Genomic DNA, 288,358 nt, shown 5'->3' on the forward strand with positions numbered 1-288,358 from the left:
CCACCTGGGAAGACCACTAAAAGGTCCGATGGACAGAGTCTTGCAAAGTTCTAATGTTTCACCTGACTGCCCAGCGTTTGATGCCGTACAACACCACCACACCTTGCTAGCCAGAGTGGAGGCCAGCAAAAACAAAGCCAAACAACGACAGCTGAGAAACTATGATAAACATAGACGAGACGTGTGTTTCCCACCCCAGTCTCGTGTCTGGGTACGTTCACATCATCTGTCGAAGGCATCTAAGAAGTTCACTGCCAAGCTAGCTTCGAGATGGAAAGGCCCATACCGTGTAGTGCAGCAGTTGGGACCAGTGAACTACTTGGTCTGTTTGGAGGACACTGGGGAAGATGTCAGGACGGTGCATGTTGTTGACCTAAAGCCCTGCTACCCTACGGCAGAAGAGCTGGATCGCAGGCAAAAGCAACAACTGCAGGACCTCTTCGTGGAGGACTCTGATGATGAGGACTTCCCTGGTTTTGTATAGCAGGAACATTAACTTGTCAAAGCCTGCATCCTCTCTGTTTCTACAGGCTTTGTTTTTTCATGGGGGGAGGAGTGTGGCGAAATCCTGCACGGAGCCTTCACCGTGCGCTGCCACTTTAAGAGCGCATGAGCAGTAGAAAGGAGGAAATAAAAGAGCTCGTTCAGCTTTTTGGGGAGGAGCTCTTTTGTGGCGCGACAGTTTTGGTTGTGTGTGTTATGCTGCAGAGTTTGTTTGTTTATCTTCAGCGTATGTGGTTGTACAGTTTTTGGAACAATCCTCGGTGTGATCGCTCGACGACGTGGTTGTTCTCATGTGGGACCGCGACGGTTATGGATCAAAGGGATTAGTAGCAACATTGTTGCGAAGCGTTCAACTACAACCCAACACACCATCGGACAGTCAGACCGTACACCTGCAACCTCAAGACCACAGCTAAGCCCTCTCTTGTTCCCTTTCTCTCTTTCTCTTCCCGCTATGGTCCAGTGCTTTACACTGCAACCGACTCTATTTTCATAAATGCATTGAGGTTTCATTGGAGCTGGACTAGTGTGTATATGAACACCACACATTCATACCCTCTGCACTCCTTCACAACAGAGAATACAAACTCTTGCAAATCCTCTGTGTGATGACTGGGTTCATTCGTTATTGTATGAAGTTGCTGTTTATTTGCTCTGCCATTATTGTTATATGAGGTATGCTTGGTGGGGTTACCAAGAATTGTGGAAGGACTGTGATGTGATGTGGGATCTATAGGGTGTGTATTCTTTTTTCTCTCCGCTGGCTATCTGGTCAACAGGCTACACTCTAGGCAGTCTCTTCTGTTGATGTGTGTGGGTCTGGTAGTGGTACTCTCGCTGTTCTACTATTTTCCTTTGATCCATAACCGTCGCGGTCCCACATGAGAACAACCACGTCGTCGAGCGATCACACCGAGGATTGTTCCAAAAACTGTACAACCACATACGCTGAAGATAAACAACCAAACTCTGCAGCATAACACACACAAACAAAACTGTCGCGCCACAAAAGAGCTCCTCCCCAAAAAGCTGAACGAGCTCTTTTATTTCCTCCTTTCTACTGCTCATGCGCTCTTAAAGTGGCAGCGCACGGTGAAGGCTCCGTGCAGGATTTCGCCACAATACAGTCACTGTGTTGGAGAACTTGAATCAGGATTTGCCAGGGAAGCTGAATGCATTGTTTTCAGAGCTCTTGAGCATACATATTCTAATACACATTTTAATACACATATATTATAATACACATTTTAATACATATATATATATTATAATATACATTTTAATACACATGCATATTCTAATACACATTCCAATACACATACTGTAACGGGTGTCTAGATCTTCCTCCTCCTCAGACGAGGAGAGGAGAGAAGGATCGGAGGACCAAAATGCAGCGGGTTGTGAATACATAATGATTTATTTGAAAGACTAAGACAAACACGAAAAACACTTGGAAAATTACAAAATAACAAAACCGATGTAGACAGACCTAAACCATGAAAACTTACATATAACACGAAGCACGTAGGAACAGGTACAGACTATAACAAACGAACGAACAAACGCTACAGTCCCGTGTGGTGCGCAGACACAGACACGGACGACAATCACCCACAAACAAACAGTGAGAACAACCTACCTTAATATGACTCTCAATCAGAGGAAACGTCAAACACCTGCCTCTAATTGAGAGCCATACCAGGCAACCCAAAACCAACATAGAAACAGAAAACATAGACTGCCCACCCAAAACTCACGCCCTGACCAATAAACACATACCAAACAACAGAAAACAGGTCAGGAACGTGACACATACACGGTTTAATACACATATATATATATTATAATACACATTTTAATACACATACACATTTTAATACATGTATATATGGTATAATATACATTTTAATACACATACACATATTAATACACATAAATAGTATAATTCACATTTTAATACACATACATATAATACACATTTTAATACACATACATATTCTAATACACATTTTAATACACATACATATTCTAATACACATTTTAATACACACACATATTTTCATGCACATTTTAATACACATACATATTCTAATACACATACAGTTGAAGTCGGAAGTTTACATACACTTAGGTTGGAGTCATTAAAACTATTTTTTCAAACACTCCACACATTTCTTGTTAACAAACTATAGTTTTCGCAAGTTGGTTAGAATCAAATAACAGTTTATTGGACGCTTACACAGTTTAGCAGATATTATAGCGGGAGAAGCAACATGCTTATGTTACTAGCTCCTAACAATCCAGTAAAATGTCAAATATTTGTCAACTTGTTGGACATTTTACTGGATTGTTAGGAGCTAGTAACATAAGCATGTTGCTGCCCCCGCTATAATATCTGCTAAACTGTGTAAGAGACCAATACACTTTTATTTGATTTAATAAGCATGCAGAAGTAGAGTTAATATAATTATTATTATTATTTCATTCCTTGCATGTTGGTCTTATGCATGTCATACATGAACATACATGTATGTCTATTCATTGATATAGTTATAATTGATATAAGACTTTAAAAACACCAGCAAATTAGCTCCAATTGATTTTAATATTGGAAATCAGTTCCAAAATATTCCCTCACATTAGAGAAATATACAGTTAGGTTGGAGTCATTAACTCATTTTTCAACCACTCCACAAATGTCTTGTTAACAAACTATAGTTTTGGCAAGTCGGTTAGGACATCTACTTTGTGCATGACACAAGTCATTTTTCCAACAATTGTTTACACACAGATTATTTCACTTATAATTCACTGTATCACAATTCCAGTGGGTCAGAAGTTTACATACACTAAGTTAACTGTGCCTTTAAACAGCATGGAAAAGTCCAGAAAATTATGTCTTGGCTTTAGAAGCTTCTGATAGGCTAATTGACATCAATTGAGTCAATTGGAGGTGTACCTGTGGATGTAGTTCAAGGCCTACCTTCAAACTCAGTGCCTCTTTGCATAACATCATGTGAAAATCAAAAGAAATCAGCAAAGACCTCAGAAAAAAATGTGAAGACCTCCACAAGTCTGGTTCATCCTTGGGAGCAATTTCCAAATGCCCGATGGTACCACGTTCATCTGTACAAAAATAGTATGCAAGTATAAACACCCAGCCGTCATACCGCTCAGGAAGAAGACGTTCAGTCTCTCCTAGAGATGAACGTACTTTGGTGCAAAAAGTGGAGATCAATCTCAGAACAACAGCAAAGGACCTTGTTAAGATGCTGGTGGAAACAGGTACAAAAGTATCTATATCCACAGTAAAATGAGTCCTATATCGACATAACCTGAAAGGCCGCTCAGCAAGGAAGAAGCCACTGCTCCAAAACCGCCATAAAAAAAGCCAGTCTATGGTTTGCAACTGCACATGGGGACAAAGATCGTACTTTTTGGAGAAATGTACTCTGGTCTGATTAAACAAAAATAGAACTGTTCGGCCATAAAGACCATTTTTATGTTTGGAGGAAAAATGGGGAGGCTTGTAAGCCGAAGAACACCATCCCAACAATGAAGCACGGGGGTGGAAGCATCATGTTGTGGGGGTGCTTTGCTGCAGGAGGGACTGGTGCACTTCACAAAATAGATGGCATCATCAGGATTTAAAATTATGTGGATATATTGAAGCAACATCTCAAGACATCAGTCAGGAAGTTAAAGCTTGGTCGCAAATGGGTCTTCCAAATGGACAATGACCCCAAGCATACTTTAGGAAATTTGTGGGCAGAACTGAAAAAGCGTGTGCGAGCAAGGCTACCTGAAACGTTTGACCCAAGTTGAACAAATTAAAGGCAATGCTGCCAAATGCTAATTGAGTGCATGTACACTTCTGACCCACTGGGAAAGTGATGAAAGAAATAAACGCTGAAATAAATAATTCTTTCTAGTATTATTCTGACATTTCACATTCTTAAAATAAAGTGGTGATCCTAACTGACCTAAGATAGGGAATTTTTACGAGGATTAAATGTCAGGAATTGTGAAAAACTGAGTTTAAATGTATTTGGCTAAGGTGTATGTAAACTTCCGACTTCAACTGTACACATTCTAATTTTAAAGCTGCCGTTGAGCATTGTTGACGCTCTTAACAAAAGACTAATTAAGAAATCCCAACAACCACCAAACATATCACAGTATCATTAAATAGGATTTAGTTCAAAGCACTCTGAATATATGTTAATATATGTTAATACTCTACTTACTGTAGAACCAATGGGATATGAGAGTCCAAATGAAGTGTACGATGCAGCTAGAGAAGGATTCTAAGACTATCTGAAAGTACAATAACACTGTCCCGAATAAAAAACAATGGCTGAATCACGTTGGAAAAGGTAGAAGAAGAAACAAGAACAACATTGAGACAACCTGATAGCAAGTGCTGTTTTTATCTCAGCACAACGTTGCACACAATGTTGCGAAAAGTTAACAGCTACAATGCATTGCAAAAGTATTCATACCCTTGGATTTCTTCAAAAAAGAATGTATTACAAATGGGATCGTTCTCCTCTAAATACGCTGCAATGTCAAAGTGGAAGTTTTTTTATTTTTTTTATTAAAACAAATTTGATATCTAAAACATAGTGGTTGTTTAGTCAAGCCTAAATTAGTTCAGGAGTAAAATGTGGCTTAACAAATCATGTAATAAGTTACATGGACTCACTCTGTGTAAAATAATAGGGGTTGACAGATTCATAAAAGCCAATATAGAAGAGCAGTGATTGGTAGATGGGTAACAATATCAAATCAGACATTGAATACCTCTTTAATCCTGGTCAAGTTAATAACTATGCTGTGGATGATGTATTAAACCACCCAGACACGTCAAAGATACAGTCGTCCTCCGGAGCTGATCTGCAGGACAGGAATGAACTGCTCCATGAGGCCATTCGCCACAGCTACAGAGTTCAATGGCTTTGATGGGAGAAAACTGAGGATGGATCAACAACATTGTAGCGACTCCACAATAATGACTTAAAGGACAGCGTGAAAAGAAGAGTACAAATATACTGAATAGAAATATTACAAAACAAGCATCCTGTGTGTAACAAGGCACCTGTCACGATCGTCTATGGGTGAGAGAGTGGACCAAGGCGCAGCGTGTGCAAAATACATCTCTTTTATTTTAGAGAAGGAAAAAACACGTAACGAACACAATTACAAAACGAAACAAAACAACAAACGATCGTGAAGCTAAAGACGTAAGTGCAAACCCAAGCTACAAACGTACAACATAGACAACTACCCACAAAAGCCTACTGCCTATGGCTGCCTTAAATATGGCTCCCAATCAGAGACAATGAATGACAGCTGTCTCTGATTGAGAACCAATCTAGGCAGCCATAGACATAACTAGACAACTACACTCTTCTCTGCCCCATACACATACAACACCCCTAGACACTACAAAACACATACACTCCCCATGTCACACCCTGACCTAACTAAAAAACATAAAGAAAACAAAGAATACTAATGCCAGGGCGTGACAGCACCAAAGTAATACTGAAAAAAAATAAGAAAAGAAAATCACATTTTGGCCTAAATGCAAAGCCTTTTGTTTGTGGCAAATCCTATACAACACATCACTGAGTAACGGTCTCCTTATTTTCAAGTGGATGCATCATGGTATGGGTTTGCTTGACATCGACAAAAACTGGGGAGTTTTTCAGGATAAAATTAAATGGGATGGAGCTAAGCACAGTGGAAATCCTAGAGAAAAACCTGCTTCATCTGCTTTCCAACACACACTGGGAGATGAATTCACCTTTCAGCAGGACAATAACCTACACACAAGGCCAAATAAATCCTGGAGGTGCTTACCAAGCAGACGGTGAATGTTTCTGAGTGGGGAAGTTACAGTTTTGACTTAAATCTGCTTGAAAATCTATGGCAAGATTTGAAAATTGCTGTCTATCCATGATCCCCAACATCTTGAAGGAGCTTGAAGAATGATGAAAAGAGTAAAGGGCTGATACTGCACAGTCCAGGTGTGTAAAGAGCTTAGAGACTTATCCAAGAACACTCACTGCTGTAATCGCTGCCAAAGGTGTTTCTAACATGTATTCACTCAGGGAGCTAAATACTTGTGCAACGACTATATTTTAGTTATTTAATTTCTATTAATCTTTAAAAACAAAATAATAGTACATTTGAATCCCACTTTGCAGCACAATACAATTTGGATACAGTTGAAGTCGGAAGTTTACATACACCTTAGCCAAATACATTTAAACTCAGTTTTTCACAATTCCTGCCATTTAATCCTCGTAAATTTTCCCTGTCTTAAATCAGTTAGGATCACCACTTTATTTTAAGAATGTGAAATGTCAGAATAATAGTAGAGAGCATTATTTCTTTCAGCTTTTATTTCTTTCATCACTTTCCCAGTGGGTCAGAAGTTTACATACACTCAATTAGTATTTGGTAGCATTGCCTTTAAATTGTTTAACATGGGTCAAACGTTTTGGGTAGCCTTCCACAAGCTTCCCACAATAAGTTGGGTGAATTTTGGCCCATTCCTCCTGACAGAGCTTGTGTAACTGAGTCAGGTTTGTAGGCCTCCTTGCTCGCACAAGCTTTTTCAGTTCTGCCCACAAATTTCCTATAGGATTGAGGTCAGGGCTTTGTGATGGCCACTCCAATACTTTGACTTTGTTGTCCTTAAGGTATTTTGCCACAACTTTGGAAGTATGCTTGGGGTCATTGTCCATTTGGAAGACCCATTTGCGACCAAGCTTTAACTTCCTGACGGATGTCTTGAGATGTTGCTTCAATATATCCACATCATTTTACTTCCTCATGATGCCATCTATTTTGTGAAGTGCACCAGTCCCTCCTGCAGCAAAGCACCCCCACAACATGATGCTGCCACCCCCGTGCTTCACGGTTGGGATGGTGTTCTTCGGCTTGCAAGCCTCCCCCTTTTTCCTCCAAACATAACGATGGTCATTATGGCCAAACAGTTCTATTTTTGCTTCATCAGACCAGAGTACACTTCTCCAAAAGTACGATCTTTGTCCCCATGTGCAGTTGCAAACCATAGTCTGTTTTTTTTACGGCGGTTTTGGAGAAGTGGCTTCATCCTTGCTGAGCGGCCTTTCAGGTTATGTCGATATAGGACTTGTTTTACTGTGGATATAGATACTTTTGTACCTGTTTCCTACAGCATCTTAAAAGGTCCTTTGCTGTTGTTCTGGGATTGATCTGCACTTTTCGCACAAAGGACTTTAATCTCTAGGAGATAGAACGTGTCTCCTTCCTGAGCGGTATGATGGCTGCGTGGTCCTATGGTGTTTATACTTGCATACTATTATTTGTACAGATGAATGTGGTACCTTCAGGCATTTGGAAATTGCTCCCATGGATGAACCAGACTTGTGGAGGTCTACAATTTTTTTTCTGAGGTCTTGGCTGATTTCTTTTGATTTTTCCATGATGTCAAGTGAAGAGTCACTGAGTTTGAAGGTAGGCCTTGAACTACATCCACAGGTACACCTCCAATTGACTCAAATGATGTCAATTAGCCTGTCAGAAGATTCCAAAGCCATTAAATAATTTTCTGGAATTTTCCAAGCTGTTTAAAAGCACAGTTATCTTAGTGTATGTAAGCTTCTGACCCACTGAAACTGTGGTATAGTGAATTATAAGTGAAATAATCTGTGTGTAAACAATTGTTGGAAAAATGACTTGTGTCATGCACAAAGTAGATGTCCTAACCGACTTGCCAAAACTATAGTTTGTTAACAAGAAATTTGTGGAGTGGTTGAAAAACTAGTTTTAATGACTCCAACCTTAGTGTATGCAAACTTCTGACTTCAACTGTACATCCAATTGGTATGAATACACAATGTTTCTATGTATGTTGGGCATGTGCTATTTCAATGTCTGCTCAACTCTCCTCTGGCAAACTGTAGTTAGCTCAGTCAGTCAGTCAGATACAGCATCATAAGCTTGGTAGCTAGCCTACAGTAAGTGACGCGCTTAAACATTTATGTCATGGGGAGCCAACCCAACGTACTAATCATTAATAGATGCTGACAGATTAGCTCTAGCAATCCAAATTAGCTCCAGCAGCTACATGACAGATACATATGCTACGATGCTACAAGATAATTGGTGTCTTCATTAACTGTTGACAGGAAGTTACAGAAGCACTATACTGCCTCACAATATGATGTCACTGAGTCAGAGTTGGAAGCAGAAACCGATTACAGGTCCTACCAGACTCTCACTGGCTTGCACTCTCCCTGGCACTCTAACTGGCAGACGTTGCCAACAGCACACAGGATGAGCCCAGACAGGATTGGCTCCGCTGTCATCTGGGATATCCCCCAGCGAGGGGCTGGTATGGCTGGCAGGTGTGGCAGGTCCAACCCCGACAAACTAGCCTTGATGGCTCAGTAGATGAGAGGGCTCCATATTACAGGGGGCACCGGTTTGATGGCTGTTTATCGGCCTTGAAACCGTCATTTCATGTCAAATCATGTAAATTAGGAATATGGCAGTGTCAAAACGTATGGTATTAAAAATGACCAAATAAATTGAGGTCTTGGCCAGAACGGATGTCACTGCGAGCACTACATAGGGAGGTTTTGGCATGATTAACATTAAATTCTATTTAATCATGCAGTACATTTTGTTGAACATGTTTTTTCTCCATGCACCTTCTCATCCAGGAAGACCTCTAACTCGTGGCTGACCACTGGCTGGTTCACCATGGCCATTGCCCTGGAACTCTGTGACAGGGTCAATGTCTATGGCATGGTGGCTCCGGACTTCTGCAGGTGGGTTGGGTTCTGCGAAGTGCTGTCCGACAGGGATTATTACTCCAATTGTACTAATAGATTATTAATTGGCATATAAATTTGCAAAGGTGGGGTATATTACTGGAAACTTTCTAAGTTTACCAGCAAACTACCAGACTTTTGGAAACTTAACATTTTCTATTGCTCTTTTTGGGTACTTAAGACTATCACAGGTGTCTGTTCTTATCTTTGGCCCTCTGTGTGGCCTTATCCTAAAAATAAACCATCAACTTGCATGCTTTTCAACCGTTCGCTGCCCACACCCGCCGGCCCGACTAGCATCACCACCCCAGACGGTTCTGACCTAGAATATGTGGACAACTATAAATACCTAGGTGTCTGGCTAGACTGTAAACTCTCCTTCCAGACTCATATTAAACATCTCCAATCCAAAATCAAATCTAGAATTGGCCTTCATTTTTGCAAAAAAGCCTCCTTCACTCACGCCGCAAAACTTACCCGAGTAAAACTGACTATCCTACCGATCCTCGACTTCGGCGATGTCATCTACAAAATAGCTTCCAACACTCTACTCAGCAAACTGGATGCAGTCTATCACAGTGCCATCTGTTTTGTTACCAAATCACCTTACACCACCCACCACTGCGACCTGTACGCTCTAGTCGGCTGGCCCTCGCTACATGTTCGTCGCCAGACCCACTGGCTCCAGGTCATCTATAAGTCTATGCTAGGTAAAGCTCCGCCCTTATCTCAGTTCACTGGTCACGATAACAACACCCACCCGTAGCACACGTTCCAGCAGGTATATCTCACTGATCATCCCCAAAGCCAACACCTGATTTAGCCGCCTTTCCTTCCAGTTCTCTGCTGCCAGTGACTGGAACGAATTACAAAAATCGCTGAAGCTGGAGACTTATATTTCCCTCATCAACTTTAAACATCAGCTATCTGAGCAGCTAACCGATTGCTGCAGCTGTACATAGTCCATCTGTAAATAGCCCACCCAATCTACCTGCCTCATCCCCATACTGTTTTTATTTACTTTTCTGCTCTTTTGCACACCAGTATCTCTACTTGCACATCATCATCTGCTCATTTATCACTCCAGTGTTAATCTGCTAAATTGTAATTCTTCGCTACTATGGCCTATTTATTGCCTACCTCCTCATGCCTTTTGCACACACTGTATATAGACTTTCTTTTTATCTACTGTGTCATTGACTTGTTTGTTGTGTTATTGGCTTGTTTATTGTTTATTCCATGTTATTCCATGTGTAACTCTGTGTTGTTGTCTGTGTCACACTGCTTTGCTTTATCTTGGCCAGGTCGCAGTTGTAAATGAGAACTTGTTCTCAACTAGCCTACCTGGTTAAATAAAGGTGAAATAAAAAATATAATTTTAACTAATTAAATACCATTGGTGTTTAATATAAGCGTTTCAGCATTAAATATCCTTAATATTTGGGTTACTTATTTTTCTATGTAAATATGTCTTTGTTATTAATGTTTTGGTTCCAAACTGCTGGCAGTTGTGAAAAAAAGTAATTAATTGGAAGAGTTGCAGAGTTTATTGAAAATAATGACATTGTTGATTAGATAGAGTACTTTTTTCATTAATTAGGCTATTTTCTCTTGAACAATATGGTCTATCCACTAGAAACTCATGGACAATATGGACACAGATATAAAAAATGAATACTAAATACAGTATCAGTCAAAGGTTTGGACACACCTACACATTCAAGGGTTTTTCTATATATTTTTTTTACAATTTTCTACATTCAAAGTAGCCACCCTTTGCCTTGATGACAGCTTTGCACACTTTTGGCATTCTCTCAACCAGCTTCATGAGGTAGTCACCTGGAATGCATTTCAATTAACAGGTGTGCCTTGTTAAAAGTAAATTTGTGGAACTTCTTTCCTTCTTAATGCGTTTGAGCCAATCAGTTGTGTTGTGACAAGGTAGGGGTAGTATACAGAAGATTTGGTAAAATACAAAGTTCATATTATGGCAAGAACAGCTCAAATAAGAAAAGAGAAACGACAGTCCATCATTACTTTAAGACATGAAGGTCAGTCTATACGGAACATTTCAAGAACTTTTCAAGAAGTTCCTTCAAGCGCAGTAGCAAAAACCATCAAGCGCTATGATGAAACCGACACAGGAAAGGAAGACCCAGAGTTACCTCTTTTGCAGAGGATAAGTTCATTAGAGTTAACTGCACCTCAGATTGCAGGACAAATGAATGCTTCACGGAGTTCAAGTAACAGATACATCTCAACATCAACTGTTCAAAGGAGACTGTGTGAATCAAGCCTTCATGGTTGAATTGCTGCAAGGAAACCACTATCGAATAACACCAATAATAAGAAAATACTTGCTTGGGCCAAGAAACACGAGCAATGGACATTAGACTGGTGGAAATCTGTCCTTTGGTCTGATGAGTCCAAATTTCTGATTTTCATTTCCAACTGCCGTGTCTTTGTGAAACGCAGAGTAGATGAACGGATTATCTCCACATGTGTTGTTCCCACCGTGAAGCATGGAGGAGGACGTGTGATGGTGTGGGGGTTCTTTGCTGGTGACACTGTCAGTGATTTATTTAGAATTCAAGGCACACTTAACCAGCATGGCTACCACAGCATTCTACAGCAATACGCCATCACAGCTGGTTTGCGCTTAGTGGGACTATCATTTGTTTTTCAACAGGACAATGACCCAAAACACACCTCCAGGCTGTGTAGGGGCTGTTTGACCAAGAAGGAGAGTGATGGATTGCTGCATCAGATGACCTGGCCTCCACAATCACCCGACCTCAACCCAATTGAGATGGTTTGGGATGAGTGGGACCACAGAGTGAAGGAAACGCAGCCAACAAGTGCCCAGCATATGTGGGTACTCCTTCAAGACTGTTGGACAAGCATTCCAGGTGACTACCTCATGAAGCTTGTTGTTAGAATTCCAAGAGTGTGCAAAGCTGTCATCAAGGCAACGTGTGGCTACTTTGAAGAATCTCAAATATAAAATATATTTAGAATAGTTTAACACTTTTTTGGTTACTTCGTGATTCCATGTGTTATTTCATAGTTTTGCTGTCTTCACTATTATTCTACAATGTAGAAAACAGTAAAAATAAAGGAAAACCCTTGAATGAGTAGGTGTCTCCAAATTTTGACTGGTATTGTATATTAATTATTATCATTTTTTGTTATTTGAGCATTAATTACAAAAGTTATGGAACATTCCATAGGTAACTTTTACTACTATTACTATTTTTATAAATGTTTATGTTCTGGCAAGTACAATGTACCTGCTTGTGTCCTGAATATCCTGACTAGAAATGTATTGTTTTACAGGGTCAGCAGTAGTAGTACAGCACCCCTGGAGCAAATTAGGTTTAAGTGCCTTGCTCAAGGGTACAGACAGATTTATCACCTTATCGGCTTGGGTATTCGAACCAGTGACCTTTGGTTACTGGCCCAATGCTGCTAGGCTGTCTGCCGCCTGTAGATTGATGGAGGACTACAGTAGCTTCAGACATTAAGCTGATATCCATAGGCAGGTCCATGGGACCATATCAAATGCCTTTGCTGTTTGAATGATTCATGCTGGCTCAAACACCCCTCTTGAGGCCCGAGTCTACTGAGTGTAGTACTTTCAGGATCATCACAGGGATCATGGGACTAGCTTTGATGAGCACAGGGCTCTCATGGCTAAGAAATATTTTTATGATATCTCTCTCATCTCTCTGTCTTTCTCTCTATCCCTCTCTCTCCCTCCCTTTAACACTCCTCTCCCCATTCTTTCATTCTCTCTCTCTCACGCACTCATGCACACGTTCCCTTTTTCTCTCTTAATCTATCTCTCCATCACTCCCCTGTCCATTCTCACTCTCTGTCTCCAACCTCTTCTGTTTTCTCCCTTCGTATTCCCCTTTCTCCTTCTCTCTTCTCATCCTATTTTCACAGTACTCCCTCTCATCTCTCGGTGCCGTATCATTACTATGAGCCCTCTGGCCCAGACGAATGCTCCCTGTATCTCTCCCACGAGCACAACCAGAGCGGCGGCCACCACCGCTTCATCACGGAGAAAACAGTGTTCGCCAACTGGGCCCAGAAGTATGACATCCACTTCTACCAGCCAGACTGGAGCCCGTCCTCCGCTCTCAATGGAAGCAGCTCACACACACCTGCTCCAGCTGTCTCCTGATACCAGACAGACAGTCAGACTGACAGACAGAAAGGTCCACAGGACCCGTGGCGATCCGTCATTCAGGGCAGGTGGGGAAGAGCCCCACCTGTTTTGAGCCCCACCTGTTTAGCAAAAAAAGGATTTAAAAAAATAGTTTTCCCTGTTTTGCATGTTATTTTGGCATTAATACGTGTCACATATCAGTTTGTAAACAATGTAAAAAAAAAAAAAAAAATCGTTGAGTTAATAAAGCCGCATACAAACTCTCTTTTTTGCTTTCTTGAGTAAGGTAGATCCAAAATTCAGGTGTTTCAGACTAGCTTAGTGCTTTCTCTGGTGGTGGGGCAGCCAGCGGAAAATACAGAGCATAGGGGTTGGTAATGTTCTCTAGTTGCACCGTGATTGGCTCAGTGTTCTGTCACTCATGGGGACACTACGTCACCACAAAATCATCTACAGGTAGAGCTAAAGAATTCAAGCCCCTTAGCTGCTGCCATAGAGTTACATTAGAAGTGCCCATCTAAGAATGCTCAAAGTCATTGGTCACAGATAAAATGACGTCAAATCACGTTACATCTACAGTAGCTTTGATTAGACTGATCATGTCTACATCATACTTTCAAAATCTTAGCTAGCAGTCATCATCATGAATCAAGTCGACAATCTACTGGCAAATCCTTTTCTATCCTTGTCTATTGAAGAGAAATAATGAAGAGAAATTATAGATACAATGTATCTGTGCTCATTGGCCATAAACATTATACACACGTTGGAAATCGCAAATTCAACAATGAGTTGTTTGGAAGGAATCTGTGGCTAACTGCAAGCATTGCAAAGTAATCACTAGCCTGCTATTCCGTGGAGTGGGTGTGTGGTCCAAGTCTGGGTTTAAGGGTCTCTTTTCCAAGCTTGAAATTATAAACATTCAACATTGGCTATCCTGTCAATCCAGCATGACTTCTGCCATGATAAAAACAGCTGGAAACTCAGAACTGGGAAATCTCAGACTTCAGTGAGTTCAAGACAACTGGGAACTCGGGAAAAAACAAGCTCCAGTTTTGAACAGTCATCCGACTTGGAACTTTCTAGAGCTCCGACCTGAAGATCACTGACGTCATCATGATTCAACCTTGTTTTTTTTCTTCAGATTTCCCAGTTGTCTTGAAAGCACCATAAATCCAGAGAATGCCAGACTTTGATGACAAAGTTTGATGGCAAAATTTGCCCAAGTGAGCATAGCACAACAAGGTGAGTCCAAAAATGTATTGTATGCTGCTGCGTAAATTATGTAATATGCCAGGGAGATATGTATACTGTAGCTAAGAAAGTAATACTAAGTGTATGTTGTGTAGTAAACTGTTAGTAATCCATGTGCCTCAACCTAATAATTTGGTAACTTTTCCCCCCATATTTAGCCTTCTGTTCTGACTTGGTGGTGCACATGTAGCCTATAGCCTGTTTTAGAGAAATGTAATCATTGAATATTGTAAAAGCTTTCATTGCCTGCTTATATGCCCCCTTTATTTATCCTATGGTTCTGACTTGGAGTACAGGCAGAATATTGTAAGAACGGCCCATGTTCTAAATTTTGTCGCTGTACATTTCAAAGTGCTGAACAAATAGTTATATTGACTACGTCCATCCTAGCTCCCTCATTAATGTCTTAACCTAAATTACGGATTGCCTCTTATCCGCTCGTTGTCCCCTTATGCCATAGTTTGTACATCTCAATTGTCAGTAGAAACCACATTTGTTTAAGCAAATCAGCCATATCTGCTATGTTTTTTTAAAAGGCAGTAAATGAAGCTGAATTAACTGTTTTGCTGCCAAACAAGGCTCTGTTGATAGCCAGGTGTAGCAGTGGTAAGGTGTTGGGACTCTGCTGTTGGGACAGCTTTATGTAGGCCCAAACAATTTGTGGGCACCGTTTGTAACCATTATAGTGCAATTAATGCATTGTTTAGTGTTGTGTTGTGGCTTTGCTGGCATGCATCAAAAAAGTTTGCCCCACCAAGATGTACATGCTAAAATCGACACTGCCCAGGCACTGGGGAAGACATGGCTGTGTGTTTGGACTCTAACACTCTGATTTTCCCCATCCTCTCCCTGTGTTCCATATGGGAGTCTCTGGAAGAAGTGGAATGGTACAAGCTGCTGCTGGATAAGTAGACTTCAAGGAAGTGGGTAGCTGCTTTCTTAAGAAGTGGGTAGCTGCAAGTAAGATGAAGCCAACAAACATGGCAGCTCTGCTTCTGGCTCCTAAGCAACTTTGCAGTATTTCGTTTTTTTTGTGTGTTATTTCTTACACTATTAGCCCAGAATGTTTTTTGTGTTATTACATACAGCCGGAAATAACTTTTGGATATTAGAGCGGCGGTAACTCACCAGCAATACGACCAGGAATACAACTTTCCCAAATTTAATCCTTTGTTTGCACCCTCCCACGGCAATTTAACATATCCCAGAGGCTGCGCCAAGACGCCACCGGCGGAGAAGACGTATTCGGAGTGGATTTCTAGTCCAACTCAGGAGGCGGGCACACTATCCACTTCTTCTGAGTATATTACTTGCTTATGTTCAGTCTCTGGACAATAAAGTAGACCAGATCAGGGCGAGGATCTCCTTAAAGAGAGACATCTGAGACTGTAACATACTCTGTTTTACTGAATCGTGTCTCTCTGGATATACTGTCCCCGTCCATAGATCCAGCTGGGTTCTCAGTACATTGCGCAGACAGGAATAAAGACCTCTCCGGGAAGAAGAAGGGCAGTGGAGTGTGTTTCATGATTAACTTCTTGCGACTACAGGGGGTGCTGTTCCGAATTAGCATTTTGTCGTCTCCAAATTAAACTGCCTAGTACTCAATTCTTGCTCGTACAATATGCATATTATTAATTCTATTGGAAAGAAAACACTTTCTAGTTTCATACAAAGTTGGAATGATGTCTGTGGGTGACCCAGAACTCTTTCTACAGCGAAATCCATGACAGACAGTGAAAGGTCTGAGAGCGAAGCTCTGGTTTCAGATCAGTTTTTAAGGTCTCTGTCTATCCTATGGAACGACACGAACTGCACCCGCCTTCCCCTGGATGTCAGTAACCAATGAGAAGTGGAATGGGCCTTCTCCGTAGCTCTCAGAGGTTATAAAAGACCAAGGAGTGAGAGTAGCCCCCCTTTCGACGCTCGCCCTTACGCAGGAAGGGACCTCCGGACGCCATTTTCACAGGCTCGGTTATCAACTTGAAATGTATCCGTCTGTAATTTAATTCGATATAGGACTTAGAAACATCATAAGGTAGTTAATTTAAACCGTTTTATAGGAAATTATATCCGTTTAGTGCGATTTTGAGGAATTTCTTTGTTGTGCACTCTGAAACTTTGGACACGTTTTGTGGTCCCGTTCGATCGTTAGTGGATATTTCGAAGGACAGAGGACATCTATCGACCAAAAGACGTTTATAACATAGAAAGGATACATTGCCCAAGAATATGATGGAAGAACAGCTCATAGTAAGCAATATTTAATATGATAAATTGTTGTTCTGTCGAAATATTTTAAACGCATATTTCGCCATTTTGTTTGGTGTAGCTTCACTTGGCGAACCCTGTATTGAAAAGTAAGGATAATTTTACAAATGTAAATCAGCGGTTGCATTAAGAACTAATTTGTCTTTCGATTCCTGTCAACCCTGTATTTTTTAGTCAAGTATATGATTAGCTTTCAATTAAACTAGATCACTCTGATAGATGACGTCAGACATATTGAGGCTTGATTTCCTAGTATTTTTATTGTGTAACCACGGTTTTGTATGGCTAAATATGCACCTTTTCGAACAAACTGTATATGTATGTTGTAAAATGATGTTACAGGAGTGTCATCGGAAGAATTCTGAGAAGGTTAGTGAAAAAATTAATATCTTTTGGCGATGTTGACGTTATAGCGCTCTTTGGCTGGAATCGATGCTCTGGTAACGTTTGCACATGTAGTATGCTAACTTATCGATTTATTGTGTTTTCGCTGAAAAACGCTTAGAAAATCTGAAATATGGTCTGAAATCACAAGAACTGGGTCTTTCCATTGCTATGCTTTGTCTATTTTTATGAAATGTTTTATGATGAGTAAATTGGTCATACACGTTGCTCTATCTAGTAATTCTAGTCGATTTGTGATGGTCGGTGCAATTGTAAACTGTGATTTCTACCTGAAATATGCACTTTTTTCTAACAAAAACTATCCTATACCATGAATATGTTATCAGACTGTCATCTGATGGTTTTTTTTATAGGTTATTGGCTATCAATATCTTAGTTGAGCCGAATTGGTGATAGCACCTGAAGGAGTAAGAAACTGATGGAGTTAGAATAGTGGTGTATTTTGCTAACGTGTTTAGCTAATAGATTTACATATTTTGTCTTCCCTGTAAAACATTTTAAAAATCTGAAATGGTGGCTTTATTCACAAGATCTGTATCTTTCATCTGGTGTCTTGGACTTGTGATTTAATGATATTTAGATGCTACTATCTACTTGTGAAGCTATGCTAGCTATGCTAATCAGTGTGTGGGGGGTGGGGGGTGATCCCGGATACGGGGTTGAGGTTCGGTAAAGGTTAACTACTCATTGTGTGATTGTGTTAACATACAGAAACTCAAGTCCTTTTGTTCACCTGACCTAGGATACCTCACAATCAAATGCCGACCATATTACCTTCCAAGAGGATTCTCTTCGGTTATAGTCACAGCCGTGTATATTCCCCCTCAAGCCGATACTACAACGGCCCACAAGGAACTACACTGGACTTTATGCAAACTCGAAACCACATATCCTGAGGCTGCATTTATTGTAGCTGGGGATTTTAACAAAGCAAATTTGAGGAAAACGCTACTGTAGTTCTATCAACACATTGACTGTAGTACTCGCTCTGGGAAAACACAACCACTGCTATTCTCTCTTCCGGGATGCCTACAAGGCCCTCCCCCGCTCTTCCTTTGGCAAATCAGATCATGACTCCATTTTGCTGCTCCCTTCCTATAGGCAGAAACTCAAACAGGAAGTACCCATGCTCAGGTCTATTCAACGCTGGACTGACCAATCAGAATCCATGCTTCAAGATTGTTTTGATCACGCAGACTGGGATATGTTCCGGGTAGCCTCTGGTAATATCATTGATGTATACATGGACACGGTGACTGAGTTCATCAGGTAGGGCATAAGGGATGTTGTTCCCACTGTGACTATTAAAACCTAGTCAAACCAAAAATCGTGGATAGATGGTTGCATTCGTACTAAACTGAAAGCATGAACCACCGCATTTAACCATGGGAAGGTGACTGGGAATATGGTTGAATACAAAAAGTGTAGTTATTCCCTCCGTAAGGCAATCAAACAAGCGAAACATAGGTACATAGACAAAGTGGAGTCGTAATTCAATGGAACAGACATGAGACGTATGTGGCAGGATCTCAAGGCAATCACGGATTACAAAGGGAAAACCAGCCATATCGCGGACACCGACGTCTTTCTTCAACACAAGATAAACACCTTCTTCGCCTGCTATACGAATAACAGTGCCATCGACGTGTCCCGCTCCCAAGGACTGTGGGTTCTCATTCTCCATGGCCGGCGTGAATAAGACATTTAAGAGTGTTAACCCTAGCCACGTCCTCAGAGCATGCGCAGACCAGCTGGATGGAGTGTTTACGGACATATTCAATCTCTCCCTATCCCAGTCTGTTGTCCCCACATGCTTCAAGATGTCCACCATTGTTCCTGTTCCCAAGAAAGCAAAGGTAACTGAACTAAATGACTATCGCCTCATAGCACTCACTTCTGTCATCACGAAGTGCTTTGAGAGGCTAGTTAAGCATCATATCACCTCTACCTTACCTGACACCCTAGATCCACTTCAATTGGCTTACCGCCCCAATAGATCCACAGATGATGCAATAGCCATTGCACTGCACACTGCCCTATCCCACCTGAACAAGAGGAGTACCTATGTAAGAATGCTGTTCATTGTCTATTGCTCAGCCTTCAACACCATAGTACCCTCCAAGCTCATCAAGCTTGGGACCTGGGTCTGAACCCCCTGTGCAACTGGGTCCTGGACTTCCTGACAGGCCTCCCCCAGGTGGTGAAGGTAGGAAACAACACCTCCACTTCACTGATCCTCAACACAGGGGCCCCACAAGGGTGCGTACTCAGCCCCCTCCTGTACTCCCTGTTCAACCATGACTGCGTGGTTGCACACGTCTCTAACTCAATCATCAAGTTTTCAGACGACACAACCATAGTAGGCCTGATTACCAACAGCGCCTCTTTAACCTCAGGAGGCTGAAGAAATTTGGCTTGGCCCCTAACACCCTTACAAACTTTTACGGATGCACAATTGAGAGCATCTTGTCGGGCTGTATCACCACCTGGTATGGCAACTGCACCACCCTAAACCGCAGGGTGGTGCGGTCTGCACAACGCATCACCGGGGGCACACTGCCTGCCCTCCAGGAAACCTACAGCACTCAATGTCACAGGAAGGCCAAAAAGATCATTAAGGACATCAACCACCCGAGCCACGGCCTGTTCAGCCCACTTTCATCCAGAAGGCGGGGTCAGTACAGGTGCATCAAAGCTGGGGCCGAGAGACTGAAAAACAGCTTCTATCTCAAGGCCATCAGACTGTTAAATAGCCATCACTAGCCGGCTGCCACCCAGTTACTCAACCCTGCACCTTAGAGGCTGCTGGTCGATATACATAGACATGGAATCACTGGTCACTTTAATAATGTTTACATACTGCTGTATTCTATTCTACTGTATTTTTTTTACAAACATTTATCTATACTCGCAATAACATCTGCTAAGTATGTGTGTGTGACCAATAGACTTTTATTTGAATTTGACTTGATTTATGGCAGTGTATACCCATAAGGAAGTGTCTCGAGAATGTGTTAGTACTAGGTTGACAATTTGTGTGGTGTTTCATACCAGAACCATTCATTGGATGTTTCAAAAATAGCATGTTATTGTATATTACCCAACGACTAAAATGTACTGTATGTAAGGATAACATTTATTCATATGAAAATGTTATCTGTTCTATGGCTGCACAGTTTGAACATACTTTTTCTCTGGTTTTCAACGTCTTTTGGAATTGGATGTCACAATTAAAACCTAAAGGCACTTTTTGTATTGTACAAATATGAAAGGTTACTGTATTGTATGCATACATTTGTAGTATATCTCTTCAATATCCTTGTCTAAGGCATTGCAAGAGGCTACACAATTGCTGGGGCTTCTGAAGCAGATGGAGGCTTGAGAGAAGGGCCAAGTAGACCAGCATGGCAGTACTCTAAGCAATGAGTCGTCGTGTTTCTAAAGCCAAACTTTAAAACAAAAAGCCAAAGGCATATTAACAGTACAGAGCATTAATAGTTAATGGATGGTAGAAATGAGCCGATCAAAGTGTTGAGAGCATACTATTCGATCCCAACCCTGCAGGTTGATTCATAGTAAAGGATCCGCAGCATGCTATCTGTCCACTCCTCGTGGGTGAAAGAGCACAGTGCTTGTTTTAGAATTCCACCCAGGCCCTTCCGTGGCTCTCCTGTACCGGCTGCTGCTGAGAGGACATTGGCCTGCTGCCTACTCTGCTGTTCATGTTGCCTCTACACCATGAGAGCCAGTGCTGAGGTGGAATCCCAAAAAGGTTGGGGCCACAAAGACGACCCTTCAGATTTCATGCTATGTGCACCGCGTCCTCCTGAGACCTGGAACATGTGCTCGGCACACCAATGACCATTCCTGGAGTGGAACGGTTGGATTGAAGGGCTTTAAAGGACAAGCTGGGTTTAAACAAGCCTGGTTCTCAATTTGTCCAGTCCCTGTAATCACACTCTCGGGCGACATGGTGATTATGTTTGACCTTACCTGGTCAAATACAGACGATAAACAAAGGTTGGGAAATATGGTGGAAATAAGGTTTTGGGTGATACAAAATACAGTTTGTGATTACAAACGGTATTTACATTCAATTCAGCTTTCTTTGTTCTTGTTGGAAAATGTTAGTATGAGTTTTATAGGACCAAAAGTGCCAAGGTGGTGTATTTGGTTCACAAATAATGAACAGTCTTGTCCTGCATATTTGACTTGGGAATCCTTTCAACAGTGCTGAACTTTCTCCCCTTAGAAAGCCTACAGTTTGTGGACGCGTTACAGTATGTGTCAGGATTTGAAACCTCTTTAAGTTGAGTCGGAGGAGAAACAGCCAATGTTCCATAGTCTGACACTTTAATCTCCTGAGCAGCAATTTCTAGCATGACACAAATCCCCATTACTGACATAGATAAGCTCTGGCGCTAAATTACAGAAATTACAAATGTGGATAGACCCTGGTTGTAGGGGATATGGTTTTAAGATGTTTTGGTGGTGATTCTTAAAAATAACATCATCCTCCAGTGGGACCAAACTGTTTTCTACGATTCAGTATAGGAAAAGATTACATAGCCTACCCACATCCAATACTAAGCCTACCCACATCCAATACTGAGCCTACTCTTGTGGAAAACTAGATCAAAAGATTAACGCAGACACTATTTAATGATATAATAGAAACATCTTTAATCAAGCAGCTGCTGGGGATATCTATCTCTGATTTCACAGGGAAGAACTCAAAGAGTAAATGGTTCCATGTCCCTTATATCGTGAGAGGTGAGAATACAATCATATTATTACACAACAGTTCTATATACCAGTAAGAGTTCCAGAACACAATGGCCTTGTGTTAGTGTAACTGGCTCTGTACCGGTACCTCTCTGCGTTATGTTCTGGTAAGGTGTAGGTGGAAGACAAGGCTCTGGACACAGTTCTGCCGGTTGTCTCTCTTTTAATGACTGAATGGAATAGATACAAATACAAGGCAAAAGTGCATGCTGCCGTTCTGGACTCCCATACAAGTACATTTGCCTCTCCTCATCACACTCTGAGCAAACTGAGTAGTAAAAGCATCAACAAAAAAATACATTGTACAAAATGTACATGTTCATATTTTCAAAAGACTGTACACCAATACACTAATAATTTGCTAATAAGTGCTAAATATTTCTTAGAGAGTGTACTATTGTACCATTGTACCTGAGGCATACTAATGAAGCAACAACGCCATTTTTGACATGAACGGACAGGTAACAAAATGAACGAAAGCTAACTATGCACATTAAACATAAAATACAAAATCGTCACATTTCACAACATACCTTATTGGAATGGATACTGTAATGAAACAGGCAGGGAGCAGGTCTCGAACCCTCAACCTTCTAGCCTGAAGTCCAGCGCGCTATCGACTGTGCCGCAAAAGCATGCTCAAGCGGAAGAGTCGATATCCTGCTTATAAACTCAGGGTCCTTACACAACTCCCTCTTTTCAAAGAGCGCGTCCTCGCGCTAGCTTGCGACTCCATGCCTTATAGGAACGCGCTCACTGGCCAAGCACACACATTGTCGTGGATGCAAGGTCCGATCACTTCTGACACCAATGTAATGAAACAGGCAGGGAGCAGGTCTCAAAACCTCGACCTTCTAGCCCGAAGTCCAGTGCGCTATCGACTGTGCCCCAAAAGCATGCTCCAGCGGCAGAGTCGATATCCGAGCTTATAAACCCAGGGTGTCACAACGTCTGGAGTGGTGGGTGCGGAGTCAAACGCAGGGAGCAGAGGATACTGGGGAAGCCAGAATTTATTTACATTTCCAAAGCTAACGCCCAAAACAACAGGCGAAATAAATACAAAATTGTCCAACCCAACACAGGGCACAAACGGACAGGAACACTACACGCACAACCTGACTAACACAAAAGTCCGTACAAAAACAAGCCGGCCTAACCGGCTTAAATACTCCTGAATCAAAAGCAAAATAAGAGACAGGTGCAACCAATAAGACAAAACAAACAGAAAAGGAAAAGGGGATCGGTGGCAGCTAGTAGACCGGCCACGACGCCCGAACAGGCAGGGGAGCCACCTTCGGTGGGAGTCGTGACACAGGGTCGTTACAATACAAATACAAGGCAAAAGTTAATGCTGCCGTCTGGACTCCCATACAAGTATATTTGCCTGATAAAAGACTGCGCAGAATGCCCGTGAAAGTGACCCTATCCCCCAACAAAGCTAACGGTAGCTGGGCTAGCCTTGTAAAGTTGCACTCGAACATTGTCCCCATTCACATTAATATATATTCCTATAAACAGCAATCCAACACTAAATCAATGACGATATAACCTTTGCTTGTCTCTTCTTGTGCATTTGTGAACATGTGCATTCAAAAGACCGGAGCATACATAACACATACATACCTCTCCTCATCAGGCTCTGAGAAAACTGAGGAGTAAAATAATGGCTCCGTTGATGACATCACAGCATTGACACAATTTCGGAAATAATTACAATAAAATAGTTCACTCTTGAAAGTAATGTAATATATCCCAAAATAACCTTAAAATAATACATTTAAATAATATGAGGGATTTTCGGTGAAATAGACCAAGTATATTTTACACCTGTTACATTAGGATGTAGATATAACAGGACTATGAAAGGCATAACATCACAGTTCAACACAGACCATATGCCTTAAGAAGTTACAACAGCTCACCCTAAATTCTGCCACCACAATTCCCCATTTGTTGCCATGGAAACCATAAGCATCACCATACATGATATCCGTCTTTCGAATGGGACGTTAAACGGGTGTCCTGACTCTATGAGGTCATTAAAGATCCCATGGCACTTATCGTAAGAGTAGGGGTGTTAACCCCGGTGTCCTGGCTAAATTCCCAATCTGGCCCTCAAACCATCACGGTCACCTAATAATCCCCAGTTTACAATTGGCTCATTCATCCCCCTCCTCTCCCCTGTAACTTTTCCCCAGGTCGTTGCTGTAAATGAGAACGTGTTCTCAGTCAACTTACCTGGTAAAATAACGGATAAACGGGAAATTGACATTGACATTTTACACAGAAAGGAGGGGTCTGAATGGAACTACTGAAAGGTAACTTAATAATAATAATCTGGGGAAAAGGGAGGTTCCCTGTGCCCAAGAACATGAAGGTAACCTGCCTAAATAACTACCGACCCATAGCACTCACGTCTGTAGCCATGAAGTGCTTTGAAAGGTTGGTAATGGCTCACATCAACACCATTATCCCAGAAACCCTACAACCACTCCAATTTGCATACTGCCCCAACAGATCCACAGATGATGCAAACTCTATTGCACTCCACACTGCCCTTTCCCCACTTGACAAAAGGAACACATGCGTGAGAATGCTATTCATTGACTACAGCTCAGCATTCAACACCATAGTGCCCTCCAAGCTCATCACTAAGCTAAGGACCCTGAGACTAAATACCTCCCTCCCCCACAGGAGACTGAAAAGATTTGGCATGCGTCCTCAGATCCTCAAAAAGTTATACAGCTGCACCATCGAGAGCATCCTGACTGGTTGCATCACCGTCTGGTATGGCAACTGCTCGGCCTCCGACCACAAGGCACTACAGAGGGTAGTGAGTACGGCCCAGTACATCACTGGGTCCAAGCTTCCTGCCATCCAGGACCTCTATACCAGGTGGTGTCAGAGGAAGGCCTAAAAAATTACCAAGGTCTCCAGCCACCCTAGTCATAGACTGTTCTCTCGGCAAGCGGTACCGGAGCGCCAAGTCTAGGTCCAAAAGGCTTCTTAACAGCTTCTACCCCCAAGCCATAAGACTGTTGGACAGTTAATCAAATGGCTACCTGGACTATTTGTGTTGTCCCCACTCCATCCCCCATTTTTGCGCTGCTGCCATTCTCTGTTTATTATCTATGCATAGTCACTTTACCTCTACCTGCATGTACATATTACCTCAATTATCTCAACTAACCAGTGCCCCCTCACATTGACTCTATACCGGTACCCCCTTTATATAGCCTCGCTACAGTTATTATATTGTTGCTCCTAATTATTATTATTATTTATTTTAAAACGTTTTTTTATAAACTTCAGTTTATTTTAGTAAATACTTTCTTAACACTTTTTTTCTTAAAACTGCATTGTTGGTTAAGCATTTCACTGTAAGGTCTACACCTGTTGTATTCGGCGCATATGACAAATAAAGTTTTATTTTATTTGTCACGCCCTGGCCTTAGTTATCTTTGTTTTCTTTATTATTTTAGTTAGGTCAGGGTGTGACATGGGGGATGTATGTGTTTTTGTCTAGTCTAGGGTGTTTGTATTGTATAGGGGGTTTTGTAGAGTATATGGGGTTGTGTTCCTGTGTCAGTGTTTGTGCCACACGGGACTGTTTTCGTTCGTTTCGTTTGTTAGTTTGTTCCTGTTCATTGCGTTCTTCGTTGTCTGTAAGTTCACATGTTCAGGTCTGTTTACGTCGTTTGTTATTTTGTAGTTGTTCAAGTGTTCTTCGTCTTCGTTTAAAATAAACGAGATTATGTATTCAACCCACGCTGCATTTTGGTCCGATCCTTGCTCCTCCTCAGACGAGGAGGAAAACGAACGTTACATTATTTTATTCATAGGGATCGAGGTCATGTCGATGGCAGTAGGCACTATCATATCCAATAGGGCAATTTGGATCCCCAATAAAGGGTGAAACAGTGGCGAAATCCGCCAGGTCATTCAAGTTTACTTCTGTGGGCATGACCATCTGGGGAGGAGGAGATACTGCTGTTTCACATAATCTCCTCACCAATGTCATCAGGCATGAGAACAGACAGAATGATTGCACAAGGACTCCCACCAGGGTTAGTAGACCTTGCAACATGAGAGTTCCAATGTTCCCCATGCAAACAGATCTCAACCCCAACCGTTATCTAGATTGTTTACAGTGGCTACCACCTACAGTATCTGATAGTTGCAACAGACTCAGAAACCCCATTGGAGGAATCCGGAATGTAAATACAACATTCTGTCCCCATCACCACACATATCCGCTAGGAGAATATCCGAAGCCTATCTATTTTGTAAAACCAATGTATGTGTACCCACAAGTTCAGCAGTTAATTCTTCCAAAGCAGTGGCAGTAGCATTAACCATTCGTTCTACTTCATTGGCTAGTTCTTGAATGGAATCAATCACAGTTGTCATGCCATAATTTGGAATTAGTGCAGAGACATTTTTTTTTGCAGGGCCAACTACAATGGTCCTTCTATACGATTGAAAGAGAGGGGGATTTGGGGGTACTGGGGTAACACGCACAACGGGAACAACATAGGAAGCATAGCAGGACCCTGACCAATTTGTAGGCTGATAATAGTACACTTTCCCCCTACACACATACTGTACATAGTTCCATTTACTGAGGAAGTAGGTTTAGCATACACACTGACATTCTTAAGTTTATAACGTATGCCCAATGACATGTTAGGAGGGAATGTTCCATTTGTCAACAGTAAGGGCAGGGTTATGTTATTGTAGACAGAAAGGTTATACTTACACTGACTTTCCCCCAACTGGAGACCGGTTCCTTTTGCTATATCAAATCAAATTTATTTATATAGCCCTTCGTACATCAGCTAATATCTCGAAGTGCTGTACAGAAACCCAGCCTAAAACCCCAAACAGCAAGCAATGCAGGTGTAGAAGCACGGTGGCTAGGAAAAACTCCCTAGAAAGGCCAAAACCTAGGAAGAAACCTAGAGAGGAACCAGGCTATGAGGGGTGGCCAGTCCTCTTCTGGCTGTGCCGGGTGGAGATTATAACAGAACATGGCCAAGATGTTCAAATGTTCATAAATGACCAGCATGGTCAAATAATAATAATCAAAGTAGTTATCGAGGGTGCAGCAAGTCAGCACCTCAGGAGTAAATGTCAGTTGGCTTTTCATAGCCGATCATTAAGAGTATCTCTACCGCTCCTGCGGTCTCTAGAGAGTTGAAAACAGCACGTCTGGGACAGGTAGCACATCCAGTGGACAGGTCAGGGTTCCATAGCCGCAGGCAGAACAGTTGAAACTGGAACAGCAGCAAGGCCAGGTGGACTGGGAACAGCAAGGAGTCATCATGCCCGGTAGTCCTGACGCATGGTCCTAGGGCTCAGGTCCTCCGAGAGAGAGAAAGAAAGAGAGAAGGAGAGAATTAGAGAGAGCATACTTAAATTCACACAGGACACCGGATAAGACAGGAGAAGTACTCCAGATATAACAAACTGACCCTAGCCCCCCGACACATAAACTACTGCAGCATAAATACTGGAGGCTGAGACAGGAGGGGTCAGGAGACACTGTGGCCCCATCCGATGATACCCCCGGACAGGGCCAAACAGGAAGGATATAACCCCACCCACTTTGCCAAAACACAGCCCCCGCACCACTAGAGGGATACCTTCAACCACCAATTTACAATCCTGAGACAAGGCTGAGTATAGCCCACAAAGATCTCCGCCACGGCACAAACCAAGGGGGGGCGCCAACCCAGACAGGAAGATCACGTCAGTGACTCAACCCTATATAACACGTAACTTGGGGGAGAGTAGGCCAGGGTGATGGGTTGCTTGGGCAGACAGGTGGGATTATTAAAATCAAATCTTCTCATATTAAAAACCTTATTCTCCACCCAATCAAGTTATCTGTCTGTAAGATTACCTGTTTTGGTCCATAAAAATGTTTCATAAGCACAGAGGGGTATTGCTAGTAATGTCATAGTCTCAGCACTGTCTGGTAACACTCCACAACCCCAACCATCTGACGGCATAGTCTCAGCACTGTCTGGTAACAATCCACAACCACAACAATCTGATGTCATAGTCTCAGCACTGTCTGGTAACAATCCACAACCACAACAATCTGATGTCATAGTCTCAGCACTGTCTGGTAACAATCCACAACCACAACAATCTGATGTCATAGTCTCCGCACTGTCTGGTAACAATCCACAACCCCAACAATCTGATGTTATAGTCTCAGCACTGTCTGGTAACAATCCACAACCACAACAATCTGATGTTATAGTCTCCGCACTGTCTGGTAACAATCCACAACCACAACAATCTGATGTCATAGTCTTCGCACTGTCTGGTAACAATCCACAACCACAACAATCTGATGTTATAGTCTCAGCACTGTCTGGTAACAATCCACAACCCCAACAATCTGATACATTCTGTAGTACAGAGACATTACTAGCTAATTGTAAGAAAGTGTTCGACCCCGGGGGAAACCCCCTAATGTTCATGTCCTCTTTTTCTTCTCTTCAGGTAGGCGGGGTCACCAGGGTGCAGATTCAGGTCAGTGTGGTCATCCCCCTGAGGAAACCGGTTCTCGTTGGAGCAGAGAGGTCGGGGAGAGCTTACTAGTACGTTCAGTCGCCTCTTGCTCAAAGTCTGTTACCACCCAGAGGATGCCCACAGCCCCAATGGTTGAGAGTCCCAGGGTAAGCAGAGAGCCCCTACTGGGTTCTAGGAGGTCCCAGGGTACGCAGAGTGCCTCTACTGGGTTCTAGGAGGTCCCAGGATAAGTAGAGAGCCCCTACTGGGTTGTAGCAGGTGCCAGGGTAAGCAGAGTGCCCCTACTGGCCTGTAGGAGGTCCCAGGGTAAGCAGAGAGCCCCTACTGGGTTCTAGGAGGTCCCAGGGTAAGTAGAGAGCCCCTATTGGGTTCTAGGAGGTCCCAGGGTAAGCAGAGAGCCCCTACTGGGTTCTAGGAGGTCCCAGGGTAAGCAGAGAGCCCCTGCTGGGTTGTAGGTGTATAAAGAGTAACATCTTCTTCTGGCTCTGCTACTTGCTTATAGTGGGAGGCGTGGATCCAGGTGTCTTTCCCTAAGCACTTTACCACCGTTAGGGTGGTGAAGGCGATCTGATGTGGTCCTGTCCACCTGGGTTTCAAAGGTTTACTTCTGTCGTGCCTCTTGCTGGAGATCGTGATGGGGACGGTCATCTGGGGGAGTTTGGGCAGCAGAGACCTTTCAGTGAACAGCTCGAATACAGTTAGTCAGAGCTATACAGTACTTCATCATAGTGTCATCCAACAGATGCAGATCTGGGACTGCAGGGTCCCATGGGATGGGCCATCAGTACCTCATGTGGACTGAGGCTAGTTTTCCTGACTGGGTAGAAATGCATTGAAAACAAGGCGATGGGTAGCACATCCATCCAGGTAAATCCTGTTTGAGCACATATTTTTGCCATTTTATTTTTCAGATCTCCATTATTGTGTTCCTCAAGTCCAGAACTTTCCGGGTGAAACGGTACATGCAAATTTCTCTTAACTTGCATCATGTCACAATACACTGTAGTTCTTTCATTATCTTCAAGTTGAAATGTGTCCCCTTATCACTATCTAAACTTTGTGGTATACCGAATCGTGTAACAATGTCTTGTAACAAGCACTTAGCCACAGTCTTTGCTTCCTCATTTGATGTGGGGAAGGCTTCAATACATTTGGAGTAGCTGTCAATCATTACCAACATATCTTTTTTTCTTTTACAGTCAGGCATGTCAACAAAATCAATTTATATATTTATTAAAGGGTCCCAGAGGACTGGTAGGCGAGACAAAGGGGTACTTGCTTTCATGCATTGTGTTCTTGACAAATTAGACCTTGGGCAAAGATTTGTGCAGCGATCGTAGTAAATTTGATTGCATACCATTCTTTTCTACAGCCACTTACCATTCCTTCTTCGGACACATGACTCATACCGTGATTTATTTTTTAAATCTTTATTTAACTAGGCATGTCAGGTAAAAACAAATTCTTATTTACAATGACAGACTAGGAACAGTGGGTTAACTGCCTTATTCAGGGGCAGAACAACAGATTTTTACCTTGTCAGCTCGGGGATTTGATCTTGCAACCTTTCGGTTACTAGTCCAACGCTCTAACCACTAGGCTACCTGCCGCCCCAATGCATCAACAACAAAAAAACACTGCCTGTGAAATAAAAATAAACAAAATCTGAATAACAAATACAATTAGAATTACAACCCTTGATACCTCCATAAGGAAATAATTTTATACCATAAGGGAATTCAATGAACCTTTGTACTTTCTTCAGGGGTAGCCCCCTGTCTCTCTCCTTCTCGCAAGTCATTTTATTTGTTTGCCCTTTAAGGTGCGTCCTTTCTAACCGTGAAGAACCTACTAAACCCAAAGAGAAAAATCCCACACGATAAATCAGACATGGTATTAACACCACTAACAAATATGCATAAGTATAGATGAGGGGGTTGTGTGTGTGTCTGCTGGTGTGTGTGTGGTAAAAATGAAAGGGCAAAAACAAACAAATGGCCAGGCCTTACTTAATTTGGGTGCTCCCGCAGCAACCAAGTACTGCAGAGTTTTACTAACTGCTCTCCCAAGGCACCTGCCTCAGGAAGAATTTACTGCAGAGTACTGAGAGTACTGCAGAGTTTTACTAACTGCTCTCCCAAGGCACCTGCCTCAGGAAGAATTTCAAAGGGAGAGACAGAATCATTGTTAAACTCATCAAAAAACGTGGTAGTGGACCTTGAAGAAAAATAAACATGTACTTAGTTTTCACTAGTCTACATCTTAATCAGTCCTAAAAATGCAATATTCGGTACTACTATGCCTATAGTACCATCCTTCAAATTACTAAGATATTGCATTATTAGAGTGCTATCTGAAAGCCACTAATAACATATTACCATTCGCATACTGTCAACACACATTCAATTTGATAACTGATAGTACCATGAATCTTTCAATTTGACTGTCTTTATCACTGTCTTTCAATGTTACCTACTCACAAATTGGTTTAGAACTTAATCATTGGGAATATCAATAAAAACTCTATCGGGAGTACAATAAGTTGTAGCCTTATGTTTAGTTAACAAGTCTTCACCTAGCAAGTTAAGCGGTTGAGTGGGTGAATACAGAAAATCATGTTCAACATTAATTGGTCCTATTGAACAGGATATGTGTTTGTTTCAAAATGTATTACTGAGGTTTGAGGAAATCCCAAAAGCGTTTATAGTTTTGTTGGTTAGGGGTAGGTAAAGTCCTGTAACTTTACCAAAAGTGGATGTAGTGGCTCCCGTATCTACCAACATCGGAATTTCTTTCCCTTGTATTTTTACCATAATGTTGGGCTATATTGGTCTTGTTTTATCTGTGGGTATTGCTGTATTAAAGATGTTGTTTCCCTGAGGGGCGTCCCTATTCTGATCTGTATCCTCGTCTTTGCGGTTCCAATCTCCTTGGACACTCATTTTTCCAGTGGGTGGGGTTGTGACAAAAGAAACAGCCCTCATTATCTCTATTCCTATTATCCCTACTACTATCCCCTCTGGCTGCTCCGTTGTCACCACCCCAGTCACTCCGCCCGTGCCCACGACCCCTGGAGCGGCCCCCAGGTTGAAAAGCCCCTGCCGTGTAAACCTGCAGCTGAGCTGCCTGTAAACTACAGTACATTTTGGTGGATTTATCCTTAATAATTTCCATCCAATGCTGAGCTAGGATAGTAATTCCAGTATGGTTTTAGCCTGCCAACCTGGAGTAATTTATTTGAGTAGCTCAAAGGCCTTCTTTGGTAACCCACACACATATACTGATACCAGGGGGCAGTTAACTCCCTCTGCATCAGACGCCATTCCAGAGTGCTTGAAAAATAAGTCATTCTGCTAGAGAAACCATGGGCATCTAAACCATCAGTCATAACACTGGATGTCATTTTGGTATAATCTACTCAAGCAGGGTAGCAGTGTAACACTGCTGTTAGGGCTTCTATTTTCACTGGAGGATACCAAACCACTGGTGGTGGGGATTGAGGCTGTGTAGGAGGAGCTGGGGGAGGGGACGGTTTATCGGTACTCTCCGAGGGTTTACCACCCATAATTTCTAATTGTTTTCTTAGTCCCGTATTATTACACCGAATTACTTCAATTTTTGTTTTTTTCTCCGTTTTTTTATTGTTACTTTATCAAAACTCTAGTAAACCATTATATACACCTTTATTACTTAATCTCTCTTTATCCAACGACGTCTCTCAACCGACACAATTCTACCTAACCACTGGTCAATCACTTTCTCTCTATACTCAACCCGTCCTAATACAAACCAAACAATTACAGTCACATGCCTGTAATTACCTTCAACCTTCTCACTTACTTCTACCAACTTCGTTAAACATGCTCAAGCCTTCAATTAATTTCCTCTCATGTGTGCAAATCGGTTATACAGTACATATTGTGCTTGTATTTAATTATATACATATTATGACTAGCATTTAATGTAAATCCGTTTCCTTAGATTTACTCCCTGGATCAATTTCCTTAGATTCCCCCGAACCAGTTTCCTTAGGTTTTACTCCCATTGATCAATGTCAACCCTGGATCAATTTCCTTAGATCCCCTGAACCAGTTTCCTTAGGTTTTACTCCCATTGATCAATGTCAACCCTGGATCAATTTCCTTAGATCCCCTGAACAAATTTCCCTAGGTTCTACACTTGATTGTAGGTCAATTCTGGATCAATTTCTTTAGATCCTACTGTTCACCGGTCAGATTCATTATTATAGGAAAATAGTTTTGCCAAACTGAACCCTAACATTTTGTGGATGAGGAGGACAAGAGATCTTTCACCATTAAGACTTGGCTGGAAAACAGACAGTCCCTCACAGAGATTTTTGAATAAGGTCTCTTAACTCTTACCCCACGACACCAAATGTTGTGGAAAACTCAATCCAAAGATTAAGGCAGACACTATTTAATGATATAATAGAAACATCTTTAATCAAGCAGCTGCAGGGGAGATCTATCTCTGATTTCAAAGGGAAGAACTCAAAGAGTAATAGTTCTGGAACATAATGGCCTTGTGTTAGGGTGCAGACATAACAGGAGTCCATGAAATTCACTATATCACAGTCCAACACAGAATATATTCATTGAGAAGTTACAACAGCTCACCCCAAATTCTTCCACCACACTACCTACATCCAATACTGAGCCTAACCACATCCAATACTGAGCTGACCCACATCCAATACTGAGCCTACCTACATCCAATACTGAGCCTACTGTCGTGTCTTTGACATCATTAAAAGTGAAGACAGTTATTTTATCAAATCAATTCTCTGTAATTATTATGTGATTAAACTAATCATGTAAATGTAATTAATTAGGAAGTCGGGGCACCAAGGAAAATCTTCAGATTACAAAGTTATAATTTTCAGAATATACATTGATCAATTAGTCTTCTATTAATGAATTGTTCTTTAACTCACGTTGGTCTCATTCCAAATGTCGTAAATCATTGGTTATCTGCACGAACCCAGCCTTTACTATAAATCATCCATACACCAATTGGCTTAATAATTTATTTACTAACTAACTAAATAATCACCGAAATGCATAAACAAACAAACAGTAGATATTGTTTACTAACAATGATAGGGAAGATTCTCTAGTGGTCTAAGCTGATATGACGGCTTGGTGGACAAAGGGAAGGGGGTGTGGACTGAGACAGAGCGGGGAAGACAAAATGGATTCATTGCACAGTTTATAATTATATACATTGAAATGTTAATCCTTCACACATGAACGGCCACTCATTCGAGAATAATTGCAAGTACATATTTACGGTGTATGTCATTGTTGTTTTCTCTGTTGGAATCCGGTCCGTCTGCTGGAGAGTTCATCCGAGTCTCTGTCTCTCTTTCTGTTTCCCTGAAGATCAAAGTATTTCGTGGTTAGAATGGATACTTCAGAGTACCATTCAGAAATGTACAGTACTTCGTATCTAAGATTTGCTCTTATTCTGTAGGGATCGATAGTCTCAGAGTTGAATCATTTCCAGCCGTGGAGCCTTGTATGGTTAGGAATTCAATAACTTTTCGCAATCACAGATCACGCTGTGGGTTTGCTTAGTCTTGTTACTCAAACCTGTGCCACCTCAGCTTACACCGAGGTATGCGTAGTCTAAAGAGGATTTCCTGAGGAGGGGGTTTTATTCATAACAATACAAAAGGTGGTTCCATGACGCCAGATCATGTCTGTGCTCACGGGGGCGGGCAATGACTTAGTTAAACTTTAAAGGGAATACAATTCTCTCAAAATTAAAGGTTAACATCACATTGCATCATTTCACAAATAGTTTAATCTTTACTTATTCCTTTTATACAAGAATTAGATGCAAACCCCATAATTGAGAAATGTACACATTCAGAGATTATGTGTGTTTCCTGTCCTTCATGAGGTCACCAAATGAAACACACTTAACATAACTATCCCTTAAGTGTCCACGGACCCTTCCCACCTTCTCACAAGTGGACATATAGTTTCATTTTCCAATTTTGGGGATTTAAGAGTTCGGCCACGTGAAATCTGTGGTCTCTCTCTGCATGAAAAGGGGGAGAGTCTCCGCCAGGAATTTACGACCTGAGATAACAGAACCTGGGTGTAGGAGAGAGTGCGGGAGGGGGAAGCCACAATCTACACCCAGAAAGGGCCACGTCATGACACTACCCACATCCAATACTGAGCCTACCTACATCCAACACTGAGCAGGTGCTGGAGATCAAATCATATCAAATCAAATTATTGTCTCCTTTTAAATGGAAGCTTATGAGGAGTGTTAGGAGATATTACATGTTGGTTTCCCCTGACACATAGTGGCCATTTGTGTCCTTAATCTGATGGGACTGTGGTCTGTGAGTTTGGGAGAAAGTTGAACAGTGACTTTTTACATTTGATTAGATTGTGAGCAGGGACGGACTGGGACCACAATTTTTTTCCTTGAGGCACCCACACCGTCTCATTTTTTCCCTTGAGGCCCCCATGATTATCCAGATAGTTTTTGTGCAAAATACCCAAGTGAGACAGTGTCATGACGTGGCCCTTTCTGGGTATAGATAGTGGCTTACCCCTCTCTCTCACCCAGGTTATGTTATCTCAGGCAATAAATTCCTGGCAGAGACACTCTCCCCCTGGTCATGCAGAGAGAAAGACACAGAGAGAACAAAGGATTTCATGTGGTGTACTCCTAAATCCCCAAAATGGGAATATGAAAGAAAATGTCCACTTGTGAGAAGGTGGGAATTGTCCGTGGACACTTAAGGGACGGGCATGACGAGTGTGTTTCATTTGGTGAACTCAGAGAGGACAGGAACACACACATAACTATATCTCTGAATGTGTACATTTCTCAATTATGGTGATTGCATCTAATTATTGTATCAAATGAATGAGTAAAGATGAAACTATTTGTGAAATGATGTAATGTGATGTTAAACCTCTAATGTGAGAGAATTGTATTCCCTTTAAAGTTTAACTTAGTCATTGGCCCGCCGCTGTGAGCACAGACATGATCAGGCGTCATAGAACCGTCCTTTCTACTGTTACGAATAAAAAACCCTCCTGAGGAAATGCTCTTCAGAACTGAGGTGGCACAGGTTTGAGTTTAGACTAAACAAACCCACAGCGTGAGTTGTGATTGTGAAAAGTTATTGAATTCCTAATCATACCACGTGGAGCCTTGGCTACACGGCTGAAAATGGTTATACTCTGAGACTATTGATACCTACAGAATAAGAGCAAATCTTAGATACTAATTACTAAAAATTATGTAAACCTGGAATGCGAATACCGACAACCGCCGAAACATCTATTATATGTGAACATTTCTGAATGGTACTCTGAAGTATCCATTCTAACCACGAAAGACTTTGATCTTCAGGGAAACAGAGAGAGAGAGAAAGAGACTCAGATGAACTGACTCTCCAGCAGACTGACCGGATTCCAACAGAGATCATGACGACACCTGGGCGTAAATATATATTGATTGCAATTATTCCCGAATGAGTGAGCGTTATGTGCAAAGGATTGGAATTTCAATTAATATAATTATCAACTGTGGGTAGTGACCCCTTTTGTCTTTCCCGCTCTTGCTCAGTCCACACCCTCTTCCCTTTGTCCAACAAGCCATCATATCGGCTAGCCCACTAGGGAATCTTCCCAATCCTTGTTAGTAACATATATCTACTGTTTGTTTGTTTACGCATTTCTGTGATTTTTTTGTTAGTTAGTAAATAAATGATTAAGCCAATTGGTGTATGGATGATTCATAGTAAAGGCTGGGCTCGTGCAGATAACCAACAATTTACGATGTTTGGAATGAGACTAACGTGAGGTAAAGAATAATTAATTAATAAGAAGACTAATTGATCAGATATTAAAATATCTGAAGAGTTATATTCTGAAAATTATAACTTTGTAATCTGAAGATGTAACGCTCGTCGGTAGGATGAGACCAAAGCGTAGCGTGGTACCTATTCACGATTCTTTATTAAATCCGAACTCCAAACAAAACAACAAAAGAACAACGAACGTCACGTTCCGTAGGCTACGCAGAGCTAACAAAAAAACAACATCCCACAACCTATAAATGAAGATAATTCCCTCAGGCCGTTTACCATTGGAAAAAAAGGTAGGTTCCGGTCTACTTAAGTGGGTGTGTCTCCCGTAGACGCTAGAGCTCTGCTACCCGACCCCAGCCCGACAGGCCCCGACATTATATGTACAACGAGTTTCGGCCAGGTAGGGCCAGTTTCTGCCATAGACCGTGTTGTGTTCTCTGTTCATCAACACTAAAGGTATATTTTCAATCACCTAGTCTTTGTAATTTAGCTAGCCTACCGAGTGATGTTGATCTGTTTAGAAATGGCATCATATGTAACCGAATAAAATGTACATTCATATATTTTCCCCATATGGGACAATGTTTCTGCAATTACATTTCAGAAGGATATGCATCCTTTTTTAATTTGTTCCCAAACAACTGGAGTGGAGATTGATACGAACCTTTAGAAATAACAGTGGTTGAAGTGTGCTTCTTAAACCAGCAGATGGAGATGTTGTCCCAACCTTGAGAAAAACTCCCATAGACAGTTTGAAATGCTGGAAGCACCGTACTTGAATTTACACCGACCTGTTTTTCCTCCCTTTTTTGAGTCTTTATTGGGTTTGACCACATGGGAAGGAATCCTTGGAGAAGACAGAGCACATAATGTGGCTTACCACACCAGGGTCATGCTACCGACCATGCTTCATATAGTTATTTCACGAAAATTGCCCCGAGGTCCTGATCCTGCATTGACCACTAATGAACACACAATCTCAATGAATCTTATAATAACTGCAGGCGGGTGTGTCATGCAGTGGCGATTTTATCATGAAAATCTTGGTGGGGCAAATAAAATGTGGGATGCATGCCATCAAAGCCACTATACGACACAACACTAAACAATACATTCATTGCACCATAACGGTGACAAACAGTGCCCACAACCTGTTAGTGCCTACATTTTCATTTTTTATTTTTATTTAACCTTTATTTAACAAGGAGTCACACTGGGAGCCCTGTACACATTAAAATAAAACACATTAAAATAAAAACAGAATATTAAAACAACACACACGTGTATAAAACAATATAATTCAACACAATAAAAAATGTACATTTAATAAAAGCAATCACATTCAACTACATAGAGGTCCTCAATCAATAATGTAAACTGCCTGAGTGACACCAGCACATCTAACTGCAGTGAACTCTGCAGATTGTTCCACAAATTAGTGGGAAAAAAACATAACGCAGACTTTCCCAAATCTGTGAAGACTGGAGGAATCTCTAGTGTTATCCATTCCTGTGAACGGGTTTGGTAACTTATGATTTTTTATCTTAATTAATGATGTTACATATAGAGGGTGTTTCTGTCAGATTGCTTTGTAAATAAATAAAAGAGAATGCAGCTCTCTTCTTACAGAAAGAGAGGTCCATCCCACATTTTTGTAAAGACTACAATGATGAGTCCTAAAATTGCCCCCCGTGATAAAACGTATTGCTGAATGGTAGACTGCGTCCAAGGGTTTTAAAACAGAGGCTGCCGCATGCACGCAATCAATATCCCCAAAATCCAATACAGGGAGAAGACTTGTTTGAACAATCGTTCTCCTATTTTTAATACTAAGGCATGATTTATTTCGATATAAAAAAACAATCTAGGATCAGATTTTTTATATGCGTTACGAAGGACAACTTGTCATCAACCCAGACACTCAGGTTGTGAGGACAGACGCTGGGAGACGAGAAGCAAGTACAGGGAGTGAACATTTAATAAATAACCGACATAAAACAAACAAGAACAGCATCTGGACAGTGAAACATAACGACAATAATGCTGACACGGGGATAAACTGAGAAAAATACAGAAATAGGGAAGGCAATCAACAAAGCAATGGAGTCCAGGTGAGTCCAAAGAAGTGCTGATGCGGGTAATGATGGTGACCGGTGTGCGTAATGATGGGCAGCCTGGCGCCCTTGAGCGCCAGGGAGGGGGAGCGGGAGCAGTCGTGACAGTAACCCTCTAGGGGAGGGGAGTCTAGGGGAGCCACCCTGCGTCCCACCTGGGAAAGCCTGACGGGCCGGACGAGACATGGGAGACGGATGAACCGGCTGATGCGTGGGAGCCCGAAGAGCTGGCTGATGCGTGGGAGCCCGACGAGCCCGCTGAGGCGTGGCAGCACATATATGGGTTTCCATGCTTTTGGAATACTTGCTGATAACAATGTTAAATAAATTTAAAAAATGCAGGCTATCGAGCCAGCAATAAAGGGTGCTGCACACTTAAGCAGACCAGGCTCCAAATTATCAGCCCTTTTGTTTTTGTCTAATGTTAACAAAGCATCCAGGACTTCTTTATCAGTGAATTTCCTAAAAGTAAACTCCTGACCAGCATTTTCAGTATCATTCAATAGATTTTCACCATCTACATCCAAACTACTATTTTCAAGAGCTGGCTTTGAAATACATTCAAATATAAAGCCTGCAGAGATAAAATGGTGACTAAATGCATTAATGATATACATTTTGTCGGTAATAGGGCCAGAATCTAAATACATTTATTGGGGAAGAGAAGAGGAGACACAAACCTACATAAAGTTATCTCAACAGCAGAGTCCCAACACCTTACCACTGCTACACCTGGCTATCAACAGAGCCTTGTCTGGTAGCAAAACAGTTCATTAAGCCTCATTTACTGCCTTAAAGGAGGAAGGTGGCGAGGCAGTCTTTTGTGGGCAAATTTTGTCATCAAACTTTGTCATCAAAATCTGGCATTCTCTGGATTTATGGTGGGAACTCAGAAAAAAACACACAGCCACTCCACTGAATAGCAGGCTAGTGATTGCTTTGCAATGCTTGCAGATAGCCACTGATTCCTTCCAAACCACTCATTGTTGAATTTACAATTTCCAACTTGTTGTGTAATGTTTCTGGCCGATGAGCATCGATACGTTTTATCTATAATTTCTCTTCATTATTTCTCTTCATATGACAAGGATTTGCCAGTAGATTGTCGACTTGATTCATGATAATGACTGCTAGCTAAGATTTTGAAAGTATGATGTTGACATGATCAGTCCAATCAAAGATACTGTAGATATAGCGTGATTTGACGTCATTTTATCTGTGGTCAATGACCTTGAGCCTTCCTGGAAGGGCTCTTCTAATGTAATTCTATGGCAGGACCCAAAGGGCTTAAATGTTTGATGTCTACCCTTCCTACGGACTTAGACTTTGACTGTGACATAGCGTCCCCATGAGCGACAGAACACTGAGCCAATCAAGGCGCAATGCTCCTACTTTCTGCTGGCTTGCCCCACCACCACAGAAAGCACTGAGCTAGGCTGAAACACCTGCATTTTGGAGCTGCCTTACTCAAGAAAACAAAAAAGAGACCATGTTTGTATGCGGTTTTATTAACAACATTGTTGTTTTTTTTACGGTGTTTGCAAACTGATATGTTACAAGTATTAATGCCAAAATAACATGCAAAATAGGCAATAAATATATGTATTTATTTATTTTTGCTAAAATGGTGTCATGTCAAGTGTAGCTCTTTAAACCTATGTGAGTGAGTGTCCTCTCCCAACACTGACAGAAGCAGTGTAGGCTAGGTCCCTGTGCACTGTTTCTGCAATGTCCCTGTAATGTTTCTGCAATGTCCCTGTAATGTTTCTGCAATGTCCCCGTAATATTTCTGCAATGTCCCTGTAATGTTTCTACAAAGTCCCTGTAATGTTTCTACAATATCCTTGTAATGTTTCTGAAATGTCCCTGTAATGTTTCTCGTTACTTATAGCCATGTCCCCTTGACAAAAGATTCAAATCAGCATGTTTGCTTTTCTCCGAGGATCAGTCTGTTCCCTGTTAACGTTTTATAAACTCCCGACTGTCCTGACAGGTTAATGCGCAGTCTCCTGACACGGAGGTGGAACCACTGTGTACTTTGTGTGCTGTCTTCTATGTTTCTGACAGCAGCCGTAGCTTCAAATGACAAATGTTGGAATAGTTAACTAACTTTAAGGTTGGAATAGGTAATCAAAACCAACATCGTTCAAGGTGGCAGCAGAGCATGATACCGGCAGAGAGGGGTAATTTTTGACGACTTTTCTCCATCAATTTATTCTCTGCATAAATATGTAAATAAATGTACCAATCTCATATATCATTCACCTAGCAGTCCTTCACCTGCTCTCTTTTTCAGTCTGATAATGTACTCTGATAGGTTGACATAACCCCATCTGCTAGTCTCATTGACCTAGCTAAGTGCAGCCTGTGATATGAACATTTGCCTCTCTCAGTCTACAAATTACCCCTTTCAAAGCAGTGGCATTATGGGAGAACAGGTGGGGTATTCGGGGTTCCCTGTGCGACAGCGGTAGCCTCTGTAGGCGAAAAAAGTGCCCTGGAGAGCATGGTGAGAGAACACATGATGAGAGGGTTGTGTTAGAGATAGGGATAGAGAGATTATGGCAAAGAGAGGGGAGAGAGGTCCGGGTGGTTTGGATGGGAGTAGAGAGATGGAGGGAGGGGAGGATGGTGATAAAGAGATGAGGAAGGATGAGGAGAGCACGTTGGAGCTGGGGATATGGTGTGAAAAGGGTGATGGGGACAGAGAGGTTTGGAGGGAGGGGAAGCTCAGACTGCCACTGGCGGGAACTCAAGACTCCGTAATAGAGCCAGTAAAAACTGCTCTGATGCAGCCCGTCGAGACATGAGTGGCAAAGAGCTCGCATTACGGGCCATTTCCCAATTTCTCTCAATCCACTACAGTCTCCCAACCAGCTCTGAGTAGTCAGTATATTACAGCAGGCCCATTTGTTGGTTGGTGCAGGGGGAAAGCGAGTGTGATTAGCTTCCCTGTGAAGCTACCATGGCCACTGCTGATCCTGTGTTCTCACCACACAGAGACAGAACGGCCTGCCTAGGCGCTGCTGCACATCATTACTTGCTGTTCACACCAGAGAAGCCCTCAGCTGCATCCCAAATGGCACCCTATTTCCTATATAGTGCACTACTTTTGACCAGAGCCCTATACCTGATCCAAAGTTTGGGCTCTGGTCAAAAGTAGTGCACTATATAGGGAATAGGGTGCCATATGAGACGCAGCCCATGCCTCTCTAAGGTGTCATGTCACTTATTCAGGTGTTATTAAGACTCTGCTGCTGAGGAGGAGGAGGGAATACATCCATCGCCCCACTGCACAGGATGTACAGAAGCTAGACTAGAGACTTGCTTTTGTACCCTGGTGAAAAAGTATTGTTGGTAATTTTACAACTTCTTATGGACTTTTATTACCTGCCGCATGCAGTTCGTCATGAGTCCAATGTCACACTAGTTGTCAACATTGATTTGTGATTAACGCAAAGGGTTTATAAACTATGTCAAAGGGTGTAGGCATTCATTATGTGGAAGAACATGGACCCAAAATTAATTTGTGGTTTCATTATTGACTCATCTCTTCAGTAGGTCCTATAATTGAGTGTAGTCTTGCCCAGGGGTGCAAAGGTGAACAGCAAGGCGCTGAAGTGACGAACTGCCCTTGCTGTCTCCGCCTGGCCGGCTCCCCTCTCTCCACTGGGATTCTCTGCCTCTGACCATATTACGGAGACTGAATCACTGGATTACTGGTGCTCATCCATGCCGTCCCTAGGAGGAGTGCGTCACGTCGTGCCAGGCTTTTTCCCCCGCTATACTCGACTTGAGTGGGTTGAGTCACAGACGTCTTGCGCCCCCTCGGGCCCATGCGGTGAAGGAGATCTTCGTGGGCTATACTCAGCCTTGTCTCAGGATGGTAAGTTGGTGGTTGGAGATATCCCTCTAGTGGTAGGGGGCTGTGCTTTGGCAAAGTGGGTGGGGTTATATCCTGCCTGGTTGGCCCTGTCTGAAAGTACCTAGTCCACCTGGTCATGCTGTGCTGATCCAGTTTCTGCTGATCCAGTTGGGGGTCAGGGTTCTGCTGGAACCCTGACCCCCAACTGTTTTCAACCCTGTCTCTCCCTCTCCCTCTCTCTCTCTCCCTCCCTCTCTCAATTCAATTAAATTTCTATTTAAGGGCTTTATTGGCATGGCAAACATATGTTAACATTGCCAAAGCAAGTGAAGTAGATAATAAACTAAAGTGAAATAAACTATAAAAATTAACAGTAAACATTACACTCACAGAAGTTCCAAAAGAATAAAGACATTTCAAATGTCATATTATGTCTATATACAGTGTTGTAACGATGTACAAATCTCTCTCTACCGCACCTTCTGTCTCCACCTTTGAATACTCGGCTATGAAAAGCCAACTGACATTTACACCTGAGGTGCTGACCTGTTGCACCCTCTACAACCACTGTGATTATTATTATCTGACCCTGCTGGTCATCTATGAACGTTTGAACATCTTGAAGAACAATCTGGCCTTAAATGGCCCTGTACTCTTATAATCTCCACCCGGCACAGCCAGAAGAGGACTGGCCACCCACTCAGAGCCTGGTTCCTCTCTAGGTTTCTTCCTAGGTTCTTCCCTTTCTAGGGTGGTACACAAGGCTTGCAGACAAGTCTTGAACACAAACTGTCCCAGTTAGTGGTGTGCGGGTCAGCTGTTTGTTCACCCGGAACCGCACGCAATCGCTAATAACCCATCTACAACCGCACGACGATATGGGATAAAGTGAAAATCTGAGGAAGGCGCCCGACCCTAACCGTAAATATAGAAAATGTTTCTGTTATAATTTCTGACATTTTGGTAGGCTATTTGTTAGTTAACTTGCACGTTGCCCTAGAATAGGTAGCTAGCTGCTGGGAGGATGTTATGTCATTGGAGGAGTGGGTGAGTGGCCTACTTTTCACCCTCATATTGTTTTTCAGTGGCTACAGCTAGAGGCGCAGGTGTCATTTGGTTAGCTAGAAAGAAATACGAATCGCTTTGCTAGCTAGCTTGTTTGCTAGAGCATGCTGAACTTGAATGACTGTTATCCATGGTGTGATTGTAAATTCACTCTGGCTATCTACTCTGATTTCAGAGCAGTCTAGTCTGAGTGTGCCAGAATGCAGAATACCTGATGAATTTATGAGCGCGCAACACCCACTGAATATGACCGGTGTCAGTAAACATCTTAAAAAACATTTTTTAAATGTTTTCAGCAGCACAGTTAGTCACTAACGCTCTAGATAACATGTAAACATCCTAACCAGCTCTGCTAAGGTGAGTAAAATGGCCAGAGTGATGTGTTCTCTCACTTGTGTCTGGAAGTAGCTAGCAAACTATCCAATTTTAGCCAGTTAGCTTGGGTGCTTGACTGCCGTTGTGAGGAATTCTCGGATCACCCCTACTGCTAGGCCAGAGCGTCCAGAGTCAATAGTGCAGTGTGTGCTCTGAATTTACGAAGAGACATTCTGACAATGCTCTGAATTTAGGAACAACACAGAGCGCACTCTGACACACTGGAGGCAATTTACAACCGCACCCTTAGTTGTCAATCAAATGTATTTTAGCATTGATCGGATTGGTTTGCAGGCAGGGAAGTTCCCATTCAGTTTTCAAAGCGGTGGTTGGAACAAGCATGCATGGGCAGACAAGCTGCAGAAGGATGAGCAGGCATTCCCCATTGTTTATCAGTGCAATTTTGATGGCCAACTAGTAGAAAAGTTTGAGACAGTTTATTTAATGTTCCTGTTACGTTCCCCAGAGAGAGAGAGAGAGAGAGAGAGATTATTAGTATGTTCTGTGTGTGTAAATGGGACGCAGTGTTTTTGTTATTCTGTTTTTGTTCCCAGGAGGGAAGGGGAAGGCACCTTGGAAGTGCTTAGGCAAGAGGCCTGTGGGCATACATATACCTATTGTAACGGCTTTCTTCCTGGGATGAAGGAGAGGACCAAAATGCAGCGCAGTTAGTGTTCAACATGTTTAATTAAACAATAAACGATGAACATTAACAAATAACAAAATAACAAACGTGAAAGCCGAGACAGTCCTATCTGGTGCAGAACACAAACACAGAGACAGGAAACAACCACCCACAATCCCCAACACAAAACAAGCCACCTATATATGATTCTCAATCAAGGACAACGATTGACAGCTGGCTCTGATTGAGAACCATATTAGGCTGAACACAGAAACAGACGAACTAGACACACAACATAGAATACCCACCCCAACTCACGCCCTGACCAACTAAACACATACAAAACAACAGAAAACAGGTCAGGAACGTGACAGAACCCCCCCCCCCCCTCAAGGTGCGAACTCCGGGCGCACCCCTAAAACTCAAGGGGAGGGTCTGGGTGGGCATCTGTCCGCGGTGGCGGCTCCGGCGGTGGACGAGGACACCACTCCACCACTGTCTTTGTCCCCCTCCTTAGCGTCCTTTGAGTGGCGACCCTCGCCCCCGACCATGGTCCAGGAACCTTCACCAAGGCCCCTCCTAAATAGAGGAGACAACTCAGGACCGAGAGGTAGCTCAGGACAGAGAGGTAGCTCAGGACAGAGAAATCGCTCCGGACAGAGAGGTAGCTTAGGACAGAGGGACAACTCTGGACTAATGGCAGCTCCGGACTGAGTGGCAGCTCCGGACTGAGTGGCAGCTCCGGACTGAATGGCAGCTCCGGACTGAATGGCAGCTCCGGACTGAATGGCAGCTCCGGACTGAATGGCAGCTCCGGACTGTAGGGCAGCTCATGACTGGAGGGCAGCTCATGACTGGAGGGCGGCTCATGACTGGAGGGCGGCTCATGACTGGCTGGCGGCTCTGGCAGCTCCTGACTGGCTGGCGGCTCTGGCAGCTCCTGACTGGCTGGCGGCTCTGGCAGCTCCTGACTGGCTGGCGGCTCTGGCAGCTCCTGACTGGCTGGCGGCTCTGGCAGCTCCTGACTGGCTGGCGGCTCTGGCAGCTCCTGACTGGCTGGCGGCTCTGGCAGCTCCTGACTGGCTGGCGGCTCTGGCAGCTCCTGACTGGCTGGCGGCTCTGGCAGCTCCTGACTGGCTGGCGGCTCTAGCGGCTCCTGAGTGACGGACGGCTCTAATGGCTTGGGACAGACGGGCGGCTCTAATGGCTCGTGGCAGACGGATGGCTCAGAAGGCGCTGGGCAGACGGATGGCTCAGACGGCGCTGGACAGACGGATGGCTCAGACGGCGCTGGACAGACGGATGGCTCAGACGGCGCTGGACAGACGGATGGCTCAGACGGCTCTGGGCAGACAGATGGTTCAGACGATGCTGGGCAGACGAGCAGTGCAGGCGGCGTTGGGCAGACGGCCGACTCTGACCTGCTGAGGCGCACAGTAGGCCTGGTGCGTGGTGCCGGAACAGGTGGTACCGGACTGGAGACACGCACCTCAAGGCTAGTGCGGGGAGCAGGAACAGGGCACACTGGACTCTCGATGCGCACTATAGGCCTGGTGCGTGGTACCGGCACTGGTGGTACCGGGCTGAGGGCACGCACCTCAGGGCGAGTGCGGGGAGAAGGAACAGTGCGTACAGGGCTCTGGAGACGCACAGGAGGCTTGGTGCGTGGTGCCGGAACTGGAGGTACTGGGCTGGAGACACGCACCACAGGGAGAGTGCGTGGAGGAGGAACAGGGCTCTGGAGACGCACTGGAAGCCTGGTGCGTGGTGTAGGCACTGGTGGTACTGAGCTGGGGCGGGAAGGTGGCGCCGGATATACCGGACCGTGCAGGCGTACTGGCTCCCTTGAGCACTGAGCCTGCCCAACCTTACCTGGTTGCATGCTCCCCGTAGCCCGTCCAGTGCGGGGAGGTGGAATAACCCGCACTGGGCTGTGTTGGCGAACCGGGGACACCATGCGTAAGGCTGGTGCCATGTACACCGGCCCGAGGAGACGTACTGGAGGCCAGATATGTTGAGCCGGCTTCATGGCACTTGGCTCAATGCTCACTCTAGCCCGGCTAGTGCGGGGAGGTGGAATAACCCGCACCGGGCTATGAACACGTACAGGAGACACCATGCGCTCTACTGCGTAACACGGTGTCTGCCCGTACTCTCGCTCTCCACGGTAAGCCCGGGAAGTTGGCGCAGGTCTCCTACCTGACTTCGCCACACTACCCTTTAGCCCCCCCCCCCCAAGAAATTTTTGGGTGAGCCTCTCGGGCTTCCAGCCGCTCTGCCTTGCTAGCGCCTCATAATGCCGCCTCTCCGCTTTAGATGCCTCCAGCTCCGCTTTGGGGCGGCGACACTCCTCTGGCTCTGCCCAGGGTCCTTCTCCGTCCAGAATCTCCTCCCATGTCCATTCCTCCTTGAACCACTGCTGCTGTCGCTGTTGCCCGTTAACCCGCTGCTTGATCCGGGTTTGGTGGGTGGTTCTGTAACGGCTTTCTTCCTGGGATGAAGGAGAGGACCAAAATGCAGCGCAGTTAGTGTTCAACATGTTTAATTAAACAATAAACGATGAACATTAACAAATAACAAAATAACAAACGTGAAAGCCGAGACAGTCCTATCTGGTGCAGAACACAAACACAGAGACAGGAAACAACCACCCACAATCCCCAACACAAAACAAGCCACCTATATATGATTCTCAATCAGGGACAACGATTGACAGCTGTCTCTGATTGAGAACCATATTAGGCTGAACACAGAAACAGACGAACTAGACACACAACATAGAATACCCACCCCAACTCACGCCCTGACCAACTAAACACATACAAAACAACAGAAAACAGGTCAGGAACGTGACACCTATAGTATATACTATAGATATATTTGCATATAGCCAATCAGAGCTACAGTAGGCCTATCGCTTACCGGTCTGTGTAGACTCCGGTCCTGGACAAGACATTTCTTTATTGGGTTTTATTTACTGCAGTGTCTATTAATTGTCCAAGCGCACGGCTGCTTTCGCACTCTATATTGCTATATAATTTTCACAGATGCCAAATATTCTATGAATTAATGAAAACATACAAATTACCATATCTAAGTGCTGGCTTGTCAGAATATGTAAACAAAAAGGTGTCATATTTTTCCTGAGGGTGCATATGAACAGATTATTTTATATAAGATTTCATGTTGTTAAAATGCTGTCAGTTCCACTTTAAATATTTTGAGTAGTCATTCACCCTCTGTATGGCACACACACAAGCCATGTCTCAATTGTCTCAGGGCTTAAAAATCCTTCTACACTGATTGAAGTGGATTTAACAAGTGACATCAATAAGGAATCATAGCTTTCACCTGGATTCACCTGGTCAGTCTGTCATAGAAAGAGCAGGTGTGCTTTCTTATTTTCCCCTGACCCTACAACCCCTCCCCTTATTAGAATAAACGAATGGACAACAACACTTAGGCTTCTACTTCCAATTTATCCATACTAAACTCAGCAAAAAAAGAAACGTCCTCACTGTCAACTGAGTTTATTTTCAGCAAACGTTTTTTATTTTTATTTATTTTTTTAATTTTATCCCATTTTCTCCCCAATTTTCGTGGTATCCAATCGCTAGTAATTACTATCTTGTCTCATCGCTACAACTCCCGTACGGGCTCGGGAGAGACGAAGGTCGAAAGCCATGCGTCCTCCGAAGCACAACCCAACCAAGCCGCACTGCTTCTTAACACAGCGCGCCTCCAACCCGGAAGCCAGCCGCACCAATGTGTCGGAGGAAACACCGTGTACCTGGCCCCCTTGGTTAGCGCGCACTGCGCCCGGCCCCCCCGCCACAGGAGTCGCTGGAGCGCGATGAGACAAGGATATCCCTACCGGCCAAACCCTCCCTAACCCGGACGACGCTATGCCAATTGTGCGTCGCCCCACGGACCTCCCGGTCGCGGCCGGCTGCGACAGAGCCTGGGCGCGAACCCAGAGACTCTGGTGGCGCAGTTAGCACTGCGATGCAGTGCCCTAGACCACTGCGCCACCCGGGAGGCCCTTATTTTCAGCAAACTTAACGTGTGAATATTTGTATGAACATAACAAGATTTAACAACTGAGACATAAACTGAACAAGTTCCACAGACATGTGGAACTGTATACAGTTCTCTGTATACATCAATGATGTCGCTCTTGCTGCTGGTGAGTCTCTGATCCACCTCTACGCAGACGACACTATTCTGTATTCTTCTGGGCCTTCTTTTGACACTGTGTTAACAACCCTCCAGGCGAGCTTCAATGCCATACAACTCTCCTTCCGTGGCCTCCAATTGCTCTTAAATACAAGTAAAACTAAATGCATGCTCTTCAACCGATCGCTGCCTGCTCCTGCCCGCCTGTCCAACATCACTACTCTGGACGGCTCTGACTTAGAATATGTGGACAACTATAAATACCTAGGTGTCTGGTTAGACTGTAAACTCTCCTTCCAGACTCACATCAAACATCTCCAATCCAAAGTTAAATCTAGAATTGGCTTCCTATTCCGCAACAAAGCATCCTTCACTCATGCTGCCAAACATACCCTTGTAAAACTGACCATCCTACCAATCCTCGACTTCGGTGATGTCATTTACAAAATAGCCTCCAAAACCCTACTCAATAAATTGGATGCAGTCTATCACAGTGCCATCCGTTTTGTCACCAAAGCCCCATATACTACCCACCACTGCGACCTGTACACTCTCGTTGGCTGGCCCTCGCTTCATACTCGTCGCCAAACCCACTGGCTCCAGGTCATCTACAAAACCCTGCTAGGTAAAGTCCCCCCTTATCTCAGCTCGCTGGTCACCATAGCAGCACCTACCTGTAGCACTCGCTCCAGCAGGTATATCTCTCTGGTCACCCCCAAAACCAATTCTTCCTTTGGCCGCCTCTCCTTCCAGTTCTCTGCTGCCAATGACTGGAACGAACTACAAAAATCTCTGAAACTGGAAACACTTATCTCCCTCACTAGCTTTAAGCACCAGCTGTCAGAGCAGCTCATAGATTACTGCACCTGTACATAGCCCATCTATAATTTAGCCCAAACAACTACCTCTTTACCTACTGTATTTATTTATTTATTTTGCTCCTTTGCACCCCATTATTTCTATCTCTACTTTGCACTTTCTTCCACTGCAAACCAACCATTCCAGTGTTTTTTTACTTGCTATATTGTATTTACTTCGCCACCATGGCCTTTTTTATATTTTTATTTATTTATATATATATTTTGTTTGCCTTCACCTCCCTTATCTCACCTCACTTGCTCACATTGTATATAGACTTATTTTTCACTGTATTATTGACTGTATGTTTGTTTTACTCCATGTGTAACTATGTGTTGTTGTATGTGTCGAACTGCTTTGCTTTATCTTGGCCAGGTCGCAATTGTAAATGAGAACGTGTTCTCAATTTGCCTACCTGGTTAAATAAAGGTGAAATAAAAAAAATAAAAAAATGTGACTAACAGAAATGGAATAATGTGTCCCAGAACAAAGGGGGGTCAAAATCAAAAGTAACAGTATCTGGTGTGGCCACCAGCTGCATTAAGTACTGCAGTGCATCTCCTCCTCATAGACTGCAGCAGATTTGCAAGTTCTTGCTGTGAGGTGTTACCCCACTCTTCCACCCACCAAGGCACCTGCAAGTTCCCGGACATTTCTGGGGGGAATGTCCCTAGCCCTCACCCTCCGATCCAACAGGTCCCAGGCGTGCTCAATGGGATTGAGATCCGGGCTCTTCACTGGCCATGGCAGAACACTGACATTCCTGTATTGCAGGAAATCACACACAAAACGAGCAGTATGGCTGGTGGCATTGTCATGCTGGAGGGTCATGTCAGGATGAGCCTACAGGAAGGGTACCACATGAGGGAGGAGGATGTCTTCCCTGTAACGCACAGCGTTGAGATTGCCTGCAATGACAACAAGCTCAGTCCGATGATGCTGTGACACACCGCCCTAGACCATGACGGACCCTCCACCTCCAAAGCAATCTCGCTCCAGAGTACATGCCTCGGTGTAACGCTCATTCCTTTGACGATAAACGCAAATCCTCCACACTGATGGAGGGATTGCGATTTCCTGGTGTAACTCGGGCAGTTGTTGTTGTTGCCATCCGGTACCTGCCCCGGAGGTGTGATGTTCGGATGCACCGATCCTGTGCAGGTGTTGTTACACGTGGTCTTCCACTGTGAGGACGGTCAGCTGTCCGTCCTGTCTCCCTGTAGCGCTGTCTTGGGCGTCTCACAGTACGAACATTGCAATTTATTGCCCTGGCCACATCTGCAGGCCTCATGCCTCCTTGCAGCATGCCTAAAGCATGTTCACGCAGATGAGCAGGGACCCTGGGCATCTTTCTTTTGGTGTTTATCAGAGTCAGTAGAAAGGCATCTTTAACATCCTAACATGCTGACCAGACCGGACACGTCGCGTGCACGAGCGTCGCAAAATAAATGTAGAAATCCATGTTATTCAATTATTGCACCCACACCAACGAGCGTCTGCTCAAAATAGAAGTCATTCCTATTTCTGACGCAGATCGCGCTGAAAGTCCTGCCTCTCCCATCTCCTCATTGGTTTATATAAGCCGGTACCCACGTGCCATCTCCTTATTTGTTATACCCACGTGGGTGATTGAAAGACGAACTTTGTTGCCGGTTGTCATGGTAATACAATGAAAGTTTAGATGAGATCACCATATAAGTTCAAAGATTAAAAAGCCTGGAAGGAGGAGAGATGACTAGAAATGATTCGGTTGGCCGTTTTATGTGTGGATTAATTGTCGGAGTAGAGGTCCTTGTGCATTTCAGGTAAAATAACAACTCAATGTTTATACCCTAGGACAAATTAGCTAGCAACAGCAAGCTAGCTAAATAGGACAAATTAACATTAGCTAGCAAGTGCAAGCTAACTAGCTAAATTGCCATACATGTTTAATGCTTTTCGACCTGTCCCCAAATTAATGTCATTGGTTCAGAGTATGTTTTGATATTTTAACCTGCGTGTCGTGATCGCGTTTGGTGTGGGGGGGCAAAATAAATTTATGCACGATAGCGCACGCTCGCAGCCGGTTTGGGTTCCGTGTAAGTTTTCATAACTGTGACCTTAATTGCCTACCGTCTGTAAGCTGTTAGTGTCTTAATGACCGTTCCACAGGTGCATGTTCATTAATTGTTTATGGTTCATTGAACAAGCATGGGAAACAGTGTTTAAACCCTTTCAAATGAAGATCTGTGAAGTTATTTGGATTTTTACAAATTATCGTTGAAAGACAGGGTCCTGAAAAAGGGATGTTTCTTTTTTTGCTGAGTTTATATACATTTTACGGACACAGTATAGTTTACATTAGTTCACTTTTTTTGGTTTTTTGTCCCGTCCTCAACCCCTCCCATCTATCTCTGAAGATCATCCAGTTTTGATTTCTAATTGCCATATATTTTCCAACTGTGCTGTGATGTTTCACAAAAGTTCTGAACCTATTGACATTTTACGGACACAGTATATTTTACATGAGTTATCTTTAAAATATATATATTTTAAGTCCCACCCTTCAGTTCCCTTCAACCCCTCCCATCTATCTCTGAACACCATCCAGTTTTGATTACTATTTCTATTTACCGCTGGAAATCTGTCCTTTGGTCTGATGAGTCCAAATGTAAAATGTTTGGTTCCAACCACCGTGTCTTTTTGAGACGCAGAGAAAGGTGAACGTATGATCTCCGCATGTATGGTTCCCACCGATGAAGCATGGGGGAGGTGTGATGGTGTGGGGGTGATTTGCTGGTGACACTGTCGATGATGTATTTAGAATTCAAGGCAAACTTAACCAGCATGGCTACCACAGCATTCTCCAGCGATACGCCATCCCATTTGGTTTGCGCTTAGCGCAACTATCATTAGTTTTTCAACAGAACAATGACCCAAAACACACCTCCAGGCTGTGTAAGGGCTATTTGACAAAGAAGGAGAGTGATAGAGTGTTGCATCATGATAATTGAGTGTCCATACAGCTGTGCCATGATATTTGCACTGCTACTGAGTAAACCTACAATTGTTCTCCACTATTCCACCCACTAAACCTCCCCCCATCCCAAATTGGGTTGTCGTCCCAGTGACTGGCAGACCACCTCTGTCCACCTGGATCCCGTGCATGATGGTTGATATTGGCTGTGTCCCCAGTAGTCCCCGTGCATGATGGTTGACATTGGCTGTGTCCCCAGTAGTCCCCGTGGATGATGGTTGACATTGGCTGTGTCCCCAGTAGTCCCCGTGCATGATGGTTGACATTGGCTGTGTCCTCAAATGGCACCATATTCCTCTTTAGATTGCACTGCTTTTGACCTGGACCCTGGTCTACTGGGCATTGGTACTCAACTACTATTTGAAACGGACCGGTCACGCAAATTTCCTAGGTGGCAGAGGTCCAGATGGATATTGTCATGTATGAGCGTAGTAAAGCTAATTTCCTGCAATTCTACACTTTTTGCAATGGGGCAGAGAGAAGTAAACCAAATTGCTGCAATTTTATGTATTTGCAATGTCTAATGTGTGTTCATATGATATAGGTGAAAATCAATGAAGGCCCCCTGGGGTCAAGGCCCCTGGGCACGTAATCCAGTCATGATAACTACAAGATTTAGATCGCTAGATAGCTGGTTAAATTACCTAACATGGGCTATTAGTTGATCAACTGGAAATTTCTGACAGGTTGTAAATAGCTCTAAGTCTGTCAGTGAATGACATAACAAGAGGATAACTGCTCATGCACTACCAAATCTCAAAATTGCACCTTGTGCATTCTACCATTATAACTCTCAACAGCAGTGAATTGAGAGCCCAACTAAGTTCCAGTTGAGTATGGCTGCTATAGAATAGAAATGGGGACCATACACTGAGTTTTCCAAAAATGAAGAACACCTGCTCTTTCAATGACATAGATTCACCAGGTGAATCCAGGTGAAAGCTATGATCCCTTATTGATATCACTTGTTAAATCCAATTCAATCAGTGTAGATGAAGGGGAGGAGACAGGTTAAAGAAGGATTTTTAAGCCTTAAGACAACTGAGACATGGATTGTGTATGTGTGCCATTCAGAGGGTGAATGGGCAAGACAAAATATGTAAGTGCCTTTGGATGGGTTATGGTAGTAGGTGCCAGGCATAGGTAGGGCTGTTGCGGTTTTTATGAAATCATTTTTAAATCATAGCTAAAGTTTTTATTTCTATAGATTCCACGACAGAGTTAGCCTTTACGGCTAGGACCTCAAGTTTGTGTTCTGGATTCTTGTTAAGTAGCAGTTAGCTGCTAGCCATCATGAAAACTGAGCTGGCTAACACTAGCAGTGCTAGCCCACCAGTGTTTTATCCACGGCTGGGCACAAATGTTTTAGGTGTGAGATGATTTCCACACACTTACAAGATGAAGATAAGGTGGAACTGAACAATGGACAGGGATTTGTCTGCCCTAAATGCACCACCATCAAGCAGTTTAGGGAAGAGGTCCTCCGGTTGCAAGCTTGGCTGCGAGAAAGGGATAACCTGCTTTCTAAGTACACCGGCCTTGCTGTTGCCTAGGCAAAGCGAATATCAGTTATAAATGCCGCACATAGCAAAGCTGTCGATGAGTCGGGCGGCGTTGAACTGTACCAATCCAAAGGAAAGATGTTAAGCTCAACTCCACGGCCCCTGGGAGACAGGACACTCACAAGGTTTAGGAGATTGGGGAGGCCGTCTGGACCCCCTTTATCTAGCCGAGAAGATACGACCCAGCTCCAATATTGACACCATCGTCACTCACGTAGGTTTTAACGACGTTAGCTTTAGGCGACCCTCGCTAGCACAAGGAAGAGAATAATTATCTTTGGCCCCCTTCCGTGGTATCGAAGGGTTTCAGAACGTTTCAGCCAACTCGTTGCCGTAAACGAGTACCTGAAGAAACTTTGCCATGACAGCAATGTCTCCTTTTGTGACAACTTTGATTTGCTGTGGGAGCAACCAGCACTTTTTAAAAGATACGGGATTCACCCTAACCGCAGGGGTTCCATGATTATTTCCAGCAACATCGCAAACTGTTTGGAAACTGACAGACAGGGTCTGATAGTGCTTCAGTCTTCCCTGTCATAAGCAATAGAGGATTTGGAAACCATATCAACTTCTGTAGAAATGGCACTACGGTTATTGTGATTAACCTAATTTGTGTTCCTCTAACTCTATACAAACTGTCATATCCTACCATTCTGAGATTGAAGACGGTCAGAAAACCTGGCTGTAATGTTCATAATTTGGTTGTTATTCTATTGGTTACTTCGAGGCAGATACCCCAGGAGCAGAGTGCCCCGCACTCATTGAATAATAATAATTCACTTTTACATTTTTGCGCAATCACTAGTAAAACCTTTCTCGTGAATGAATGCAAGGTTGATTGCATGTTTCTCACTGAAACATGGCTGTCTTCAGACTGTAGTGTTGCTCTTATTGAAGTCTCACCCCTGGACTACAGCTTTCATACTCTATCAGAAAATTGGGAAAAAGAAAAAGGTGGGTGGGCAGCCTCTATTTTTACTATTGCTCTCCGCTGTAAGTATATTTCATTCGGCGACTTTGGGTCTTTTGAGCATCATTGTAACGGCAGTCTATTTCTTCCTCCTCCTCGGACGAGGAGAGGCGAGAAGGATCGGAGGACCAATGTGCAGAGTGGTAAGTTTCCATGATTTTAATATTCACGAAAACAAGACACAATACAAAATAACAAACGAACTAACCGTAACAGTCCCGTGTGGCACAAACACTGACACAGGAAACAAACACCCACAAACCAAACGTGAAACCCAGGCTGCCTAAGTATGATTCTCAATCAGGGACAATGATTAACAGCTGCCTCTGATTGAGAATCAAACCAGGCCGAACACAAAACCCCAACATAGAAAAACACACATAGACAACCCACCCCAACTCACGCCCTGACCATACTAAATAAATACAAAACAAGGGAAATAAGGTCAGAAACGTGACAATCATGTTATACTGTTTAAATGTCAGCCACCAGTGCTGGCTATAACCCTGTATAGGCCACTGAAGCACTGCCCCACTTTTCTTTACTGATCTCTCTGAACTATTGTTGAGAACTATGATAAAATCATTGTGTTGGGTGATTTTAATATTCATGTTGACAAAGAGACAGACTCCAAGGCCATTGAATTTATGAGTCTTTTGAGCTCTATGGACTTTATCCAACATGTTACTGGGCCCACTCATAACCACAGCCATACTCTGTACCTGGTTATACCAAAGGGGGTTCTATTGACATATCCTCTTTTGTTGATGTTGCTTTATCTGATCACCACTATGAATGTTTTACTACCTTGTTACCCATAGTCAGTGTATGAACAATACACATCACCTATTCTCCCTTCCTCTTGTGCTGATTTAGTTAACTTTTATAGCAAATTAAGGGTAACCATTGATGCCATTGCTCCAGTAAGGTTGAAAAAGGTCACATCCAAATGGAGAGCCCCTTGGATGAGTGAAGAAACAAATCGATTAGAGACATTGCAGAAAGGCAGAGCAGAAGTGGATAAAGTCAAAGTTGCAGGTCCATTAAGATATTCTGAGAGAGCAACTTGGCAGTTAGAAATGCCAGACGGGCTAATTTTTCTAACTTGATCACTATTAATCAGAATTATTATGAGAGTGCTCTTCTCGACCATTGATGGCTTGATAAATCGTACCCCCGCAAACCTATGAACTTTCCTCTTCAGCTAAATGTGATGAGTTTGCTGCATATTTCAGAGAAGATAACAAACCTTAGGCTAGGCATCAGTCAAGCAAGACCTGATGAGAAGCTTGATGATATGTGCCCTAGCCTACCATGTAAAGGCATTATGGAGTAATTTTCCCTGGTTGACACAGACATGCTCAGGAAAGTGATCTCACAACTTAAGCCTTCTACCTGTCATCTTCCTCCTATCCCCACCACCTTCTTCAAAACAGATTTTAATAGCATATCTGAAGAAGTGCAGGCTATTGTTGATCACTCCCTATTCACAGGCAATTTCCCCACTGCACTAAACTGCTATGGTGAAACCCCTTCTGAAGAAAAGTAATCTAGATTCTTCAGCTTTTAGTCATTTTTGGCCAATCTCAAACCTTCCATTCTTAAGCACAATTATGGAGAAATTGGTTTTCAAACAGCTAAATTATATTTTAAGTGTCAACTGTATTTAAAAAAATATCCAATCTGATTTTCATGCCCACCACAGCACAGAGGCAGCCATGGTTAAAGTGGTAAATGATCTTAGAGCCAACACAGATGCCAAACTGCTCTCTTTCCTTGTACTCTAGGATTTAAGTGTTGCATTCAACACTGTTGACCATGATGTCCTTCTGCACAGACTGGAGAGGTGGGTTGGCCTCTCCAGTCCAGTTCTAAGTTGGTTTAAGACCTATTTAACTGGTAGAGTTTGTCACCCTTGGTAAACATAACTCAGAGAAAATAGATATCACACATATCACAACTTTTCATTTCTGTGTCACCAGAGGATTTTAGCTCCACAGATAAATTATTAGACTGTATTAGTGATTTAAATACTTGGATGGCTCACAACTGTATTTTTACTGTTTTATTTCTTTACCTACCTATTGTTCACCTAATACCCTTTTTGCACTATTGCTTAGAAAAGTAAGTAAGCATTTCACTGTAAGGTCTACACCTGTTGTATTCAGCGCACGTGACAAATAAACTTTGATTTGATTTGAACTTCTAGCTAAATCAAGAAAAGACTGAGGTACTTGTTATTGGAGACAAAGCACAGAGAGAGAATCTGGCTGCAATAATGGCAATAATGATAAAACACCAGGTAAAAGAATCTAGGTGTCATTTTAGACTCTATAGCTTTTTACCACCTGAGGAACATTGCCAAGGTGCAGCCGTTTCTATCTAAGACAGATACAGAGTCACGGTAATCTCCTCTTATGCACTCTGAACATGCTTTGGCAGTACCCAACTTGCTGATGACCATCAGGTCCTAATGGCCTGGTACTCAGGGCTCTATTGTCCCTCCATCAGGTCCTAATGGCCTGGTACTCAGGGCTCTATTGTCCCACCATCAGGTCCTAATGGCCTGGTACTCAGGGCTCTATTGTCCCTCCATCAGGTCCTAATGGCCTGGTACTCAGGGCTCTATTGTCCCACCATCAGGTCCTAATGGCCTGGTACTCAGGGCTCTATTGTCCCACCATCAGGTCCTAATGGCCTGGTACTCAGGGCTCTATTGTCCCTCTAACCACTCTGACATCAATGCAAATGCAATTGAAAATCACATCAAACACATCATCCAAACAGTATCTGGCTTTTAAAAGTCACCTCACTGTGATCAATTTCAAGAAAGAAGTTCAACAGCAGGTTGAAACTGAGTGTAAAACATGGTCATTGTGGTATTTCGTATTTTTTTGTTGGTATTTTATTAGGATCCCCATTAGCTGTTGCAAACGCAGCGACTACTCTTCCTGGCGCCACAAAAAACATGAAACATAAGACCGAATGACATAATGCAGAACATCAATAGACAAGAACAGCTCAAGGTCAGCTCATGCACACAAACTATCTAGGTCAAATAGGGGAGAGGCGTTGTGCCGCGAGGTGTTGCTTTGTCTATTTTCTGAAACCAGATTTGCTGTTAATTTGAGAAATATGAGATGGAAGGAAATTCCATGCAATAAGGGCTCTATATAATACTGGACTCTTTCTTGAATTTGTTCTGGATTTGGGCACTGTGAAAAGATCCCTGGTGGCATGTCTGGTTGGATAAGTGTGTGTCAGAGCTGTGTGTAAGTTGACAATGCAAACAATTTGGGATTTTCAACACATTCATGTTTCTTATAAAAAGAAGTGATGCAGTCAGTCTCTCCTCAACTCTTAGCCAAGAGAGACTGGCATGCATAATATTTATATCAGCCCTCTGATTACAATTAAGAGCAAAACGTGCCGCTCTGTTCTGGGCCAGCTGTAGCTTAACTAGGTCTTTCCTTGCAGCACAGGACCACACGACTGGACAATAATCAAGATTAGACAAAACTAGACCGATCAGAACTTGCTTTTGGGAGTGTGGTGTCAAAAAAGCAGAGCATCTCTTTTTTAGCCAGACCTCTCCCCCATCTTTACAACCATTGAATCTATATGTTTTGACCATGACAGTTCACAATCTAAGGTAACGCCAAGTAATTTAGTCTCCTCAACTTGGCCAACAGGAACACCACTCATTACCAGATTCAGCTGAGGTCTAGAACTTAAGGAATGATTTGTACCAAATACAATGCTCTTATTTTTAGAGATGTTCAGGACCAGTTTATTACTGGCCACCCATTCCAAAACAGACGGCAACTATTTGTTAAGGGTTTCAGTGACTTCATTAGCTGTGGTTGCTGATGAGTATATGGTTGAATCATCAGCATACATGGACACACATGCTTTGTTTAATGCCAGTGGCAGGTCATTGGTAAAAATAGAAAAGAGTAGAGGGCCTAAATAGCTGCCCTGTGGTACACCACACTTTACATGTTTGACATTAGAGAAGCTTCCATTAAAGAAAACCCTTCGAGTTCTATTAGATAGATAGCTCTGAATCCACGATATGGCAGAGGTTGAAAAGCCAAAAAACACAAGCTCTCTCAACAACAGGTTATGGTCAATAATATCAAAGGCTACACTGAAATCTAACAGTACAGCTCCCACAATCTTCTTATTATCAATTTATTTCAACCAATCATCAGTAATTTGTGTCAGAGCAGTACATGTTGAGTGCCCTTCTCTATAAGCATGCTGAAAGTCTGTTGTTAATTTGTTTACAGAGAAATAGCATTGTATTTGGTCAAACACAATTTTTTCCAACAGTTTGCTAAGACCTGGCAGCGCGCTTATAGGGCTGCTGTTAGAACCAGTAAAGTTCGCTTTACCACTCTTGGGTAGCGGAATTACTTGTGCTTCCCTCCAGACCTGAGGACAAAGCTGTTGTTTCAAAGCCTAACACAATGAAATGGACAGCTCTTTCTTAAGTGATGATGAGTTCAAAACACCCATACACATTTTAGAGCTTATGCTTATGCAAAGAAAGAAAACTGAATTAAAATTAGGATTGTGCTTTTATACAATACAGAGCCTACTGCATATTATGCATTGCAGAAAAACAAAAAACAAACTGATTTAAGATGTCTTTGGTACATAATTGGTCTAACCTATACTCCAAAATTAAACAAATTAGAGTAATCGCCTTGGATTGTGGACTGCAAAGCCAAGGGAAGTAGGGCTGCTGAGGAAGAAATACATTTTTTATTAAAATTTTTCCCCCCACAAAAGTAGCGCACTGGGCCTGTATTAGTGGATATATCCATCTGCATCACCAGCACATATCTGCATCGCCAGCGCAGGCAAAAATATTTGTTGGTTCATTGATTGTGCAGGGAGGCTTACAGTTAGCCTCCAATTATAGCGAATTGAATAGCCTAGTAATAGGACATTTTTTATATTTTCATAATTAAATTGGGTGACACATTACCTTTAGCTATAGAGAATATCTCACCGACGTGTTTACATCTCCTCCTCTCTCTCTCTCTCATTCCTTTCTAGAGCGTGCAGAAGGGCTGTCAACAGTTTAGTGAAATATGTTTTGTTGTTTAAAACGTGTTACTATTGATGTTTCCGAACAGATTTCACTTGGTTTCCCAAACTAAGCACTGGGTAGCTGCAGTAACCGGGTTGGAGAGCCCATGGCATACAGCATTTTGACAGAATATCACCTGTCGCGCAGCGAGAGCATGCTCGTCAAACAGTGGTTGACGCATGGAGTGAAATAAGTGTTAATATATGTATTTCTCAGCTGCTCATATTAAGCACAGCTCCGCTATAAAACCCAAGTAGCCTACCCAGTATCATTTAGAAACTGACTGATGGGAAAGCGCACGGCCTCCATTCGATATTCGAGTGCATACAGATGACATGTATTTTTCCTCAGTTCCTACCCATTTAATAATGGGCCATTCTAAATAGAAACAAATTGTACATTTTAGTGAAGACAAGATTCAGTTGAGAATAGTCTGATGGGTGAAAATATGTTCACTTGATGAGAGAACAGCTGTGCAGCCCGAGGCAAGGAACAGAGCGCAAGCTTTTTTTTGTAGCCTATAGCCTATAGTCGTACCATGCAGCCCATATAGGTTTTCATTTTAAGGTTTGTGCCATTCACAATTTAAGTTGCCAAATAACTCAAAATCTAGCTTATAGGACCTGTTTCAAACAATCACTTTTACGCTCAACATAGCCACTTCATATGCGCATTCGCTCCAGAATGGGCAACACAGTCTCACATTCAATTCGCGCATATATGTACAAAATGTATTTCAGCAGATTTCGTGCGTTTTTGTGCATTTTTGGGGTGTTTTGGGGTGGTTCAATTCGTTTGAAAATACACGAATTTCTGTGCTACTTAATTCGTGCGAAAAGACACAAATTTAATCAGTAGGTGACACACAAGCCGTTGCAACAACCATGTAGACGCGATAATTTGTATTTCATTTTTGTTCTTCTTAATGGCTAATTCAACGTCATGAATATACAGAAATGTTGTCTTTGTTTAACCATGTTTTAAAATGTGTCGTTGTATGCCTATATGTACTGTTTTAGACTTGCTGAACAGAATTTTTGAGAAGACGCACATTTACCGGCGACTTAATTCGTGGGAAATATTGTTTTATTAATGCCAATGCTGTTTTCTGTGCTTGATTTCGCTTAATACTTTGGATACTGGTGCACTTGTAATCAGAACGCCTTTTTGTCATGTAGGCAACCATACACGATTTTCTTCATAACCCATTTCATATTTCGTGGAGCCTAAATTACACCATTTTCTTCATAATGCATGTATTACATGTTAATGTAAAATAATGAATTATGTTGGCTTACACTTATGGCCTTTCCAAGGCCTTTCCATACCTTAAGGGAACATTTTAGCACTCGCCATATGGTTAGTGAGAAACGCCACATTGCAAATGTAAGGTCCCTTACTAGACGTCCTGCAACGTTTCTAAAATTCGCGGACGGCGTCGGGCCGTGCGCGGGGGAGAGATCTTTCAGGAAGTCATCAAACTAAATCTCTCGGACGTTCGGTTTCCGTTTTATAAAAATAACACATTTTGGTCATTTTTCCGCAGTCTAGGAAATTCCCACCAGAGGGAAAATAAATAATATTGCAAATGCACAAGCACATTGCAAATGCATGTGGCCTTTTCTCCTAAACGGAAAATATTTCGAAGACGTAATGGACAGTTGGCCCCGAACAAGATGGCGTCGAGGCCTCAACGCTTTTTGAGTTATGGCCATTTTTCTGGGATTAAAGGTCAAAAACGTAAAGTAGGGTGCTAATTTGACCGCTTCACGTCAAAGTACATAAGCATACGGTGTCAGGAAAAAAAGAACCAGCCATTTATCTATCGTAATTTAAGAGAAATCGTACATTGACAAATTGGTCATGTTCACAAAAAGGAGTTAAAAAAAAAAAAAGTTACAGATCCAGTTGCAGTGTGTTCAGACGAACATTTTTTAAGTGGGTCTCGAAGCTCTGCCACTGCATCGCAGTGCTAGCTGCGCCACCAGAGTCTCTGGGTTCGCGCCCAGGCTCTGCCGCAGCCGGCCGCGACCGGGAGGTCCGTTGGCCTAGCGTCGTCCGGGTTAGGGAGGGTTTGGCCGGTAGGGATATCCTTGTCTCATCGCGCTCCAGCGACTCCTGTGGCGGGCCGGGGGCAGTGCGCGCTAGCCAAGGGGGCCATGTGCACGGTGTTTCCTCCGACACATTGGTGCGGCTGGCTTCCGGGTTGGAGGCGCGCTGTGTTAAGAAGCAGTGCGGCTTGGTTGGGTTGTGCTTCGGAGGACGCGTGGCTTTCGACCTTCGTCTCTCCTGAGCCCATACGGGAGTTGTAGCGATGAGACAAGTTAGTAATTACTAGCGATTGGATACCACGAAGAAAAGGGGATAAAAGGATGGAGTGAAAAAGTACGGTGCTTAAAGACACACAAAGCCTGCAATGGCATTGCCATTATCTCCAGGCCGTGCCGAGTTCAACGAGATGCCCCGCTTGACCGTAGCTAGCTCGGTCTGAGTGCAGCGACAGGGACAAGAAGAAGGACCCAAATTACCCTTTGACCTCAATTTCATAGTTTTTTGCTTTTGGGAGACAGAGAGAGAACCGTTAAGGTTAGAAGCACAATTTGACCTCAGGAACGTTCCTAAGGTCCTCCCGATCTGTGCAAGCCTAACATTGACCGTGTGGCATTAACCCTTAATAGTTAAAAGAAGGTGTTTACATCAAACAGTTTACAATGACATGTCTCCCCATAGGAATACATTGCCTGCTCCCCTAAATTCAACCTGAAGCCTATGTGGGTTAATAATGCCTTATGAACCTGTCTTCGATGACAATCCATCAGGCCACTATGAGGTCTACCTGTGTCGATTCTAAGCTTCCTGGAGCAACCGGAAGTGGTTAAATCACCCTAAAAGTGTTTGCCATACCCAACCTGCAGTTTGAGAGAAATAGTGCATTCAACCCTATGTAAATCAGTGAGTTCTTAACGTATAGACTTAAAACTCAGGATTCTGTAAAAGCCCACTCCAATGAGGATATGTGTTTACTTTCAGCTTCCTGTGCCAACCGGAAGTGCCATAATTGGTGTCAAAAGGGCTGTTTCGAAGGGTTAAAAAAGTCAAATCTTTCCAAAACTTAATATATGTGAATAGGCAACCCTCATGAACTGTAAATCAGTCATTCATCCCATCAGATTTCAAGGAAAAATTTACACACCCACACAGAAAGGATGGAGTGACACACTGAGGGGCTTAGAGGCAGACAGTGCCTGCAATAGTTACTTTTGTTTGAACTTTTAAAGAACCGTCAGACCTAGAGTTCTGAAACTTTACAAACCTGTTCTAGAGCTCAGGTCGATTAAGCACGGTGAGTTATGTGGCTCTAGAAGGTTCTCGGACCGATAAAAAGCCTCGGTGCATTTGCATTGACTTCAATTCATTTTGAGCATTACAAAATGGTGACATTTAGAAAAGTCCCAGAGTTGCAAGACTAGGTGCATTGAAACCGGCTCGGCCCATAGAGACGGACCCCGACATTTCTGTCCGATAGCTCATTCAAGGACCCCGTAGCAAGGCATGGAAAAAAGTGGAATTTCAGCACCAATTAAGGTTTTGCTCGGGCACCGAATGACCTATCGAGCCGAAACTTGGGATTCGAGGTCGCCTCACATAGGGCTAAACATAATGTGAAAACTGGACCCGCAGCTAGAACATAACTACGTATTATTTGTTTTATTATGGTTTAAATGGAAGGCGCTGTGAATTTTGGGCCTGCTCTGAAATATGTGATAGTTGGCTTCTAAACGAGTTGGAAAAAGTGAGTTTGGAGTCAGATGGTATCAGTTTGGTGTCTGAAAATATCTAATTAGCTGATGGACACTGACTTGCTAGTTGACTTTTGTGCATTTGCAATATGTTTCAACAGTGAAAAACCACCAAAATAGCATTCTGAAATCACCACTAAAAATGACATCACCATAGCCGTGCCGAGTTCAACGAGATGCCCCGCTTGACCGTAGCTTGCTCGGTCTGAGCGCAGCGACAGTGACAAGAAGATGACCCTTGACCTACATTGACCTAACTGTTAAGGTTTAGAAGCACAATTTGACCTCAGGAACGTTCCTAAGGTCTCTGTGCAAGCCTAACATTGACCGTGTGGCATTAACCCTTAACAGTTAAAAGAAGGTGTTTACATCAAACAGTTTACAATGACATCTCACCCCATAGGAACACATTGCCTGCACCCCTAAATTCAACCTGAAGGCTATGTGGGTTATGAATGTCTTATGAACCTGTCTTCAATGACAATCCATCAAGCCACTATGAGGTCTACCTGTGTTGATTCTAAGCTTCCTGGAGCAACCGGAAGTGATAAAATCACCCTAAAAGTGTTTTGCCATACCCAACCAGCAGTTTGTGATATATAGTGCATTCAACCCTGTGTAAATCAGTCAGTTCTTAATGTATAGACTTAAAACTCAGGATTCTGTAAAAGCATACCCCGATCAGGATATGTATTTACTTATAGCTTCCTGTGCCAACCGGAAGTGCCTTAAAATGGGGTCATAGGTGCTGTTTCGAAGGTTTAAAAAAGTCAGATCTTTCCAAAACTTTAAATGTGTGAATCGGTCAACCCTCATGAACTGTAAATCAGTAATTTCGCTAAACAGATGTCAAAGAAAAGCTCTCTCACACACACACACACACACACACACACACACACACACACACACACACACACACACACACACACACACACACACACACACACACACACACACACACACACACACACACACAGCAAGGATGGAGTGAAAAAGTATGGTGCTTAAAGACACACAGAGCCTTAAATGCTTTTAGGGGGGATCCAGACTTCCATACCCGCTCTGGGAGCGCTATACTACCGCCCCAAATCAATGGGTGCTGGCCTGAGTGATTTATGGAGGTTTTCAAAAAATATTCTGTTTTTTCTTCTGGAAAATATTTTATGTTTTTTCTTCTCGAGTCAATGGCCTGAGTGATTTATGGAGGTTTTCAAAAAATATTCTAAGTCCAAACTTTTCATGCACCTGGTATTTTTTTGGGGTTACCAGGCGTCATTTTTCAAAACGGTTGAAATTGCTTTTAGGGGGCATCCAGAGTGTCACATGACCGGATGAGGTAACTATTCTTGTTCTTCTTGTAACTTTCCGGTAGGCTAGAAGCTTTCCGGTGTTTTGCTGCTCGACACAGGTCGACGCAGGTATTGCACTTGATTTATCGTTATCGTAACCGTAGGTGCAGCCAAGTGGAAATACGAAAGCTTTCTAGCTATTTCGCACTGACGGTAATTTGAACACAAGAACGTTTCTAGTGAAAAGGTGCTTACACTCAGAGCCATGTATTTACACTCAGCCACCCTAGCCTTATTACGGGTTAACGTTTTGGTAATTTTGGTTGGCCAACAAAATGTAAGACTACAATGACTGCATACGTTTCCCCAAATGTTATACGAAAAAAAAATGTTTTGTTATTGATGGACAATGGCAAGGCTGCCATTGTATTTTCAGTTACATTCTGTTCAATAAAAATGGTTTACACGTTTATTTTTTAAGAAATACATGGAACTACAACCGAATAAAACACCATTAACCATCATGCATTGCTTACATTCATTCTATCCTGAAAAGTCTGTTCAGAAAAAATCGAAAACAGTACATATAGGCATAAAACCACAATGTTTTAATAGGGATTAAATAAAGACAATATATATATAACCTCTTATGGTTAAATGGTTAAAAAAAGACAAAATATCTATATATTCATAACGTAAAATAAATAAATACAGGCGATCGCGTCTATGGTTGTTGCAACGGCTTGTGTGTCGCCTACTGGTTAAATTCGTGTCTTTTCGCACGAATTAAGTAGCACAGAAATTCGTGTATTTTCGCACGAATTAAGTAGCACAGAAATTCGTGTATTTTCAAACGAATTGAACCACCCCAAAAATGCACAAAAACGCACGAAATCTGCTGAAATACATTTTGTACATATATGCGCGAATTGAATGTGAGGCTGGGCTGGAATGGGAAACATATCCTTTCTATAATATTCAGTTCAATTCTATTCTTCTTACTATAAAATCAAATAGTATAATATAATCACATGGGACTTATAAGCATATCTTGTCAGCTAAATGAACAAGCCTATGGCATGGAGCATAGCCAGATAACATATAGTAAGCCGACTCATTCTGTTCTTCTGAAATGCATTTTCTTCATATCATAATGTTTCTTTAGACGTGACTAAAATAAATAATGGATTTAGTGTGATGGTGTATATTAAATTGATTTATACTTTTGTCTTAAATGTAGACATTCCAAAAGCACGCATCAGTGGCCTGTATGCAGCTTTTATGTGTGCAGGACTGGAGATGCTAAACATGTTTATGTTAATTAACGGTCAATTACGGTGAGACCGGCAGGCTTTTGCATGACAATAACAGGCTGACAAAATGTCATGACCGTCACAACCCTAGCCCAGGTTTGTGTCAAGAGCTGCAACACTGCTGTTTTTTTTTACACAGTTTCCTGTGTGTATCAAGAATGGTCCACAATGCAAACGACATCCAGCTAACTTGACAGAACTATGGGAAGCATTGGAGTCAACATGGGCCAGCATCCCTGTGGAATGCTTTCAACACCTTTTGGAGTCCATGCCCCGACAAATTGAGGCTGTTCTGAGGGAAAAAGGGGGATGCAACTCAATATTAGGAAGGCGTTCCTAATGTTTGGTATACTCAGGGTAGATAGGGAATAAATAAGATGTCATTTGGGATGCAGACAAGGCACTCCTGATCATGCCATCTCCATGAATCCATCGCCATCGAGTGACTCTGTGGCAAGACAGGGGTCTGATGAGTGGTATGATATGATAAACCAGACAGGGGTCTGACACATGTTATGATTAAGAGGAACCAGAAAGGGGTCTGATGCGTGTTATGATTAAGAGGAACCAGAAAGGGGTCTGATGCGTGTTATGATATGAACCAGACTGGACAGAGAATCAATACCACCAATAATGACCTCTGTCACGTTCCTGACCTGTTTTCTCTTGTTTTTGTATGTGTTTAGTTGGTCAGGGCGTGAGTTGGGGTGGGCATTCTATGTTATGTGTTTCTATGTTTAGGTCGTTTGTAATTAGCCTTATATGGTTCTCAATCAGGGACAGGTGTTTGACGTTTCCTCTGATTGAGAACCATATAAAGGTAGGCTGTTCACACTGTTTGTTTGTGGGTGGTTGTCTTCCGTGTCTGTGTATGTTGCACCACACGGGACTGTTTCGGTTTGTTCGTTCGTTTGTTGTAGTCTGTACCTGTTCGTGCGTTCTTCGTGTTATATGTAAGTTCTCATAGTTCAGGTCTGTCTACGTTCGTTTGTTATTTTGTAGTTTGTTGAAGTGTTTTCGGTTTTCGTCTTTACTTTAATAAACTTCATTATGTCCACATTCCACGCTGCGCTTTGGTCCAATCCCTACTCCTCCTCTTCGAACGAAGAGGAGAAGGACAACCGTTACAACCTCATTGATTTGGATGCTGGGAGCTCCACGATTGACATCAGGCACAGCATCCCAGACCTCTGAATATGGATTATGAGTTTGTGTGTGGAAAAGGACATTATTCAAAACAGAAATGAGAAGATAATCAATTATGGGACTGTGTTGTTAGGAGACAAAGTATATATTATGCAGTAATCCATGTGACTCATTCCTATTTCATAACTTACAAAGCCAATAAGTACAGAGGAAATTCCTTTGAGCTCACATTTCTCCCCTATTTTGTCATTGAATAAAATGCAATGAAACTGAAAGCTCTACAGCTCTCAAACGCTTCTTGTGTCAGATGCCCTGATTAGTGAGTGAGTGATAGGATCCTCTTAGATGTCTCACTAGTCCCTACTGAATCAGACTAATGACCTGATACTAAACATCCAGTCTAGAATAGAATACCTGTGCAATGTCAACTTTAAAACAAGCAGTAGAGGATCCAAAATGTTTCTCTCACCCTTTCATTCTTAAAAATCAGAGGAGAGAAGAAAAGTTATAAATCAGCTTTGTTTTGCGCATTCATCACAAATTTAGCCAAACTCTGGGGTTCTGAATAAGGTGTTTATGATCTAGTATCAACGTTAAGGAACGCTACCTCTCATTTTGTATTTTACAGGGACACGCAGTGCTGTGCAAAGAAGTGAAGGAACATAAGGGCAGTGTTATTACTCAGAGAATAAGCACCCTGGAATGTAAGGGAGAGAGTTGACTCAATCCCCTCAGGAGCAAGCCAACAGAACACAGAACTCCTGAAGACATGGGTGGTGTCCCAAATGGCACCCTATTCCCTATATAGTGCACTACTTTTGACCAGGTCCTATATGGCTCTTGTCAAAAGTAGTGCACTTTGTAGGTTATAGGGTGCCATTTGAGATGCACAACATGTTCCACAGGTTCACTGAAAACAGTCATTGTTATGACACTTCTTTTGGCATGTGGTAAATCACTGCTATTTGATACATCTGTAAGTTTGTGTTATCAATGCCTCAATTTCTGATGATAAAACATGTAGATAGATCATTTAGATAGAGCAGTATGTACTGTACACTTTGCTGGAACATGTAACAGCAAAACAGGAACAATTAAAGTGTATTATTTCAGAACATATTTAAACAGCGGAATGTTTTATTTTTCAAGAATTTTTTGATCAAAAATATATTGTGAAAGTTTTGGATTCAATGCATAAGTAATAAACACATTTGTTAGGTTGGCACAAAGTTGCCCTTAGTTTACCTTTTGATCCCAAAATATATGGCGACATTCCCCTTACAAGCTGTGAGTGTCATACGGCCACTACTCTCTTTTGTGTGGTAGTGCTACAGAGTTCATGATGCCAAGGACCATATCTCTATGCCAGCCTTGCCAGGGCTGACACAGAGGTCAAACCACTGTGTACTTGAGTGCTTTCTTCAATGTTTCTATAAGCAATAACTTATTTGTAGAACTTAATTCTAGATTGATGTTGCGCTGTTCACAGAGCGCACTGTACACAGAAATATTGGTCGGAACCGGTCCAGAACTGCTCAAGGACTTGAGTGGTTCTGGACTGGTTCCTACCAATATTTCTGTGTACAGCAGGTTCTGCGAACGGCGCAACATCAATTGCTTTACCACTTAAAAGCGCTGGTTGTTCCGATTCATATGCTCTATCGCAAGCACAGCTGTGAGGTTCACAGACACAGGAAATCGAATATTTGATTAAGGAGCAACACGTCACATTTTCTGGCCTATCCAGACAAAGGAATGATTTCCTGTGCCAGTGAACCTCGTAGCAGCCGCTTGCAACAGCGCATATAAAACGGGATAGTCTAGCGCACGTGTCAAACTCATTCCACAGAGGCCGGAGTGTCTTCAGGTTTTCACTCCTCCCTTGTACTTGATTGATGATTAATTAGAAAATAATCTCCTCACCTGGTTGTCTAGGTCTTAGTAAGGAACTCCCCTCACCTGGTTGTCTAGGTCTTAGTAAGAAACTCCCCTCACCTGGTTGTCTAGGTCTTAGTAAGGAACTCCCCTCACCTGGTTGTCTAGGTCTTAGTAAGGAACTCCCCTCACCTGGTTGTCTAGATCTTAGTAAGGAACTCCCCTCACCTGGTTGTCTAGGTCTTAATTGAAAGGAAAAAAACAAAAACCTGCAGATACTAGGCCCTCCTTGGAATGAGTTGGAGGCCCCTGGTCCAGATACTAGGCCCTCCTTGGAATGAGTTGGAGGCCCCTGATCCAGATACTAGGCCCTCCTTGGAATGAGTTGGAGGCCCCTGATCCAGATACTAGGCCCTCCCTGGAATGAGTTGGAGTCCCCAGGTCCAGATAAATGGGCTCCGTAGTTAAAATTGAGTTGAAGGCCCCTGGTCCAGCGGATCCAACAAAAGCTGAAGTTGTAACAAGTCTGCATATATTTCATTGCCGTCTCTCTGTCACTCAGTGGACGTTTGGCAGAGAAGTCTGTCGTCAGTTATATGAAATGGTGTCAACATTTTACTGTCATAAAGTATGATCTTATTTATTTTACAGTTATAAGAAAGGCGCCGGCAGACACTGTCACCCTGTTTCGAGCTACTAGCCAACTTTGCAGTATTTTTTGTTGTTGTTGTGTTATTTCTTACATGATTTGCTCAGAATGTTTTTAGTATCATTACTTAAAATAACTGAAAAAAACTTTTGGACATTAGATCAGCAGTCATTCAACAGAAATTCATCCAGAAATTCGACTTCCTCAACCTGGATCCTTTGTTTGGACTTCCAGAGCCTCTCCCATTCATCCTGAATGCTACACCAAAACATTGCCGCCGGAGAAGAGGGAGGAGCAGTGGGGTTCTATTCAGGCACAGGTGGCGAGCAAACCATCCATCGCTTCAGAGTATATTACTCGCTAACGTTCAGTACCTGGGCAATAAAGTAGACAAGCTCAGGGCGAGAATCTCCTTTCCAAAATTCTATCAACACATCTCCTGTACTACACACAGAGAGAACATGCTTGACAATTGTTACTCTCCCTTTCGGGAAGGCTACAAAGCCCTCGCCTGCCCTCCCTTTGACAAATCAGATCACGGCTCCATCCTGCTCCTCCCTGCCTATAGTCAGAAACTTAATTAGGAAGTACCCGTGGTAAGGACTGCTCAACGTTGTGCTGACCAATCAGAATCTATTGTTCAAGACTGTTTTGATCACGCGGACTGGGCAATATTCCCGGGTCGCCTCTGGTAATAGTTTTGACGTATACACTGACTCCGTGACTGGGTTCATCAGGAAGTGCATAGAATATGTTGTTCCTACTGTGACAATTACAGTACTTATCCAAACCAAAACAGTTGATAGATGGCAGTAGTCACACAAAACTGAAAGCACGAACCACCGCATTTAAATACAGCAAGGTGACTGGGAACATGGATGTGTACAACAGACCAGCTATGATGTCCGTAAGCAATCAAAAAGGCAAAACGACAGTACAGGGACAAAGTGGAGTCGCTATTGCAGACTAGCCAGTTGAGTGTTTACGGACATATTCAATCTCTCCCTATCCAAGTCTGTTGTCCCCACTTGGTTCATGATATCCACCAATGTTCCTATAGCCAAGAAAGCAAAGGTAACTGAACTTAATGACTATCTCCGCATAGCACTCACTTCTGTCATCATGAAGTGCTTTGAGAGGTTAGTTAAGGATCATATCACCTCCACCTTACCTAACACCCTAGACCCATTACCATTTGCATACCGCCCCAACAGATCGACGGATGACGCAATCGCCATTGCACTGCACACTGCCCTATCCCACCTGGACAAGAGGAATACCTATGTAAGAATGCTGTTCATCGAAAGGAATACCTATCTAAGAATGCCGCTCAGCTTTCAACACCATAGTGCCCTCCAAGCTCATCACTAAGCTCAGGGCCCTTGGTCTGAACCCCTCCCTGTGCAACTGGGTGCTAGACTTCCTGACGGACCTACTCAACACAGGTGCCCTACAGGGGTGTATGATAAGCAGCCTTCTGTAATCATCGTTCTCCAACTCAATTTTCAAGTTTGCTGACGACACAACAGTGTTAGGCCTGATTATCAAAAACAATGAGACAGTCTAATGGGAGGAGGTGAGAGCCCTGGCGGAGTGGTGCCAGTAAAACCTCTCCCTCAACATCAACAAAACAAAGGAGCTAATTGTACACAACAGGAAACAGTAGAGAGAACAAGACACCATCCACATCTACGGGGTCGCAGTGAAGAGGGTCAAAAGCTTGAGAGTTCCTCGGGGTGCACATCATTTAGGAGCTGAAATGGTCCCTTCACACTGACAGCGTGGTGAATAAGGTGCAACAACTCTAGGACATCTACAGTACCCTGTGTCACAGGAAGGCCATGAAGATCATCAAGGAGCTCAGCCACCTGAGCTACGGGCTGTTCACCCCGCTATCATCTAGAAGGCTGAGAAAGTACAGATGCATCAAAGCTGGGACAGAGAGACTGATAAACAGCTTCTACTGCATCTTCAGGCCATTAGACTGTTAAACAGTTGTGACGGCCCCTCACTGCTCTGTTTACTGGGTTTCGCTGTGCTTACTTCCTGCATGAGATTGGTGGCCAGAGTAGGAGAGGTGGGCAGAGATGGGCAGAGATGGGAGGGTCGTCAGTGCTGATGGGGCACATCTGTGAAAGCACAGCTGTGGGGGGGGGGGGGTTTGGCAGTGTGTTATGAGCATACTCCGCCCAGATGAGGAACTTGCTCCAGTTGCTGGCCTGAGTGGAGACAAAGCAGCGGAGGAACTTCTCCAGCTCCTGGTTTGCCCGCTCAGTTTGCCCATTCGACTGAGGGTGGAACCCCGAGGAGAGACTCGCCGATGCCCCCCAACAGGGAACTGAAGGCCTTCCAATGCCGTGCTGATGAACTAGGGCCCACGATCTGAGACAATGTCCTGGGGAAGTCAGTGTAGTCGAAAGACATGGATTCGCCGAAGGCAACTTGGGTTACGATGATGAAATGGGCTGCCTTGGAGAACCGATCGGTGACCACCAGGATAGTGAACTGTTAAAACCTGAACCTGTTCAAAAACAGCCCACCTAGCCTGGCGAGCGTTCAACCTCTTGGCTTCTTGAATGAAGACCAAGTTCTTATGGTCCATCCAGATCACGAAAGGATGTGGTGCCCCCTCCAACCAGTGTCTCCACCCCTCAAGAGCCCACTTAACTGCCGGTTGCCTACATCGTAGTTGTGTTCCGCTGGCGATAACCACTTGGAGAGAAAGGCGCATGAGGGCAGTTTCTTGTCCTCCTCGTTCCACTGTGAAAGGACCGTCCCTGCTCTTGTGTCCGAGGCGGCGACCTCCACCACAAACTGGTCTGGGACTTGCGGGTTAGGACTGTGAGAGGCGCTGCCACCGCATCAAAGTTGCGTATAAAACGCCTGTAAAAATTGCTGCAGGATCACAGTACACTTTAAAAATCAACAAACACTAAGTCTCAAACTCACTCAGAAAATGAAAGTACACAGTAAACAATTCAAGCTTCTGCAAAGTACCACATAAAACACACCTCTTTAACAGGGACACAATCATGAAATAATAAGACACCTGAATCCAAAACAAGTCTCTAGGGCGGTCTCTGCCGCCCTCTGGTGCCAAGAGGAACTATGACAGCCTGAGTGTCTTTGAGAGCATCAGATCCGGTTCCAGGCAAAAGCGACATAAGCAGTCGCTTCGGGCCCCCATGTTATTGTTTACTTTTACCCCTTTTACTACCCAATTTCGTGGTATCCAATTGGTAGTTACATTCTTGTCTCATCGCCGCCCTGCTTCATGACACAGTGCTCGCTTAACCCGGAAGCCAGCCGCACCAATGTGTCGGAGGAAACACCATCCAACTGACGACTGAAGCCAGCTTGCAGGCGCCCGGCCCACCACAAGGAGTCGCTAGAGCACTATGAAAGAAGGAAATCCCGGCTGGCCAAACCCTCCCCTATTCCGGACAATGCAGAGCCCATGCGTTGCCTCATGGCTCTCCCAGTCACGGCCGGCTGTGACACAGCCTGGGATCAAACCCGAGGCTTTAGTGACGCCTCAGCACTGCGATGCAGTGACTTAGACCACTGAGCCACTCGGGAGGCGGGCCCCAAATTTTTGGATTGGAAGTTAGTCTAGCCAGCTATCTAAGCCTGTAGTAATCGTGGCCAAATACCGACCAGGCACACAGGGCACGTTCCCAGGGGCCCTGACATCCAGGGATCCACATTGATTTTGTCAGTCATTCTCACTCAGATATCATATTAACATGGCATAAGCCATTGCAAAATGTGTAGAATTGCAGGAAATTGTTTTTTGTACTGCAAAAATGTATCCCCACCCCATGGCAAAATGGGTAGAATTGCATGATGTGTTATAAAATTGCAAAGTCTTCTCTCCGCCCCATAGCAAAAGTGTAGAGCTGCAGAAAACTTGCTTTAAAGGTCCAATCAGGCGTTTTTTAAATCTCAATATCAAGTCATGTCGGGGTAACAATTAAGTACCTTAACTTGATAGTTTTCAATTAAAATTGTCAAAAATAAACAACATATTGCTTCTTAGCAAAGATAAATTTTTCAAGCAAGCTTTTTGCTAGAAATGTCTGGGAGTGGTCTGAATGGGGGGAACTGAAAATAAGCTGTTATTGACAGAGAGGTTTGGAACACTCTTTTTTTTATTGTTCTATGAACTAATTTACCGCATGGTGATGTCACCATGGAAAGCCCACCAAAACGGGCTGAAATTTCAGGTGGTCTTTTCAAACAGCCTACTAAAAGGGCATTATCATCATGTTCACAATTTCACAGTATTATTCCAACCTTATAGTGTGGAAATATATATAAACCACAGGAAATCATGTTTTTGACGGCACTCAGTGTTTAATGGCAAAATGTGCAGAATTGTAGGAAATGTACTTTTCTCTCCATCGTCAAGAGGGGGGCCTTTACAAATGTTTTACCATCAGGTGGGGGCTCCCCAACAAAATCTCACTTAGGGCCCACAAAAGGCTAGAGACGGCCCAGGAGAGCATGGTGAGAGAACGCAATGGTAGGGGAGTGTGATGGCAGAGATGATGGCAGAGACAGGGGAGGGAGGGTGGTTTGGATGGGAGTAGAGAGATGGAGGATGGTGAAAAAGAGATGAGGAACGATGGAGGAGAGCACATTGGAGCTGGGGATAGGACTTGAAAAGGGAGAAAGGTGGTAGATGTTTTTGTGATGGGAAAAAAATTTGTTATTGAGGGAGGGAAGGGTCAGGCTGCCACTGGTGGGAACTCAAGACTCCGTAATGCAGCCAGAAAAACTGGTACAGTCTTTCACCATCAAGCAATTTGTGATTTAAAATGTATCGTGAAAGGGTTTGGTGCCAGTACCAATGCCAGTGAGGAAATACTCAGTGTTGGGATAAACTGTTCCCACGATTACGCCGATGTCATAGATCCCATCAGTCATTATAATGATGCTGATATCAGAGTGTATATCTTCATGATTATGCTAACCTGGGGGATAACATCAATTGTGATTATAGAAGTAGATTAGATTACATGTCTTGCCATTTATCCGTACTGAAATATCTTACTCAAGAAGAAGTACTGTTACTTTAATGAAATTTTACCCAATTAGAAGTAAAATGACTGACTTGGGAAAATGCTCAAATAAGTAGTACTCTGAAAAGCTACTCAATTACAGTAACGAATGTAGTTGTAATTAGCTACTTTACACCTCTGCCATTTTCTCTGGCATGATTTACCTGCTAAAGCTAACTCCTGATTGAAGCCGCCTTCCACATCACAACACTTTCCATAAAAGCCTGGTTGACAAGTGAATGTTGATCATAACCTTTTTTTCTTTTAAACTTGGATAAAAAAATTCAAAAAGCATTCCCGCATCTTAGATATCTTGTTGCAGGAGCATGGGAAACAAAGTGATAACTTCAAAGAAAAGAGAAACTCAATTTAAATAATTTTGCATATAATCGTCATGTCATTCACAGGGCTATATTATCTTGGTAAAGACAGAGTAGGGTCAGCAATTAAAAGTTGGCTAAATCAATTTGCACTCATTACATTGATCTAATCATTACTTTTACAGTTGTAATTAGCAATGTGTGTGGAAATTCTAAAGACGGAATTCATCAGTGCAAACACATTGATCGTGATTGAAGAACTCATTCATTTACAGCCTATTGTGGCGTATTGTTGGCTGTATTGTAGGGGAGTGAGACCCGGCTGGGAAAGAGAATGGTTCTGCTTGTAGGATTCTTATTGGATACTGTGATTACTTTGGTAAAAACTCCAAAGCAGAGACCATTTTGCTATGCCGATTTCAGCTTTGTTGTTCATCGCAAAGCATAATTCATATCAAGTTGTAGCCTATTGCCACAGACACCCAAAATAAGATGCCTACCTGATATTGGTACTGATAGCTACCCCCTATTGGTACTTAATCCCATGAGAAGAAGTGTATTACCTCCTCGCTAACAATAGAGATATCAATGAAGCCAAGGCCATTGTACTAAAAGTGATGTTCTGTGACTTCTGTCTTCTCGTCATTACCCAGAGACACAACAACAAGAGATCTACTGCCACTGACTGGCTGCTTTTCATCCTGAGAGGACATTAATGAAAATGTCCAACTAATGGAAAGTCGAATCAAAGAGGCTGTTGTGGAAATGAAGAGTGTGTCTGTCGACTCTGTCTGCATCGTTTAGCTGAGAATGGTGCCTCTGTTGGGACGCGGTGCCAAAATATCTGAAACCTTTACTTTCATCTCCTTCATCAGAACAGTCTCCTCTCTGATGTTTTGTCACTCTTAGCGTTAAATAAATACGCTTCTGTAATTTTCATTAACAATCGATGGGGGAGTTTCAAAATGTCCCATTGATTAAAGGGTAGGCTGATAAGTATTAACTATCTGTATCACTGAGTAAATATCGAGACGGAAAAAGAAGAAACCTAAGCCCTGTGCACAGCAGTCATATCAAACACTTGGCTTAAAGTAGGCTAAATCCCAAAGGAGCTCTTTGTGAACAATTCTTTTTATTTAGTCACTTCAGCAACAATAAAACCAATTAGAAACAACATCATTTTTAAACAACACCGCCCCAGTCCCACCCCATCCCAAACAAACCTCTGGCAGCCCCCCCCAAACAAACCCCTGGCAGTGACTAGCTTGCTAATCATATACCCTGGGACCGACAGATGGAACGTTCAAAATGAATCTAGATGGGGTTTAAATCAATTACAGAAGTAGTATCTCACATTGACACCACAGGAAACACCTAACTGTGTTTCTGTTGCAATAATTCAACTGAACAACTCAACTCGGTTGCCTCCCAGTTTAAGGGATCCACACATGGCAGTGGTATTGATGCTGTCATTTCAAGCTAGTTTTATACTCTCCTTTCATATGCCTCCCTTTTAATATAACCATTCTAAACTTCCCTTAGTTACTGTCATTCACGCTGTGGGTATATTAAGTCACCCTGTGTACAGATGGAAACTCATAGGGCTCAAGCAGAGGTTTTTCCAAACGGTCTAATGAAGATGAGGGGCGTTTTATAGTTTGTTGAACTCCTTTGTGATAATTTGCTGTGGGTCAAACTGTCTTTGATATAAATAGAGGGACATATCATGTTGCTGCACATTCACAGTGCTGACATCAGAGTCTTTCAGAGCAATCTGTCAATCTGCCAGGTTAACAACATAGCTGATGAGAAACTGAAAAGGTCAAAAAACAAAATGCTCCATCTCCTAAACGATCCACTTCTGTCAGAAGCAGAATTTTGTATTTCTTGTGAATTGAATCTATTGCAGGGAACAGCACTGGCTTCTACACACTCACTGTAACTTCCAGCTTTATACTACCACTATTATCTCAAGATGGAGGTAGTAGAGCATGGTAAGGTTGATAGATCAGAGAATACAAGAAAGGTCACCAATATGGGCTGAGCTCAACTCCACCATATAGTTAGCAGGTGACAAAAACCAAGGACTAGGTTGCCAAAGTTTGGGTACTAAACATCTGATCTGTTTGGAAATCCCAAAATGTCTCTCCATTCATTGTAAACAGCCGATAGTCAAATCACAGCCTAATGCCTAATGCTATGAAATAAACGGAGATCACACTCAAATTGAATATGCGCATCCACACTGAATATACGCATACACACGCCAAAATTCTCACAGACATATAAACACCAGTCACCTGAGGGCTGTTTTGTTTTATCTTTGTCTCAGTCTTAATTCATAGTGAGTATGTAATTTGAGAATAAACACGATATTCTCATCTAGCCAGGTGTGACTCTGTGGAAATCACATTTTCCCACTTGGGTTTCTCATAATTCCTTCATCTAATTGCTTTTGAACTTCTTTTGAAAGTAGCAGCATGTGTTCCATATTCATAACACTGAACGCACCGATTCCGCATGCGTTTCTCTGTTGCTCATTAAGAAAAACAAGATTTCAGTCTTAGGGGGTGTGTCAGTGGCAGATGTGGCAATTACTGATGTTTGTCCCCCATGGGAGACACCAGAGGAGCAAAGCCAGTATCACTTCCTCAAAATAGTCAAGACAAGATAACTCAAAGAAATCTATAATTCATTTTGACATTTTTGCTAAGGTTTTAGTTGTCCAATTCTACATGTAGCTAAGGTGTTTGGTGCAGTATTTCTTAGGTTAAAACATTTGTGATGTGTTGTCTTCTGTAAACAAAGTCCGATCTGCTGCTAGGCAGGTCTGTCTCACTGTGTGTGTGTTCTGCGTTAGGATTGTATAGAGCGCGATCAAAACAGCTGTTTATCCTGTGTTAGTGGACAAGTGAACATTGTCGAAATCACTTACCAAACTCAGATTTGTACGACACTGATTTTGTTACCAATATTTACACTATGTAGTCCATTTTGACTACTATCGATGCCCCTCTACCTTAAGAAGCACTAGCAACTTTAAAGCTGCAATATGTACGTTTTGGGGGGGCCCAACAAAATTTCACATAGAAATGTGAGGTATAGATCTGCCATTCACATTGAAAGCAAGTCAAAGAAGTTGTAGAACTGTTCTATGTGCGCTATTTCTATGCTTCCCATTTTTAAGTTTAGTTTGTGTGTTTTATTTTCCGTTTTGTATACCAGCTTCAAACGGCTGACTTTTGTTTATGAGAAAGATATTTCACAGCAGTTTAGATGGTACATTGATTCTCTACACTATACTTGCATGTTTTGTCACAAACTGAAATTAGGCAAACTATTAGAACTGTATCATCCAGGAAATGGCAGAGCAATTCCTGCATATTGCATCTTTAAATCCTCCATGGAGGTCAAAGCGTGGATCAAGGTGCATCAACCCTGCACACATTGACTAATTCTTAATGCACTTAATGCAAGTCTTAATGTGTTTTATGTCCACTCTTAGAAGAAAGGGTTCTTTGGGGTTCTATATAGAACATTTTGGTTAGTTGGAAGAGATTAAAGAACCCTTACTATGTATTATTAACCGAATGAAGGCAAAGAACATTCTATCCCTACCCCAGAATGTAATGTGGATTTCAGCCAACAAGCCAAACTCTAAAATGACAGCTAACTAACTGCCTTTTCATTTGTTTGAGCTTTTTTGCATTGACATTTATATTCATATTAATGATTTCGCAAATGGATAGCTGTCTCGTCCGACACCACCAGGAGGAGATCGAATTAGTATGTTTTCATATTTTGCAACATTGTTGCCGAGGTCAGAGTGGAAAACAGCAAAGTTCATACAAACCTCTGCTGTTGCAAAGTCAATTCTAGCTAGTTGTCACGCCCTGACCTTAGAGAGCCTTTTTATGTCTCTATTTTGGTTTAGTCAGGGTGTGATTTGGGGTGGGCATTCTATGTTTTTGTTTTCTATGATTTTGTATTTCTATGTTTTGGCCGGGTATGGTTCTCAATCAGGGACAGCTGTCTATCGTTGTCTCTGATTGGGAACCATACTTAGGTAGCCCTTCTCCCTCCTTTCAGTGTGGGAAGTTGACTTTGTTAGTGGCACTTATGCCCTGTAAGCTTCACGGTCATTTTTGTTATTTATTGTTTTGTTGGCGTCATTCTTAATAAAGGGATATGTACGCTCACCACGCTGCACCTTGGTCCTCTTCATTCGACAGCCGTGACACTAGTAGCAAGATGAAATAATGTGTTTAATAAAAGCATACACTCTTAAATAAAAAAAGGGCTACTATATGGAACATTTTGGTCAGTTAAAATGTTATAATTCCACCAGGAATCAATTTTAAACTGTTCTAATTTTAACGGTCCACCAGGAATCAACTGCCATTCCAGCATGAAGACGCAGGAGGACGCTGGTTGCAAACACCCTACCAATAAGCATGTTATTTTAAAATCTATTAAAGGCCCAGTGCAGGTCAAAAACGTAATTGTTCTGTGTTTTATATAATTCCTCGCTATGAAGTTGGAATAATATGGTGAAATTGTGAAAATTATGATAATTCTGTCACGTTCCTGACCTGTTTTCCTTTGTCTTGTATTTATTTAGTTGGTCAGGGCGTGAGTTGGGTGGGTTTGTCTATGTGTGATTTTCTATGTTGGGATTTTGTGTTCGGCCTGGTATGATTCTCAATCAGAGGCAGCTGTCAATCGTTGTCCCTGATTGAGAATCATACTAAGGCAGCCGGGGTTTCACGTGTGTTTTGTGGGTGTTTGTTTCCGTGTTAGTGTTTTCACCACACGGTACTGTATAGGTTTCTGCACTTCGTTTATTTGTTTTGTATTTCAGTGTTCAGGGTTCGTTATAATAAATCATCATGAGCACTAACCACTCCGCATATTGGTCCGATCCTTCTCGCCTCTCCTCGTCCGAGGAGGAGGAAGAATATGACAGCCGTTACAAATTCCCTTTTAGTGTTAGACCTGTTTGAAAAGACTGCCTGACATTTCTGCCTCTTTTGGTGGGATGGAGTATTGGCCTGCCTGGTTACATCACCTGGTGGTAAATAAGTTAATAAGAAAGTTCCAAACCTCTGCCAATAACAGCTAGTTTTCAGTTTTTCCCTCCCCACTCAGGCCACTCCCAGACAGTCCTAGCAACATTCTTGCTTGAGAAATGTCTCTTTGCTAAGAAGCTATTTTTGTTTATTTTTTTAATCATTTTGATTGCTACCAATCATAGTAAGGTACTTAATTGTTACCCAGAAAATATTTTATATTGTGATAATAACAGCTGCATTTGACCTGTAAGGTAAGCAAAGTTGATTATTTAATGCAAATATATTAAACCGTAATCATATGAACTACACGCTAGATAGATAAGGTTGTTTCAGAATCAGCTAACATTAGACACTTTATAAGCTAGCTCTTACAAATACATGTTCATTTTTGAATATGCCAAATAGAGCTATGACATTGGCAATTAGCTAATTGTTTCTTTCAGTAGTTCAGTGTGGAGTCATGAACCGCGGACCCAGAGTAGCCAAGGGAGGGGAGAGGTAGGAATGAGGATCCATGATTGTACGAAAACAGTACTTGAATTCATTACAGGATGCAGGATTACAGGATATATAGCTTTTCTCAGACAGTTGTCTATAGCAGATACATTCAGGATACAAAAACAACAGATGATGGCAAGTCTAAAGCTCATCCCCTCAATAGGGTTTCTACTGCAGCTGAAACTAGGCCTAAATGCTAAACAGCATAACTTACCCCTTCAACTCTTAACAGAACCTAACTCTCCCCTTACTGGGACTAAAGAGAGTCCTGAGCCAACCGTGGCGAGCGTGTGCCAACCGTGTGCTTACCGTGGCGAGCGTCGTACTGGTCTGGCATCGTGTTATGCGGTGGAGCGCACGGTGTCTCCAGTGCGCGTTCACAGCCCGGTGCGCTACATCCCAGCTCCCCGCATCTGCTGGGCTAGGGTGAGCATCCAGCCAGAACGGGTTGTGCCAGCTCTAAGCTCGAGACCTCCAGTGCGCCTCCACGGCCCAGTGTATCCGGTGCCTCTGCCAAGGACAAAGCCTCCTGTATGTCTCCCCAGCCTGGTGTCCTGTTCCTGTCTGCCAAGAACCAAGCCTCCAGTATGTCTCCCCAGCCTGGTGAGTCCTGTGCCTGCTGTCAGAACCAGGCCTCCTGTATGTTTCCCCAGCCTGGTGAGCCCTGTGGCAGCTCCACGTACCAGACTGCCCATACGTCTCCTCACTCCAGTGATGATCCATGGCAAGAAGCCTCCACTGATGATCCATGGCACAAAGCCTCCAGTGATGATCCATGGCAAGAAGCCTCCAGTGATGATCCATGGCAAGAAGCCTCCAGTGATGATCCATGGCAAGAAGCCTCCAGTGATGATCCATGGCACGAAGTCTCCAGTGATGATCCATGGCACGAAGCCTCCAGTGATGATCCATGGCAAGAAGCCTCCAGTGATGATCCATGGCACGAAGCCTCCAGTGATGATCCATGGCACGAAGCCTCCAGTGATCATCCATGGCATGAAGCCTCCAGTGATGATCCATGGCACGAAGCCTCCAGTGATGATCCATGGCAAGAACCCTCCAGTGATGATCCATGGCACAAAGCCTCCAGTGATAATCCATGGCAAGAAGCCTCCAGTGATGATCCATGGCACGAAGCCTCCAGTGATGATCCATGGCAAGAACCCTCCAGTGATGATCCATGGCACGAAGCCTCCAGTGATGATCCATGGCAAGAAGCCTCCAGTGATAATCCATGGCACGAAGCCTCCAGTGATGATCCATGGCACGAAGCCTCCAGTGAGGAGTCATGGCACGAAGCCTCAAACGACGGACTCCAGTCCGGAGCCTCCAGCGAGGGCCTCCAGTCCGGAGCCTCCAGCGACGGTCCCCAGTCCGGAGTCTCCAGCGACGGTCTCCAGTCCGGAGTCTCCAGCGACGGTCTCCAGTCCGGCGCCTCCAGCGACGGTCTCCAGTCCGGAGCCTCCAGCGACGGTCCCCAGTCCGGAGCCTACAGCAACGGTCTCCAGTCCGGAGTCTCCATCGATGGTCTCCAGTCCGGAGCCTCCAGCGACGGTCTCCAGTCCGGGGCCCGCAACGAGGGTCTCCAGTCCGGAGCCTCCAGCGACGGTCTCCAGTCCGGAGCCTCCAGCGACGGTCTCCAGTCCGGAGTCTCCAGCGACGGTCTCCAGTCCGGAGGGGGTCCCCGCACCAGAGGCGCCACCAAAGTGGGGTGAGTATGCACGTTAATGGACTAGTGCATTTTATCCAAACCACACATGTATATACTTTTAAGCATTTTAGATAATAGTAACTTCTTGAAATGCATTTTAAAGACCTTTAAAACTGGTGATGATGCCACTCTAAGCCTGCCTCATGACAAGTCAGATGAGGGGGCTATGTTTCATGAAGCCAAAAGAAGACTGTTGCTGACCTCTGTTGAATGCACGTGATGTGAAGTGGGCTGACTGAAAGGAGCCCAGTGTACTGACTGAAAGGAATGCCTTCAGAAAGTATTCACACCCCTTGACTTTTTCCACATTTTGTTGTTATAGCTTGAATTTAAAATAGATACAGTTTAGATGTTGTGTCACTGGCCTACACATAATACCCCATAATGTCAATGTGGATTTATGTTTTTAGAATTTTTTACAAATGAATTAAAAATGAAATGCTGAAATGTCTTGAGTCAATATGTAACGATCGTCGTAATCCTCCTCCTCGGATGAGGAGGAGAGGCGAGAAGGATCAGACCAATATGCAGAGTGGTTAGTGTTCATATTTAATGAAAATAGACAGAACACTTAACATACAAAAACAACAAACGTGACAAACCGCAAACAGTCCCGTGTGGTACATAGACACGCGATACAACCACCCACAGCCACCACGTGAATCACAGGCTGCCTAAGTATGATTCTCAATCAGGGACAACGATTGACAGCTGTCTCTGATTGAGAATCATACCCGGCCGAACACAAACAACCCAACAAGACAATAACACCTCGACAACCCACCCCAACTCACGCCCTGACCAACTAAATAAACACAAGAAAAAGGAAAAACAGGTCAGGAACGTGACATAACCCCCCCCTTAAGGTGCGAACTCCGGGCGCACCAGCATAAAGTCTAGGGGAGGGTCTGGGTGGGCGTCTGTCCACGGTGGCGGCTCTGGCGCTGGTCGTGGTCCCCACCCCACCATAGTCAAACCCCGCTTCCTTGGCCTCCTCCCAATGACCACCCTCCATGTCAATCCCACTCTACCTAAGGGCAGCACCGGACTGAGGGGCAGCACCGGACTGAGGGGCAGCACCGGACTGAGGGGCGGATCCTGGCTGGCTGGCTCTGGCGGATCCTGGCTGGCTGGCTCTGGCGGATCCTGGCTGGCTGGCTCTGGCGGATCCTGGCTGGCTGGCTCTGGCGGCTCCTGGCTGGCTGGCTCTGGCAGCTCCTGGCTGGCTGGCTCTGGCAGCTCCTGGCTGGCTGGCTCTGGCTGGTCCTGGCTGGACGGCTCTGGCTGGTCCTGGCTGGACGGCTCTGGCTGGTCCTGGCTGGACGGCTCATAACAGACGGACAGCTCTGACGGCTCGGGACAAACGAACAGCTCTGACGGTGCTGTGCAGGCAGACAGTTCATACAGCGCTGGGCAGGCAGACAGCTCAGACACTGGCTGCCTAAGTATGATTCTCAATCAGGGACAACGATTGACAGCTGTCTCTGATTGAGAATCATACCCGGCCGAACACAAACAACCCAACAAGACAATAACACCTCGACAACCCACCCCAACTCACGCCCTGACCAACTAAATAAACACAAGAAAAAGGAAAAACAGGTCAGGAACGTGACACAATAAGTATTCAACCCCTTTATTATGGCAAGCCTAAATACGTTCAGGAGTTGAAATGTGCTGAACAAGTCAAGTAGTAAGTTGCAATAATAGTATTTAACATGATTTTTTAATGACTACCTCATGTCTGTACCCCACACAATTATCTATAAGGTCCCTCAGGTGATCATTGAATTCAACCACAAAGATTCAACCACAAAGACCAGACCACCTAAATTCATACATTAAGCCCCTGGACTGACAGGATGGAAGTTCAATATGTAGCTAGATGTAGAAGGCTAATGTTATCTAGCTAATGTTACCTATGAAAGCAAGTTAGGCTAGCAAGCAAGCATTTTAGCCAGGTAGCTTAGGACAACAAAAACTAAAAGCGTGTACTGTATGACATAGTCATAGACCGTTTTGTCAATATGAAAGAGAAGGATGGCGTTGGCGTAGGGTGAGTCAACATGTTTTTTCTACTTGCACAAACGCATGCACACACACACGCACACAAATCAGAACCATGGTCAGCCACATCATATTTCGCTCACGTTGATTGGACTAAATTGTTCTTTGGTATCTTTTAGTTGTCACTGTATTAGACTAAGCAGAGATGATTTGCTGATGTTGAAATGTTAAAGTTGAAATGATGCTGGAATAGTCGTGGCAGCTCCTGTTTTCTTTGCGACTTGTGGTAACTCTTTATGGTTCTAAGCAGTAGTGTTTTGTAGTCCGAAAATGTCGGAAACATTAACTTTCTTGACCATGCTGTAGGTCATGTAACTGTTTGTTACATGCAATGTGCTTCAGGAATTCACCGGAGAGAGGTTGCTCTCTGTTTTTGTGATGAAACAAAGCTGTGGTTGAATTTATTCTGTCTTCTTATTGTCTCGGATTTAGGCCTATATATCACGGTCGCAAGGCATGCGAACTAACAGGTTATAGAGAAAACAACGTAATTATCACAACACATAGGTTGTAATATGGCATTTTTTTGGGGCTCGGCTTCCCCAGCGACCCACGCACCGATACTGGCAACGATTAGGGAGTTTTTTGGGATAAAAACGGAATAGAGCTAAACACAGGAAAAATCCTAGAGGATTACCGGTTATATCTGCTCTCCAACAGACACTGGGAAACAAATTCACCTTTCAGCAGGACAATAACCTAAAATACAAGGCCAAATATACACTGGAGTTGCTTTCCAAGACACCATTGAATGTTCCTGAGTGGCCTAGTTACAGTTTTTAATTAAATCGTTTTGAAAATCTATGGCTAGACTTGAAAATGGCTGTCTAGCAATGATCAACAACCAACTTGACAGAGCTTGAAGAATTCTCAAAAGAATCATGTGCAAATATTGTACAATCCAAGTGTGCAAATCTCTTAGAAAAACTCAATTAAATTCAGGCTGTAACACAACAAAATGTGGAATAAGTCAAGGGGTATGAATACTTTTTGAAGGCATTGATAGCTATCAAAATGATTTATAATCAATTATTTATAATAAGTCTTGGTGAGTCAATAGCCTAGTTAATCATGAAATGACTTTTAAAACACTATCTACGTTTTGCTCAGTCTGAAAGTAACCCAGCTATCTGAGGCAGAGGATCACTCTTTCAGCTGCTGCATGTAAATTCTTCTTCTACATCATAATAATTATGTCTACCAAGCAGATTAACTGATGCTTATTTCTGAAGATCAACTAATGTTTTTGCTCCTTCGTTTTTTTTTTTTAAGGAAGCAGCCAGGCAAAAATACAGAGTTGGTACTGTAAGAAATTGTATTAGATATTGGTAACTTGTTTTAACAACTTCTCAACATTAGCTATATTTGACACAACATGCACACAACCCCTCTTTCTCTTGGACATATGCTGGTCTCATTAGACGACAACCATCGACACACACACAACTCCCCTCCCCCATGACAATCACAGACACACACAACTCAAGGTTGGAGCACAAGACAAAGGACTGTGGGAAGAGCCAATGGAATGTCGACATCAGGCCCGGACAGGACAACCCACGTCCCAGATCGACCAATCGGAAGGCCAGACGACAAGATCAACCTACTTTGCTAGTTGCATATATAATCTGAATGTACTGTTTAGAGCGCCCTCTTCTCCGACGATTCCATAAGAATCAGACAGAAAGGGGCCGTGCACGCTTTTGCCTGATATCTTTACACTTGAATAAAACGGCCTTATTATACAAATATACACCTCGTCCTATGTCTCCACTTGTTCTCCTGTCTCCAGTAAACGTTTTATCAACAGAAACTTGGTAAGCAGAGGATGGTTAAGACATCTTTGATTTCGGTCCAATAGAAAGTTGATCAGACAGGAGACGCGTGGGAGAAAGATTCCAGAAGGAGAGGTGACCTTTTTTGAAGGAGAATCGCGATTCAACTCACCCAGGAAACTGATCAAAAGAGCTCGAAACTAAAAGGTAAGCAGATGCCTGTTTAATCAAAATCTGTATATTGTATTATAGCCAATATCTAAATTCAATGATCAGGAGTACGGTGGTGAGTGTGAATTGTTGCTAAATTTATGTGGAATTGTTTAGAATCTAAGGCATTGTGTAAAGATATTTGCGAAGTATAAAATCAAGTCGTATTAGTAATCTGGAACTAGTTGAATTGTTCTTCAACTAGGAGTATCGGGGATAAATCTAAGCTTGATGAAATGTGATCTGTTCAAGTCGTATTAGTAATCTGGAACTAGTTGAATTGTTCTTCAACTAGGAGTATCGGGGATAAATCTAAGCTTGATGAAGTGTTGAAATGTAATGTAGTCTGTTCAAGTCGAATTAGTAATCTGGGGTTAGTGGACATGGCACCCCACTAGGAGCATCGGTGATAAATCTAAGCTTGGCGTATTGGGATTCAAGTTGCATTAGTAATCTGGGACTAGTCGAAATATTCTTCAACTAGGAGCATCGGTGATAAATCTAAGCTTGAAATAGGAGTAATGGTATTTAAACCTGAAACTCTCCAAATTAATGTGAGTGATTGAACGTTCCACGAGGCCGATTGCTACTAATTAGCCATATGCTGAGTTGAGGCTGTGTTGAAATGACCGCCGAGTCTACTGTGAAGCAGTTATTTTCTGTTGGGAAGTTGACCTGATTTTTCCCTCTCGTGCTGTTGGTAAGTCCTTTAGGGTTAGAATTAATTTGACAATTATTTTAGAAGCGCTAGAATATACTAGTATATTGTCCCCAAAGGAAATTTCTGAAATGTTTTGGCAAAGTATTTAATTGATCGAAAAAGTTCAAATTAATCGAAAAAGTTAAAAGCAATAATAGCTTTCGAATAAAAGATCCTATAATTGTCATTCCAATTATATCAGGAGCGCTTGAATTCATTAGTATATTGTACCGAAAGGACAGTTCTGAAATATTTTGCCAAAGTATTTAATTAATTGAATAAGCGAAAAGCAATAATCATTTTTGAATAGTAGTACCTAAAATTGTCATTCCAATTATATCAGGAGCGCGTGAATATATTAGTATACTGTTCCAAAGGATATAGCTGAAATATTGTTGGAAAACGGAAAAATAATTTACTGAAGATACGGAAATTACATCGCTGGTTTCGATCAAGTGACGGGCTAAGCGCACCAAAATAGAATAGACCCAGACATAGCTTAACGACAAAATGACCACGACTATCGTCCCCAAACACAAATTCAATGAATACTTAGATCAGAGAATGGAAGACAGAGCAGGGGGGAGAATAGAATATAAAGCCATTAAAAAGATCTGGGAAAAAGTGAGGCTAAAATGGACGCAAGAAGGTTACCTTACTGGTACGGCCCCATCAAAAGGGCAACTCCTCACTATGGAGAAAGAATTAGGGGAAGCAGTAAAAGAAGGGATAGAAAGTGAAATTGAAAAGAATAAGAGTCACTTATTTAAGAAGGAAGGAACAAAGCATAGGGAAAAAGCGGAGGCAGAACTAAAAATAGGCATGTGGGCGATTGAAGAAATGAGGAGAGCACTCCCTTACAGGAAACCTGATACGATGGGGGTGGTCACTGGAGCACCAACTGACACCAAAGAGGGCAGGCCCAACAATAATGACGCCCCACCTACCACCACAGCAGCCCCATCGGCCCCAACCCATCTCAGGGGCACTGTGGGGTTAATGGCACTTCCCCAGGCTCAGTTCAACTCCCATGTGCATCACCACATCACCCAATACAATAAGGATAAGGGAGGGGCTGAAACACAAATCCAGTCCCTACAGGTACAACTTTTGAAACCACAATTGAAAGAGGCCCAGAAAGGAGAGAAACCCAAGAAACAGACGGTGGCTGAAGACCAACAAGAAATCTCACAAATTATTGAAATTGTTTCCCGAATGATACAGCAACAACAACTACCCATCTTCACCCAGCAGGGACCATCTATACACCCACCCCAGGAGCAGCCATTCCAACTGCCGTATGCCTACCCGCTTCAGCCATACCCTTCGTCGGAACCACCTCTACAACCCTACTACCCACTACCACAATCAAACTATTCACCCACATGGGGACAGCCCCAGAGGTACTCTGGATCTTATGGAAGCTGTCGTAATTGTAAACAAGCTGGGCACATGGTGCGACAGTGTCCGCACCCAATAACCCCGGCCCAAAGCCAGTTTCTGGCCAATAGGGGACGAGGATACGCCCCTAGACTAAGAGGGGGAGAGTAGAGTGTTGATGTATCACTCCTCCAAATTGGACCACATCGAAGTAGGACAAACCACATGTTCCAGGTATGTAGCTGCAGTGGCAACAGCTATTGAAAAAACAGCCCATTTGGTAATGTGCCATCCATTGGAAATACACACCCACCATGGGGTTGCAGCATATCTGATGAGCAAAGAATTCACGTTCAGCGCTGAAAGGAAAACGAAAATCCAGAATAAATGCACACAATCACACATCACATTTGTCAACACTGACAAAAACATGGCAGACGCACTCAATGCTGAAGAAGGTCTGCCCCACTCCTGTGCAGAAAGAGCTGCACAAGAACTGAAACTGAGACCTGACCTGGGGAACGAACCACTCACCAACCCGGACCTATGGTTATACACAGATGGATGCTGCTATAGAGGAGAGGAAGGGAACATAGCAGCATACGCAGTGGTGCAGCAGCTCCCGGATAGATCACATGTGACTTTGGAATCTGCCATCATCACACACCTGCATCAGCCCAGTTAGCTGAAATCATAGGGTTGACACAAGCTCTGGAAAGAGCTGAAGGAAAGACTTTAAACATCTACACCGACTCAGCGTATGCTCATGGAGCAGTCCATACTGATGGAACACAATGGGTTAGACGCAACTTCACCATAAAGGACATCAACAACTGAAAAACAGAGTCAGCGAGGGAAATGGTGCAGCTGACAAAGTAGCCAAGAAAGCTGGTGGATACACCCCGAGACAAATGATACTTCAGATCCAACCAGCTCGGACTGAGCTCACAGGGCAACACATAAAAGAACTCCAGTTTTCAGCAGGACACTATGAATACTCAGTATGGGGACAGAAAGGGGCCACCAAAGGACTTGATGAACTGTGGAGATGCCATGATGGCAGACTAGTGGCCCCTGCAAACCTCTGTCCAGAACTAATACGAGAAGCACATAGGCCCACACACGAAGGCAAACTGAAGACTTTACAAAAGGTGTCCCACATCTGGTGGCACCCCCACATGAAAGACATGACAGATTTGTTTTGTGACGAGTGTAGCATTTGTGGTAGCCACAATCCAAAGAAACCATATCAAACGCCCATGGGTTCATACCCAGTCCCAAATGCTTGTTTTCAGGACATCAGCATAGATTACACAGATATGGGGCAAGACAATGTGAAAAATTGAAAAAGGTACCTGTTAGTTATGGTAGACAGGTTCTCTAAATGGGTTGAGGCAATACCAACAGCAAGGGAGGATGCAAAATCGGTCATTAAGTGGCTCCAAACCGAACTCATACCAAGGTATGGAGTTCCAAGGCAAATCCGATCCGACAAACGGGTCCCATTTCAGTAACTAACACCTGAGACAGGTGAAGGAAAGATTGGGTATTGTGCACAAGTTTGGGTTAGTGTACAGGCCACAATCTCATAAGTCTCGTGGAACGCGCCAATCAAATGTATGTGCAGGTTTGAAGTTGATTTGGGTTGAAGTCCTGCCCCTGGCGTTGCTGGCCATGAGAGCCTCTCCAGGTGCAGGCACCCACCTCTCTCCTCATGAGACAATGGCTGGAGGAGTCATGCTTGGTCCACCAAGAGAGGGAGGTCATATGCCCGCCCTTGATGTACAACAAATTGTAATGTCTGATAATTGACGGAACTTTCTGCAGCTCTCTCCACACAGATTCACAAGGTCCAACGGGGAAGCTGACGGGAGATCCGGCACCACTGAAGGTAAAAATTGGTGACTGGGTGGGGTTAAAGTCCACAAGAGAAAGTGGCTAGAACCCAGGTGGACTGGACTGTACGAAGTGAGGGAGGTTACTTCACACTCAGTCCAGGTCAAAGGTAAATCAGGCGCACCTTGGCACCACCTCACACATTGCACTCCAGCCCCAATCCCTTCTAGAACACTGACAGAAGTCAGAGCTGAATTAAACAGCTAAATTCGATTTTAAATTAAGACATTCCTGACTCAGGGGATGCGGCATCAAACTCCGCCTCCCCTGCAAAAAGAAACCTCGCCCAGTTAGAGGGACATTTCTCCCTCCCTGGGCAAGGCTAGGGATATCTGGCCCCTTATTTGTGATATTCCTATTGATATTTGGGGTGTCCCTGGGCACTTTCACATGGTTAATAGAATAACTATAACCGGATCCCCATGGATGTATGTCACGGACACTCTAGTCTAACTAGGTAATAACGGATCAAGAAAAATCAAAAATTTGTAAAACAACAGTTAAAATAAGAAACTAATATGGCTCAAATTGAGAAGGTTGAATAAGAGTGGGTGGAGAGCTGTGCAGAGAATGGACAGAAGATGGCAGTATTGCAGCACTCAACGGTCTCCCAGCCGACGGGGAGCCTGGTTGAATGCTGGTGACATAATTTTGTTTTTGTAGTAAATGTTTAGGATAAGGGTTTCCGTGTTCCCAGAGACAAGATATCTTAAAAGAATACACTCATATTGGAATAGGAGTTTTACTTTCTGAGTTTTATTTAGGTAAGGGACTTTGAGAAGATAAAGGGTTCTTTTGGTATGTCTGGATATGGTATGGAACACGAATGTAGGTGTAACCTTTTGACCTATTTTTCTGTTTTCGTTGCATTTTCCGGTGACTTGATCACTCACGGGGAAATGTAGTGAGAATAATGAATTTGTGTCATTTGGGATACTAGTTTTGAGGTAAATTGATTATAATAGAGTTTATAACTCTTGACCATAAGGTAAGCATTTGTATTGGCCATTAGAAGATAGAGATAGGTTTATTAAGGTTATGTAAGGACTTTAGAGATTGACACTATAAGACATGTTGTTATTTTTAAATCCATGATTTCAGATAAAGTCAAAACAGTGAGACACTTAGTTAATATTGCAAAGGAACACATAGTTGTTATTGACTATTATTAAAAAAAGGCAGACAGAGGGGTCTACCCCGCACTGTTGAGACCTTGAAGGTTTGAAAGCAGAGTGAAGAGGGTGGACCAGGAAATGAGCAAGGTAGGCTGTGAAATAAGATAGGAGAGAAAGGGGTTAACATATATAAGCAGCATAGATACATTTCAAAGTAGATAAGTCACTTGACAGAGAATTGGAAAAGAATAGATATGAATGTACGCCCAAGGGAGAATTGGATATGCGGCAAATAAAAGGGACGTTCCTATAATATGATGTACTCAGTCATTATTTAGAGTAGGTAAGGTTGATACCTGGCCAGAGCCAGGTATCAAACGGGGGAGGGTACATTGTGGTCTAGGAAAGGATGGGGCCTATTGGATAATAAACTTATTTAAAATTAAAAATTTCTAGCTAAAAAAATAGGCATAGAAGTTAAATATATAATCAGAAAAAACAAATGAGAAACTGTTTGCTAACCAAACCTGTATGTCCAAGAGTTTATGCATTGCAGGTGAATTAAGGGAGAAGGTGAATCACTCGACCTGGGGGCATATCGCACTTGGAGGGTGAGACACACTGACACTGCCGAATGATCACAGAGTTAAGGAGAAGAACCGTTGCTAATAGAGCTCGGGGATCAACTCCTTAATGAAGAATCCCTGACCCCGACCTCTCAACACTGTGTACGTTCATAGAAGTGAAAGTGTTGTTTGATCTCTGGCTGATGTGTTCTCTGGGAGAGGGTGGGGTTTTACAGGACTGCTTGTAGTCCTGAGCTGGCTGATTAGGATACGATGGGGATGTTACCATGGCGGTGCTGCCAGAACCACCACCAGTTCCAACGGACCAGGGTTCAGCCGGCCTCCTCCACCACTTCAAGACCAAGTCCCACACCACCACCTAAGCTCTCCAATCCGGTACAGATAATAAATATAAAAGACATCTCAGATAGTGAACATTTGGGGACGGAAACTGGTTATGAGGAAAGGGAGAATATGTGGTTGGCCTACAAAACACTTAATAGAAAGGACTGTGTCGTATGGGGACATGCCTGACCTATTCTGGCTGCACACCCATTTGTCCTAAGTAATGGGGAAGGTTGGATGTGCATATTGGAAAGTTCAAGTCAAATTCAACTCTGTGTAAAACTCTGAGTCTTGTGTTCCCAGAAGTCCCTCCCCAGAAGGTACCGTGGGGAGTTAAGGCACATGGGGGATATAACAGCTGTATCACTGGTACAGGTAGAGGTATAGATTATGGGAGGCTCCCTACTACTACCTGCATCACTAATGCCACTATTAACTAGAGGTGTTGCTGATGTATGGTGGATGTGTGGACCTGCCAGGCGGTTGACCCCATTTTTGAAAGGAAATTGTCGTTGCACATGTGTTTTGGCCAGTTTGATACCACCATTGCCTATTATTGAGGTTATAGCTAATTAACTTCTGGGAGCTGCACATGACACAGAGACTCGGTACCAACCCAGGAGACGGCAGAAACGTGACGCTCCTTGGTCCGAGGGTACAGATAACATTCACACCAACCTGTTGGGGTCCCAATAGGGGTCCCCCACGAATTCCAGACATTAAACAGGAATGATGGCCTGTGGCATCTGATGCCCATCATTGGCCCAGCTATTGTTGATGCTAAAACAAAAGGTCTGGATCATTTATATCTACTATAATTAATGATGATTTGTTAAACACACCCACACAGCACTTACAGGGATGGCTGAACAATTGGATGCTACCTCTAAAACCAGTAGACACAATAGACTAACACTGGACATAAGTTTGGCCAACCAGGGAGGTGTATGTAAAAAGATTGTAGAACAGTGTTGCACGTTTGTTCCTAACAATACTAGTCCGGATGGGAGCATTTCAAAAGCTCTGAGTGGGTTGGCAAGGTTATCAGTGGAGATGGAGGGTCTTGCAGGTGTGGAGGAGAGTGGACTGTTCCCCTGGCTGGGTGGTTGTTTTGGTAAGTACACTGCAATGATGATTACTGGATTTCTGACACTAGTTGTTGTTTTTCATTTCTGTGTTGCCTGTATCATACCTTGTTTGAAGAAGTTTGTTACAGATGTGTAAGGGGCCTCTGGTATGATGCCGTTGCTTGATGCTCCAGTTGGAGAGGCTGATACGAAAACAAGCTTCCGCAGGAGAGTGGGCTGACAGAGGAGGACCCTTGGTTTGCTGTAGATGATGATGTTGAATGAATAAAAAGTGATGTTTGTCCTCCCTATTGTGAAGGTTTGAAGTTCCCGGGTGGCGACGAGCCCACCTGGTACAGGTTGTATAGAGGGATGGACCTGAGGGTTTAACATATTCTCGTTTTTTGGGTTACTGATGTGTGGTTGGCCACTCCAGATGTAGTTATTGGAGTGGTCTCCTTTTTGGTCCTTGCTCATTTACGACTCAACTTACATTGATGCTATTGGTGTCCCTAGGGGGTGCCAGATGAATATAAACTGGTGGACCAAGTGACAGCTGGGTTTGAATCTTCTGTCTGTTGGTGGTGTACAGTTAATAAAAATGTGGACAGAATTAACTATATTCATTTTAATGTCCAGAAACTGGGCAATTGGACTCAACAAGGCTTCGAGGCGGTCCATGGACAATTGGCAGCTACGTCCCTGATGGCATTTCAAAATAGAATCGCGGTTGATATGTTATTGGCTGAACGCGGGGGGGTCTGAGCAATGTTTGGTGAGCAGTGTTGTACTTTCATTCCCAATAACAGCTACGGATGGGAGTCTGACTGTAGCATTAGAGGGACTTCGTGCCCTTAATGGTAAGATGAAACAGCATTCTGGAGTGGACACTTCTATGTGGGACTCATGGATGGATGCCTTTGGTAAATATAAGACGCTGGTTTCCTCTATCCTAGTATCTATTTCCGTTTTTGCGGGCATTCTTGTACTTTGTGGATGCTGTTGCATTCCATGTGCGCGCACGCTTGCTAGTCGTGTTATAACTGCCGCCATAGACCCTAATCAGGAAAGGGCCCAAATGTTTCTATTGCTTGATGATGGGGAAGCTGGACCTGTCTATCTATTTGAGGACTAAGAAACTTTTATGTCACGTCTCTTGTGAGAAGTGAAGAGGGGGAATCAAAATTTGTCTTCTGACAAATTTTATCCCATAGCTTTGTCTTTTTTACTTTTATGTCACGTCTCTTGTGAGACGTGAAGAGGGGGAATAAAAAATTTGTCTTCTGACAAATTTTAACTAGTTTATTCACGTCTATAAGACGTGAAGAGGGGGATTTGTAAGAAATTGTATTAGATATTGGTAACTTGTTTTAACAACTTCTCAACATTAGCTATATTTGACACAACATGCACACAACCCCTCTTTCTCTTGGACATATGCTGGTCTCATTAGACGACAACCATCGACACACACACAACTCCCCTCCCCCATGACAATCACAGACACACACAACTCAAGGTTGGAGCACAAGACAAAGGACTGTGGGAAGAGCCAATGGAATGTCGACATCAGGCCCGGACAGGACAACCCACGTCCCAGATCGACCAATCGGAAGGCCAGACGACAAGATCAACCTACTTTGCTAGTTGCATATATAATCTGAATGTACTGTTTAGAGCGCCCTCTTCTCCGACGATTCCATAAGAATCAGACAGAAAGGGGCCGTGCACGCTTTTGCCTGATATCTTTACACTTGAATAAAACGGCCTTATTATACAAATATACACCTCGTCCTATGTCTCCACTTGTTCTCCTGTCTCCAGTAAACGTTTTATCAACAGTACCGAGATTGACGTGGGCCATCACTCAAACAAAGATGCCTTCATGGCCACCAGTGCATATTTCCAAACTATAATGATAATAAAATCTCAAAACTATGCCGCTATTCTTTTGTCTATTTTTTTTTACTGTTTAATATATTATATTCTTAGCTAGAAATCGTATTATTTATTAGTAGCCATAATTCATAAATTACACCACATATATATATACCTTTAATTAACTAGGCAAGTCAGTTAAGAACAACTTCTTATTTATTAATGTAGGGTTCTATATGGAACCAATTTTGGTTCAGGGGAGAAGAACCCCTAACGTTCTGATCAAAGAACCCTATAAAAGGGTTCTATATAACAGATTATAAACTGGTTTCCAGGTGTTTGATGTATTCTTTCTCAAAATGACAAAACTTCTGCATTCATCAATGTGACAAATCTCAGAGGAGGGCTTTGTGTGGCGCACCACATCTACTGGTGAGGCCGCGCCCCTCTTTACAGAAGTAGCTGAAAGAGCTTGGAGACAGTATGTTATAATGTGTTGTGAAGACGGGTGCGGTGCCAAACTGGAAAATGGTACATCATGTGCGTTATTTGACGGGAACAGAGTCAGATGATCATGGACCACACCGTTACGCTATGGGACATTGTACCTCCGAGAAGCAGCAAAGCAGGAGACGCCAAGATTATGATTTCTTTACCAATTAATTCGTAATTAATTTGATTACTGTTATGAGAACAGTCAAACTTGTTCTCATTAATCCATAATATCCTTGCATCGGTAAATGGTGACATATAATTGCTGAAGACGTTGACAGGTGGGAATTTTCCTTTAATTAATCATGTTTATTTCTGTTTTGTTTTTTTGCATAGTTTCGACCAAAATATCAGTTCTTTATCACAAGTGAAATATTGATACCTCGACTTTAATAACCCCTAAAACAAAGTTTAAAATGTAGGCTAATCACTGACTTCACGTGCGTCATGCGTAAAAATCACTTTTTCCAAAAATAAACGTTCACTCTACATTTATTTTTGTATACAGTGATTTTTACGATTGACGCACGTGAAGTCAGTGATTAACCTACCTTTTAAACTTTGTTTTAGGGGTTACTAACGTCCTGGAGCTAGAAGTAAAAGGGAATTGATGAAAATTGTTTACAAAACTCTGCTCAATCATATATAAAATGTTACTTTTTCAAAGGGTGTCAATCGATTGGTTGAATACTGACCAGGTGCAGTCAACACTGAAACAAGGCAGTGAAGTACAGTACCCTCCATAATTATTGGGAAAGTGAAGCTTTTTTTCTTCTTATGTCTCTAAAAAGTTTGGATTTGAAATCAAACAGTGACTATGAGGTTAACATGCAGAAAGTCAGCTTTCATTTGAGGGCATTTTCATTCATATCAGGTGATCCATTTAGAAATTACAGCACTTTTTATACATAGTCCCCCCATTTTAGGGGAGCAAAACTATTGGGACAAATTCACTTATAAAGTAGTAAAAAGTTAAATATTTGGTCACATATTCCTAACACACAATGACTGCGTCAAGCTTGTGACTCTACACATTTGTTGAATGCATTTGCTGTTGGTTGTGTTTCCAATTATTTTGTGCCCAATAGAAATTAATGGTAAATAATGTATTGTGTCATTTTGGAGTCACTTTTATTGTAAATAAGAATAACATATGCTTCTAAACACTTCTACATTAATGTGGATGCTACCATGATTATGGATAATCCTCAATTCATCTTGAAATATGATGAGTGAGAAAGGTACAGATGCACCATACCCCCAAGACATGATAACTGCTCAACAGTACAATGACAGGGTTAGCATTTGTTAGGGAGTATGATATTTGTGCATATTTGTGCATCTCTCACTCATCATTATTTGCGATTTATCAGGACTATCCGTAATCATGGTAGCATCCACATTAATGTAGAAGTGTTTAGAAACATATTCTATTCTTATGTACAATAAAAGTGACTCCAAAATGACACAATACCTTGCTTGATTTCTCTCAATAAAGTAAACACAATAAATGTATTTTTACGCACCTCACACTTCTACCACTGCAATGATGAAATATTTATTGACTGTTGCACAGTGAGAGCCTGGTACTCCTTGTTCCTTATTTGAATGACCATTTACCGTAGCCCAGTGGTACACTGCACATTTTAAAGGAAAAAATATATATATTTTGTAAGCACTGACTTATAAGTCTGATGCTCTAAAATGTAGACCTACTAGATAAAAGCTCTGTATACGTATTCACCTTGGTCATGACTCAGTTGCTCCGTAAAATCTACGTTTTAAATGTAATTTGTGTTGGAGTGTTGTTTATTAACGTGTCGTGAAGATAAATGTTTTGGGGCTCTGTCAAAGCCATTCAACCATCCTTTCTGTCACATGTTGATCCTCAGACTGGACCAGGACTTGATGATGCCAGGCAATGGGAGTTCCGAGGCGGGATGCAGCAGGACAGCATCAGGCAGCTACTCCAACACCACCTGCGGCCAGACGGAGCTGTCCGTCACCGCCTCCATCATTTCCATGACCGTGGGCATCTTCTCCAACATCCTGGCTCTCTGCATCCTGGTCAAAGCCTACCGCCGCTTTCGCCTCAAGACCAAGGCCTCCTTCCTGCTGTTCGCCAGCGGCCTGGTGGGCACCGATCTCGTGGGCCACCTCATTAACGGCTCCCTGGTGCTATATGTCTATGCTTGTAACAAGGAGTGGGAAGCCTTTGACCCGCACCACATACTGTGCAGTCTCTTCGGGGTGTCCATGGTGTTTTTCGGTCTGAGCCCCCTGCTCCTGGGTAGCCTAATGGCGGTGGAACGCTGCATTGGTGTCACCAGGCCCCTGTTCCACTCCACAGCCCTTGCCGCCCACCACATGAAGAGGCTGCTGGGGCTGACCTGGCTGTTAGCTGCCCTGGTGGCTCTGCTACCTGTGCTGCTGTGGAGGCCCTACAAGGTGCAGCGCTCCCAGAGCTGGTGTTTCTTCCGCATGGAGGGGCCCCGCAACTGGCTGGACGTGGTCCTCCCGCTGATCTTCTCTACACTGGGCCTCCTGGCTCTGCTGGTGTCCATTGTGTGCAACACACTGACCAGCTGCACCCTAGTGCAGTCCAAGCTGCGCTGCCACCGCCAACGTCGCCGCAAGGACACCTCCCACCACTTTGAGATGATCTGCCAGCTCATAACCATCATGCTTGTGTCCTGTGTGTGCTGGGGCCCTTTATTGGTAAGGCATCTTCTTCCCTCCTTTCACTGGGTTGTAGAAGCGCTTATCTCTGGTATGTCTGTTAAGCAGTGATGAAGAACTCACTTTCACCTCATCTCTGCCAACAGTCCTCTGCATTGGTGGAGTCTGCCAAGATTCCCACAGCAAGCAATTTGTTCTTCTACTCGAAATGCTCACAAATCCTTTCAAAAGGAAAGGGAGCTATTTAAACCTTTGTAGAGATGCTCAAGATGTTTAATAGGGCACAGATTTTTGGCCTGTTTGTTATTTTGTGCTTTTGACCCTTGTGTTCACGTTAAGGCAGTTTGTCATTTCACGCCAAGATTTCTGGCATGTAATCTCCTTCTTTTCTCCCAGTACTTTGTGTAGTTACTTTACATCCATTTCAATGACATTTGTTTTTACCAACCCTTTTAAGAGCAAAATATGGTATGCAGCAAAAGTAGAGGGGAAACATTCTCAATCCAGAATTCTTCTCTGTGATGGAACCTCTGACGAGTCTTATTGAAATAAATGGTCCTCCTTTGACAATGTTTTTATTTCTATGTCTGCCATTAATCGTAGACCAGGATTCTTAAAATTAAAAGTGACAGTATAATAACTTAGATTAAGCTGGATCATTAACACGTGATGAGAAGGCTTGTAAGGGAAGGTCAAACAATATAGTTTTTTCTCTGGCAAGACATTTCATTAGACCTACATCAATAAGATGTTTACGGAGCGTTCAAAATGTACACAATGTTACCCGGAGGAAAATGTGGGAGGGTTTCATATTTTCTTTGTCCAGGGAGGGTCATGTATTTTGTAATCGATTAAATGTCAGTTATTTTCAGCATTTTGGAATTTACATATTGAATTCGACTTTGTGTAACTTTGGTGTACTACCCTGCGCTCTCTCTCCCTCTCATTCTCCTCGCTGAGCCTGGCTGGATGGGCATTCCACTTTCAACACTGAAAACTCTGGCATCTTTTTAGAACTCAGACTTTCCTAATTGAAAATCAATAACCTTGTGATTTGATCTTGTTGTTTTTTTTTAGTTCCAGTTCTCTTGGAAGCACCAATGAACAATAACAAGCATGGCATAGCACAATTACACAAGGACCACAGCAAGTGAAAAAAGTTACCTTCACAATAATTGAAGGGTTTCTTTGCAGTCTCTGTCCGCTGAAGACAGTCCAGAAAAGTTCAATTGAATTTTGAAGTTGAAAGGAGATGGTTCTTCAATGCTGCTACTGAATGGGGAGGACAACAGTCCATGTGGATGGCTGGACTATCTGTATGCCTTTATAGCGATATGTTTATCATTTCATAAACTTTTTTTTATTTTTTTATCTGTGTAAATTCATTGGGTAGGCCTATATGCCATTCACTGCAGTATTATTCCTAATAATTCCTCTTTACCTCTTGGAGTCCCAGGAAATGCTAGACTAGAACTACAATAGCCTGTTGTACACTTATTTCAAGCATTTTATTTTCTACGGATCAAGGAGAGATTCCAGCTTGCTCTTGCTTGCTGAATATAAAATACAGAAACCAAAATAACTGGCTGTGATTTTGAAAGGAGAGAAAGAGAAGTCTCGATGGTGTGATTAAAATTCACCATATGAGTAGCCTGCTAATGTACCTTTCTGAACTTTGTAAACTGTCTAAAAAAGATCCACAACTGATCTAAATGGTTGCATTATCAGGCTTAGGCTGTATGCAGTTATTTTGGCATGAAGCATTCAAAACAGGACGTTTGAGCGGTTATTCAAATTAGCCTACATCACTGCAGTTTACAGCACTAGCCAATAAATGTGTAGGTCTACGCACTTGATAACAATAATACATTCCCAATTGCACTGTGTTGTTGTAGCCTAAGGGTGGAATAATGTTGTCTAAAATCCTAGGCCTAATCAATAGTGGAGCTTTGCATGCCCGACTGCTCGGGGACTGCAGAGCACAGCCTGGAGGAACGCACAGATCAGTCATTTCATTATCTGTTAGCCTAACTTATTTTTCATGCACTTTGACAGGTAAATATTTATAGCCTTAATATTTACCTAATGAGTGGCCTAATATCTAGCTAATATTTAGCTTCTTTGGCTACACAACTCTAGCTCCTCTCTTCCAGCTGTTCCCGTGCACAATGTGCCATAGGCTACGGATGCTGTACAGCAGGATGCATTGATCAGTTGATTGACAGGTATAGGCTATTGTAGAACGACAAACTTTCCTCTAGTGTGGATGCTCGCCAACATCAATAATGTATTGTTATAGTTATCGTCCTTAGTGTGGAAGACCCTTAATGCTTAAATTGGTAAATGCCACCCTCTAACGGATGAATGTGGTATGAACTACAGCAGTGGTTCTCAGGGATTTGATAGAAATCACGACTGCAACATTGATAGCCTACTTAAAGTGGAATTTATATTTCAGCTATTTTGTTTTAATGATAATTTTGGAGGGTTACATGTTTTCTTTTTCAAATGCACGGGGAGGGCCAGGTAAAAATATATTATCCTCAGGGGGGACTGCCATCCATTTTCATTTCAGAGAGGTCCGATTACCTCCAGGTATCCCTTAATATAAAAACCGTTCACTCATTTACTGCCCCTCACACATCACTGTGTACACAAACACTATTACACATTCTCAAACGCAATTGAATCATATTCTATTCAGCTATTTCTAGGACAATAAAAGAAAGTGGTAGCTTAAATCAAATCCCTTTTTATAAGTTTCCCTTGATTCAAGAGAGCTGGTTATACTGTAATAACGCAATTTGAAGCGTTGAACAAAGCACAGTAATCAACTAACAACAATTTAAATGGTTCCCTTCAAGTAATTACATTCAGTCTCACATAATGTCCTATGTTTACCGTCCTAGGTTAACGTCATCATACTGAGCACCCAGGTCCAGGGTGAGCGTGCGTTTGCCAGCCTGCTGCTGTCAATCCGCATGGCCACCTGGAACCAGATCCTGGACCCCTGGATCTACATCCTCCTGAGAAAGGCCATCCTCAAGAAGCTCTTCCTGCTGGTGCACAGCTGCTGGAGCACCAAGTCCCACTCCTACTCCAACCCCCTCAACCGCTGGAAGTGCAGCCCAGTGAAAGGCTCTGGGGAGACCAGCGGCACCTCCATCAGCACTAAACCAGAATTCTTCTGTTTGGATGGAAATGTTGGATGCCTACCAGACACAATAATTAAGCCCATCACCTGAACCCCTGGATGGGGCATCTGATCTGAGAGACCCTGGGTCCCAGGTGGAGTGTTTGCAGGCAGCACCTGTAGCACATTGATGTATAGTTGGAGTAAGCGATAAGCTAAGGAACCAGATAAGATTTGTTTTAGGAAGAGCATATGAAGGATCATTCAAAGTATTATAAACTGGGTAGTTCGAGCCCTGAATGCTGATTGGCTGACAGCTGTGGTATATGAGACCGTATACCACGGGTATGACAAAACATTTATTTTTATTGCTCTAATTACGCTGGTAACTAGTTTCTAATAGCAATAAGGCACCTTGAGGGTTTGTGGTATATGGCCAATATATCATGGCTAAGGGCTGTGTCCAGGCACTCCACATTGCATCTTGCCTAAGAACAGCCCTTAGCCATGGTATATTGGCCATATACCACACTTCCTCAGGCCTTATCGCTTAATTGTACACTCGTGAGGTGTACAGACACTGGTAATAGGTGTGTTGGTCATAATTGACAATGACACACAGGACTAAGATGAACCCTGGAGTTAGTTAGCCCCAGTTACTGATATGTCTGTCTAACCTATAACTGACCTTGAAAGGATGAACTCTGCAATCAGCACTACATGTCAATGTTGTCTTCTTGATTCTTCTCTGTGACAGTTATGGCGTATAAACCCAGCTGCTCAGAACTAAAGACATCTGTAGCTCTGGAGTTCCTCACAGCGCTCGAAGATTGTGCAGAATGACAAGACCATTTGATTGTTTTCAGCTCCCCATCAGTCAGTGAGTGAGTGCCAGGCAATCTGAATGATCACCCCAGCAGGTGGTCCTCCGGTAAAATTCATTTTTCTCTTGTTTCACTATCTTCTGGAGTCCCAATATGGCAGTTATGACGTAATTTCCACGTAGATTGATTTGTTTTGGATTCTGAAGAGACTCTTCTGGCTGGCCCGGCTGTTGAAGTTGCTGTTGTGTTTGGCAGATGGTTGGTATATCTCTTTGACCTTCTGCGGTGCTATGGACTGATGAAAAATGAGTTTTTGACACATTTTATATTTATGTGTCTGTCTGTCCATGTTGAGAGTACATTTTGTTCACAAGTTTTCTATATTAAAACATTTTCTGAAGTCATTCTCTCACCATGGGTGTTCAGACTGTTCACCATTTACAGCACAGTAACTCAGTTAAGCTCATCTGATGAGCTGATCACCTCTATCCTTTCAGTGGTTTTAAAATGACTCAGCATGATCATTTTAATTTAACAGTGCTTTCTTATATGATATACTGTGTGTTGAAGTAACATTACTTATCTATGGACTATGTATACAGGTCCTTATAAACCATTTACTAATCATAAATTACATCTTTTTGCATGGCCTCATCTAAAATAAAATGTGAGCTATTTATGCTTTAGAAATACTTTATACATGTTTTGAGTGACCAGTGTAATTTCTAACAAAAAGATGGACATGCCATTGGTAGACATTCCAGCAGTACCTGATGCTCCTTAAGGTCTCAAAATGGCCCCTAGAACATATAAATGGTTAAAGAATAAGGAAATATATTGAAATTTTATTCACAAAAACTGTTGTGAAACAACTGTTACAAAGGGCTTGAGGAAGAGCTGTAATGTGAATGTTCTGCTAATGTTGTGAACCTGGAGAATATGAACTGATCATAAAACATGGAGATGTAGACTACACACAACAGCTGGCCGGACCAGACAGTTGTTCTCTAGTTGATTTTTATTACTTAATTATTACTGATATGTGATTGAGGTAAACGTGTTACATGTATGATTTGCAGGTAGAAATTGTATATATATAAACTTTAAATGTTTCCAGTGCTTCAGTCTTTTAACTGCAGACTATTTTCACACATGGCTTTGTTTGGTGTCACCTCTACTGGACCTTTAAATATAGTAACTCTCTAAACGTAGGGTAGCGTGGGGTAACTAGCTCTCCGGGGCTAGTTTAGTTACTAGTAACTAGTTATCAACTAGCTCTCAGTTATCATATTAAAAACTGCTAACATTTGCCTCCACCTATGGCAAAATTGCAGAATTGCAGGAATTTAACTTTAAAACGTAACTTTGAAAGGGGGGGTGGATGTGGGTACGCATGAGTTCCGTTTTTTTGTGCCCCCACCCCCATCAAAGTTGCCCATCCCTGATCTACACTGATTGAAGTGGATTTAACAGGTGACATCAATAAGGGATCATAGCGTTCACCTTGATTCACCTAGTCAGTCTGTGTCATGGAAAGAGCAGGTGTTCCTAATGTTTTGTACACTCAGTGTATACTAGATTACTAGCATTTACAATGTGGGAGGAAAGGTTAGCAAATGATGATTAAACTATTTATTAAGCCAGTATACATGTTTTATTACGTGGAGTTATTATAATGTAAAGTGCTACTATTTGTTTTACTTCTGAAACAGAACAAAGAGAACTATGTTGTGTCTGTGTCAACCATCATGCCAACAATATGCATGCCAAAGACCTGCAAGAGTGAAAAACGATGATGTATGTAAATTAAAACACATTGATATTGTATTGTTGTATCGTAAGCACATCATTTTAACCTCCATATCTGCTCTTTTCTACTTGAAAAACGATATAGGCTACCACTTCATTTGCGCAATGATCTCCTTCAGTATAAACTAAATTATATTAATTTTTCTACACATTGTCATTGCCATTTATGTGCAAACTGTGAAGGCTTTTGGAGGTGGGCCTAGGCTATGCCGACAGACAGGCAATGAAATTAATTTGCAGTGATGGATAAGTGATGAGGGATATTGTTAATACAGAGACTTGTTAGAAAATAGCTTTGTTATATTGCATTTCAACACACAAAACTTATCAAAATGTTATGTCTGATGCCCCTTTAAATCACTCCCATAAGGTAGGGGGGTTCATGAAGGCTTTATGATACCACCGAAGAAGATATTAGTCATATGATAAGTGATCATTTCTTCCTCATATCCTTCATCTTTTGTTGAGTCATGGCTAAAAGGGTTACAGCTTTTGTCAAATTCTCGAATATTGTGTAATTACGGACTGTTTTGCGGGGCATTTCTTGATGTGGGTGTTCCCTGATATCAGGAAATGCTCATTGATACCTGCATTGGTCAGTTCCGGTGTTATGAGACTGATGGTTTCTCGACACAAATTATTTGTTTACATAGCAGGTTAGGATAACTAACGTGGCAGGTTAGGTAAATTAGCGTGGCAGGTCAGGAGACTGAGGTTAAGATTAGGAAAAGGGTTAGGGTTAGGTTTAGCTTCAATGTTACAGTTGCCAACAATGGCCCGCAGCCATATTTTGTTAGCATGCAATGAGTCGGCCGGGAGGAAAGGGGACAGTGAGAGTTAAAGGATGTGGAAAGGGAGTAGAGTAGGGTCAAAGAGGCAGAGTCAGGAGGGAGAAGGATTTGACCGAAGGGATCCCACTTTAAATGACGTTCAGCTTAATAAGGCTTCATAAAGCCTTCATAAGGCATTCATAAGCACTACATAAATGTGTTACAAAGCATCTATAACCATTATGTCATACTTTATAAAGGGTTCATAAATGTGGCCGTACTGTGTGACATAATCACCATGTCAAATGTGATATAACCCACTATGTCGAACATAATATAAACATGTGCTTTATAAAGGGTGACATGTTGTGCTGAAGAACGGCATACACTCTAAAGTGATGCCATGTTAGTCACATTACACCTAATCTCGTTCCCAGACACTTCCTCCCAAATGTGCGGAAGGTCTGGTGGATAAACGCATCAAACTTGGCCTTCATTAGTTAGGGTTAAGTTTAAAATACAGTTTTAAGTAGATACATTGTGGAAATGTGTGCAATAGCCTGGGGGTGACTTTACACAAAGAAACACCTTGATGAAAGCCCCAAACCTAAAGAAACACTTACCTTGATGAAAGCCCCAAACCTAAAGAAATTGAAAGTGTCTTTCTTCTGGAACCAAGTTACTTGTTCCTCAGTACACAAACACGCACACAACAAAAACGAGCCATACCTTCATAAATCAACAGTACGTTAATAACCTATTTATAACCGATTTATTGACATTTTATGTAGTGTCCTGTAACACTTAGTTTGACGTGAGACACCTTCGGTCATTCATAACACATCCATAAAGACTCTATATCGCATGACACTGTACTTAATTTATGTTCAGACCGCTTGGTCATTTGTAACAGATACATAAACGCCTTGTATCATATGATGCTGTTCTTACTATAAGGTCAGTCAGTCACCTTTGGTCATTCATAACACATACATAAAGGTTTAATGATGTAAACACAAATGTATTATCACTAAAACAAATGAACATTAAAGACATTGTCGTGACTTTACTTTCATTAATCTGATGACTGTTATTTATCTAATCAACTAACTATCTTTAATTGTTACCCGATTAAATTAATCATGTAACAATTTACTCATTAGGAATTTGGTTGTTTAAAGAGTTACCATCTCCCCAATGAAACTCTATAAGGTATATATCTATTTAATCGATAAACAGTCATCTTATTAATCATTAGAGGCGGCAGTGGTTAGAGCATTGGGCCAGTAACCAAAAGGTGGGTGGATCAATCCCAGAGGAGACAAGGTACAGATCTGTCGTTCTGCCCCTGAACAAGGCAGTTAACCCACTGTTCCTCGGCCGTCATTGCAAATAACAATTTGTTCTTAACTGACTTGCCTAGTTAAATAAAGGTTAAATAAAAAAATTGAAATAAATTACAATTTCCTCTTATCATATCATCATTCTGACTAGTCATCTTATTAATCCTTACCTCTTATCATATCATCATTCTGACCAGTCATCTCATTAATCATTACCTCTTATCATATCATCATTCTGGCCAGTCATCTCATTAATCATTACCTCTTATCATATCATCATTCTGACCAGTCATCTCATTAATCATTACCTCTTATCATATCATCATTCTGATTTGTCATCTTATTAATCATTACCTCATATCATATTATCATTCTGATTTGTCATCTTATTAATCATTACCTCATATCATATCATCATTCTGAACAGTCGTAACCTCACGCATCTGCTAAATCCCCAGTCTCACTCATGATTCAGTACTACACAAATTGGTATAATTATTTATTTACTAGCTAACTAAATAATAACACAGAATAAACATAGACCCTTTACATGAGACAAAGGTCCCTAGTGGACTGACAAAATATGGTGGCTTATACACAACGAATGAAGAGTGGTGGGGAGGAGAGAGAGAGAGAGAGAGAGAGAGAGAGAGAGAGAGAGAGAGAGAGAGAGAGAGAGAGAGAGAGAGGAAAAGGGACACTTTTCGTGGATACATTTTAGAACTATTCTCACACTAATCATATACACTGCTCAAAAAAATAAAGGGAACACTTAAACAACACAATGTAACTCCAAGTCAATCACACTTCTGTGAAATCAAACTGTCCACTTAGGAAGCAACACTGATTGACAATAAATTTCACATGCTGTTGTGCAAATGGAATAGACAAAAGGTGGAAATTATAGGCAATTAGCAAGACACCCCCAAAAAAGGATTGATTCTGCAGGTGGTGACCACAGACCACTTCTCAGTTGCTATGCTTCCTGGCTGATGTTTTGGTCACTTTTGAATGCTGGCGGTGCTCTCACTCTAGTGGTAGCATGAGACGGAGTCTACAACCCACACAAGTGGCTCAGGTAGTGCAGTTCATCCAGGATGGCACATCAATGCGAGCTGTGGCAAAAAGGTTTGCTGTGTCTGTCAGCGTAGTGTCCAGAGCATGGAGGCGCTACCAGGAGACAGGCCAGTACATCAGGAGACGTGGAGGAGGCCGTAGGAGGGCAACAACCCAGCAGCAGGACCGCTACCTCCGCCTTTGTGCAAGGAGGTGCACTGCCAGAGCCCTGCAAAATGACCTCCAGCAGGCCACAAATGTGCATGTGTCAGCATATGGTCTCACAAGGGGTCTGAGGATCTCATCTCGGTACCTAATGGCAGTCAGGCTACCTCTGGCGAGCACATGGAGGGCTGTGCGGCCCCACAAAGAAATGCCACCCCACACCATGACTGACCCATCGCCAAACCGGTCATGCTGGACGATGTTGCAGGCAGCAGAATGTTCTCCACGGCGTCTCCAGACTCTGTCACGTCTGTCACATGTGCTCATGTGCTCAGTGTGAACCTGCTTTCATCTGTGAAGAGCACAGGGCGCCAGTGGCGAATTTGCCAATCTTGGTGTTCTCTGGCAAATGCCAAACGTCCTGCACGGTGTTGGGCTGTAAGCACAACCCCCACCTGTGGACGTCGGGCCCTCATACCACCCTCATGGAGTCTGTTTCTGACCGTTTGAGCAGACACATGCACATTTGTGGCCTGCTGGAGGTCATTTTGCAGGGCTCTGGCAGTGCACCTCCTTGCACAAAGGCGGAGGTAGCGGTCCTGCTGCTGGGTTGTTGCCCTCCTACGGCCTCCTCCACGTCTCCTGATGTACTGGCCTGTCTCCTGGTAGCGCCTCCATGCTCTGGACACTACGCTGACAGACACAGCAAACCGTTTTGCCACAGCTCGCATTGATGTGCCATCCTGGATGAACTGCACTACCTGAGCCACTTGTGTGGGTTGTAGACTCCGTCTCATGCTACCACTAGAGTGAGAGCACCGCCAGCATTCAAAAGTGACCAAAACATCAGCCAGGAAGCATAGGAACTGAGAAGTGGTCTGTGGTCACCACCTGCAGAATCACTCCTTTTTTGGGGGTGTCTTGCTAATTGCCTATAATTTCCACCTTTTTTCTATTCCTTTTGCACAACAGCATGTGAAATTTATTGTCAATCAGTGTTGCTTCCTAAGTGGACAGTTTGATTTCACAGAAGTGTGATTGACTTGGAGTTACATTGTGTTGTTTAAGTGTTCCCTTTATTTTTTTGAGCAGTGTATATTGCACACGAACCGCCGCCCGTTTGGAATAAGAAATCATTAATGTATTTACATATGAGTGCCTTTGTTCGGTCGAAACCAGCCCTCCTTAGGAAGATTGTTGGCCTTTCAGTGGCAAGCTGTATGGCTCTGATTGTCTGAAAGGGGTCTCCCCTTTCTCATCTTCCACTGTTGTTCACTCTGAAAGATAGCCAGCCGTGTCAACGGTTCCCATTGGTGATGAGTGTAGTAGGATAGTCTCACTTAGATGAGCTTTTCTCGATATCTGACTCAAGACAGCTAATCAGCTGTTTTAGTGATTGTCTGATGGGAGTTTGTTTTCCCCCTCGTGATGGTATTCAGGATTCGGACCACAATGGACATGAGCTGCAGCTCGCCGTCTCTCTGGTCTAAAGGAAGGTGAGTTTATTTCTTCACCTCGAGTTGAGGTTCAAAGTTCCAACCATTTCAAACATGTAGCTCTCGGCTCACGTTTCCTGGTCTCTGAGATTCAGCATTTAAACCACTTTAGACATGGGCTGCAACTCCCCGTCTTTCCTGGTCTAATGTTAATTTCGTTGGCAATGCTTGTTATGCACTCTCGTCAAAGGTGCATTGTTCCTTCTGTCTGACATGCTCTCGACCTCACTCAGGGCGTGGCTACTTACTTATGCACAGTTTATAGGAGATAGATTCTCTCATACCTCCTAAAATCACATTCATATCTTAACAAAAATACTTTCATAATTGTTTATATTATATGCACAACGTTAAGGATGGAGACTTCATACCTGTAGTGTAAATACTTTTCGAGTTACATTATTTATTTTTCACCAGTTTTAATGACATCACAAAATGAAAACCCATATGACATTAGTTTTCTATAGCTCCCCACTGACCATTCCCCACATTGTTATGTTAGAAATATTGATCCAGTATCCACTTTTGACCGTGTTAGAGTTTAAGAGGGAAAACTGTCTTTGAAACAAAGACATTCCTTTGGTTGATACTAAAGGGGGAGAAAGAGCCTCCCCCCCTTCTCCTGTAATTTACAACAGGGTGTGAACTGTCAAACCGGCCCAGTTCCTCCCCTTTTCTGTGGGGGAAAGAAGGGGTCTGGTTATTGTCAATCATTGCTGAGCTGATCTGACCCAGTGTCACATTTCCTTTTATTTGTTCTTTTATTTATTTTTAATTTTTTTTTTGCATTTTCCAATTAAGAACATTCAAAACAAAAATGAAAAGATATTAGACAAAGTGAAGGTGACAGACAAGCGTAACATTTTTTTTGTTGAAAAAAATGATATATACAAACATACAATAAATAAGTCATAATAAAAAAAAAAGAATAATGAGACATTGGATCATATGGTCACCTGCTGTAGGCTACTGTACATATTATACATGACATGTGAAACAGTATGTGAGGATTATACAGAGATTCAATCAATGTGATGTGAGGGGAGAATCTGCATATAGTCAATAAAAGGTTGCCGAATTCTGTAAAATGTCTCTAACTTATTCCTCAAGCAGTAAGTGATTTTCTCCAGTGGGATACAACTATTAACTTCCGATAGCCACATTGCAACTGGCAGGGGGAATCCGATTTCCATTTCAAGGCAATACATTTCTTGGCAATCGCTAGCAATATTTCTGTTAGCTTTATAGTGTGGCTTTGCCTAAGATTGGAATTAGTAAAGTTACCCAGTAGACAAACCTCCGGGTCTAAAGGGAATGCAACCCCATGATTTGAGGATATGGTATCGCATACCCCCTGCCAGAAACTGTGTAGTTTTGAACACTGCCAAGTGGAATGGAGGAATGTTCCTTCATCTGAGCCACATCTAAAACATAGGGAGGAGATATCAGGGTTGAACTTGTGCAGTCTAGATGGGGTGATATAGAGCTGATGGAGGAAATTAAACTGGATCAGTCTGTATCTGGAGTTCAATGTGGAAGTAACACCATCCCTGCATAGGTCACTCCATAGACCCTCATCAAGATTAATACCCAGATCTTTTCCCCATCTAAGTCGGGGTTTATCTAGCTCAGGCAGTGTTAGTCCTGACATAAGAGCATCGTAAACACGGGAAATGGTCTTGAACAATGGTTGGTCTGCGAAGGCAGAGTTGTTCAATAGGTGACATCTTAGGTAGGTTCCATTGTCCCTTGAGAGTCACCCTAATAAAGTTTCGTAGTTGTAGGTAGCTAAAGAAGTCCTTGTTAGGCAAGTAATATTTCTGTTTCAGCTGATCAAAAGACATAAGAACTCCCTCATAACAATGTTCCAGAAGAGTGATCCCCTTATCAGACCAATGGTCTAAAGTTACTATTCTAGAAAAACATAGGAATCAATCTATTGTTCCATAAAGGGGTTTTAGGGGAAAGAAATCCCTCTCGTCTGAACAGCTCATCCAGTTTGCACCATGCCAGGACAGAATGTATGATTAAAGGGTTGTCTCTGATGGTTTTTATTGATTTTCTGTCCCATTTGTAAAACAGTTCTGCCCCAGTGTCATCATTTACCTCAAACTTTTCAATGTTCAACCATGAGGGAGAGGGACCATTGTCAAACTGAGCCAGAAACCTAGACTGTGCAGCCCAGTAGTATATTCTAAAATTGGGGAGGTTTAAGCCCCCTTGACCATAATCAAGGGTCAGTTTATCCAGGCCAACCCTAGGGGTTTTAACGTGCCAGATAAACCGTCTGGTCAGCTTGTCGAGAGAGGAAAAGAATGCTGCGGGAACAGGGATAGGGAGAGATTGAAACAAATATAGAAATCTGGGAAGGACATTCATTTTAATTACATTGATTCTACCCAGTAGAGTGAGAGGCTAGTCCATCCATTTACACAGGTCACCCTCCACCTTTTGCAACAAGCTGGCCAGATTGAGTTTATAGAGGTTCTTCAGGTTACCATCCACCATTATGCCCAAATATGTGAAGCCCATAGGAGACCATCTAAAAGGAAACTTGTGCTTGATGGTATGGTGGTCAAAGACAGATAATGGTAAGATTTAGCTTTTATCAAAATTGACCTTATATCCAGAGAAAGAACTATAACACTGTAGTAGGTTCTGTAAGTGAGAGAGGGAATGTTCTGGGTTTGTTAGAAATAAGATAAGGTTGTCCGCAAAGAGTTATAACTTATGGGTATGGGGGCCCACCTCAAAGCCATGTATGTCAGTGCACGATCTAATAGCCTCAGCCAACGGTTCGATGGCGAGGGCAAAGAGGTGGGGGCTAATTGGGCAACCTTGTCTGTTCCCCCTATAGAGAGGGAAAGAGGAGAAAGTAATCCCATTGGTAGCAATCCTAGCTTTAGGAGATTTGTAGAGTGATTTTATCAAATTTGCAAACATGGTACCTAAACCAAACTTTTCCAAGACGCGAAAGAGGTATGGCCATTCAACCCTATCAACCCTATCTAGGTTGACCAACAAAGGAAGACATGACTCCAGTCTCTTAGATAGCATTTATTTGTTCAATTTAAAACAATAAAAATACATGAAGTTTCAAAAAGTCCAGCAAAGCATTGAACATTACACAGAGCTGTAAATAGTGTAGCTTGTCCCTGAGCGGAGGAATTGTTCTTGCCTCTCTTTCTACTGGAGGTACTGCATGTTAGTTCCAACCTTAAAAGTAACAACAACAAAAAGTTAGAAGGTCTGTTAGGAGTTGTCTTTGCACACCATCTGGATAAGGGCATTTCTGTGCTGCGTCAGAAACTCTAAATGGGAAGCTGGGAAACTCTATTCAATTTATATTATTATATTCCTCTTTCATTTACAAATCTCATTACGTGACTATGAGACATGGCTGTATCTTGGGGGATTTGTATTTAGCTGAGCCTGCTAGCTAGCTAAATTTAGGCAAGCTAGCAATTGCTGTGAAGTCACCAAAATTATTTGAAATAATAATTTAGGTAGCTATTGTTATCTAACTCAACACTTAACTAGTACAAACTAATTTAAATTACAATAAACTAAGGTTCACTTACTAGCTTTTCGCTGTCCAGTGGCAGCACAAGTGGGGCATTTGATTAGCGAAGTGATCACATGATTAGCGTCTCGAAGGCAACACTAAAAAAGTCTTTCCGGGTCACAGAATTTGTGAAATGTTCAAAATAAAAGTCCCCCACGTAATAGGAAAAAATTGTCAATAACCATTCATGATATATGAAAAACAATTGTCTAAACATTAACAATGATTCATATTTGTTCATATTTAGGTGACATTTGAATAAAATGTGAGTTTAAAACATGTTCCAAGATCAAATAAATGCCCCCAATGCGAATCACTGTATGTGGAATACAGATTGGCATAATGCAAGAACTATTCTGGGTGTCGCTGTAAAAGTATTGTAGGGAATACTCAGTAGAGTCTGTAGAATGTATATATGGTGTCATTTCATAGGGCTCTGAAGAGTACGGAGTGTTGCTAGCCTTTTACTCCACCCATTTAATTGGAGGACGGATCACATCACATGTACACTTACTGCAAAACCGAAAACCCACTAACCAAACACAATTCCAGACAAAATATTCTGAACAAAAATATAAACGCAACATGCAAAAATTTCACCGATTTTACTGTTTACTGTTTTAACAGTTCATATAAGGAAATCAGTCAATTGAAATAAATTAATTCAAATCAAAATCAAATAAAACTTTATTTGTCACATGCGCCGAATACAACAAGTGTAGATCTTACCGTGAAATGCTTACTTACAAGCCCTTAACCAACAGTGCAGTTCAAGAAGAGTTAAGAAAATATTTACAAAATAAACTAAAGTAAAAAATAATAAAAAATAACACAATAAAATAACAATAATGAGGCTATATACAGGGGGTACCGGTACCGAGTCAATGTGCGGGGGTACAGGTTAGTTGAGGTCATTTGTACATGTAGCTAGGGGTGAAGTGACTATGCATAGATAATAAACAGCGAGTAGCAGCAGTGTACAAAACCAATGGGGGGGTGTCAATGTAAATAGTCCGGTGGCCATTTGATCAATTGTTCAACAGTCTTATGGCTTGGGGGTAGAAGCTATTAAGGAGCCTTTTGGTCCTAGATTTGGCACTCCAGTATCGCTTGCCGTGCAGTAGCAGAGAAAACAGTCTATGACTTGGGTGACTGGAGTCTCTGACAATTTTTTGGGCTTTCCTCTGACACTGCCTATTATATACAGTTGAAGTCGGAAGTTTGCATACACCTTAGCCAAATACATTTAAACTTTTTCACAATTCCTGACACATGTTCTATCTATCTTCGTAAAGATTCCCTGTCTTAGGTCATTTAGGATCACCACTTTATTTTAAGAACATGAAATGTCAGAATAATAGTAGAGAGAATGATTTATTTCAGCTTTTATTTCTTTCACCACATTCCCAGTGGGTCAGAAGTTTACATACACTCAATTAGTATTTGGTAGCATTGGCTTTACATTTTTTAACTTGGGTCAAACAATTTAGGTAGCCTTTCACAAGCTTCCTACAATAAGTTGGGTGAATTTTGGCCCACTCCTCCTAACAGAGCTCGTGTAACTGAGGCAGGTTTGTAGGCCTCCTTGCTCGCACACGAGTTTCAGTTCTGCCCACAAATTTTCTATAGGATTGAGGTCAGGGCTTTGTGACTGCCACTCCAATACCTTAAGCCATTTTGCCACAACTTTGGAAGTATGCTTGGGGTCATTGTCCATTTGGAAGACCCATTTGCGACCAAGCTTTAACTTCCTGACTAATGTCTTGAGATGTTGCTTCAATATATCCACATAATTTTCCTCCCTCATGATGCCATCTATTTTGTGAAGTGCACCAGTCCCTCCTGCAGCAAAGCACCCCACAACATGATGCTGCCACCACCGTGCTTCACGGTTGGGATGGTGTTCTCCCCCTTTTTCCCCCAAACATAACGATGGTCATTATGGCCAAACAGTTCTATTTTTGTTTCATCAGACCAGAGGACATTTCTCCAAAAAGTACGATCTTTGTCCCCATGTGCAGTTGCAAACCCTATTCTGGCTTTTTTATGGCCGTTTTGGAGCAGTGGCTTCTTCCTTGCTGAGCGGCCTTTCAGGTTATGTCGATATAGGACTTGTTTTACTGTGGATATAGATAATTTTGTACCTGTTTCCTACAGCATCTTAACAAGGTCCTTTGCTGTTGTTCTGGTATTGATCTGCACTTTTCGCACCAAAGTACGTTCATCTCTAGGAGAGACTGAACGTCTTCTTCCTGAGCGGTATGACGGCTGGGTGTTTATACTTGCATACTATTTTTGTACAGATGAACGTGGTACCATCGGGCGTTTGGAAATTGCTCCCAAGGATGAACCAGACTTGTGGACGTTTACAATTATTTTTCTGAGGTCTTGGCTGATTTCTTTTGATTTTCCCATGATGTCAAGCAAAGGTATGCCTTGAAATACATCCAGCGGTACACCTCCAATTGACTCAAATGATGTCAATTAGCCTATCAGAAGCTTCTAAAGGCATGACATAATTTTCTGGAATTTTCCAAGCTGTTTAAAGGTACAGTCAACTTAGTTTATGTAAACTTCTGACCCACTGGAATTGTGATAAGTGAAATAATCTGTCTGTAAACAATTGCTGGAAAAATGACTTGTGTCATCCACAAAGGTAAATGTCCTAACCGAATTGCCAAAACTATAGTTTGTTAGCAAGAAATTTGTGGGGTGGTTGAAAAACGAGTTTTAATGACTCCAACCTAAGTGTATGTAAACTTCCGACTTCAACTGTAGGTCCTGGATGGCAGGAAGCTTGGCCCGAGTGATGTACTGGGCCGTACGCACTACCCTCTGTAGCGCCTTACGGTCAGATGCCGAGCAGTTGCCATAACAGGCAGTGATGCAACCTGTCAGGATGCTCTCGATGGTGCAGCTGTATAACTTTTTGAGGATCTGTGGACCCATGCCAAATCTTTCCAGTCTTCTGAGGGGTAAAAGGTTTTGTCGTGCCCTCTTCACGACTGTCTTGGTGTGTTTGGACCATGATAGTTCATTGGTGATGTGGACCCTAATCTAATTAGGCCCTAATCTATGGATTTTACATGACTGGGCAGGGGAGCAGCCATGGGTGGGCCTGGGAGGGTATAGGCCCACCCACTTGGGAGCCAGGTTCACCCACTGGGGAGCCAGGACCAGCCAGTCAGACTGATTTTTTCCACACAAAGGGTCTTTATTACAGACAGAAATACTCCTAAATTTCATCAGCTGTCCGGTGGCTGATCTCAGACGATCCCACAGGTGAAGAAGCTGAATGTGGAGGTCCTGGGCTGGCGTGTTATTGCCAAATTCTCTAAAACGACGGAGGTGGCTTGTGGTAGAGAAATTAACATGCCATTGTCTGGCGACAGCTCTGGTGGACAGTCCTGCAATCAGCATGATCCTTTAAAACTTGAGATATCTGTGGCATTGTGTTGTGTGACAACTTCACATTTTAGAGTGGCCTTTTATTGTCCCCAGCACAAGATGCACCTGTGTAATGATCACGCTATTTAATCAGCTTCTTGATATGCCACACCTGTCAGGTGGATGGATTATCTTGGCAAAGGAGAAATGCTCACGAACAGCAATGTAAACAAATTTGTGTACAACATTTGAGAGAAATTAGCTTTTTGTGCATATCGAACTAAACTTAAGCCCCTCTCATGGGTCCAAGATGGCGTAGCAGTGTAGGCGTGTTTTGTTTCGTCCTCTCGTGTACTTTTGTATTTTTCGTATTTTTTGTATATATTTTTTTTTAAATTCTATCTCTTTTCGATTTTTAATTCGATTATACCTTCCGGTAACCTGCCTCACCCAATGTGATACGGATTCTTAACTTTGGAACACATTCAAGAACCTCCAGTAGCTAACCAGCTAATCAGCTACAAGCTATTTAGTCATTCTTAGTCACTGCTAGCGGCTTTTACCTTCTGCACAGACACCAGCCCTGTTCTTAGCCTGGATATTACTCGCCAATCTACCAGCATCGGACTGTCTCTCCACAACAACGCCGGATTCCTGCCGTAATCCCTGAGCCACTACTTCTGATCCTCACAGCTAGCTTGCAGCTAGCTAGCTCGCAGCTAGCTTGCACCCTCCCCTAACGCCACTGCCACGAAGCTAGCACCAGTTAGCAAACAAAATACTACAATACCTCTTTCGCCATCTGGCTTGGATTCTCTGTCGACACGGCGCCCCGCCGCACCACCACGTCTGGTCTGCCGACGAATACTCCATCCGCTGTGCCCTCAACCGGCCTCCCTCTGAGCAGACCACCCCCGGGCTACTAACTTTAAACGCCGCGTGCTAGCGTGGTGACGGCTTCCCTGTTCCATCTACTGCTCCCCCCTGGACACTATGATCACTTGGCTACATAGCTGATGCCTGCTGGACTGTCCATTAATCACGGTACTCCATTCTGTTTATTTGTGTTTATCTGTCGGCCCCAGCCGCGAACTCAGGCTCTGTGTGTAGTTAATCCGACCCTCTCTGCCTAGTCATCGCCATTTTACCTGCTGTTGTTGTGTTAGCTGACTAGCTGCTGTTGTCTCACCTGTTGTTTTAGCTAGCTCTCCCAATCAAGACCTGCGATTACTTTATGCCTTACTATATGTCTCTCTCAAATATCAATATGCCTTGTATACTGTTGTTCGGGTTAGTTATCATTGTTTCAGTTTACAATGGAGCCCGTAGTTCCACTCCTAATACCTCTGATACCTCCTTTGTCCCACCTCCCACACATGCGGTGACCTCACCCATTATAACCAGCATGTCCAGAGATACAACCTCTCTTATCATCACCCAGTGTCTGGGCTTACCTCCGCTGTATCCGCACACCACCATACCCCTGTCTGCACATTATGCCCTGAATATATTCTACCACTCCCATAAATCTGCTCCTTTTATTACTTGTCCCCAACGCTCTAGGCGACCAGTTTTGATAGCCTTTAGCCGCACCCTCATCCTACTACTCCTCTGTTCCTCGGGTGATGTGGAGGTAAACCCAGGCCCTGCATGTCCCCAGGCACCCTCATTTGTTGACTTCTGTGATCGAAAAAGCCTTGGTTTCATGCATGTCAACATCAGAAGCCTCCTCCCTAAGTTTGTTTTACTCACTGCTTTAGCACACTCTGCCAACCCTGATGTCCTTGCCGTGTCTGAATCCTGGCTTAGGAAGGCCACCAAAAATTCTGAGATTTCCATACCCAACTATAACACTTTCCGTCAAGATAGAACTGCCAAAGGGGGAGGAGTTGCAATCTACTGCAGAGATAGCCTGCAAAGTTCTGTCATACTTTCCAGGTCTATGCCCAAACAGTTCGAACTTCTAATTTTAAAAATTAATCTCTCCAGAAATAAGTCTCTCACTGTTGCCGCCTGCTACCGACCCCCCTCAGCTCCCAGCTGTGCCCTGGACACCATCTGTGAATTGATCGCCCCCCATCTAGCTTCAGAGTTTGTTCTGTTAGGTGACCTAAACTGGGATATGCTTAACACCCCGGCAGTCCTACAATCTAAGTTCATCAAGGAACCCACCAGGTACAACCCTAAATCCGTAAACATGGGCACCCTAATAGACATTATCCTGACCAACTTGCCCTCCAAATACACCTCTGCTGTCTTCAATCAGAATCTCAGCGATCACTGCCTCATTGCCTGTATCCGCTACGGGTCTGCGGTCAAACGACCACCCCTCATCACTGTCAAACGCTCCCTAAAACACTTCTGCGAGCAGGCCTTTCTAATCGACCTGGCCCGGGTATCCTGGAAGGTTATTGACCTCATCCCGTCAGTTGAGGATGCCTGGTCATTCTTTAAAAGTAACTTCCTCACCATCTTAAACAAGCATGCTCCGTTCAAAAAATGCAGAACTAAGAACAGATATAGCCCTTGGTTCACTCCAGACCTGACTGCCCTCGACCAGCACAAAAACATCCTGTGGCGAACTGCAATAGCATCGAATAGTCCCCGCGATATGCAACTGTTCAGGGAAGTCAGGAACCAATACACGCAGTCAGTCAGGAAAGCAAAGGCCAGCTTTTTCAAGCAGAAATTTGCATCCTGTAGCTCTAACTCCAAAAAGTTCTGGGACACTGTAAAGTCCATGGAGAACAAGAGCACCTCCTCCCAGCTGCCCACTGCACTGAGGCTAGGTAACACGGTCACCACCGATAAATCCGTGATAATCGAAGACTTCAACAAGCATTTCTCAACAGCTGGCCATGCCTTCCTCCTGGCTACTCCAACCTTGGCCAACAGCTCCGCCCCCCCCGCTGCTACTCGCCCAAGCCTCCCCAGCTTCTCCTTTACCCAAATCCAGATAGCAGATGTTCTGAAAGAGCTGCAAAACCTGGACCCATACAAATCAGCTGGGCTTGACAATCTGGACACTCTATTTCTGAAACTGTCCGCCGCCATTGTCGCACCCCCTATTACCAGCCTGTTCAACCTCTCCTTCGTATCATCTGAGATCCCCAAGGATTGGAAAGCTGCCGCGGTCATCCCCCTCTTCAAAGGGGGAGACACCCTGGACCCAAACTGTTACAGACCTATATCCATCCTGCCCTGCCTATCTAAGGTCTTCGAAAGCCAAGTCAACAAACAGATCACTGACCATCTTGAATCCCACCGTACCTTCTGCACTGTGCAATCCGGTTTCCGAGCCGGTCACGTGTGCACCTCAGCCACGCTCAAGGTACTAAACGATATCATAACCGCCATCGATAAAAGACAGTACTGTGCAGCCGTCTTCATCGACCTGGCCAAGGCTTTCGACTCTGTCAATCACCATATTCTTATCGGCAGACTCAGTAGCCTCGGTTTTTCTAATGACTGCCTTGCCTGGTTCACCAACTACTTTGCAGACAGAGTTCAGTGTGTCAAATCGGAGGGCATGTTGTCCGGTCCTCTGGCAGTCTCTATGGGGGTACCACAGGGTTCAATTCTCGGGCCGACTCTTTTCTCTGTATATATCAATGATGTTGCTCTTGCTGCGGGCGATTCCCTGATCCACCTCTACGCAGACGACACCATTCTGTATACTTCTGGCCCTTCCTTGGACACTGTGCTATCTAACCTCCAAACGAGCTTCAATGCCATACAACACTCCTTCCGTGGCCTCCAACTGCTCTTAAACGCTAGTAAAACCAAATGCATGCTTTTCAACCGTTCGCTGCCTGCACCCGCACGCCCGACTAGCATCACCACCCTGGACGGTTCCGACCTAGAATATGTGGACATCTATAAGTACCTAGGTGTCTGGCTAGACTGCAAACTCTCCTTCCAGACTCATATCAAACATCTCCAATCCAAAATCAAATCTAGAGTCGGCTTTCTATTTCGCAACAAAGCCTCCTTCACTCACGCCGCCAAACTTACCCTAGTAAAACTGACTATCCTACCGATCCTCGACTTCGGCGATGTCATCTACAAAATAGCTTCCAATACTCTACTCAGCAAACTGGATGCAGTTTATCACAGTGCCATCCGTTTTGTTACTAAAGCACCTTATACCACCCACCACTGCGACCTGTATGCTCTAGTCGGCTGGCCCTCGCTACATGTTCGTCGTCAGACCCACTGGCTCCAGGTCATCTATAAGGCTATGCTAGGTAAAGCGCCGCCTTATCTCAGTTCACTGGTCACGATGGCAACACCCACCCGTAGCACGCGCTCCAGCAGGTGTATCTCACTGATCATCCCTAAAGCCAAAACCTAATTTGGCCGCCTTTCCTTCCAGTTCTCTGCTGCCTGCGACTGGAACGAATTGCAAAAATCTCTGAAGTTGGAGACTTTTATCTCCCTCAACAACTTTAACTTCTTTGGGCTGCAAGCCCGAAGCCGGGCACAATATGACAACAGCCACTTCAAGTGCAGGGCGCGAAATTCAAAATATATTTTTGAGAAATATCTAACTTTCACACATTAACAGCATATAGTCCTATACAGCATATGAAAGATAAACATCTTGTGAATCCAGCCAACATGTCCGATTTTTAAAATGTTTTACAGCGAAAACACCACAAATATTTATGTTAGCTCACCACCAAATACAAAAAAGGACAGACATTTTTCACAGCACAGGTAGCATGCACAAAGCCAACCTAACTAACCAAGAACCAACCAAACTAACCAAGAAACAACTTCATCAGATGACAGTCTTATAACATGTTATACAATAAATCTATGTTTTGTTCGAAAAATGTGCATATTTGAGGTATAAATCAGTTTTACATTGCAGCTACCATCACAGCTACCGTCACAAATAGGACCGAAGCAGCCAGAGTAATTACAGACACCAACGTCAAATACCTAAATACTCATCATAAAACATTTCTGAAAAATCGATGGTGTATAGCAAATTAAAGACAAACATCTTGTGAATCCAGCCAATATTTCCGATTTTTTAAGTGTTTTACAGCGAAAACACAATATAGCATTATATTAGCTTACTACAATAGCCTACCACACTACCGCATTCATTCATCAAGGCACGTTAGCGATAGCAATAGGCACGTTAGCGATAGCGAATAAACCAGCAAAAGATATATAATTTTTGACTAACCTTGATAAGCTTCATCAGATGACAGTCCTATAACATCAGGTTATACATACACTTATGTTTTGTTCGAAAATGTGCATATTTAGAGCTGAAATCAGTGGTTATACATCTTTTTCCCAGAATGTGCGGATATTTTTATGGCACTCAACTATTCTGACCAAATAACTATACATAAACGTTACTAAAAAATACATGTTGTATAGGAAATGATAGATACACTAGTTCTTAATGCAATCGCCGTGTTAGAATTCTAAAAATAACTTCATTACGACATCCAGCTTAGGTATAGCGAGAGAGTACCCAAAATCTGGGCGCAAACGACTATTTCACATGTTCGACAGATATATGAAATAGCATCATAAAATGGGTCCTACTTTTGATGATCTTTCATCAGAATGTTGTACAAGGGGTCCTTTGTCGGGAACAATCGTTGTTTGGATTTAGAATGTCCTCTTCTCCAGTCAATTAGCACGGAAAGCTAGCAAAGTGGCGCGAAGCTCTCCTTCCTGAACAAAGGCACACAACGCAACACGCCTAACGTCCAGAAAAAATTTCAATAATCTAATAAAACTATATTGAAAAAACATACTTTACGATGATATTGTCACATGTATCAAATAAAATCAAAGCCGGAGATATTAGTCGTCTATAACGACAGCTGTACAGAAGGCAAAACCAGGTCCCTTCACGCGCTCTCCAGAAAACAGGAAACTGGTGACACGTCATGCAAAGAGCTTTTATTCGACCCCAGATCAAGTTATACACTCCATTTCTTCTCTCACTGCCTGTCGACATCTAGTGGAAGACGTATGAAGTGCATGTATACTGATATATATCAAGGACATTTATAGGCAGGCCCTAGAACAGAGCATCGATTTCAGATTTTCCACTTCCTGTTAGGAAGTTTGCTGCAAAATGAGTTCTGTTTTACTCACAGATATAATTCAAACGGTTTTAGAAACTAGAGAGTGTTTTCTATCCAATAGTAATAATAATATGCATATTGTACGAGCAAGAATTGAGTACGAGGCCGTTTAAATTGGGCACGATTTTCCCCCAAAGTGAAAACAGCGCCCTCTGTCCTCAACAGGTTTTAAAGTAAAACATTTGCCTCCATCCACTTCCTTATGTCTGGAACACATGCTTCTAGGATAGGCAATTTTGGGGCTTCACCATGTTTCATTGACATGTACAGTCAATCAATCAAATGTATTTATGAAGCCCTTTTTACATCAGCTGATGTCACAAAGTGCTGTACAGAAACCCAGCCTAAAACCCCAAACAGCAAGCAATGCAGGTGTAGAAGCACGGTGGCTAGGAAAAACTCCCTAGAAAGGCCAGAACCTAGGAAGAAACCTAGAGGGACCAGGCTATGAGGGCTGTATTTCGTCCGCATAGCAGTAAAAGTTTACATTGTTTCCAAATGATATCACCAAGCGGTAGAATATATAGTGAAAACAAGTGGTCCTAAAATGGAACCTTGAGGAACACCGACACTTACAATTGATTTGTCAGAGGACAAACCCTCCAGAGACAAACTGATATCTTTCCGACAGATGAGATCAAAACCAGGCAAGAACTTGTCCGTGTAACCACTTAGGGTTTCCAATCTCTCCAAAAGAATGTGGTGATCGATGTCAAAAGCAGCACTAAGGTCTAGGACAGTGGTTCTTAACCTAGGACAGTGGTTCTTAACCAGGGGTTCGGTAAGTCAGTCTCAGGGGTTCGGCGGAGGTCAAGACACACATCCGACTCATATGATTCGTGATGACACGCCCCACTTGGCCATAATTGGCTGCAGGTGATCACGCTACATCGCTTGGCCTGTCTGTGCTGCAGGGAATTTGGTGCGCTCAGTAGTCGACTTGTGACTGTCGTGATGGTACGTCTTGTGATTTCTTTCTTAATATTTTAATCCCTTCATACTTACTATGTCGAGCAAAAAAAGAAAGTGGTCGGACGAATATGTACAATATGGATTCACATGTATAACGGAACGTGATGGGAGTCAGCGTCCTAACTGCATGATTTGCAATGCCAAGTTGAGCAATTCTAGTCTAGCACCGGCAAAACTAAGAGAACACTTCCTTAAGCTGCATGGAGATGGAAAATACAAGAACACAACGCTCGCTGAATTCAAGGTGAAGAGAGCCAGATTCGATGAAAAGGCTACTCTGCCTGTTCTCGGCTTTGTACCCATCAACAAACCGATCCTCACAGCATCGTACGAAGTTGCTTACCTGATCGCAAAGCAGGGCAAACCACACACCATTGGTGAAACACTCATAAAACAAGCTGTGTTGAAGATGGCGAATATCATGCTGGGAAAAGAGGCTGAAGTTAAGTTATCCCAAATTCCTCTTTCAAATGACACCATCAGCGACAGAATAGAGGACATGTGCAAAGACATCTTGGCTCAAGTAGTTGCAGATCTGATTTCAAGCCCGGCAAAATTCAGCCTTCTACTCGACGAGACCACAGACGTTTCCAATCTAAGCCAGCTTGCTGTATTCGTGCGCTATGTGAAAGACGACATGATAAAGGAAGATTTTTTATTTTGTAAGCCTCTTACAACAACAACTAAGGCAGCCGATGTGAAGAAACTTGTGGATGACTTCTTCAACGACAACAATCTTTCGTGGGATATGGTTTCTGCAGTTTGTTTGGACGGAGCTCCAGTCATGCTGGGAAGAAAGTCTGGTTTTGGTGCGCTAGTGAAAGCCGATGCACCACACATCATTGTTACGCATTGTATTCTGCACAGGAATGCGTTGGCAACACAAACCTTGCCTCCAAAACTGGCAGAAGTATTAAAAATTGTAGTGGAATGCGTGAACTATGTGCGAACTAGTGCTCTGAGGCACCGAATCTTCAGTGAGCTGTGTAAAGAAATGGGCTCTGAATTCGAGGTACTTCTGTACCATTCTAACGTTCGGTGGTTATCCCGGGGACAGGTGCTGAATCGTGTTTTTGCCGTGCGTGTGGAATTAGCCCTGTTTTTGCAAGAGCACCAACATTGTCATGCAGATTGCTTCAAGAATTCTGAGTTCATTCTCATTTTAGCGTACATGGCTGATATCTTCGCAGCTCTCAATCATCTCAATCAAAAGATGCAGGGCGGTGGAGTCAACATCATCGAAGCGGAGGAAAATCTGAAGGCTTTTCAAAAAAAGCTACCGTTATGGAAACGACGAACAGAGAACGATAACTTCGCAAACTTTCCCCTGCTGGACGATTGTGTAAGTAAGATCGAAGATGTATCTGGAATCGGAGACATTTCTGTACCCGCGGAACTGAAGCAAGCAATTGCCACGCACTTAGATGAGCTTGCAAAGTCTCTCGACGGATACTTCCCTACAAGAGAGTCATATCCAGCATGGGTGAGACAGCCGTTCACATTTAGTGTTGAGACAACAGATGTCAATGATGAATACCTCGATGAAATCATTGAAATTCAGCAGAGCCAGGTTCAACAGCAACTCTTCAGAACAACAACGCTTTCAACGTTTTGGTGTCAACAAATGGTAACGTACCCTGTTATTGCTAAGAAAGCTCTGGAGATTTTCATACCGTTTGTTACAACATATCTTTGCGAGCAATCCTTTTCGAGGACTTTGTTGCGAAAATGACATGAGAGTGGCACTTGCCAAGGTGAAGCCGCGCATTTCTGAACTGGTCTCTGAAAGGCAACAGCAAGAGTCACACTGATTTGCAGTAAATATTCATTATTATGTTTTTGTTTTTGTGTGAAAATCATGTTTTGATGATTTTGTTCTTTGAACACACGGTGTTGATGTTGATGCACGGTTCATTTTGTGCACCAGTAAAATATATACCTATGTTTTGAATTTGAAAAAATCATATTTTATTTTTCCAATTAAGAAGGGTTCGGTGAATGCGCATATGAAACTGGTGGGGTTCAGTACCTCCAACAAGGTTAAGAACCACTGGTCTAGGAGCACGAAGACCGATGCAGAGCCTTGGTCTGACGCCATTAAAAGGTCAATTACCACCTTCACGAGTGCAGTCTCAGTACTATGATGGGGTCTAAAACCAGACTGAAGTGTTTCATATATATTATTTGTCTTCAGGAAGGCAGTGAGTTGTTGCGTAACAGCTTTTTCCCAAAAAATTGAGAGGAATGGGAGATTCGATATAGGCTGATTTTAAAAAATATTTTTTTTTTTTTACATTTTCTGTCAAGGTCTGGCATTTTCTGCCACTTTTAGTGAGTTTGGTACATATCCAGAGGATAGGGGGCCATTTACGCAGACTCCGTCTCAACCTTTAAGTCTTTATTGAAGACTCATCTCTTCAGTAGGTCCTATGATTGAGTGTAGTCTGGCCCAGGAGTGTGAAGGTGAACGGAAAGGCACTGGAGCAACGAACCGCCCTTGCTGTCTCTGCCTGGCCAGTTCCCCTCTCTCCACTGAGATTCTCTGCCTCTAACCCTATTACAGGGGCTGAGTCACTGGCTTACTGGTGCTCTTCCATGCCGTCCCTAGGAGGGGTGTGTCACTTGAGTGGGTTGAGTCACTGACGTGATCTTCCTGTCCGGGTTGGTGCCCCCCCTTGGGTTGTGCCGTGGCGGAGATCTTTGTGGGCTATACTAGGCCTTGGCTCAGGATGGTAAGTTGGTGGTTGAAAATATCCCTCTAGTGATGTGGGGGCTGTGCTTTGGCAAAGTGGGTGGGGTTATATCCTGCCTGTTTGGCCCTGTCCGTGGGTATCGTCGGACGGGGCCACAGTGTCTCCCGACCCTTCCTGTCTCAGCCTCCAGTATTTATGCTGCATTAGTTTACGTGTCGGGGGGCTAGGGTCAGTCTGCTATATCTGGAGTATTTCTCCTGTCTTATCCGGTGTCCTGTGTAAATTTTAGTATGCTCTCTCTAATTCTCTCACTTTCTTTCTCTCTTTCTTTATCTCTCTCGGAGGACCTGAGCCCTAGGACCATGCCTCAGGACAACCTGGCCTGTTGATTCCTTGCTGTCCCCAGTCCACCTGGTCGTGCTGCTGCTCCAGTTTCAACTGTTCTGCCTGCAGCTATGGAACCCTGAACTGTTCACCGGATGTGCTACCTGTCCCAGACCTGCTGTTTTCAACTCTCTAGAGACAGCAGGAGCGGTAGAGATGCTATAAAACGCCTACTGACATTTACTCCTGAGGTGCTGACCTGTTGCACCCTCGACAACCACTGTGATTATTATTATTTGACCCTGCTGGTCATCTATGAACATTTGAACATCTTGGCCATGTTCTGTTATAATCTCCACCCAGCACAGCCAGAAGAGGACTGGCCACCCCTCAGGGCCTGGTCCCTCTCTAGGTTTCTTCCTCGATTCTGGCCTTTCTAGGGAGTTTTTCCTAGCCACTGTGCTTCTACACTTGCATTGCTTGCTGTTTGGGGTTTTAGGCTGGGTTTCTGTACAGCACTTTGTGACATCAGCTGATGTAAGAAGGGCTTCATAAATACATTTGATTGATTTATTATGTTCAACATAGGAGTGCCAAACACCGGAAGTAGCTCTTTCAATAGTTTAGATGGAATAGGATCCAGTATGCAGCTTGAAGGTTTAGAGGCCATGACTATTTTCATGAATGTGTCAAGAGATACAGGATGAAAACACTTAATTGTCTCCATTGATCCTAGGTCCTGGCAGTTCTGTGCAGACTCAGGACAACTGAGCTTTGGAGAGATTCGCAGATTCAAAGAGAAGTCTGTAAAAATGTTTTTTATTTATTTTTTACATTGGATAAAAGTAGAGACTCAGCTAGAAAATGGTACATCATGCAATACAGCTGAGAAACAATAGGAAAGTAATTCTGCTTTGAATGTTGATAAACTTGTAACCTCACTTTTGAGAAAATGGCCTTGGTACACCTACTGGAGAGATCTTCTTTGTCTACACCCATTCAGCATCGTTCACACCCTCTTAAGCTTTAGCCCCACCCATCTCTTTAAACTTCTTCAGGATTGGGGGGTACCCTGCGGGACGGTTGAGCTAACGTAGGCTAATGTGATTAGCATGAGGTTGTAAGTAACAAGAGCATTTCCCAGGACATGTTGGCAGAAAGCTTAAATTCTTGTTCATCTAACTGCACTGTCCAATTTACAGTGGCTATTACAGTGAAATAATACCATGCAATTGTTTGAGGAGATTGCACATTTTTGAACATGAAAAGTTATGAATAAACAAATTAGACACATTTGGGCAGTGTTGATACAACATTTTGAACAGAAATGTAGTGGTTCATTGGATCAGTCTGAAACTTTGCACATATACTGCTGCCATCTAGTGGCCAAAATCTAAATTGCACCTGGGCTGGAATAATACATTATGGCTTTTCTCTTGCATTTCAAAGATGATTATACAAAAACAATACAAAAACAGTTGTTTTTTTCTATGTATTATTTTTTACCAGATTTAATGTGTTATATTCTCCTACATTCCTTTCACATTTCCACAAACATCAAAGTGTTTCCTTTCAAATGGTATCAAGGATATGCACCCAAGCTAACTGGATAACATTGACTAACTTGCTAGCTACTTCCAGGCACAAATGAGAACAGCTCACTGACTGTTTTACTCACCCTAGCAGAGCTGGTTAGGCTGTTTTTATATTATCCACAGCGTTGGTGACTGCTGCTGGCAACAGTTTAATTATGCTTTTTTTGCCAACATTTGCGGACACCGGCCATATTCAACGGGTGTTGCGCGTTCATAAATTCGTCAGTTATTCTGCGCTCTGGCACACTCAGACGAGAGGGCTCTGAAATTGGAGTAGATAGCCAGAGATTTTTTAAAGCCACGTTAGACAGGATTACCTACACATACTGACCAGCTCAAATAAACAGAAGCCTGCCTACATGGGAGACCAATCCGAACTCATCTCTCTCGGCATGTCAAGCCAATTCATTATCTCAGCCAATCATGGCTAGCGGGAAGGTTGCTGTGCTTTTTCTGTGGCTAAACAAACTAGGCTCGTAATTTAACAATTGTATTCATATTTACATGACATACAAATTTGTTATTAAGGCGCATAAAAGTTCACATGTTCCAAAAGGCATTTTTGCCAAAAAACATTTTGTTTTTTACATTCAAATGGCTCTCCTGCGAAGTTGTGGCGTGCGGCATACGCCTTGTTTCCTGAAACGAGTCACAATTTGCTTTCTAATGATCATGATCATTTCGTCGAAGATGTTCATGAATTCATCACTGCTGATGTGAAAGCCATCCTCTCTTGGGAAATGCTGCTTTTTAGTTTTTTGGGGGGATTGTTATTATTCTCCTCAATTAGGTTGGAAAAATAGGATGATCGAGCAGCAGTGAGGGCTCTTCAATATTGCTCGGTACTGTCTTTCCAAGCTAGTTGAAAGACTTCCAGTCTGACCAACTCTCTCATTATCTCTCTCAGAACGATCTTCTTGACCCTAACCAGTCAGGCTTCAAGACAGGTCACTCCACCGAGACTGCTCTTCTCTGTGTCATGGAGGCTCTCCGCACTGCCAAAGCTGACTGTACAAACTCAGTCTCACATCAGAATTAATGTTCATTCATGTTTATCAAACTCTACATTTTGACGTTGTTCCAAATTTCAAATTGTTTAAGGTTAAGTTTAGGCATTAACTATTAAAGGCTGAAAACAAAAATAGAAACAACTTTCTATCGCTGGATTCGAACATGCAACCTTTGGAATAAGAAGCCGATGCTTACGCCTATCCACCTTTCCCGCCCACAATGCCTTAGCAAAACCTACTTGAAAGTAACAGTGCTCACTGTTGCCCCTAGTGGCCGGTTTCCACATCATCTTCCGACATCCTCAGACATGGATGGACGTCGAATACTTACTTGTATCACGGATGACCTGCTTGGACTCTCTCTCCTGTGTATTCCCCAAGATCTATCCACTGCCTTTGACATCGTGAACCATCAGATGCTCCTCTCACCACTGGGTGTCTCAGGCTCTGCACACTCTTGGATTTCATACTACCTGGCAGGCCGCTCCTACAAGGTGACGTGGCGAGGATCTGTTTCTAGGCCCTCTTCTCTTTCTACACCAAGTCACTCAGCTACGTCATATCCTCACATGGTCTCTCCTATCATTGCTATGCGGCTGACACTCAACCACTTCCCCCCCCTTCTGACACCTAGGTGGTGACACACAACTCTGCGTGCCTGGCAGATATCTCAGCTTGGATGTCAGCCCATCAGCTCAAACTCAATCTCGACCAGACAGAGCTGCTCTTCTTCTCGGGGAAGGCCCTGCCTTCTTCAAGACCTCTCCATCACGGTTAAAGACTCCATGATGTCCCCCTCCCAGAATGCAAAGAACCTTGGAGTGACATCAAAGCAGGGACTTGCTCCTGCAGGTTCATGCTCTACAATATCCGTGGAGTACAACCCTACCTCACACAGGAAGCGGCGCAGGTCCTAATCCAGGCACTTGTCATCTCCCGTCTGACCTACTGCAAGTTGATGTTGGTTGGGCACCCTGCTTGCCATCAAACCCCTGCAGCTTATCCAGAATACTGCAGCCCGCCTGGTGTTCAACCTTCCCACGTTCTCCCATGGCAACCCACTCCTCAGCACACTCCACTGGCGTTCAGTCGACGCTTGCATCCACTACAATACCATGTTTTTTTGCCTACAGAGCAACAAGAGAAGCTGCCCCTTCCTACCGTCAGGCAATGATCAAACCCTACACCCCAACCCTAGTACTCCATTCTGCCACCTCTGATCTCTTGGTCCTTCCAACCCTATGGGAGGGCATCTATCAGCTCAGCCCAGTCAAAGCTCTTCTCTGTTCTGGCAACCCAATGGTGGAACCAGCTTCCCCTTGAAGGTAGGACAGCAGAGTCCCTTCCCATCTTCTGAAAAAAATCTGAAATCCTACCTCTTCAAATAGTAAACAAAAACGTGCCTTTCGTAAAGTGATATGGTGTGTGGTCCTCCCACTACAACTCGGACTCCATACAATTTTAGGCTACAGATACATTATTTCATGATTAACTAGGGTGGTGATAAAACTGCACGTTATCTTGATGCTACTTTCCCAAAAATATTGAGGCTTTTATTCTGGTCACATGATGATCGATGCTTGACTGCCGTATGACAAATACAAATATTCTCACTCTCATCCATAATAATATCATGTAGACTTGCCTAACCGCACAACCACCCGCACTCTCTGCCAGCTGTTGGCTAGAGCACATGTGCCTAGAGCAGATTAGGCACATTTGATATTTAAAGCAACAGTTTTTGTGACAAAACTATCAGTAGAGTTGAACATGCAATGAAAACACATTGAACTTTAGATTTTTAGTCGGGACATGAGAACTTAGTGCACACAAAATGTACTTTTTTTGCATGTCATTACATACTGCTTTTTATCTGCAACAAGTCCGTTTGGTGGAAACACACCACTGGCAGGAAAATGTGCATATTTTCTTTATGCAGATTTTTTTTAAATATTTGCATGAAAGTCTTTTGCCAATTGGATGGAAACCTAGCTAGTGACTGAGATATGTGGTTGTCCCAACTATCTATCTAAAGATGAATGCACTAACTGTATGTCGCTCTCTGGATAAGTGTCTGCTAAATGACTAAAATGTAATATGTGGTAGTTTAAGATGAGAATGTAATGCACTGCGAAAGCAAATCCCTTGTCATTTTCCCTTGATTCAAGAGAGCTGGGTATACTGTAATGTGTTTTTGAAGTGTTGAACTAAACACTTATAACAACATTTTCAACGGTTCCCTTCAAGTAATTACATTCAGTCTCACATAATGTCCTATGTTTACCCTCCTGGGTTAACGTCATCATACTGAGCACCCAGGTCCAGGGTGAGCGTGCGTTTGCCCGCCTGCTGCTGGCAGTCCGCATGGGCACCTGGAACCAGATCCTGGACCCCTGGGTCTACATCCTCCTGTGGAAGGCCATCCTCAAGAAGCTCTTCCTGCTAGTGCACAGCTGCTGGAGCACCAAGTCCCACTCCCACCCCCTCAACCGCTGGAAGTGCAGCCCAGTGAAAGGCTCTGGGGAGACCAGCAGCACCTCCATCAGCAGTAAGCCAGACTCCTTCTTCTTGGATGGAAATGTCAGAGGCCTACCAGACACAATATTGTGCTGTACATTCATGAGATGTACAGACACTGGCATGTTAGTCATCATTGACAATGACAAACACTTAATGGCTGGACCCAGATGGACACCTGATGGACACCTATTGATTGCTTCTAGCCAACCTATTAGTACCTTACTACCTAACCTTGAAAGGATGAACTCTGCAATCAGCACTAGATGTCAATGTTGTCTTCTCTGTGACAGTTATGGCTTATAAACCCAGCTGCTCAGAACTAAAGACATCTGTAGCTCTAGAGTCCCTCACAGCCCTTAAAGCATGTGCAGAATGACAAGGCCAATTGATTGTTTTACAGCTCAGTGAGTGATTGAAATATCGCCTCAGCAGGTGTTCCTCTGGTAAAAATTAATTGTTCTGTTGTTTCACTGTTGCTGTTGTGTCTGGCAGATGGTAGGCAGATTAAAAATGTGTTTTTAACACATTTTGGATTCATGTGTCTCTGTCCTAAGTGAGAGTACTTTTTGTCCGATGGTTTTCTGGATTGTTTTTTTTTCCAATTTGGTTTAAGTCATTTTAAATATATCAAGTTCGTTCACCTCCCCCTTATTTTATATTTTACAAAATGTATTGTTTTACTCAAACCACCGTCAGATCGGACTCCCTTGCATATGTTTGACACCCCTGGCCTAGGCTATGCTGCCCTACAAAGGCAAAACTCAATAACTACGCCAACAGCGAAACTGAAATGGCTTGAAATATGTTTTTACTAGCCAGCCAAATGTGTTAGGTAGATAAGTGAAAATGCAATTATTGAGTAATACTTTATGCATATCAACCATGAGCACTGATTTGACTTATGCCCCCTAAAATGCAGATACTGCACTCTGCCTTTTGTATGGTATTAAACACCTATTGTCACGTTCCTGACCGGTTTTCTGTTATTTTGTATGTGTTTGACGGTCAGGGCGTGAGTTTGGGTGGGTAGTCTATGTTATGTTTTTCTATGTTTGTTAAAGGGTGACCTGATATGGTTCTCAATTAGAGGCAGGTGGTTTTCATTTCCTCTGATTGAGAGCCATATTAAGGTAGGTTGTTTCACATTGTTTGTTGTGGGTGGTTGTTTCCTGTGTCAGTGTTTGTCGCGCCACACGGGACTGTCTCGGTTTGTTTGTACGTTCGTTCTTTTGTGTAGTCATTTTCCTGTTCGTGAGTTCTTCGTTGTATGTAAGTTCGCATGTCCAGGTCTGTCTACCTCGTTTGTTATTTTGTTAGTTATTCAAGTATAGTTCGTTTGTCTTGTTCAATAAATTCATTATGTCCTATGACAACGCTGCATTTTGGTCGAATCCCTGCTCCTCCTCTTCGGATGAAGAGGAGGAGGAATTCCGTTACAGAACCACCCACCTCTTATCTTAAAGTTACCAGTTAAATTAAGTGGGTGTAAAATGAGGGTGGTCATTCTAAGGGGGAGACGTAAGCTGGGATTGACTATGGTGGGGTGGGGACCTCGCCCAGAGCCTGAGCCACCACCGTGGTCAGACGCCCACCCAGACCCTCCCCTAGACTTTTGGTGGTGCGTTCGGAGTACGCACCTTGAGGGGGGGGTTATGTCACGTTCCTGACCGGTTTTCTGTTATTTTGTATGTGTTTGACGGTCAGGGCGTGAGTTTGGGTGGGTAGTCTATGTTATGTGTTTCTATGTTGGTTAAAGGGTGACCTGATATGGCTCTCAATTAGAGGCAGGTGGTTTTCATTTCCTCTGATTGAGAGCCATATTAAGGTAGGTGTTTTCACATTGATTGTTGTGGGTGGTTGTCTCCTGTGTCAGTGTCTGTGTATGTTACGCCACACGGGACTGTTTTCGGTTTTGTTTGTTCGTTCGTTTTATGTAGTCATTTTTCCTGTTCATGCGTTCTTCGTGTTTCATGTAAGTTCGTCGTCCAGGTCTGTCTACATCGTTTATTGTTTTGTAATTATTCAAGTGTTCGTCGTGTTTTCTGTTTTGTTTATTAAATATCATGTCTTATCACAACGCTGCGTCTTGGTTCAATCCATGCTCCTCCTCTTCGGATGAAGAGGAAGAGGAAAGCCGTTACACCTATATGGGTAATGCAAAGTGCAGTATCTACAATCTAAATCTGTTTATACAACTTTCTTGTTGTTTTCCTGTTTGATGGAAACAGTTAGAAATCTCAAACTACATGTAATTAAAAGTTTTATGTAGTTACGTTTTCGTATTTTGAATGTTGTATTGTAATAACCCTCAAGTATTTTTTTTGCCATAAGTTGCAGAATGTTTATACTTCAACATTTTACTTTTTGCAGTAACTACAATCTAAATTTGTTTATCCAACTTTTCTGTTTGTTTTTCTGTTTTTCATATGGTCATTTATTTGACTTTGTGGTCATAGGTCAAATCGGTGGTCATCAAATTTTATTTGTCACATACACATGGTTTGCAGATGTTAATGCGAAATGCTTGTGCTTCTAGTTCCAACCATGCGGTAATATCTAACAAGTAATCTAACAATTTCACAACAACTAACTTATACACACAAGTGTAAAGGAATGAATAAGAATATGTACATATAAATATATGGATGAGCAATGGCCGAACGGCAGAGGCAAGATGCAGTAGATGGTATAGAGTTCAGTATATACATATGAGGTGAGTAATGTAGGGTATGTAAACATTATATAGTGGCATTGTTTAAAGTGACTAGTGACACATTTATTACATACAATTTTGAATTATTAAAGTGACGAGAAATTTCAGCCAGTATGTTGGCAGCAGCCACTCAATGTTAGTGATGGCTGTTTAACAGTCTGATGGCCTTGAGATAGAAGCTGTTTTTCAGTCTCTCGGTCCCAGCTTTGATGCACCTGTACTGACCTCGCCTTCTGGATGATAGCGGGGTGAACAGGCAGTAGCTCAGGTGGTTGTTGGCCTTCCTGTGACATCCGGTGGTGTAGGTGTCCTGGAGGGCAGGTAGTTTGCCCACGGTGATGCGTTGTGCAGACCTCACTACCCTCTGGAGAGCCTTGTGGTTGTGGGCGGAGCAGTTGCCGTACCAGGCGGTGATACAGCCCGACAGTATGCTTTCGATTGTGTATCTGTAAAAGTTTGAGTGTTTCTGGTGACAAGCCAAATTTCTTCTGCCTCCTGAGGTTGAAGAGGCGCTGTTGCGCCTTCTTCACCACGCTGTCTGTGTGGGTGGACCATTTCAGTTTGTTCGTGATGTGTACGCTGAAGAACTTAAAACTTTCCACCTTCTCCACTACTGTCCCATCGATTTGGATAGGGGGGTGCTCCCTCTGCTGTTTCCTGAAGTCCACAATCATCTCCTTTGTTTTGTTGATGTTGAGTGTGAGGTTATTTTCCTGACACCACACTCCGAGGGCCCTCACCTCCTCCCTGTAGGCCGTCTCGTCGTTGTTGGTAATCAAGCCTACCACTGTAGTGTTGTCTGCAAACTTGATGAATGAGTTGGAGGCGTGCATGGCCACGCAGTCATGAGTGAACAGGGAGTACAGGAGAGGACTGAGAACGCACAATTGTGGGGCCCCAGTGTTGAAGTTTAACGGGGTGGAGATGTTGTTTCTTACCCTCACCACCTGGGGGCGTCCCATCAAAGTCCAGGACCCAGTTGCACAGGGCGGGGTCGAGACCCAGGGTCTCGAGCTTAATGACGAGTTTGGAGGGTACTATGGTGTTAAATGCTGAGCTGTAGTTGATGAACAGCATTCTTACATAGGTATTCCTCTTGTCCAGATGGGTTAGAGCAGTGTGATTTGCATCGTCTGTGAACCTATTGGGGCGGTAAGCAAATTGGAGTGGGTCTAGGGTGTCAGGTAGGTTGGAGGTGATATGATCCTTGACTAGTCTCTCAAAGCACTTCATGATGACAGAAGTGAGTGCTACGGGGCGATAGTCATTTAGCTCAGTTACCTTAGCTTACTTGGGAACAGGAACAATGGTGGCCCTCTTGAAGCATGTGGGAACATCAGACTGGGATAGGGATTGATTGAATATGTCTGTAAACACACCAGCCAGCTGGTCTGCGCATGCTCTGAGGACGTGGCTAGGGATGCCGTCTGGGCCGGCAGCCTTGCGAGGGTTAACACTTTTAAAAGTTTTACTCACGTTGGCTGCGGTGAAGGAGAGTCCGCAGGTTTTGGTAGCGGGCCGTGTCGGTGGCACTATATTGTCCTCAAAGCGAGCAAAGAAGTTGTTTAGTTTGTCTGGGAGCAAGATTTCGGGGTCCGCGACGGGGCTGGTTTTCTTTTTGTAGTCCGTGATTGACTGTAGACCCTGCCACATACCTCTTGTGCCTGAGCCGTTGAATTGCGACTCTACTTTGCCTCTATACTGACGCTTAGCTTGTTTCATTGCCTTGTGGAGGGAATAGCTACACTGTTTGTATTCGGTCATGTTTCCGGTCTTCTTGCCCTGATTTAAAAGCAGTGGTTTGCGCTTTCAGTTTTGTGCGAATGCTGCCATCAATCCACGGTTTCTGGTTGGGGAAGGTTTTAATTGTCGCCGTGGGTACAACATCACCGATGCACTTGCTAATTAACTTCGCTCACCGAATCAGCGTATACATCAATGTTATTGTTCGACGATATCCAGAACATATCCCATTCCACGTGATCGAAGCAATCTTGATGCTTGGAATCAGATTGGTCGGACCAGCGTTGAGCAGACCTGAGCACGGGAGTTTCCTGTTTTAGTTTCTGTCTATAAGCTGGGAGCAACAAAATGGAGTCGTGGTCAGATTTGCCGAAAGGAGGGTGAGGGAGAGCTTTGTATGCGTCGCGGAAGTTAGAGTAACAAGGTTTCTGAATTTTTCCAGCCCGGGTTGCGTATTTGATATGCAAATAAAATTTAGGGAGCCTTGTTTTCAGATTAGCCTTGTTAAAATCCCCAGCTACAATAGGTGCAGCCTCAGGATATGTGGTTTCCAGTTTACATAGAGTCCAATGAAGTTCTTTCCGGGCCATCGAGGTGTCTGCTTGGGGGGAGGGGTGTACACGACTGTGATTATAATCGAAGAGAATTCTCTTGGTAGATAATGCGGTCGGCATTTGGTTGTAAGAAATTCTAGGTTAGGTGAACAGAAGGACTTGAGGTCCTGTGTGTTGTTATGATTACACCATGACTCGTTAATCATAAGGCATACACTCCTGCCCTTCTTCTTACCAGAGAGATGTTTGTTTCTGTCGGTGCGATGCGTGAAGAAACCAGGTGGCTGTACCGACTCTGATAACGTATCCCGAATGAGCCATGTTTCCGTGAAACAGAGAATGTTACAATCTCTGATGTCTCTCTGGAAGGCAACCGTTGCTCGGATTTCATCTACCTTGTTGTCAAGAGACTGTACATTGGTTAGTAGTATACTCGGGAGCGGTGGGCGATGTGCCCGTCTACGGAGCCTGACCAGAAGATTGCTCCGTCTGCCCAAAGGCATAGTCTCTTGGATTTTGTAGTTAGTGCAAATGTCACACTCCATTTTTCTCTGAAACTGAACTTAATAATTAATAACACGTTGTCACAAGATAAAACAGATACTACAAAGCCTGATTTCAGTCTTTCAGTCTGACCAAAGGTGTATTTACTGCATCTTGCCCTTGTAGGTGTAACAGTATAACTTTAAACCGTCCCCTCGCCCCGACACGGGCGCGAACCAGGGACCTTCTGCACACATCAACAACAGTCACCGACGAAGCGTCGTTACCCATCGCTCCACAAAAGCCACGGCCCTTGCAGAGCAAGGGGCAACACTACATCTAGGTTTCAGAGCAAGTGACGTAACTGATTGAAACGCTACTAGCGCGTACCCGCTAACTAGCTAGCCATTTCACATCCGTTACACTCACCCCCCTTTCAACCTCCTCCTTTTCCGCAGCAACCAGTGATCCGGGTCAACAGCATCAATGTAACAGTATAACTTTAGTACGTCCCCTCGCCCCGACACGGGCGCGAACCAGGGACCCTCTGCACACATCAACAACGGTCGCCCACGAAGCATCGTTACCCAAATGGCTAGCTAGTTAGCGGGTACGCGCTAGTAGCGTTTCAATCAGTTACGTCACTTGCTCTGAAACCTAGATGTAGTGTTGCCCCTTGCTCTGCAAGGGCCGTGGCTTTTGTGGAGCGATGGGTAACGACGCTTTGTCGGTGACTGTTGTTGATGTGTGCAGAAGGTCCCTGGTTCGCGCCCGTGTCGGGGCGAGGGGACGGTTTAAAGTTATACTGTTACATTATAATATCTTTAACAATGTACCTGATAGGAACAGCACAAAATTGCACGTCATGCAATGCACGGCTCACCATCCAACTCTGCACTCACGCACTGTACAAAATATATGAACCCCCCCCACCAGACACAGTAAATTGCTAGCTAGTACTGGCGGGAATTCTTTACAACAAAATGCACAACCAATATTCTCCAAAAAACACTGCATCTTATGTGTGATGTTCGCATAACATTTACAAACAAATTGATATAAATTGTACATTTAAATCATCACTTGGGAGTATAAAAATCACTTTTGAGGTACAGTGCTTTGCAACCAACAACTTACCGCTGGTTTGGTGCTTGTTCACTGGGACGATTCTAACTGAAACATCCTCCCTCGTAAGCAAGCTACGCAAACCAGCCAATAAGATGCCATGTTGAGTAGGTGAAGGCAAGAAAAACTAAAACCAAAAACCCATTGGCTTAACAATAAAGTGGCAAGGGAATCACCAATAAAACCCTGTTACATAGGGCAGTATGGGGAAAGTCTAAAACGAATCATTTGAACTTCCCAACTCTCACGTCACCCCAATGAAGTTGAAAATTGAAACGGTTAAGGTAAGGGTTATTATGGTAAAGAATAGGAATTAAGGTTAGTGTAGGGACATTCCAAGGATTCCAGATAGCACTAACTCTAGGCTCGTAATTTTTATATTTAACTAGGCAAGTATGTTAAGATCAAATTCTTATTTACAATGACAGCCTAACCCAGACAACACTGGGCCAATTGTGCACTGCCCTATGGGACTCGCAATCACAGCCAGTTGTGATAGAGCCTGGAATCAAACCAGGGTCTGTAGTGACACCTCTATCACTGAGATGCAGTGCCTTAGACCACTGTGCCACTCGGGAGCCCATACTAATTTCCAGACTGATTACCGCTGGTGTGTAGCAAGTTTCAAGTTTTATTGGTCGTATGTAGAGGATACACGTGGTATACACCATTCAACAAAATGCTTACTTGCAGTTTCCTTCTCGACAATGCAACAACAATAAGAAATAAAATGTAAAAATAAGAATACGGAAATATAGTAAAATGCTCAATAGAATAGACATTTTAGCAAAAAGGAAAGCACAATATTTACATATGTATCATTGGGTCACAAGTGTTTAAATTGTGCAATAGTAAATAAGAGTGTGTGTGTGTGTGTGTGTGTGTGTGTGTGTGTGTGTGTGTGTGTGTGTGTGTGTGTGTGTGTGTGTGTGTGTGTGTGTGTGTGTGTGTGTGTGTGTGTGTGTGTGTGTGTGTGTGTGTGTGTGTGTGTGTGTGTGTGTGTGTGTGTGTGTGGAGAGAGTCAGTGCAGGTGGCCAGTCTAGTTCAAGTGTCCAGCAGTCTGATGGCTTGTAAATAGAAACTGTCTCTGAGCCTGTTGGTATCAGAACTAACGTTCCGATAGCATCTGCCGACATAAAGGAAGTGAACATCTCATGGCTGGGGTGTGTGGGGTCCTTGATGGTGTCTTGGTTATAGGCTATGGTGGCAGGTGGCAGAAGTTATTAAGTTCAAATTCATTTCCAGTGATGGATAGGTGATGAAGGATATTGTTTATACAGAGACTTCGAATAGTTCTGTTTTATTGCATTTTAACAAAGAAATCTTATCAAAATGTTGTCTCAGACAGTCCCCTTTATACTACTCCTGTGCGGTAGGGGGATTCATAAAGGTTTTATGATACCACGGAAGAAGATATTAGTCATATGGTGAGTTACGTCATTTATCGCTCATAGTCATCCTCCATCTTTCGCTGTCGCATGCTTCCTCGGATATCTTCGGATCAGGTATGGTATATCGTGTTTACGTAAATATGAGAGGTTTTGTGGTCTACAATTACATGTGTGTTTGATAGTTGACCGGGAACGAAGTATTTTAGGCGAAAAGAGGCGTTGACACTTCGTGTGATACCCAGCAAGTCCACTAAATTAGCTTGCTAGCCAGTCTGTCTGGTTAACGTTAGCCTGGCTAGCTAAGGTTAGCTATATCTGGCAATTTGTTTATATTACGTCGGCGACAGACACCATATTTTGTGAAAGGTGTCGCACGTGGATTGAACTAGTTTTCAAATTGCATGTTCTTGTGTTTGCTACTTACTGTTCACCGTAGTTAGTTACACCCCCACCCTCCATGTTAAGTGTGGTTAGCTAACTAGATAAAGGGTTCATAACTTAACATAGTAAGCTAGCTATCCTAGTTAGCAGCAGCTGTGTGGGGTTGTAATCCCGTTAACCTGAGTGGAGCGGTTATCTGACACTGGTCATCTATGGAACACATTGTTTTACTGATAGTTGATTGTTAAGTTGCCAACTCATATTGACTGCCTCCAATTGAAAACAGATAAGTTGTCATGTTTTACTCTAACTCATAACCCCTCATTTTCCCAGGTAACGTTAGCAACATGAACCAAGAAAAATTAGCGAAACTTCAAGCCCAGGTCCGAATAGGAGGAAAGGTAAGAGAATTCTCAATCTTTAGTGATGGTTACTTCCCTTGAAATGGACAGCAACGGTGTGCAGTCGTAATTTCAACAAAAACGCTGCAGTTCTGAACGACCAATTGAAGAATGTGATTATGGAGACAGGAGTGTGCCGATTTCAAATGCTCACACACCCATATTGATCCGGCCACACCCACTGAACAGTAACATATGTACTACTAAGACTATTGAGGGACATGTGCAGCGTTTTGGGGAAAGGTATCGTTCAGTATAAACAGTCACGCAACATAAACGTTTAATGAACTGAACACACCCCTGATTTAGGAACTATGGGCTTCACCACGCAAATTCAAGTCTGAACCTCGACACATCATGTGCCACTGAGTTTTCATTCTCCCCCTGTAATGAAGGACTGATTTAGACATGAGACACCAGGGGTGTGTTCTGTTCAACGTTTGCTACATTGCGTGACGGTTTGTACTGAACGACACATTTCCCCAAAATGTTGTGCACAGTCTTCAACAGCCTTTGAGGTATATTTGCGCCTGGTTGATGAGGTGTGGCCTTTTTTATGGGTGTGACCATTTTAATATCGCAAAACTCGTGCGGCACACCATAGACAATCGCCCTCTGGGCCACCATAATCACGCCGTTCTTCAAATGGTCGTTCAGACGGCCGTTTCTGTAAAATTAAACATTGAACATCGTTCTGTTGTACACCCCCAGCTGAGGGTGCAATTCGTTATGAGGTAGAACAGAAAACAAGCAGTACTCCGGACCTCCAGACTCGGAATTGAATACCCCAGGGCTACAACATGAGACGCACACACGTGCCATTGAAGGATATATAGACACGTGGAGTGTTCAAACACTGTCCTTGCTGAGAACCGCTGTGTTGGCTGTCTTAGTTTATTTTATTTTTTTAATTGCTCTTAATTTTGGAGGCCTTTCGGCCTGGTAAAAATCACCAGATGGAGGTCTGAGGACTGGATACACCCCTGCTGTATTTAACCTCTAAGTATGTTCTTACATCTCCCTGTATTGTTTTTAGGGCTCGGCACGTAGGAAGAAGAAGGTCGTACACAGAACGGCAACAGCCGATGACAAAAAACTTCAGAGTTCGCTAAAGAAATTAGCTGTAAACAACATTGCTGGTATTGAAGAAGTAAGCAACAGCAATCATTTCACATGTCTGCATTTCGTAGATAATGTATTGTAACACACGCATTGCACGTTTCATATATATTTCCTCACTCCTTTGAGACTCCTGTTTCCAGTTTATAGGTTAATTTGAATGAAACGACTGCACTTCTGAAGACTCTTGCATGGGCTACAGTCTTGTATGTCAGTCACTTTGGGCACCAAACTTTGAGTAGAATCTGAAGTAACCGAAACCCCCACCTGCTCTGTCACTAGGTAAACATGATCAAGGATGACGGCACAGTGATCCATTTCAACAACCCCAAAGTGCAGGCGTCTCTGTCGGCCAACACCTTCGCTATCACCGGCCACGCCGAGACCAAACAGCTCACAGAGATGCTCCCGGGCATCCTCAGTCAGCTGGGTGCCGACAGCCTCACCAGCCTGCGTAAACTGGCAGAGCAGTTCCCTCGGCAAGGTGGGTTGGTAGATGCAGTAGGCTAGGGTGTATTTACGAGGAACCAAACGGGTAAAAAAAAACGTTGGGACCTACCTGAATTTGTCCAATAGAAACTCTTGTTTTTGTTAAACTTTTGCTATAGCTTTCTTTGTGTGCACTAATGAATACACCCCTGGCGATTATTCTGCAACCTGAGACCCAAAGAACGTCTTGATGCTTATTGCGTACAATTTCTTATTTTGTTTCAGTGCTCGACAACAAAGCCCCTAAAGCAGAAGATATTGAAGAAGAAGATGATGACGTCCCAGGTAAGGATGATTCTGTTTAAGACTTCAGAGGAAACCTCACATCATTTCAACCTGTAAAACCATCCTTTTGTTTTGCTCTCCCTTTCTCTTCAGACCTGGTGGAGAATTTTGACGAAGCATCAAAGAACGAGGCAAATTGATTGATCTTCCCCTCAAGACCCGATACAAGGACTGGAACTTCAATTAAGAAAGGCAACTTCTCCGGTGTTTTAACTTTTAGCTATGAAGACATATCATTTCAAACACTATCCCGTCAACCGGAGACTTGTGTATTTTGAAATGGCCCACGGATGCAGCCCTTATCAGACTGGCTTGTCCACTTAAACTCCCAACACATTGGTCAACAGTTCAGTACTTTTCACCACATTGTCAGTCTCGATCAGGATTGCGGTGGTCTTTAAATAAAGCTAGTCTTCAGAGTTTTTTTTTTAAAGTTTTTTTTTGTTTATGAAACAAAATAAAGGTGATTAACATTTTGTACATGGTTCTGTTGTCTTTCTAGCTGTTGAAAGGGGATATTTTGTTTTTGGAAACTACAATTTCCACAATGTCTGCCACCCTGGTTCATTATTGTAGTATCAAGATGCATAGCTTTTTTGTCACTATTTAAATCAAATCAGGTGTTGCCTTAAACTCAAGTATTTCATTCAACTCCAGCATCAGGCCGTGCAATGGATATCAGACTGACTTGGATGATAATATCACTGGTCAAAGATAATGGTTATAAAGCCTTTCGTGGTTGTATTTTTAGACAAATGTTTTCTTTCTGAGGTTTCATGTACACATGACTTGTATTATGATCTAAGACTTTAACCACTGGGATAAATACTTTTTAAATGTTTTATCAGGAGTCATTCATTCCTATGTGCAGTAGACACTTGTCTAGAAATGAGAGCAAGATTTTGATGAAATTAAACTGGCTTGTGGTCTACTGTACATTGTGGTCTACTGTACACTGGTTTAGAAAAGGACATATGAGGACATCCTTGAGTTCATTCAAGAAGACCTGCAAAGGGGCAGAAGGAGAGGGGGGGAATAGAGGGAAATCCTCCCTCTGATAGTGAGCAAGACTGTTTTACTTATTTTCTTCGCCACTGTTACAAAATGTTGAAGTTCTTCAGTGCCCGGGACGATGAGAATGAAAGCCTCTTGGGTGCATTGACAGACGGTAAGGTTTTTAATTCTATTGTATAGAGATGCAAGATGTATTTCAATCAGGGGAAATTGTAGCTGATCTGCAATCATGCGTCTTGCCGCTCGCGACACATTCATAGAACGACAGATCGAAGCACAAGTGAGAATATTCGTTCAGCCTATATGAATTACTGGAAAAATACGACTATTTTTGGAAATAGCGTGATAAAGATAATATTGTGTTTAATTACTCTGCAACAATTAATGACGCGAGATGAGCAGCAAATGTCGCATTGCCGTGTTCGCTGGTTGAGAGGGGATTTAAAACAGTTGCACGTATGCTGGATACTGAGTCTCCGTGCCGCAAACGCTCAGTCAGCTGAATAGGTTGGGCCCTATTGTTGTTTAGTAATCGTCAGCATGAATGGAAGGGTTGGGGTGCGATAACGGGGTTGAAGCTGCAATGCAGTTTTACCCCGAAAATAATTCACCAACGCCAATAAAGGCTATGTGAAATTGTGCAATTGAGGCAATAACCAACCGAGGAGAGATCACAGCATATCCCAAAATCAGAATTATGAATCTGATTTTCTTTCTCACCGTAATAACATTTTGGCGCATTTCAGTCGATAGTGAAGTAAAATATTTAAACAATATAGAATTAAATTATTATTGCCTTAATTTGTGTTTTTGTCCATTCATGATCTTGTCATTAGGCCTATAATTATTTGTATACACCTTGATTCATAATGTATAATAACAATGCAGGCTACATAACATCCAATTTTGCCACTGTTGGGGAAGTAGGGGTGCTATATATATATATATTTTTTTTTTCTTCACAAAAGTAGTGCACTGGGCCTTTGCTAGTATTAGCTGACTGATATAGACGTCTATAGTGCTGGCAATTTTTTGTGTGTGTGCAGTAGTTGTATAATTAAGCAATACGGCCGGAGTGGGTGTGGTATATGGCCTATATACCTTGGCTAAGGACTGTTGCAGAGTGCCTGGACACAGCCCTTAGCCGTGGTATATTGGCAATATACCACAAACCCCTGAGGTGCCTTATTTCTATTATAAACTGGTTTCCAACATAATTAGAGCAGTAAAAATACATGTTTTGTCATACCCGTGGTATACGGTCTCATATATAATGGCTGTCAGCCAATCAGCATTCAGGGCTCGAATCACCCATTTTATAATTGAGAACAGTATCTTGTAGGATTCAATAGTTAGAATTCTAAGAGTTGTTGCCTTGTCCCTGATCTGCAATTGTCATTCTAATGGAATCTAGAAAGAACAAAACCCTGTCCTCAAACATTTATATCAAAAGGTTCAAAGTTATGGGCAAAGACACAAAACGTCCACGTCAAATTAAATATTTTTCTTAATCAAATAATGTGGAAAACAACCACTTTTTGTGCAGTACTAATTTACCATCCTTACAAACCACTTAATGTAAGTGTACATTACTGTATTGTACATAGGCTTGTCATCTAGGGTTGTACCTGCAGGCTTTTCATCACCATGAAGGAAAATAATGCACAATGCATTAATTGAGTACATTGAGCCATCAAGTGGTTTGTGATGATGCAATGTGAGGATGTGGCTCAGTTGGTAGTGCATGACGCTTGGGTTGTGGGTTCGATTCCCACAGGGGACCAGTATGAAAATGTCTGCACTACTGTAAGTTGTTCTGGATAAGAGCATCTACGAAAAGGAATGAATAGATCATTTCAGTTTTCACATAGAGTTGCTTTGCAAAGTATTTCAAGAAACTGGAAAACATATCAAGCAAGTATTTTTATATTCCACAAGTATTATCAGATTAACTGTTTTATACAGATACAGATAATTATCAGACTGAAGTTACAAATGCTGGTAAAAACTCAAATACATTGTTTACATTTTTCACAAAAGTAGTGCACTGGGCCCCAACACACACACACGCACCCACCAACCCACCCACCCACCCACCCACCCACACACACACACACACACACACACACACACACACACACACACACACACACACACACACACACACACACACACACACACACACACACACACACACACACACAGAGAATGAGTCAGCTTTACCTGGCTCTCTGGATCTTCCTCCATCCCAAATGGCACCATATTTCCTATATAGTGCACTACTTTATCACAGAGCACTATGGGCTCTGGTTATTACATTTTTTTGATTTAACCTTTATTTAACTCAAATGTTAAATAAAAGTAACATTTATTCAAAAGTAGTGCACTTCATAGGGAATAGGGTCCCATTTGGGACGTAGATATCTCTCTCAAGGACAACAGTGCACTTATGTTGGAGTCAGTGGATAATTTAACCTAGAGCCATATATATATAAATCTGGTTCAACCTATTAGATGCGACAAGATAAATGGCAAATTACCACCTAGGAACACAGCCGGTCGAATCTGGGGTCATGGTCATCGTGTGTGTGTGTGTGTGTGTGTGTGTGTCTGTCTGTCTGTGTGTGTGTGTGTGTGTGCATGCATACAACGAATGCTTTTATGAGTGCGTGTATGCGCTTGTGGACTAAATGTTTTATGTTCCTTATAGCCAGTTTTTTCTCTCGGCGTGAAGCAGAATGTTTTTACCAGGTTCATTTGACGTTTCTCTTCCAATGGTTTTGATCCGCATCCACGTCTTTGTATGAACAGATGAATCAGATGCTCCGTCTCTGATAGATGCTAAGCACCACTGGCTCCACAGACCCTGTATGCTGATGCTCGAAGATGGTGATGTCACAAAGTCAGGACAGCTGGGCTGTGGTCACATCGGATCAGAGTCCCCTGCAAAATCCAAAGTCCATTCAAAGGGGGTCCTGAGCCCGGGGGCGACAAAAGAGGGTCCCATTTCCCAACTAGAGACCCCCGCTCAGAGGCTGATGAGACAGCTGGAGGAGGGGAACTGCACTGTGACAACTCTCTCCACATGGGGAGAGAGGCATTTCGGGAAGGCCTCCACCCCTTTGATGCTCATACCCTCCAAAGCGGCTGTGCCAGAGGTGGAGATGAAGGAGGAGAAGATGAGGCCTCAGCTGCCCTCCTACAAGGAGGACTCTGTGGTTGAGGAGAAGGAGCTGGAAGAGAGTGAACGTAAGCTGCAGGACTCACCCAGTGGCTCAGATGGCATAAGTCCTGACCTGGACGACACGTCTGATCGTCCTGTGGAGGAGCTCTATGAAGGCAGCCATACCCAGGGGCCCAGACTGGGGCTTCAGAACCAGACCAAAGCCAATGGGCTAACTATTGATGAGACTAATGCCAACAGAGCACAGGCAGACAGTGAAGAGGGAGCTGTGGGGGACTGCAGTCCTTCCCCTATGTCTCCGTCAGTGGATCCAGACAATGAGCTACAGGCCGGCCCCGCGGGCATTCTGTCCAGGGAGCGAGGCACTACCCTGGGGGAGGTGGCCCCCGTGTGGGTCCCTGACGCCCATACGCTGGTCTGTATGATGTGTGAAGTCAGGTTCACCTTCACAAAGAGAAGGCACCACTGCCGCGCCTGTGGCAAGGTGAGGGTCTTACACCACTTGGTTGTATTTCAATTAAGAAGGGATTGCATGTTTGTCTATGGTCTCTTGTCCCTGAGAAAGGAGGCTGACTCTGTTAGTGATTGTGTGTGTGTGTGTGCGTGCGTGCGTGCGTGCGTGCGTGCGTGCGTGCGTGCGTGCGTGCGTGCGTGCGTGCGTGTCCCCTACAGGTATTCTGTTCATTGTGCTCCGGTCTGAAGTTCCGACTAACACACCTGGATGGGAAGGAGGGGCGTGTCTGTGTCTCCTGTCACTCAACTCTAGTGAAAAGTGAGTATCAGCTGACAACACTGTTACCATAACACTACAGGCAAAAACAGTGTTTTACACAGTTCATTGGTGCAACATGTAGAAACATGTTCCTGTCAATATTATTGACACTCTCTCTTTTGTTCTTTTCTTCAGGAACCCCTCCCAGGGGGAGAAGGAGGGTGTGGTTTGCTGATGAAATCCTATCCAATGAGAAATCAGACTCTGCTCCTTGTACACCAATCAGAGGCCCCACCTTCTCACCGCTATTATTGAGGAGAAGTATAGCTGCTACAATCAGAAGCGCCACTGGCTCACCACAGACCAGCAGGAGGACACCAATAGCACAGGGGCCGCCCCTGCTCAATGTATGTAACAAAACATTGTCAGACCAGACTCATTTAATGCAATTGATTTGAAATGTACATAAAATATCTGAGGATGTGCTCACATGTAGTGTACTATCAGTCTTTCTGTTGATACCTTTGATATCCATAACCCAAAGTAATCTATAAGCTCTCTCTCTCTTTCCTTCCTCCTCCTTCTCTCCTCTTCCTTGGGGCAGCAGGTAGCCGAGAGCCTCGAGGCTAGAGAAGTGGGTCGTTGCTGGTTCTAATCCCATGTCTGACAGGGGGACATCTGGTTGAGAGTGTCCTAGATGCCATCACCTGCAGTTGTGGCCTTGAGCGAGGCACTTAACCACTAAACTGCTCACTGGTGTGGTACTAGTAGCTGCCCACTGCTCCAGCCACTGTGTGTGTGTGTGTGGTACAACAGAAGACCAATGTCTGTCTTGTATGGATTAATAAAGTATTCTTCTCCCCTCTCCGTATAGCCTCTGCAGGAGGTGTGTGGGCCCTGTGGCTGGGGTACAGCAACCCTGGTCAGTAGCCACATCAGTAGCTCTGCCAACCTCATCCCACTGGATGGCCTCCCTCCCATCCTCACCTCTACTGGAGTCAAAGGAGGTACAACCAGGCTACCAACACTGGAGATGCTAACCGCTAGCTCACTTTAGCTAACCGCTAGCTCACAACCCCTACCCTATGTGGACCGGTGCCTGCTGGTTTTCTGTTATACCTGATAATTAATTGCAGACACCTGGTGTCCCAGGTCTAAATCAGTCCCTAATTAGAGGGGAACAACGAAAAAACGCAGTGGAACTGGACCTGGCTTCGAGGTTGAGTTTGAGGGTCATAGGGTTAGGTAGTCAGCTACAGGATATGCAGAAGGCTAGCTCACTGTACTGGGATTGTCATAGCATTAGGTAGTTAGCTACTGGAGATGCAGAAGGCTAGCTCACTGTACTGGGATTGTCATAGCATTAGGTAGTTAGCTACAGGAGATGCTAATGGCCGGCTAGTTCACTGTGCTGGGATTGTCAAATGGACACTTCTTTTGAATAGTTTCTAAGGATGTCTAGGTCACCGTTTCATCTGTCTCACCAGACTACACAGTGGAGGAAAGGCCCTCTGAGAGGGTTCTCATCCAGGACCTGGAGAGCGGCAGGCCCAACTCCCTGGTCTTTGTCCTCAACGCCAACCTACTGGCCATGGTCAAGCTAGTCAACTGTATGTGACATTTTCTCTCAACATTCAACCTTTTTTCAGTTATTGACACTGTGTGACACCATGTTTTCATCTTAGCTCACTATGGAATAATTCAAATCACATGTGACCTCACATTGAAGCGCTACCTCTCATTGGCTTTCCCCAGATGTAAACAGGAAGTGCTGGTGTGTGACGTCGAAGGGCATGCACGCGGTAGGCCAGGTGGAAGTGGTGGTGCTGCTGCAATGTCTGCCCGAAGAGAAGAGCTTCCCCAAAGACATCTTTAGCCACTTTATACAGCTCTACAGGGACGCCCTCACAGGTGAGACTGGTATTGACGTGGTCTGGCAAGTTAGCTACCATTGATCAGCACTGGATTGAGCTCTGAAGCAGGTCTTGAAAGAGTCCCATTTTCCTTCCATTTGACATTTTAGTAATTTGGCAGATGTTCTTATCCAGAGCGATTTACAATTAGTGCATTCATCTTAAGATAGCTAGGTGAGACAACAACACATCACAATAGTATCAAGTACATTTTCCCTCAACATAGTAGTTATCAACAAAGTCAGTGTTGGGTGCAACCTGAACGTTATTTAAGATACTCTTCAAAGAGGTAGGGTTTCGAAAGATGGGCAGGGACTCCGCTGTCCTGACTTTAGGGGGAAGCTTGTTCCACCATTGGGGTGCCAGGACAGAGATCAGCTTTGACTGGGCTGAGCGGGAGCTTTCGTGCCGTAGGGGTGTGAGGGACCAAGAGACCAGAGGTGGCGGAACGGAGTGCTCGGGTTGGGATGTAGGGTTTTTAAGCCTTGAGACAATTCCCTGTGTGTATCAAGAAAGGTTCTCCACCGAATGGACTTCCAGCCAACTTGACACAACTGTGGGAAGCAATGGAGTCAACATGGGCCAGCATTCCTGTGGAACGCTTTCGACACCTTGTAAAGTCCATACCCGGACAAATTGAGGCTGTTCTGAGGGCAACTCAATATTAGGAAGGTGTTCCTAATGTTTTGTACAGTCATTGATTATCTCTCTTTCCCTCCCTCCATCTCTATTTTTCCCTCCATCTCTCTCTTTCTCTCTCTCGTTCGCTCCCCTTCCCCCCTCTCTCTTTCTTTCTGCAGGCAAGGTACTGAGCCACCTGGGTCTCTCCCAGTTCTCCAGTAGTTTCCTGGGCTGTGAGGAGCATGCAGGGTTCCTCTGGGTGCGCTCCACTCTCCAGTCCCTGCAGGGTCTCCCTATGCCCAACCAGCCCTTTCTCTTTGGCCTGCTGATCCACCGGGCTGAGGTGCCCTGGGCCAAGGCTTTCCCCCTGCGCCTCATGCTCAGATTGGGGGCTGAGTACAGATGTGAGTCAGCGCTCTGGAGGCAGGAGAGAGATGTGTGGCGAGAGAGAGATGTGTGGCGAGAGAGAGATGTGTGGCGAGAGAGAGATGTGTGGCGAGAGAGAGAGAGAGAGAGAGAGAGAGAGAGAGAGAGAGAGAGAGAGAGAGAGAGAGAGAGAGAGAGAGAGAGAGAGAGAGAGAGAGAGAGAGAGAGAGAGAGAGAGAGAGAGAGAGAGAGAGAGAGAGAGACCCATTTAGACCCAACCAAATCAGGAGAAAACAAAAAGATAATTACTTGACACATTGGAAATAATTAACAAAAAAAACTGAGCAAACTAGAATGCTATTTGGCCCTAATCAGAGAGTACATAGTGGCAGAATACCTGACCACTGTGACTGACCCACAATTAAGGAAATATTTGACTATGTACAGACTCAGTGAGCATAGCCGAGAGAGAGAGAGAAAGAGAGAGAGAGAGAGAGTGTGATTGCATGAGAGAGAGTGTGTGAGAGAGAGAGAGAGAGAGAGAGAGAGAGTGAGTGCATGAGAGAGTGCGAGAGAGAGTGAGTGCGTGAGAGAGAGAGTGTGTGAGAGAGAATACGTGTGTGAGTAAGTGCGTGAGAAAGTGTGTGTGCGCCTGCATGCATCAGAGACACAGTGTGCAGCTTTTGACGGCCACGTCCAGTGTCCTCCCATTAAGGCGTTCCTCTCCCTTTCCAGTTTACCCCTGTCCTCTGTACAGCGTGCGCTTCAGGAAGGCTCTGTTTGGGGAAACCGGCCACACCATCATGAGACTACTAGTAGTAAGTAGCTTGCCTCTCATTACACTAACAACAATCAACACCAAGGTTCTGTTCATTAGGGCACACCGTACCAAAATGTTTTACAACGGAAAATGAATGGAGCGTTTCTTACTGGACGAGTTCAGAAAATCCCTCTCTGTTTAGGTCTGTTTTCTTCCATTTGGGGCCTAATGAATCACACATTTTTCCCTCATTGCTTACCAGGACTTCAGGAATTACCGGTACACTCTGCCAGTGGTGCCTGGACTCACTGTAGATCTGGAAGCTCAGAGGACCTGCATTAAAATCCCTACCAACGGCTATGATGAGGTACAGGCAAACCATGAAGCAGCACTTGGTTACGCTTTATAATAACTGTAATGAATACGACGTTATAAATGCATATAAATTATAAAGCACTCCTTTATAAACAACTCTTTCATCAATAGATCAAGGGTTGATATCAATCATGTCTCTCTTTCCACCCTTCCACCTCTCTCTCTCTCTCTCTCTATCTTTCACCTCTCAATTCAATTCAAGGGGTGTTATTGGCATGGGAAACATATGTATACATTGCCAAAGCAAGTGAAATAGATCATCGATAATCTCTCTCTCTTTCTCAGCTGATGAAGGCTTTGAATAAGTCCAATGAGCATGTGCTGGCCATGGGGGCATGCTTCAACGTGGCGGCAGACTCCCACCTCATCTGTGTTCAGGGGGACAATGGCGAATACCAGACCCAGGCCATCAGCATCCACAATCACCCTCGCAAAGGTGGGAGTGCCCCTAGAATCAACAGAGGGCGATGTGGACTAGGGGAAACCGTAATCTCCCATGGGCATGTAATATTTCAAATTGTATATAACTGACTTAATGTTGCTCAACATTAGCAGCAGCTAATGGGGATCCTTAATAAATACAAATACGTATCTGAACAAATTACGCAAGATTTTACTTCTGGGTTGCAGAGATTATTAGGGAGACTGAGACAGAGTCCACTGCCTGTCCTGTAATCAACGAAAACCACCAGTAGAGAAGGAATGCTACACAGGGGCAAGCAGCACATCACCTACAATCAGGGAGAGGGAGGGAGAGATTATGGTACAGAGATTTAATATTGACTGCCAGATAACACCCACAATGTATCTGGCCTTTGACAGCCTAGGGAAAATCGTATGTGTGATTTACAATGTTTTTAAACGCGCTCACTGCAAGAACTGTGCCTTAGCTACCACTTTTTTCACCACTGGAGGGCAATGTGGTGTCATGTGAGAGGGTGAATCATCCCGTGAAAGATACAGGTGGAGAAAGCTTAGTTCTGTCATTATTTTTGGTTAGTCCAACTGTAATATTGAAGGTGTTTATATACTAAACTCAGCTAAAAAATCCAAATAACTTCACAGATCTTCATTGTAAAGGGTTTAAACACTGTTTCCCATGCTTGTTTAATGAAACATAAACAATTAATGAACATTGGTCGTTAAGACACTAACAGCTTACAGACGGTAGGCAATTAAGGTCACAGTTATGAAAACTTAGGACACTAAAGAGGCCTTTCTACTGACTCTGAAAACACCAAAAGAAAGATGCCCAGGGTCCCTGCTCATCTGCATGAACGTGCCTTAGGCATACTGCAAGGAGGCATGAGGACTGGGAAGGGAAATAAATTGCAATGTCCATACTGTGAGACGCCTAAAACAGCGCTACAGGGAGACAGGACGGACAGCTGATCGTCTTTGCAGTGGTAGACCACGTGTAACAACACCTGCACAGGATTGGTACATCCGTACATGATGGGAAAAACAACTGCCCGAGTTGCACCACGAACGTACAATCCCTCCATCAGTGCTCAGACTGTCCACAATAGGCTGAGAGAGGCTGGACTGAGGGCTTGTAGGCCTGTTGTAAGCCAGGTCCTCACCAGACATCACCGGCAACAACGTCGCCTATGGGCACAAACCCACCGTCGCTGGATCAGACAGGACTGGCAAAAAGTGCTCTTCACTAACGAGTCGCGGTTTTGTCACACCAGGGGTGAGGGCCGGATTCACGTTTATCGTCGAAGGAATGAGCGTTACACCGAGGCTTGTACTCTTGAGCGGGATCGATTTGGAGGTGGAGGGTCCGTCATGGTCTACGGCGGTGTGTCACAGCATCATCGGACTGACCTGTTGGATCGGAGGGTGAGGGCTAGGGCCATTCCCCAAAATAAGTCCGGGATCTTGCAGGTGCCTTGGTGGAAGAGTGGGGTAACATCTCACAGCAAGAACTGGCAAATCTGGTGCAGTGCATGAGGAGGAGATGCACTGCAGTACTTAATGCAGCTGCTGGCCACACTAGATACTGTTACTTTTGATTTTGACCCCCTTTGTTCAGGGGACACATTATTCCATTTCTGTTAGTCACATGTCTGTGGAACTTGTTCAGTTTATGTCTCGGTTGTTGAATCTTGTTATGTTCATTCAAATATTTACATGTTAAGTTTGCTGAAAATAAACACAGTTGACAGTGAAAGGACGTTTCTTTTTTTGTTAAGTTTACAAGTCAAGTGGTGATATGTGGTGTTGTGTTTTGTTTCAGTTACTGGTTCCTGCTTTTTTTTGTTCAGTGGAGCCCTTAAAGCAGCATCAGGATATCTGGCCAAATCCAGCATCGTTGAAGGTACTGTCATCCTTGTGTATCTTCATTTAGATCTGGAACATTACCTTACTAATCATATTCAACTATTCACATACAGAAATAGTCTTATTATGACATTACTACTAACTTTCATCCTAAATATGATTTCCTTATTTAGAGTCTCTCAATGTTTGTGTGTATCTGTGTGTCCATGTGCACTCAAGGTGTGTGTGGCTGTATGTATGTGCAGGTGAGTGTGGCTGTATGTATGTGCAGGTGAGTGTGGCTGTATGTATGTGCAGGTGAGTGTGGCTGTATGTATGTGCAGGTGAGTGTGGCTGTATGAGCAGGTGAGTGTGGCTGTATGTATGTGCAGGTGAGTGTGGCTGTATGTATGTGCAGGTGAGTGTGCATGTCCTTGTTGCTGTCTGTGTGTGTTTTACTGTATTGCTGTCCCTCTCTCCAGATGGGCTGATGGTGCAGATCACCGTGGAGACCATGGTGGAGCTTCGCCGGTCGCTACGGGAGATGAAAGACTACAACATCTCCTGTGGGCGGATCGACCAATCAGACAGCCAAGAGCATGTCCAGGTCCAATGGCAAGAGAAAGAATGCACTGTAAACAAGGGGTAATGATTTGGTCATTACATCTGCCCAGATCAGTGTTCCATGGCTAGTTCTGTATCTTATCATTATACTACCTTTAACCTCTCACTAACCCATTGTTGTTTCATCCAGTCTCCAAGTCTGTCTCAGACCTGTGAGCCCCCTGCCCATTAACCATTCTCTATCGATGTAGGCTACTCTTTACCGTTGCCTGCAACTTTGTATTACCGTGTGTGTGTGTGTGTGTGTGTGTGTGTGTGTGTGTTTTTTGCAGGGTTATTAGCCCCATTGATGGCAAGTCCATGGAGTCCATCAGCAGTATCAAGATGTTCCAGAAGTCTGAGTACAAGGCCAATGGAAAGGTCATCCGCTGGACAGAGGTTAACCCCAGCCTTTGGACCAAACAATATCTAGGGAATATCTAGGGCACATCTAACCACTAGTCTTGACTCCTACACAAAGCCTCTTTATTACTGTATTCTCTAAGTGCATTGTTGTCTTGTGTCCTTCAGGTGTTCTCCTTACAGAAGGGGGGTCATCATAAGAGCCAGGGTGACCACCATACAGAACACAGCAGGCTCACAGAGAGACTGGCCCGGGCATTCTGCCTGGCACTGGGCCCACACCTCAAGTTGCTGAAGGAGGATGGTATGGCTAAGCTGGGGCTGCGCGTCACGTTGGACTCCCACCAGGTGAGGGCGCCATTGGCTAGGATGAAGATACTGCACGTAGGTCATTGGCCAATTTAGACCTTTGAGGAAACGTAATCGTTGAAATTGTATATCACGTTATTCCTGCCTGACTTCAATAGTTGTAATATTTCTTGAATGACTAATATGTAAGTGGTTGACCACCTTTTAATATAAAGTTATTCTTTATGTAAATAGTGATCGGATATAGGCCTGCATAATATTACCAAAGCTAGCAGTTGAACCCATAGATGTGTGGTGGTTAACATCGCTTTTCCATGTTCCAGGTGGGGTTTGTGGCCGGCAGTAACGGCCTGCCCCTCCCAGCCCCGTACCTCAACGCCCTGGAAACCGTGCTGATCCCCATCATCCACAGCAGGGGGCGCAAGAGGAGCGAAGAACCCTTAGTCATGGAGCTCATTTTCTATATCCTGGAGAACATTTCCTAGGGGAAAGGGGGTCAAAGTGCACACACTCATCCCCACATCATCCTCTCTCCTGGTTCTCCATTTGTGCTGGTGTGAGTTTGATAGCTTCAAAACAGCATTGGTTGGAGGAGCAAGCTCTTTCATGGGACATAGTAACTCACCTCCAGGATATATGTCTCAGCCAACCTGTAAGAAAGGGTGGCTGGATGGTAAGTGGTCTGACTCACCAAAGCTCACCCTGCCTTGGCCTCAGCAGCAGTAAATATTTCATGGCTTGAGAACAGTACATTTCTGTATATTTTCAATACCCATATTTTGAGAATGTCTTTAAACTCGGGGCTGTATTCAGTTCCAATGGGAAAATGAGAATGACTTGAAATGTTATGTATCAGTAGACCTGTAGCTAACTGAATTACTTCATGTTTAATAACGTTTTAAAATTCAGATGTATTTTAATTCCCCTCGATTACCCCCGAAATACATTACAGTCAACCTAGGATGAATAAACATATTAACACAAAGGACATCATACAAGGATTTGTCAAACATTGTTTGAAATGCTTGTGGAAATCAAAGTATAAAGTTCCATTTTCCGTCAGGATCAGTATCCGAGCAGATGTATGGAGACATTAATGTCCACCTTTATTTACAGTGTCAAGGTCTCACAGAAACGCTTTGAAAGAAGCACCATAATGTTGCTCTGTCATGACAAGCAGGTCATTTACCAACTCATTGAGGTTGTTGGACTTACAGCCTTGTGAAGTAAGAATGGCATTAGCCTCGACACGTCATAGATACTGTAGACATTTCCAGACAGTCATTACCATTAGAGGTTGTGTCGTTGGCATTATTAGGTAATTTACAGTACACATGTCACCAGCTCAAAGTCAAACTCATATACCGGTATTATGTGTTTGCCCTAGTCCAACCCTGAACCAGCCCCCTCCCCCACACAAAGAGCTGTGGGTTGGGTGAACAATGAGGAGTGAGAAAGTTACAGAGGGTAAAATATAACGCCAAGTCATTGAATCTCCCGTTTTTGGAAATGGTGGGCGATTAGCATGTCTTGGGGGTATGATCTTTGACCCTCTGTACCTTTATCACTCATCATTATTCACAATTAATTCAGGATTATTGATAATCATGGTAGCATTATCCATAATCAAGTGTTTAGAAACACATTCTATTCTTATTTACAATAAAAATGACACAATACATTATTTACCATTCCTTTCTATTGGGCACAAAATAATCTGAAACACAATCAAAAACTGCAAATCCATTCAACAAGTTTGTAGAGTCACAAGCTTGATGTGGTCATTGTGTGCTAGGAATATGGGACCAAATACTAAACTTTTGACTACTTTATTTACAATAATCGTTAGAGGTGTCAAATTTGAACCTTACCTTTTTTTTTTTGAAAAAAAGTATTACTTGTTAAACAAAATCTCTTTCTCTTAGTATAAAATAATTTAATTTACCATTTTTTTGTATACAATATAGCTCAGTATTTTTATTATTTATTTTATATAGTCATTATTGCTCATCTTTATCATAGGTGGCAACATCAGTAAAGAGATAACATCAGGACATAACATGTCTCTTCATAAATTGTGTTCCATAGTAAGTTTCCAGTTAAAAAAAAAAAAAAAAACGAAATGTGGGACCCCAACCGCAGAAGTCATTGACCTCGTAATTTCCCCAGCTTTTTGTCCTGAATAAAACTAAAAACGACCAGAAAAGAAACATAACCAAAACATTCTTTGGAATCCACAGTAGTTTGTGCGGGATCTCGTATTCACACGTCTCGGATGTTCTTTTCCGAAGACCCTAGGACTTCTTCATCTTGCCCGCATGGGCACTGCCATTTTCGTTGTGACTGGAACCGTTGCTGGTGCCATTACTGTTACCTTTCTTGTGGTGCTTGCCATTGGCGACCATGGTGGTCCCGTTGGCCTTGCCGTTGAGGCCAGGCTTGGAGTCCTGCTTGGGCAACCGCTTTCCCTTCACGTATGCCTGGTACCAGAAGTTGGAGAAGAGCACGAAGAAGAAGGTACCATACATCCAGATGAGGTGGATGAACAGGGGGACCTGGTAGTCACAGCTGTCCATGAAGTAATACTGGGTGACGTGGAGGGACACCATCACAAACTGAACCTGTTGGTGGAATGAAGAGGAACAATACGCATATGGAGAAGAATGTTCTGAAGTGGCACAGCTCTTGCACTGATCAATAATGGTATTTCAGACTAGTTTATTTACTACTTTAGTATATTGCATCTACAAGTTTAAAAAAAAAACTAGTACAGATCACCTTTTAGAGAAACAACAAAAAAATGCTGTATAAACAGCCACGAAGACCTGGCAAAAGCTTACTACTCATAGTACAAATTTATACTGGAAATGACAATGTCATATACATCCATCCATTCAAACTAACAAAACATACCAGTTGGATGGCGGTCATGTACTTCTTCCACCAGAGGAACTTTTCGAAGCGTGGTCCAGCCGCAGACAGGCCGTAGTAAGAGTACATGATGACGTGGACGATGCAATTCACCATGGCATGGAAAGAGCCTATTCCCCCTGTTGGTAAAACACACAGAACACTTCAAACCAACCCTGCCCATATTCCACTGGATCCACCAACAACATACCTTTGTCTACTGCAAATGGAATTGTCTTCCCACCATTTTACAATACCAAATATTGTGGACTCACCGGGAGCTAAGCTGACGCCCCACCACCAGGTCCAGGGCATGAAAGAGTGGTGGAAGACGTGCAGGAAGGTGATCTGACCATGTTTCTTCCTCAGAACAAAAAACACCTGACCCAACGAGAGAAACATGTCAAATACAACCATGATGACCATAACGTGAACAGGGGGAAAGACTGAGGAGTTGCCAATCTGTAGGAAATAATCTGAAGTCTTACTGTGTCCAAGAGCTCAATGAATTTGGAGAACAAGAATAACCAGGCCACTCGAACCATCTAGTGAGGGAACACAACACACCATGCAAACGTGAGAATTTGGACAAAACAGCCTATTAGTAGTAATCTAAAGATAGTATTGTCACAGTGGATCAGTAGGAATATCCTAACAATGTGCATCTTGTCTTGCATACTTTCTTTCAAAGATGATGCATCTCATGACCATCACGGGGGAGGGGGGGACCATGCGTGAAGCAAAGACTCAAGACTTACTCTAAGGCCTTGGGGGCTATCCGAGTAATCAACTGCGTCACATCTCCATGTGTATGTCGTGGCCCAGCCTGACATCAAGAACTAAAAAGACAAGAGAACAAATTGAGACAAACAGATACTGTAGCTACCGGTAGTCAAACTAGATTGGAAAGAAGCCATACTGTTATTAACATAAGCAAGTGTATATTGACTATATGGGTCATCTTCTACATGCAAATCTCAAATCTTATTTACCTCCATCAATCTAGGCAATGGTTCATTTAGCTAGTGTTCCAATTATCCAACACACTCTGGCCAAGTATGGCAATAACCCATTCAGACAGAGCTGCCACATACCAAACACCAAATACACTGCTAGGGAAAAGACTGGCTCCAAGTCCTGTAGAGATGCCTCTCAAAAGAACCAATCAAGAACCCCGATCTTTGAGAGACAAGAGCTTTGCGTCATAGTGTTTCACCTCATAGACAATAAAGGCGTTCAATGCCACCATGGAGAAGTTGTAAGTGATCATGGCCTCCTTGAGTTGGAAGGGCTTGCGGTTGGCCATGAAGCGAGGCCCAGCAACCAGCACGAAGAAGATGTAGGTCAGCAAGATGGCCGACATGTTCACCGGACTCCCCATGAGTGGGTAACTCCACAGTCGCGGGTCTGAGAAACAAAACATGAGCTGTAAAATATACTACAAAACAGGTTTACCGCTTTCACGGTACACAAAGCAGAGGTATAGTTAAGTAATTAACTAGGCAGAAAAATACCTCACCTGTTCCCTTCAAGAGGTACTCATAAACCCCCATGGCTCTAGCACCAATGTCCTGAAGCATTTTGACTAGCTTCCCCCTCTGGTATCACCACCCAATCACCTGTGGAAAATCAAATGAATTAGTAATGTCGTCATTTTAATGTATTTTGCACCCGCTTTTGCTTTTTATTTACCTGCCGTGATTCTAAATGTGTTGTTTTTATTGTATATGTTTGTTTTTTACTCAGTAGAGCTTTGAGATAACTCTGTAATGAAAAGCGCTATAAAAAAAGACATGTATTATATATAAAAATATAATATGCTACTCCAAATCCCTTACATACTGACTAATATGATATGCTATTGCAGTATCTTTAGGTACTGACTTTACAATATCCTTTACCCAAACATCATTCATGGTATTAAACTGCCTGCATCATATTTAATAATCTAGTCACAGTTGTATTTGGCAAAACCATCAACCCTTACTCGCAAAAACATGACACAGAACATCACTTTATAGCTGGTATTTTATTTGGTTTCATGACATGAAAGAAGGATACAGGAAATGTGCGTGTGCTACAGTTGAGGATCCTTGTTCAGCAACAGTGTGTTCTGGTTCTGAACAAATATCACTGACCCAGCATACCACACTCTGCCCCCACATCCCAGCATGCCTTGCCCCTGTCCCGGCAGACATGGCCTGACAGCAGAGAGGAGGGGCTACAGGGGACAGGCGAGCGTCTCCATCCCACAGCATTCGCCTCAGTTTGGGACTGCCAATTATGGGAACCAGGCCAAAACACAGAACCACAGCAAATCTCTCTCTCTCTGCTCTCCCCAAATGACCCCAGCCGTGAGAGAGGAGGCAAAGGCAATCATCTTTGAAGTTTGAATTTGTTCTAGACCAGTCTCATGAGATCCAGGTGCCGACAGAACTACCCTGACTGAAGAGAGAGCTCAAACAGGCTTATTTACCAACATGTTACGTGGGTGGTGGGACGGTTTAACCTCAAGGTTTATAAAAGAACAATTGGACTGAAGACAGGTGTTCCACAGACTGGCACATTTACCTTAGGGTTATAAGGAAAATTGGACTGAACTCAGCGACCTGCAACTTATATCAACAACTGAACTACAAGTATCAATACTGGTATAAAATCTTCAAACTTCTAATCTCTCGACACATTGGCTGGCTACAATGTGTATACAGCAACATAAAAATGTGTACACAGGGACTGAGCACAGTCTTGACAAAACCTATCCATATCAAATCTCAACTCCATATAGGGCATGTTGTCAATGTTATTGGTCAATAGCTGGGATGTCTGGGTGTGGTAGCATTCTTGCCCCACTATGGAGCAAGAGGGATCCATTGTTCAGAGAAAACCTACACTGAGCTCTCCCTGCCCTAGGAGTAAAGTCTACCCTAAGCTAACACCATCAAAAGGTAATGATCCAGCCTACTGGAATGTACGGGGGGGGGGGGGGGGGGGGGGGGGGGGGCAACAGCAAAAAGTATATAAAAGTGTCTAACACAGAGCAAAAACATCTACCCGTCCTTAGAGCAGGACACACAGTACACAATCAACATGGAATATGTAACAGTGATTATGAACTTGAAGTCAGCAGCCAGACATTTTCAGACCAACAGGGCTTTCTATAAAATGTATGGCCTTTAAATCATATAACCTGCACACATAACTGTATGTAAAGTTAACTGGCATAATCTGTACTTCTCTTGAACTCCGGTAAAGGTCCGGAGTAGTTTACCAGTAACTAGCCACAACTCAAATAAAAAAATACTATAGTATACTATGGTAAAAATACTATAGTATTAATTGTAGTGTTTTTGCAGACTTTACTGTAGTATTCACTAGTGTTTACTGTAGCATTTACAGTTAACTAGTCTAAATACTGTAGTAAAATAAAAATGTAATATATACTATAGTAATTAATGTAGTATACTGTAGTATTTACTGTAATGTCTTGGTTTTGCAGACTATAGTGTTTTTGTTCTATTATCTTTGACATAGAAGAAGTAGAGGCTTTCTCCTTGAGGAAACCTACTAGAGAAATACTAAAGAGAGCTATAATTTTCCATAACCTGTAGGTAGCTACAGGGACTGGGGTCTGAACGGATAATTCAACGCTTCTGCTCTTTTCGGAACACAACATACGGTATGTAGGTTTCTCACTTATGGATGGCACAAATTGTGATATGGGGAGGGGAATGGGCAGGGTCTATGCAAATTAAAAACTGTAGTATTCACTATAGTTAAAAAAGTGTGGTGTTTTTGCTGACACTACTGTAGCATTTAACAGTGGGTGTTTTTTGTGGATAAAACTGTAGTATTTACTACAGCATTCTATAGTAAGTACTACACATGATCGAGGGACACTACAGTGTGTAGTAAATGATTCTACAGTTTACTATAGAATTCTATAGTAAGTACTGTAGTATTCTATAGTAAACGGTAGTATTGTTTCATCTGGGAAGGTATAGCAAATGCACATGTTCGAAGAGGCAAAGGAATGTCCTGTTTGCGATATCTAATCTAGCAGCTAAGATCAACTGCACATTTTGTTCACCTGGAACCTTCAAGGACACTGATAACAACCACACGGCAAGGGGGATATCAGGCTAAACCGCTATTGTCTTGACTCCATGTGTGATTATGAGAACATTCCTGAGAAATCAGAACATGTAGGCCTTTGAACTTAAATGCACATGACATGTCACATTATGGATGCAATAGGTGAAAACCTCAAGGAAAAGCCTGCAACTAAGGCAGAGGTTGGCATTTACTAAACCACAATTCATTATGTGTTCCAAGCAGAAAAGCCGAGCATCATGGGCGCCTACAAGTGATATAGGGCAAAGTTCAATGTATGTAGATTTACAGCGCACCGGCAGGGAGTTTCCTGGTTGTCGAGTGAGTGCTCACCTGTCGGTATGATTCTCATTTCCATGCTAATTTAGACCAGAGACCAAGCATTTCAGAAAGCTCTTACACAAATAGCTGTTGTTCCTTTGGAACCTGAAAACAAGGCGAGTCGGCAGGTGTGCCTCATATCTGTGGTGACAACACACATCTCAGTGCCTCTAACTCAGGCAGATTCAGACATCAATCATCTGTCTTGATCGGAGGAGTAACACTTGCACATTAAGAGATCATGTGAACATTATGACAAATGTTAGATATCTATTGATAGTGATAATCTACTGGTCCTTAGTTTGAGTGTAGCATCGGAGAAGGTTGCGGTGTACCCATGTGAGGAAGATGAGCAAATTTACATTTGAATTTATTTTTTGAGTCCTCTTTGCGCTTTCCACCTGGAAACGAAAATAGAAAAATGTTTTGGCATCTTGCCTAAATTTCTGACTCAAAGACCAAACCTTTAACTAGGCAAGTCAGTTAAGAACAAATTCTTATTTACAATGACGGCCTACCGGGGAACAGTAGGCCTTGTTCAGGGGCAGAACGACAGATTTTTACCTTGACAGCTCAGGGATTCGATCCAGCAACCTTTCAGTTACTTGCCCAACGCTCTAACCACTAGGCTACCTGCTGCCACTACTTTAAGCCTATTCTGCCATGCCCCTCTACTTTGACAAAAATATATTCAACATAACCCCCAAGACAACATTACCTAAAACGCCGTATCTGCTCAAAAGCAAGTGTGTATAACCCTGAACAGACATGTGATTTGTTAAAAATCTCACTGAAGAACTGGATTCTACTGAATGGAATTCACCACCAGAGACCTGAGTATTGCACACAGAGGGGCAGTTTGTATTGCCAATCTTTCTAGTCAAAAACCTGAATGCCTCCGTGTGAGTATGAGAATGTATAGTGTCAGGGGCTCGTCTTGTGGCTAAGAGGGACCTAACCAGACACAGGAGAACACAACACGATTCTTTCAATCCACATCCGAAGGCACCAAAGAAAGAGACAGACCAGTGAGGGGGAAATAAACCTGTACAATAGCCATAGTGGAGATATCCAAAAACATCGGAGAGACCAGAGAAAGCCCATTCTTCTGTCAGAGACCAGAGAAAGCCCATTCTTCTGTCAGAGACCAGAGAAAGCCCATTCTTCTGTCAGAGACCAGAGAAAGCCCATTCTTCTGTCAGAGACTAGAGAAAGCCCATTCTTCTGTCAGAGACCAGAGAAACCCCATTCTTCTGTCAGAGACCAGAGAAACCCCATTCTTCTGTCAGAGACCAGAGAAACCCCATTCTTCTGTCAGAGACCAGAGAAAGCCCATTCTTCTGTCAGAGACCAGAGAAAGCCCATTCTTCTGTCAGAGACCAGAGAAAGCCCATTCTTCTGTCAGAGACCAGAGAAAGCCCATTCTTCTGTCAGAGACCAGAGAAAGCCCATTCTTCTGTCAGAGACCAGAGAAAGCCCATTCTTCTGTCAGAGACCAGAGAAAGCCCATTCTTCTGTCAGAGACCAGAGAAAGCCCATTCTTCTGTCAGAGACCAGAGAAAGCCCATTCTTCTGTCAGAGACCAGAGAAAGCCCATTCTTCTGTCAGAGACCAGAGAAAGCCCATTCTTCTGTCAGAGACCAGAGAAAGCCCATTCTTCTGTCAGAGACCAGAGAAAGCCCATTCTTCTGTCAGAGACCAGAGAAACCCCATTCTTCTGTCAGAGACCAGAGAAACCCCATTCTTCTGTCAGAGACCAGAGAAACCCCATTCTTCTGTCAGAGACCAGAGAAACCCCATTCTTCTGTCAGAGACCAGAGAAACCCCATTCTTCTGTCAGAGACCAGAGAAACCCCATTCTTCTGTCAGAGACCAGAGAAACCCCATTCTTCTGTCAGAGACCAGAGAAACCCCATTCTTCTGTCAGAGACCAGAGAAACCCCATTCTTCTGTCAGAGACCAGAGAAACCCCATTCTTCTGTCAGCGACCAGAGAAACCCCATTCTTCTGTCAGAGACCAGAGAAGGTAGACAGGCCAATAACCTAATGAGTGAGGAATATTCAGGATATTTCTTTTTACCCTTTTGGCTTCTTGTACATTTCTATAAATGTATCTAGACTAAAGCAAACAACCACAACTACAAATAGGGAAATCTCAGTCAGGACATTAATTCCAACCTTTAGCAACACCAAACCATCCAACAGAATCTAGTAGTTCAACTTGACTGAGCGGTACAGCAGCAGAGGACTGTGACACTGTTCATATTTGTTCGATTCACTTTAAAACAATGTGCGATAACAGTAGTCCTTCAGTTCTGATCTGACAGTGCCATCCCTTCAATCTGGCAACCTCACTCTACTGAAATGCCTCAAGTGTCCAGACATACCAATCCCATGAGCTCACTACAAACACTTTTAAACTCCACAGTCACATTGTAACAAAGCATTCTGACTGCTACTGTAAAGACTTCCAGGAGAATTTCCTCATGGTGTTGACTACTAAGTCAGCGATAATCGTTCCACCAGCAGACTGTGGTGGATCACAAGGTGGCACTTCTCATCACCCTGACCAGAGAGTCAAAGTCCAAGCACTACACTAATCAAAGTTTATTTGTCACGTGCACCGAATACAACAGGTGTAGACCTTACAGTGAAATGCTTACTTACTAACCAATAGTGCAAAAAAAAGGTATTAGGTGAACAATAGGTAAGTAAAGAAATAAAACAACAGTAAAAAGACAGGCTATATACAGTAGCGAGGCTATAAAAGTAGCGAGGCTACATACAGACACAGGTTAGTCAGGCTGATTGAGGTAGTATGTACATGTAGATATGGTTAAAGTGACTATGCATATATGATAAACAGAGTAGCAGTAGCGTAAAAAAGGGGTTGGCGGGTGGTGGGTGGCGTGACACAATGCAGATAGCCCGGTTAGCCAATGTGCGGGAGCACTGGTTGGTCGGGCCAATTGAGGTAGTATGTACATGAATGTATAGTTAAAGTGACAGTGCATATATGATAAACAGATAAACACTACCTCAATTCCATGAAAGAAACGCCATATAGGCATAGCTAACTGTAAAACGGACAGACAGATGAAGCCAATTAAATGTAGCCCTTTTTGGTATTCCAGTCCTCTAACCCTGGACTCAACAGGGCTACACAGTTAACAGCCATAAACCAGGAGGGCGGAGACTGTCAGATCACCTCATTCCTCTCCGTTCCAGAATGGAGGGAGTGTATCTTTCCTCAAATCAACCTATCGTGTGATGATCAGCCATCTCGAGACCTTGACCAGATACAATTCTCTGTGACTACACTATTGACATAGAAAACCCAGAACAAAATTGTGACGCTGGTAATAGGTGGGAATAAATCTTGGTTTAGGAATAACTCTTCAAATCGCCGACTAAGTGCCTCTTATGACTTGCAGGGAAGAGTAGCACAGTGGAAAGGTTGGGGGAAATGCATGTGTTATGGGAAGCCTGTCAATTAATCATAGCGATGAAAAAAAGGAGCCTTGTTCAAAGGGTTAGAGTTCATGATGAACAAAACGACAGAGGAGAGGGTTAAAAAACATCCACAGGGAGAGAGGGAGGAGCCAATTAGAAAAAACACAGTGCAGCTTATGTTTAAAGGCCTAATGCAGACGTTTTTATTTCTATATGAATTCATTTCTGGTTAACAATTATGTAACTTACTGTGATTGATTTCAATTACAATGGTCGAAAATAAACAAAAATAGCTTATTAGCAAAGAACAATTTCTCAAGCAAGAATTTTTCTAGGGCTGTCTGGGAGTGGTCTGAGTGGGGTGGGGGGAACTGAAAACTAGCGGTTATTGGCAGAGAGGTTTGAAACTCTTTCTTACTGGTCTATTAACTAAATTTTCTCCATACCAACAAAACAGGCTGAAATGTATTTTCACTTACACTAAAAAAGTGCATAATCATAATTTTCACAGTATTATTCCAACCTCAGTGTGGGAATATATATAAAACACAGCAAAATCACGTTTTTGACTGTACTGTTGGCAGGGTTGCTCTACCTACTGTACGCACACACACTGGGTTTTCAATGTCAAAACAACGTGTGTGTTTACCCCAGCTTGTTAGACACATAATATAGGCGTTCCCTGAAGAGATAACGTAAACACAACACCTAAAACCCACTTAGGGAAACAAACCCAAACCATTGGCTCAACAAGCGTGCCAAAATTAGATAAAGGGGGAGAAGACGTTAGGGTTCGTTTCCTGGTACTCCATCTGGTGCTAAGTGAGCAGACTTACCTCGTCTTTGATGTGGTTTATTTCTTGTTCACCTCAGAGCGGTCCAACACTAAAGAGCACAGCTAGCTTGCTTGCTCCTTTTGGAGAGAAGCGCCAGGATAGCAGTCAAGGGAGAGAGAAAGGGAGTGAAAGAGAGGAGGAAGCAGGAGTGAGTGAGACAGAGAAAACGGATGAAGTGTGACTGGTACTGCTGTCCTCCCCACCCACCGTGACGCACACACACAGTGAATGAATAACTAGTTCAGAAAGAGAGAGCGAGGCAGGCAGAGAGAGAGAGAGGAGGGAGGAGTGTATATGTGTCAGTGTAAATGCAAGCTGGGTGGTTAAGAGAGTGAGAACGAGAGGAAGCTGGCCTTGTATTTCAACCGGCAGTGTGAAAACCTCAAAATAAAGGAAAGGTAGGTAGGTGACCGTTTTGTGACCACAGCCCTGGTCTGACAGGAGTTGCCCCTTCCCCTCTTACCTCCACCCCCCCCCCCCCCCCCCCCCCGCTCTCAAAGCTAAATACAGCAGAGTATGGCATCATCCTGCAGGTTTCTCTCCTAGGGGGTGGGCTGATTATATTATTCTCATACACAGCGGGGAGAAATCAGTGGCGACTCTGTTGTTGTGACACTAGAGTCTCTTTCCCCAGCCAACACCCCGAAAGCAAAGCTAACATCCATTTCACCCTCCATCTGGAAGTCAAGCATTTACAACTCCATAATGACACTTACAAAAACAATCATAGGGGCTTTCCAAAATGTAATTAAAAAAATGTATTGTTCATCAAACAACATGGAATACTTCCTCTGGAGACTGAACACCAAAAAGGAAGAGACCAGTTGGAACATAAAAAGTATAATTCTACGGTTTACTCAAGGCTGGTTGATAAATCTGATAACATAGATAAGGCCATTACGGCTCCTACAGGAAGACAGTGACTTACTGGCAAATATGTAAGTATATTGTACGTTCTGCTTGCTCTCACGCATATGAAATCTGAGTCTGATCTCCCTACCAAGCCCAGTTTTAAAAGGAGGAACAGATATTGAGACAATCTTTAAAGCTATGTAGTTATGACGCTCACTCTCCCTCTAGAACAAACACGTGAAGCACACACACTCACGTCTTGGTGTACATGTCCAGGCCGTACAGAACAGTGGGAGTCAGACACACTCCACCCTTTAGTTGTATATTAACAGGTTAAGTAGCCTACTAACTCCTCTCTACTTTAAGCAAGCTCTCAGATCCTTTGTGATGTAAAACATTTGTCAAACAAGCCACCCCTAATTGAGAGCGATGGACACTCGTCAAGTACTGCTCTAATATTTTATCTAACATCAATCTACTTAAATGAGGTACTTAGTCGTGACTAAAAGTGTGCATCACAACTGGCACCCTAGTCCAATCAACTGTTAATAGTTGTGTAGATGTACTTGTCTGGCCTATTCATTTTTCTGTATCTGTGGACAGAGACGGGTTTACCTGTTGCTCTGTCCCAAGGGATTTGATTAGTTTAGGAGTTCTTAGGATCCGCATTAGCCCGACGCCAACATCTAGTCTTACTGTGGTCCTACATTTTTTTTATAAATGAATATAAGACAAGTGTGTTTTTCATTTCCTTGAATTTGTTTTGGACCTGAAAAGACCCCTGGTGACATGTCTGGGGGGGTAAGTGTGTGTCAGTGCCGTGTGTAAGTTGACTATGCAAAACTATTTGGAATTTCCAACACGTTTCTTAGAAAAACAAAAAGTGAAGCAGTCAGTCTTTCCTCAACTCTTAGCCAAGAGACTTCCTTGCATAGTATTAATATTAGCCCTCTAATTACAAGATGTGCCCGCTCTGTTCTTGGCCAGCTGCAGCTTAAATAGGTCTTTCTTTGCAGCACTCACTTGACCCTATGACTGGACAATAATAAAGATAAGATAAAACTAGAGCCTGCAGGACTTGCTTTGTGGAGTGTGGTGTCAAAAAAGCAGATTCTCTATTATGGACAGGCCTCTCTCCATCTTTACAACCATTGAATCTACACTACATGACCAAAAGTATGTGGACACTGCTCGTCGAACATCTCATTCAAAAATCATGGGCATTAATATGGAGTTGGTTGGTCCCCCCTTTGCTGCTATAACAGCCTCCACTCTTCTGGGAAGGCTTTCCGCTAGTTGTTGGAACATTGCAGAGACTTGCTTCCATTCAGCCACAAGAGCATTAGTGAGGTCGGGCACTGATGTTGGGCAATTAGGCCTGGCTCGCAGTCGGCGTTCAAATTCTTCCCAAAGGTGTTCGATGGGGTTGAGGTCAGGGCTATGTGCAGGCCAGTCAAGTTCTTCCACACCGATCTCGACAAACCATTTCTCTATGGGCCTCGCTTTGTGTAAGGGGGCATTGTCATGCTGAAACAGGAAAGGGCCTTCCGACTTTGGGGTAACAGTTTGGGAAGCAAAGAATCATCTAGAATGTCATTGTATGCTGTAGGGTTAAGATTTCCCTTAACTGGAACTAAGGGGACTAGCCCGAACCATGAAAAACAGCCCCAGACTAATATTCCTCCTCCACCAAACTTTACAGTTGGCACTATGCATTCAGACAGGTAGCGTTCTCCTGGCATCCGCCAAAACCAGATTCGTCCGTTGGACTGCCAGATAGTGAAGCACGATTTATCACTCCAAAGAACACGTTTCCACTACTCCAGAGTCCAATGGAGGCAAGCTTTAAACCACTCCATCCGATGCTTGGCATTGCGCATGATGATCTTAGGCTGTGTGCAGCTGAACGGCCATGGAAACCCATTTCATGAAGTTCCCGACGAACAGTTCTTGTGCTGACATTGCTTCCAGAGGAAGTTTAGAACTCAGTAGTGAGTGTTGCAACCGAGGACAGATGATTTTTATGCGCTACGTGCTTCAGCACTTGGTGATCCCGTTCTATGTGCTTGTGTGGCCTACCACTTCACGGCTGAGCCGTTGTTGCTCCTAGACTTTTCCATTTCACAATAACAGCACTTACAGTTGACTGTGGCAGCTCTAGCAGAGCAGAAATTTTATGAACTTACTTGTTGGAAAAGTGGCATCCTATGACAGTGCCACATTGAAAGTATTCAGACACCTTCCCTTTTCACATTTTGTTACATTACAGCCGTATTCTAAAATTGATTAAAAACGTTTTGTCATCCGTCTACACACAATATCCTCTAATGACAAAGCAAAAACAGGTTTAGAAATGTTTGCAAATGTATTTCAAATAAAAAACTGAAATACCTTATTTACATAAGTATTCAGACCCTTTGCTATGAGACTCGAAATTCTGCTCAGGGACATCCTGTTTCCATTGATCATCCTTGAGATGTTTCTACAACTTGAAGTCCACCTGTGGTCCAATCAATTGAATTTACATGATTTGGAAAAGCACACACACCTGTATATATATAAAGATCCACAGTTGACAGTGCATGTCAGAGCAAAAACCAAGCCATGAGATCGAAGAAATTTTCCATGGAGGTCCGAGACAGGAATGTGTCGAGGCACGGTACTAAAACATTTCTGCAGCATTGAAGGTCCCCAAGAACACAGTGTCCTCCATCATTCTTAAATGGAGAACCTGATGGTCACAGAGCTCCAAAGTTCCTCTGTGGAGATGGGAGAACCTTGCAGAAGGACAACCATCTCTGCAGCACTCCACCAATCAGGCCTTTATGGCAGAGTGGCCAGAAAGAAGCCACTCCTCAGTAAAAGGCACATGACAGCCCGCTTGGAGTTTGCCAAAAGGCACCTAAAGGACTCTCAGACCATGAGAAACAAGATTCTCTGGTCTGATGAAACCAAGATTAGAAACCAAGAACTCTTTGGCCTGAATACCAAGCGTCACATCTGGAGGAAACCTGGCACCATCTCTTCAGTGAAGCATGTTGGTGACAGCATCATGCTGTGGGGATGTTTTTCAGCGGCAGGGACTGGGAGACTAGGTAGGATCGAGGGAAAGATGAACAGAGCAAAGTACAGAGAGCTCATTGATGAAAACCTGCTCAAGAGCGCTCAGGACCTTTAGACTGGGGCGAAGGTTCACCTTCCAACAGGACAACGACCCTAAGCACACAGCCAAGACAACGCTGGAGTGGCCACTCAATGTTCTCGAGTGGCCCAGCCAGTAACCAAACTTGAACCTGTTCGAACATCTCTGGAGAAACCTGAAAATAGCTGTGCAGCGATGCTCCCCATCCAACATGACAGAGCTTGAGAGGATCTGCAGAGAACAATGGGAGAAATTTCCCAAATACAGGTGTGCCAATTTTGTAGCGTCATACCCAAGCAGACTCGAGGCTGTAATCGCTGCCAAAGGTGCTTCAACAAAGTACTGAGTAAAGGGTCTGAATACCTATGTAGATATCAGTTTTCTATTTTTAATACATTTGAAACATTTCTAAAAACCTGTTTTTGCTTTGTGTGTAGCTTGATGAGGGGAAAAAACAATACATTTTAGAATAAGGCTGTAACGTAACAAAATGCGGAAAAGGTCAAGGGGTCAGAATTCTTTCCAAATGCACTGTATGTTTTGACCATGACAGTTTACAATCTAAGGTAACAACAAGTAATTTATTCTCCTCAACTTGATCAACAGCCACACCATTCATTACCAGATTCCACTGAGGTCTAGAACTCAGGGAAACAAATACAGTGCTCTTAGTTTTAGAGACGTTCAGGACCATTTCATTACCAGTGGTGTAAAAGTACCACTTAAGTCGTTTTTTAGGGTATCTGACTTTTACTATTTATATTTTTGACAACTTTAACTCCACTACATTCCTAAAGAAAATAATGTACCTTTTACTCCTTACATTTTCCCCGACACCCAAAAGTACTCGGTACATTTTGAACGCTTAGCAGGACAGGAAAATTGCCTAATTCACACACTTATCAAAAGAACATCCCTGGTCATCCTTACTGCCTCTGATCTGGCAGACTCACTAAACACAAATGCTTAATTTGTAAATTGTCTGACTGTTGAAGTGTGCCCCTGGCTATTCGTACCTGAAAAAAAATATTTTACTACTTAAGTATATTTTACTGGGTGACTTTCACTGGAGTCATTTTCTTTTAAAAAGGTATCTTTACTTTTATGCAAATATGACAATTGGGTACTTTTTCCAATACTGTTTATTACTAGCCACCCATTCCAAAACAGATTGCAACTCTTCGTTAAGGGTTGTAGTGACTTTATTAGCTGTTGTTAGCTCATACTTATATGGTTGAATCATCAGCATACATGGACACACATGCTTTGTTTCAATGCCAGTGGCAGGTCATTGGTAAAAATAGAAAAGAGTAGAGAGCCTAGAGAGCTGTCCTGCAGTACACCACACTTTACATGTTTGACATTAGAGAAGCTTCCATAAAATAAAACCCTCTGAGTTCTATTAGACAGAATGTTCTCTCTGCTACCGCACAGCAAGCGGTACCGGAGCGCCAAGTCTAGGACCAAAAGGCTCCTTAACAGCTTCTACCCCCAAGCCATAAGACTGTTGAACAATTAATCAAATGGACACCCAGACTATTTACATTGGTAGGGGGAGGGGGGGGGTCATTTGTTTTTACACTGCTGCTTTGCTCTGTTTTATCTATGCAGAGTCACTTTAACCCTACCTACATGTACAAATTACCTTGACTAACCTGTACCCCTGCACATTGGCTCAGTACCCCTGTATATAGCCTCGATACTGTATTGTATTACTTTTTACTTTCATTAGTTTGGTAAATATTTTCTTAACTCTTTCTTGAATTGCATTGTTGGTTAAGGGCTTGTAAGTAAGCATTTCACGGTAAGGTCTACTACACCTGTTGTATTCGGTGCATGTGAAAAAGTTTGATTTGATTCCACGATATGGCAGAGGTTGAAAAGCCACACAAGTTCTCAACAACAGGTTATGGTCAATAATATCAAAGGCTACACTGAAATCTAACAGTACAGCTCCCACAATCTTCTTATTATCAATTTATTTTAACCAATCATCAGTCATTTGTGTCAGTGCAGTACATGTTGAGTGCCCTTCTCTCTAAGCATGCTGAAAGTTTGTTGTTCATTTGTTTACAGAGAAATAGCATTGTAATTGGTCAAAAGAAAATTCCAACAGTATACTAAGAGCTGGCAGGTCTGCTGTTAGAACTAGCAAAGGCCGCTTTACCACTCTTGGGTAGCGGAATGACTTTGGCTTCCCTCCAGGCCTGAGGACAAAGACTTTAATTTGGTTTTAAATTATTTACCCACCTGATTCTACTTAACTACTTAATTTAACCAATGCAACTTGGGGTTCACTTATTTTTGCACCTGCACTAATTCCTTTTTAATTTAGTTTTTTTACTACATGCATGATTCTCTACACCAACATATGGTATTGGTAAATATACAGGGAAGCAAACTGGTGAGGGCCCACTGAAACATCTATGCTAAGGGGAAATGCAGGTTGGAGCTAATTAAACAACAAAGAATATGAACTACATGATCAGTCTCGGTGTGTAAAATAAAAAGTGGTTAATATGAACCTCTCTCACAGCTAAAAAATGTAAAGAAAGCAATCCAATGTTATTTGTTGCCTAGACTTTACTGCAAATGACACTCAAGTCTTGAGAAAGAAACAACACACTAATATTGCAGTTAGCCATGAAGGCCTTTATAATAGAACGCTTGTTACCATGACAGCTTTTATAATAGAACGCTTGTTACCACACACACCCTTGGGGGGAGAGTAGAAATACAATGAAACAAACAGGCATTCTATCTTTTCTCTATTATAGTGGCCACTATAATAGATATCGATCAAGTGCACAAGGCTACATGTGTGCAAAAATAACGTTCACTGAGTAAAACATTTCAATAATCCCCACTCACGTGTTATTGTCAAGTTCAACACAACTAAAGCAATCTCTTTGATCTACACTGCACATTTATTACATTGTATACTTTCTGCCTGTGGACATCTGTTCTACAATGTGCCAGCAGAGCATGATAGCCTTTGTTAGCATAATTGATCTCTTTCAGGCAGAGATTACACCTGGCATACCCCATTTTATCCACTGTATTAAAAAGACAGAGGTAAAGTTGGTTTTATATTCACACATTCAGACATTCGCCAAAAGCCATTTTAAAATAGTAAGAATCAATAACTAATTCATTGATTGTCACAGAAACATAATATATGGTGTATTCTATAAATGTCTAGCATACTTTTACAACCTTTGTTTTGAATAAAGAAATCCAGTTATGATTTGATAGACATACATCTTTAAATTGCAATTAAAAGCAATATAAATCAATAACTAATTCACCATTTGTCACAGAATCAAACTAGATATGATTTATTCTATAAATGTCTAGCATACTTTTACAACCTTTGTTTGATTCTGTCATCAGTGAAAACGTTATTGATTTATATAGCTTTAAATGGCATTTGATACAATTGTATGTATTTCTATCAAGTCAAAACTGGAATTGTTCCTCAAAACAAAGGAAACTGCAAATAAGCATTTCGTTGGACGGTGTATACCATGCATACATACGACTAATAAAAACTTGAAACTTGTTTGGTTTCTAGTGAATAGGCCTACGCCCCAGGTTTCTGTGAGTGTGGTTGCGTCATGTGTCTTTATGTGTTCTAATGGTTACACAACAAGTAAGCACATCTCCTGATATTTCCACCCGTATGCTGTACTATGGTGCAACACTACCAAGGCCTTCCCCACTCTCTGAATGGAATGAGCTACAGGCTATGAAATATACAGTAAAATGACCAAGGCAACATGCTGATTTCCTACAAAAGAAGCAGTCCGTTCTGAAATTGAATAAAATGGCTGAGCTATTTACGATATTGCACACCATTTAATCTCAGATGGCACATTAAAGATCCCTTAATGGCCTAATGTCAAAATAAGTCCACGTTCCTCGACTTCTGTTATGTTGATGAAGCTATATGCCTCAACTCCCAGTGGATAAGAAAGGTACCGTCTGAAATTCTGGTATTATTAATACGGTACCCATCTTTCCCATTCTTTTGGGATTGAAGAATTAACCGGTAGTGGATCAATGGATCAGATGGCATACAGTGGGCTTGGGACTCAATCAACATTAGGATATATATATATAAATGTGTGTGTGTGTATATATATATATATATACACATTTGAAGTCAGAAGTTTACATACACTTAGGTTGGAGTCATTAAAACTTGTTTGTCAACAACTCCACACATTTCTTGTTAACAAACTATAGTTTGGCAAGTCGGTTAGAACATCTACTTTATGCATGACACAAGTAATTTTTCCAACAATTGTTTACAGACAGATCATTTCACTGTATCGCAATTCCAGTGGGTCAGAAATGTAATTACACTAAGTTGACTTTACCTGTAAACAGCTTGGAAAATTCCAGAAAATGATGTCATGGCTTTAGAAGCTTCTGATAGGTTAATTGACATAATTTGAGTCAATTTGAGGTGTACCTGTAGATGTATTTCAAGGCCTAACTTCAAATTCAGTGCCTCTTTGCTTGACATCATGGGAAAATCAAAAGAAAACAGCCAAATTGTAGACCTCCACAAGTCTGGTTCATCCTTGGGAGCAATTTCCAAACGCCTGAAGGTACCACATTCATCTGTACAAACAATAGTATGCAAGTATAAACACCATGGGACCATGCAGCCGTCATAACGCTCAGGGAGGAGACGCATTCTGTCTCCTAGAGATGAACATACTCTGGTGCGAAAAGTGCAAAGCAATCCCAGAACAACAGTAAAGGACCTTGTGAAGATGCTGGATGCTGGAAACAGGTACAAAAGTATCTAGAACCACAGTAAAACGAGTCCTATAATCGACAAAACCTGAAAGGCCGCTCAGCAAGGAAGAAGCCACTGCTCCAAAACCGCCATAAAAAAAGCCAGACTACGGTTTGCAACTGCACATGTGGACAAAGATCATACTTTTTGGAGCAATGTCCTCTGGTCTGATGAAACAAAAATAGAACAGTTTGGCCATAATGACCATCGTTATGTTTGGAGGAAAAAGGGGGAGGCTTGCAAGCCGAAGAACACCATCCCAACCGTGAAGCACGGGGGTGGCAGCATCATGTTGTGGGGTTGCTTGGCTGCAGGAGGGACTGGTGCACTTCACAAAATAGATGGCATCATGAGAAAGGAAAATGATGTGGATATATTGAAGCAACATCTCAAGACATCAGTCAGGAAGTTAAAGCTTGGTCGTAAACGGGTCTTCCAAATGGACAATGACCCCAAGCATACTTCCAAAGTTGTGGCAAAATGGCTTAAGGACAACAAAGTCAAGGTATTGGAGTGGCCATCACAAAGCCCTGACCTCAATCCTATAGAAAATGTGTGTTCAGAACTGAAAAAGCATGTGCGAGCAAGGAGGCCTACAAACCTGACTCAGTTACACCAGCCCTGTCAGGAGGAATGGGCCAAAATTCACTCAACTTATTGTGGGAAGCTTGTGGAAGGCTACTTGAAACCTTTGACCCAAGTTAAACAATTTAAAGGCAATGCTACCAAATGAGTGTATGTAAACTTCTGACCCACTGGGAATGTAATGAAAGAAATAAAAGCTGAAAGAAATGATTTTCTCTACTATTATTCTGACATTTCACATTCTTAAAATAAAGTGGGGATCCTAACTGACCTAAGACAGGGAATTTTACTTGGATTAAATGTCAGGAATTGTGAAACTGAGTTTAAATGTATTTGCCCAGCAAAAGCCCCAAAACATCACTGCTCTAGAGGAGATCTGCATGGAGGAATGGGCCAAAATACCAGCAACAGTGTGTGAAAACCTTGTGAAGACTTACAGAAAACGTTTGACCTCTGTCATTGCCAACAAAGGGCATATAACAAAGTATTGAGATAAACTTTTGTTATTGACCAACTACTTATTTTCCACCATAATTTGCAAATAAATTCATTAAAAATCCTACAATGTGATTTTCTGGATTTTCCCCCCTCATTTTGTCTGTCATAGTTGAAGTGTACCTATGATGAAAATTACAGGCCTCTCTCATCTTTTTAAGTGGGAGAACTTGCACAATTGGTGGATGACTAAATACTTTTTTGCCCCACTGTATATGGCATTTCTTTTGTTTGATTTAGGCATATTTGTTTAATTTCGATGGTGGAGGGGGAGGGGCTTCACCATGACGGTTTAACTTTCTAGTCTTTCAGCTCCTAGTAATGGATATTGTAAATCACAAATACCAGTATACTGTTAGGTTATTATTGCACTATCACTCCCCTCTAGTTATATAAATTACATGTATTGACTAATAACAGTGACAGAACGATCTACTTACTATGTTGATGCCAAAAATTGGTGTTTCCAGGCAGGGACAACCTATCATGTCCCAGCACAGTGTCTCCACTGCGAGTCACCAGCTTATTTTAGCCTAACTTCAGCACCAGCCATTTTATTTGACAGGAAAGGGAAGTTGAAGCCAGGATGTGGTTTTATAACACCTCATGGTTCTGTATGAACTCGTTCCATACAAGAGGTTGTTCAGAAAAGTGGAACAAGTTCAATATCACCACTCATTGAAATTAATGTTATATTCTGTTATTTTATGATTGTGCAATGGATCAGAAGCTTGCCTTTGCTCTTTCACCTCTATCTGTTCAAAAGCACATTTGTGTACATAAACAAAATAATAAGCACCCCTTCTTTAACCCTATAGCATACTTCTGCACTAAAAATAACGTACCTTGAAATAAAATATTCACTTTTAAAAAGTACATTTCCATCTCTCATTCACTACTTGAGTAAACCACCAAAATGTTTACTCAATATTGCATTACCTTATCTAACTACTCCATCTATTGAATGAATCTTTGTCATACTACAACCCTAGTGAAAACATCACATATTTGACTACTGGGGGGGACAGACAATCATCCAGCAAGCCAGCTGGATGGCACACTTGCTCTACAGAGAGAAGTGTCAGTCAGTAGTTTTCCAAGGTTGTGTAGGAGTACAGCCCCTGGTGACAGCTCTGTCAGCTTGGTCACCTACCTCAAACTAGGCTATTCCTGGCATTTGCCTTAAGATAATAACCAAGAGGTAGTACTGATTATTACTCCAACAACGTCATCCAAAAACACCATTCCACAATTATTACTGAAGTATTGTCACACCCTGGCCTTAGTTATCTTTGTTTTCTTTATTATTTTGGTTAGGTCAGGGTGTGACATGGGGGATGTAGGCGTTTTTGTCATGTCTAGTGGTTTTGTATGTTTATGGGGTTTTGTCTAGTCTAGGTGTTTGTATGTCTATGGCTGCCTAGATTGGTTCTCAATTAGAGGCAGCTGTTTATCATTGTCTCTGATTGGGAACCATATTTAGGCAGCCATATTCATTGGGTATATGGTGGGTGATTGTCTATGTGTTAGTTGCCTGTGTCTGCACTTTTCATATATAGCTTCACGTTCGTTTTGTTGTTTTGCATTGTTTGTTTAAGTGTTCTTCGTTTCGTTAAATAAATAGAAGAATGTATTCGTATCACGCCGTGCGCCTTGGTCCTTCTCTCTTCATCCAAACGACGAACGTGACAGAATCACCCACAAAAATCGGACCAAGCAGCGTGAAAGGAGGGAACAGCGCTTTATGGAGGAATGGACCCGGGAAAAGGATGAGTGGAGAACAACCTGGGAAGAGATAGACAGGTGGGCGATCGATCCAGAGAAAGTGCCGGAGCCCGCCTGGGATTCGCTGGAGCAGTGCGAGGAGGGTTACAGGATAATGGAGTTGGAGAAAGGAGCACGACGGCGCAGTAGGAAGCCCGAGAGGAAACCCCAAAAATGACTTGGGCGGGGGCACACGGGGAGTGTGGCGAGTTCAGGTAGGAGACCTGCGCCAACTTCCCGTGCTTACCGTGAGGAGCCGAAGATGGAACCAGAGCCAGTCGGGGTGATATTGGAGGTGAGCAACGGGAGTGAAACAGAGACTGTGAAGGATTTAATGGGGAGTTTGGAGGAGAGTGAAATGAGGGAGCTGCTGTGTTGGTGCTTGAGGCACGACATCCACCCGACGGAGCGTGTTCGGGATTTGATGTTACCTGAGTCAGCTCTCCATACTCGTCCTGAGGTGCGTGCTAACCGCCTGGTAATGACAGTGCCAGTCCCACACACCAGGCCTCCTGTGCACCTCCCTAGTCCTGCACCTCCTGTAGCAGCCCCACGTACTAGCTCTCCTGTGGCAGCCCCACGTACTAGCTCTCCAGTGGCAGCCCCATGCAACAGCTCTCCTGTGGCAGCCCCTCGTACCAGTCCTCCAGTGCCGGCGCCACGAACCAGGCCTCCAGTTCCAGCACCCCGCACTCGCCTTGAGGTGCGTGTCCCCAGCCCAGTACCACCAGTGCCAACACCACGCACCAGGCCTCCTGTGCGTCTCCAGAGCCCTGTACGCCCTGTTCCTCCTCCTGTTCCTCCTCCCCGCACTAGCCCTGAGGTGCGTGTCCCCAGTCCAGTACCACCAGTTCCGGCACCACGCACCAGGCCTACTGTGCGTCTCCAGGGTCCAGTACTCCCTGTTACTGCTCCTCGCACTCGCCCTGAGGTGCGTGCCCCAAGCCCGGTACCACCAGTGCCGGCACCACGCACCAGGCTTATAGTGCACCTCGGCAGTCCGGTACATCCTGTTTCTTCTTCCCGCACTCGCCTTGAGGTGCGTGTTCCCAGCCCGGTACCACCAGTTCCGGCACCACGCACTAGGCCTACAGTGCGCCTCGGCAAGCCTGAGCCGCCCGTCTGTCCAGCGCCGCCCGTCTGTCCAGCGCCGCCTGAGCCGCCCGTCTGTCCAGCGCCGCCTGAGCCGCTCGTCTGTCCAGCGCCGCCCGTCTGTCCAGCGCCGCCTGAGCCGCCCGTCTGTCCTAAGCTGCCAGAGCCGCCCGTCTGTACTGAGCTGCCAGAGCCGCCCGTCAGTCAGGAGCCGCCAGAGCCGCCCGTCAGTCAGGAGCCGCCAGTCAGTCAGGAGCCGCCCGTCAGTCAGGAGCCGCCAGAGCCGCCCGCCAGTCAGGAGCCGCCCGCCAGTCAGGAGCCGCCAGAGCCGCCCGCCAGTCATGAGCTGCCCCTCAGTCCAGAGGCGCCCCTCAGTCCAGAGGCGCCCCTCAGTCCAGAGGCGCCCCTCAGTCCAGAGGCGCCCCTCAGTCCAGAGGCGCCCCTCAGTCCAGTGGGGTCATTTAGGAGGCCACCAAAGCGGGGAATGACTATGGTGGAGTGGGGTCCACGTCCCCTACCCGCCCGAGCTGCCGCCGTAAGAAGGCCCACTCGGACCCTCCCCTTCTGTGTCAGGTGTTGCGGTCGGAGTCCGCACCTTTGGGGGGGGGGGGGGGGGGTACTGTCACGCCCTGGCCTTAGTCATCTTTGTTTTCTTTATTATTTTAGTTAGGTCAGGGTGTGACATGGGGGATGTAGGTGTTTTTGTCATGTCTAGGGGTTTTGTCTAGTCTAGGTGTTTGTATGTCTATGGCTGCCTAGATTGGTTCTCAATTAGAGGCAGCTGTTTATCATTGTCTCTGATTGGGAACCATATTTAGGCAGCCATATTCATTGGGTATATGGTGGGTGATTGTCTATGTGTTAGTTGCCTGTGTCTGCACTTTTCATATATAGCGTCACGTTCGTTTTGTAAGTTTGTTTAAGTGTTCTTCGTTTCATTAAATGAAATAATGTATTCGTATCACGCTGCGCCTTGGTCCTTCTCTCTTCCTCCATACGACGAACGTGACAAGTATATATTATCAGAACTGGTTTCAACATAGGATAACATTACCTGCTTCAGTTGACATTTGAAAAAGTGCTCATTACAGAATTATAACTGTTCCAAACAATCAGATCCATATGAAACCTGGCTCGAGGATGTTACTACCCTCTAAAGGTGGGAACAGGGAGGAGGGGTAGAGGGTTTGAGTCACTGGTCAGGATAAATATTTGCAGGTATTTCTCCCTCATCACAACACTAAAACATGTGAATCATTCTTTACAACTGTCAGCATTATAACTTTTGGTATCAAAGTGGGACTGTGTGTAGGGTTGACACACATTCCAAAAACACCTTCCTCTTTTAACTTCTGTATGGGTGGTCACACAAGGTCACCACTTCCCTTCTGATAAATAGAAAGGGAATTTTTAAAACTTATCTCCGCACTTGAAAAAAGGAACTACGCTCTGGGCACAGATGTCAGTTCAACATCAACATTTTGATTTACATTTGGTTGCGTTGTCAACTATTGTGAATTCAATGTGAAATCAATTAAACATTTCACCACGTCATTGGATTTAGGTTAAAAGTTAAGTGAAAAACAAAATGCCCATACGTTGATGATTTTTTCCACATTGATTCAACGTCATATTTCTGATTTTGGGGGTTGAAATGGCCTGGAAAAAACGTTGATTCAACCAGTTTTTGCCCATTGGGTAGTTACTCATTTGCCAGATAATGGGTTCAACTGACACAGGCTTTCTCAATTCATCTTTCCTCAATTCCTCACCTGTTCTATCACATTGGAGGAGGTCCAAGGTCCCTCCCCCCTCACGTGGTTAAAAGGTAACATCCTGAAGTCAGATTTGACATAATAAGCATGAAACACACCTAGAATCTCACTGCCTTTAGACTGCCAATATCTACTTATCACAAGCCGTTCCTTCATTACAAAAGGGTTCTTCGGCTTTCCCCATACGATAACTCTTTTTGGTTCCACGTAGAACTCTTTTTGGTTCCAGGTATAATCCTTATGGGTTCCATGTAAAACCCTATGGAAAGGGTTCTACCTGGAACTGGAACCAAAAGGGTTCTACCTGGAACCAAAAGGTTTCTACCTGGAACCAAAAGGTTTCTTCAAAGGGTTCTCCTATGGGGACAGCCGAAGAACCCTTTTAAGTTATTTTAAGTTAAATTAGATGGCATCTTTTTTTCTAAGCATGTAGAACAAAAGCGGTACCTGCTGCTTGCTGACTCGGTAGCCACGAACCTAGTGATTCTACTTGTAGAATTGCAATGCTTGCCAACAACTTGACATTGAGACAATCAGACAACATTTTTTCCATACATCCCCGGATAAGCCAGTCACACTTCATATGTAATGTAGGCTATGGGATAGGAGCTAGCTAAGTGCACAGACGCAATGCACACAACACTAAATACGTCCTCCAAGCTAGCTAATCACAGCAGCTAGTATTGACATAACTAAATCATAATGGATTAGCTAGTTTCCATGAAACAGCTGCCTGTGTTAGCTGCCGAGTTAGCAAAGGACACTGCACTAGCTAGGTTGTGCTAGCTAGCGAATATGCTAACCTTAACTAGCTTGCTAAACATTTGGCTATGAGCTGGCACTTGCAGTATAGAATTATGGAGAGTGAATAAAATTGTTTCTTCGTCATCTTTCTAGGTAGTTAACTGAGGCCATCTGGCTAGTATACAGGTCGCAGTTTGAAATGAGAACTTGTTCTCAAGTGGCCTACCTGGTTAAATAAAAGTGAAATAAAAATAAAATCAACAAGGGCTTTATACAAAATAGCGCAGCTAGCTTGGAATCAAGACCATAAGCAACACACACAGACATGCAATGCCAAACAACGCTACTGCCACCTTCTGGTTTGGAGTATTTTAACAAGGCTGAGGCGCTGACTGCTTCCAAGGTCTTTGCTGTGTGAACACAAAAGAGATTGACTGCCGACACTCTGTTCAGAGGTGCTAAGTGCTGTCGGCAGGCAAACGTTTGACAATCCTACTGGTGCATCTGAGCTTTTAGTGTAGAGCAGGTCTCACAGACAGTCTTGTATAATCCTGCGCTATGTAGGTTATGCAATGTATGGAATGACAGCATCCATAATGTCTGTGAGGAATGCATTGCCTATTATGAAAATAACTTCCACACACTAATAAGCGCCCCATATCAAATCAATTAATTAATCCATTGAACGCTTATGGTAAACCTAAAATGAGTTGCTCTGGGAAATGATGTTGATGTTCGATCCAGCTGCAGATTTCTTGGCAGTCTGAGGTGACTAAACATTCCACAGAGTACAGTGTACGTGAAAGATGGTCCGCAAAAGTCTTATGGGAAAAAAGTATTCTTTAGTGCCTTCTATCAACTCAATGTGCTGAGGCAAAGTAAGTGATTTCCTTTTAGCGATCACGAGGCTCCTCCTAAGGACACAAGCAAATGCCTTAATCTGATGGGAGAGTAGAGCAATTGGCCAACTCTTAAGAGGAACAAGTTAAGCCATTGTCCTCTCTGTATTAGACCGCTGCTCCTGCGTGGCGCGGCAGTCTAAGGGAGCAGCGGTCTAAGGCAATGCATTTCAGTGCTAGAGGCATCACTATAGATCCTGGTTCAATTCCAGGCTGTATCACAACCGGCCCGTGATTGGGAGTCCCATAGGGCGGAGCACAATTGGCCCTGCGTCATCTGGGTTTGGTTGGCGTAGGCGGTCATTATAAATAAGAATTTCTTCTTAAATGACTTGCCTAGTTAAATACATTAAAAAAATTACTAGATGGCTGAGGGGAAAATGACATGGGAGAAGGAAAGGTAAAGGAGATACCTAGTTAGTTGTACAACTGAATGCATTCTGTGGAAAACAAATTTCAGTTTTTAACCCAACCCCTCTGAATCAGAGGCCTTAAATTGCCTTAAATTGACATCCACTGCCTTGCTCAGGGGCAGAACAACATATTTTTACCTTGTCAGCTCTGGGATTCGATCCAGCAACCTTTCGGACACCAGTCTTTTGCTTGATGGACAATCAAGCAATGAGCAAGAGCATAAAATGATGACCCAAAGCATTCTAATCAGTCCAGTCTGGGTCTTCCTTCCCTATACTGTAGGTTTCACAGACAGAGATTAACCCCAGTCCTAAACTAAAAAGCCTATATTTTATTTTGGGGCTTAAATCGGTGTCCGGGAATCCAGCTGAAAATGTTCTGACACATCTGACGCAATCGCTTTGCGCAATTAGCCTCGAGACAAGGTTATCTCTTTATGCAGCAGCCGTTGACACTCATCGGACGATAGAAACATGATGTATACTGTGTGTAAACAGTGACACCGCTCCATTAAGATCATAATATTTACATTAGCATCAGAAAACAAACAGGGCCAGTCACCTTGAAGCAGTTTCTCACACGCTATTAAAATATTTGGCTATAGTTTCAAACCGTTGCCTCAATGGTTCGAAACATTTACATGTCAAAGAAATAGCCTTGTGATGTGAGAGAGATAACAATCCTCCATAATCAACATACATGGACGTAACCATTAACAATGGAACAAATAATTTATCTACACTACCATTGAAGAGTTGAATACACAGAATAATCATTATTGTTGATAAGCTGATAGCTGGCATCAGTGTGTATTGTGACAGTGATAGTATCCTTCACAAAAACAAAAAGAGAGCAATGGAAAGTGAGAGGAGCCTTCATGGGAAAGTGGAATGCTTTGCAACGGAAGCCCACGGGCAAGTTGGTTTGCCCTGGCACTTACAGGAGCAATGTGTTCAGTTCAGACTGCAGATTCTCCACACTTGGTTGAGTTGATAACCAAACACAATTCAATATCACTAAATATATTTTTTAAATGAGCTTGAAACCCTAGGCCTCTTGTATTGTCAATTTGTTGTTTTACTCTGGGTTGAATTGAAACGATAGCTATTGTTGAATTTGCAAATGCCCAATAGTATTGTCACATTTAATTTGCTCTGTTATTAAACCCAACCTTTGGAATGACTTCAATAGCAGCAGTGAACCTATTTAGGTTTTAAGTGGAGATATCTCAAAAACCCGTCAGTCATTCTCACTATAGCACATTGTTAATAGGCAGTGAGAAATAGCATAGCTAAGTAGGGCTGGGCTTGGTTAAAACCCTGGATGGGAAACTGAAGGGTAGATGTAGATAGATACATTTTCCAGTAGGAAGTGCTGCCCTGCTTATATATTTTTTCCTTCTGGTAAGTGGAGTCAAAGGTCTGACATTGTTTTAAAGGTAAAACTCAACATATATTATACAAGGTTTATCTCTGTTCAAATTTGGTTACCATGATGACGTAATCCTATGCCTGAAATTTTACACTCAAATCAACCGTTTACGTTGATGACTTTTTTCAAACCAATGCATTTCCCACGTAGATTCCACGTCACAATACGTTCACAAATTACGTTGAAACGTTGATTCAAACACTTTGTAGCCAATGCGCGCAGTGATGTTAACAATAAAACGGTCAAAGTTGTAGGAAATAGGGTCTGCATAGCCACATGACGCAGATACAAAAATAAAATGTGTAACTTCACTGACAAAGTTTATCAAGTTAAGTGGTTTTCAAATCCCCTACCATGACTAATCATATGCATGGTAATATAATAGGCGACTACAGTGACATTGTGACAGCCAACAATTAGCATATACTGTAGATTGCCTGCAGCCAAATAGGTTACCTGTTTTACAATAGTTAAACTAGAAAAATAAGTTTAATTCCCAAATGAATTTTATACAGAACAGCAAGTATGCTATAATTAGTGAAATAAAAGTGTTACCCACCTGGAACAAAGTGGTGGAGAGCGTGAGGAGTTAGAAGAAAGAACCGTTAAAACAAGTGGTGTGGTGTGTCCTCCTTCAGGGCTGAGTTCAGTACGAAAAAAGGTAACGCAATGTTCAATTAAACGGAAACGAAGTTTAAAAAAGGGGTTGGGGAACCCTGTTGGGGAACCCTAAATGTCACTCATTTCTTCAAGCCACACCCCGCCACACCCACCAAACGTATTCAGTCTGTTCAAGAACTCTGAAGAACGTTCCGTTCAGCAGACGCCGTTATTAAACGTTCGCTACGTTGCCTCAAACTGAACGCATCCCTCGTAAAAACGATTTTACCGCACTCCCTTTTTTGATGAAACAGGAAAGGGTGGGCGGTTAAAGGAAAAGGTGGAGTCTTTTTTCAGTCGAACTAGTTTAGACCCGTACCAATGTGCATGCTGAGACTGATCAGGACATTGATTGTCTGCCCAAACTGAGAAAATATATATATATTTTTTTTTAACATACACTCAAAAACCTGTTTAATGATCTCCTAAACTAACCCATCACTTATAGGCCACCCAATGTACCATTTATTACACCGCTTTAGGCCTACAGTCCCGTCTGAAAGCTGTGTAATAATGGCTACAATTACACTATTGACATCTTTTGACAGTTGACACCGTAGCCTACTGTAAGGGGTACAATTTAGTTATATCCTAGTGATCCTAATCACTTACAGTTAAAGCTTGGCCTTGCACACATTTTTTATAAATCGAACATGAATTTCATCATTGATTATTGGCAATTACTTATTTTATGTGGGACTTCTTTTTAAGCTCTGGATTTTAAGAGGGACTTCTCTCATTTCTGAGCCCTTGGAAGCAAGATATGTAGCTGATGACATCCTGTGGATGTTATGGATCCCTGCAGGGGGCCTTTCACCTGTAATTCCCTAAACATCTCTTCAATGCAGCTGTGAGATACAGAACTCATCATTTAGTAATATACACTTTGATTAACAATGTTCAACATTATTTGATTTAGTAGAGGTTTATTTTTATTAAATAGGCTGTACACATTTCGCAGATGTTATCGCAGGTGCAGCGAAATGCTTGTTTCTACCTCCAACAATGCGGTAATACCTAACAATACACACAAATGAAGAAGAAAATAAATATATATATGTCCGATCGTGCAGGAATATAAATGTACAGTTGTGTCAAGTTGGCTTTGGGTGGTGGACCATTCTTCATACACACGGAAATGTGTGTGACAGTTCTTGACACAAACCGTGCGCCTGGCACCTACTACCATACCCCGTAGAGACCTGTAGATGGGCATATAGTCCGTATGTATAGTCTGTGGGAGAGCTGTAGTTGTTAGCCAATTAACAGTCTTATGGCCTGGGGATAGAAGCTGTTTAGGAGTCTGTTGGTCTGAGCCTTGATGCACCGGTCCCGCCTGCAGGATGGGAGTGTAGCCGGTTTGGCTACTTTTCTGCGTTGTAGTCTGCTGTATTTGTAACGAACAGGTCTATGGACAGTAGTTGTCTTTTATTTATCTGGATTGGATGGAATACATGCAATGCACTGAATGGTGAGCTTCTCAATGCTGCACACCTAACGCGAGGAAAAGTAATGCAAGCAAGTACCTGCACGAGGGAAGTTACATTACAGACAGCCTGCTAGCATGTAAGTTAACTAACGTTAGCTAGCCTAAAATTGCACCACTTCGTAGAAAACTCTTTCAGCAGAATATTTCATCAGAAACGGTTGGCTAGCAACACAACACTATTGAAATACATTATATCACAATTATATGACGTTTTACTACTTCTAAACATTTATAACATATGCATTTACACATACCTCTCCTCAGTAGAATCAAAACATACTGAGAGGGAACTCCTGCGTCTGACTTGAAGGTACTACAGGCCAGAGCAATATACCACAGAGCAATCGATACACTCACAATCTATGGATATGAAAGCTAATGAAAGGATTTAGGTGAATTACACAAGGCAATATTAAAACTCGTTACAGGAGCATGGAGAACAGTCCAGGTCTCCTGTGGCTCGAGTCAAAAAAAAAAAGTAGATTTGTGACGCTTGATTGTGTATGTTGCACCAGACAATACATTTATGCAAGTCAAAATTGATGGATTTGGTTACATCTTGACAATGAAATAGAAATTATAGCAGGTTGAGGTTTATTGGGATGAATCTTGTCCTGGAAGCAGAGCTGAGCGGTTTGAGAGGAGTGGAAGAGAGGGCCAGGTGGCTTCTTCCCGCCCCTATAGTACAGAAACCTCCTCTGTTGATTTGCAGGTCTTCCATTCACACACACACACACACACACACACACACACACACACACACACACACACACACACACACACACACACACACACACAGAGAGATACAGCAGGGTCCTAGCAGACAAAGTCAGGATGTGACATCACTCACAGGAAGAGAAGCCAAACAACTTTTTTTCAGCTTTTTTTGTCTGCGCTGCTGTGTAGCTGGCTGCTGAGTGAAGTTGGAGCCTCAAGGTCTGTTGGTGGCTGGGAAGGAGAGAGTCTCCATAGGATCCGGAGAGGGACAGATCTGCCTGGATCGTTGTCCAGAGGGAATTAAAGGGGGCTGACCACGGAACTCTCCTTGGCCATCCAAAGACTCCCCACATCATTCCAAGCAATCCACACGGACCCCGGCCAGGTACTGTGGGGAAACTTTTCCCCTTTCTTTTTATCTCTCACGCTCTTTCTCTTTGTTCCATATGACTAGATCTTACTGAATTTGTTCCTATGCATTAGCTACTGTTTTCTCTCTCCCACATACAGTATTTTTGTAGGACCTTGAAAGAGCTATTGTTATTCTCCAGTGTCAGAAGGAAATTCCATGGAAAATCAGTAAAGTATGCAGGGTGCATAGCGGACCTGGTCCACCGTCCCACATACGTAATCAGACATGCACCAGTCTGTAACTGGAGAGGCATGAAGTCACTGAGAAGCAGTGAGGTCATAATCCAAAAAAAAGGAGGCATATCCCCTATCCCTTGGCCTATATAGACATGTATTTTATGTGCACTGTCACTGTTATTAAATGACTCTGAGGTTTACTGCCCATGACTGGTATTCACATTTGTGGGACTGCTATGGATTTAGACTTAGATACCAAAACTAAGGGAGTGTAGTGGCCATCATCAAGTCAGTTACCTATCCAGTTGTGGACCAGCTCCTTCTGTCATATGGTCATTCTCCAAGTGAATACCCAATGCCTCTAATGGAAATGATCCACTAGAGATAATAGATGTGAAGTACTGAGGAAGAGGACGATCCTGTTCACACCACACATACTGTGTAACAAACACCATACAGATGTGGAGGAAGCTGTCCAGAAGAAGAATGACAGTCATACTTTAGGCCTACTGTTCTGAGTAGTGAGAGCTGAAGCTCTTTGTCAAGTTTCTGCTACAGTCTGAGAGCAAAACTACAGTAAAATTACACTAAACCAGGTGGAATTCAACATTTCTTTGTCTCATTCTGGATTACTTTGTACAGTTCAGGCTCAGAGCACACAAATATGCTTGACTTACACTGAGTGGACAAAACATTAGGAACACCTTCATAATATTGAGTTGCATCCCCCTTTGCCCTCAGAACAGCCTCAATTAGTCGGGGCATGGACTACAATGTGTCAAAAGTGATCCACATGGATGCTGGCCCATGTTGACGCAAATGCTTCCCAGTTCCCACATTTGTGTTAAGTTGGCTGGATGTCCTTTGGATGGTGGACTATTCTTGATACACATTGAAAACTGTTGAGTGTGGAAAAACCCAGCAGCGTTGCAGTTCTTGACACACTCAAACCGGTGTGCCTGCCACCTACTACCATACCTTGTTCAAAGGCACTTCAATCTTTTGTCTTTCCCATTCACCCTCTGAATGGCGTACATACACAATCCATGTCTCAATTGTCTCAAGGCTTAAAAATCCTTCTTTAACCGTCTCTTCCCCTTCATCTACTCTGATTGAAGTGGATTTAACAGGTGACATCAATGGCATTATACTTTTCACCTGGATTCACCTGGGCAGTCTATTTCTATGTTCCTAATGTTTTGTACACTCGGTGTATATACTGTAAAAACAGAAACTGGTGCTCAGTTTAACCACACAAGCTGCACAATAACAAACCCAGGAAGTGTTGAGAGCTGCTGTATGAAACGGGACGTGGGACATAAATGCGGATATAGTCACATCACCACCAGACATTGTCATTTAGAATGGATGAAAGGAGCAACAGCAGATTCAAAACTATTCTAGAACATCACACTGTTTGTATTTTATTCAGTATGCCTTTTGAAACCATATCTGTATGACTTCTTGAGAGCTGTGATTTTGGCTTGACTTCTCAGAGCTCTCCGCATGAAACTCCGTCATGGAAACTAACTCAGTAAAGAAAAGTAAACCTTCTAAACCATGGAGCCAAGAAGCTAGATACTCAGTGGGCTACCACTGACCTGCAGTGAACTCCTTCTATAATTCAGAAAGGCAGAGTTTCTGTGTTTTGTTTGAGAGTTCTCCGTAAGATCTGATCCACAGTCAGTTCAGGACTATTAACACACCACACCACTCTTCTCTATGGCGGACATGATTGATACTCTAGGTATTCTGATGACTCATCCTCTAAATTACTCCCCTTACCTTTTTCCTCCCTCCTTTTTAGTCTGCCGTTTGGCCTATCATACTGAGATTCCAATACTGATATTAACCTTAATGATCAACAAGTAATTTAGTGTAATAAACAGGCAGGTCTGGAGGACCCACTTTTCATCCCATTGACCCCCAGATGACCAGATGATGATGACTTTCCCTCTGTGTAACATTGACTGTCTGAAAGGAAAATGTCAAACCCATTCAGGCTGTTTGATCCTTAATCAGCCCAGGACACTGCAAAATGATGTCTCTGAGACTGTTGCAGTATGTATACTGTGTTCCGGTCTGTTCATCCCTACAGCCAGCCGAGCAGCTTTCTCCATAACATCCTCAGTCAATTTGTCCATGTTCCACCTCTGTCAATATTGTATCAAATCACATTTTATTTGTCACGTACACAGTTTACAGCAGGTATAAAAGGTGCAGATCAGGTATCATGTCAATAGTAAAGGTGCTAAACAACTCAAGGTGCTGCATTTGAATTGATTTTCTCCATTGGAGTCATATGGCCAGTTAGAGTAAATGTTTCTGTTGAGCGTGTGGATAGAAGATACGTCTGAATGTCTCACGTACAGATTACTTAAAGAACAGCTGACTTCCCAGTACTACCCAAAATGTCTTAGTGAAGTGCACCATGCCATTAATTCAGTCAAATACCCTTGATTATATCCCTCTGATCGGATTTCAGTATTAGATCATGCTGGAATCAATGAAATTAATTAAATGTTATTTTTGTGTCAAATCACCAGTTGGCAACCCATCCCTTATGGGATTAATTGGCACATAAACAAACATTACAATAATTCACTATGGTAATTAAATTATCATTCTTCTGGTGTTCTCTGCTTTGCGTATCACATTAAGAGTGAAAAAAAAGGTAAAAATCAATACATAATAGTAAATAAGATTATCCAAACTATAATTACATCCCTAGAGCAGTAAAATAATTATTGAGATAAACTTTTGTTATTGACCAAATACTTATTTTCCACCATAATTTGCAAATAAATTCATTACAAATCCTACAATGTGATTTTCTGGATTATTTTTTCTCATTTTGTCTGTCATAGTTGAAGTGTACCTATGATGAAAATTACAGGCCTCTCTCATCTTTTTAAGTGGGAGAACTTGCACAATTGGTGGCTGACTAAATACTTTTTTGCCCCACTGTACATACATAACTTTTGACCACAGCCCTTTATACAGTTGAAGTCGGAAGTTTACATACACTTAGGTTGGAGTCATTAAAACTCGTTTTTCAACCACTCCACAAGTTTATTGTTAACAAACTATAGTTTTGGCAAGTCGGTTAGGACATCTACTTTTTGCATGACACAAGTCATTTTTCCAACAATTATTTACAGACAGATTATTTCACTTATAATTCACTGAATCACAATTCTAGTGGGTCAGACGTTTACATACACTAAGTTGACTGTGCCTTTAAACAGCTTGGAAAATTCCAGAAAATTATGTCATGGCTTTAGAAGCTTCTGATAGGCTAATTGACATAATTTGAGTCAATTGGAGGTGTACCTGTGGATGTATTTCAAGGCCTACCTTCAAACTCAGTGCCTCTTTGCTTGACATCATGGGAAAATTTTAAAAAATCAGCCAAGCCCTCAGAAAAAAATTGTAGACCTCCACAAGTCTGGTTCATCCTTGGGAGCAATTTTCAAACGCCTGAAGGTACCACGTTCATCTGTACAAAAAATAGTACGCAAGTATAAACACCATGGGACCACGCAGCCGTCATGCCGCTCAGGAAGGAGACGCTTTCTGTCTCCTAGAGATGAACATACTTTGGTGCAAAAAGTGCAAATCAATCCCAGAACAACAGCAAAGGACCTTGTGAAGATGCTGGAGATAACAGGTACAAAAGTATCTATATCCACAGTAAAACGAGTCCTATATCGACATAACGTGAAAGGCCGCTCAGCAAGGAAGAAGCCACTGCTCTAAAACCGCCATAAAAAATCCAGACTGTGGTTTGCAACTGCACATGGGGACAAAGATAATTCTTTTTGGAGCAATGTCCTCTGGTCTGATGAAACAAAAATAGAACTGTTTGGCCATAATGACCATCGTTATGTTTGGAGGAAAAAGACGAAGAACACCATCCCAACTGTGAAGCACGGGGGTGGCAGCATCATGTGGTGGGGGTGTTCATCCACAATAAGTTGGGTGAATTTTGGCCCATTCCTCCTGACAGAGCTGGTGTAACTGAGTCAGGTTTGTAGGCCTCCTTGTTCGCACAGACTTTTTCAGTTCTGCCCACACATTTTCTATGGGATTGAGGTCAGGGCTTTGTGATGGCCACTCCAATACCTTGACTGTGTTGTCCTTAAGCCATTTTTCCACAACTATGGAAGTATCCTTGGGGTCATTATCCATTTGGAAGACCCATTTGTTACCAAGCTTTAACTTACTGTCTGATGTCGTGAGATGTTGCTTCAATATATCCACAACTTTCCTACCTCATGATGCCATCTATTTAGTGAAGTGCACCAGTCCCTCCTGCAGGAAAGCACCCCCACAACATGATGCTGCCACCCCTGTATTTCACAGTTGGGATGGTGTTCTTCAGCTTGCAAGCATCCCTCTTTTTCCTCCAAACATAACGATGGTCATTATGGCCAAACAGTTCTATTTTTCTAGTTCTATTCTATTTTTGTTTTATCCAACCAGAGGACATTTCTCCAAAAAGTAAGGCCTTGAAATACATCTTCAGGTACACCTCCAATTGACTCAAATTATGTCAATTAGCCTATCAGAAGCTTCTAAAGCCATGACATAATTTTCTGGAATTTTCCAAGCTGTTTAAAGGCACAGTCAACTTAGTGTATGTACACTTCTGACCCACTGGAATTGTGATACAGTGAATTATAAGTGAAAACATCTGTCTGTAAACAATTGTTAGAAAAATGACAAAATAGATGTCCTAATCGACTTGCCAAAAAGATAGTTTGCCAACAAGAAATTTGTGGAGTGGTTGAAAAATGAGTTTTGATGACTCCAACGTAAGTGTATGTAAACTACTGACTTCAACTGTACATACATACATACATACATACATACATACATACATACATACATACATACATACATACATACATACATACATACATACATACATAAAAGGACCTATTTCAAGGGCCAGATGGTTGTCAGTATTGTAACCTTCAACTTATTTTACATAGCAGCCACCAGAAATGAATGCCGCAAATGGATTCTTGTACACTCCACTGTTGGTTTGTCCTCATATTTGGGGTCATATTTTATATTCAGAGCAGTTCCACAATCACAACATGCTTTGCTTATCAAGTCCTTCAAGCTATTTCCTTTGTAAACAAGCTGACAATACTGTTTATTATTTGCTGATTTAGTTTGCTGATTTCTATCATGTTGCCTAATTTGCAGGCATGATAGTATTGTGGTACTTTGTTTGCAGGCATGATATAATGGGGGTAGAAGCCTTTCTAACTTCTCATGACCTTTCTTGTTGTTTTCTCTATTTTTCAGAGAAATGTCCCTGCATTCCCAACCGTCCCCAATGTAGAGGTCACTGCCCTCAGAACTCCTCAGAGAACACCTTAACCTGAACAAACTTATGTTCGTGAAACCTGTCCAATCACCTCTCAGGAACCCCCTCCCCCCGCCCCACACACACACACACACACACACTGTCCATTAGGCCCACACATCAACATAGAGTCCACCATTAAGACAATGGCGCTCTGTCTCGGACAAGTCTTCAGCAAAGACAAAACGTTCAGGCCTCGGAAGCGCTTCGAGCCTGGGACCCAGCGCTTTGAACTATACAAGAAGGCCCAGGCCTCTCTGAAGTCCGGCCTGGACCTGAGGAAAGTGGTCCAGCTTCCTGAAGGAGAGAACATCAATGACTGGATCGCCGTGCATGTGGTGGACTTCTTCAACCGCATCAACCTAATCTACGGCACGGTCAGCGAGTTCTGCACCGAGCGCACCTGCCCCATCATGTCTGGGGGCCTGCGCTATGAGTACCGGTGGCAGGACGGAGACGACTACAAGAAGCCCACCAAGCTGCCTGCCTTGAAGTACATGAACCTGCTGATGGACTGGATTGAGACCAACATCAACAATGAGGACATCTTCCCCACAAGAGTAGGTGTGTGAGGACCTCATACTAAACCCTGAGGGACTCCTCTGTAGGGGGACTGTCTTTGAAGTTAGAGTTGAATCTATGGGGTGTGTGACCATGGAAGCTACTAGCTATATAATGGTGCTTCAGGGTGCAAAAGTATATTGATGTTCAGGAGACATTCTCAGCTGTAATGGTCCTATAGAAAGTCAATGTACAGAACATTTTACAGCAGTAATTAAAATGAAAGCTCTTTGATGTGGATGATAGTGAATGCATCTGTGATGTTGCATCATACTCCACCTTCTCTGACAATACCTTTAATGTATCTAGAAAGGTTCAAGGATAGGTTAATTATACAATGAGGGTGGCATTTAGAAGAAATTGAATGGGGTACTCTGAGTCTATTGTTCATTGTTAAAGGGTTGTCATCAACCTCTGTTTGGGGAGGGAGATTATCTAATCCAGTGGTTCCCCTTCAAACCTCCAGCTTCGTACCCCCTCTAGCACCAGAGTCAGCCTGCCACACACACACTATACGATACATTTATTAAACATAAGAGTGAGTGTGAGTTTTTGTCACAACCCGGCTCGTGGGAAGTGACTCTTATAGGACCAGGGCACAAATAATAATATTATAATATTCAATAATTTTGCTCTTTATATAACCATCTTACATATAAAACCTTATTGTTCATCGAAAATTGTGAATAACTCACCACAGGTTAATGAGAAAGGTGTGCTTGAAAGGATGCACATAACTCTGCAGTGTTGGGTTGTATTGGGGAGAGTCTCAGTCTTAAATCATTTTCCACACACAGTCTGTGCTTGTATTTAGTTTTCATGCTAGTGAGGGCCGAGAATCCACTCTCACATAGGTACGTGGTTGCAAAGGGCATCAGTGTCTTTACAGCGAGATTTGCCAACGCAGGATACTCTGAGCGCAGCCCAATCCAGAAATCTGGCAGTGGCTTCTGATTCAATTTTCACAGAACTGCTTGTTGCTATTTCGATGAGGCTCTCTTGTTCAGATATTGGTAAGTGGACTGGAAGTAGGGCATAAAAGGGATAACAAATCCAGTTGTTTGTGTTATCCATTTCGGGAAAGTGCCTGTGTAATTGCGCACCCAACTCACTCAGGTGCATCGCTATATCACATTTGACATTGTCTGTAAGCTTGAGTTAATTTGCACACAAAAAATCATACAATGATGGGAAGACCTATCTGTGGTCCTTGTTAATGCAGACAGAGAAGAGCTCCAACTTCTTAATCATATCCTCAATTTTGTCCCGCACATTGAATATAGTTGCGGAGAGTCCCTGTAATCTTAGATTCAGATCATTCAGACGAGAACATCAGCCAGATAGGCCAGTCGTGTGAAAAACTTGTCATCATGCAAGCGGTCAGACAAGTTAAAATGATGGTCAGTAAAGGAAACTTTAAGCTCCTCTCTCAATTAAAAAAACGTGTCAATTACTTTGCCCCTTGATAACCAGTGCACTTCTTTCTGTATGTTGTAAAAGCGTTACATGGTCGCAGCCCATATCATTGCATAGTGCAGAAAATACACGAGAGTTCAGGGGCCTTGCTATATCCCTGTCCCATTAGGCTAGGCTATGCTAGTCAGCTTTTTTGATGAGGATGCTCCCAGATCCGGGATGGGTATGAGGTAAAGGTTAACAAAGTTAACCATTTTCACTGTTGTGTCCAAAACGGCTTTCAAGTTGTCAGGCATTCCCTTGCCAGCAAGAGCCTCTCGGTGGATGCTGCAGTGTACCCAAGTGGCGTCGGGAGCAAATGCTTGTATGCGCGTTACCACTCCACTATGTCTCCCTGTCGTGGCTTTTGCGCCATCAGTACAGATACCAACACATCTTGACCAACAAATTCCATTTGATGTCACAAAGTTGTCCAGTACTTTAAAAATATCCTCTCCTGTTGTCCTGGTTTCCAGTGGTTTGCAGAAAAGGATGTCTTCCTTAATTGACCCCCCATAAACGTAACGGACATATACAAGGAGCTGTGCCAGGCCCACCACGTCTGTTGACTCATCCAGCTGTAAAGCATAGAATTCACTGACTTGTATGCGAAGCAGTAATTGTTTCAAAACATCTCCTGCCATGTCATTGATGCGTCGTGAAACCGTGTTGTTTGATGAAGGCATTGTCTGTATAGTTTTTTGGGCCTTTTCCCCCAGCATTGTCCCAGCAGGAAGAATTAAGTCCTCCACAATAGTATAAGGCTTGCCTGTCCTAGCCACTCAGTAGCTCACCATATAAGGCGCTTATAGACCCTTCTTATTAATGGTATCTGTTGCTTTTATACATGTCTTACTACTCGAAAGTCGTCTTAATTCTTGCTTAAAAAAGTCCTGTGGCTTAATTTTCAAATTGGCATGTTTTGTTTCTAAATGTCTGCGGAAGAGTGAAGGTTTCATCGAGTTGTGAGATAGTACTTTTGCACATATAGGACACTGTGGCTGAGGGAAAGGCACTACTCCCAATATATGTGAACCCCAAATCAATGTAGTTCTCATCATATTTGCGCCTCTTCGATGGTCCAACGTCCCTGTTTGTTGTTCGGTGCTTTTCCGGGTAAGGGGGCAGTAGCTCTACGGCTGCATCAGATTCACAACTGTCAGTGTCCATGCTAGCTGGGCTAACAACAAATGTAGTTACTGATGCTAGCATTGGATGTGCTCGTGGAAGCAGAATAACTTGTGTCATCGACAGGTGCAGGTGTCGTACTGCTGGTAGTAGCAGTACTACCAGTAGAGCTGGTACTGTATGTGTCTCTATGGGCCTTACTTTTTTTAACCATTTATCCATTTCCGAGCAAACTGAATGAGCAGCAGCTACATATGGAACGTTAGTGGAATTCCTGCGAGAGAGCAATGTTAATGTGATTGGATGTTAATTATTTGACTAAGCTACCTGTATTTGACATTGTGTAGTTATTTTGCTGAAAACTAGATGGTTGAATTTTTTTAAATTGGCAGTGAAATGAGGCTACTCAGGCGAGGGGAAAAAAAACTCACCCAAATGTATAGCCCCAAAGGGTTGCACATTTCAGTAACTTTCCCCAGATTCCTCCATCCAGGATTTGAAAATGTGAAGAATTACTATTGTTTAAAAAAAATGTGAATGACATTTTTGTTTGACGTACCCCTGACGGTATTGCGCGTACCCTAGTTTGGGAATACCTGATGTAATGGATACTGATGTCCAGTGTGTGGGTTTAAATGATCTTCAATGGAAACTCATGTGATTTGTGTTTTAATCCTAGTTTAAAAAAAAAAAGCAATTATCGAAAAATAATAGAACATAATTATGGAACATAATGATATTCTGAAAGTTACAAACAGGTTTTCATTCATGCATCCAGGGATGGTCTATAAAAGGAATTTAATGGGGTTGCAAAGGCTCAATGCTTAATTATAAGGTAACTAACTGTCCAGTGTTCCTCCTCATTGACTGCTCTATCCTTCTTGTTGTAGGTGTTCCTTTCCCTAAGAACTTCCAGCAGGTGTGTAAGAAGATTCTGAGCCGTCTTTTCCGGGTCTTTGTGCATGTCTACATCCACCACTTTGACAGCATCTGCAGCATGGGCGCCGAGGCTCACATCAATACCTGTTACAAACACTACTACTACTTCATCTCTGAGTTCAGCCTCATCGAGCACTCAGAACTGGAGCCCCTGGTGAGAGAGGAGGTGTGGTGGTGAGTAGGGTTGCACATTTCGGTAACTTTCCCAAAATTCCCTTTTTTTTTTCTCAAATCCTGGTTGGAAGATTCCTCCATCCAGGATTTCTGGAAAACCAGCAAATTTGGTGAAAGTCACCTGAATTTTGCAACCCTAGGGGTGAGCTTAGGATATTAACTCTGTTACACTTGGATGGGAGGTTTTTATTAATATACGTACAGTGCATTCGGAAAGTATTCAGACCCCTTTTTCCACATTTTGTTACGTTGCAGCCTTATTCTAAAATGGATTACATTTTTATTTTTCCTCATCATTCTACACAAAATACCCCATAATGTCAAAGCAAAAACAGGTTGTAGAAATTTTTGTAAATGTATAAAAAATAAAACACTGAAATATTACATTTACATAAGTATTCATATACTCAGTACTTTGTTGAAACACCTTTGGCAGCGATTACAGCCTCGAGTCTTCTTGGGTATGACGTTAAAAGCTTGGTACACCTTTATTTGGGGAGTTTCTCCCATTCTTCTCTGCAGATCCTCTCAAGCTCTGTCAGGTTGGATGGGGAGTGTCACTGCACAGCTATTTTCAGGTCTCTCCAGAGATGTTCGATCGGGTTCAAGTCCGGGCTCTAGCTAGGCCCCTCAAGGACATTCAGAGACTTGTCCTGCATCCACTCCTGCGTTGTCTTGGCTGTGTGCTTAGTGTCGTTGTCCTGTTGGAAGGTGAACCTTCGCCTTATTCTGAGGTACTGGGTGCTCTGGAGCAGGTTTTCATGACGGATCTCTGTCTGTACTTTGCAACGTTCATCTTTCCCTCGATCCTGACTAGTCTTCCAGTCCCTTCCGCTGAAAAACATCCCCACAGCATGGTGCTGCCACCACCATGTTTCATTGTAGGGATGGTGCCAGGTTTCCTCCAGACATGACACTTGGCATTCAGGCGAAAGAGTTCAATCTTGGTTTCATCAGACCAGAGAATCTTGTTTCTCATGGTCTGAGAGTCCTCTAGGTGCCTTTAGGCAAACTCCAAGCGGGCTGTCATGTGCCTTTTACTGAGGAGTGGATTCCGTCTGGCCACTCTACCATAAAGACCTGATTTGGTTTGGATTGAGTGCTGCAGAGGTGGTGGTCCTTCTGGAAGGTTCTCCCATCCCCACGGAGGATCTCTGGAGCTCTGCCAGAGTGACCATCGGGTTCTTGGTCACCTCCCTGTCCAAGGCCCTTCTCCCCTGATTGCTCAGTTTGGCCGGGCGGCCAGCTCTAGGAAGAGTCTTGGTGGTTCCAAACTACTTCCATTTAAGAGTGATGGAGGCCACTGTGTTCTTGGGGACCTTCAATGCTGCAGAAATATTTTGGTATCCTTTCCCAGATCTGTGCCTCGACACAATCCTGTCTCGGAGCTCTACGACCAACTCCTTCGAGCTCATTGCTTGGTTTTTACTCTGACAAGAACTGTCAACTGTGGGACCTTTATATAGACTGGTGTGTGCCTTTCCCAAGCATGTCCAATCTATAGAATTTACCACAGGTGGACTCCAATCAAGTTGTAGAAACATCTCAATGATGATCAATGGAAACAGGATGCACCTGAGCTCAATTTGGTGTCTCATAGCAAATGGTCTGAATACTTATGTAAAAAAGGTATTTCTTTTTTTTTTCTTTTTTTTTTATACATATGCAAACCTTTCTAAAAACCTGTTTTCACTTTGTCATTATGGGGCTATTTGTGTAGATTGATGAGAGAAAAAAATATTTAATACATTTTAGAATGAGGCTGTAACATAACCAAATGTGGAATAAGGGAAGGTGTCTGAATACTTTCCGAATGCAGTGTAGTGCAGGGGGTGTCTGGATATTCATTTATGAAGGAATATCCTTCACATACTGTAGTGCAGTCATTCAGACTTAGATGGTCTAATTTTGCTGTAGTTCAATGAAGGAGGAGCTTTACTGTCATAAAACAGAAGCAGTGGATTGTCACCGTTATTTCACACCACAAGTGTGTCTGCTCAAACCACAACCTGGGCGATTATACAGAATCACTCTCTGGGCATAGAACATAATGACTAAATCACAGTCTAGTATAAGATAAGTATATAATAGCTGTTTGTCTTTAATTGTTCCCTTTGCCACAGTCATTGGAATTAGTGATGCACTACTTATTTCCCAAATTTGAATCATAAAAGAAAATTGTTAGTCTTTGTAAAAAAAAAAATTTAAAGTCTGGTTTGGTTTATATAACCATTATAAGTGAAATTGCAGTCTAGTCAGCCATACATAAGAATGATGTCACTTTCAAGTTGTTTTCTTTAGTGCAGCACTTCATTACATCTGAACCGATGAAGGTAGGAGCTCTGAGGTATACAATAAAAGTCCTCTGTTATCATCATTATGAAGTACAGATTCTACTTATAAATAACAATGAGACATTATGTCAACAATGCAATATGAGGGGAAATCAACCTTGTTAACATAAGACAGTGTGATGGATTGAGCATTTAGCTTTTCTGCTTTTGGTTGACTATAAGTCATCTGTTTTGCGAGTGGAAACAGCCGAATGAGTTCTCCTCAGATTATGGCTTTAGCCTATCCGTTAGGAAGTGATTTTAGCATCATCATACAGCATGTCAGCATAGGCATGTAGTTCTGTCTGTCACCTCAAATTAACAGGGCAATCTGGGATTGGTACATCCATTTTTGGACTTCATGATAGACAGTGATTCTTGGAGAATATGTCTTACCAAAACAGGGATGAGTGAACGCTTTGTTTTTGTTTTTTTCCAGATGGCCCTTTAATCGTAGGCCTGTTCAATGAGAAAGCTTTGTAATAACCATTCCTATGTCTTGTTTCTGCAGCAAGGTAGGCATATAATGCAATTATTTGTCAATATCATGTTAATCCACCAACTCTACTTTCTCTTCTCTACCCTCAGAGGGCAATGACAGAGAAGATCTGTAACTAAACCACTTGGAAAATGGAGTTTACATCATTTCAGCATTCCCTGTGGCCTTCAAGAGACCCACAGCTTCAATACAACCAAACAGTCAAACTAAAGGAATGGATTTTGAGTGGATTTGAAGAACTAAAGTGTTATCCATCCCAAGCATTACAACGTTTGTTCATAAAGTGACATTTTCAGCCAATAGTCTATATGTTTTATGAAAAAGGACTGTTCTGCTTCCTATAGTGCTGTGACATGATGTAGCACTCCAGTCTTCTGAGCTTTATTGTAATTTTAGTCATTTTTAGTAATAACTATTCTAGCTCTGTTTTATTAAGCATGTATAGTTCTTGACATCATCAACTTTGGACATGTTTGCGGCTTTGAGGTGTTTGAGACATTTTGTAATGGATGGAAGGTCACAACCATAGAGATAGATAGAGGACTCATCTTTATATCTGTGCAATTATAGAGTCTGTGACAGCATGGGCATTGAGGCATGGGCATTGACAGCATGGGCATCTCCATTTTGAAGTAGTACATTTTCTTCTTCGCAATTGGGTGATTCCTCCTGATGACCTGATTGGACATAACTCCAACAGGGCCACCAAGAGGGATCAACCAATGAAGTTGGAAGTCCAGCCCAGTTGACCCCATTAAAATGGTGGAAGCTCTCAATAGAGCTGCCCATGCTAATACGGGCTTTTGGCCACTAGAGGCCTCTATCATTCTCTATGGTCACAACACAAGACCTGTCTCCAGTGTTTTGCATTTTTGTGACAAATATGTGTTGAATGTGTCCTAGCCAGACAACTTGAAAAACATACATTGTGTGATGTGTCCAGGGATGTACAGAATGACAAGTATGGACTCATACTGTGAATTACTGACTTCATTTTAATTTACACAAAACCAGTTTAAACCTTACTCTGTGAGACTGATCTGATGTGTAACTGATTCAATTTCCAAGTATTAAGAGCCTCTTTTACCCTTCCTGGCCTCTCCTGTTGAGTTAATTGTGTTCATTTTTGAGGAAAATTATTCATCTTAAAATACTCATGACTCATTAATATAACTTGCACTACAAATATATTTTATTTAACCTTTATTTAACTTAAATAGGACGCCCTAGACTATAATTTAACCTACCTTGTATATTTTCCATGAATGAGGGTGCTGTCATACACCAGAAATTCCCTATTATGAAATAGGGGAAGTTGTTTTGCAATACCTGACGTCCTAGTGGCTTATTTTTTTCGTCCAATGAATAAACTACAGGACATGCAAGAGGCGGGAGCTCTGCGTTTACCGCCTTACGTCACTAACTGGATTTCACTCTGTTGTCCACCCTGACCCACCGCAAAATCCAGAGGATGACTGAGGCTCTGGAGGAGGATTTCGGCCTATTTGGACACAGACTCCAGGTGAGATAGAATTTTTTTTTATATCATCAGTAATTCAAAACGTCATTAGCAAGACGGATTAGGTGACATAGTAACTAGCCAACTTAAAATAGTTAACTATGTACTGTAGCTAGCTAGCGCAAATGTATTTGCTTTGGCTTTTCATAACAAACTCATCTGATACAATTATTTTCAGAACATCGTTATGACTCTGAGCTGATATATGGTTTGCTAGCTAGCTAGACAACTAATAAGGTCGACCTCTTATAACCTTACGAGTATCTTTACTATAGTTAGCTAGCTAATGTGTGTGATTGCATAGCCTACTTTTGCTGACTGTTTGATTGAACTAACGTTAGCTAACTAGCTGTATTTTTGCCGCCTCCAGTCTGGCACGACCAAGTCGTGGCTGCTTTCACCGTTATATTTGGAGCTGAGCTTTCTAGAATGACTCAATAACTCACCCAATTATCCAGATAGGTTTGACATAGCCTACAGTTAGCAGAATAACACCAACATTACAAAAACAGCTCTGTATATGTGTGTAAGGAAAGGTCAAACCAGTTCTGGAATGTTTGTTCAAGTGAAAACATCTTACATCATCACTGATGGAATTCCTTAGTGTAACTTTGAATACTCTCCCTGTTTCTGCCCCTGCCAACATTATCTTACTTTACTAGCTCGCTACTCGAAAACGTGCTAGCTCTCTGAAATGTTTCATTATTTTTCAGTTGGCAGATATGGTGAGGCAGAGCAGGGTGGCAGAGTTGCAAGCCTTCCAGCACTCTCTCCAGGTAACTCAATATTGCTGTCAGAAATAGCTAGCTAACTAACGTTAGCTATTTTACAAACTTGTCATAGCTTCTGGTTTTGTCACACTTGTTACTTCCCTTAACCTTTCCTGTTGCTCAGATAAGAGTAGCTTCTAGTAGTAACAGACTGCCAGTAATTATGCTTATCTTGAGGTTAAACTGGATATGTTGCATCATTTTCAATGAGTAATACAAATATGCCTATGCTATCACTGGATGTGAAAGTGTGTTTGGGAATATCCAGGGGGAGATAAGGTTTTTGTAAGCTTTCCCCGTTTGTGCTTGCATATCAGTGTACCCTATTTGCAGGCTGCCACAGGGGAAGATAACCATGTTTTAAACCAGGAGCTTGGTTCTAATTATACTGTATTGCTATTTTATCTAGAATATGCCATATTTACATTTTTATATCAGTAGATTTGAATGTAGTTTAGGACTGCACTGGTACTTTAAGAACAAAAGTGACACACTGTGCTTCTTCTTGTTCTTTCTGTCCCTCTCCACCACCTGATCTCTCTGGCTCTGCTCTCACTTTCCCTCCCACTCTCTCTCTCTCTCTGTTACAGAGTAACTCTCTGGCCTTTGGCCCGGTAGGGGACAGCTGTGGGGTACAGCAGAATGTGGTGCCCCCCACTGCCACAGAGGAGAGACAGCGCCTCTCAAAGGGCCCTCCAGGTACTGCACCCCAGGCCTCTGACCAGGGCCATATCAACAAAGCATCTCAGAGTAGCAGTGCTGATCTAGGATCAGTTTTGCCTTTTAGATTATATGGACCGATCTCAGATCAGCACTTCTACTCCGATGCTTTGTGGATACTGACCCAGCTCCACAACCAGCTTCTCACTGTCTGCTTTGCTATCACATTGGCAAATAGAAGTCCTACATGTTAGTCAGTATACACATTGCACACACTACGCTTTAAGCAATCATTTCTTTGCTGTCACATTGGCACATAGTTAATCCATTCAAGGATCTATCAATGTATCACAGTTTTAAACAATCATTCACAATTTAAGAAAACATGTGTTTTTGTTGATTGGCACATAGTCAATAGATGTTAGTCAATATGCACGTTGGAAACACTTTGCGATTCAAGCAATATTTTACAACGTAACTGTGGTTGACGTGAATTAACAGTCGACTTGTTTATACAGAGGTGGAAGCTAGCCAGCCAGTAAGCGTCCCAGACTCAGCCAACCCAATGGAAGCCACCCAGCCAGTAAGCATTCCAAACTCAGCCAAACCAAAGAAGAAGAAAAGGAGGTCAAGAGCAACAGACAGCTTTACAGGAAACTTCAGCGGTAATCATGTTGCACATAAATCAGACAATCATGTCAAATATCCAATCACTCATGTCATTCAAAATCTAGGGTTTTAATAAATGCACCCACACCATAGATACCAGAGACAGGCTTGTGTGCGCTTCTCTTTTCTCCAGACCTGTACAAACTGACAGATGAACTGCTGGGTCAGGGTGCATATGCAAAGGTCCAAGGATGCATCAGTCTTCAGAATGGGAATGAATATGCTGTGAAGGTGAGTCAGATTGGCACATAGTTAATCCATATGAAACGGTTCCCTATTTAGGGCACTACTTTTGACCAGGGTGCGTAGAGGACATATGGGACTTGTGATGAATGTCATACATCACACGCAAAGCTTTTATTGTCATTCCAGGGTGGTTAAAGTATAATTAGTCACTAACTGATGCTGTTTTGAACCCAAACAGTGTTTTCTTTACCCAGTTTGTGGTCCAAACGTTGTCCTATTAAACAGTTAAGCGTTATACCAGTGTGCAGATTAGCTTTTTGTTCTACATTGTCCTCTCTGATCCAGCACCTGGGACATTTTTTTTTGTTGTTGGATGTGCACGTATACCACCCACTAAGCCAAAGATTTTTTATAACTAATCCAAGATAGACCCACAGCCTGCCATTTCCACTTGGAGCAAGTTAATCATAGTGGGCAGAACTAGCAAGGAGGTAGGCAGAGCACAAGCTAATGAGATCCTATTGGTGCGTTCTAGCATGTAGTTGCATATTTCCGTTAGGGAACGCCTGTGAAGTGCGCTTGTGCAATAGCTCAATTTGCCCTTGGACTCCTAGACAACGTAATTTTTAGAAACTTTGGCAAAGGGTAAAGTCTACAAAACTTAGTCCACTCTGTTCCAAACAGATTCTAGTTTTGGGAACAGAAAACTGTATTGAGATCAAATGTTTCAATGATGAGAAAATGTGCAGAACGTCGGCCAAAATCCATCTGATTCCATCTTTTCCCACTGCCGGCCAGTGGGCTTCCTCTCATCAACATATTTTGTTGTGAGTGGAAATGCCAACTGGGTGCTTCAAATGTATACATCAGGCTCATGGTTCTGTGACTAAGCTTTCTTCACTCACTGATACCCGTGTCCATTTTGTTTTGTCTCAGATCATTGAGAAGAACGCGGGGCACAGTCGCAGCCGAGTCTTCCGTGAAGTGGAGACCCTTTACCAGTGCCAGGGCAACAAGTGTGTGCTCTCACTTTACAAAGTTAAAGTTCTGAACGTTAAATGATAACTACAACAACAAAAAATCACCCACTGTGTTCCTATTAACATTTTCAGGAACATTCTGGAACTAATACAGTTTTTTGAAGATGACTCCTGCTTCTACTTGGTGTTTGAGAAGTTGCGTGGAGGTATGTCTTCTTGTTTTTATCATATTATCCCACTTTTGTGAGGGTGACGCTGGGTAATGTTCATTATGCACAAAATGGAAGAAAAAAGTAAACTGGGGAGATACTGCTGTAACTGAACTTGTCCAATAAAAACAATGTTGTTTTCTGTTGCAAAACATGGTGGTGCTTTGTGGCCTAATGAACATGACCCAGGTTACATGAAACTATTAGGTGTTTCTCTGAAAGCTCTCTCTTGAAAGCTCTCCTCTCTCTGCTCCTGAAAGCTCTCCTCTCTCTGCTCCTGAAAGCTCTCCTCTCTCTGCTCCTGAAAGCTCTCCTCTCTCTGCTCCTGAAAGCTCTCCTCTTTACCCATACAGGCTCCATTCTGACTCACATCCAGAACCGTAAGCACTTTGATGAGTTGGAGGCCAGCCGTGTGGTCAGGGACATCTCCAAAGCTCTCCACTTCCTCCACAACAAAGGTAGGACCCCTGCACATGGGGCTGTGCCTGTATAGAATTACAGTGTGATTGTTTCCTCATGAACATTCTCTGTTCTACAGGTATAGCCCACCGGGACCTAAAGCCAGAGAACATCCTGTGTGAGTCTACTGACCAGGTAACCTTTGTTTCCCCTAATGTGCTACGGAACAACAACATATGTTTTCTGTAGAAAATGTCATGTTTGCCAAACAGTTATTGTGGATATAGCTAGTGAATGCCTGCTATTTTTCTCTCCCTCTGCAGGTGTCTCTGGTGAAAATCTGTGACTTTGACTTGGGCAGTGGAGTGAAGCTGAGCAGTGCCTGTATTCCGATCACCACTCCAGAGCTCACCACACCGGTAAATACCACAACCTGAACCTACCACTAACCCTGATATTTGTGTGTCTGTCTGTTCGTCTGACAATGTCTTAATTGTCCCTGAGTGCACATTTTTTACTTTTACTGTAAAGAGTGTTGCGATTTTAAATGCACTTATAAATCAAATTTGATTTGACATATGTCCTCACGGTGTTTGGTTTCCCCGACTCAGTGTGGCTCGGCAGAGTACATGGCTCCAGAGGTGGTGGAGGTGTTCACAGACGAGGCATCGTTCTACGACAAGCGTTGTGACCTCTGGAGCCTGGGGGTCATCCTCTATATTCTGCTCAGTGGCAGCCCCCCCTTCACTGGTCATTGTGGGACTGACTGTGGCTGGGACCGTGGAGAGACCTGCCGCACCTGCCAGGTACACAAGCCATCACCAGTCTTCCTCAAACCCCCAGTTCACCTTAGACATCTACAGCACTTTTTTTTAAATCCGTCTTGAAGGAACACAAACTCTGGACCTTCGAGACCGTTTGTAAAAAAAAATATTTAAAAAATCTGCCATGCATTTATTGGTGTTATAACCATTATAATTCATAAGCACTTATAGTAATTTAGAAACTTTCTGATTCATGTCATAAGTGAATGCCCAAAATATTGCACTATTCATGATTTTCCTTTTTAATATGTTGTGTCCCACCCCTGCAGAAGAATCTGTTTGAGAACATCCAGGATGGCCAGTATGAGTTCCCAGAGAGGGACTGGGCCCACATCTCTGCCCAGGCCAAGGACCTCATCTCCAGGCTGCTGGTGCGGGATGCCACCCTCCGCCTCAGTGCTGCCCAGGTCCTGCAGCACTCCTGGGTGCAGGGGGTGAGTGTCAATTTCCTAACCCTTCTGTCCACTGTGTGGGTGTATGGTCATAACATACCACACCTGGGTTCAAATACATGTCTATTATTTGTTATTGAATACTTATTTTCTGTGTATCTGAGTATTTTCTAATAATGTGGCTCGAATCACCTACTTCTATTGGAAATAGCCTAGTATTTTGAAATAAGTATTTGAAAATACATAATTTCAAATACCGAACAGACCTGGTTCAAATGCATGGGAATTTAATTATTTGTATAAATACTGTGTATTTGAGTATTAAAAAAATAAAAAGACATATGTCGTTGCTAAACAAGTGTTTCCAAATACATTCCAATACTAATTGTGTTTCAAATAAAAAAATATCCAAATTACTTTTGAAATCAATTGAAATACCCTAAACAGTACATGAACCCAGGTCTGTACTTTATGTTGTTCCGGTGGATGTTAATATTCTGAAGTGGCTTTCTTGTCTATTCTACACTGGTCTAAGAAGGCTGAATGTGTGAAAGAGACATCCAAGAAACCAGTGGGCTTGTTTTCACCTCTATATTTCCTCCAAACTATATCTGTGAAGGAAAGGGTACAATTAAAATAAATGGATTCTGTTTTCCTGTTATCTTATTTAAATGTGTTATTTATTTTCCCCTAGAATGCACCAGAGAGAGGTCTCCCAACCCCACACTTCCTCCAAAGGTAATCCACTCAGTGCTCATTTCACAGAATGTGCAGTACATTACAGCTAATTTCTTCTGTTATGACAGACAGGTGGCTAATAAAGTCAGTCGTTGAAGAGACGTTACACTTCAAAATCAAAGTTTGTTTTCCAGACCTCCAAAGTAGCATAATGGACTGAACTTGACATTTTTGAGGCCTGAAAACATCGAACAAAATTAGATTTAGGAGTGTGCCTGACAAATTGAGTGTATGTCTCCTAGAGCTAAACGTGTGATCTATAATTTGATCAATCTCTGACTGATCGTCTGCTCGTTCTCTACAGGAACAGCAGCACCAAAGACCTGACCCAGTTTGCCGCCGACGCCATCGCCTTCAACCGCCAGCTGTCGCAGCATGACGAGGAGCAGGAGGAAGTGGTCACCACCATTGTGACCTCCATGAGGCTCTCGCCCCCCTCCAACTCCCGGCTGGCTCGCAGACGGGCGCAGTCCAACGCTCAGCGCACCACCCGGGACTTCTTGCCTGCTGATGACGACAACCTCGACACTCTTGTCACCTGACCAGCTCATGGTTTAACCCCAGGAAGACCTCGTTTTGGTGCTACTGCAGGCTCGGAGTTCCCTCGCACCTGGTTTATCCTTCTAATATAGTCGTGTGCTTCTAAGATCTCTACAGGGACAGATTCTCTGATTTTAACAATGTCAGCCTCAGAACTGCTGCCAGGCTCTGTGTGCCTTCCCTTCCCCTCTGTTCCCTCCATCCTGGTGCTAGTCTCTCGTCCCCCCTGCTCCTCCTCTCTATGTGGTGTTTACCATGTCACACCATCTGAGATGGACGATAACTGCCATTGGCAGCAGACTCCTGTGTAGCTTCACAGGTTGGTAGCCTCATTGTTCAAGCTCTCATCATGGCCAGTGGTTTTCTTATCATCTAGAAACAGAGAGACAGGAGCACAAAGGGAAGCACTTTTATCCTCTACTAAGCTAACACACACTTAGTCCCAGCTTTGTGTCAGTTGCTGAGTCTGGTTTCAGTGATTAGTTTGGGTTGAGGTAGTTTCCTGCATTTGATAATAACCTCAGTCTATACAGACCGCAATCTCATGTTAAGACGACAGAAATATAGTCACTAGAATCGGTCTAAGCCTGTTCTAGTGATTATTTTTCTATGGTTAAGACTGCTAGTGATGGTTGCTTTATGCTAGCTATACTTAATTGCACGGTTATTTCCATTAGGAATGGATTCTTGATGATGTCCGCATGGGGCATTTAATACACATACAGTACATGTAGCTAGCCTGTCTTATTGTAAAAATACTTTTAATTTTAAAAACCATTTTAATTTACGTTGTGTTGGTCAAGCTGTGAAAAGGTTTTGGCATTATTTATAGAGTTACTGAATGCTGCAAAAGTAGAGCATTACTTTTCAGACACTTAGTAATGCTGTTTTTAGGGCTGGTCATACATAGGCTGTGAGGAGGGTTTCAAAACTTTCCCAAAATGTCCTGGTTTTCCCAGAAATCCCAGTTGTAGGATTTCTGGAACCAGCAGGGAAGAAGCATCCAACCTCAAATCTTTAATGCAGGATTTCTGACCTAACTGGGAATTTTTGGAATGTTTTGAGAATTCTGCAACCCCCGAATTCTGCAACCCAATAATGGCAAGGCAAGCAGACACAGTGACTATGGCCTGGTATTCAGGGAATGGACTCTGTCCTTGATTATCCTAGTAAGCATTCTGGGGCCCTATTATTGACAGATGGGTCGATATTTACAGTATGTTGACCTAGTGTTTGGCCTAGAACTTTTAAGACATTGTGCCTGTGGAAGGTGGGTTACTGAATGGTTTGAGAGTGCATCATTAATTTGAAAAGCATTTTGAAGATGTGAAGCATTTTATTATTTTAATGACCCTGAAATTCCATTTCTTATCTCCTTATCGAAACATCAGCTACCTGGAACACTTCTATACTTTGAAATAGCTCACTCGTCATATGTATTTTGAAATGATTGCTTTTCATCTGTATTTTTATTTCAAACATATTTGAAGTATTGATAAACTATAAGGATTACCTCAGAAACCAGAATTGCACTAGCCTGGTTGCCAGTTTGTTTGTGTTATGTTGTCACTCAATGTCATGCAAAACATGACATTACAAAGAGTTGACATGATGGCACAAACAGATCTGGGGCCAAGCTAGAATTTGTATGATGTCTTTGCACATTTTTTCCAAATGATTACAGGACCATTCTGCCATTGCTTGCTTCAAATGTGTTTAACTTATTTTCACTCATACCACTAATAACCTGAAGCTTTCTTTTTACGTGAATGAATTACTGTTTTGGCTATTCACACTTCACTGAATATTGTTAGAATCCGTTTAAGTGATTTACAAATCTGGAAATGTCTTTTTGTTTTTTAATATTGTGTTGTTTTTTTAAACATCCATAACTTTATTTTTTATATATTCTATTTTCCAGAGGGGATGCCATGATAAAGATTCCTTTCTCCGGCGGAAAGGGAGTTATAGTTTTATATCAGTTTTTTAGGTAATGATTTTATTTGTGTATTGTTGGTTGGTTTGTCAGCTAATGGATCTGAATAAGTATGCCAAAGAAACCATAGAGACTGATAGAAATAACTTGTGATGACTGTGAATGCTAGCATGTCACATTCAGATTTTTAAGAATAAATTGGTCAGACGGCCATTTCAGCCTGTGTAACATATTTGTTAAAATCCACCTAGTTACTGAAATGCTCTTTGCTTACTGAAATGCTCTTTGGTTACTGAAATGATTTGATTTACCTCTACCAGTTTGACTGTTTCACCTCTGTAAGAGCTTGTCATTTTATTAATGTGGGGACACTGATGGAAGTCTGGCACTTATTCCCCTCACCCTTTAACTTCATGTATTACACCCCCCCCATGTAAAACGGCTTGTACCCAATGCCTGGATCTCCCCCGTTTGCCATGGATACTCCATCACTATAGCAACTAAGTGGCCTTCCTAAGTGGGCACGGACTCTCCGTCAGAGAGGGTGCAACACATTAGGGATCTCCCAGTGGCTATGGTAAAGCCCTCTCACTCTCATTAGGGCCTGATGCATGTGGCCACCTGTGTCTCAAATGGCACCCTATAGGCCCTGGTCAAAAGTAGGGCACTACATAGGGAATAGGGTGCCATTTGGGACATGTGCACTAAACTCAAATCAGATGGGATAAGATACATTAATTGGCATAAGCTATGCAGCTAAATACCTTATAACCCATGTGTATGAGGTCTTATGGCAAATGTTCTTACGATGTTGCACATCAATAGCCCCTGTGGTATGCTGTTTTCCCAATAAAACCCATTTCTTTCTTATGAAATTCTTCTTTCTCTGACTTCTAGGCAGAACTCTGACATCATGTAACAAGTTAGGCAGATTGACTGTTCTTCTAGGTTCAGTGCGAGTACATAAACAGAGACTGATTGAATGGGTTTATTTCAGGCCCATCACTCACCAGTTGCCTATTGTAGAGTGTGAATGAAACGGGGACATGGATGATTGTGATTCACCTGACCACACAGTGAAGAGAGGAGTATGGGGGTTGGTCTAGAGCGCCTAAAGGAAGAAGGTAACCGTGAAGATGTACGGACAGACACTGTTATGGTCCCGTGTAGCTCAGTTGGTAGAGCATGGCGCTTGCAACGCCAGGGTTGTGGGTTCAACTCCCACAGGGAGTAGCTTTGGATAAGAGTGTTTAGTAAAATGTTATGCCATCCTCGAGGGGGCATGGAGAGGAGAGGAAGCTGGAGAGGAAGACATCATGAATCATGCTTTGTTGAACTGAATGTTGGGTGGATAGTTCAGAATCATGCTTTGTTGCACTGTATGGGCAGTGGTGGAAAAAGTACCCAATTGTCATACTTGAGTAAAAGTATAGATACCTTAATAGAAAGTTACTCAAGTGAAAGTCACCCAGTAAAATACTACTTGAGTAAAAAAGTAGTATTTGGTTCTAAATATACTGAAGTATCAAAAGTAAATCTAATCGCTAAAATATACTTAAGTATCAAAAGTAAATGTCAAATTCCTTATTTTAAGCAAAGCAGACGGAACCATTTTCTTCTTTTAAACATTTACAGTAAGCCAGGGGTACACTCCAACACTCAGACATCATTTACAAGCGATGCATTTGTGTTTAGTGAATCTGCCAGATCAGAGGTAGCAAGGATGACCACGTTCTCTTGATAAGTGTGTGAATCGGACCATTTTCGTGTCCCACTAAGCATTCAACGTGTAATGAGTACTTTTGGATGTCAGGGAAAATGTATGAAGTAAAAAGTACATTATTTTCTTTAGGAATGTAGTGAAGTAAAAGTTCTCAAAAATAGAAATAGTAAAGTACAGATATCCCAAAAACCTACTAGTACTTTAAAGTATTTTTACTGAAGTACTTTATACCACTGTGTATGGGGTGGGTAGTTCAGAATCATGCTTTGTTGCATTGTGGGTTCAGAACAAAGAGTGGTACAGTTTATCTGGGCTATATGTCTGGATTGTTTTGTAAGCAAGCAATATTTCACAGGGATTCTATCAGAGTTTGATTATATCCAAAGCATTTGCTTAATTGATAATCAAAATGAACAATAACTATCCCCATAATACATATTGGGCTCTTTCAATTCCTGCAAAAAATATAACTTGCTTTCATAATCAATTTCTACAGATATCTCGAATACCTTTTTTTATTTAATTTGTTTAAATATACTTCTCTGTGTTGGTTTGTTCAACCATTAGTCTCGCTGTACTTGTGTGTGTTCATCAGTGAATGACACCCATATGGCGCCCCTAGTGGTTAACCATACACGAAACTCATGAGCGCTCTTCTCTTTTCCTCTATCGTATTCCACCTGCTCGGGTGGGGGAACTCACGAGAGAGAGAGTGTCATGGAAAGTCCACGACTCGATTGAAATGAGAGGCAAACGACGGGAATAGTGTTGTATTTCAAACAAGATTACCTGAACTATGGGACTCATCAAATGTAAGTAAAAGCAATTGCTGTCAGTGACGTATTTGTTTTCACCACCAAAAGAATATTAAATATTTTCTGTTCTGAATGAATGAATTGTCCAATGCCAGTCAGTGATTTTAGAATATACGTTGGTCTTTAAACGACAATTTAAATAAAATAACTTCTGTAATGGTAATTATATTTTTATTGTTTTAATCAGGGTAACCTAATGTGTCAAAATGCTCCAGTTTATTGGCTATGTGTCAGTCTAAGACGTATATTTATGTAGTCTAATACACTTTTAACCATGTAATATAAGACCAATACCTCTTCAGAATGTAAATGATCGGCTGCTTGCTTATCAGAAGCCAGTGTAGTTGTTCATTGTGTACTTAGGAATATATATATGAACAAAAGACAAGAAACTCAGAATTTCTTATTCTCTGTGAAAAAACTGGGCATCAATATGTTGCAGAGCTGAAGATAATAATACCGTTGATTTATCTAGTCTTTGTAGCATTTATTACTCGTCATGTATGCATAATGCATCAGCTTTTCTCCCTCAATGTCAGTTGCCTTTAGACCTGTGTGACAAAGATTTATTTTGTACAAAACTTATTCTATGACAGGAACACATCATCTGACTCCTCATCATCTGACTCTCTCTTCTCTTGTAGGGCAGAGAATACTCAGACCTGTCCTGCATTTGGGCTGGATTATGTTGTCATTAATCAAGACTATTAAATTGTATTTTAGCTGATGCCATAAAATAATTAAGTAATATGCAATCCCCAAAATATCTGAATTAGGCAGTATACAACATAAAGCCTGGAGAGATGGTCCTTCCCGATAAGAGCTCGGGGCCCAAAAAGGTATTCGGGAAACGGCCCCAGAGTCTCCCCTCCCCGGCCCTGTGCTGCGCCTGTGGCCTGTGCATTATGCTGGCGGGCATCAACATCACCCTGGTGGGGGCCTTCGCTTTCAAGTCCTTCATCCCCACCAGCAACCCACCCATCGTCATCGGGCCCCTCCTCCTACTGGTGGCCCTGTCCTTTTTTGGGGCGTGCTGTGTGTGTGGGCGGCGGCCACCAACCCACAATGCCGGGAAGGCCAAGGGGGACAAGAGCTGGGGTCGGACGCGGATAGGGGCCGGCGTCACATTTGAGATGGAGACGAGCGAGCACACGCTGCAGGACACCACTGCTGTGCAGCTCAGTCCCACCAACTCTCAGAGCTCCTCCCACAAGTCTAGTAACTCCGCCCATGGGGATACCCCTGCAGTAGGGGCCTGTGATCTCGCCAGCTCAGAGGCCTATGATATAGATGTGAGACCTGATGACCAGGTCTTGACCTCTGAGGACCAGCTCTTGACCTCTGAAGACCAGCTCTTGACCTCTGAGGACCAGCTCTTGACCTCTGAGGACCAGCTCTTGACCTCTGAAGACCAGCTCTTGACCTCTGAGGACCAGCTCTTGACCTCTGAGGACCAGCTCTTGACCTCTGAGGACTAGGCATTGACTGCTGATATTAAAGATAAGGGGAGCATCCAGATGACGGCACTATACAAGCCTTGCCCAACATAGCATGGCTGTCTACTGGCTATTACATAAACTGGTACTATATATCCTGTGTGACAATGACCTGTGTGTCATTATATATATATATATTGACTTGCCTAGTTAAATAAAGGTTAAATACCCCTCTGGTACTATAAACTGGTACTATATATCCCTCTGGTACTACAAACCGGTACTATATATCCCTCTGGTACTACAAACTGGTACTATATATCCCTCTGGTACTATAAACTGGTACTATATACCCCTCTGGTACTATAAACTGGTACTTTATACTTCTCTGTAGCCACTGGAGTCTCCGGTCAACCTGGAAATTTTCAGGCTCATTGGCAGGAATTAACTAGGCCATCATAAAGGTGATGAACGTAAAAGGTGATGTAATGAATGTTTGAAATACAAAACAAATCAATAAGTGCTACTTTGCCTGTTTTAAATCACTGTTACAGCAGGTATTCAAATGTAACCTCATCCACAGGCAATATTGCTACCGCATATAGGGAGCCGGATGGAGGACGAGATTAATTAATACGTGAACGAGGTGTTGACTAGATTATCTCAGATATTATGAGAGCAAGCTCTGTCAGTCAGTCTCAATGTATTGTAAGTTAAAGGTTGCATCTCAAATGGCACCCTATTCCCTCCATAGTGCACTACTTTTGACAAGGGCCCATAGGGTTTTGGTTAAAAGGAGTGCACTATAAAGGAAAGAGGGTGATATTTGAAATGCAAACAATTTGAGAGAAGATGAAGAAGAGGAGAACTAAGCCTCTGATCTGGTGTAGATTGGTCTCCCTGTCTGGCTGTCGGGCTGAGCTCAGTCATCAATGTTAGAATACTGTTAATCTTGTTGGATGACTCAGATGGTTTACTCAGATCTGGGGACTGGGGGAGAGATGCGGGCTTCATTTACAGCCGCCTTTAGTGAGGATACAGCTCATATGAAGTACAGTTCAAGTCCACATGCATCACTATAAATCATCACTATGTGTCTAATAACTGTGTTTATTTACTGAAAATAACTCAGATCCCGTTGTGACTTCATGACGTGGGCCAAAAGTTCCATCCCACCTGAACAGCCTGAAATTCCAGGCACTTTCAAACAGCGCTTACACACACACACACAAAAAAATATTCATAGTGTTATTTCGACCTCATAATGTGGAAATATTATTTAACTTCACTGCCTCTTTAAAGCATGAAAAACAGTTAACAACAAATAACAAAATTACATGTACTTTCCTTACATGTGACTGCTGTAGCCTGTGACTGCTGTCACTTTCTTTGGCTCTTTGTACCGACTACAAGTGTTGCATTGTAATATTAATGTATAGTACAGCGTAAACATATCTGTCCTTTCTATTTTATTCTTATATGCTAGGATAAAGGAAAGATGTTATGTGTGGATTTTGTCAGTCCACAACAAACGAAATCATGACACGCTGGTTAAAATACCAAAACCAATTGTGATCCAACGATATACATTTGGGGGTATGTCGAAACACACGTTAAACATTCATGGACATTTAGCTAGCTTGCTATTGCTAGCTAATTTGTCCTAGGAGATGAACATTGGGTTGTTATTTTACTTGAAATGCATATGGTCCTTTTTTTTTTTTTTTTTACTGAATCTTTGTAGAAGTCCTAGACCACTAATCATATCATGACTCTGTACTCCTGCTTCCTGTTTACAAGAAGAAGCTAAAATAGGAAGTACCTGTGACTCGCTCCGTAGAGAAATGATCATCAGAATCCGAGGTTATGCTATAGGACTGCTTTGCTAGCACTGATTGAAATATGTTCCGAGACTCCGCCGAAAACATCAACAAGTTAACCACCTCTGTCACCAGCTTCATAAGGAAACTTCATAAGGAAATGCATCACAAACGTTGTCCTTACAGTGAAGGTTCGCTGCTTCCCTAATCAAAAGTAAGACCAAGGAGCTGATTGTGGACTACAGAAAATGGGGGGGGGGGGGGGGGGGGTCTGCAAAGGAGCGCGTCGAGAGCTTCAAGTTCCTCTGTGTCCAAATCACTAAGGATTTAAAATGGTCCATTCACACGCGTACAGTCTTAAAAATTCTGCAGCTGCACCATTGAGAGCATCTTGACTGGCTGCATCAATGCTTGGTATGGCAACAGCAATGCTACAGAGGGTGGTGAGGACAGCCCAGTATATCACTGGGGCCAAGCTCCCTGTCATGCAGGACCTCTATATCAGGCGGTGTGAAAAGAAGGCCCTGAAAATCGTTAAAGTTTCTAACCACCCAAGTCATAGACTGTTCTCTCTGCTTCCGCACGGCAAGCGGTATCGGTGTATCAAGTCTGACACCAACAAGCTCTTGAACAGCTTCTATCCCCAAGCCATAAGACTGCTGAATAGCTAACAGAATGGCTACACGGACTATCTGAGTTGACCCTTCAATTTTTTGTTTTTACTGTCTATGCACACTCACAGGATTCTACATATGCACACACACTGACACTCCAACACACACATAACATGCACACACATTTATACTGACTCTACACACATAACACACACACACACAAATACACACTCACATACAATCAAAATGTACGCTGCTACTACTCTGTTTATCATATATTCTGATGCATAGTCACCTTACCCCTATACATACAGTATCTACCTCTATCACTCCAGTATCCCTGCACGTAAATATGGTATTAGAACTGACCCTGTATATAGCATCTTACTTTCTTGTGTTGTTCTTATTTTTTATTGATGTTATTTTCAGTGCTACGTTGATATTGATTACTGCATTGTTGGGTTTGGAGCTTGGCGAGAAAGACATTTCACTGTACTTGACATTAAAACTTGAAACCTGAATAAACGTATTTAGGAAATGTCAAGGACGGGGAGACATGACTGAAAATGGCAGAGTTATTAAAATGCTAAATTCATATGACCTAAAAATATGCTCTCAGCGCTTCTAGTGTTGATCCACAGATACAAGGCGAAACGTAGTTAGTTTTTAGTTAGTTATCTATGATTAATCTCTCTTCGTTCATCTTTCAAATACCCATTTGGGTTTGTATGCTCCTGAAAACGAATGAGTAGATCGGAGAGGTGGGACTTGCATCGTGTCAAGCGTCTCAAATAGAACCAAGTTATATTTTAGTGCTTGGCTATGCAGACGTTCGTTGATGCGTGTGACCAGTCTGGATGAAATATTTTAATAACGTGTACATTTATTTTGCAACACTCGTTGACGCAACGTGGCTGGTCTGGTTTGGGTGTTACCCTGTAAGCAGTATATGGACAGGGGAAGACAGAAATACGTGCTTTGGTAAGGAAGCCAATATTTGATTTTATAATTTAGGTAAACTATGGCTATAAGATTAAAAAAACATCACGGTGCTGCCGTGATAGACCCTATAAAAAGGATGTTATTTTGAGATATTCTTCTATTTTTCCTTAGCTTATTGTTTTGTCCTGTTACCTTGGACACTGTATACTGTAAAAGGTGTCGTGGCAATTTCCTGTATTCCCAAATGAGTAGAGTTATAAACCACACACCAGTCAGAGTTATACTTAAATTTCATCTTTAATAATATGAGCTTCAAAATCTCCCTTTGACTCTCAGATCAATTCAGTGTCTATAATGAATTCTGAGAGTGCCTACAAAAGAATACCAAGATCTTTTATAGCCAAGATACACCCCTCTCAACTCACATGACGAACCACAGATCTCAGGAACTCTTCACAAAGGGCCTTTTACTTTAGAAAGGAGTATCCCATAGCCAGATAGCATTAGCTATAAATTATCGGTCAGTTTGGTCTCTAAAACGAGGTTCTAATCTCGTTCCTGGTACTTCATAGTACCAAAACATTACCTCATCCATCTGGAATGCTCTTTAGGCTTTATTGGCCAAAGACATCGTAAATCTCCTCTGTCAGTGCTATCTCATAGAGGCCCATCCTCAGTGGAACACACACACACAATAGTCGACAGATTCTATTCTGTCTAATAAAACAACCATTCTAATGCAATACAAAGATTATAATATAATCTTACAAGCACTAAAACATAATCTCGCAATTTTCCACGACAAAGGGACAACTTAGTATCTTCAGCAAAGTAAGGTTCCCTAAGTCATGAAAGCTGATGACTCATTGACTAGCAGTCTTTCACACGGAAATGGTGGCTGTTTCCAAATTGCACCCGATTCCCTATGTAGTGCACTACTTTTGACCAGGGCTCTGGTCAAAAGTAGTGTACTATGTAGGGAATAGGGTGCCATTTGGGATGCAATATGTGACTGCTGTCATTTTCTTTGGCTCTTTGTACCGACTACAAGTGCTGCATTTTAATATTAATGTATAGTACAACGTAAACATATATATGTCCTTTGTATTTTATTCTTTCTATGCTAGGATGAAGAAAAGATGTTGTAAAAGAGGACTATTGTGTCGACTCTTGTGGGTTGAAGAAGGAGACCAAGGTGCAGTGTGGTAGGCGTTCATGATTTTTAATAAAACTGAACAACGCAACAAAATAACAAAGTAGAAAACGAAAGCGAACAGTTCTGTCAGGCAACAAAACAGCTAAAGAGAAAATAACTCCCCACAAAACCCAAACGGAAAATCACAACTTATATATGATCCCCAATCAGAGACAACGATAGACAGCTGCCTCTGATTGGGAACCACACATGGCAAAAACAACAAAGAAATAGAAAACATAGAATCTCCCACCCGAGTCACACCCTGACCTAACCAAACAGAGAATAAATAAGGATCTCTAAGATCAGGGCGTGACAACTATTGACTATTGAAAGTAATGTTCTGTAATGTTTGTGCAATGTTTGTGAAAGTGATATGTATATTTGCAAAAATTAAAATTAAGAACCATTTGATGTGTTCTTCTGAAAAATGTACGTACATAAAGAAAATAATGTTTGCACCCTAAAAAACTGGCTCAGATATGTGGAAAGGTGTACAGGTCAGATATACTGGAGGACAAACATTCTGGGAGTCTAAAGTAGCTAGCCTCGTGCACCAGACTTCCTCCCCGTAGCCTGGGAACGAGGTTAACATGTAGCTTCCACCAGACTTCCTCCCCGTAGCCTGGGAACAAGGTTAACATGTAGCTTACACCAGACTTCCTCCCCGTAGCCTGGGGACGAGGCCAAAGGTCATGAACAGTCAAAAGCATGTTTATCATGAAATTGGATGACATTTGAAGGAAACCAGATGAAAGTATTATTATGACAAAGATGTGAAAAATGACTGTTGCTTCTACATTGATAAAGTTTGAAAATAAAGTTACTGGTCCCCTCCCCCATGTCAAACACTTAGATTGGTTATTAAGAGGACAAGGTTGTCCCCCTATTAACGGGACAAGGCTGTCCCCTTAATAATGAATCCAAGTGTTTGACATGGGGGAGGGGACAAGTAACTTTATGATCAAACTTCATCCCCTTAACTCTCATTTTAATACCTTGTTACCTTACAGAACGCCCTGGTTGGTTTTAATGTGAGCAAGACTAAATACATGTTGTTCTCTAGTTCTCTCCAGAATGTTCCAGATGTACTACATATTTATTCACTGCATGGTTCTCCCATTGATTGGGTTCCCGCCTACAAATATCTGAGCATCTGGATTGACAAAAGACTTCATGTTTAAAAAAAAACATGAGCTAGTTAAAAAGCTAAAAACTAAAAACTTCTGACCCACTGGAATTGTGATACGGTGAATTATAAGTGAAATAATCTGTCTGTAAACAATTGTTGGAAAAATGACTTGTGTCATGCACAAAGTAGATGTCCTAACTGACTTGCCAAAACTATAGTTTGTTAACAAGAAATTTGTGGATTTGTTGAAAAATTAGTTTTAATGACTCCAACCTAAGTGTATGTAAACTTCTGATGTCAACTGTAGATAGCTACTCTACTGGTGCCAACATTTGACTGTAGGGTGTCAGCAAATATAATAAAAAATGTACTCTATTCACCTATGGCAAAGATACTTATATGTTTCCCCTTTCATCTGTGTCTGGTGTTAGAAAGTTACTGGCTAGCTAGGTCTTCAGCCTAGCTAGGGGGGCGGGTCCAAACTCTGACACAGTTGTCAAGTCAATACATCCGCCAGTGCTGCTGTGAACCGTATCATAAGAGACATGCCAAATGGGAGATGTATAAAAAAAATGTATATCATTAATGCAATTTTAATGTTGTTTGAGTTGCTTTGTGTTTCACCAAATTAGCTTGAGATGATTTTACTGAAACACTGCTCACAAGTGGTGGTCGGTGTGGTTTAAGATTAGGTAAGCCAATTTTTTTTAATGAGCATGGCCTTATTTCGATTACCGCATATTGGATGACTGTCATTCATATTCCATTCAACCAGCTCAATGTAACATCGATAGGTTTAGGCTACTACATGATACTCAAAATGTTCCTATGCCCATCACGAGGTTCCTACAACCTAGCCTACGAATTAAAGTTTATAACATAGGTGCACAGATCAAAAGACAACTAGGAGTAATCAAGGTGACAGACAGTAACACATTCAATACCGCCTTGCACTCTCTTGCCTGCATCTAGCTGATCTGGGGTGTAGTCATTAGTCCAAACAGTTGCAAACAAGAGTTTCTATTGAACAAATTCAGGTAGGTTTATCCGCGTTTCGTTCCGTTTGTGAAATGTTTTTTCAACAGAATCGGCGGAATGAATATACTCCTGATCATCCGCACACAAAAGCTCACTTTCATAGCAGCCACATACAAACAGCATCATCACTTTGCTCGTTGTATAATTCCTTCTTACATCTACATGCTCTCCTCCTCACACCTTTTCCCTTCACTCTCTGCTGCTTCTCCTTCATTTTTGAAGAAATTAATTTGTAAAAAACTGTTCAACTATTGTCTTTCTCTTTGAGTCAACTACTCGCCACATTTATTGCACTGCAATGCACTGCAGTGTAGTGCTAGCTAGCTGTAGGTTATGCTTTCAGCACTAGATTAATTCTCTGATCCTTTGATTGGGTGGACAACATGTCAGTCCTCTGGAAGCTGTCATAATTACTGTGTAAGTCTATGGAGGGGGGGGGGGGGAACCATGAGCTTCCTAGGTTTTGTATTGAAGTCATTGTACCCAGGGAGGATGGAAAATAGCTGTCTTCCGGCTACACCCTGATGCCACCCCAGAGAATGCTGTTGAGGCTTCATTGCAAAACAGTATGTTTTAATCAGTTATTTGGTGACTCAGTTATGTGAATATATTTAGTATAGTTGTATCTAAAAAGGATACCTTTTTAATTGTTTCACTATTTATTTTTTATGAAATTCACTGAGTAGGATTGTCCTCCCCTTCCTCCTCTGAGGAGCCTCCACTGCTGCTCACTACATTCAAGTTGCTTGACACAGGCGTTTCAAAGAACTGTCAGTCAAGGCGAGCTCATGAATATATGCTCCCTGCCCACTCACCCTGTCTTTTCAAACTTCCTGGTAGTTAGCAATGAGAGAAAAAGTAATTTCAGAATAACTGTTCAGGACCTTTAACACGTAGCTGACACCAGGCTTCCTCCCCGTTGCCTGGGGATGAGGTTAACATGTAGCTGACACCAGACTTCCTCCCCGTTGCCTGGGGACGAGGTTAACATGTAGCTGACACCAGACTTCCTCCCCGTTGCCTGGGGATGAGGTTAACATGTAGCTGATACCAGGCTTCCTCCCCGTTGCCTGGGGACGAGGTTAACATGTAGCTGACACCAGACTTCCTCCCCGTTGCCTGGGGACGAGGTTAACATGTAGCTGACACCAGGCTTCCTCCCCGTTGCCTGGGGACGAGGTTAACATGTAGCTGACACCAGGCTTCCTCCCCGTTGCCTGGGGATGAGGGTAACATGTAGCTGACGCCAGGCTTCCTCCCCGTTGCCTGGGGATGAGGTTAACATGTAGCTGACGCCAGGCTTCCTCCCCGTTGCCTGGGGATGAGGTTAACATGTAGCTGACGCCAGGCTTCTTCCCCGTTGCCTGGGGATGAGGTTAACATGTAGCTGACGCCAGGCTTCCTCCCCATTGCCTGGGGATGAGGTTAACATGTAGCTGACACCAGGCTTCCTCCCCGTTGCCTGGGGATGAGGTTAACATGTAGCTGACACCAGGCTTCCTCCCCGTTGCCTGGGGACGAGGTTAACATGTAGCTGACACCAGGCTTCCTCCCCATTGCCTGGGGACGAGGTTAACATGTAGCTGACACCAGGCTTCCTCCCCGTTGCCTGGGGATGAGGTTAACATGTAGCTGACACCAGACAGTACACGTTTCAGACAGGCCAGTATAGTCTAGACCAGGCAGAATGTGTGGACAGTTCTGTCTAATCAGAGAGGAGCAAGCCTGGACAGCCAATGCAAACAGCTCCTTCAGCTCTTTCCCCAGCATGATGCCCAACACTACCACTTGACATTTTACGCAACAGCTGGTGGCAAGACGAGATTGTTTACTCATCCACCATCCACAAACACAGCTAGCCACACAACTACACATTACAACAAGCAGAGATCACAGCAGACAAGACTGTCCACAGAGGAAGATGACACAAAATGGCCATCTGGTATCACAATAACACAGTATAGATCTGGCGACTGGCTTTGTAGGCAGTCTCTAGATGGAGGAGGAACAGCACAGAAGAAGTTAGGATGATTTATGTTTCCTGTGATCTAATTTGGCTAGGATGCATTCAGAGATGATTAGATGTGTTATGATGAGCCACAAGTGCATCCTAAATAACACCCATTTGGGACACAGGCACGGTCATAGTGGCCTTAGATTGATTCTATACCTTCATGGGAATATTCATTAGACATTGTTCATATCGCAATCACTGGCTCCAATAATCACTGGCTCCAAGAAAAAATCGAATGTGATTTGGATGCCATCTCCCTGTCTCTCCTCTCATTGTGGGCCAGTGATTTGTGGATTAAATAATGTTGACATTGAGACTAAAGGCCTAATCACTTGGTTGTCAGGGGCAGAGCACAAGACTATTGGCTAGATAATTCAGAAAGACATTGCATCACTCATTAGCCCTGTGCTAAGGACCATTACAAATGTATTATGCAACACTTGTCATGCAAATGTGACGCTTTGAATAAAGAATGCATTCATTACTCTGACTTAAGTAAAACTCGGAGGTAAGTAAAGTGGGCTATTGGAAATGTGTCATTCTGATCATTCTCATTCTTGTCATCAGAAAAAAAGAGCATTATGCTTGGTTGAAACCAGAGCACGTGAGCGGAGTGGAGCTGGAGCGGAGCAAGGAGCTGAGTGCCCAATTTGACTGGAACATAGAGCCAGATTCCCAAAGTCTGGAGCTTCGGCTTCCTCACCTGCTCCAGTTTCGCTCCAGTAGTGCTCACTTCACGAGCCCAGGGCTTACCTTGTAGTGTACTTGTGTTCTGCTATAAACCTTGCTTTAGCTCCTGTCATGGAATTTGCTAAATATTTTAACCAACTGATAAAAGACACATGTGCTAAATCAAGGTGACTTACAAAGAGAGAACCAAGAGCAAGAGAGAATGTGCGGTGATGTAGGCTAGTGTCCATAACTGAAGAATCATTGTGGAATCTGAAAAGACACATTTCCCAAAAGCATGATGGTGTACTTAATATGTGCACATGCTAAAATAAAGGAACGAGGTGGGGAGATAACTAAGTGTGTCATTGTAGCAAAGTAGTTATAAACAAAAAATAGGATCTCATAAACGTTTCGTTCGTTTTCGTTCTATTATCTACACAATGGCCCAATAGGCCTGGCATATTCCCACGTTCAAGGAGCTTTCCGTTTTGATTGTGAACTTTTGCCTAAAAACGTTAGGCCTACCTATAGATATATTTTTTAAACAACTCTGCATCTCTACCCAGCCTGGCAAGAGAGGCCAACATGGTGTTAAGCATCCCCAGTGGCTCTACTAGTGTGGAGAGGATATTCTCCGCTGCTGGCCGGCTCTTCAGGCACCATCGCATGAGCCTGAAGCCCCAGACTGGCCAAACTCCTGTTTCTAAAAGTTCAAAGGCACTAGTAAGACATGGAGCACCAGGAAAGGACATGGAGCACCAGGAAAGGACATGGAGCACCAGGAAAGGACATGGAGCGGTAGGAAAGGACATGGAGCACCAGGAAAGGACATGGAGCAGTAGGAAAGGACATGGAGCACCAGGAAAGGACATGGAGCACCAGGAAAGGACATGGAGCACCAGGAAAGGACATGGAGCACCAGGAAAGGACATGGATCGGTAGGAAAGGACATGGAGCACCAGGAAAGGACATGGAGCAGTAGGAAAGGACATGGAGCACCAGGAAAGGACATGGAGCACCAGGAAAGGACATGGAGCAGTAGGAAAAGACATGGAGCGGTAGGAAAAGACATGGAGCACCAGGAAAGGACATGGAGCACCAGGAAAGGACATGGAGCACCAGGAAAGGACATGGAGCAGTAGGAAAGGACATGGAGCACCAGGAAAGGACATGGAGCACCAGGAAAGGACATGGAGCACCAGGAAAGGACATGGAGCGCCAGGAAAGGACATGGAGCGCCAGGAAAGGACATGGACCACCAGGAAAGGACATGGAGCACCAGGAAAGGACATGGAGCACCAGGAAAGGACATGGAGCAGTAGGAAAGGACATGGCGCACCAGGAAAGGACATGGAGCGCCAGGAAAGGACATGGAGCGCCAGGAAAGGACAAGGAGCGCCAGGAAAGGACATGGAGCACCAGGAAAGGACATGGAGCGGTAGGAAAGGACATGGAGCACCAGGAAAGGACATGGAGCAGTAGGAAAGGACATGGAGCACCAGGAAAGGACATGGAGCACCAGGAAAGGACATGGAGCACCAGGAAAGGACATGGAGCACCAGGAAAGGACATGGATCGGTAGGAAAGGACATGGAGCACCAGGAAAGGACATGGAGCAGTAGGAAAGGACATGGAGCACCAGGAAAGGACATGGAGCACCAGGAAAGGACATGGAGCGGTAGGAAAAGACATGGAGCGGTAGGAAAAGACATGGAGCACCAGGAAAGGACATGGAGCACCAGGAAAGGACATGGAGCACCAGGAAAGGACATGGAGCAGTAGGAAAGGACATGGAGCACCAGGAAAGGACATGGAGCACCAGGAAAGGACATGGAGCACCAGGAAAGGACATGGAGCGCCAGGAAAGGACATGGAGCGCCAGGAAAGGACATGGACCACCAGGAAAGGACATGGAGCACCAGGAAAGGACATGGAGCACCAGGAAAGGACATGGAGCAGTAGGAAAGGACATGGCGCACCAGGAAAGGACATGGAGCGCCAGGAAAGGACATGGAGCGCCAGGAAAGGACAAGGAGCGCCAGGAAAGGACATGGAGCACCAGGAAAGGACATGGAGCACCAGGAAAGGACATGGAGCACCAAACACTCAACTCCGCTCAAATGAGCTGGTTGAAACACATCGTACAGCATTATTACAACTCAGGCAAGAGTTTTTATTGAAAGTCAGACGAAGTTTATCAAACCTCATCTAGTGGATATGAGTGGGGGGGAAGACACCAACAGTTAGTTTGTATGTAGCGTACAATTTAGTCACTAGAGGGAGGTCTAACCATTCATAGTCCAAGACAGAAGACAGAAAGTGTGAGTGGAAAGCTTGCACTAAAGCAGGGGTGTCAAACTCATTCCATGGAGGGCCTAGTGTCTGCTAGTTTTTGGTTTTTCCTTTCAGTTAAGACCTGCCATCCAGGACCTCTATACCAGGTGGTGTCAGAGGAAGGCCCTAAAAATTGTGAAAGACGGCAAGCGGTACCGGAGCACCGAGTCTGGGACCAAAATGCTCCTTTACAGCTTCTACCCCCAAGCCATAAGAAGGCTGAACAGTTAATCAAATGGCGAATGCCAAGAGTGTGCAAAGCTGTCATCAAGGCAAAGGGTGGCTACTCTGAAGAATCTCAAATATAAAATATATTTTGATTTGTTTAACACTTTTTTGGTTACTACATGATTTCATATTTGTTATTTCATAGTTTTGATGTCTTCACAATTATTCTACAATGTAGAAAACAGCAACAATTAAGAAAAACCCTTGAATGAGTAGGTGTCCAAACTTTTGACTGGTACTGTAGATCAAAGGATTATAATTTATTGAGAGATTGTTGTCATTGAAGTCATTGAAGTCAAATAAGAAATCGGTTGCAAAAAATTTCACAGAATCCTGATTGGTATTCTGCAACCCTGGATAGGAATATTAATGCTGTCCTTGGCCCCCAATTTCTCCAACTTTTTGTTCAGAGAGAAAGAGGACGTGCCCTCCATTGGCCCTGGACCGCTCTAATCTGCCCACTTGACATGCTAAAACACACATTTCCCAGGGGAAATGTACCAATGTGCGAGATGATTCTGGAAGATAGCACAATAGCAAGGTGAATATGTCTTTTGACGATCTTTGAACAAAACTATCAGCTGCAGGTGAATGAGCAGGAGTATGAGGGTATGTAACAACTCCACTACAGGGCCTTCAAAAAGTATTCACACCCCTTGACTTTTTATTGTTGTTACAAAATGGGATTAAAATGGATTTAATTGTAATTTCTGGTCAACGATCTACACAAAATACTCTGTAATGTCAAAGTGGATGAAAGATTCTAACATTTATAAAACACTAATATATCTTGATTAGATAAGTATTCACCCCCTGAGTCAATACATGTTAGAATCACCGTTGGCAGCGATTTACAGCTGTGAGTATTTTTGGGTAACTCTCTAAGAGCGTTGCACACCTGGATTTAACAATATTTGACCATTATTATTTTAAAATGTTGTCATACTCTGTCAAGTTGGTTGTTGATCATTGCTAGAAAGACATTTTTCAATCTTGCCATAGATTTTCAAGCCGATTTAAGTTAAAATTGTAACAGGGCCACTCAGGAACATTCAATGTCGTCTTGGTAAGCAACTCCAATGTAGATTTGGCCTTGTATTTTAGTTTATTGTCCTGCTGAAAGGTGAATTAGTCTCCCAGTGTCTGTTGGAAAGCAGACTGAACCAGGTTTTTCTCTACGATTTTGCCTGTGCTTAGCTGTATTCCGATTTATATTTATCCCCCAAAAAATCCCTAGTCCTTACCGATGACTAGCATACCCATAACATGATGCAGCCATCACAATGCTTGAAAATATGAAGAGTGGTACTCAGTGATGTGTTGTGTTGGATTTGCCCCAAACATAATGCTTAGTATTCAGGACAAAAAGTACATTTCTTTGCCACAATTTTTGCAGTAATACTTAAGTGCCTTGTTGCAAACAGGATGCATGTTTTGGAATATTTTTGTTCTGTACAGGCTTCCTTCTTTTCACTATATTTAGGTTAGTATTGTGGAGTATCTAGAATCTTGTATAATCTCCACCCAGCGCAGCCAGAAGAGGACTGGCTGACCTTCAGAGCCTGGTTCCTCTCTAGGTTTCTTCCTAGGTTCCTGCCTTTCTAGGGAGTTTTTCCTAGCCACCGTGCTTCTACATCTGCTTTGCTTGCTGTTTGAGGTTTTAGGCTGGGTTTCCATATAAGCACTTTATAAATACAGTTGATTGATTGATTGAATGTTGTTGATCCATCCTCAGTTTTCTCCTATCACAGCCATTAAACTCTGTAACTGTTTTAAAGTCACCATGGCCTCAGGGTGAAATGCAACTGCAGTAGGAAAGAAGCTTGTATCTTTGTAATGACTGGATGTGTTGATACACCATCCAAAGTGTAATTAATAACTTCACCATGCTCAAAGGGATATTCAATGCAAGGTTTTTTAATTTATTTTTTTACCAATCTACCAATAGGTGCCCTTCTTTGCAAGGAATTTGCAAGCCTCCCTGGTCTTTGTGGTTGAATCTGTGTTTGAAATTCACTGCTTGACTAAGGGACCTTACAATTAACTGTATGTGTGAGGTACAGAGTTGAGGTAATCACTCAAAAATCCTCCCCGGTTTCCAATTGGCTCATTCATCCCCCCTACTCTCCCCTGTAACTATTCCCCAGGTCGTTGCTGTAAATGAGAATGTGTTCTCAGACAACTTACCTGATTAAAAAAAAGGGTAAAATAAAATGTTAATCACTATTGCACACAAAGTGAGTCGATGCAACTTATAATGTGACTTGTTAAGCTCATTAATACTCCTGAACTTATTTTAGCTTGCCATAACAAAGGGGACATTTCAGCTCTCCATTTTTAATACATGTGTAAAAAAATAATAATAATCTAAAAACATAATTCCACTTTGACATTATGGGGTACTGTGTGTTGGCCAGTGACACAAAAGCTCAGTTTAATCCATTTTAAATTCAGGCTGTAACACAACAACATGTTGGAAAAGTCAAGGGGTGTGAATACTTTCTGAAGACCCTGTAGCTGCTGTCTCTAGTCGTGTTGTGTCTGATTTCCAGCCTCATTACAAAATGAGCAGTCTGTACACTTATCTTCCACACTGCAGTACCCTCTTCTATTCCTGATGACTGCTCTGGTATAGATGCTGAGTGCTGACTCGGATATTGTTAAACAAATTATATCTCTGTCTTCTTGTCACTATAATCCACCTCTATTTCAATTCAGAGGGGGGATGGCATTAAAGTGGAATGGGGGTGGAGGAGGATATCACTGTTATTATTCATCTCATGACGAATGCATTAGTGTCCACCAATGCTGAATCCGACATCGTATTCTAATATTCTAATTCACTTTGTTTCTATTGAACATGCCATACTAATAAAGGCATTTTAATTAATAATATGAAGAGTGTCTTGGTCCTGCTTTTTGTCTGATGACCAATTTACCTCTTTTACCAAAGAGCACCTTCTATCTACCAAAATGTACTATTGTGTACCTTAGTAGCGCTTCCCTTCCTCCTCTTTCTACATCGTATTCTAATGGCCTGATATCTCGCCTCATTCTCTAGCAGCCGTGCCTCCTTAATGCCAAACTGGTCATATTTTGTCCCTGATTAGCATGGAGGCAGGCTGACAGTTGCCTCTGCTCAAGGTATTTAAGAGACATAATTCATTCATAGATCTAGAAGTGCTCTCATTTGTTAACCCCTGTTTTTCTGCACACTGACACCACTTTCCACCACACCGATGTCCTGTGTGTGTGGCAGGGGCAGGCTAACTGATGATTTAGCTGGCATACGCAAGCAATGAATTATCGAGGAGGAGGAAAAGGAGTCAAATATCCTAAAGAGAGGGTGTGATCCTTAAGAGAGATTACAGTCCTAAAGAGAGGGTCCGGTCCTAAAGAGAGGGTCCGGTCCTAAAGAGAGTGTCCTAAAGAGAGTGTCCGGTCCTAAAGAGAGTGTCCAGTCCTAAAGAGAGGGTCCAGTCCTAAAGAGAGGGTCCTAAAGAGAGGGTCCAGTCCTAAAGAGAGGGGCCAGTCCTAAAGAGAGGGTCCTAAAGAGAGAGTTCAATCCTAAAGAGAGGGTCCAGTCCTAAAGAGAGGATCCTAAAGAGAGGGTGCTAAAGAGAGAGTTCAATCCTAAAGAGAGGGTCCAGTCCTAAAGAGAGGGTCCTAAAGAGAGGGTGCTAAAGAGAGGGCCCAGTCCTAAAGAGAGGGTCCAGTCCTAAAGAGAGGGTCCAGTCCTAAAGAGTGTCGTAAAGAGAGGGCACAGTCCTAAAGAGAGGGTCCAGGCCTGTGTGGCCTAGGAGGGCCTTTCCGTATTTACCTAAATAATTTCACAGGGAAATGAGATGAGGGACCTAGGGAGTAGGATAGGAGGGAAATGTGGTGAGGGACCTAGGGAGTAGGATAGGAGGGAAATGTGATGAGGGACCTAGGGAGTAGGATAGGAGGGAAATGTGGTGAGGGACCTAGGGAGTAGGATAGGAGGGAAATGTGGTGAGGGACATAGGGAGTAGGATAGGAGGGAAATGAGATGAGGGACCTAGGGAGTAGGATAGGAGGGAAATGTGGTGAGGGACCTAGGGAGTAGGATAGGAGGGAAATGAGATGAAAGCAGCAGTGCACATTAACTTGTATGCACGCACCCTCACACTCGCACGCACGTACGCACTCTTCCACAAAGACCCACCAACACACACACACACACACACTTACACGTACACACACACACTCTCTGCTGTCTCCTAAGCTGTCCAGGGCAGGAGTTGGAGCAGTGTTCTGATCACTTCAGTAATCATCTATTTTCATACACACCTACTCCTCCTGACTGATACGGTTGAGCTTGGATAGCCAACCCATGACCGGCAGCCATTTAGCCATCATGTGCCAATTCTCCTCCTCCTCTTCTCTGTGCCTGACCTCAAATCAAAATGGGGCCCTGATTGACTGTGCTGCTCTGACTAATATCCAATAGTTTTTTTTTCTCTCTATCTCTCCCTCCCCAGTTGCCTTGACATATTTCCACGGATTGAGCATTTCTATCCTGTTTTTGATGAGGACTGGCAACGCAGCGCCGGAGGGTGGCGGAGATACCGATGCCTCACAGCGGACAGAAGCCTCAGACAGCGGTGGTGTGTGGTGGCAGCCTGGGCCAGCGAAGCCTCCTGTGACTGACAGGGCTAACACTTAGAGAGATGAGGGATAATGTGTTTGTCCCAAATGGTAGCCTATTCCCTTTGTAGTGCACTACTTTTGACTAGGGGCCATTGGTCTGAGTGTACAAAAAAATAGGAACACCTTCCTAATATTGAGTTGCACCAACTTTTCCCCTCAATTCGTTGGGGCATGGACTCTACAAGGTGTCGAAGTGTTCCACAGGGATGCTGGCCCATGTTGACTCCAATGCTTCCCACAGTTGTGTGAAGTTGGCTGGATGTCCTTTGGTTGGTGGACCGTTCTTGATACAGGAAACTGTTGGGAAACTGTTGAGCGTGAAAAACCCAGCAGCGTTACAGTTCTTGACACACACCGGTGCACCTGGCACCTACTACCATACCCCTTTCAAAGGCAGTTAAATATTTTGTCTTGCCCATTCACCCTCTGAATGGCACACATACACAATCCATGTCTCAATCCTTCTTTAACCTGTCTCCCCCACTTCATCTACACTGATTGAAGTGGATTTAACAAGTGACATCAATAAGGGATCATAGCTTTTACCTGTATTCACCTGGTCAGTCTAAGTCATGGAAAGAGCAAAGAGTGTATAGGACGCATCCTATTAGAGGGCTGATAGAGGACTAATAGAGGGCTGATAGAGGGCTGATAGAGGGCTGATAGGGGACTGATAGGGGACTGATAGAGGGCTGATAGGGGGCTGATAGAGGGCTGATAGGGGACTGATAGAGGGCTGATAGAGGGCTGATAGGGGACTGATAGAGGGCTGATAGAGGGCTGATAGGGGACTGATAGAGGGCTGATAGAGGGCTGATAGGGGACTAATAGAGGGCTGATAGAGGGCTGATAGCTCTGTAATGGGTTTTAATACTGGAATTCAACCGGGAGCCCCACCGGGACAGGCTGCTTGATGTGCAGCCAGACAGGTGGGTTTTTCCACAAGGAAGAGAGCAACTCTCTTGGGTTCTTAGGGGAGGATGAAGGGAAGAAGAAAGAAGAGGAGAGAGGCTCAAATTTAAAGAGCAGCAGGCCAGCCACGGACCCAGTTTAACACAAGGAGGAAATTAAGTAGTTTTCCACTGGAGGATTAACCTGGTTTTTATCCTCCATATTCATGTACGGTGTCCATATTCGGACAATCTCAGTCGCCGCAGGACTTGTTTCAATGTCAGGCTGTCCTAATATGGACACCGTACTGCTGCTCTTTACTTTGGACTAGTAGAGAAGCCCCTTAAAAAATAAGTTGTCTTTTGTTTTGGATGCATTTCTCAGTTGTAAATCAGGATGGAGGGGAAATGATCTCCACCATCCAGATGATTGTATTTCCTAAATGGTTGAAGTGATGAGTTTTAAATGGTTTTAATCTGAGATGGCTCAACGGCAGTAGGGATCTCATTTTTAAAACAATGGACAATATCCCCGTCCTGTGATGCATTGTGACAACGGATCAGTCGGCATGCTGCTCATTCAAGCTGCCCAGAGTTGTAACATCCAGAGTTGAAAATAATTTAGCTATATTTTGCGCATATAACAAGAAACTCTTTTAAGTTATAAGACAGGCTAACACATCTGGGGTGTTACTGTTAAAACCAGTGGGATAGTTTATGGAGAGATTAGAGAGAGTGAATCAAAGACGCTTTCAAAGCTCCGGCAGAAACGGAGCGGTTGTCTGGTGCTGGGTATCGACTGATGGCTGATGCTTCATGGTTTTAAAAGCACGAAGGGCTTGGAGCAGAGCTTTGGCAGCCAGTTTTGAGGGTTCATCCAAATGACACCTTATTCCCTATTTAGTGCACTGCTTTTGACCAGGGCTCATAGGGGCATCCTGTTCCCTATATAGTGGGGCTCCCGAGTGGCGCAGCGGTCTAAAGCACTGCATCGTAGAGCTTGAGGCGTCACGACAGACCCTGATTCGATTCCAGGCTGTATCACAATCGGCCGTGATTGGGAGTCCCACAGGGCGGCGCACAATTGGCCCAGCGTCCTCCGGGTTGTGGTTTGGTCGGGGTAGGCCGTCATTGTAAATAAGAATTTGTTCTTGCCTGGTTAAAAAATGGAGGACTCTGTCTCAGCAACACCACCATCAAAGCTACTCTTATTTTGTCTTTGGCTCTACAATTGAGAACGAATGGGTCACTTGAAGAAATCGTGGACCCGGAGAGCCCCAGTCACAGGGAAGATTTAGAGGGGCATTAGCCAACAGCAGCCCAGTGGTGGTGTTGGACAGCAGAACTCACAAGAGGGAGGATATGGATAAATCATGTCTTCTGATTTGGCCACATGAATCACAAGTTACATCCCAAATGGTACTCAATTCCCTGTATAACACACTACTGACCAGAGCCTTATATGGTGCCATCTGATCTGAGTCTTATATTGGTGCCCTCTGATCTGAGTCTTATATTGGTGCCATCTGATCTGAGTCTTATATTGGTGCCCTCTGATCTGAGTCTTATATTGGTGCCCTCTGATCTGAGTCTTATATTGGTGCCCTCTGATCTGAGTCTTATATTGGTGCCATCTGATCTGAGTCTTATATTGGTGCCCTCTGATCTAAGTTTTATATTGGTGCCATCTGTCCAGTCTTATATTGGTGCCATCTGTCCAGAGTCTTATATTGGTGCCCTCTGATCTGAGTCTTATATGGTGCCATCTGATCTGAGTCTTATATAGGTGCCATCTGTCCAGAGTATTATATTGGTGCCCTCTGATCTGAGTCTTATATGGTGCCATCTGATCTGAGTCTTATATTGGTGCCATCTGATCTGAGTCTTATATTGGTGCCCTCTGTCCAGAGTCTTATATTGGTGCCATCTGTCCAGAGTCTTATATTGGTGCCATCTATCCAGAGCTTTATATTGGTGTCATTTGTCCAGAGCCTTAAATGGGTGCCATTTGACCAGAGTCTTATATTGGTGCCATTTGACCAGAGTCTTATATTGGTGCCATTTGTCCAGAGTCTTATATTGGTGCCATTTGTCCAGAGTCTTATATTGGTGCCATTTGTCCAGAGTCTTATATTGGTGCCATTTGTCCAGAGCCTTATATGGGTGCCATTTGTTCAGAGTCTTATATTGGTGCCATTTGTCCAGAGTCTTATATTGGTGCCATTTGTCCAGAGTCTTATATTGGTGCCATTTGACCAGAGCCTTATATGGGTGCCAATTTATCAAATGGTCACCGGACTATTACATTGAACCGCCCCCCCCCCATTTGTTTTGTACACTGCGGCTACACACAAATCAGAGACCGAGTACGAGAATAGAACTGGAATGGAAATAGTTTTTTTTCCTGAATTATTGATCAATGGTTCAGAGACATGGGAGGAATATGTCTTCTGAAATAGGATATGGCCATTGGCCATTGGCTAGTTTTATTGCAAGGAATTCTAATTGGTCAACCACAGGCTAGGGCTGGGTTATAAAACTACATGCTGTTCCTTTGTTCTGTGGATAGAGAATCACTGGAGTGAACCACAGGAGAGCATCACTGAGGACAGGGGAGAATGACCATCTACCTCCCCGTTTGATTTGTCCTCTTTGAATAAACCTATTTTCCTCCCCCTGATTTGCTTTGGAGTTTGTGTTATTAAAGAATAACATAAATTGCTAACACTGGGTAACTTATTCAGCTCCCCATTTTCCTCCACGAACAGTGTGTGTCCGAAATTACACCCTATTCCCTATATAGTGCATTACTTTTGACCAGGGCACATAGGGTGCCGTCCAGTGTTTAATTGCTAAATTGTAATTATTTCGCCACTATGGCCTATTTATTGCCTTACCTCCCTAATCTTACTACATTTGCACACACTATATATAGACGTTTCTATTGTGTTATTGACTGTATGTTTGTTTATCCCATGTGTAACTCTGTGTTGTTTGTGTCGCACTGCTTTGCTCTATCTTGGCCAGGTCGCGGTTGTAAATGAGAACTTGTTCTCAACTGGCCTACCTGGTTAAATAAAGGTGAAATAAAATAAATAAATAAACATCCACATTCATCACAAAGACTCCAGTCAGAGCAGTGGCTTGAGGGAGTAACACAACACAGACACTCTTACTGCATGAGGTGTGTGTGTGTGTGTGCCTCTTACTGCAGGAGGGGTGTGTGTGTGTGCCTCTTACTGCAGGAGGTGTGTGTGTGTGTGCCTCTTACTGCAGGAGGGGGGTGTGTGTGTGCCTCTTACTGCAGGAGGGGTGTGTGTGTGTGCCTCTTATTGCGGGAGATGTGTGTGTGTGCCTCTTACCCCGGGAGGTGTGTGTGTGCCTCTTATTGCGGGAGGTGGGTGTGTGTCTCTTATTGCGGGAGGTGTGTGTTTGTGCCTCTTATTGCGGGAGGGGTGTGTGTGTGCCTCTTATTGCGGGAAGTGGGTGTGTTTGTGCCTCTTATTGCGGGAGATGTGTGTGTGTGTACCTCTTATTGCGGGAGGTGGGTGTGTTTGTGCCTCTTATTGCAGGAGGGGTGTGTGCCTCTTACTGCAGGAGGTGTCTGTGTGCCTCTTATTGCGGGAGGTGTGTGTGCGTGTGCCTTTTATTGCGGGAGGTGGGTGTGTGTCCCTCTTATTGCAGGAGGTGTGTGTGTGTGCCTCTTATTGCGGGAGATGGGTGTGTTTGTGGGTCTTATTGCGGGAGGTTTGTGTGTGCCTCTTACTGCAGAAATGTGTGTGTGCCTCTTATTGCAGGAGGTGTGTGTGTGCCTCTTATCATAGGAGGTGTATGTGTGTACCTCTTGTGCCTCTTACTGCAGGAGGTGTGTGTGTGTGACTGGCTGTGCATGATTTCTGCAGCGGGCTTAAGTGACAGGTAAATTGCAGGTTAAGTGGGAAACCGCCTTTTAACAAGAGACTTCGGGCTCTTGCAAATCGTTCTTAGTCTCTAATCTGAATACAAAAGGCAGGGGCGGAGGGGGATTAAAGATGACCCCTCAATGTGCTGTTTGTTCCCTGAGTGGAGGGCTTTGGAGGGTCCGGAGAGGAGGGAGAGGCCCCCAGGTTTGCCTTTGTGTGACGCGTCAGCGTTTAAAAACAACGGCCCCTACAATGAAGCCTCTTCAGTTGCTAATTTCACCCAGGACGACAAAAGAAAGGCTTGAGTCGTTGGCTTTGCCCCCAGAGTTCTTTGTCACCAAGCCTTGAGAAAGGGAGGAATGGAGGCAGGAGCCCGAGCAGTCTTCGGTGGCAGAGAGAGAGAAGGTGGGGGGGGGGGATTCAGAGATTCTTCAAAGGACTGTTTATTTAATTGCGGATGAAATGCCATGTAACGTGGCAGCCATTATCACCGGCTGCGAAAATGAAAACAAATCCTACAGATGTAGGAACTTAATTTGATCACTCTTTTGTTTCTGAGAATGTTTCTGCACAGCAGGAAATGCAAACTTGTAGTGTATTTGAGTTTTTAAAATGCTTCAAAAGTTTGTCATTTCCACTTTGAAATATCAGACTTTATTTGCCCTAAAAAAAATATAACTTCAACCTAAATGTCCATTAATTATAATCCACATAATAATTCACATTTCCTGTTGCAGGATTTTATTTTCCTGCTGTAGCAAACTGGCTCAAATGAATATCCTACATCTGTAGCTTTATTTAGAGACAGAAGAAAAGAAGAGAAGAGAGAAGGGCCGGGGTGAGGCAGGTAGGCGGAAGGGGTTCAAGGAAAGAGAGGAAGGCGCTTTGCGTTATCAACGTTTTTGAGGCTTACAGTCAAACGTATCCGGGCTCAGGAGAGAAGAGTCTGGGTGTTAGGAGGGCAAAATGAAGGAGTTTGAGGCGCAAGTCTCCAGGAATCGTCTTGGCTCCTGGATGAGGAGAGGACTAATTGATTCTCTGAAGTTTCCTGTCGTAGAGCCCGATTACAGGTGTGACCGGATTTTAAAGGAGAGGAGAAAAACAAGGGATCTGGAGGAGTGATGAGAAATCAAAGAGGAGAGAAGCTGAAGGCTGCCACCATACAGATCAGGGGGAATGTTTGTCTGTCTGTCTGTCTGTCTGTCTGTGTGCGTGCGTGCGTGAGTTTGCTCTTTTCAGTGTAAGCTTTGACCAAGGCCCACTTCTCACTGTATCAAATCAAATCTTAATGGTCACATACACATATTTAGCAGATGTTATTGTAGGTGTAGTGAAATGCTGTCACGTTCGTCATAATAACTGGACCAAAGTGCAGCGTGATCTGGGTTTCACATCTTTTTATTACTTGGTGAAACTCACAGCAAAACAAAACAATAAATCGCAAAACGAAACGTGAAGCTAATAATAGTGCTAACAGGCAACTAAACATAGTCAAGATCCCACAAAGCACAAAGGGGAAATGGCTGCCTATATATGATCCCCAATCAGAGACAACGACAAACAGCTGCCTCTGATTGGGAACCACACCTGGCCAAAATAGAAACATAATCCCCTAGATGACCCACACTAGTCACACCCCGACCTAACCAACATAGAAAATAAAAAGCTCTCTATGGTCAGGGCGTGACAAATGCTTGTGTTCCTAGCTCCAACAGTGCAGTAATATCTAACAATTCACAAAAATACACAAAAATCAAAAGTAAAAGAATGGAGTTAAGAAATACATAAATATTAGGTTGAGTAATGTCGGAGTGCCATTGACTAAAATACAGTAGAATATAATACAGTATACAGTGTCTTGCAAAAGTATTCACCCCCTTTGCCGTTTTTCCTATTTTGTTGCATTACAACCTGTAATTTAAATGGATTTTTATTTGGATTTCATGTAATGGACATACACAAAATAGTCCAAATTGGTGAAGTGAAATGAAAAAAATAACTTGTTTAAAAAAATTCAACAAAAAAAACCCCGTAAAAGTGGTGCGTGCATATGTATTCACCCCCTTTGCTATGAAGTCCCGAAATAAGATCTGGTGCAACCAATTACCTTCAGAAGTCACATAATTCATTAAATAAAGTCCACATGTGTACAATCTAAGTGTCACATGATCTGTCACATGATCTCAGTATTTATACATCTGTTTCAAAAGGCCCCAGAGTCTGCAACACCACTAAGCAAGGGGAACCACCAAGCAAGCGGCACCATGAAAACCTTCAAACATATCAAGTACAAAGTTGTGGAGAACTACAGATCAGGGTTGGGTTATAAAAAAATATCAGAAACTTTGAACATCCCACGGAGCACCATTAAATCCATTAGTAAAAAATTGAAAGAATATGGCACCACAACAAACCTGCCAAGAGAAGGCCGCCCACCAAAACTCACGGACCAGGCAAGGAGGGCATTAATCAGAGAGGCAACAAAGAGACCAAAGATAACCCTGAAGGAGCTGCAAAGCTCCACAGCGGAGATTGGAGTATCTGTCCATAGTACCTCTTTATGCAGTACTCTCCACAGAGCTATGACATTGGCGTTACGTCTCGTCTGGCACAGAATATCAGATCTCAACAACGATTGGGGAAGAGTTTAACTTCACCAGTACCACATACTGTATATGCAACATATATTTTCATAAGTGCAACGTGACTGCAAGAGACAGGTTGGAACGTTTGACTGAAATACGGGACAAATCGACTTAAAAAATAAATGATGTGTGGTTGAATTTGTTGATAAAATGCGGGACATTGTGTTTGGTTGCGGAACGCAGGACATAGGGCCAAAATGCCAGAGTGTCCATCCCAATCAGGGACATGTGGTCACCCTAATAAATGCTGTAAAGCACTGCACTCTAAAAATGTTGAGGTTCAACAAGGGTTCTTCTAAGATCTTCGAAGTTCTTTGAAGAACCTTGGTGTTCTTGGCTCTGAAAATTGTCCCCAAAATGTTCTTCCAAGAACCCCATAGGATGTGGGGTTCATCGAGGAATCTCCTTAGTTGGTGGGGGTTCTTGCAGGAACCTAACTGCCCAACTTGAACAGTTGGATTTGAATTTGAAAGGACAGCAGGTGCAGGCCCTTAACTGAAACATTTTAAGATCTCCTCAATTTAAAGTAAGATTTGTCTAAATTGATATTGTTTTATGATGATACCATCTATCTTTTCATATTTTTGCAAATCTTTCTAAAACAGAAAATACACAATTCAATGGATATCAATCAACAGAGGTATGAGTATGTCGGCTATAAGAATATGTTGAAGGCTAGCTGTATTGGGCGCAGATGACTGAACTGCTCACTTTTGTGTCTGTGTCTGCAGGTATACAGACGAGGAGGCATACAAAGGTATATCAGTTGGTATTGTTATGTTATGCAGATCACATGTACCATCCTCTTCCCTTACCTCTTCAACAAAAATTGGCCTCTACATTATGGACAAGGTATGTGTATGAAAAACTTTATCAAAACATTTTTTTTTCATTCACATTTACCACAAAAACAAAGGTATGAATACTGTCGTGTGAATGTTTTGTTAAACATCTGTATAATATATTGTTGTTATGTGTATTATTATAAATAATAATAATAATGGGGGATGTGTGGGGGTAGTTCAAAAATTAAACCCAAAAGGTTCTTCAAAAGGTTCTTCGAGGATCCATTAAAAGGGGTTCCCTCAATTTGAAGAACCCCAAAAGGATACTTCAGGAACCTTTTTATTTTTTAGATTGTGGTGAAAGAGAAGAAAGGAGAGAGAGAAAAGAGGGAGAGATGGAGAGAATGGAAGAGAGATGGAGGGATGGTGGGGGTTTTGGAGGCAGGCAATCAGTTATCTTTGTGTGTGTTGGAACAGGACAGTTGTCACCTGCAGACCAAAGCTCATTTCCCTCCCAAAATAATCAATTTGTCAGTGTCACGGCCCCACCGCACTGCTCTACCATGGCGACCAGTCAGCCATGTCTGTTGACTGTCACTCTCCAATTTACATCAGTCACTGACAACATAATCTTGTTGCTAGTCTCTCTCTCTCTCTCTCTCTCTCTCTCTCTCTCTCTCTCTCTCTCTCTCTCTCTCTCTCTCTCTCTCTCTCTCTCTCTCTCTCTCTCTCTCTCTCTCTCTCTCTCTCTCTCTTCTATGATTTGTGTGTGTAAATAATGAAAAAATACAGGATCTGGTTTGGGTTCCATTTCCTAGGCTAATGTATACAGTGACAGTCATTGGTCTAATGTACAGTGTGCATTCTTCTCATTTAAATGAACCTTATTTTCTATTTATTTATTCACATGACATTATTCGCAACATCACCTAATCATAAGGGAGTCGCCATGTGATTGTATCATTGCGTTTCCCTCATAAAAGTAGTCTGTGTTGTCCATTAGCTGTGTGTATTTTATGTGGCAGAGCAGTGATGTGGCTGAGTTTAGTACAGATGCCTCCCAAATGACACCCTGTTCCCTATGGGCCCCTGGTCAAAAATAGTGTACTAAACAGGGAATAGGGTGCCATTTGGGATGCACACTAGAACCTCCACCCTATGTAATCTAACCCCATTAGTATCCAATGTCTTTTCAGAAGCAGAGCCGGCATGGTTCCCTATCATTACCATTACATATACTGTCCCCCTCTACACTTCTGCTCTCTTCATTCGCGTGACACGGGTTGCCTTGATGAGAAGACTCAATCACCTGTGACAGTTTTGATTCCATGTCACTCTGTGGGTTGCTCTATTTGTTTGAGCGTTAAGATGTTTGAGCAGTTAAGAGGTAATTGTGTGACATTGTCGGGGGAAGGCTTGCTTTTGGCTGCCCACCCGCTGAACTGAGAGGAGGAACGAGATGAGAAGGGCGATAACAAATGAGGGCTATTTCCCCCAAAAACATTCCCAGACGATGTGTGTGTGTGTGTTTGCGTATCAAAACAAGTCTTGATTATATCATGACTACTCCATGCTCGGCTAAAGGTAATTTGAATAGACATCTTGTATCCTGGTCTAAGTTGTGCCTTTTCCTAACCTTATCCAGAGTCTAAATAGTCAATCAGATAAGGATGACCGCTATTGTGAGACCATTCCTCTTTTAAACTCTTCGTACAGTGATTCCCAGTCCTCAACTCTCACTGGCTTGGATAGTGCCAGACATAATCTACAATCCTCCTTTTCTCATAGTTGAAGAGAGAGAGAGTGAGAGAGAGAGAGCAAATATGTGAGCTGTGGCTTTAACTCCCCCTCTCCTTCTCTACCAGATACACCAGTCACTCACTTCACTGTTGTAACCGCAAGGAAGTAACAGGAAGGAAATAGGAAGTGAGGTAGGAGGAAGTAACGGACCGGACCAGTCCAGAGAGGACCGACCAGGCCCGACCAGTAGAACCAGTCCAGTTGTGTTTCTTACTTACTTTTTTCTCTCTTTCTTTCTCCCTCTGTGTGCCAGGGAATATGATTTCTCCCTCGGCACGTTGCTGGGCTCATCCATTTGTTTGTTATCTCAATCCAGGATTTGGATACAAAGCTGATAAAACAACAAAAGCATATGGGAAGATAGAGGACTGCCTCTTTTGATGCACCATTGAGAGCATCCTGTCGGGCTGTATCACCACCGCCCGGTACAGCAATTGCACTGTCCGCAACTGTAGGGTTCACCAGATGGTGCAGTCAGCCTAACGCATCTCCGGGGGCACATTGCCTGGCCTTCAGGACATCTACAGCACCCGGGGTATCACAGGAACGACAAGAAGATCATCAAGGACCTCAGCCACCCGAGCCACGGCCTGTTCACCCCGCTACCATCTAAAAGGCAGAGACAGTACAGGTGAATGAAAGCTGGGACCGAGAAACTGATAAACAGCTTCTATCTCCAGGCCATCAGACTGTTAAACAGTCATCACTAGCTGGCCTCCACCCAGTACCCTGCCCTGAATCTTAATCACTATTCTAGCCTGCTATCACCCGGTACTCTACCCTGAACCTTAGAGACTGCTGTCCTATGTACATAGTCAAGGAACACTGGTCACTTTAATAATTTGTATATACTGTTTTACCCACTTTATATGTAAACTCAGCAAAAAAAGAAACGTCCTCTCACTGTCAACTGCATTTATTTTCAGCAAACTTTACATGTGTAAATATTTGTATGAACATAACAAGTTTCAACAACTGAGACATAAACTGAACAAGTTCCATAGACATGTGACTAACAGAAATTGAATAATGTGTCCCTGAACAAAGGGGGGGGGGTCAAAATCAAAAGTAACAGTCAGTATCTGGTGTGGCCACCAGCTGCATTAAGTACTGCAGTGCATCTCCTCCTCGTGGACTGCACCAGATTTGCCAGTTCTTGCTGTGAGATGTTACCCCACTCTTCCACCAAGGCACCTGCAAGTTCCCGGACATTTCTGGGGGGAATGGCCCTAGCCCTCACCATCCGATCCAACAGGTCCCAGATGTGCTCAATGGGATTGAGATCCGGGCTCTTCGCTGGCCATGGCAGAACACTGACATTCCTGTCTTGCAGGAAATCACGCACAGAACGAGCAGTATTGCTGGTGGCACTATCATGCTGGAGGGTCATGTCAGGATGAGCCTGCAGGAAGGGTACCACATGAGGGAGGAGGATGTCTTCCCTGTAACGCACAGCGTTGAGATTGCCTGCCATGACAACAAGCTCAGTCCGATGATGCTGTGACACACCGCCCCAGACCATGACGTACCTTCCACCTCCATATCGATCCCGCTCCAGAGTACAGGCCTCGGTGTAACGCTCATTCCTTCGACGATAAACGCGAATCCGACCATCACCGCTGGTGAGACAAAACCGCGACTCGTCAGTGAAGAGCACTTTTTACCAGTCTTGTCTGGTCCAGCGACGGTGGGTTTGTGCCCATAGGCGACGTTGTTGCCGGTGATTTCTGGTGAGGACCTGCCTTACAACAGACCAACAAGCCCTCAGTCCAGCCTCTCTCAGCCTATTGCGGACAGTCTGAGCACTGATGGAGTGATTGTGTGTTCCTGGTGTAACGTGGGCAGTTGTTGTTGCCATCCTGTACCTGCCCATCAGGTGTGATGTTCAGATGTACCGATCCTGTGCAAATGTTACACGTGTTCTGCCACTGTGAGGGCGATCAGTTGTCCGTCCTGTCTCCCTGTAGCGCTGTCTTAGGTGTCTCACAGTACGGACATTGCAATTTATTGCCCTGGCCACATCTGCAGTCCTCAAGCCTCCTTGCAGCATGCCTAAGGCACGTTCACACAGATGAGCAGGGACCTTGGGCATCTTTCTTTTGGTGTTTTTCAGAGTCAGTAGAAAGGCCTGTTTAGTGTCCTAAGTTTTCATAATGGTGACCTAAATTTCCTACCGTCTGTAAGCTGTTAGTGCCTTAACGACCGTTCCACAGATGCATGTTCATGAATTGTTTATGGTTCATTGAACAAGCATGGGAAACAGTGTTTAAACCCTTTACAATGAAGATCTGTGAAGTTATTTGGATTTTTACGAATTATCTTTGAAAGACAGGGTCCTGAAAAAGGGATGTTTTTATATACTGTATTCTAGTCATGGATAATCCTATATAACTACTGCTATACACACCTTTTCTATTCATATACTGTCCATACAGTCTATACACATTTCTTAATTTAAAAAAAAGTTCTGTATTATGTGTGTATAGTTTTTTATTTATTTTGTAGATAGGTATTACTGCACTGTTGGAACTAGAAACACCAGCATTTAGCTAGGTATTACTGCACTGTTGGAGCTAATAACACCAGTATTTAGCTAGGTATAACTGCACTGTTGGAGCTAATAACACCAGCATTTAGCTAGGTATTACTGTGCTGTTGGAGCTAATAACACCAGCATTTAGCTAGGTATAACTGCACTGTCGGAGCTAGAAACACCAGCATTTAGCTAGGTATAACTGCACTGTTGGAGCTAATAACACCAGCATTTAGCTAGGTATTACTGCACTGTTGGAGCTAGAAACACCAGCATTTAGCTAGGTATAACTGTACTTTTGGAGCTAATAACACCAGCATTTAGCTAGGTATAACTGCACTGTTGGAGCTAATAACACCAGCATTTAGCTAGGTATAACTGCACTGTTGGAGCTAATAACACCAGCATTTAGCTAGGTATTACTGCACTGTTGGAGCTAGAAACACCAGCATTTAGCTAGGTATAACTGCACTGTTGGAGCTAATAACACCAGCATTTGGCTAGGTATAACTGCACTGTTGGAGCTAATAACACCAGCATTTAGCTAGGTATTACTACACTGTTGGAGCTAATAACACCAGCATTTAGCTAGGTATAACTGCACTGTTGGAGCTAGAAACACCAGCATTTAGCTAGGTATTACTACACTGTTGGAGCTAATAACACCAGCATTTAGCTAGGTATTACTGTGCTGTTGGAGCTAATCACACCAGCATTTAGCTAGGTATAACTGCACTGTCGGAGCTAGAAACACCAGCATTTAGCTAGGTATTACTGCACTGTTGGAGCTAATAACACCAGCATTTAGCTAGGTATTACTGCACTGTTGGAGCTAGAAACACCAGCATTTAGCTAGGTATAACTGCACTGTTGGAGCTAATAACACCAGCATTTAGCTAGGTATTACTGCACTGTTGGAGCTAGAAACACCAGCATTTAGCTAGGTATTACTGCACTGTTGGAGCTAATAACACCAGCATTTAGCTAGGTATTACTGCACTGTTGGAGCTAATAACACCAGCATTTAGCTAGGTAAAACTGCACTGTTGGAGCTAGAAACACCAGCATTTAGCTAGGTATAACTGCACTGTTGGAGCTAGAAACACCAGCATTTAGCTAGGTATAACTGCACTGTTGGAGCTAATAACACCAGCATTTAGCTAGGTATTACTGCACTGTTGGAGCTAGAAACACCAGCATTTAGCTAGGTATAACTGCACTGTTGGAGCTAGAAACACCAGCATTTAGCTAGGTATTACTGCACTGTTGGAGCTAGAAACACCAGCATTTAGCTAGGTATAACTGCACTGTTGGAGCTAATAACACCAGCATTTAGCTAGGTATTACTGCACTGTTGGAGCTAGAAACACCAGCATTTAGCTAGGTATAACTGCACTGTTGGAGCTAGAAACACCAACATTTAGCTACGTATTACTGCACTGTTGGAGCTAATAACACCAGCATTTAGCTAGGTATAACTGCACTGTTGGAGCTAGTAACACCAGCATTTAGCTAGGTATAACTGCACTGTTGGAGCTAATAACACCAGCATTTAGCTAGGTATAACTGCACTGTTGGAGCTAGTAACACCAGCATTTAGCTAGGTATTACTGCACTGTTGGAGCTAATAACACCAGCATTTAGCTAGGTATTACTGCGCTGTTGGAGCTAATAACACCAGCATTTAGCTAGGTATACCTGCACTGTTGGAGCTAGTAACACCAGCATTTAGCTAGGTATAACTGCACTGTTGGAGCTAGTAACACCAGCATTTAGCTAGGTATTACTGCGCTGTTGGAGCTAATAACCAGCATTTAGCTAGGTATTACTGCACTGTTGGAACTAATAACACCAGCATTTAGCTAGGTATAACTGCACTGTTGGAGCTAGAAACACCAGCATTTAGCTAGGTATTACTGCACTGTTGGAGCTAATAACACCAGCATTTAGCTAGGTATAACTGCACTGTTGGAGCTAGAAACACCAGCATTTAGCTAGGTATAACTGCACTGTTGGAGCTAATAACACCAGCATTTAGCTAGGTATTACTGCACTGTTGGAGCTAATAACACCAGCATTTAGCTAGGTATTACTGCGCTGTTGGAGCTAATAACACCAGCATTGTCACGCCCTGACCTTGGAGATCCTTTTCATTCTCTATTTGGTTAGGTCAGGGTGTGACTAGGGTGGGCAATCTATGTTTTCTATTTCTTTATTGGCCGGGTATGGTTCCCAATCAGAGGCAGCTGTCTATCGTTGTCTCTGATTGGGGATCATACTTCGGCAGCCTTTTTTCCACCTTAGTTTGTGGGATCTCTTTTTTGTATTGTTGCTTTCCAGCCCTACAGAACTGTGCATTTCGTTTTGTATTTGTTGTTTTTTCGGTGTCGTCAATAAAAGAAAGATGTACGCCTACCACGCTGCACCTTGGTCTACTCCTTCCAACGACGAGCGTAACAAGCATTTAGCTAGGTATTACTGCACTGTTGGAGCTAGTAACACAAGTATTTAGCTAGGTAATTCCGCACTGTTGGAGCTAGAAACACCAGCATTTAGCTAGGTATAACTGTACTGTTGGAGCTCGAAAGACAAGCATTTTGCTACACCTGCGATAACACCTGCAAATCTGCGTATGCGACCAATAAACTTTGATTTGATTTGATTTTTTAGCATGCTCAACTCATCCATCTTTCTCTCTTATTTCTCGTCTGTTATTCTTCTCCCAGAATGCTGATCCAGAAAGGAAGAAAAAGAACAAGGGAGGAAGAAGAAACTGAATGGAAAGAAAAAGGAGGACGAAAGAACTCTTTGGGTGACAATCTGGTGAGAGGCTGCAGAGTCAGTGAAACAAGCTGCAGTAAAGTGTAGCTGAATGCAGTAAAGACTTTCTGCGCATGCAGTGGATCCTCAGGATGCTTTCTTTCTTATTGCGCTGCTTTACTATGCACAGTTGGGTTTCTGTAGAGAGCTGGTGACTATGGAGGCGTGGACTGTGTTGGGGTGCCAAAATACAACATACAGTGGGGAGAACAAGTATTTGATACACTGCCGATTTTGCAGGTTTTCCTACTTACAAAGCATGTAGAGGTCTGTAATTTTTATCATAGGTACACTTCAACTGTGAGAGACGGAATCTAAAACAAAAATCCAGAAAATCACATTGTATGATTTTAAGTAATTAATTTGCATTTTATTGCATGACATAAGTATTTGATACATCAGAAAAGCAGAACTTAATATTTGGTACAGAAACCTTTGTTTGCAATTACAGAGATCATATGTTTCCTGTAGTTCTTGACCAGGTTTGCACACACTGCAGCAGGGATTTTGGCCCACTCCTCCATACAGACCTTCTCCAGATCCTTCAGATTTCGGGGCTGTCGCTGGGCAATACGGACTTTCAGCTCCCTCCAAAGATTTTCTATTGGGTGCAGGTCTGGAGACTGGCTAGGCCACTCCAGGACCTTGAGATGCTTCTTATGAAGCCACTCCTTAGTTGCCCTGGCTGTGTGTTTTGGGTCGTTGTCATGCTGGAAGACCCAGCCACGACCCATCTTCAATGCTCTTACTGAGGGAAGGAGGTTGTTGGCCAAGATCTCGCGATACATGGCCCCATCCATCCTCCCCTCAATACGGTGCAGTCGTCCTGTCCCCTTTGCAGAAAAGCATCCCCAAAGAATGATGTTTCCACCTCCATGCTTCACGGTTGGGATGGTGTTCTTGGGGTTGTACTCATCCTTCTTCTTCCTCCAAACACGGTGAGTGGAGTTTAGACCAAAAAGCTCTATTTTTGTCTCATCAGACCACATGACCTTCTCCCATTCCTCCTCTGGATCATCCAGATGGTCATTGGCAAACTTCAGACGGGCCTGGACATGCGCTGGCTTGAGCAGGGGGACCTTGCGTGCGCTGCAGGATTTTAATCCATGACGGCGTAGTGTGTTACTAATGGTTTTCTTTGAGACTGTGGTCCCAGCTCTCTTCAGGTCATTGACCAGGTCCTGCCGTGTAGTTCTGGGCTGATCCCTCACCTTCCTCATGATCATTGATGCCCCACGAGGTGAGATCTGGTGATTGACCGTCATCTTGAACTTCTTCCATTTTCTAATAATTGCGCCAACAGTTGTTGCCTTCTCACCAAGCTGCTTGCCTATTGTTCTGTAGCCCATCCCAGTCTTGTGCAGGTCTACAATTTTATCCCTGATGTCCTTACACAGCTCTCTGGTCTTGGCCATTGTGGAGAGGTTGGAGTCTGTTTGATTGAGTGTGTGGACAGGTGTCTTTTATACAGGTAACGAGTTCAAACAGGTGCAGTTAATACAGGTAATGAGTGGAGAACAGGAGGGCTTCTTAAAGAAAAACTAACAGGTCTGTGAGAGCCGGAATTCTTACTGGTTGGTAGGTGATCAAATGCTTATGTCATGCAATAAAATGCAAATGAATTACTTAAAAATCATACAATGTGATTTTCTGGATTTTTGTTTTAGATTCCGTCTCTCACAGTTGAAGTGTACCTATGATAAAAAAAATACAGACCTCTACATGCTTTGTAAGTAGGAAAACCTGCAAAATCGGCAGTGTATCAAATACTTGTTCTCCCCACTGTATATATATAGGTCTACACAGTAGGGCGTCATATGATGTTGTTTTTGTTCCCGTGGCCTCTAGGTTCAAACCCAGTGGACAGATGCAAAGTTAAATTGTGATTTGATACAAGGCCCGAAGCATCTCACTCACATGTTTGATACACAGCTTGATGCATCATTTTGCTATCCTCACTAGGTTTCATCACTTCTTCTCAGGAGAAAAAAACTAACTTCTATGGATGAAATATTTCCCTAATGCACAAATAGCCTAAATACCCATTCTTAATATGAGGTTTGAGTGGCATGCAAACCAACACAGAGAGCGTAAAAAGCACTCTTCCCCTCTCCTGGTTGAACATCAATAAAAGCAATCCCAAAAGCTTAGCACTCCTTGATAACAACACTCCATGGAGGTCAGTGAGTATACTGAGCTAGGAGGAGGATGGAGGGAGGGGGGAAACATCTTTACCTTCCTCTCGCTGCCTCCCATTAACGGACAGAAGCTATGTGAAAGGTGCTTACTTAGGCAAGATAAAGAGCGAGATGAGAGCAAGTGGAGGTGGATTAGAGAAGGAGGAAGAGGAGGGAGACGAACCAAGGCCAGGGGAGGCAGGGGAGAGGGGGAGGGAGGGAGGGAGGAGGGTTGGAGACAAGGGAAGGGGAGGCAGGGGAGAGAGGGAGGGAAGAAGGAGGGTTGGAGGCAAGGCGTGGGGAGGCAGGGGAGAGGGGGGGAGGTTGTGGAGGCAAGGGGAGGGGAGGCAGGGGAGAGGGGGAGGGAAGTTGTGGAGGCAATGGGAGGGGAGGCAGGGGAGTTGATGTCTGTGCTGGTTGGATATGGGGGGAATATTAATCTGGGTTTAGTGTGAGCAGGACCCCACAAACGGCTCAAGCAAACAGAGCTTAGATGAGGCCAAGTCTCTGAGAAAGTCCTAAATCTTCACATTAGCTCCCCGCGTTTCTTCTGCTGAACCCGTAAGCTCTTTTTCTAAAGGACAGCACAAACAAACCGAAACCCCCCAATATTACCCCTTGCCAGTCCCGCACCTCCCCTCGCTCCTCTCTCACAAACAAACATACGCACATACACGGACACACATATACACACACACACTCTCTCAAAATCAAGACGGATTTGAGAATTCCAGATTGCTGGGAATGTATAAATCTGAGGCCCAAGTGGATAGGGACAGATTAGAAGGGCTGCCCTTTTAAAGCGACAGCAATTGTGTTTCTCTTTCTACCATTTGCCCTACATCTGTGTCACCTAAGAGATAGCAGGCACAGACACATATTGGATGATGGGGAAGTTGAGTATCTTGATAGCCCTTCCCCCAAAATTCAACTATACAAAATGATGTGCGTTGAAACCATTTTGGGGATTTTTGACTGTCCAATGATACAAATTAATAAATAAACTGATCTTCTGAGCTCTCTGAGCTATAGGTACAGTTGAAGTCAGAAGTTTACATACACTTAGGTTGAATTCATTAAAACTTGTTTTTCAACCACTCCACAAATTTCTTGTTAACAAACTATAGTTTTGGCAAGTCGGTTAGGACATCTACTTTGTGTATGACACAAGTCATTTTTCCAACAATTGTTTACAGACAGATTATTTCACTTATAATTCACTGTATCACAATTCCAGTGGGTCAGAAGTTCACATACACTAAGTTGCCTGTGCCTTTAAACAGCTTGGACAATTCCAGAAAATTATGTCATGGCTTTAGAAGCTTCTGATAGACTAATTGACATCATTTGAGTAAATTGGAGGTGTACCTGTGGATGTATTTCAAGGCCTACCTTCAAACTCAGTGCCTCTGCTTGACATCATGAGAAAATCAAAATAAATCAGCCAAGACCTCAGAAAAAAAACTGTACACCTCCACAAGTCTGGTTCTTCCTTGGGAGCAATTTCCAAACTCCTGAAGGTACAACGTTCATCTGTACAAACAATAGTATGCAAGTATAAACACTATGGGACCACGCAGCCATCATAACGCTCAGGATGGAGACACGTTCTGTCTCCTCGAGATGAACGTACTTTGGTCCGAAAAGTGCAAATCAATCCCAGAACAACGGCAAAGGACATTATGAAGATGCTGGAGGAAACAGGTACAAAAGTATCTATATCCACAGTAAAACTAGTCATATATCGACATAACCTGAAAGGCCGCTCAGCAAGGAAGAAGCCACTGCACCCAAACAGCCATAAAAAATACAGACTACAGTTTGCAACTGCACATGGGGACAAAGATGATACTTTTTGGAGAAATGCCCTCTGATCTGATGAAACAAAAATAGAACTGTTTGGTCATAATGAACATCGTTATGTTTGGAGGAAAAAGGGGGAGGTTTGCAAGCCGAAGACCACCATCCCAACCATGAAGCACGGGGTGGCAGCATCATGTGGTGGGGGTGCTTTGCTGCAGGAGGGACTGGTGCACTTCACAAAATAGATGGCATCATGAGGAAGGAAAATTATATGGATATATTGAAGCAACATCTCAAGACATCAGTCAGGAAGTTAAAGCTTGGTCGCAAATGGGTCTTCCAAATGGACAGTGACCCCAAGCATACTTCCAAAGTTGTGTCAAAATGGCTTAAGGACAACAAAGTCAAGGTATTGGAGTGGCAATCACAAAGCCCTGACCTCAATCCTATAGAAAATGGTGCACAAATATATACTTTTAAAAGCCTGTTATATTAAATGAAGTGCCCTTTAATATAGATCACATAGAGAATTGAATAAATATGGTTTTTAAAAATGAATAAAGTCTTGCTAAAGTGCTAGAATTCTACATTTTGGCATGTACCTTCATCAACCCTGTGTCACTTCTAGGAAGATGTCAACCCACTCAATCCCAAAATGTCTCCATGTTTCACCATCATTGTAAAGCCCTAGTTATTTAGTGATTCATTTACGTCTGTCCCACATTTATTGTCAACCCTGTTACATGAATTGAACACTTTAATATGGTTATACTATTCCTTTTTAAATGTTTTTTTTTCTTCAGAACAAACATTGAACATCTAATAGTCAATTCATAGTGCAAGAGCAGGTGAGCTGGTTCTACTCTTTTTGGCAATTTTCTGGTGTTTTGTGTTGGAAAACTGAGCGGGTCACATTTTTTGTTGTTGTTGTGAAAGCTTGCATTCAATTGCCACTCCCTATTGCATACAGCAAGCATCCATTCCCGCAAGAGGATTTATGGCTGATGTAAGATTCAATCGTCAACCCTGTTACAGTCAACCCTGTTACTTTATTTAGCACCAAAAAGATTCTCTGTATTAGTATTAAATAATATAATTTCCCATTTGTTTTGAGCATACAATATAGCAAAGTATTTTAATAATGTATTTTATACAGTCCCTTTTGCTCATCTTTATCAAGGGTGACAATATCCCAGGTTAAATCATTGAGAGGATTTATGGCTGATGTAAGATTCAATCGTCAACCCTGTTACAGTCAACCCTGTTACTTTATTTAGCACCAAAAAGGCACTTACTTAAAAGGCACTTTTTATTTAACCTCTTGAGATGGGAAAATGTGTTCTTATGAAGTTGAACATTTATGATAGAATGTCAAAATTAGGTGAAATCAAACTTTTTTTGGACCAAGTTACACTTCTCAAATGGCACCGAGTTTGTGGAATTATCCAAAAGTTGTCATTTTAAACTGCAGGGGTCCTTTAAAACAATTAAAACAACACAAAAATAGTAGAACTGTAATGAATTGGAGGTGGTGTCGAGAAGCCATATCTGAGCAGCTTGAGAGCCTAGAGAGGGCTCTCCCATACTGCTGGTGGAGAGTGGAGAGGGGGGTTGGCGGAGGTAGGGGGGAGCCGCTGAACCTCATCCCGTCACCTGCAGCTTCCTGGCGTGGTGGGAACCAGGCGATGCTCCCCCCTGACTGAGTTTCATTAACTTGACGGCATGTGCCAAAACTCTGGTATTATAGTTAATCACACACACACACACACACACACACACACACACACACACACACACACACACACACACACACACACACACACACACACACACACACACACACACACACACACACACACACACACACACACACACGTAGCATGTCTGCACACACAACCGCACACAAACGGAATAAAATATCAGACTCCACCATGCCACCATATACCCGAAATGTAATCATTTTAAAGGGGGTGATATTAGTTACAGTAGACCAACCATAATTTCATGTTTTGACAGTGTGTCCAATACTTTGGGTCACATGGTTAGATATTACTCTTGAGTGGAAGTGATTTAAACATCAAATGGAACCTTAAAGGGTTTTCCCACCTCACGGATGTGATTTCCCCTCATTTGAAGTTATCTATCAACTGTCAAGACTAAAGTATATTATTTACACATGAAGAGATCAACATATATTGCCACTTCAGGTCTTAAAACTACAAGAGCACATTGCAAGTTCTCAAGGACTGCAGTCACTGATGGTTTCCACCCTTGCCTTTCATGTAATCAGGGGCGCAACTTTGGTTTTAGAAGTGGGGGAACATGCATCTTTATTTTTTGGGCGGATAAACACTCCAAACAGCCTACCGACCGATTGGAGGCGTCCGCATGGTCCTAAAGCACACCATTGCATCGTTTTGTATCACACTCCATGAAAACTGGGGGGGGGGGGGGGGACAAAAAGGCCATTTCAGAATGTCCCCAGTGAAAGTTGCGCTCCTGTATGTAATCAAAAACTTAATTCAGACCCAGGTGACCAGGTAAGTGAAATCTATGGCGAGTCATTGACATCAATTGATATACTGAGTGCCAGGGAGAAACAATAAGGATTTGCACCTCTGATGTACTGATGGCAGAGCCCCACCTGTTTTGAGCCTCACCTGTTCGCTCCGACTGGGAAAATACCTTTTGAACGGTCATCCAACTCGGAATTCCAAGTCGGGAAGATCACTGACGTCATGATTCGACCTTGTTTTTTTTCGAGTTCCCAGTTGTCTTGAAAGCACCATAAATCCAGAGAATGCCAGACTTTGATGAAAATGTTTGATGAAAAAATTTGCCCACAAGGACCCCCACGACATCTTCCTGTTCAATTGAGGTTGTGAGTCCCAAAAATGTCTTGTATGCTGTTGCAAAATGATGTAATGTGCCAGGGAGATATGTATACTGTAGCTAAGAAAATAATACTAAGTGTATGTTGTGTAGTAAGCTGTCAGTAGCCCATTTGCCTTACCCTAATAATTTGGTTGCATTCCACCTTAACTTAGCCTATTGTTCTGACTTGGTGGTGCATATGTAGCCTGTTTTAGAGAAATGTCATCATCGAATATTGTAAGAGCTTTCATTGTCTGCTTATATGCCCCTTTTATTTATCCTACAGTTCCTACTTGGTGTACAGGGAGAATACTGTATGAATGGCCCATGTTCTGAATTCTGTCACTGTATATTTCAAAAGTGCTGAACAAATAGTAATATTGACTACCTCTGTCCTAGATCGCTCATTAATGTCTTAATCGAAATTACTGATTGCCTCTTATCTGCTTGTCATTTCCTTATGGCATGGTTTGTACATCTCAATTGTCAGTAGAAGCCACATTTGTTTAAGCAAGTCAGCCATATCAGCTAGGCAGTAAATGAGGCTGACTGACCTGCTTCGCTGCCAGACAAGGCTCTGCTGATAGCCAGGTGTAGCAGTGGTAAGGATTCACTCCATGATGCTGAAAGAAAGCTCTGCTGTTGGGACAGCTGTATGTAGGCCCTAACAGTTTGTGGGCACTGTTTGTAACCGTTTAAGGGCAATTCATGTATTGTTTAGTGTTGTGTTGTGTAGTGGCTTTGCTGGCATGCATAAAACTATTTTTGGGGGGGTTTGCCCCACCAAGATTTACATGCTAAAATCACCACTGTGTACAGTCGTGGCCAAAAGTTTTGAGAATGACACAAATATTAATTTTCATGAAGTCTGCTGCCTCAGTTTGTATGATGGCAATTTGCATATACTCCAGAATGTTATGAAGAGTGATCAGATGAATTGCAATTAATTGCAAAGTCCCTCTTTGCCATGCAAATGAACTGAATCCCCCCAAAACATTTCCACTGCATTTCAACCCTGCCACAAAATGACCAGCTTACATCATGCCAGTGATTCTCTCATTAACACAGGTGTGAGTGTTGACGAGGACAAGGCTGGAGATTACTCTGTCATGCTGAGTGAGTTTGAATAACAGACTGGAAGCTTCAAAAGGAGGGTGGTGCTTGGAATCATTGTTCTTCCTCTGTCAATCATGGTTACCTGCAAGGAAACACGCGCCGTCATCATTGCTTTGCACAAAAAGGGCTTCACAGGCAAGGATATTGCTGCCAGTAAGATTGCACCTGAATCAACCATTTATCGGATCATCAAGAACTTCAAGGAGAGCGGTTCAATTGTTGTGAAGAAGGCTTCAGGGCGCCCAAGAAAGTCCAGCAAGCGCCAGAACCGTCTCCTAAAGGTGATTCAGCTGCGGGATCGGGGCACCACCAGTACAGAGCTTGCTCAGGAATGGCAGCAGGCAGGTGTGAGTGCATCTGCACGCACAGTGAGGCGAAGACTTTTGGAGGTTGGCCTGGTGTCAAGAAGGGCAGAAAAGAACCCACTCTCTCTCTCTCTCAAATGTAAAAATTAAATTTTATAGTTTTATAATACTCATTGTTATCCTAGCTGTAAGCCCAACTCTTCTGAAAGCCCAGCAAGAAATTAAAGCTAAACTGGGAAAGAAATACCAACAAATATTGGAAGCCAAACTCTCTATGAAAGGACATCTACACAGAGCTCTACGTCACAGAGAGTGGAGGGGTTGATAATGAACATAATGAACATACCAATCAAATGCAATGACATCTTCAAGCCTTTCCCTGCACAACAGAAACATATCAGAAATGTGTTTACAAAAGGAATTGCTGGCATTGGAAAAACAGTCTCTGTGCAAAAATTCTCAGAAAAATAAAATGATAAAATTAAGATTCTACATTTATATATAATTGCCCATTCACATTTAATGTCTTCTATAAGAGAGAGAGAGAGAGAGACCTTCTCTGTGATCTAGGCCAGCATTGTCAGCTCAGCTAAAATAGTTCTCACTCTGACTCTGAGTCCCAAATAGCACCCTATTCTCTATATAGAGATTTTGACCAAAAGTAGTGCACTATATACGGAATAGGGTGTCATTTGGGAGACAACTCAGCTCTTTGCAGCATCACCCCCCCTCAACCCCTACTGTTTGATCTCTGAGCAGCCTCCTTGACATCCTAACTGATATCTCGCTGGCGCTCCGTTGATCTTTTCCACTTGGAGGTGAGATGCTAATTCCAAGGTCCTGACTGAGTGTGGTCAGTAAAAACAAACACCATGACACGTATTGAGCAAGTGTGATAGTGCACATTCTAGACACAATCTGTAGCCGTGCCAACTCAGATATGGATCATGGAATTACAGCATATAGAATCAAAATAATACAGAGAACACTATCCTAAAACACACAACAGTCATTGTTGATTTGTTGAAATAACACATTTTTATATATAAAACATGTATATTATTATTATTATATTATTAATGAGATGTGGCCCTTTCCTGCGGTCAAATGGCCTAGTGGGTGGAATGTTATTTATATTGTTCATCATTTCACAATTAATAAACATAATTTCCAAAAAAATGCAGAAAATCCAGTGATATTGTGATATTTCAGTCTTCTGTGATGTTTATAAAGTGTAATATAGGGAGGCAATCTCAAATCTGAATATATTTCTACTTTTTTAAAGCTCATAACCATGTATGTGAGTTGTATACTTTTTGTTTCAAAGTAGATTTCTTTAAGACTACCAAGAAACACTCTATGTGACCCTGATTTAACCCACTGCAGTAAAAGGTTAAATCATTTGCAAATTATTTGAAGAGGCATCTTTCACCTTTTCACTCACACTTTTACCACTCTTACTGTAGGTTCTTTCTAGAACCGAAAAAGGGTTCTTCGGCTGTCCTCATAGGAGAACCCTTTGAAGAACCCCTTTTGGTTCCAGTTAGAACCTTTTTGGTTCCAAGTGGAACCCTTTTGGGTTCCATGTAGAACCATTTCCACTGATGGCTCTACATGGAACCCCAAAGTTTTTTTTTATGGGGACAGCTGAAGAACCCTTTTGGAAAAAATAATTCTAAGAGTGCAGTTATTGTTTTGGTTTGTTAGTTCGTCATACTTCCTGCCTGTGCTAAGCCAGTGTGTGGACTGTATTATCGTAGCCGTGTCAGAATGTCACACCCCCACTACAGATGCCTCCAGTAGGCCTCCAGATGCCTCCAGCTCCTCATCGACCCAGACTCAACACACTCACATCACCTTCACTGTAATTTATTACACTAGCCAAGAAAGCAGTATAGGCCAGCTAGTATGTAATCAGTTCTATTGATTGTCTGACGGGCCCAAAGATATGACACGATGTGAGATACAAGGTACAAAGTACGACATGATACGGTATGATACGATATAATACTTTATGTTTCATTTACGTGGACAGTTTTTGAAGAGATGGATTAAGTCATCTTAATTGCAAAAAGCTACTTTGCCCCTTAGGGCCACCGTAGATCGCTGTAGGTAACGAAATACAAAATAAGTTACAATTGTCAAATTTGTATTGTGACCGACACGTCATGAATTCCACAAGGCAACACATTAACCTACAATGTTCTTCTTCGACATTTTTTAAGAAATTGCTTTTACAATTGTGTACACTTTGAGCATGAAATACAGCTCGGCCTCTCCTTTCCCGCCTTTACTCTCTTTACTCCTGCTAAAGGAAAATTCCACCCATAAACAATCTTTTTGTATATGTTTAGTTAGTTAACTAACATTAGTTTAGTTAGTTGACATTGTCTCATTTTTTTTCTTGTCAGCAATCAAGTTTTAAGATATGTAACTTTCAAAACACAGAAATCATCCCTGTCTAATGCATTTTGCATCATGATTTCTGTGTTTTGAAAGTTACATATTTAAAACTTGATTGCTGACAAGAGAAACATTTTGGGATTATGTCAACAATGGACTAATGAAGCAAATACCAAAAGATGGTCTTTGGATGGAGTTTTCCTTTATATTGACAAAAAATACCATGGTCAGGGTTTTGTACTAGGGGTCTGTTTGGTTTTCCCACATCTTGTTTTCTTGTGGCTCTTCAACGCTGGCTAAATACTTTTCAGGGAGGTTTATCAATCAACCAATCAAATGTATTTATAAAGCCCTTTTTACATCAGCAGATGTCACAAAGTGCTATACAGAAACCCACCCTATAACCCCAAACAGAAAGCAATGCAGATTTAGAAGCACGGTGGCTAGGAAAAACTCCCTAGAAAGGCAGGAAACTAGGAAGAAACCTAGAGAGGAACCAGGCTCTGAGGGATGGCCAGTCCTCTTACGGCTGTGCCGGGTGGAGATTATAAGAGTACAGGGCCATTTAAGGCCAGATTGTTCTTCAAGATGTTCAAACGTTCATAGATGACCAGCAGGATCAAATAATAATCAGTGGTTGTAGAGGGGGGAACAGGTCAGTACCTCAGGAGTAAATGTCAGTTGGCTTTTCATAGCCGAGTATTCAGAGGTTGAGAAAACAGCAGGTCTGGGACAAGGTAACATATCCGTTGAACAGGACAGTGATCCCTAACTGCAGGCAGAACAGTTGAAACTGGATCAGCAGCACAACCAGGTGGACTGGGGAAAGCCAGGAGTCATCAGGCCAGGTAGTCCTGAGACATGATCCTAGGGCTCAGGTCCTCCGGGAGGGGAGGGAGAGAGGGAGAGAGTTAGAGGGAGTGTACTTAAATGCGCACAGGACACCAGATAAGACAGGAGAATTACACCAGATGTAGACTATTGCAGCATAGATACTGGAGACGGAGACAGGGGTGGGTTGGGTTGGGGGACACTGTGGCCTCGTCCAACGATACCCCCGGACAGGGCCAACCAGGCAGGGCCTGAATTGTGGAGAGAAGCCCTTGACTGTGTTTGCTTTGGGAATAGTCTTCTGACAGGGTGCTAAAGGAGCATGTCAGAGCACTGCTCCTAAAGTGTTTGGGTAAAGAGGATTCTCTACCTCTCGTCACTAAAGAATCTGCCTCGGTAATCTGTCACACCTCCCTCCAAATATAATGGGCTCAGAGTTTTTGCACAAGTCTGTCACGAGAGATTCTTTCTTTATATGCCGCATGTCCTCTTTGTGTCTGTCCTCTGCTGCTGAATTTGTCGCCAAACCAAGACATGATGAGGAATGACTCTGGTGATGGACGCACAATGAGTGTCTTCAATAGGAATACTTAAGCTGGGAAGTAATGGCTATCAGCTCCATCACAGTAACAGTTTTAATGAAAGCTCTTCACTTTCTTTCTCTCTTTCTTTCTCCTTTCTTTCTTTTTTTTCTCTCTCTCTCTTTATTTCTTTCTTTTTTTCTGTCAGTGGTGTCTGTGTCTGTCTGCCTGTCTCTCTCCCTCTGTCTCTCACCCTCTGTCTCTCACCCTCTGTCTCTCACCCTCTGTCTCTCACCCTCTGTCTCTCACCCTCTGTCTCTCAGGCCCCAAACCCAATGGACATGTACAGTGCAGAGTGGAAGGGGGGGGGGGGGGGGGGGGTCAGTAATAAAGTAGGGGGCGTAGTATCTATGGCTAGGTGAGAGCGTAGAGCGGAGGGAGAGGAGTTGGGATTTAGCACAGCCTGTCGGAGGGCTAATTCCTATGCTGGTGTCGGGAGTGCCTCAGCTTCTTTGCCATGGCTCAGATATTCAGATTTGGGGCTGGGAGATACTCTGTAGCCGGCTCCTCCCTCTACCCAAGCTCCACTCTCTATTCAGGGATGGCGTTAAAAAAGAAGATTACGTTTCCTCCAGAGCGCAAAGCTCCTTAAGTGTATCTTTGTGCCTCTCAGTCGCCTGGTCAGTAAGGGAGGAGCAGTGGGGGCCCTCGCCATGAACTCCCCTGAGACAGTTGGGGGTGCGACGAGGGCGGGAGGAGAGGACGGACGAGGGCGGGAGGGGAGGACTGACGAGGGCGGGAGGGGAGGACGGACGAGGGCGGGAGGGGAGGACGGACGAGGACTGACCCTACTCCTATTCAATGATCGACTCCTCAGACATCATGGACAGCTCTAACACTGATATCCACTTGGAATAACTTCTCATGCCGGAGTCTAGAAGGGTAACGGTGGCAGAGGAATGGATCCCTTGATAATGGAAATGATACTATGTGTGAATTTCCTTGATGAGGAGTTGAGTGGGAGTAGTATTATAGTGTATGCATGGATGTTGTGTGTGTGGGTACTGCATGTATGTATTTAAGTATAGATATGAAAGCGTGAGCCAGATTGTGTGTGTTATTTCTGTGTTTGTCTGCCCCTGACTCTCAGAGGTCAAAGTTGTGCACCACATTTGGTGGACAGGTGTTAAACACGTCTCAGTGGAGCAAAGTGACGCTCGCACACTGTGTGTCTTCATAATCCGAACTGATCTCATCTGAATGCAAACACAACACACTCCTTACCAAACGCTGTTTGCTATGTTCAGTTGTGAGCATGGAGATGGACATTGGATCTAGCTCTGGACCCAAGTCCTTACTTTTTATCAGCAGATACAGTAAGCCCATGTGAATAGAGGTAGTGAGTGATCTGGTTTAAGCCGTATAGTATACGCACTCGCCAGGCTTTTACAGTTCACCACTGAGTTTTGATAATTAGGTGACTAATCAAAAAAACAGATTCAGAACTTTATCGCCCGCCCTATAGAGCTGATGTCTGTACAAACGGTTCTGTTGGTCCTTATGATCTCTTTTGAATCTGAGACGACTAAGGCAGATGGCGAAAAAAAACGTACGCATTCCTTTAGTTGATTAGCAATACTGATGACTGAGGTTGAATGAGAGAGAGAAATCTAATCACCACTGCAGCTTTGTGGCTATAGGGCTGAAAATGCTTTATCTGGTTCTATTCAGAATCAGAGTTTGGCCTCTCTCTCCCTTTCTTTCTCTCTCTCTCTTTCCCTCGCTCGCTCGCTCCCTCCCTCCCCTCTCTCTCTCACACACACACTCTCTCTCTCTCTGTCCCCCCTCTCTTGCTCTCTCTCTCTCTCTCTCTCACCCTTTCTCTCCCAGGAGAGGAGGAGGATAACCGCTGGTACTATACAACTGACAGGATATGCCAACAGCCCATAATGGGCTCTAATTCCACATTAATGCAGTCTAAATGAAGTGTCAGAGGAAGATGGATCTGTGGAGGGCGCTGGCTTGATGTGGGCTGTCTGTCTGCAGAGTGAGTGAACCTGCCTGGGTTGAAACCTGGTTACCCTACGCTGGCTCCGCAATGCCCCCAGGGCCCCCTCCATCTAGAGCAGGGGTGTCAAACTCATTTTGCACGGGGGCCGCATTCGTTCTTCAATGACGTACAGAGGGCAGCACAGAAAATGTGTTATATTTACTGTAAACATTTGCAAAAGACAGCACTCTATCCATAGTTTTGTGAATTTTCGATACTTCCTGACAGTCTATAGCTTTATTTTGGGTGATTATTGGTGTGCTGGACACAGTCAAAACACTGTATGAATGTTGGTTCATTATCAGTACACAGCTGTGTTTTAGTCATTTACAAGTATATTGAGTTAGTTTCCTGCCCCCTCATGTATATATATCACAGGAGAATGGTTTGAGTAGCTATAGGAGGATAGGCTCAGTGTAATGTCTGGAAAGAAATGAATGGAACAGAGTCGAACATGTGATTTCCATATGTTTGATACTGTTTCATTCATTACATTGAGCCTGTCCTCCTACAGCAGGATAGAACAGCAGCCTCTGGTAAGACAAGGGGTGGCAGTATATGTATATTTGTAAACAACAGCTGGTGCACGATATCTAAGGAAGTCTCAATATTTTGCTCACCTGAGGTAGAGGGCTAACTAAAAAGCAGCATTCCCCAAGTGAGGATGGCTTTCACTTCAGCAGTAATAAATTCATGAAATTCTTTGAGGAAAAGATCATGATCATTAGAAAGCAAATTACGGACTCCTCTTTAAATCTGCGTATTCCTCCAAAGCTGTCCTGAGTCTGCACAACTCTGCCAGGACCTAGGATCAAGAGAGACACTTAAGTGTTTTAGTACTATATCTCTTGACACAATGATGAAAATAATCATGGCCTCTAAACCTTCAAGCTGCATACTGGACCCTATTCCAATTAAACTACTTAAAGAGCTGCTTCCTGAGCTTGTCCCTCTATGTTGAACATAATAAACGGCTCTCTATCCACCGGATGTGTACCAAACTCACTAAAAGTGGCAGTAATAAAGCCTTTCTTGAAAAAGCCAAACCTTGACCCAGAAAATATAAAAAGCTATCGGCCTATATCGAATCTTCCATTCCTCTCAAAGATTTTAGAAAAAGCTGTTGCGCAGCAACTCACTGCCTTCCTGAAGACAAACAATGTATACGAAATGCTTCAGTCTGGTTTAAGACCCCATCATAGCACTGAGACTGCACTTGTGAAGGTGGTAAATTACCTTTTAATGGTGTCAGACCGAGGCTCTGCATCTGTCCTCGTGCTACTAGACCTTAGTGCTGCCTTTGATACCATCGATCACCACATTCTTTTGGAGAGATTGGAAACCCAAATTGGTCTACACGGACAAGTTCTGGCCTGGTTTAGATCTTATCTGTCGGAAAGATATCAGTTTGTCTCTGTGAATGGTTTGTCCTCTGACAAATCAACTGTACATTTCGGTGTTCCTCAAGGTTCCGTTTTAGGACCACTATTGTTTTCACTGTATATTTTACCTCTTGGGGATGTCATTCGAAAACATAATGTTAACTTTCACTGCTATGCGGATGACACACAGCTGTACATTTCAATTTAACATGGTGAAGCACCAAAATTGCCCTCGCTAGAAGCCTGTGTTTCAGACATAAGGAAGTGGATGGCTGAAAACGTTCTACTTTTAAACTCGGACAAAACAGAGATGCTTGTTCTAGGTCCCAAGAAACAAAGAGATCTTCTGTTAAATCTGACAATTAATCTTGATGGTTGTAAAGTCGTCTCAAATAAAACTGTGAAGGACCTCGGCGTTACTCTGGACCCTGATCTCTCTTTTGACGAACATATCAAGACTGTTTCAAGGACAGCTTTTTTCCATCTACGTAACATTGCAAAAATCAGAAATTTTCTGTCCAAAAATGATGCAGAAAAATGAATCCATGCTTTTGTTACTTCTAGGTTAGACTACTGCAATGCTCTACTTTCCAGCTACCCGGATAAAGCACGAAATAAAATTCAGTTAGTGCTAAATACGGCTGCTAGAATCCTGACTAGAACCCAAAAAATTGATCATATTACTCCAGTGCTAGCCTCCCTACACTGGCTTCCTGTTAAGGCAATGGCTGATTTTTACTGTTTTACTGTTAACCTACAAAGCGTTACATGGGCTTGCGCCTACCTATCTTTCCGAGTTGGTCCTGCCGTACATACCTACACGTACGCTACGGTCACAAGACGCAGGCCTCCTAATTGTCCCTAGAATTTCTAAGCAAACAGCTGGAGGCAGGGCTTTCTCCTATAGATCTCCATTTTTATGGAATGGTCTGCCTACCCATGTGAGAGACGCAGACTCGGTCTCAACCTTTAAGTCTTTATTGAAGACTCATCTCTTCAGTAGGTCCTATGATTGAGTGTAGTCTGGCCCAGGAGTGTGAAGGTGAACGGAAAGGCTCTGGAGCAACGAACCGCCCTTGCTGTCTCTGCCTGGCCGGTTCCCCTCTCTCCACTGGGATTCTCTGCCTCTAACCCTATTACAGTGGCTGAGTCACTGGCTTACTGGTGCTTTTTCATGCCGTCCCTAGGAGGGGTGCGTCACTTGAGTGGGTTGAGTCACTGACGTGGTCTTCCTGTCTGGGTTGGTGCCCCCCCTTGGGTTGTGCCGTGGCGGAGATCTTTGTGGGCTATACTCGGCCTTGTCTCAGGATGGTAAGTTGGTGATTGAAGATATCCCTCTAGTGGTGTGGGGGCTGTGCCTTGGCAAAGTGGGTGGGGTTATATCCTTCTTGTTTGGCCCTGTCCGGGGGTATCATCGGATGCCACAGTGTCTCCTGACCCCTCCTGTCTCAGCCTCCAGTATTTATGCTGCATTAGTTTATGTGTCGGGGGCTAGGGTCAGTTTGTTATATCTGGAGTACTTCTGTCTTATCCGGTGTCCTGTGTGAATTTAAGTATGCTCTCTCTAATTCTCTCTTTCTCTCTTTCTTTCTCTCTCTCGGAGGACCTGAGCCCTAGGACCATGCCTCAGGACGACCTGACATGATTACTCCTTGCTGTCCCCAGTCCACCTGGCCGTGCTACTGCTCCAGTTTCAACTGTTCTGCCTGCGGCTATGGAACCCTGACCTGTTCACCGGACGTGCTACCTGTCCCAGACCTGCTGTTTTCAACTCTCTAGAGACCGCAGGAACGGTAGAGATACTCTTAATGATCGGCTATGAAAAGCCAACTGACATTTACTCCTGAGGTGCTGCACCCTCGACAACTACTGTGATTATTATTATTTGACCATGCTGGTCATTTATGAACATTTGAACATCTTGGCTATGTTCTGTTATAATCTCCACCTGGCACAGCCAGAAGAGGACGGGCCACCCCTCATAGCCTGGTTCCTCTCTAGGTTTCTTGCTAGGTTTTGGCCTTTCTAGGGAGTTTTTCCTAGCCACCGTGCTTCTACACCTGCATTGCTTGCTGTTTGGGGTTTTAGGCTGGGTTTCTGTACAGCACTTTGAGATATCAGCTGATGTACGAAGGGCTATATAAATACATTTGATTTGATTTGATTTAGTGTGCTCTACAGCTTATAATGAGATACTCTATCTACCTAGAAGTTTCATTTGTATTTTTTGTAGCTGTCTACATACCACCACAGACCGATGCTGGCACTAAGATCACACTCAATGAGCTGTATACCGCCACAAGCAAACAGGAAAACGTTCATCCAGAGGCAGCACTCCTAGTTGCCCGGGGACTTTAATGCAGGGAAACTTAAATCCGTTTTACCAAATTTCTACCAGCATGTTAAATGTGCAACCAGAGGGAAAAAACTCGAGACCACCCTTACTCCACACACAGAGACGTGTACAAAGCTCTCCCTCGCCCTCAATTTGGCAAATCTGACCATAATTCTATCCTCCCGATTCCTGCTTACAAGCAAAAATTAAAGCAGGAAGCACCAGTGACTCGGTCAATAAAAAAGTGGTCTTTTTGGTGACAGTGCAGGGCGCCAAATTCAAACAACAGAAATCTCATAATTAAAATTCCTCAGACATTCATGTGTCTTATATAATTTTAAAGGTAAACTTGTTGTTCATCCCACCAAAGTGTCCGATTTCAAATATGCTTTTCAGCGAAAGCACTACAAACGATTATGTTAGGTCACCACAAAACCACAATAAGCACAGCCATTTTTCCAGCGAAAGATAGCTTTCACAAAAAGCAGAAATAGAGATAAAATGAATCACTAATCTTTGATTATCTTCATCAGATGACACTCATAGGACTTCATGTTACACAATACATGCATGTTTTGTTTGATAAAGTTTATATTTATATCAAAAAATCTGAGTTTACATTGGCGCGTTACATTCACTAGTTCCAAAAACATCAAGTGATTTTGCATAGCCACATCGTTTCAACAGAAATACTCATCATAAATGTAGATGATAATACAAGTTATACACATGGAATTTTAGATATACCTCTCCTTATACCTCACCGCTGTGTCAGATTTCAAAAAAACTTTACGGAAAAATAAACCATGCAATAATCTGAGAGAGCTCAGAACAATAGCCAAATTAGCCGCCATGTTGGACTCAACAGAAACCAGAAAATACATGATAAATGTTTCCTTACCTTTGATGAACTTCATCAGAATGCAGTCCTAGGAATCCCAGGTCCACAATAAATGCTTGATTTGTTCGATAATGTCCGTTATTTATGTCCAATTAGATACTTTGGAATTGTTTACCAAACGCGCTAACCAAAGTCACAAAGCGCGTCCACTATAACGTGACGAAATGTCCAAACGTTCTGTAACAGTCAGTAGAAACATGTCAAACGATGTACTGAATCAATCTTTAGAATGTTGTTAACATACATCTTGAATAACGTTCCAACCGGAGAATTACATTGACTTCAGTTGACCGATGGAAGGGAGCTCCCTTTCACGTGAACGCGCCAGTTCAATGCGTGGGCACCTCATGGCAGTGATTACTCATTCCTGTCTCCTTCGGCCCCCCTTCACATTAGAGTCATCAGCCAAAGTTCTATTGACTGTTGACATCTAGTGGAAGCCGTAGGAAGTGAAAACTCATCCATATCTCGCTGTAATTTCAATGAGAGCTTGGTTGAAAATCTGCCACCCCCAGAAAAAATCCAAACAGAAAGTGGAACTTCTCAGGTTTTTGCCTGCCATATGAGTTCTGTTATACTCACAGACATAATTCAAATAGTTTTAGAAACTTCAGAGTGTTTTCTATCCAATACTAATAATAATATGCATATATTAGCAACTATGACATAGGAGCAGGCCGTTTACTCTGGGCACCTCTGTGCACCTTTCATCCAAGCTACTCAATACTGCCCCTTCAGCCATAAGAAGTTAAAGGCTTGATATGGAAATAGGCTCTTACAGATATGTTTCACCAGAGAAGATTTGTCACCATCCAGAGTCTCTCAGAGGTGTCAGAAAGTCACCTAGTAGGTGGCTAAGTAAAAGGAAAGGGTTAAGTTAAAGCAAACTTCTCTCTGAAGCGTCTTAAGGTGAGAAAAACTGATTCTCAGTCACCACGGCTGGTTGCTTGCCATCCTCCGACACCTTCCTACTTCATGCGAGCCACATCTATGCGAGAGCCCATTTTCCGTAAACTGCGTGGATCAGCTCCCTTTCACTCCTAGCTCTCTCTGTTAAGAACCAAGAAGACACAAGCCTCCTACTTTCTTTCTCTGTAACGATGTGCGCTAAGAGTCGGGAAGCAAGTTCAGGGAGTGAGTGTTTTAATAAATAAACACAACGTAATGCAAAAACAAGAAACACTAACAGCACACAGACATGAAACAGAAACAATGATGCCTGGGGAAGGAACCAAAGGGAGTGACAGATATAGGGAAGGTAATCAGGGAGCTGATGGAGTCCCGGTGAGTCTGATGACGCGCAGGTGCACGTAACGATGGTGACAGGTGTGGGCCAAAACGAGCAGCCTGGAGATCTAGAGGCCGGAGAGGGAGCACAGTGACATTCTCTCTGTTCCACACCACTCCCCCCACAACCTCGCCAGCACACCCCCGACTCACAGTTCCGGGCACACAGCTCCTCCTCCTCCTCCTGACTCACAGTGCCGGGTACACAGCTCCTCCTCCTCCTCCTGACTCACAGTGCCGGGCACACAGCTCCTCCTCCTCCTCCTGACTCACAGTGCCGGGTACACAGCTCCTCCTCCTCCTCCTGACTCACAGTGCCGGGTACACAGCTCCTCCTCCTCCTCCTGACTCACAGTGCCGGGCACACAGCTCCTCCTCCTCCTCCTGACTCACAGTGCCGGGCACACAGCTCCTCCTCCTCCTCCTGACTCACAGTGCCGGGTACACAGCTCCTCCTCCTCCTCCTGACTCACAGTGCCGGGTACACAGCTCCTCCTCCTCCTCATGACTCACAGTGCCGGGTACACAGCTCCTCCTCCTCCTGACTCACAGTGCCGGGTACACAGCTCCTCCTCCTCCTCCTGACTCACAGTGCCGGGTACACAGCTCCTCCTCCTCCTCCTGACTCACAGTGCCGGGTACACAGCTCCTCCTCCTCCTCCTGACTCACAGTGCCGGGTACACAGCTCCTCCTCCTCCTCCTGACTCACAGTGCCGGGTACACAGCTCCTCCTCCTCCTCCTGACTCACAGTGCCGGGTACACAGCTCCTCCTCCTCCTCCTGACTCACAGTGCCGGGTACACAGCTCCTCCTCCTCCTCCTGACTCACAGTGCCGGGTACACAGCTCCTCCTCCTCCTCCTGACTCACAGTGCCGGGGACACAGCTCCTCCTCCTCCTCCTGACTCACAGTGCCGGGCACACAGCTCCTCCTTCTCCTCCTTAAACGCCTCTTTAATTTACACCACTTTGAAGTGACACTCCAGCAAATGCACTCCATCAATTATAAATGAAATAATCTCCTTATGATATTAGAGATTTTGAAAAGTGTAAGAAAAACCGGGAGATTAGGGATCCCAAATCAGTTTTAGCGGTATCTAAAGTGACAGCAGGAGAATCATTAGAAGGAGCGGGTAGAAACTTAAAATGATTATGTAGATCTGTGTCACTGCCAAATGTTTCTGCAAATCCCTGCTGGATCTACCACGACGGAGGAACCAGATTATTCCCTGGCCTTATTTAAAAGGGCTGCATCGCTTAAATGCCTTTTCAAAAGGAAACATTTTTGTATATTTATACTGTATATTTACAGCTATGATTACTCTCCCTCTCCTGACTATGACTCCAGCCACTTCTAGCATCCCTTAACTGTCATATTTTACCCCTTGGAGACATGAGCATTTATTGTACTGTGTTATAGAAATATTGTTAAATTATGTAGCAGTGCTCCTAAATAAGACATAAAATCGAGTTAAAGTTCATGCCAAACAGGAAATATCACTTCATTTCAACAGGTTCTCATTAGAAGAATGTCAAAACTGTAGTTATAATGTATGTCACATAAACTGACATATTAGTTAATTTAGGGTTATTTTTTAGGTAAGGATGTAACCAGGAAGTGACACGTCATCAAAAAAAGGTGAATCAGCTGACAAGTCTGGACCAATGAAATTACTATCAGAGGATCTTGGGGTCAAAGCGCAATGGTTACATGGCAACCAGGACAAGCCTCAACATAGGGAGAATCATTGGAAGAATCTGTTTTTGCTCAACTCCTGCATCCTCTCTTGGTTCTTTTGAAAAAGGTCAAAAGTAATCGAGGAGAGGCAGCAAGGAGAGGAACCATGGACGAAAATGCGCTTGTATGAAATGAGACTCTCTTCCACTTGAGCATCTTCAGGAAAATGACGTTTACAGGGATGGAATCCCCAAATAAATGTGTGAAGGGATAAAAACCAAATGTATCTAGTTGTGGAAGACATTTATAGAGATAAAAGGATAAGAAACATATCGTTTTTAAAAGTTTAAATACTTTTCTCTTTTGAGAAAAAAACTGCTGATTCCAAGGGGGTGTGATGGACATTAAAACATTAAAACACATCGCTTTCCAGCGCGAGGCTACTCCTGTGCTTCATCTGCCGAAGGAGGTACTGTACTGCTCAACCACTCAAGCACTTTGACTTTTTTGTCAAAATGAGTCTCCCATACAGTCCAGTACAGAAAGTTAAACTAGTCTCAGTCTTAGCTGAATGTATCCTCCACAACCATTACTCACAATGGTACAACATGTAATTATGGCCCTGTAATTTCTGTCACGCTGTGGTTCATTCATCTTTAATTACACTTTTCAGATAATATAAAGTTGCCCTATACACTGCACATAGGGTTGATGGACGGCAGAGAAGGATATGAAACACGCTGATCAATAACATGGATTTGGCTCTGTGTTCCAAGACTATTCCACTCAGCAAAAGCACCCGTTCCTCATTTCTGCTGTGTAGCCTGCCGTACATACTAAATCTTAAGTAAACTACGCTGACGCTCTTATGAGGATAAGGATGTCCTAAAATGTACACAGTACTAATCTCTTGAGTGACTTATTTTCACATCTATCTACTATACCACACAATTTGCAGTACAGTTACTCTGTGTAGTACATGTTACTCCAGTTCCTCTAGTCAGTATGAGAGTTGAACCCTAAGAATCACAGATCCTTCATGCCTTATAACCTTCATTCTTCCCTATGGATCACTGCTATAGTCTGAGGGGTTCTTTCATGCTGTGAGCCTAGGTTTAGATCCTTCAAATCAAATTAAAGTTTGGTTGCGGAAACAGTTCAGCAGGTCTTACAGCAGGTGCAGCGAAATGCTTATGTTGTTAGCTCCTAACAATGCAATAACACATCAAACAATTAAAATATTACAGGGAAATAAATACAGAAAATACTAGAAATCAAGAACTTTTGGACTAATTAAATTAACAACCCAAATACATAATATACAGTGCCTTCGGAAAGTATTCAGACCACTTGACAATTTCTACATTTTGTTACATTACAGCCTAATTCTAAAATGTATTAAATAGTTGTTTTACCCTCGTCAATCTATACACAATACCCCATTCTGACAAAGTAAAAACAGTTTTATTAGTTTTTTGCAAATGTATTACAAATAAAAAACTGAAATATCACATTTACAGAAGTATTCAGACCCTTTACTCAGTACTTTGTTGAAACACCTTTGGCATCGATTACAGCATCATGTCTTCTTGGGTATGACACTACAAGCTTGGCACATCTGTATTTGGGGAGTTTCTCCCATTTTTCTCTGCAGATCCTCTCAAGCTCTGTCAGGTTGTATGGTCAGCGTCGCTGCAGAGCTATTTTCAGGTCTCCACAGAGATGTTCGATCGGGTTCAAGTCCGGACTCTGGCTGGACCACTCAAAGAAATTCAGAGACTTGTCCCGAAGCCGCTCCTGCGTTGCTTTGGGTGTATGGTTTAGGGTCGTTGTACTGTTGGAAGGTGAACCTTCACCCCAGTCTGAGGTTGTGTGCGCTCCGGAGCAGGTTTTCATCAAGGATCTCTCTGTACTTTGCTCCATTCATCTTTCCCTCGATCCTGACTAGTCTCCCAGTCCCTGCCGCTGAAAAACATCCCCAAAGCATGATGCTGCACCGTAGGGATGGTGCCAGTTTTCCTCTAGACGTGACGCTTGGTATTCAGGCCAAAGAGTTCAATCTTGGTTTCATCAGACCAGAGAATTTTGTTTCTCATGGTGTGAGAGTCTTTAGGTGCGTTTTGGCAAACTCCAAGCGGGCTGTCATGTGCCTTTTACTGAAGAGTGGCTTCCAACTGGCCACTCTACCATAAAGGCCTGATTGATGGAGTGCTGCAGAGATGGTTGTCCTTCTGGAACGTTCTCCCATCGCCACAGAGGAACTATAGAGCTCTGTCAGAGTGACCATAGGGTTATTGGTCACGTCCCTGACCAAGGCCCTTCTCCCCCAATTGCTCAGTTTGGCCGGGCAGCCAGTTCTAGGTAGAGTCTTGGTGGATCTAAACTTCTTCCATTTAAGCATGACGGAGGCTTCTGTGTTCTTGGGGACCTTCAATGCTGCAGAAATGTTTTGGTACCCTTTCCCAGATCTGTGTCTCGACAAAATTCTGTCTCGGAGCTCTACGGACAATTCCTTCGACCTCATGGCTTGGTTTTTGCTCTGACATGCACTGTCACCTGTGGGACTTTATATAGACAGGTGTGTGCTTTTCCAAATCATGTCCAATCAATTTAATTTACCACAGGTGGACTCCAATCAAGTTGTAGAAGCATCTCAAGGATGATCAATGGAAACAGGATAAACTTGAGCTCAGTTTCAAGTCTCATTGCAAAGGGTCTGAATTCTTATGTAAATAAGGTATCTGGGTTTTTTTTAAATCTGTTTTTGCTTTGTCATTATGGGGTATTGTGTGTAGATGGCTGAGGATGTGTTTGTACTTAGTCCATTTTAGAATAAGGCTGTAAGGGAAAAAATGTAGAAAAAGTCAAGGGGTTTGAAACTTTCCGAAGGCACTGTATACAAAAAGTATGTGGAAACCCCTTGAAATGCGTATGGCAACGTCAGTACAAGAACTGTTTGTCGGGAACTTCATGAATGGGGTTTCCATGGTTTAGCAGCCGCACACAAGCCTAAGATCACCATGCGCAATGCCAAGTGTTGGCTGGAGTGATGTAAATTTGGTGGATGCCAGGAGAATGCTACCTGTCCGAATGCATAGTGCCAACTGTAAAGTTTGGTGGAGGAGGAATAATGGTCTGGAGCTGTTTTTCATGGTTCCGGCTAGGCTCCTTAGTTCAAAGTAAAGGTCAATCTTAATGCTACAACATACAATGACATTCTAGATGATTCTATGCTTCCAACTTTGTGGCAACAGTTTTGGGGAAGGCCCTTTCCTGTTTCAGCATGACAATGCCCCCGTGCACAAAGTGAGGTCTATACAGAAATGGTTTGTTGAGATCGGTGTGGAAGAACTTGACTGGCGTGCACAGAGCCCTGACCTCAACCCCATCGAACACCTTTCGGATGAATTGGAACACCGACTGTGAGCCAGGCCTAATCGCCCTAACATCAGTGCCCGACCTCACTAATGCTCTTGTGGCTGAATGGAAGCAAGTCTGTGTAGCAATGTTCCAACATCGAGAGGAAAGTCTTCCCAGAAGAGTTGAGGCTGTTATAGCATCAAAGGGGGGACCAACTCCATATTAATGCCCATGAATTTTTAATGAGATGTTCGAAGAGCAGGTGTCCACATACTTTTGGTCAAGTAGTGTAGCACTGTAGCAGTAATCAATTGCAATCTAGACTTATGTACACCAGGAAAATTTACACAAGATCAGCTAAGAATGATATGTACAGCAGCAGACATATTGGTGTAAGCAATGTCAATAATCCAGTGTATAAATAAATATGCGGTGTGTATAAACAGTGTAACTAAAATACAATGTACAGTAGAATAAATGTTATGATGAGCTACGTCGAGGATACAGTTTTTAAATACACAGTGTGAAAAGGGAAGTGACCAGTGGTTCAATGTCTTTATAGGATGGGACAGCAGTGTTGGCTGTGTGTGTGTGTGTGTGTGTGTGTGTGTGTGTGTGTGTGTGTGTGTGTGTGTGTGTGTGTGTGTGTGTGTGTGTGTGTGTGTGTGTGTGTGTGTGTGTGTGTGTGTGAGTGGTCGGCGGCTAGTGATGGCTGTTCAACAGTCAGATGGTCTGGCAATAGAAGCTGTTCAACAGTCTGATGGTAATAGAAGCTGTTCATCAGTCTGATGGTAATAGAAGCTGTTCATCAGTCTGATGGCAATAGAAGCTGTTCAACAGTCTGATGGTAATAGAAGCTGTTCAACAGTCTGATGGTAATAGAAGCTGTTCATCAGTCTGATGGTAATAGAAGCTGTTCAACAGTCTGATGGCAATAGAAGCTGTTCAACAGTCTGATGGTAATAGAAGCTGTTCAACAGTCTGATGGTCTGGTAATAGAAGCTGTTCATCAGTCTGATGGTAATAGAAGCTGTTCAACAGTCTGATGGCAATAGAAGCTGTTCAACAGTCTGATGGTAATAGAAGCTGTTCAACAGTCTGATGGTCTGGTAATAGAAGCTGTTCATCAGTCTGATGGTAATAGAAGCTGTTCAACAGTCTGATGGTCTGGTAATAGAAGCTGTTCAACAGTCTGATGGTAATATAAGCTGTTCATCAGTCTGATGGTAATAGAAGCTGTTCAACAGTCTGGTGGTAATAGAAGCTGTTCAACAGTCTGATGGTCTGGTAATATAAGCTGTTCAACAGTCTGATGGTAATATAAGCTGTTCATCAGTCTGATGGTAATAGAAGCTGTTCAACAGTCTGATGGTAATATAAGCTGTTCATCAGTCTGATGGTAATAGAAGCTGTTCAACAGTCTGGTGGTAATAGAAGCTGTTCAACAGTCTGATGGTCTGGTAATAGAAGCTGTTCAACAGTCTGATGGTAATATAAGCTGTTCATCAGTCTGATGGTAATAGAAGCTGTTCAACAGTCTGATGGTCTGGTAATAGAAGCTGTTCAACAGTCTGATGGTCTGGTAATAGAAGCTGTTCAACAGTCTGATGGTAATATAAGCTGTTCATCAGTCTGATGGTAATAGAAGCTGTTCAACAGTCTGGTGGTAATAGAAGCTGTTCAACAGTCTGATGGTCTGGTAATAGAAGCTGTTCATCAGTCTGATGGAAATAGAAGCTGTTCAACAGTCTGGTGGTAATAGAAGATGTTCAACAGTCTGATGGTCTGGTAATAGAAGCTGTTCATCAGTCTGATGGTAATAGAAGTTGTTCAACAGTCTGATGGTAATATAAGCTGTTCATCAGTCTGATGGTAATAGAAGCTGTTCAACAGTCTGATGGTAATAGAAGCTGTTCAACAGTCTGATGGTAATAGAAGCTGTTCAACAGTCTGGTGGTAATAGAAGCTGTTCAACAGTCTGGTGGTAATAGAAGCTGTTCAACAGTCTCATGGCCTGGTAATAGAAGCTGTTTTTTAGTCTCTCTGTCTGCACCTGTGCTGTCTCCGTCTGTCGGACCGTAGCCAAGTGAAGAATCCGTGGCTCGAGTGGCTGAGGTCCTTAATGATCTTGGCCTTCCTTTGACACTTGGTGCTGTAGATGTCCTGGAGGGATGACAGTGTGCCCCTGGTGATGCATTGGGCTGCCCGCACCACCCTTTGGAGAGCCATACGGTTGAGGGCGTAGCAGTTACAATACCAGGTAGTGATACAGTCCGACAGAATGCCCTCAATGGTGCATCTGTAGAAGTTTGTGAGGGTCATAGGGGCCAAGCCAAATTTCTTCAGCCTCCTAAGGTTGAAGAGGCGCTGTTGCACCTTCTTCACCATGCTGTCTGTGTGAAGGGACCATTTCAGGTTGTCAGTGATGTGCACGCCGACGAACTTGAAGCTTTTGACCCTCTCCACTGCGGCCCCGTTGAGCTCTCTCTTCTGTCTTCTGTAGTCCACAATAAGCTCCTTAATTTTGTTGAGGGAGAGGTTATTGTCCTGGCACCACTCTGCCAGAGCTCTAACCTCCTCCCTGTAGACGGTCTCGTCGTTGTTGGTAATCAGACCTACCACTGTCGTGCCGTCAGCAAAGTTGATGATTGAGTTGGAGTCGTGCGTTGCCACGCAGTCATGGGTGAACAGGGAGTACAGGAGGGGGGGCTGAGCACACACCCCTGGGGGGCCCCGTTGTTGAGGTTCAGCGTGGCAGAATTGTTGTTGCCTACCCTCACCACATGTGATCGGCCTGTCAGGAAATCTAGGATCCAGTTGCACAGGGAGGAGTTCAGACACAAGGCCCACAGCTTAGTGAAGAGGTTGGAGGGCACTATGGTGGTAAAAGCTGAGCTGTAGCCGATGAACAGCATTCTCACAGTGCAACGGTGCAGTCAAATCAAATCAAATTGTATTTGTCATCAAATTGTATTCGCCTCGTAAACATCAGGTATAGACTAATAGTGAAATGCTTACTTCCAACAATGCAGCGAGAAAGAAAATAAAGAAATAATAGAAAAGTAAAATACGTAAAAATTAAACGAATAATATATACACAATGAGTAACGATAACTTGCCTATATACACGGGACAACAGTACCGAGTCGATATGTGCAGGGGTACGAGGTAGTTGAGCTAGATATGTACATATAACTTGGAATAAAGTGACAGATAATAAAACAGTAGCAGCAGCGTATGTGATGAGTCATAAAGGCTCAATGCAGATAGTTAAATAGTTAACTAAATACCTACCTGGACTAACTAATTAGCAGTCTTATGGCTTGGGTGTAGAAGCTGTTCAGGACATTTTTGGTCCCAGCAGAGAGGACAGTCTATGACTTGGGTGGCTGGAGTCTTTGATACTTTTGAGGGCCTTCCTCTGACACCGCCTGGTATAGAGGTCCTGGTTGGCAGGGAGCTTGGCCCCAGTTTGGTCGGTGATCAGGCCTACCACCGTAGTGTTGGCGGAAAACCTAATGATGGTGTTGAAGTCGTACAAAGCCACACAGTCATGGGTGAACAGGGAGTACAGGACAGGACTAAGCACCTACCCCTGAGGGTACCCCGTGTTGAGGGCCAGCGTGGCGGATGTGTTGTTACCTACCCTCACCACCTGGGGGTGGCCCATCAGGAAGTCCAGGATTCAGGTGCAGAGGGAGGTGTTTAGTCCCTGGGTCTTTAGCTTAGTGATGAGCTTTGAGGGCACTATGGTGTTGAAAGCTGAGCTGTAGTCAATGAACAGCATTTTCACGTAGGTGTTTGTTTTGTCCAGGTGGGAAAGGGCAGTATGGAGTGCAATAGAGATTGCGTTATCTGTGGATCTGTTGGGGCGGTATGCAAATTGGTGTGGGTCCAGGGTGTCTAGGATGATAGTGTGGATGTGAGCCATGACCAGCCTTTCAAAGCATTTCAAGGGCTACAGATGTGAGTGCTACGGGGCAGTAGTCATTTAGACAGGTTACCTTGGCGTTCCTGAGCACAGGGACCATGGTGGTCTGCTTAAAACATGTAGGTATTACAGACGGTCAGGGAGAGGTTGAAAATATCAGTGAAGAAACTTGCCAGCTGAATATACGTCCTGGTAATCTGTCTGGCTCTGAGGCCTTGTGAATGTTGACCTGTTTAAAGGTCTTCGGCCACAGAGAGTGTGATCACACGGTCATCTGGAACAACTGGTGCTCTTGCGCATGGTTCAGTGTTGCTTGTCTTGAAGCAGGTGTAGAAGGCATTTAGCTAGTGTGGTAGGCTTGCGTCACTGGGCAGCTCACATCTGGGTTTCCCTTTGTAATCTGTGATAGTTTGCAAGCCCTGCCACATCCAACGAGCATCTGAGCCAGTGTATGATGATTCAATCTTAGTCCTGTATTGATGCTTTGCCTGTTTGATGGTTTGTCAGAAGGCGTAGCGGGATTTCTTATAAGGGTGTGGATTAGTGTTCTGCTCCTTGAAAGCGGCAGCTCTAGCCTTTAGCTCAGTGCGGATGTTGCCTGTAATGTTTGGCTTCTGGTTGGGATATGCACGTACGATCAGTGTTTGGACAACTTCGAATATGCATTTATTTATGAAGCTGGTGACTGATGTGGTAAACTACTCAATGTCATTGGATGAATCACAGAACATATTCCAGTCTGTGCTAATGAAACCGTCCTGTAATTTAGCATCCGCTTCATCTTACTACTTCCATATTAAGCACGTAAATGGTATTTCATGTTAGAGTTTTTGCTTGTAAGCAGGAATCAGGAGGATAGAGTTATGTTCAGATGTGCCAAATGGAGGGCGAGGGAAAGCTTTGTATGCGTCTCTGTGTGTGGTGATCTAGAGGGTTTTTTTCCCTCTAGGTGACATGCTGGTAAAAATTTGGTAAAACAGAATTCAGTTTTCCTGCATTAAAATCACTGGCCATTAGGAGCACAGCCTCTGGATGAGCATTTTCTTGTTTGCTTATGGCCCTATACAGCTCTTAGTGCTTTTTCGCTGGACTGGATTTTGTTATTTTGCTGACTTTTTCCAAATCACAGGACAGTCATTAACATAAATTACTAAATTGTTCAAACGCTGTCAGTCTCAGTGGTATTGTGTTTATCAAATACAAGTATGTCACACTGCAAGAAACTCCAAAATGATGCTCTTCTCTTGTTAAAATCGTAATCTCACCTATCACTATCTTCAAGACACATATTAATAGCTCACTATGAGAAATAAAACATATGCATGAAGGCATGTGGGGTAGGATGGAGAGTTATATAGATTTTGGGGTAATTATCCCCACGTGAGGTCTGATGATGAAAAGGGAACATACACCCACACCTCTCTTGGGAGGGACACACACAGGTTGTCATCGTCCCCCCCCCCCCCCCCCCCCACACACACACACACACACGTCACTTTATAATAGCTGTGACAGGACTGAGAAGTCATATCCCCATTGATGTTATTTTCCTACACTGTCATCAGATTTCCAGGCTCTACCCAGTTACTTCTTCATTCATATTCATGAGGTGTCAGATTGGTCCCCAAGGGCCCTTCTACTGGCAGCCACAAGAAGCCCCTGGGCCAGCCAATACACTCCAATACCTACAAATCGTTACAGACATTCAGTGTCTTAATGTCGGTGCAAAATGTTACAATGGGTCTAAATTGGCTTTTGAATGACTCAGTAACAAAATGATATGGCCCTTAATCTGCTGTTTAAAAAAAGAAGAAAAGACATGATATAAATTGGACCAAAAAAAACCAAGTACCGACAGTGGCTTGCGAAAGTATTCACCCCCCTTGGCATTTTTTCTATTTTGTTGCCTCACAACCTGGAATTCAAATAGATTTTTTGAGGGTTTGTATCATTTGATTTACGCAACATTCCTACCACTTTGACGATGCAATTTTTTAAAATTGTGATACAAACAAGAAATAAGACAAAAAAACGAAGAACTTGAGCGTGCATAACTATTTACCCCCCCAAAGTCAAATCTTTGTAGAGCCACCTTTTGCAGCAATTACAGCTGCAAGTCTCTTGGGATATGTCTCTATTAACTTGGCACATCTAGCCACTGGGATTTTTGCCCATTCTTCAAGGCAAAACTGCTCCAGCTCCTTCAAGTTGGATGGGTTCCGCTGGTTACAGCAATCTTTAAGTCATACCACAGATTCTCAATTGGATTGAGGTCTGGGCTTTGACTAGGCCATTCCAAGACATTTAAATGTTTCCCCTTAAACCACTTATGTGTTGCTTTAGCAGTATGCTTAGGGTCATTGTTCTGCTGGAAGGTGAACCTCTGTCCCAGTTTCAAATCTCTGGAAGACTGAAACAGGTTTCCCTCAAGAATTTCCCTGTATTTAGCGACATCCATCATTCCTTCAATTCTGACCAGTTTTCCAGACCCTGCCGATGAAAAACATACCCACAGCATGATGCTGCCACCACCATGCTTCACTGTGGGGATGGTGTTCTCGGGGTGATAAGAGGTGTTGGGTTTGTGCCAGACATAGCGTTTTCCTTGATGGCCAAAAAGATACATTTTAGTCTCATCTAACCAGAGTACCTTCTTCCATATGTTTGGGGAGTCTCCCACATGCCTTTTGGCAAATTTTGCTTATTTCTTTCTTTAAAGCAATGGCTTTTTTCTGGCCACTCTTCCGTAAAGCCCAGCTCTTTGGAGAGTACGGCTTAAAGTGGTCCAATGGACAGATACTCCAATCGCCGCTGTGGAGCTTTGCAGCTCCTTCAGGGTTATCTTTGGTCTCTTTGTTGCCCCTCTGATTAATGCCCTCCTTGCCTGGTCCGTGAGTTTTGGTGGGCGGCCCTCTCTTGGCAGGTTTGTTGTGGTGCCATATTCTTTCAATTTTTTACTAATGGATTTAAATGGTGCTCCGTGGGATGTTCAAAGTTTCTGATATTATTTTATAACTCAACCCTGATCTGTACTTCTCCATAACTTTGTCCCTGACCTGTTTGGAGAGCTCCTTGGTCTTCATGGTGCCACTTGCTTGGTGGTGCCCCTTGCTTAGTGGTGTTGTAGACTCTGGGGCCTTTTGGAACTGGTTTATATATACTGAGATCATGTGACAGATCATGTGACACTTAGATTGCACACAGATGGACTTTATTTAGCAAATTATGTGACTTCTGAAGGTAATTGGTTGCACCAGATCTTATTTAGGGGCTCCATGGTAATGGGGGTGAATGCATATGTACGCACCACTTTTCCGTTAGTAATGTTTTTGAATTTTTTGAAACAAGTTCTTTTTTAATTTCACTTCACCAATTTGGACTATTTTGTGTATGTCCATTACATGCAATCCAAATAAAAATCGATTTAAATTACAGGTTGTAATGCAACAAAATAGGAAAAATGCCAAGGGGGGGTGAATAATTTTGCAAGGCACTGTACCTACCATGCTCTAGCTCTGTGGGAAGCTAATCAACTGATCATTAATTAATAAATAAGTAAACAAAGATATCAATTATTCATTAGCTTTGCCTACCCCTACTAGACCCCACTATGTGTGTGTGTGTGTGTGTGTGTGTGTGTGTGTGTGTGTGTGTGTGTGTGTGTGTGTGTGTGTGTGTGTGTGTGTGTGTGTGTGTGTGTGTGTGTGTGTGTGTGTGTGTGTGTGTGTGCGTGCGTGCGTCCGTGCGTGCGTGCGTGCGTGTGCGTGTGTGTGTGTTGGAGGCACTATCTAAGGAGGGGGTCCCCAGTGATGATCTGACAGGCCAACCACAGTCCCTTTACATGGCCAGTTGGGCCCAGCAAGACTCCTTTCAGTCTCGAGCCAGGCAAAGTGTGGGTGTGGTTTAAGTGGTTCGATTGGGGGTGGAGAGCAGTTGGGTACAGCCAGAGATTGGTACAATGGGGGTAGCTACAGTAGCTTTAGCTGAGCTGACAATATCAGCAAATGCCTAATGATCCTAGCTGCTATCTTATGCTGAACGAGGTTTATGCACAGAAGCATACATGATTGATAGAGCTTCCAGATTGTGGTGCTATAGAATTGCATATTGAAGAATTGTAGGATCTCTGTATACTGCAAACATACACATACTGTAGAATCGTTCTTGCAATCAACTTGAATCCACACATTACAATGGGTGTAGACTACTTTTCCAAGGCTACATTTGTCCCTGTTTCCAGTGATCATTACAATGGATGTAGACTACATTCCCTAGGCTACCTTTGTCCCGGTTTCTGGTGATCCGTTACAATGAATGTAGACTGCATTTCCTAGGTTACATTTGTACCTGTTTCTGGTGATCCACTTGAGCAGGTATCCAGGTTAAGTGGCTGGTCTAGAGGTCCCTGTGGAGAGACTGCTGCCATCAGGCTAACTCGGCTATTCCCCAGGGGTACGCGCAATGCTGTCGGAGGTGCGCAAAATGAAAATGTGATTGACATTTTTAAACAGTCCATTTAGATTTTCCAACGTGGCTGTACATTTGGGTGATGTTTTTTTCTCTTCTGAGTAGCCTCGTTTCACTGCCAAAAATAAAATTAAACCATCTAGTGTTCAGCGAAATAACAACACAATGTCAAATGCAGGTAGCCTAGTCAAATAATTAACATCCAATCACATTAACCATTACTCTCTCCCGGGAATTCCACTAACGGTCTGTATGTAGCCAAACGTACAGTAGATGCTGCTCATTCCGTTTGCTCGAAAATTGATAAATGGTAAAAAAAAAGTAAGGCCCACGTCCATAGAGACACATACCAGCTCTACTGGTAGTACTGCTACTACCAGCAGTACTACCAGCAGTACTACACCTGCCCCTGTTGACATCACAAGTTTTTCTGCTTCCACGAGCACATCAAATGCTAGCATCAGTAATTCTACATTTGTTGCTAGCCCAGCTAGCATGGACACTGACAGTTGTGAATCTGATGCAGCCGAAGAGCTACTGCCCCCTTACCCGGGAAAGCACCGAAGAACAGAGAGGGACGTTGGACCATAAAAGAGCGCATGATGAGAACTACATTGATTTGGGGTTCACTTATATTGGGAGTAGTGCCTTTCCTCAGCCACAGTGTGTTATATGTTCAAAAGTGCTATCTCACAACTCGATGAAACCTTCACTCTTGAGCAGACATTTAGAAACGATTTGAAAAATAAGCCACGGGAGTTTAAGTAAGACATGTATAAAAGCAACAGATACCATTAATAAGAAGGGGCCAGAAGCGTCTTATATGGTGAGCCACCGAGTGGATAGGACAGGCAAGCCCCATACTATTGTGGAGGACTTAATTCTTCATGCTGGGACAATGCTGGGGGAAAGGCCAACAAAACTATACAGACAATGCCTTCATCAAACAACACTGTTTCACGACACATCAGTGGCATGGCAGGAGATGTTTTGAAAAAATTACTGCTTCGCATACCAGGCAGTGAATTCTATGCGTTACAGCTGGATGAGTCAACAGACGTGGCGGGCCTGTCACAGCTCCTGGTATATGTCCATTACATTTATGGGGGTCAATTAAGGAAGACATCCTATTCTGCAAACCACTGGAAACCAGGACAACAGGAGAGGATGTTTTTAAGGTACTGGACAGCTTTGTGACATCAAATGGACTTTAGTGGTCAAGATGTGTTGGTATCTGTACTGATGGAGCAAAAGCCATGACAGGGAAGGGAATGCTGCCAAGGGAATGCCTGACAGCTTGAAAGACATTTTGGACACAACAGTGAAAATGGTTAACTTTGTTAAAGCAAGGCCCCTGAACTCTCGCGCCCATGTAATGCTTTTACAACATACAGAAGTGCGCTGGTTATCAAGGGGCAAAGTATTGACACATTTTTTTAAATTAAGAGACGAGCTTAAAGTTTCCTTTACTGACCATAATTTTAACTTGTCTGACCGCTTGCATGATGACAAGTTTCTCACACGACTGGCCTATCTGGCTGATGTTCTCGTCTGAATGATCTGAATCTAGGATTACAGAGACTCTCCGCAACTATATTCAATGTGCGGGACAAAATTGAGGCTATGATTAAGAAGTTGGAGCTCTTCTCTGTCTGCATTAACAAGGACAACACACAGGTCTTTCCATCATTGTTCTTGTGTGCAAATGAACTCAAGCTTACGGACAATGTCAAATGTGATCTAGTGAAGCACCTGAGTGAGCTGAGTGTGCAATAACACAGGTACTTTCCCAAAACAGATGACACAAACAACTGGATTCGTTATCCCTTTCATGCCTTGCCTCCAGTCCACTTACCGATATCTGAAAAAGAGAGCCTCATCGAATTTGCAACAAGCGGTTCTGTGAAAATAGAATTGAATCAGAAGCCACTGCCAGATTTCTGGATAGGGCTGCACTCAGAGTATCCTGCGTTGACAAATTGTGCTGTTAAGACACTGATGCCCTTTGCAACTACGTACCTATGTGAGAGTGGATTCTAGGCCCTCACTAGCATGACAACTAAATACAGGCACAGACTGTGTGTGGAAAGGGATTTAAGACTGAGACCCTCTCCAATACAACACAACATTGCAGAGCTATGTGCGACCTTTCAAGCACACCGTTCTTATTAAACTGTGGTGAGTTATTCCCAATTTCCGATGAGCAAATAAGGTTTTATATGTAAGAAGGGGCGCCAACAGGGATTTTGGGCCCCATAAAAATATATCTATTTGGGCCCCACCACCACAGGCCACACCAACCCTGCTCAGTTGCTGTAACCACACACCTCCAGAACCCACACACACCTCCAGAACTCCAGAAGCTTTAAATAAGTCTACCTTTGCAGGCTTGCAACTCTCTTGTAGTCCAATATTTACTGTATGATATTTACTGACAGTGAGCTGTGAAAATATAACACCGTGCAGACATGCATGCAACATTCTGCATACAGTGGAATTCACTATTTGATGCAAGACTGATACCCTCTATAAGAAATGTGCTAAAGGCCTTTTACAGTCTAAATGTAATTTTAATGGAAAAATTCTTGAATGGAAAATTCTCTTAACATTAATGAATAACTTAAAAATAAATATAACTTAAATATACATTAACCTCTTTAATTAAAATCAATTAACATTATCATCTATAGAATGATATAACAAACAAAATAATAAAATCTGCAGCAGATTTTTGAACTAAGTATACATACCAACTAGAAAATAAGCAGCTGTAAAAGTGGAAATGGAAAATGGAAAACAAAATGGAAATGGAAATGAAAAGGCCTGATGGTGGCGCTAGAGGAAAGGTCAAGAGGTCACCAAATCAATAGATTTCTTCCACTTGGGGTCATGATTGTGCACAACAAATTGTATGGCAATCCAGGCATTACTTTGAGATATATATTTTTCTCAGTCTGTTCTCAGTCTTGTTCTCAGCATGTGGGCATCATGTGTGTAGTGATCCAATATCCATAGCCATGCCATTTAACAGTTATCACTGGCCCTTGCTCCTTACTCACCAAGAGCCCAGCGCCAAACCTTCTTGCTAGCAAAGTCACTGATCAAGTCTTTGAAGTCCAGCTTTCTAGCTAATTGACTTTCAATGGACAGCATGGCAAGACTGCAAAGCCTGTCCTGGGACATAGTGGACCTCAAATAGTTTTTTTTATCAGTTTTAGCTTACTGAAAGCTCTCTCGCCACCAGCAACAGTCACGGGCAGTGTGCAAAATATACGTAAAGCAATGCACACTTCTCCAAAAATGCTTTGCAGCTGCATCTTACAAATTGCATTCAGGAGACCAAGAGGGGACAAGTAAGGGGGGAAAGTGGCAGCATATACAGTTTTCAGGTGTCTTACTTCATTTTGAAACTCAGGTGTAAGATCTCTGGAATACTTCATGATCAGTGGTTGGCACACAGAAGGGACTTTATCCTCACTAATCTGCCCAACTTTCAGAATAGCAGAACAATTTTTGCAATGGTGTGGAACCTAGTGTCCAAGTCACTTATGATGTTGTCCATAGCAGTAAAAAAACACTGTGTTCCGAAACACCATTGCTGCACTGTCCTGAGCTGTCTCCTCTTGAGAGGTTTCATCATGGAATCTCCTCCTTTTCCTGTGGCGGCTGTGTTCCTTGCTAAATTGAGGTGCAACTTCCACTACAGCCTGGGATTCAATCCCAGGCTGTGTCACAACTGGCCATGACCAGGAGTCCCATATGGCGGCGCACAATTGGCCCAGTGTCGTCCGGGTTAGGGGAGGGTTTGGCCGGGGGGAATTTACTTGGCTCATCAAGCAACTCCTTGTGGCGGGCCAGGTGTCTGCAGGCTGACCTCAGTCGTCAGTTGAACGGTATTTCATTTACATTACATTTAAGTCATTTAGCAGACGCTCTTATCCAGAGCAACTTACAAATTGGAAAGTTCATACATATTCATCCTGGTCCCCCCGTGGGAATTGAACCCTGGTCCCCCCCGTGGGAATTGAACCCACAACCCTGGTGTTGCACGCGCCATGCTCTACCAACTGAGCCACATGGGGCCGTTTCCTCCGACACATTGTTGCAGCTGTCTTCCGGGTTCAGCAAGTGTTAAGGTGTTAACTTCTTGACGCACGGATCCCTTTAGCGGGATCATTTTCGTAAACAACCGCTGAATTGCAGAGTGCCAAATAAATAAAAAATAATAAAAATATTTATAATCATGAAATCACAAGTGAAATATACCAAAACACAGCTTAGCTTGTTGTTAATCCACCTTTCGTGTCAGATTTTGAAAATATGCTTTACAGCGAAAGCAATCCAAGCGTTTGTGAGTTTATCAATCACTAGACAAAACAGTAAGAACAGCTAGCCGCAAATTAGCTTGGTCACGAAAGTCAGAAAAGCAATCAAATTAATCGCTTACATTTGATGATCTTCAGATGTTTGCACTCACGAGACTCCCAGTTACACAATAAATGTTATTTTTGTTCGATAAAGATTATTTTTATAACCAAAAACCTCCATTTGGTTTGCGTGTTATGTTCAGAAAATCTCGCTCATTTCTCAAAATAAAAGCTTGAAACTATGTCTAAAGCCTGGTCACAGCCTGAGGAAGCCATTGAAAAAGGAATCTGGTTGATACCCCTTTAAATGGAGGATGGGCAGGCAATGAAACAGGGATTTTTCCAAATAAAAGGCACTTCCGGGTTGGATTTCCTCAGGTTTTCGCCTGCAAAATCAGAAACTTTAGAGTGTTTTCTATCCTAATCTGTCAATTATATGCATATTCTAGCATCTGGGCCTGAGAAATAGTCCGTTTACCTTGGGAACGTTATTTTTCCAAACATAAAAATAGTGCCCCTAGCTGAACGAGGATAAAGAAGCATGGCTTTGGCGGGTCATGTTTCGGGGGACTCGACCATTGCCTCTCCTGAGCCCATTGGGGAGTTGCAGCGATGAGACAAGATCATAATCACTCAATTAGAGAGAAAAAGGGGTAACAATAACAACAACCCCCCCCCCCCAAATAAAAAAAAAATAATAATATATCCCTTATGTTCCTTCCATAATACACTGTACAGTGAAGCGTATAGGGGTTTGGACAGCTTCAAATAGCTATGTTCTGTGGCTGATTGTAGGCAGTGGCGATTTTAGCATGTACATTTTGGTGGGAAAAAACAAGTGGAATGCATGCCAGCAAAACCACTACACAACACAACACTAAACAATACATTAATTGCACTAAAACGGTGACTAACTGTGCCCACAAATGGTGCCCACAAACTGGGCCTACATAAAGCTGTCCCAGCAGCAGTCCCAACATCTTACCGCTGCTACACCTGGCAGTCAGCGGAACCTTGTTTGCCAGCGAAACAGTTCATTCAGCCTCATTTACTGCCTTTTAAAAAAACATAGCTGATATGGCTGACTTGCTTAAACAAATATGGTTTCTAATGACAGTTGAGATGTACAAACTACGGCATAAGGGGACGAGAAGAGGATAAGAGGCAATCCGTAATTTCGATGAAGACTTTAATGAGCGAGCTGACGGACGTAGTCAATATAACTATTTGTTTAGCACTTTTGAAATGTACAGCGACAGAATTCAGAACATGAGCCGTTCTTACAGTGTTCTCCCTGTACACCAAGTCAGAACTGTAGGATAAATAAAGGTGGTATATAAGCAGACAATGAAAGCTCTTACAATATTCGATGATTACATTTCTTTAAAACAGGTTATAGGCTACATGTGCACCACTCACTCAGAACAGTAGGCGAAATTAAGAGGGGTAAATAGACCAAATTATTAGGGTGAGGCACATGGGCTACTAACATCTTACTACACAACATACACTTAATATTAATTTATTAGCTACAGTATACATATCTCCCTGGCATATTACATAATTTATGTAGCAGCATACAATACATTTTTGGACTCACCCTCTTGTGCTGTGCTCACTTGAACAGGAATGTGGCGCGGCGGTACTTTGTGGGCAAATTTTGTCATCAGTCTGGCATTCTCTTATGGTGTTTTCAATACAACTGTGAACTCTAAAAAAACAAGGTTGAATCATGATGACGTCATTGATCTTCAGGTCGTAGCTCTAGAAATAGGCCGGATTTACAATTCCGAGTTGGATGACCGTTCAAAACTTATTTTCCCAGTCAGAGCTTGTTTATTCCTGACTTCCCACTTAACTTGACTTCAGTGAGTTCAAGATGTTGCAGTTCCGAGTTAACAATTGTTTTGAGCGTGGCATAAATCAGGTTTCATTGACAGCATGGCCAATGTTTAATATCTATCATTTTAAAATTGGAAAAGAGCCCCTTAATCCCAGATTTGGGACCACACAGCCACTGATTCCTTCCAAACCAGTCATTGTTGAATTTGCGATTTCCAACTTGTTGTGTAATGTTTATGTTCAATTGCCGATGAGCACCGATACGTTTTATCTATAATTTCTCTTCCTTATTTATTTTCATGTGACAAGGATTGAAAAGGATTCGCCAGTAGATTGTTGACTTGATTCATGATGATGACTGCTAGCTAAGATTTTGAAAGTATGATGTTGACATGATCAGTCCAATCAAAGCTACTGTACATACAGTATAACGTGATTTGACATCATTTTATCTGTGGCCAATGACCTTGAGGCTTCTTGGATGGACACTTCTAATGTAACTCTATGACAGCACCCAAAGCGCAACATTTTTCGAGGTCTACCCTTAGACTTGGCGGTGACGTAGTCTTGCCTTACTCAAGAAAACAAAAAAGAGACCATGTTTTTATGCTGCTTTATTTTATTTTTTTTATTTTTTTTAATCCCCTTTTCTCCCCAATTTTCGTGGTATCCAATCGCTAGTAATTACTATCTTGTCTCATCGCTACAACTCCCGTACGGGCTCGGGAGAGACGAAGGTCGAAAGCCATGCGTCCTCCGAAGCACAACCCAACCAAGCCGCACTGCTTCTTTAACACAGCACGCCTCCAACCCGGAAGCCAGCCGCACCAATGTGTCGGAGGAAACACCGTGCACCTGGCCCCCTTGGTTAGCGCGCACTGCGCCCGGCCCGCCACAGGAGTCGCTGGAGCGCGATGAGACAAGGATATCCCTACCGGCCAAACCCTCCCTAACCCGGACGACGCTAGCCCAATTGTGCGTCGCCCCACGGACCTCCCGGTCGCGGCCGGCTGCGACAGAGCCTGGGCGCGAACCCAGAGACTCTGGTGGCGCAGCTAGCACTGCGATGCAGTGCCCTAGACCACTGCGCCACCCGGGAGGCCTATGCTGCTTTATTAAGTCAATGATATGTTGTTGTTTTTTACATTGTTTGCAAACTGATATGTGACATGTATTAATGCCAAAATAACATGCAAAACAGGGACTGTGAAGAGACCTCTAGTGGCATGTCTTCTGGGGTATGCATGGGTGTCCAATAAGTTGTGCCAGTAGTTCAAATAGACAGCTTGGTGCATTCAACATGTCAATACCTCTCAGAAATATAAGTAGTGATGAAGTCAATCTCTCCTCCACTTTGAGCCAGGAGAGATTGACATGCATAGCATTAATGTTAGCTCTCTGTGTACATCCAAGGGCCAGCTGTGCTGCCCTGTTCTGAGCCAATTTGTGGCACCTGACCACACGACTGAACAGTAGTCCAGGTGCAACAAAACTAGGGACCTGCCTTGTTGATAGTGCTGTTAAGAAGGACAGACTTCTCCCCATCTTAGCTACTGTTTTCTCAATATGTTTTGACCATGACAGTTATCAATCCAGGGTTACTCCAAGCAGTTTAGTCACCTCAATTTGCTCAATTTCCACATTATTTATTACAAGATTTAGTTGAGGTTTAGGGTTTAGTGAATGATTTGTCCCAAATACAATGCTTTAAGTTTATGAAATATTTAGGACTAACTTATTCCTTGCCACCCATTCTGAAACTAACGGCAGCTCTTTGTTAAGTGTTGCAGCCATTTCAGTCTCTGTAGTCACTGACGTAGACACACTGGCTTTAGTCAAAGCCATGTCGTTAGTAAAGATTGACAAAAGTAAGGGGCCTAGACAGCTGCCCGAGGGAATTCGTGATTCTACCTGGATTATGTTGGAGAGGCTTCTATTAAAGAACACCCTATGTGCTCTGTCATACAGGTAACTCTTTATCCACAATATAGCAGGGGGTGTAAAGCCTATAACACATACATTTTTCCAGCAGCAGACTATGATCAATAATCAATCAAAAGCCGGACTGAAGTCTAACAAAACAGCCCACATAATTTTTTTATCATCAATGTCTCTCAT

General features: G+C 43.1%; 8 protein-coding genes and 1 pseudogene across 10 annotated transcripts in view; 7 read left to right on the forward strand and 2 right to left on the reverse strand.

Annotated features, from left to right (window-relative positions):
- Nucleotides 1-13,621, forward strand: part of LOC120053869 (alpha-N-acetylgalactosaminide alpha-2,6-sialyltransferase 5-like) — a 21,747-nt gene extending 8,126 nt beyond the window's left edge. The window contains exons 4-5 of the mRNA XM_039001145.1: nt 9,225-9,332; nt 13,284-13,621. Coding sequence (XP_038857073.1) covers nt 9,225-9,332; nt 13,284-13,524 — 349 coding nt within the window. The 3' untranslated portion in view covers nt 13,525-13,621. The remainder of the gene's footprint in view (nt 1-9,224; nt 9,333-13,283) is intronic.
- An 84,845-nt stretch (nt 13,622-98,466) lies between these two features.
- ptgfr (prostaglandin F receptor (FP)) lies at nt 98,467-132,411 on the forward strand. Its single transcript, XM_039001153.1, has 4 exons — nt 98,467-99,306; nt 102,177-102,470; nt 131,851-132,111; nt 132,361-132,411. The coding sequence occupies exons 1-4, from the start codon at nt 98,467-98,469 to the stop codon at nt 132,409-132,411; spliced, it is 1,446 nt and encodes a 481-aa protein (XP_038857081.1).
- A 7,687-nt stretch (nt 132,412-140,098) lies between these two features.
- Nucleotides 140,099-143,215, forward strand: btf3l4 (basic transcription factor 3-like 4). The gene is made up of 6 exons (XM_039000827.1): nt 140,099-140,174; nt 140,775-140,842; nt 141,879-141,992; nt 142,244-142,445; nt 142,676-142,735; nt 142,829-143,215. The coding sequence occupies exons 2-6, from the start codon at nt 140,789-140,791 to the stop codon at nt 142,873-142,875; spliced, it is 477 nt and encodes a 158-aa protein (XP_038856755.1). The 5' UTR covers nt 140,099-140,174; nt 140,775-140,788; the 3' UTR covers nt 142,876-143,215.
- A 624-nt stretch (nt 143,216-143,839) lies between these two features.
- Nucleotides 143,840-155,705, forward strand: zfyve9b (zinc finger, FYVE domain containing 9b). The gene is given in 16 exon segments (XM_039001154.1): nt 143,840-143,903; nt 146,561-147,417; nt 147,606-147,705; nt 147,841-147,949; nt 148,465-148,652; nt 149,133-149,255; nt 149,401-149,556; nt 150,359-150,583; nt 151,281-151,363; nt 151,568-151,672; nt 151,966-152,116; nt 153,923-154,003; nt 154,428-154,590; nt 154,842-154,947; nt 155,080-155,259; nt 155,544-155,705. Coding segments are annotated over 16 exon segments (2,853 nt in total).
- Nucleotides 155,706-156,111: 406 nt separating this feature from the next.
- On the reverse strand, nt 156,112-185,485 carry elovl1b (ELOVL fatty acid elongase 1b). Of its 3 annotated transcripts, none has more exons than XM_039000829.1 (8): nt 185,416-185,485; nt 159,650-159,749; nt 159,347-159,537; nt 158,889-158,969; nt 158,619-158,675; nt 158,406-158,511; nt 158,134-158,270; nt 156,112-157,841 (listed from the first exon to the last, which is right to left on the reverse strand). In XM_039000829.1, the coding sequence occupies exons 2-8, from the start codon at nt 159,708-159,710 to the stop codon at nt 157,515-157,517; spliced, it is 960 nt and encodes a 319-aa protein (XP_038856757.1). In that variant the 5' UTR covers nt 159,711-159,749; nt 185,416-185,485; the 3' UTR covers nt 156,112-157,514. The 3 variants fall into 3 exon arrangements, with proteins under 3 accessions (XP_038856757.1, XP_038856758.1, XP_038856756.1); XM_039000828.1 differs by lacking the exon at nt 185,416-185,485 and adding an exon at nt 166,854-167,044 and having other exon boundaries at nt 157,515-157,841; XM_039000830.1 differs by lacking the exons at nt 159,347-159,537; nt 159,650-159,749; nt 185,416-185,485 and adding an exon at nt 159,225-159,340.
- LOC120054216 lies at nt 161,672-161,729 on the reverse strand (annotated as a pseudogene).
- A 2,443-nt stretch (nt 185,486-187,928) lies between the features above and the next one.
- On the forward strand, nt 187,929-202,079 carry mob3c (MOB kinase activator 3C). The gene is made up of 4 exons (XM_039000832.1): nt 187,929-188,107; nt 193,630-194,254; nt 197,725-197,927; nt 200,869-202,079. Exons 2-4 carry the CDS (start codon nt 193,837-193,839, stop codon nt 200,896-200,898), a joined length of 651 nt encoding a protein of 216 aa, XP_038856760.1. The 5' UTR covers nt 187,929-188,107; nt 193,630-193,836; the 3' UTR covers nt 200,899-202,079.
- Nucleotides 202,080-202,169: 90 nt separating this feature from the next.
- On the forward strand, nt 202,170-211,471 carry mknk1 (MAPK interacting serine/threonine kinase 1). The gene is made up of 14 exons (XM_039000831.1): nt 202,170-202,301; nt 203,012-203,074; nt 203,659-203,767; nt 204,247-204,393; nt 204,531-204,628; nt 205,520-205,599; nt 205,696-205,769; nt 206,126-206,230; nt 206,311-206,366; nt 206,495-206,590; nt 206,783-206,977; nt 207,265-207,429; nt 208,082-208,125; nt 208,430-211,471. The coding sequence occupies exons 1-14, from the start codon at nt 202,251-202,253 to the stop codon at nt 208,665-208,667; spliced, it is 1,521 nt and encodes a 506-aa protein (XP_038856759.1). The 5' UTR covers nt 202,170-202,250; the 3' UTR covers nt 208,668-211,471.
- Nucleotides 211,472-213,704: 2,233 nt separating this feature from the next.
- Nucleotides 213,705-214,727, forward strand: LOC120053359 (transmembrane protein 275-like). Its single transcript, XM_039000484.1, has one exon. The coding sequence runs from the start codon at nt 213,943-213,945 to the stop codon at nt 214,615-214,617; it is 675 nt and encodes a 224-aa protein (XP_038856412.1). The 5' UTR covers nt 213,705-213,942; the 3' UTR covers nt 214,618-214,727.
- Nucleotides 214,728-288,358: the final 73,631 nt, after the last annotated feature.

Source organism: Salvelinus namaycush, chromosome 9, assembly GCF_016432855.1.
Source record: "Salvelinus namaycush isolate Seneca chromosome 9, SaNama_1.0, whole genome shotgun sequence".
Classification (NCBI taxonomy): domain Eukaryota; kingdom Metazoa; phylum Chordata; class Actinopteri; order Salmoniformes; family Salmonidae; genus Salvelinus; species Salvelinus namaycush.

Coding starts and splice junctions, on each gene's coding strand:
- ptgfr (XM_039001153.1), top strand. CDS start 98,467: ATGTTGATCCTCAGACTGGACCAGGACTTGATGATGCCAGGCAATGGG. Junction 99,307..102,176: donor TGTGCTGGGGCCCTTTATTG/GTAAGGCATCTT, acceptor TTACCGTCCTAG/GTTAACGTCATCATACTGAG. Junction 132,112..132,360: donor CCTTCTTCTTGGATGGAAAT/GTCAGAGGCCTA, acceptor TTATAAACCCAG/CTGCTCAGAACTAAAGACAT.
- btf3l4 (XM_039000827.1), top strand. CDS start 140,789: ATGAACCAAGAAAAATTAGCGAAACTTCAAGCCCAGGTCCGAATAGGA. Junction 141,993..142,243: donor ACATTGCTGGTATTGAAGAA/GTAAGCAACAGC, acceptor CTCTGTCACTAG/GTAAACATGATCAAGGATGA. Junction 142,736..142,828: donor AGAAGATGATGACGTCCCAG/GTAAGGATGATT, acceptor CTTTCTCTTCAG/ACCTGGTGGAGAATTTTGAC.
- elovl1b (XM_039000829.1), bottom strand. CDS start 159,710: ATGCTTCAGGACATTGGTGCTAGAGCCATGGGGGTTTATGAGTACCTC. Junction 159,538..159,649: donor GTACCTCTTGAAGGGAACAG/GTGAGGTATTTT, acceptor TTTGTTTCTCAG/ACCCGCGACTGTGGAGTTAC. Junction 158,512..158,618: donor TCATTGAGCTCTTGGACACA/GTAAGACTTCAG, acceptor TCGTTGGGTCAG/GTGTTTTTTGTTCTGAGGAA.
- mob3c (XM_039000832.1), top strand. CDS start 193,837: ATGGCGCTCTGTCTCGGACAAGTCTTCAGCAAAGACAAAACGTTCAGG. Junction 194,255..197,724: donor CATCTTCCCCACAAGAGTAG/GTGTGTGAGGAC, acceptor TTCTTGTTGTAG/GTGTTCCTTTCCCTAAGAAC. Junction 197,928..200,868: donor ACTCAGAACTGGAGCCCCTG/GTGAGAGAGGAG, acceptor CTCTACCCTCAG/AGGGCAATGACAGAGAAGAT.
- mknk1 (XM_039000831.1), top strand. CDS start 202,251: ATGACTGAGGCTCTGGAGGAGGATTTCGGCCTATTTGGACACAGACTC. Junction 203,075..203,658: donor CCTTCCAGCACTCTCTCCAG/GTAACTCAATAT, acceptor TCTCTGTTACAG/AGTAACTCTCTGGCCTTTGG. Junction 204,394..204,530: donor CTTTACAGGAAACTTCAGCG/GTAATCATGTTG, acceptor TCTTTTCTCCAG/ACCTGTACAAACTGACAGAT.
- LOC120053359 (XM_039000484.1), top strand. CDS start 213,943: ATGGTCCTTCCCGATAAGAGCTCGGGGCCCAAAAAGGTATTCGGGAAA.